General features: G+C 39.0%; 9 protein-coding genes and 4 long non-coding RNA genes across 27 annotated transcripts; 8 read left to right on the forward strand and 5 right to left on the reverse strand.

The window, feature by feature from the left end:
* Positions 1-3,261: 3,261 nt before the first annotated feature.
* Positions 3,262-49,018, reverse strand: nedd4l (NEDD4 like E3 ubiquitin protein ligase). Of its 11 annotated transcripts, XM_008424503.2 has the most exons (33): positions 48,580-49,018; positions 45,179-45,252; positions 40,141-40,222; positions 38,867-38,905; positions 38,196-38,249; positions 29,626-29,661; positions 28,818-28,868; positions 23,401-23,462; positions 23,110-23,212; positions 21,389-21,543; positions 21,077-21,212; positions 20,763-20,951; positions 20,518-20,595; positions 19,052-19,111; positions 18,063-18,200; positions 17,069-17,260; positions 14,520-14,717; positions 14,195-14,272; positions 12,640-12,654; positions 11,575-11,629; positions 10,806-10,864; positions 10,574-10,639; positions 10,096-10,325; positions 9,281-9,402; positions 8,500-8,570; positions 8,083-8,178; positions 7,898-7,971; positions 7,723-7,783; positions 7,479-7,538; positions 7,222-7,329; positions 5,851-5,947; positions 5,387-5,459; positions 3,262-5,285 (listed from the first exon to the last, which is right to left on the reverse strand). In XM_008424503.2, the coding sequence occupies exons 1-33, from the start codon at positions 48,622-48,624 to the stop codon at positions 5,183-5,185; spliced, it is 3,060 nt and encodes a 1,019-aa protein (XP_008422725.1). In that variant the 5' UTR covers positions 48,625-49,018; the 3' UTR covers positions 3,262-5,182. The 11 variants fall into 11 exon arrangements, with proteins under 11 accessions (XP_008422725.1, XP_008422727.1, XP_081469792.1 ...); XM_008424505.2 differs by lacking the exon at positions 29,626-29,661; XM_081613666.1 differs by lacking the exons at positions 12,640-12,654; positions 29,626-29,661 and having other exon boundaries at positions 19,052-19,108; positions 48,580-49,017.
* Positions 49,019-50,709: 1,691 nt separating this feature from the next.
* Positions 50,710-62,535, forward strand: dnajc21 (DnaJ heat shock protein family (Hsp40) member C21). 2 transcript variants are annotated; one of them, XM_008424497.3, is made up of 12 exons: positions 50,710-51,148; positions 52,313-52,406; positions 52,497-52,620; positions 55,180-55,311; positions 56,255-56,559; positions 56,647-56,813; positions 57,729-57,822; positions 58,322-58,492; positions 58,631-58,679; positions 58,790-58,926; positions 60,595-60,679; positions 60,857-62,535. In XM_008424497.3, exons 1-12 carry the CDS (start codon positions 51,046-51,048, stop codon positions 61,016-61,018), a joined length of 1,623 nt encoding a protein of 540 aa, XP_008422719.2. In that variant the 5' UTR covers positions 50,710-51,045; the 3' UTR covers positions 61,019-62,535. The 2 variants fall into 2 exon arrangements, with proteins under 2 accessions (XP_008422719.2, XP_081469793.1); XM_081613667.1 differs by having other exon boundaries at positions 50,712-51,148; positions 60,598-60,679.
* A 6,644-nt stretch (positions 62,536-69,179) lies between these two features.
* LOC145554176 (uncharacterized) lies at positions 69,180-70,602 on the reverse strand. The gene is made up of 5 exons (XR_014090216.1): positions 70,322-70,602; positions 69,877-70,017; positions 69,570-69,699; positions 69,357-69,462; positions 69,180-69,266 (listed from the first exon to the last, which is right to left on the reverse strand). It is a non-coding gene; the product is annotated as an uncharacterized LOC145554176 (long non-coding RNA).
* A 6,342-nt stretch (positions 70,603-76,944) lies between these two features.
* LOC145554179 (uncharacterized) lies at positions 76,945-80,136 on the forward strand. The gene is made up of 2 exons (XR_014090220.1): positions 76,945-79,946; positions 79,991-80,136. It is a non-coding gene; the product is annotated as an uncharacterized LOC145554179 (long non-coding RNA).
* A 1,708-nt stretch (positions 80,137-81,844) lies between these two features.
* On the reverse strand, positions 81,845-95,859 carry agxt2 (alanine--glyoxylate aminotransferase 2). The gene is made up of 14 exons (XM_008424499.3): positions 95,454-95,859; positions 94,342-94,430; positions 93,887-94,077; positions 93,672-93,795; positions 93,492-93,586; positions 93,120-93,213; positions 91,883-91,976; positions 91,163-91,263; positions 90,801-90,893; positions 88,404-88,536; positions 86,164-86,252; positions 85,895-86,044; positions 85,172-85,270; positions 81,845-83,403 (listed from the first exon to the last, which is right to left on the reverse strand). The coding sequence occupies exons 1-14, from the start codon at positions 95,551-95,553 to the stop codon at positions 83,302-83,304; spliced, it is 1,554 nt and encodes a 517-aa protein (XP_008422721.1). The 5' UTR covers positions 95,554-95,859; the 3' UTR covers positions 81,845-83,301.
* Positions 95,860-96,206: 347 nt separating this feature from the next.
* On the reverse strand, positions 96,207-121,543 carry prlra (prolactin receptor a). The gene is made up of 9 exons (XM_008424492.3): positions 121,378-121,543; positions 108,243-108,333; positions 106,845-106,977; positions 100,675-100,844; positions 99,783-99,949; positions 99,430-99,571; positions 98,754-98,850; positions 98,477-98,546; positions 96,207-98,368 (listed from the first exon to the last, which is right to left on the reverse strand). Exons 2-9 carry the CDS (start codon positions 108,310-108,312, stop codon positions 97,301-97,303), a joined length of 1,917 nt encoding a protein of 638 aa, XP_008422714.1. The 5' UTR covers positions 108,313-108,333; positions 121,378-121,543; the 3' UTR covers positions 96,207-97,300.
* LOC145554177 (uncharacterized) lies at positions 109,713-110,395 on the forward strand. The gene is made up of 2 exons (XR_014090217.1): positions 109,713-110,032; positions 110,106-110,395. It is a non-coding gene; the product is annotated as an uncharacterized LOC145554177 (long non-coding RNA).
* A 13-nt stretch (positions 121,544-121,556) lies between the features above and the next one.
* On the forward strand, positions 121,557-122,985 carry LOC145554178 (uncharacterized). The gene is made up of 2 exons (XR_014090219.1): positions 121,557-121,646; positions 122,593-122,985. It is a non-coding gene; the product is annotated as an uncharacterized LOC145554178 (long non-coding RNA).
* A 7,180-nt stretch (positions 122,986-130,165) lies between these two features.
* On the forward strand, positions 130,166-134,410 carry bxdc2 (brix domain containing 2). Its single transcript, XM_008424491.3, has 10 exons — positions 130,166-130,404; positions 131,380-131,491; positions 131,582-131,625; positions 131,694-131,764; positions 131,867-131,916; positions 132,005-132,078; positions 132,225-132,275; positions 132,855-132,956; positions 133,098-133,226; positions 133,799-134,410. The coding sequence occupies exons 1-10, from the start codon at positions 130,255-130,257 to the stop codon at positions 134,045-134,047; spliced, it is 1,032 nt and encodes a 343-aa protein (XP_008422713.2). The 5' UTR covers positions 130,166-130,254; the 3' UTR covers positions 134,048-134,410.
* Positions 134,119-137,639, reverse strand: rad1 (RAD1 homolog (S. pombe)). 3 transcript variants are annotated; one of them, XM_008424489.3, is made up of 7 exons: positions 137,550-137,639; positions 136,420-136,621; positions 136,218-136,326; positions 135,969-136,126; positions 135,776-135,876; positions 135,403-135,501; positions 134,119-134,930 (listed from the first exon to the last, which is right to left on the reverse strand). In XM_008424489.3, exons 2-7 carry the CDS (start codon positions 136,612-136,614, stop codon positions 134,753-134,755), a joined length of 840 nt encoding a protein of 279 aa, XP_008422711.1. In that variant the 5' UTR covers positions 136,615-136,621; positions 137,550-137,639; the 3' UTR covers positions 134,119-134,752. The 3 variants fall into 3 exon arrangements, with proteins under 3 accessions (XP_008422711.1, XP_008422712.1, XP_008422710.1); XM_008424490.3 differs by having other exon boundaries at positions 137,503-137,583; XM_008424488.3 differs by having other exon boundaries at positions 137,482-137,574.
* On the forward strand, positions 137,579-140,328 carry c21h18orf32 (chromosome 21 C18orf32 homolog). Its single transcript, XM_008424487.3, has 3 exons — positions 137,579-137,720; positions 139,176-139,374; positions 139,471-140,328. The coding sequence occupies exons 2-3, from the start codon at positions 139,198-139,200 to the stop codon at positions 139,534-139,536; spliced, it is 243 nt and encodes an 80-aa protein (XP_008422709.1). The 5' UTR covers positions 137,579-137,720; positions 139,176-139,197; the 3' UTR covers positions 139,537-140,328.
* Positions 140,329-142,910: 2,582 nt separating this feature from the next.
* dym (dymeclin) lies at positions 142,911-193,440 on the forward strand. Of its 2 annotated transcripts, none has more exons than XM_008424485.3 (17): positions 142,911-143,147; positions 144,641-144,847; positions 146,983-147,035; positions 147,196-147,289; positions 147,938-148,074; positions 148,381-148,453; positions 150,555-150,680; positions 151,650-151,789; positions 160,108-160,293; positions 160,441-160,619; positions 161,215-161,340; positions 161,488-161,601; positions 161,696-161,790; positions 165,074-165,173; positions 180,755-180,937; positions 184,233-184,346; positions 192,149-193,440. In XM_008424485.3, exons 2-17 carry the CDS (start codon positions 144,708-144,710, stop codon positions 192,296-192,298), a joined length of 2,010 nt encoding a protein of 669 aa, XP_008422707.1. In that variant the 5' UTR covers positions 142,911-143,147; positions 144,641-144,707; the 3' UTR covers positions 192,299-193,440. The 2 variants fall into 2 exon arrangements, with proteins under 2 accessions (XP_008422707.1, XP_008422708.1); XM_008424486.3 differs by having other exon boundaries at positions 148,384-148,453.
* Positions 193,441-199,777: 6,337 nt separating this feature from the next.
* smad7 (SMAD family member 7) lies at positions 199,778-220,579 on the forward strand. Its single transcript, XM_008424483.3, has 4 exons — positions 199,778-201,258; positions 203,158-203,211; positions 208,500-208,571; positions 219,648-220,579. Exons 1-4 carry the CDS (start codon positions 200,787-200,789, stop codon positions 220,184-220,186), a joined length of 1,137 nt encoding a protein of 378 aa, XP_008422705.1. The 5' UTR covers positions 199,778-200,786; the 3' UTR covers positions 220,187-220,579.
* Positions 220,580-269,958: the final 49,379 nt, after the last annotated feature.

The following is a 269,958-nucleotide window of genomic DNA, read 5'->3' on the forward strand; positions in this document are numbered from 1 at the left end:
TGAGGTACAATATGGCCTCCTTGAGAATAACATCATATAAATTGAGGTAGTTTGGCTTTTTGTCAACTCCATCAGTTTTTCTGACTCTTTCAGTGAAATTCTTGACAAATCTCACTTAAATGTGCAATTAATTAATTTTAATGTATTTTACATAAATTGCATTACTTCACATGTATGAAGTTTTACATTTTACTCACTAGTTTGTCACCACCTTCAGCTCTGTGTCAACTCCATCACACAGTCAACTCCGTCAGATGGACTTTTTGTGGGTTTTTGTTTTAAATATTTATTTTGTTTCTTGAGAAGCATTTGTCTGTAAAATGAGTAAAAATATCACTAATAGGGTCATTAAAAATTATTTTTTATTTATTTTTGTCAGATGGTGATGACAATGTTCTAGGTCAGGTCGATTAAAAATGTAATTTAAAAAAAAAAATGTTGCAACTGGGAGCCTGCACCTTAGCATCTTTACATTTCCAAAACATTATTTGTCATATATGCATACATACATAAGGTTGAGAAATGACGAAAAAAAAATTATGGGAAAATTAAAACCCATTTTGTCCCTATTCTTAAGAATCACTGACGAGCAATGGGTTGGTAAAGATACAACCCATTGCAGGTGGCTGCCTGTTTCAATGCATTGTGAAACAAGCAGCCACCAAGCTGCTAACAGGCAGAGCATCATATTAGATACCTGTTTGCTGGGTGAGGGGAAAATGTTAAAGCCAGAAGGTGTCAGTGTTTAAACCCTGATATCAGGAAGTGAACAGTGTGAAGAAGCGTCACGCACAGCGCTTTGTGATTTTATTTTATTTTTTTACATTTTGTCACGTCACTACCACAAACTTTAAGGTAGTTTATTGGAAATGTGTATGTGAGCAACAAACACAGAGCAGCACTGTAAAGTAAAAGGTAACAGATAAATAGTTGTAATATTTCTTATATTTTATCCCATTTATCAATCTGAAAAGTGTGGCATGAATTTGTATTGAGCTCCCTTTACTATCAGGGCCTTAAATGAAACGTAGTGGAACCAGGTGCTGTGATGTGTAATATAATGTCATTATGAATATTGGTGAACAAAAAGCAACATGAAGGTCAAGGAATGAGGCAGACAAGTAAGGGAGAACGTTTTGGAAAAGTAGGTTTGCAATATAAAAAACAAAGCGCACTCTTCAATCCATCATCTGAAAATGAAGAAGCTCTACATCTATTAAAACATGGGGGTCCACCTAAACTGAGCAATGACAGCGTTAATTGGAGCTGCAAGCTAACTCTGAAGGAGCTGTAGAGATCCAAAGGTCTGAATCTGTTGACCAGGCAACTATTAGTTGTGCAATCCATAAATCTGGCCAAAATGGAGGAGGAAGAAAAAGAAACTCCACAAGATATCCAGCTGTGAGTTTTTCTCAAGCTGTCTGGGACAGATGCTGAAGAAGGTGCTCTGGTTAAAAGCTTTGTGCTTCACCCTCACTGTCAGGGTGGCAACATCAATGGAGCTGAATGGAGCATCAAAGAAAACTTGTCAAGGCTCTGATAAAGATTCACCTTTTAGGAGGTCAAAATGTTGAATACAGTGGAACAGATGATGAAAGCATTAATGTAGTAGAATGGCCCAGTCAAATTCCAGACCTGATTTTAATAACCAGTGGAAACCTGAAAATTGAGATTCCTAGACAATTTAGTTTGAGTTTGAAGTGTTTAGCAAAGAACAACAGGCAAAAACTGTTCAAAGTTATAACATATAGAGAATTAACAACTGTATTTCACATATATATATAGTCCAACTTTAAGAATTGTTTATGAACATGTTTTTCATTAATTCCTGCACTTTTGTCTCTGTTAAGGCTACATTTGTTTTTTCAATTTTAGACATCAATCTGAGCTAATATACTTTTAGCTGTAACATTAAATTATGCAACTCAAACTTCAACAAACATTTTAACCACACTGTTAATTCAGCCTTTTCTCTAAACATTAAACTGAACACTTGAAGTCCTGTGGCATTTAGTGTTAAAAGTAACTTTTACAATTTCTAAGTAAGTAAGCAACTTTGATACTCTATGAAATACATGTTACTTCTAGTAACCAAACAGGCCCAAACCATGATGCTGCCACCACCATGCTTCACAGTTGGTAGTGATCTTAGGTTTGACTCTCCCAAACTTACTTCCAAACATAATGATTGTCTGGCCATAAAATCTTCATCCAGAAATGGTTTAATTGACTTTATGAGATGTTGCAAATGAAAAACATCATCATTATTAAGATTATCAGCTAATTTGAGCTGCAGTGTTTGAAGTTACTATATGACACAGCCATAATGCAGCATCCATCCATTTATAAGGAAGCGCCTATCATTTAACAAAAAGTATTTTAGCCCTTTGTTTAAAGAAGTTGAAATAATTCAGGTCTAAGGAGAAGTTGGCGCTTGATTTGTTTGTGACCAGATGGAGGGTATAGGAGTGCTTGATAAAATGTCCCTGGAGAGGCCGGGTGGCTTTTATTTGCTCGTCCTTGGAGCTGATAACTCTCAGATTGCCTGTGTGAATGAACTGAGGTCCCTTCACCACACCGATCCACGTGCACGTGCAAGCAGATTGCAAAGAGCGACTGCGAGGCCTGCAGGTCGGACTGTCCACAGACGGCGGGGACAAAAGGCTCTGAAAGAGTCTCTTGGTGTAATTCCATTTGCCTGGCCACTCCAGTTTAAACAATTTGTTCTCCATTTGCCCATAGTCGCTCTTTGTCGGCCCCGAAGGCTTAGAAATGGCTTGGATGCCCTTTCCAGATTGAAAAACATCAAGTACTTTTAATAATTAAACAAATGTGTAGCTCTTTGTATATGCATACATAGGAATGGATTTAAGTAAAAAAAACAAAAAAACATCTAGAGTGTGAAATGCTTCAGTACCATTGGCAGCAAAATAGTCTAAAGAGCATGATGCTGCCACCACCATGCTTCAGTGTTCTTTGGTTTGAAAGCCTCACTTAACTCCTTTAAACATTCTTATTGCCTCTGAGCAGAGGCTAATAAAGTATCCAAAAATTGTACTGAAGAGTGAAGAAACTTCATAAGTATTCAAGTAAAACTCTCCAATTTTCAGTGGTCAGCACCAGAACAATGATCCCAAACACATAAAACCTGGTTTGGAAGTAGATAAAGCAGGCAAACATGAAGAGTGATTAAAAATCAAGAAAGAATTAAAAGTTATTGTCCAAGAAAGAGGATACTGAAGTTAATTAAACGAGACAGTATAAAGAAGTGTCATCTTTATTTAAAGGTAAATGAACCACAGAGTTGCAGAAAGTAGTGGAATCATCAACAAAAATTATATTTCTCAGCATCCATTTAAAAAAAAAAAAAAAAGAAAACCTGATTAAAAAAACAAAAACGAGTCAGTCAGAATTGAGATCACTGGGGTAAGAAACGTACAAGAGGAAATATCAAGAAACAGCTCAAAACAGGATATGAACTTAAGAAAATGAAGTGTCTTGTTCACTTCCGTTTCTACCGTAGCAGCAGCCCAGATTTAGAGTATTTATATTGCACCACTAAGTGCTCAGAAAGGAAAGAACCACATTCAAGTAAATGAAAAAAAAAAGACATAAATCAGGCGACATGACCTCAGAGTGATCTATAAAGTGCCCTTTAGTTGTGTTAGAAAAAACAGAGACAAGGAAGAAAATATAAAAAAAAAAAAAAAAAAAAAAGAAAAAAGAGAAACATTTGTCTTTGTAAGAAACGTGCTGCTTTATATTCAGCGGTAATCACAGCTTTTCACTCCAACATTCACTCACACGCCGCTTCATTTTAGTGTTGATCAGTAATACTTCTGTTAAATGTAATACATACATATGTATATCTCATGAAGAACTTAAAATGCACTCCTCCCCCTGGACAAAAAAAGAAGACTAAACAAAAAAAAAAAAAAGAACAATTTTACAGCATTATGAACAGCAACAGACATGAGAAGCATTAAGTTAATCACAGAAACTTGCCACAATTTGACATTTCCCTTCATGACCTCGAGAGCGGTTACATTTCCAAAGTTAGTACGTAGTCAAAAGCAAACACAACGCACAGTTTCATGCTGCTTTTAAAGCACTACAGTAAAAACGCTGTTTTTTTTTTTGTTTTTGTTTTTTTTTTCAAACACATTTGCTATCACCATAACAAAAGATATGGACTCTTCTCTCGCCCCCGGAACGAACCAGAAACTGAACTTCAAGCGTCATGTCATATGTGGTTTTTGAAATAGCAAAGAACATTGTTCATCAGTACAAATACATAACATATTTTTCTGTCAGTTACAAACGATTAGTAAAAGAAATTCTGTTGCGTGGCCACAAAATTATGTATATATATATATATATATAAAAAAACAAAAACAAAAAAAAACAAGGGAAATCATACTGGGGCTTATGTCATGGACTCTTATTCAAATCTTCATTAATGACTTTAAAAAAAAAAAAAAAAAAAGTTTATTTTATAAAGGCTGCAGCAGCGCTATCTGATCACAACCCAGACAGGGCTCTACGGAGGGGTGTGTCTGATTTCCTGAAATGTGATTGGCTAGCATTCCTAAGGTAACCTGGTGTTGGGTTAAATATTTGAATAAGATCTAAGATCGTAGTGCCTTTGCAGCTTCTTAGGAGAAGTAGTGCATGTGGGAGCCAGATTAAGGCCATGCTAAGAGCTCTCCACTGAAAGGGGATCAAACACTGTGCTATAGTAGAGCTACTGAAATGCATCTGTATTTTCCAGCACTGTAGATATTCACAGGATGGGGGCAAAGTGGGAAGAAATGCTGGACTCAGGGAATCCTGTTGTGTGTTTTTTTTTTTTTTTCCTGTCGATCAAGCCCGCAGATAAGACATCTCAGAACTGAGGCAGTGCAATGCTCCCTTTTCTCTTCCCAGCATCTTAAAAAAAAAAAAAGAAAAAGGAGTGACCCATCCCGCACTGTAAAGATAGAAACACGTAGGCATATTGGCTCGACAAAGTTGCTGTAGTCGTTAAACCACCATGCAGTGGAGACGGCTCACGGTCAGGCATTAACAGTACAACATGCTCGCACAAAAACTGCTACAAGCAGCTGGCTTCACGTCCCTGGGGATTCGCTTTTGTTTCTTTGCTATTGGTTGTTGCTGGATGGAGTCGGAAGGGCGGGGCGCTTTAGTCGACTCCCTCGAAGCCTTGAGCGTTCTCCACCGCCATGAGGAGCTTCTCTCTCAGGTCCTCGAAGGATTCGTAGCTGGGCAGATCCAAGCGGTTAAAACTGAGAAGAAGAAAGGGGGGTGGGGGAAGATAGATTTACGGTAAAAGATAGAAATAAATAAAATAAAATTCTTCAACTCGTTATGTGCGGACGTGGCGTACCAAGTATGAGCTCTCGGTAGCTTATCTGGTGTTCCCCACTGCTCAATTGTAAAGAGCTGAGGGCCATTAGAACCTAAAGCGAAAGAAGATGAATATCCATAAAAAAGCAAACATGTTGACAAAGTATCTGCATTTGTTTTATAAATATATTGAAATAGACACAGTAACTTGTATTTATTATATTAAAATGAATAAACCAGACATTAAAGTGTTTTCTACCACAAAGTTTTAGGCAAAAGTTTATCATTATAAAACTGTAAATTTTTTCTAAAATTTCTTCGCAAAATTTTGCGCTAGTAAGTAAATGGCATGTATTTTTTGTTGTGACAGAAGTTGGATTGTTAGGCTATAAATGGAATGTCTGACAGTCATTTCAGACATCCAAAATGGCTACTAGAGTTTCAAAACAACCTTTGAATGAAACAAACAAACAAAAAAAAACTAATCTTAGAAGAACACATTACCATAAAGTTCAGCGAAGCCGTTCATCGGCACTCGCGACGTTCCCGTAACAAACTGGAGGAGTCGGATTCTCTTCTCAGCGTCCATCAACAGGACAACCTAACGAGACAGAGGACACAAAAACTCTCTCAGTGACAAACATGTTACAGATATTTTAATTTTTTTTGTTAACCGAGTATTTATTAGTGATGTACGTAAATTCACCCATTTTAAGGTTCAGAATTGTTATTTGTGTGTGAAAGATAGAAGTCCAAGTCAGACTTGGGGAGTGTTTTGATGCCCAAGGCCTGGGATATTAAATGATGTCAAAGTGTCCTTACAAAAACCAAAAAGCAACAAAGCAAATTCAAACAGGAGAGTGTTTGATGTGTGCGAGTATGTTAAGATAATATCTGGGGCATGTAATACTTTCAGGGTGTTTCATCAGAGCAAACAAGCCCGCTCTTCCAAACAGACTTTGATCTGGCAGGTCGAACACACAGGAACACGACTGGAACCAACTTCGTTTTCATACTCATCCTCAGTACTAACCTTTTTGCAAAAAAAAAAAAAAAAAAACATTACGAGGCTGCATGGAAGAGTATTCAAGGGAAACCAGATAAATGTTTATATGAAAAGTAAAATAAAGTAAAATGGCATCTTAAGGCAGAATAGAGTCAATTCACTGTGGGATCAGAAAAAACTAGCGAGCATCATCTCAGTTTTCTTGTCTGTTGGTCTAAGTGACCATAACTCTGTATCCTATTGGCAAAACAGGGACTTTTTTTAGCTTTTTATGACTAAAAGAGTCATAGGTCAGAATTAGGTAAGAAAACAATGACGATACTCCCAAACACAAAATCTTTTTTTTTTCCAAGCCACCTAAAGGAAAATAAAATAAAACCTCAGAGGACCTATTTCAACATGATTAAAAATGTAAAGAAAGAGCACAATTTGAAGAAAATATATATTCCACAGCAACTATTGGTTATGTTAGCAAGATATATTAAAACTCTTTTCTGCTTTCAATACAGCTGTTGGGTCAGTTGCATTCTGGAAGCGTATAACTCACTCATCTCAGAGTACAACGCTAAAAATCTAATCAAAGCATACTAAATATAACCTAACCACATCCAAATATATTCAAATAAAAATGTAGTTCAGTTATATCTAGTCAGAATCTACAGATTTGGTATTCTGAACTGACAAAAAAAATTTTTTCCATCAAGTATCTGTTTATCTTTGTGTTCTGGTATCTTTCAATAAATGTAGTATTTCAAATAAAATTATTAGATCAAAATTTTTTCAAGTGAGTAACTATTTCTTTATTGAATTTTTTTGTTTGTTTGATCTTAGCATGTGACGTTCTGTCCACCTGTGGGAGTCTAACAAACCTTCCAGAACCACTGGATCACCGGATGGTTGGGACAGTAGCCGTTCTTGTAAACTGTGTGTTGTCTCCAGTCGTTAACGTCGACGTCGCCCAAGCCGCACATGAGCAGCTTCACAGGAACAGAGAGGGAGGGAGAAAAGTGGCGTAAAGGCAGGAAAGCACTGTATCTAAAGCTTTCTGATAATGACCAGGGTGTTGCTCTATCATAAAATAAAACAAAGTAAAAAACACAAATGTTAATTTTTAAGATGTCCATACCTCAAGTTCATTTTCATCAAAGATCTTGATCAAATCTATTGGAATGAGCTCAGTGAATCCCTGAAAATTAAACAAAATCAGTTACAACAAGAGAATCAAACCAAAACTAATATTTTAAAAAGGTAACAAAATCAGATCAAAATGAGTAATGCGGTTTATATCCACGTCCTACACAAAAAAAATAAAAATAAAAAAAAGCTACGCTGCCCCCTCGTGGAACTTTATAATCACTACACAAAAATACCTCCAGGAAGGCATTCATCTGCTTCTGGACCCGGTTCACAAACCTCCACTGGATGACCAAGCTAACAGATGGAAAATAATTAAAATGTGTTAGAAAATGAAAAAAAAAAAAAAGAAACAATGGAGATACTAACTTTAAACGCTCATCTTGAAAGAAAACAAGAAGAAGAACTCACTCAATGTATTCTTTCTTGTTCTCATTGGTGACCACCATGTCTGAACCGCTGGGCTTCAGGTCAACCTGATATGTCTGAGGAACAACACAAAAACCAGATGAAAGCTAAAACAACCCTGATTGTGTATCGACAAGAATGGTATTCAGAACAATAATGCATAAAAATGGTGTCAGGTATCAGCTCACCTGTCCAAAGTTGTCCTCGTCAATACAAAACCTCAGGTCCAGTTCTGTGGGATCATTTTCCAGAATCCACTTTAGGGAGTTATAATATTCACTGTCCTGTGGGGAAACCGGCATACGTGTCGGGCTTTTAACTCAATTTCATTTATTAGGTCAAATATCAAATAATAATAAATAATTTTTTAATGCAATAAATCATTTGTGTCGTATTTATAGTAATGATAAGAACAAAGTACAACCCCTGTCAGTTCTGAAATTAAACATACTGACCATCTGGGTTTTACCGCGTAAAACTTTTTCTTTAGCACCTAATTTCTGTACTTAATTACAGTGTCTTAATTAAGTAGTTTTACTCAAAATTGGAGAGTTGCTTAATTGCCCAGATTTTAGAAAAAAAAAAAAAAGGAAAAAACGTCTTACCACAGACTCCATGTCCTTAAGCGATATCTGTTTCCCCAGCATCATCTTGTAAAATGGACGTATGAAAAAACCTGCAAGGACAAAAGAAAATGTTTAATTTTCCTCATAGGTCATCATGCACGTTATTTTTCAGAAAGTCGCTGAAACCCTACTCATTAAAGTTTATGATTTTCAGAGCAAAGGTTTTAGGGTTTTGTAAGCCTTTTTATAGATTTAAGAGACAAGTTTGTCACAGCATAATGTTCTGTATCCACATTAAAACACAGAAAACCATCAATCATCCGCAACACGAAACTGATCTAAAGGGTGCAACATCATGCTGGCTCACTCCCCTTAGCAAAAGCAGCAGCATAAACTCTTTGTGGAAGGATTTTTGACCATTCTTCCAGAAGTATATTAATCAGCGCATACAAAAAGGTCTACTTTTGAATAAGCCCATGTTGCTTTTTCAAAAATGTATTTTTAAAAATGTTTTGATGTAATATTCTAACCCTAAATGCCTCGTTTCATTAGCTGTAAGTGGAAAGTCCTTCTAATTAACAGAAAAAAAGACTTTAAGACATCAGATTGTATACATTTCATAAAATGCGAGAACTAAATTACTGCAACTTATGAACGTTTCAGCGATTTTTATTGTGTTGAATATGACCATTTTAATAAGGTTTCAATTTGGCATCTAGTGTAGGCCGTTTCCTAATTTTAACTTGCTTCTGTGTCAGTGATAAAAAAAAAAACAATTGCAAAAGGAAATTAGATCATAAAAAGGCTATAGAATCACTACCATCCAGGAGTTTTCCATGAAACACAGCCATTCCCGCCACACGCCCGATGAACTTGAAATAGGAAAGGTGATCCTCATTGCAGAGGCCAGAGTTAGGATTGATCTGGAGAGTGTAATTGTCCCTGGACAAAGACAAGAGGGGGGAAAAAAAACATGTTTTTACAAGTTTTTAAAATGACATCAATCAAACAAACAGAATGACATCACTACATTTTATATTAACTTCTCATTGGTTGGAGAAGAGACAAACTGTTGGGTTTATCTAACAACTGCTCACAGGAAAAAAACTCATTTCTGTTTGCTCTCTGCTCTCATATTAAAACTCAGGCATGAAAGAAGACATGATAAGCAACTAAAACACTTAATTTAAAGCCTCAATGTTTGATTACACTTTTGTTTTCCAAGAACAGTTGGTTTTTACGGCCTCTTTGTTATTCAACAGCACTTGCGTACAAAAGAGGCAGAGCTGCGTCATTGCAAGGTGATGATGGTGCCAAGAAAAGGAACAGAACATATGGCACTTTTATGATCTTGTTTGTGGGAAACGTTTGCTCCAGGATGGCTTTTTGAATACGAGGAAAGGTTAATCATAGTCTAAGGAAGCTTTCACAGGTCTCATGGGGAGGAAAGAAAGAACAGCAGGGAGTATTGGTACACCTCGTCTCCCAAACGCACGAGCAAAGGAGGTTATTTTTAATCCCACTATGGCGTTATTGCAGCTTTACACAACACTGCATCCTGTGAGCCGCGTTGTCATTAGGAGTTGACGGTTTTTCGTAATAGAACCGATTGACACAAACAAGGAGAGTGCTTACGTGGCAGAGTACTCGAACAGGCCGTAGTAGGGGTTGAACATCTCCTTAGACAGGAGGAAGAACCACTCCCTGGCCACGCCGCCGTAGTCCAGTCCTTTCTCCGATTCAAACTCGATCCATAATCGTGCTTTTAGAACGTCTGGCCTCTTCAGGGACATGATTCGACGGTAGGACTCCTCGAAGATGTTGTTCCTGTGTAGCTTCATCTCAAAGCGGTTGGGGATATCTGCCTGGAAAAGCACAAAAGAGCCAATGGCTCTGCTGTCAACAGAAAGAATGGAGGCTTTTTGAAATAATAGTGTGGATATGGCATTAGGAACCATAACTTCTAATGGAATTTGGCAATGGAAGCCAGTCTATTCCTATAAAAGCAGCTTCCTAAGCAAATGGAAGTTTATTGGGTTTGGGCTAAATTTAGATCCATCCTACTAAACTTCTGCAAGATGCCAACGACACAAGGGTAGGACTCGCTTATTACCGGTTTCTTTAATTTCTTCCTGAAGTAGTCATATTTCTGCTTGAACTCTCTGGAGTAGGGAACAGCCTGCGAAGAAAACAAACAAAAAAACGTCTAAGAACTGATTTATAGATAAAACAATTCATCTCCGATAAGGCTGAAAATAGTGTGTCAGATAAATCTGCAGTCTATCGTAAGTGAACGCTGCTGTGATCTATGAGCAAGAAGATTTGTAAGACGCAAAGTAACTCACGGGTCCCGTGATAGCCGGACTCTGTAAACGGGGGTCCTCCCACTGAGTGGTCTTTGTATCTGGGTGAAATAGGCAGGAATATTTTTTGAAATATTGGTTCAGACTTAAGACAGAGCAAATAAAACACCCACATGACTTCCTTTCCATGTCCTGCAGGAGTATTTTTTCAGAGAGAGGTGTTCAGATAGTATTTAGCATATAGGCCGAAAAATGTCGCGTTACTTAGCGTAATCCCTGGTCCTTTGATAGCAGAGTGAGGTGTTTCGCTATGGGAATCGACTCTGCATGACCCAACTATGATCACGGTGAGGCAATTCCGTTAGTGAAACACTGAGCGAAGTTAGAAATGGGACTCAAATTCGGTCTCATATTTCAAATATTTGTTGTTTGTCATGTCAACGACTGATTTCTTCTTGCCACTCTTACCAGATTCCTGCCAATGGATGTTTCTACCTCATCTCTGTATCAACTTTCTCCTTGATTCTTGTGATGCCGTTTGCTCACTAATGTTCTCTAACAAATACCTGAGGCCTTCAGAGAACAAATGCATTTAAGGTGAGATTGTACAAAGACGGACTTTATTTCTGCAGAGGCAAAAGTGGAAGATAGTCGTTTCTTTAGATATTTAAATAAAGGGGGTTTAATACAAATGCAATTTTTTCAGATTTTGTTCAAAATGTACCTTGGGTGTTTTTGATGATCTATAGACAAAGCAATTCTGGAAAAGAATACAAAAAATGAGAAAATAAAATAGTGATAATAATCTTACTGTGGTCGATGTAGAAAGTGCGTCCGTCTGTGTGAATCCTTTCCTCCCATCCGGGCTGGAAAAAGAAACGAGAGGCGGAAAATGAGCGACGCGATTATTAGACGACACCCTTGCACAAGCTCAAATAGTCATTTTAATTCATCCATTTATTTTTCCTTCTTGATTGTTGTTCGAATTGAGCTGGCCAGACGGTCAAAAAGGTCAAAACACTGAGATCACAGCACTGCAGGTGAGGCAAGCTCAATCAGACACACAGCAAGAGAAATAAAAGGATTTCCTGCCCTATTTGAGTCGGACGCATCAGCAAGGCAGGGCAGGGGTTTGACCACAACATAAATTGAACTCATCAAAACTGGTACAAGCCAGCGAACCACCACTGACACGGTGAGCACTCGGTGTACGGAGTCCCGGGCCGGACACGCTCGTAAGACAACCAGCGATAAGGAAGTCAAACAGTTGTAGTATATTTTTTAAGTGATGACAGGAGAAAGGAACAGAGTTGATCAGGGTGTTGCTACGGGATGCATGTTTTTTGTTTTTCCTAATAATGAAGCTGCTACATGAGTCGGGGGGGCAAACAAACAAAAAGCTGTCAACACATGCAGCACACTAGCCCGTTCCTTCCTCTCCAACACATTTTTATTTCTGCTCTCAAAAGTTCTTGCCTTTTTTCACTTTCCTTCCTCCTTTAATCAACTCCTCTGTTTGCATTTTCGCTCAAGAATCTTGCCTTTGTCCCTCGGATGCCAATACAGCGTCACAAACATGAAGCAAATCCCAGGATAATGATTAATTTTGGAGCTCTAAACTTATTGTTTAAAAAATTTTTTAAAAAAAAGTGTAGTGGTGGTGCAGGGATGGCGCTGATAGAAAAAGACAAAGTGGGGGTAAAAATACTAAAATACTGACAGGATAGGAGAGGCACAATTCATCCATGCCGGTCATGAGAGAGAAAAGAAGAGAAAGAACCAGGGGAAAAACAAAGAAAAATCTGCAAGGCTGTCTGCAGGCGATTGATCAGACAGGTAAGGCAGGCAGGCAGAGGGGAGGAAGGCATCAACCAACCTCCTCTGGTAGGTTCTGCCAAACACATATGGCCAGGTGCAGAAGAAACATTAGATCCATCAGAATGGAAAGAAGAGAATAAGGGAAGAAGAGAAAGAAAACACACACACACACACACACACACACACACCGTAAAAAGCCTGTGAGATATACAAACTTACGAACTCTTCATTTCTTAACATCATTATCCGTAAGTAATCTTTACCCATCAACCCAAATGACGAGATGGATTTAAGGTTTTACAAAAAGCAATACAATACGTAAACGGCAGGATACTCAAAAGAACCTGGACAGATCACAGCTGTACAGTTTCTGACCGGGTACATACACAAATCTGTGTTAATGGGTTCTACCATATCCAATCCATATTTTAAATTCAAACTTAGACCATGGAAATGGGCTAAATAAAATCAGTAAAAATGTCTTTAAAAAATGATCGATTCCAAGTTATTGATTTTCAATCAACTTTTAGGTTAGACCAAAAAAAAGTAGTGTAACAAAAGTTTTATACAAACACCCTGTATAGTTTTTGGCCCCCCTTTATAAAATCTTGTACTGATGCTATACTCAAGATACGTTCATATCACTTAAAAATATATATATATATTTAAATGTTTTACATTTGGAGAAACAAATTTCTCCAAATTATTATCATTACAAAAATCACCATTTTCAAAGTAACTGGCACCTCTAAGAAAGCCAATGAAAAGATGTTTTATTACTGTTCTCTACAGTCCGTGCAATTACCAAAACCTTTAAAACAACTGGGACTGTGACAAAGCAGAACCAGGACCCATATTAACTTTTCCACAGCTTTTAGTAGAGATTAGCTTTCACCAAGTCTCCATAATAAATGAAAAGTGAACTAAATAAGGATAGCGATTTTATTGAAATATTGGCCACTCAAAGTCTTTACCTCACATTGTGATTGAGTGAAGTAGTTATCCTTCGTAACTAAGCAGTTGTTCAGAGGAAATGCCAGAAGAACCATCAAAATCAGAAACATGGTTTTTGCAAGACTACTGGGAATTTCACTGGAAACATGCTTCAGTCAGGTGATACTAAAAATGAGCTTTGGCATAAAACAAAGGATGAACATGTGAAAAGCCAATATTCGCCCAGTACAAGAGAGGTGTAGGTTCTGTTATGCTGCGGGACTCGTTCTCTTACTAGAAACCTTGTTGAGGTATAAGAAACCTCAACAAGGTTTCTTACTAGAAAGAGACCTACATCTCTTACCTACATCTGTCTACGTAGTGCATAAGCTGTACAGAAGCGTGTATAAGAGTAGACCCTGGACAACTTAGAGTTTGAACCTCCTCTTTCAATCTTTCCTCATCTTTTAGGAAATAACTGAGTGACTAAAGGTAGTTGTACAACTGTAAATGTTTGGGATTGTTCTATCCACACAAAAAAAGGTCAGTCTGGCATTATGCGTCTTAAAGAAACAGACTGTAAGTCAAGAATTTACACAACTTAACCAGGGTTCTAGTAAAAGCAGTGGATGCTGTAACTCAGAAAGAGCAAAAACATATCAATCTGTGGCAGGACTTACAGGAAGAGGACCAAGTTCACCAGGTTCCATTGAGTTCTTATTCCTCATATGGACGGGATATTTCAACCTGGGATCCTCCTGAGGAGAAGAGAAAATTTTTTATAAAACTAATATCTCACTATCAATTTCTTCAATAAAATATTAGACATTCAAAACACCTAAAATCAGAAATAAATAAATAAATCAGAAAAGCTTGATTCTCATGCAGCAGTCATATTGCCTTTTCTACCACTAGATGTCACTGTGAACAAAGCTAACCTTTGTTGTTGTGCGTTTAGACGTTAGAGAAATGTGAAGATACAAAAGCAGCAGTGTGTTAGCTCACCCAGGTGGTGGCTCTGCTGTTGTGGTCGATGAAAAAAGGCCGTCCATTAGGGGCTATCCTCATCTCCCAGCCCGGGGGCAAGAAGCTCTGCTGGGTCTTGTGTTGTGATTTTGGGGAGCTGTACGGAGACAGCTGAGGAGACTGCGGATTGGAGAGGGTGTCTTTCACCGCTCTCCGCACCTGGATGTTGTTGGCACCCTGGGGGGAAAAAAGAAAAAAAAAGAAGAAAAAAAAAGAAGGGAAAAAAAAAGTTTTGTAAATCAGTCACTCAACTGATAAAAGCAGAAACGGAGGACATAAAGCTGATAATGGATTTAGATGACTAACACTTTCACACGACAACAGGAATGTTTAATAGCAGCAAACAGGACATTCTGTACAGAGACTGCCTTCATCTTCTGCTAAAAAGCAAACAAACTTTCAAATACCACATTTACACCCAGAAATGTGAAAAGTGAATGAGAACTTTTCCCATCATATAAATATATCAGAATGTTTTTTTTTCAGTCCCATCTCACATAAAGGAGTCCAAGTTGTCACCAATGCTACAAACTTGTCAATAATGATAGAAAACGTGTCCAGTAAATCCACTTTGATCAATTTCCAGTAAAATGCAACTTAAAGAAAACAGGTGATTTTTCTCCTCCCCCCATTTATTTCTGGTGACCAGGAAAAGCCCATTTCTACAGTAAATACAGAGAAGTGGACTTAAAATAAAAAAAAAATAAATAAATTTTAAAAAAGCAGAGAACACACATTAAAAACATGACATATTGCACCTTAAACCACTTAAGATTGTATCTATCCATGTTCCTGAATATTAGTAATTACTTGTGTGTCTCCAGTCAGTGTCGCTCATCTCTTTTTTTTAAACAGGAGAGGAACAGAAAAGCTCAATTAATTAAATCACCTTCACTTTAAGTTGTAATTACACCAATCTCAGAGAATGCGTTTTATTTCCTTTAACTCCCTCTAGTTTATTATTAGCCACACGCTTTAATTAAACTTTTTCCAGGTCTCCTCCCTGGTTGGCAGCAGATGATTTTCAGCAATGAGTGAAACTGTGAACAGTGGTGGAGGGCAAAAAGGTGTGCTGATGTTAATTAGCTATGCAGTTTTCCTCGACATTTCTGGTCCTCAAAGCATAATGAGTTTATAATATTTAAAGTAACTTCGTCACAGGAACATTTCTTGCCTTCAGCTGCACTAATAAGAAACTGTATATCTAAAAATAAAATGTCATCTGGACAAATTTGGTTTAAAAAAGGTCAAAATACGAAGGTGAAATTTAAATAGTTAACTTGAAGAATCAGGTGTTTCACACGTTAACCGTCAGAGCCGACTGATTATTAACAAACTTCAACTGGTTAAAAAAAAACTGGATTCATTGGAGCAAGTTGTTGTGACTATATGGTTACCAGGAAAAAGTTACTTTAAACATTCAGGGTTTTTATTACTATATAAAACATTAAGAGCTCAATCAACCATTTCAAATGTCAAAAAAAAACCCAATGAACAATAATCCCTGTCTTAAGTTTGTGAAGAATCAGCAGCGACATAATTTATAAGTTTAACATGTAGACATGAAAGACCTGAGATGTTCATTAGCACCTCAAGAAAAGAAGTTTAAAAACTCACAAAGTAAATTCATGTTTCAGCATAATGTCAGTGAAAACCAATGAAAAGTCAATGTTTTTTTAGGGGGCTTGAGGGGATTCAGTACAGCCATTCAGAGAAATGAATGCATTTGGTATTTTACTACAGCTATGTCAGAAGTTGTATATCTAGATGTCTTATATGCAATACATGTCAAGGTTACATTTCCACAAATTGATCTCTACATTTATAAATTCACTTATTAATTCGTAGCACCAAGAATATGTTTATGCCTGTTGCAATAAGTAACAAATCAACTACTAGCATGATAAATTAAAATGAGCTTGATCATTTCCATTCTGATTGTAAATGTTTTTAAAGGCCGATTGTACTTAAAGAAACATCATAATCAATTTAATTTATGAATTTGGTTGTGTGTGGTTTTTATTAGCATTTTTATTTTATTGTTTATTATTTTTAAAATGTCTTCCAGTTCCACTGTTTTGTTCTTTACAAAATGACTCTGAAACGACAAAGTTGCATTATTATACCAATATCATTATATCACTTAAAAATGGACTTAGAACATTATCATTTTTCACAATAATTTCCTGGACAATTTTTCATCCAGCAAAATGCATTATGGCAGGCCTACTCATATTGTAATAACTAGCTGAGATTTTCTATTGAACAGACCAATTGTCAGCTCAATTGTCAGGATTTGATTCAGAGAGATGACACCAAAACAGCAAAAAGGCTGCCGCAACCTGTTGAAATCTTACAGGAGAATACTACATCCTGTCCAATCGGACAACAGATGTAGTACAAACTACAAACAGCAGGGGTGCTAAAATTTGACAAATGTGACTCCATGGGTGGTGGAGAAATTTTTAAACATGGAGGATAAGGGAGAACAAAGAGGATAAAAGTTAGTAGAGGTTTCTAATTCTCACCTCCAAAGGGGTGGAAAGGGTGACAGTGGGAGAGCTGAGGCTACGAGGTCGTCGGATTTGGGGCTCATGGAGGTGGTGGTTGGAAGCATTGGAAGAGGAGGAGGAAGGGGTGGAAGCAGGTACCAGGGCTGAGGCAGACCCTGACGCTACTGCTGCTGCTGCTGCTGAGGTGCTGGCTCCGTCTTCAGTCAGCTGTTGGTGAAAACAGCACTTCTGAGGTTAAGTGGGGTTGGGATTTCAAGGAAGAGATGTTGCCTGACAGAATGAATCATGGAGCATCTTGTTAAACACGCCTGTCTGCACTGGGGTAGTCTGGGGTGCCAACTTTACACTCAGGAAATGAGTTCCTGAAAATCTCAAAAAGCAAGAGTCATTTGGGCCCCGAGAGGAAAGGATGAGTTATGACTTGCTAAAAAAAGACAAACAGCAAAAACTGAGTTTCCAATGAGAAAATGGAGGCAAATGTTTCATCTTCTCTGTCTGAGTAAAAACAGCAAACAAACGAGTTTCACAAAAGGAAGAGACAATGCAGTGATGAACATGTATGAGACAGGTGATCGCTTTTTTTTGTTTTGTTTTTTCTTTGTTGTATTTTTTTTTTTGGAAAAAGTTGATATTAGAAGGAGAGACATGAGCAGCAAAAGCACACCGAGTCCCTCAGTATTGGTCTCACTGTGAGTTCAGACAGAAAAACGGAGCAGAGGTGGTGAAAAAGAGGAAAGAGCGGTAGTTACACATCCATGCTGGGACCGACCAATACAGAGATGCACTGCAGTCAAGCAAAATGCTGGACAGGAGAAGGAAGACAAACATTAGAGTGGAACAAAGCAGGAAGTCAGACAGAAGGAACGACAGGAAAGGAGACTTGTGTTTGAAGGCTGCACAGAGGAGAAGAACAGAGGAGGACAAAGGGACAAACGCCACAACAGGAACCGAGTCGGTCCAGTCCCATGCATATGGCCGGCCCGAAAGCCAGCCCTCAGACCCGCTGTACCTGCACAATTGGCCTAGTCCAAGTAGTGGTGCGGTTGTTATGATTGACGTAATAAGTTCTTCCCTTGGCGTCCTTCCTCTCCTCCCATCCGGGGGGCAGGCCGGGGGTGGTCAAGGTGTAGGAAGCTGCCGAGGGGGACTGATCGAGTGTGGAGAGACAGAGCAAACCAAAAAAACAGCTCGTCAGCTGAGGCTTCAAAAACCCAAAAGCATGTGCAGGGAATGTTAATTCATAGTTAAAAAAATAATAAATAAAAAAATGCAGTTGAAAGTTGATAGAGTGTTGTTTTGAATAGTCACAATTTGTTAGTTGTTCTTTTTTTTTTATTTGTCAGAAAAACACCTTTGATGTTCCTGTCAAGCCAAATAAGTAAGAAACATTGAAAAAAGGAAAAACTGATGAAGTCACACATCTGAACACAAACAAAGATCAAATCTGTTGTGTTAAAAGAATAAAAGTGTTGCCTTTCCTAAAAAATAAAAAAAAATCCTATCTATTAATTACCTTTGGCATTTGATTCTGTTTAACCACAAACTTTAATGTAACTTTTTAGGATTTTATTTTACAGGTCAACATAAAAGTAGCACCCAAATTGTGAAAAGAAAGAAAACTAAAACATGTTTCACATTTTCCCCTTCATTCAGATCCTATAACGCACACTGATGCCACTTTACACCAGAGACAACTGTTATCTGATCCACAATAGGGGAACCAACAAAGAAATAAGCTATTCAGTTACGATAAAAGGCCTTGATGAAGTCCTACACCAGGAAGTACTAGCTTATAAACTTCTTCCCCTTTCAGGAAGAACGTATGCGTTGCTGTTTTATCCACTTTGTAAGAATTAATGCCTAGAAGTCATGTTTTTGCTCTGCAGAAGTTCAGTCTTAATGGATTGCTTGCGAAAGGAAAAACAGTCCATCTTGCACAGGGGGAAATAAGGAGGTGTATGACTGATGCTTTAAACTGAACATGAATTGAGGCATTACCATGGGCTCCTCACCACCTGACACAGTTTGAGCTCTTGTTCTTCTGGTCTGGGGACCCTGCTGGTGGTAGACAACAGGGGAACAGGGTCTTTAGTTCACAATTTGTTTCCATAGGCAGACGGAAAGTAAAGGAGGGGAAAAACTTGGGCATGGGTGAAGGAGAGTGGGTGGATAAAGAAGGGAGATTGATTCTCAAAGAGAGGTGAGGATTGGCAGAAAACAGAAGGACTTATTTGATTATGGGCCAAGGTGACAAAGTGCAGAGGCTTTGAAAGTGCAGGGAGTAATTGACACAAAGGGCTGTTTTTAAAGGATAGTTTACAACTGTGGTTTATTTTTCAGTGAAAAAGGAAGAACACATTTTCCCTGAGGAGTGGCATTTTACTCGGCGCAAGTACAGTTTCTCTAATGATGATATAATTTCAAAAGAGACAGAAAGATGCATCTGACTGTGACCGTTCACTTATAGGACGGGTATTCCCAGAAATACAGCAGACTGCTGGAAACCTCAAATGATTTTATGCTTTTAAATGAGTCAAGAGAGATTTGGACCAACAGCCCCAGATCTACATATTAGCTTCTTTGACACAAACCCACATTAAACCCTATGACACAAACTGACAAAATCTCTATAATCATCTCAGATTAATATGCAACTCCTGCAGCATTTTTGGAGCTACATTCACTGAAATCTGTAAATGCAATTAATAAGCAGTGAGGATTACTTAAGCCAATGCATTTTTGTTGGAAAATTAAGCATTACTCAACAGCGTAAACAGACAAAGAAAATCTCAACCCAAGTTATTCAAAGGTGTACATTTTCCACAGAATGACTGGTTCCTCCAACATAACCCAATGCTCTCTACAACAAAACAAACATTTCCTATGGTTCTTCCATAACTGCACCTTAGCCTATAAAGAACATCCTAATTTATGAGCAAAACTGACATCTGCACTTGTACTTTTTACTGGTCTGACAAAGCAAAATCTAAATGCTGCGACTCAACTTCGCGACCGACATCTGATTCAGACCATATGACAGTTTGTTAAACCAAATCATCACTGATGTTGTGACTCAGAAGATGAATTACTGATGCTGCCCTCAATCTGTGCTCCCACTTCTGGTGCACTGCTGCTCCACTATAAGACATCCACCACACAACCGAATACAGGTGCACATGAATCACAAAAAATACAGCCATGAGTGCATAGGAAGAGGTGTGGTTAACCTATAAAAATAGAAAGATTACAGTAAGATAGAAAGAGATTAAATTTTAAGACAGAATATGTCACAACTCCCCTCATATGAAGAAGGCTAAAATAAAAGAGGGATAGAGAAGGAATAGACAGATGGTGCAGCCACAGGAATCAGACATGTTAATAGGGAGACCAAGTTAGGGAGCAAGGAGAGAAAGGGAAACAAAAGGAAGAAGATGCAGGAAATGTAAGACTTTAGATATATGTACCGTTAGAGGAGGAGCCTGGGCCTGATCACTGACACCATCTGTCATACTTGAAGACCGGAGTCTGTTTGACAGCTGGCTCTGTTTAAAGTAAGGAGGACAACGAGCAAAATGTTAGCTGGAAAAGAACAAGTAACCAGCAGCAAATTCATCTGGTTGGAAAGCAAAACACTGTTAATCAGCGTTGAGCAATAATTTGGGCTCAGATAAAAAAAAAAAAAAAAAAGATAAAACAAAATTTGGATTACCAGAGAGGAGCTGGGCCCTGGCAGTTCACCGTTCGTTTCGGGGGCGATTGACAGCCTCAGATTTAGGTCTTCTGAAAACTCCTGAGCAGCAGGCGTCGGCGAGTGCTGCGGGGTCAAAACGGAGGAGGGAGCAGGAAGAGACTGGGCCAAGCTGTCGTTGGGATCCTCTTCGGTGATGAGCTCCCAGGACTGAGGGAGGAAAAAAAAAGAAAACAAGAAAAAACATGTTTTTCTGACCTCGTCACTCTGGATAGCTCTGTGTGTGTGTGTGTGTGTGTGTGTACTATCAGTACATCTTCAGTCTGTTCTCTCACATTGTCCATGTCCCTGGAGTCCATGCGCTCGTTCTCTAGGTCTTCGCTGATGTGGCGCCGCGCACGGAAAACGCGATGTGCCTCCTGATTTATTTGCCTCTGCTGATTGTCGCTCTCGATTTCTGAGATAACATCCCTTTAAATTAACACGTCAAAGTTAGTTAGAGGTGCAAATATTAACAAAAGCCTCAATACAATTAGTAATTATGGCAGGATTAAAGAGGGGAGAAAGCAAGGCAAAAAGCCTTATTAAGAAACCACATTTGTTCCTATCCAGCTTTTGTCCAAAAAACAAAACTGATCCAGACGTACATGTTTGAAGGCCGCTTCCACTGGGTGGTGCGGTTGTTGTGGTTCACGTAGTAGGTGCGACCCAGGTTGTCCACCTTTTCTTCCCAGCCTGAAGGCAAAGGAGGCAACAGCTGCTGGGGTCGCTGGGAGCCCGAATCTGCGGACTCATCCCAAACCTGAAATCAAATTCAGGGCAAGAAATTTTAAACTCACAGACTGGAAAAAAAAACAAAAACATAATCTTTATTAAATTTAAGAAAGCACATAAAAACACCATAGCTCTGACGGGTTATATTTTTCTAACTCTTTTATAGTACTTTCCGGCATTTTGTACGGAAAGTAGCTGACAGCATATCTGTGACCGCACTTTAAACGTCTACTCATGCTGACAGAAAGGACTTTCCATCAGAGTATGGCACTGTGTGATACGGCTGCATGGGGTTCAGCATTTTCTGGTTTTCCACTAAAAGTAGCAACCTGTAATTGAAACCAACCTTTGTACGACTTCAACCGAAGTTTCAAGCAACCTAAACTCCAACCACATAGTACGATGGAAGACCATGCTGAGTGACGAAACGTCACCCACCTGTGTGTGTGTGTGTGCGTGCGTGCGTGCTCCCCTCCCGTCGTTGCAATACACACAGACACACACACACACGCACACACGCACACAAACACAAGCGCGCACACGCACACACACGCTTCCTATGAAGTCACTTTAAGTCTGGCACCACAGAAGCAACATAAATCAAGCACATTTGTGCAGATGGACTGCATATTGGGTGCATGACTAATAATTACAGCAGCATATCCTCTACTCCGAGTTGCTTTGCCTGAGAGTAGCTGCTTGATCAACATGATGTGATAAGCAGACGGACGTACAGACAGAATCTGTCTGTGTGTGTTTCAGGATCTGTAGGTGATAAGCAGCTGATCACACTTAGAAACAGGGCACACTGTCTGCTAAAGATGAAGACAGAATGACATGAAAACATGTGAAGAAAGAAATATGTGCTTCAACATTGGCCTAACTGAGGTAAATTACAACAAAGATGAGCCAGAAAGTCTCTGAAAAAGTATTTCCACCCCTTGAAACACCCCCTGTTTGAGATTTTATGCAACACAGCAACAAAGTAGAGTACTTGTGAAAGAACAGAAAAAGAAAAAAAAAATCATTCTTCCTTTTCTTTCTACTGCACAATTATGCACAATTTAGTGTCGGTCTCTCACATGAAAGAGTACTGAAATGCACTGGTTTTAAAGTGGCAACATGTGAAACAGTCCAAGAGTGCGAATACTTTTGCAAGCCCTAGTAAAAGAAACTTTCCGCTGTGTTAGCAGACACAGAAGAACAGACATTCAAAGTTCGAGAGACAAAGCTTCTGTTTCTGCAAATATCAGCCCACATTTTAAATGAATTTTCCAGACCTCGACCTGGAAAAGACTTTATAGATTCTGGCAACCAGAGGTTTCCCAAATTCCCAGGAAAAAGAACAAAAAAAAAAAAAATAGACTTCCCCTCCCTCCTCCCACTATTGGTAGACATTCCTATTGGTCTAAAGATGGACATTTACTTTCATCTTTCAGCTCAGAGAGATGCTGTCATTGTTTGAAAGGAAGGAATGAAACCAAGATCCCGTCTGGTAGAGAAAAAGAAAAAGCCTTAGGTAATGCAAAGTCAGACGTTTAAAAAAAAAATAAAAAACTTGGACATTTAACAACAATATTGTCTGAGACCTTACCTCAGCCTCTTCCCTCATCTCTCCAGCCTCCTCCTCTTGTCCTCCTTGTTTGGGCAAATAGGCCATCTTCAGACGCAAGTAACCCTTCACCCTGGACTTGTGACTAGAACGACAACACGACCTCTTTAAAGTCTAGGTCAGTTTCTATATAGTGCCTTTATTTATTTCATTTTTAGTAGTCTAATAATAGTTGGATCGACGATCATGAGGGTTGAAAATCATTCCAATATCAGTTTTTATTCATTGGATTGTGTCGCAAATATTTGAGTCGCGACTTCGGTAAAAACCAACCTTCTTGGTCGAAGCAGGAAGTCTTTAAACGTGTACGGGCGCTCCATGGCAGGATCCTCTGTCTGTAAAGAGGACAAAAAAAAGATAAAAATCTTAGACAAAATCTAATTATTGTAATCTTTTCAAAGGGGGCCACAACCCCTTCTGAAACCATCCCACCATCATTACGCAACACTGAGGTTCTTCTGTTTCCTACTGAGGAGCAGAAAGGTCGCGGATAGCTCTCGGCTTTCTCACTGCTCCGTGACTGGGCACAACCAGTCCATGCTGGCTGCTCACCGTAAAACCACTCAGTCAGATGCCGCACACACAAAATGTCAGTTTGCACAACTAAATTAGAAAGAGTATTCAATAACACAGTTAAATGCCTATTTATAACAAGAAACACGAGGAAGTCATCAAAATTAAAACCTGCTTATAGATGTTTTAAAGCAATCACACTGCAAACATGAGATCAATAAGATGAATACAAATGGTGCAAGATTACACTGAAGGAGCTTTCAAAAAGCGTGATTTCTCCAAATCTAACACCGCTTATGTCGACCTGTAAAAACGTGCTCCGTGTTTCTGAAGGCAAACGTGGCGAACATGGGGCACCGCTGGACCACCACGCGTGAGTCAGCTTTGAATCCTGACGCATAACAGAACTCGTGTGACAAACTACTACAGAGGAAAAGATGACGACTCAAGAAGTCCCGTAACTATGAATAAGACACATTTTAACAACTTGCAGTAATGTAAAACAGAAGTGAACCGAATTAAAACACCTTAAGAGTGGCATTATTCTTCCTGAGTCATGCTCGCACACTTGAGCAAGTAAATTGAGATGCAGTATTAGCTAAACTGAAGCAACACACCCTGTTCCTTTCACAGCTCAAAAGAAGTCCGCTGTGGCTTTCATCTGCCAACAATTTCCACGACCGCTGGGACTCAGACAAGACATTAATAATTAATCCCAACAATGTCCACTAATGGGCTTTTCAGGCTCGACATCCAAGGCAAAACTCAACTGAGCAACAGCCAAAGCTGACAGCACACTTGTCAGATGTGCGGAAGGACCATGACTTATTGGTTTTCATTATGCATGTGCTGGTGCGGGATAGACTTGAGCATAATTACCATACTTAACATCAGACCATGAAGAAAAAGATTAAAAATCAACACATATATTATGATCTGACTGTCTACATTTGAAAATAGAAATGTACAAACCCTCCCTACTGCTGCCAAGTAATTTAATTCTAATTAATGTAGTTATAATAGTGCTCTCTGCAATATTTATGTTTTTTTACTTAGATACACAGACCTAAGTAAAACTCTGCTGTACATACTTACTAAATGTATTTGTTTTCAAGTAAGCATGCTTCTTGCACTAAATAGTAAGATAAATTGCTACTTATCAAGTCCAACAAGCGGATACAGGTTGATTAATAATGAACTATGTTCTTAGGTACCCGACCTGCACCTAACTGCTCAACCCCAGCATTGCAGGCTACCAGATGTAGTTTTAAAACAGCATTCCTAAATAGGAGTGATCAGCAGCGCTCTGTTAATTTACTTACCATGAATGTCCAAGTTTATTATCACAGAAACAATTTTTCAACAGATCTATTTGGTTTTCTTCAGTTCAAATCAGTTTTTCATACAGCCCTGAAACACATCAAGTGTCTTTCAAGGCACTTTACAAGACAAACCAATCCCTTTGACATAGAGAAATAATGTTAATTTAATGCCAACTTTGCATTAAATTATCATAATTTACAAAATCATGCAAAGTTGGCACTTTTAATGGACTTTTAATGCAACTTTTAGAGCAACTTTGCATTAAAAGTGTCATTATTTACCGAATGACACTTCATGACAGCAGACATAAACATTCAAAGACTTCTTTATGTTCATGACGTGTTATGTCATGTTTATGACAGTGTCATGTCAGTCTTATGCACACCCTTTCAAATAAAGTGTTACCATCCAACCATATAAACCAATTCAGACATAATAAAATGCATTCTTCTTATATTCCTAGCTATTATGCAATCGCAGTTTATTTTGCCTCTTTAACGACAATAAGCTATAAACGTTGTAATTACCTCCCAATAAATGTGCTCTGAAAATAACCTGCTTATATTGATTTTTAAACTGAGTTATGTTTGGACATTATTTAAAAAAAAAATTTCACTATTTTACACCGAACAGTTAGAAAAAAGGTTGTTCAAATACTGTGCATCTTTTGTAGTTAATAAGATTGCAACAACATTTTCACAAGTCACATGCAACTAAGCACATCCAGCGGTGCATTATGGGTAGCTTTGAGAACTGTAATGTCTCAATTGTCTCCCAGCAGGGTGAACGCAGAGAGGGGAAAGCAGGGCTAGTCTGAACATAATTACAATCTAACGGGTAAATAGAATAAGTGTTCCACATAAAAGCAAAATAAAAAATTCTTCAGAGAATCCACAATCAGTGAAAAAGAATCCAGTTCAGGGTTGAAATAAGAATGTAGAGTTGCTTATGGAACATAAACAATTGGCATTTGAATCCCAACCCGGGTTCAAGCGCTATGGAGAAAAGGGGTGCGGGCTGGAGTCCCCCCCGTTGTTGAAAAGGGGTGCAGGTTTAGAGTCCCCCCCACTGTTGAAAGAGGTGCGGGTTGGAGTCCCCCCCGCTGTTGAAAAGGGGTGTGAGTTTAGAGTCCCCACCCCGCTGTTGAAAAGGGTGCGGGTTGGAGTCCCCCCCGTTGTCCCTCACCCAGCCTCCCACTGTTTTTTTTAGCTCTTTTCTGCCAATTCAAAGGGCAGAACTTTGGCTTGGCAGGAAAATTACTGTTTTTGATTGTTTATTCAATGTTGCATGACTGTGTTTTTGTGTTTAATGATGTAAAGCACTTTGAAATGCCTTGCTGCTGAAATGTGCTATACAAATGAAATTTGATTTGATTTGATGTCTCAGCATAATTAGAGCCGCTCTAGAAAGGGGAAAAATACACATTTTATAAGGTGATTTAATCAAATGCAAGAATTTTAAGTGATGAGGAAGAATCAGAGTGAATTCCAAATGCTACCATTAAAAACTATAATTTATAAAAAAAAAAAATTATATATATATATATATATATATATATATACACAGTGGGGCAAAAAAGTATTTAGTCAGCCACCAATTGTGCAAGTTCTCCCACTTAAAAAGATGAGAGAGGCCTGTAATTTTCATCATAGATGTACCTCAACTATGAGAGACAAAAGGAGAAAAAAAATCCAGAAAATCACATTTTCTGATTTTTAAAGAATTTATTTGCAAAATATGGTGGAAAATAAGTATTTGGTCAATAACAAAAGTTCATCTCAATACTTTGTTATATACCCTTTGTTGGCAATGACAGAGATCAAACGTTTTCTGTAAGTCTTCACAAGGTTTTCACACACTGTTGGTGGTATTTTGGCCCATTCCTCCATGCAGATCTTCTCTAGAGCTGTGATGTTCTGGGGCTGTCGCCGGACAACACAGACTTTCAACTCCCTCCACAGATTTTCTATGGGGTTGACATCTGGAGACTGGCTAGGCCACTCCAGGACCTTGAAATGCTTCTTACGAAGCCACTCCTTCGTTACCCGGGTGGTGTGTTTGGGATCATCGTCCTGCTGAAAGACCCAGCCACGTTTCACCTTCAATGCCCTTGTTGATGGAAGGAGGTTTTCACTCAAAATGTGACGATACGTGGCCCCATTCATTCTTTCCTTTACACGGATTAGTCGTCCTCGTCCCTTAGCAGAAAAACAGCCCTAAAGCATGATGTTTCCACCCCCATGCTTCACAGTAGGCATGGTGTTCTTTGGATGCAACTCAGCATTCATTCTCCTCCAAACACGACGAGTAGAGTTTTGACCAAAAGTTCTACTTTGGTTTCATCTGAACATATGATATTCTCCCAGTCATCTTCTGGATCATCCAAATGCTCTCTAGCAAACTTGAGACAGGCCTTGACATGTACTGACTTAAGCAGGGGGACACGTCTGGCACTGCAGGTTTGAGTCCCTGGCGGCGTAGTGTGTTACTGATGGTAGCCTTTGTTACTTTGGTCCCAGCTCTCTGCAGGTCATTCACTAGGTTCCCCCGTGTGGTTCTGGATTTTTGCTCACCATTCTTGTGATCATTTTGACCCCACAGGGTGTGATCTTGCGTGGAGCCCCAGATCGAGGGAGATTATCAGTGGTCTTGTAAGTGATCCATTTTCTAATAATTGATCCTACAGTTGATTTCTTTACACAAAGCTGTTTACCTATTGCAGATTCAGTATTCCCAGCTAGGTGCAGGTTTATAATTTTGTTTTGGGTGTCCTTTGACAGCTCTCTAGTTTTGGCCATGGTGGAGTTTAGAGTGTAACTGTTTGAGGTTGTGGACAGGTGTGTTTTATACTGATAACGAGTTCAAATAGGTGCCATTAATACAGGTAACAAGTGGAGGACAGAGGAGCCTCTTACAGAAGAAGTTACACGGCTGTGAGAGCCTGAAATCTTGCTTGTTTGTAGCTGACCAAATACTTATTTTCCACCATATATTGCCAATAAATTCTTTAAAAATCTGAAAATGTGATTTTTCTGGATTTTTTTTTCTCCTTTTGTCTCTCATAGTTGAGGTACATCTATGATGAAAATTACAGGCCTCTCTCTTCTTTTTAAGTGGGAGAACTTGCACAATTGGTGGCTTACTAAATACTTTTTTGCCCCACTGTGTGTGTGTATATATATATATCTCAATATTAATTTAATGCCGACTGATTGGATTGTGAACATTGTTTTCAAGAACAACTTCCCAGCACTCAAGGGCAGTGGCGCAACTACACATTATTCAGGTGGATGCGAAAACATAGATCGGCGCCTCCCGCCCGAGGGAAGGAACGTCAGGGTGAAGGAGAGACGCTCACTCGCCCCCCTCCCCAACCTCCCCCCCTGGGGCGACGATACGTGAAGGGTAAAACTCGCTACATTTACCTAGTTATGTGCGCGAGGTGAAGGAGCGTAAGGCGTGCTGAAGTATGGGACATCATCGGCGCGCCGCCCCCTCCAGACGGGGTTTTGGCGCCCCCTCTGGTGCTGTGCCCCTATGCGTTGCATAACCTGCATACCCACTTTTTGCGCCACTGCTCAAGGGTGAAATCATGTAAAGTTTTTTTTTTTTCCATGGGTTGTCACGTTTCACAACTGAGAGTCAGTGTGTTTACATTGTCCAATGCCAGCTTTCTATCCCTAGAATAGTGCTGTTGCCATTTCACAACAAGCTGGGTCAGGCACTTTTTCACACACAAACACAGCTTCATGGGGGATAATCAAGCACAGCAAAAGCTGAATGATAAGAAACAGCCGAGTCTTCAGAACAGTGTTGAAACAGTGCGTACACATACACACAAACACATAACTCACCGGCAGATGACTGAGGGGAACGTCGACTTGTCCAAGGAAATCATCTCTTGTCTGGTGGGAAGAAATGAAGAAAAAAAACTTGAGAGGGTTCCATGAGGGCATTTTTGGAAAACCGAAATGTCCAGCAGGGATAAAGAGGGGAAAACCACAATGTTGAGAGAAATTACCTGGTGCACCAAAAGCATCAGTGTGATTTATTTATTTATTTTTTAAATCAAAGAGAAAGGCATAGTGATTTTTACAAAAAAGGGCAGCCATATCCAGAAATAATACTTAGCCTTATCTATGAACACCTGTAGAAATCTGAGAAATAAAACATTACTTTTCATAGATTTAGTAAACCAGACAGGGTTTATAATGGGATCTAATTTTCTAGTATGGGAGCTTGATTATTAATAAAATATAATCCAAGTCAGATGATATTTGTAGCAAGAACTAATAGTGCCGTATAGCTGCAGCTTTTAGACTATCTCATCTCTGGAAATTCAAGTTCAAGTAAAGTTAATCAAAAGCCCACAATCTCTTCCAATCACTACATAATACCACAGGTGTCCAACAAGGATCAGACTTAGTTTTTATTTAAGGACAGGCTTTTAATAACCACCTCAGAGGAGCAAAGTAAAAAAACAAAACCCTTTGACCCTAAGCAAGGAAAAAAAAAAAACAACATCCACTGCCACCAAGTGGAAGCCAAGTCAACTGATGGAGGGTGAGAAGGACAGATGTGACGACAGGGCAGATTCAGGAAAGGTTTTGTGTTTCAGTTTGCAGAGGCCCACAGGTTTGTCCATGGTTGAGCAATGATTACCTGTCCGAGGTGAAAAAGGCCATTCTTGGAAGTAGCCTGTGTGTGGGACACAACTGTTTATTGACAATTTGCACAGACTTACAAAAGTGTTTGCTTACTGGGCTGGGAAAAAAAATGCACTGAACCTTAGTGAACTAAAGTGAATGTGATAAATGAAACGTATATAGATTGTGGGAGTGATAAAGGAAAGAAAGAAGTCAACATCACAATATTAATCATCTTCCACAAGTTAAATTTTTTTTTTCCTTTTGAGAATGTGTATTCTTTAAGCTGTAACGTTAAACTGAAGGTATTTTGATGTTTTTTGCATCAATAAAAGTGGTTTCAATTCAAATTAGTGCTAAAATATTTAACTTGAAATGTACAAAACTGGAAACACTTTCAAATAAACCCCAACTGTGGCACTTTTTAAGATGCTCTGGATGTTTGAGAATGAAATATTAACCCCTGAGTTAATATTTTATTCATCACCTCCACAAATAATAAATGTAACTAACACAGTAATCAAGTTAATTCCCGATGCGGCAGTGTGGTTGGCAACCACTGCAGTTCTTTATGGTTATCTGGTTATCAGTTCTACTGTAAAACTTAATGCTTAGATACGCATAATCTGAACTGGTTCATCCAACCATTTATTAAAGTGATCTAAAAATAAATCAATACAGCAGATCCTTTACTTTCCACTTGCCAGAAGTAAAACCTACACTTCCCTAGTATTCATGCTGGTTTGAGCTGAGCATTTTAAGTGTCTACATCATTTTACTTTTATGGTAAGCAGGAAAAAATTGAGACAACTTGGGGAGATGAGCTCGCCAGCCTCCCTCCACATTTAACATAACTGGAAATCTTTAATTTGTACAACTGTGTCCCATTAAAAAAACAGGCACGTCGTAAAGAATCTGCAAACCCATCCACCCACATTTAAAACGTAGGCACACCCAGCAAACTATTCTTGGAAAGGTATCTGAAATGACATCAAGATTGGCTTTCAATTCCCAAGCCACCAAGACCAATAACTTACTTCTTATACAACTTTCACGTGATTCAAAACAGTTAAACATTGACAGAGATGGAGGAGAAAAAAATATCCAGAGCTAGAGCACCATCTAACATTGATAAAATTTCACAATGTAAAATCACACCTTATTATTTTCACCTCTTTTAATACAAAGCAATGTGTTGAACACTTGACCATTTGCTTGCCAAGGTGGTTAAGGACAATGAGTGTCCTTCCTGGGAAGTAAGAAACACAGTGTCTAAAAGAAAATGTAAAACTTAACATTTATAGAGATGCAATCGAATGACACCATACTGTCCTCTAATCAACAGTCACTCTGCTGATCACACCGAGTCATCTGGAATAAATATTCAGTCAGGGCTGGTTTTTGTTGTTGTTGTTTTTTTCATTTCAACAAAGATAATATCTTTACACTGCGGTTATTTTTGTGCCGAGGGATGAAATTACAGTGTCATTAAACGGTCACTTCTGAACTTACAGCTGCTCTCCAGAAACAAGTTTTACACAGAGTGGGGGTTTTCCATAACCAACCGGCAGGTGAAAGAGCAACAAACAAAGATGCTAGGCAGGTGAAAACCTATATCGATATTGGTTATTTACAAAATATTAAGACACCAAAAACAGATCACTTCGCAAAACACTGACCAGAAGTTTTAAAGCAGGTGGGTCTGTTTTCAGAGATCTGAACACCATTCAATCACTCCGTTGCAACTGCTGAAAAGGGGAGGAAGCATCCATTTTCGTTTTCATTCAGTGTTCTGTTGGAAAAAATCTGCATGCTGGCATTCACATAGTTGTTAATTTGACCTTTGCCAATCACCCAAACCTTTTTACAGAGTAGTCAGATCACTGCACAGAGCAACATGATCCCTCATAAAAGACATTGTCTGAGGTGTTGACCTATCCAACAAACTCTCAAGATACCAATGTGAATATGGATTTCTTGTAGGAGAAATCTACTCCGAGTCAATTTGTCTGTGTACGAGTTTTCAAACCCATTTTACACATAAAATTCAGCCTATTATTATTATTATTATTAAACACCTTCAATAGATTTAATTTGTTTTTATTCAACTAGGAAGTTTGTTTTTGATATGAAACAAGTGTCTCTCAAACAATAATTAAAATGTTACAAAAGGAGTGTCAGTAATTAAAAGACTAATTTCTGTCTTCATTTGCATTTTGAAATTTATTTTTTCAATAATAAATTATTGAAAAAAATTATTATTTTTTCAATAATAAATGAAAAAATGCTTCTTATAAACAACTGACTACTTTTTTTTGCATGTTTCCACTGGGATTTTGAGGGGTTTTTTTGTTTGGTGCTGAACTCCATGTTGTTCCAAGTTTCCTCTTTGTTATTATCATGTTGTTGAATTGACTCAACATAATACCAAATTGCCCTAATACTTTCAGTCAAACAACCCATGTTCGTGAGAATAAAACATAACTCTAAACCTGAATTGGCTAGGAGTATGACTCTACTTTTAGACAGTCCAGGATAGTCTTTAACAATCTTTGTCCATGTCCAAAAACTTCAGGACTCTATTGCAGCTGTGAAACAGAATTACTAAACTAGATAAAGCAATAGTATGTACATGCCTCAAGAATAAAAATGGAACGTTTTGTCCCCAAAATGCCTCAATGGCATAAAAGAAGAGGTGACAACAGACTTTGTGATTCAAGGCAAACTGAATTGGGTCCAGGCTGCCACTGAGGTGTCAAAAGTCTATCTAACATACTCCAGAGCCTCAGTGCTGACACAACTGAATTACAAAGCTATTCCCATTGGAGAGATCAGAGATGACAGATAAAAGCCCCTCACAACAACAGCGACTCCAATCTCTTAAACAGCCCAAAGACCAAAACTAAAAAGAGACACCCCGACTAAACACACACACTGATAAAACCCTCCTCCATTCCTCCTGTCTCAGGTAAATATAGCCTTTGCAGTTGGTCATAAGGAGATCTTTGTGAAAAGCTTCTGCAGGCGTCAAAGCAAAGCTGTAATAAGGGTAGGCCTCTCTGGCATAGCTGTCTGCAGCTAGTTAGTCTGGCAAACACACAGACAAACAAGCACACACTATTGTTATCCATTGACCAACTTTTCTTTTTTTAAAGGGCGAAATATGCAGTTGAAGATGAAGAAAAAAAATCCTGTTGTATAAAAACATATTTGAATTTCAGGATAGAAATCATTAATAAAAAAGCTGTTACAAGAGCATTAGGATACTTTTTTTTTAATCAAATGGTAAATTTAATCAGTGAGCAACAATATCCTCTCTAGAATTATTATTGCAGTTACTGCAAAATATATGTGGAAAAATAAAGCCTTTTGTGCAGGCTGAGTTTGGCCACTGTGGCTTTGGGTTAATTCACTCAATTGCTAAATAAATTCCAGCTGATGTTTTAACCTGTAAATGAAAAAATGTACACCCAAACCACCTTGTATCAGATTATTACTCTTTGTAACTAAGTATTTCTCATTAAATGTGGAGATAAATGGTCAAAAGAGGACAAACTACCATGTACAGTACTCCTGCTTGGGCCAATTGACTTCTATGAAATATGACCATTTAGCACCCAATCAGAGCAACTCATTTAGAACAACTCAAAACTACCCCCTGACAATGTCACATTATTTATTACTGTCATAACCCTTATTTCTTCGTTGTAAAGTCTGAGTGGAATATAAAAAAAAGTATTTATCAAACTCTCTGTCCTTCAGAAATATGACTTGGCGCATGAGGATTACAAAACAGACCAGCACTCCTCAATGGTTCCTGTTTTCTTGTCTCATTCCAGGGATGAATATTATAATCTTTACTTTATGACATTAACTACTTAGCAAAATCATTGGAAAGGAAATGTAACAGGTTAAAAAAAACTTTACAAATGACCTTACATCTAAAACCCCATACTTGAGAAATTAGGCAAATTGGCACTGTGGTAGATTTGAACACAATGGCTCAATGGCTTCTGAATTTGAGTAAAAACTGATTGCTCTTGACAGATTATCTAATGTTTGAACAGGCTTTCCCAAAACTTCCAATCACTTGGAAAGCAGCTGAAATGTACAGATCCACACTACCTTGGAGCCAGAGAAGAAAAAAAAAAACATCTGCCTGCTCTTAAACTCAACACCAGCGCTTAGAGGCGGCTAAAGATAGAAACAGGCAACACTTAAAAGAGATCCAATTGCTATTGGTAGTTTTATCAAAATCTGGGTGTTAGATTCCTCAGACATACGAGGTAACAAGTTAACCAAATAAAAAAAAAACTCCCTCACAAAGTTAGTCACAAAACTGTTTTCTTTTGTAGCTGAACTGCCTGATGTGAGTAAAATTTCAAATGCCTGTGGTTAAGGAGTGAAAAAGAAAACAGTGAGTGTGATTAGTAACTGAGTCTGTTCTTTTCAGTTTCCTGAATGTCACACCACCCTGTTACTGGACCCCTCAGTTCTCCAATCTAACACAATTAATAAGTGAAAGAGGAAAGAAAGTTTTAAAAGCCTACTGGAGTCTAACTAAACTTGAATAATCTTTACCTGGGGGTTATTTGCTGTCAATTTCTTGCCAAGACTCACCTCCTGATCTCCGCCTCCCCTCTGGGTAAAGAATATCTTGAAATGCGGCTGCCTTCTGGGGTTTTCCCTACTGATTTTAAAAGAACAACATTTTGATCCATCTTTTGCTCCCAGTTCCACATCAGTCTGATTCTCCTCTATGGTCTGGAAGTCTGCCCCGTTTTTCAGATGTTTATTTTCCAGCAGCAGCAGCAGCCTCGGATGAGATGAGCTCCTCTGCAGTCGGATTCTGGGATAACGCACTGTGCGGCTGCCTCCACCAAAGTCCCCCTGGGAGGCAGCAGCCTGTTGACAATCTTGGGTCTGATCCTGGTTTTGGTTTTGCTGTAGCTGGAAAACTAGTCTCTGTGCTGCACCATTAACACCAGCACATGGCTCTAGAGTCTGCTGCTGGCCATCTTGACCATAAGGAAGAAGATAATGCTGGACATCAAAAATCTCAGGAGAATTCCTCTGGATACAAATGGTACCAACATTAACACCAGGTTGGCCTCCACTCACTGTAGCATAGCCACTAGAACCAATGCTAAAAACTCTGCGTTTGGGAAGGTTTGGTTCATTTAGCAATAACTGGGAATCTGGGCTGTAGTATGGGGGAGGCGGCTGTCGTGGAAAGTCTTCCTGAGTCCGTGGTTCGGGATATGCAGGCGCAGGTCCAGGCGGTGTATAACAAGGCGGTGGGACATCGTCTGCAAGGCCACCAGAATGTCTATTAATTGATCCGTCGGAGCGCTGGAGGGAGATCTGCATGGACGAACTTTTGGTGGGTCGTGATTCAGGGTAGGTGGAGAGCTGTGGTATGAACATGGAGGAGCTCCTTTTGAGCGAGGGATCCGAACGCAAACCAAAACTTCCAGATGAGACGTTTTGCGCCCCCAACTCCTGAGAAGGCCTCGGTAGACGAGGAGGCCGCACATAGCGCGCTCTGGACGCTTCGCCCTCTTCTCGCTGCTCTTCTGAGTCCGTTTCCAGCATCTCCGGAGCTGTGTTGCTGCGGCCAGATCCAAAGTATAAACGCAGACGCTGAGCCATTTTTACCTCATGTCCCACAGCTTCCGTTCACTTTCACTTACTGTTAAAACTCTGACTTACTGTTGGTTGCCTCCTCTTCTTGTGTCGCCCACTTCTCCTTTGACTGGCTGACTGGCTGGCTAGATGACTTCTCCCCTTTTTTCTTCCCCCTCCCTCCCTCCCTTCCCACCCACTCCCAGTCTCTTCCACAACTTTCCTACCCCACAATGAACTGCACACAGACCAGAGTCGTCTCACCGCAAGAACACAACAGCAGCAGCAGGATACTCAAAATTGAGGTGGAAAATAAGGCTTCAGAAAGAGGATGGGCAACTATATTACAATAAAAATAAGAATGGAGGATCCCCGTTCAGCAAACTATTAGGAACACCAAGCACTAGCGACAGACAGCAGAAATAGCCTTGGTAGAGTGTCAGCCAGCATTCCTGCCATGATAGGGTAGGAGCGTGTGGAGTTCCTGGTTACCGAGGTGACAGAGGGTTGCCTGGTAGTCACATGACTCCAAAGGGCCCCAGCACCTCAGGTTACAACACCACACTGGCCCTCACCATCAAGCCACAACACATGATCCCTAGTCTTTTACATCCACATCTTATTAAGATGGAAGATCAAAGGAGAATTAATATTAAGAGATAAAAGCGCATTTTACCTCGACAAATATAATCTATTCACCAGAAGAGGGACGCCAATAGGAATCCAGTTTTTCTTTCCAACACAGGAAACAAAAACAAGAGAATTTTCTTACCAAGTGACCCACTAAACGTCCTTTTCAACCAAAAATAACAAAAACACAACATTAAACATAAAAGGAAACTTTCAGAACCACATAAGGATTTGCAAGGAAACTGTTACTAAAAATGGACCAGATGTAAAGGCACCAGGAAAGCAAAGAGACCATCTGACAGATTTTAGCTTTGATAAGACAAACAACACGGTCGTCTCTGGAGATCCAGCTACAACACAGAAAAGACACGCAGTCTCTCAAGTACAGAGCCAAACACTTATCTGGCCGCTTGTTTTATAGGCTGCTCTGTTTGCAACTAAAGGTTGCCCAGGATACAACTCAGCTGTGATCCTCGTCTCTAATCCGGAATGACATAAAAAAAAAATTTTTTTTAAACTGTCAAATAATGCTCAAGCACCTCCAACAGCATGCTGTTCATTCATAAAGAGTGCTTTGTTTTGCTCAACAGCAACATGATTCACCAATCTATCAGCATGTTGAAAAGAAAGGATTGCTTTTCTTGGGCCAGCCGAGAACCGACAAAACCTCAGTCATCGTTTGACCTTTTAGAAATGCACGTCTGGAAAGAAGTTGCCTTGTTTTTAACTTCTGTGACCATTCGCTATGTTCTAAACCACTCTACAGCAGGCTGCTGCTGCTCTATTGCAACAAAATGAGCTAAAAAAAAGACAAAATGAGGGAAAGGAGTGCAGAGAAAAAGGAAAGGGAATAGAGAAAAAGAAGAAATCGTGTCTTGGCATGCTGCTACGCACGGTGACGACACACCAGTCAATACAGGAGTGTGTGAAATGTAACGGCGAATGATCGGTATAAAGAAAGAAAAATGTCAATGTGTGGTCCAATAGCAGCTAGCTAAAAATGATATAACATGCATTCCTCAAATTTAACAGCATGCTGTACTGTAGCACTGTTCAACACCTTTCTTTTAACCTCACTGCAAGTGGACCAAGGGGCTCAGTGTTGCATCCCTGTCTTAATGTAGCACGAATTTAAACCATCTGATAACATAAATGTGAATCAATGGATACAAAACAACAAGCACCCATTAAAAACACACAGGCCAGGGGTGGAGGAGCTGGCTTGGCAAGCGCCTCAGGACAGCCTGGAAGCACCTCCTCAGACTTATAAGGAGTGAACTGCGCTTGAGGCTGTCTGTGTTGTGCTTTCTTGTCATCCTTCTCCATACAGAAACAGTGAGCTCCGACAGCACTGGGGGATAAATAAAAAGGTGTGCTATTCATAACAAGAGTTGCCAACGAGTTCTCTCTCTGCACCACTGTATTCCCAGTTTGTCAGCCAACATCGAAGAAGATTTGGGCATAAAATCTGCCCGGTTTGATTGAGTTGTAAGGGAAAACTACAGCGTAATTCCAGCGACGTACAACAGCTCTTATTTTGTGAGAACCAGAAAGACGGTACACGAGTCTTATCTGGAACGGAACGTCCAAATTAACTTTGTCCGTTTCATCAAAACAAAAAGCCCTGGTTGCAGATCCTGGAAGTAATTTAGGAAACAAACATTGGAGATCACCCTGGTATTAGTCATACACTTACTCTCCAGACTCTATGTCAAAAACCCCTTCACTATTCCATCAGCTTCATAGACATATCCTCAGGGTCAAGTTTACACAGTAGCGTGAATTATCAAATTTATCATTAATACCTGCTTACAATGCTAATTGCTGCACTGCTTGACATTTATATAGTTGCTATGGCAACTGAAGGCCTGCCACTGGGGTATTTTTACATATGGAAGAAATCAGTGTTTTCAGGAAGGAAATAAGTTGATATCTGACTGCAGATGAATGCAAGAGCTGTTAAAGTCAGACGTTGTTGTAGCTGAGCAATGAAACAAGCAAACAAGCTGTTAGTTGTTTAGTGCATAAATTTGCCTCAGCAAACTGCTAAAAAGTGATCATACTTATTAAGGTAAAAGTCGTCACAGACAGTCGATTATATTTGTAATAAAATTAATGAAAAGAAGCAGCACAATGTCAGACAAATTAGTCCTACGAGTAATTCTACTTCAGTGTCTAAATACCAAAATATTTCAGCATAAAGCATAAAAGACTATGTTACTATTAACAATACTTTAGCATTTGATGCCATCAACAAACATATAAGCTCTAATAAGTTGTTTTAAGGGTAGCATAAAACAATGATAAATAGGGAGGAAGTGTGAACCTTACCAATCGGTTTTCATCAAACACCTCAAAAAGCAGCCTGTGGTTCTGTGGGCACACCTGTGTTGGTAACAAAATGACAGTGATGAGCGACGTCATTGGAGTTGTTCAGTCGCTACGTCTCAAAGAAATTTATATCTGATGGAAAACAACCTTTGAGTATTAAATTCAAAGGTATTAGCCTGCAATTCTATTCCTGGGAAATTGGATGTTTTATCAACAGAGACCTCAAAAATATTAAGGGCTGCTTTGTATTTACAATACAAAGATGTATTGTGTCCCAATGTCTGTAAATAAAATTCTGTGCAAGGTGTTTTAGAGAACATTGGTGAACAAACAGTATCATGAAGACCAACAAACACACTAGACATATCAGGGCTAAAGTTGTGAATAGGTTAAAAGCACAGTTAGGTTATAAAGCAATATATATTCCTGTAGCAAAAAAAAAATGGAGTGACGCTAAAAAGTAATGATTTAGGTCGAATGGCCCAGTCAAGGCATTTGAGGCAAGACATAAAAATTAATTTTTACAATTGTTCTCCAGCCAATACGGACTAATCCACACAATACATTTTTCTACAAAACAGTGAAAAAGATCACACAATAAGCTAACAAGGGTTGTCGTAATAAAGGCAGGACATTAATTGTAACATAGGAGATTTAAAAGCTGAACTCACCCGGAAATAGAATTCTTCGTTCCATTTAGGATTGAGGGTCTGAAATACAAAGTTTATATCTGATTAGACCAGTTTTCTGCCAAACTAAAACCCCATAACTGTGCAAGTGACTCTCAGGAGTTCTAAAGAGTAAGAATTCAAATCAAATTATATGCAATTATTGGATATTTGAGTTTAAATAAAGTCTCAAAGATTTTCATTTTCATATTTCTTCTAAGATGAATCAGATCTTGTTTTCTTCTGCCTTCCATATTACAGATTTTATTAGACTGAGAACTGATTCAGTCACACAAAAATGAGGCACAAGTTACAAGTTACTCTAATTAATTAGCAAAACATTTCACTGCAGTAATAACACTGTGACAAAAAGTGCCATTGAACTAAGTGCTCTCTGACAGTCAGTTTTTTGCTGTGAAAGTGATGCAAACAAAAAAAAGGTTTAAATCTGCAGGAGACATCCTATCATCAGTGCTTTTGGAGCTCATACTGACGTTAGTCTCGTCATGTTCCTCCACTTTAAGTCATGCTTTATATCATTCAGCCACAAGCCATCCACTCTGCTTCCACAATAATGAAACCGGCAGAGGTGTCCCACTTAAAGAAACAAAGAACCCGCAGAAGAGTCCAAGCACTGATACTTCCTTTTCTGCTCCACATAGCAGAATATTGTCAAGTTATTTATATCCTACAAAGCAATCATAGCCACTGGCAGCATATGTTTGCCTGCATGGAGGCCTGAGCTGTCCAACTCCTACGGCGGCTTTTTCCTGGAAGATTGCTTCTGGCTAAGCCAATCTATAAGAATGTGACAAATATTTGTATTGTTGAGAAGCTGCGTCGGGCTACTATTTCAGAGTTTGACCCCTTGCATTATGCACTAAATATTCAGAGACAAAAACATCACCTGGGAATAAATTATATTGGAGACCAAAGGAAAAAAATAAAGATTTATCATTTTGAAATTAAAAGCATCACTAATCATCATTTACATCAATGTCAACTAACAGCTCCCCCTGCTGCGAAAAAATATCTTCTCTCCAAAAAAACTGAGAAGACTTCACAAAACCTAAAAAGGGGAGGACTGCTTCCCGCAGCCTTCCTGTGCTTTTTATCCCCCCCTTCTACAATGAAATGATTCCGCTAATTCATGCAAAAACCTGGTAATTTTTACGGGGGTGTTTTAGGTTTATATCGTAAAACCTTTGAATTTGGCTGGTGATGTAACACAGGAGATAAGAGGAAGCAGAGCACAACGGGACACAATTTAAACTTACCTTTTTAATAGTTTTTGTCTGGACTAAACCAAGCTCTTTGTTTTCATCAGCAACATAGAGGGAAAGCTTGACATAAGGATCACTGCAAAAAAAAAAAAAAAAAAAAATCACAATTTTAGCAGTTATATATGTTAGAAAAAATTACAATTGAAAGACATCTTGAGCTTTTCGCTTCTGCAACATCTGTAAGCTTGAGGATCGCTAGTATTAAACTGTCTCTAGTCCTTCATCATTAGCTGTAGACACATCAAACAGGTAGTTGAGGATCACACACACAACCTGTACTAAAGTCGACCTGCATATGAAAACTGCTTAGCTTTGGAAATGGTGAGATAAGGCTCTACCGTCGTATTGACGGGGGTTTTAAAAATAGAAACGGCAAAATATTTTGAGGTGAACACGCAACTCGTACGAAGAGAGTAATATGACTTTGGAGGCGCTGACAGGGCAGAAGGCTCAGGTGAGATCTGCTTAGAGAGGCAGAGCTGGAGCATTCACAGGACCACAGAGTTCAATTCTCAGGAAGCAGAAAAAGACAACAAAAAAATAAAAAGGGGAGAGGAGGGGATTTTACTTGCCCAAGATGTTATTTAGACAAACTTATTGATTGTTTCCCTTCAAAGTATCACATGTGCTTAGAGTTGCTTTAAACATACACACAGAACTATACGTATACTTTTTTTTTTTTTACATTTGCTTATCCAGATGCAAGTATGCTCACATCCAAGTATGAGTGAGGGAAAAGTCAGCTGTAAAAATATGTCACTGAAATATTTTTATAGGCATTGGGTCTATTTCTACTAAATAGTTTGAAACAAATGAAATAGGCTGCAAACTGTGAACAGAATGTGGTGATAAATATAAAACTGATTGTTCTCTATGCAGAAATAAAAAAAAAAACATGACTGAACAAGCTTAAATATTTATAAGGCAAAAGTGGAACAAAAATATTCAGGAACTCCCTCACTAAGTAATATTTTCATGTCATTGTCTAGATTAGGAGGCAGTTTATCACGATCAATGTTTTTGTTTATCCCCCAGTAACTTTAGCCTTTATATATTTATCTTTGTGTTTTACAACAGTAACCCAAGGTTAATGATCTTCCCTTAATATTAAAAAAAAAAAAAAAGATTTTACATTATTAATAATTCGCTTTGATGTAAACTTTGACATTTTGGTCATTTAAAAATCTATTATAATCACCAATATGTCAGAACCCTAATATTAACACTTTGTACTTCAAGTAAGAGTGGCTTCATGACTTGGTATGACGCAGAGCTAATTTACACACAAACATCCTCCACACTGTATTTTTGTGGTGTGGGAGGATAACATTTGTAGAGAGAACATTTGGTAAACTCACTAACAGCCTATTACTGTGCCCTCATTTTACACCCTTTAAGCTAAAACAAACTACTTCAAATGTTTTCAGTTGCAGAAATACAATCACCGGCATACTGACTTGACTTGGGCGAACAATCCAATTGCTATTTTCAGTCAAAATGAAGCCAGCTGCCTGCTCCTCAGATTCTAAATCACAGCTTCCAGTTACAATCGCTCAGCAAAACTTGATTTGGACACAATTCAGACCATCGGGGAGTATGCTTTAAATCTGATTTGCCGTGATAGGCTTTTATTAGGATACCTGCCATCCCAACTGGGCCTGGAAATAAATCAAATTCCAATCCAAGTGTGTCCTTCCTGTCAGCTAAAGTGCTGCCTTAAATCCACAAGATAAAAAAAAGAAAAGATAAAACAAGGGAAACGAGGAGCACTGAAATGGAAGAAAACGAGCTGAATCTATATCCTTATAAGCAAATGTGCAGCTGCTTGATTGCTAATTGGCATCTTCAGGATCCCCACAGTTTCTAATTGCATGTTTATGTGGTTCTGTCATGTACAGAGACTAAACATTAGCAGTAAGCCTACAATATCTCAGCTCTTTTGGGAGGAATTTCCCTGCCTTCCTCTAATAGCGGGAAAAAATAATAAAAATCCCTGCAGAGGTAGAGAATTAGGAAACTTCAACTCAACACAGTAAGAGCAGCTGGATTTCAAAACCTAGCTCCAATACAATTTATGGAGGATTTATCAGCACCTCTAAAATACACCATAAGCAAAACAACAGACAAGAGTTTTGCGTACTAAAGAAGCAACACAGCAGCTTCGGAGAGACATTTGGAGCAAAATGAAGAACAAGCTGGCACCGTTTGAGTCTCCCAAAAGGTGACAGACTGCCAAGTCAGCACCGTCTGTGCGAGCACACCACACATCAGACCTCATTCAGCGTTTCTTCAGTACAGTTCAGCTTTGGCCACAGCCAGCCCTGAGCCGTGCTGCCAGCATGGAAGAGCTCGCCCCGTGCTGAACACCCTGAGGCGCATTCTGGTCAGATAAGAAAACATTACTGTAATCCCCTGGAGAGGCACAGGTTTAATTCTGAATTAGGCCTGCGCAGTAAATCTATCTGCATATAAACACTACAAGAATAAAAATAAATAAATCAATTAATGTCTTATTCTACATTGGTAATGTTCGTGTTCAGAGTTTTAATCTAAGAAAAAGATTGCCAACACTCAGTGGGCCTCCTCTGAGAATCCTTCAGTCGCTGCAGGGTTGCTGCGTTTGTCTGCGTCGCTCCTTCGTGTACAGACGCATTCAGGCATTCGAGAATTTGGATTGTTTGGCCCGCCTTCTAATAGTTTGTTGTTGTATTCAACGCAGTTTCGAGGGAGTTAAAAAAAAAAAAAAAGCAGCCGTATCACTGCAGGCACTCCTCCTATGACAAATCCTGGTTTTGAAAAGCTTTTAAGCCTCGTTCTGATCAGTTTGCTAGTTCAAACACTAAAGCTGCTCACCTTTTAAAATGTCAAAAACATTTAAAGAGACAACTAACATTTAAGTAATTTTAAAACCACATGACAAACATTTACAGCTGTCACAGACCAGACATTTATAGGTGTCCTTTGTAGGAGGAACTAACAAAAAATATAACAACAACAACAGAATCCCTAAGGTTTGTTTAGAATTATTTGCAGTAGCAGTGCATCTGATGCCTTTCCTGCATCAGGTAGACCATATTTATAATCATCATTCAATTTACAACATAAGTAGTTTTACTGATAGCAGCTGGTGAAGTTAAAGATTATCACATGATTGAAGTTTTATTATGTGCAATCAATCAAAGCACAAAGTTATTGTTAGACTCCTATCAGCAAACGGCCTGACGTATACAAAACCTCAGACTTGGAAATGGTGTTTTGCAAAAAGTATTCATACCCTTTGAACTGTTACCTATTTAGTTATACATTTTGATGAATGTTGTGATTCTCTGCAACCAGCAAAAAAATAAAAAATAGCTGGATTATAACTCATGAACATGCTTTGATGTAAACCCTTCTATTGGCTGTATGTTTAGGATGTTCTCCTGCTGAAAGTGAAGCTCCATCTTGTTATCTTACATCGTCCAACAGGTTTTCCTACAGCATTACCCATTCTGACCTTAGTCCATCTTCCTAACTACTCAACAGTGACAAGAGGCATAATGTTGCCACTGTCGCTGTTTGCAATGTCTTTCAAAATGAGGTGAGTTGTTTACTGTCAAACTTGGCGTGTTAAATGTAGGACAAAAGGTGCAATCATGGTTGGATTTGACCACATCACATTCTTCTAGGTTTGCTGCGTTTCCTGCATGGCTGGCAGCAAACTCCACATAGTTGCAATGATCTGATGACCCAATTTCAAGGCATCAAATTGCAAAGTTTCTTTTTTTTATTACAAATGAAGAATAGTGGCTTGATTGTGTTATAAAATGGCTTAGTGTGCCTGGAAAATACACACTACAGCTCCTTTAAAGCATTTGTTTGGCCAACAGCAGGATCGCTGCACTGAACTCATCTGCAACTCCTGTTTTGAAAAGAACAGAATAGGAATACTCATTTTATGTGTGGTACTGATTATGAAACTTCCATTGCACCTCCTGTTGCCCAAAAGTGCCGGTTTAATTTCTGAGAACTCACAGCTGTGAGGGATATCTTTATCTCAACTCGTGAATCATAAACGGCCAGAGGCAGCTGAGAGGTGGATTGTTTCGTGAAAGAAGCTACTGATTATTGCTTTCCTGGATTGGATACTTTAGCTGGATGTCTGGACCAGCTTGAAACAGAAACCTGTTTTAAGCTTTTCCACAACGTTATCCTTCAAACTGTTTGGTCTGCTCCGGGGTCTTCGTGGAGTTATTTTTGTACACTAATATTCGCCAAGAAACCTATGAGGCCTTCAGTGAGCAGCTGTATTTATAAATGCACAGGTGGACTCCATTTATTTAGGAGTAAATTGGGCTGAAATTAAATGCACGCCACCCTTTGCAACCTAGTCCTTTGTGTTTCAAAAAAAAAAAATAGAAATACATTGTTTTATAACAAAACGTGAAAAAGTACACGTTATAAGCACTTTCAAAGTACAGAGCACAAATCTGCAGAAGGTGTATTGTGTAATGTTACATTGGACTTCACAGTTCACAGACGGGAAGACAGTGATGAACAAAACATTGCCAAAGAAAAGTTAACATCTGCACGTTCTCACATGCAAGAGGGTACATGGCACGCTTAATTATTAGTCAAAGTCTTCCATCTAGAAAACGTGCAACTACGGTGGATTATGCATAGGATGGGAGAAGTAGGTAATCATTGATTAACACTTGAAAGTTCAAGGTCTTTGTTACGAACTAATTTTTTTTTATTGCTACAAAGTGCTGTCCAAGGTTGAAAGGACAAACAATAGGAAGACCCTAGAAGTCAAAGAGCAGGATGCTGAACACAATAGCTGAAGCCTTGAGACTGGTTTTATAGCCGACTTTTATTATGATACATCCCACACATTATTACAGTTATAATGCTAATATTTCTTTCATCTAAACAGTTTAAAAGGCTGAATTTTAAGCGGACAGAGAATAAGACTACTTGAACTTGGTGCAATGGACAGTTCTCCATAATCATTGCACTCAAGTGAAATGTTTCACATCGAGAAAACAGTTACCTGGCACCGATGATGTCTTTCTTCGCCAGATCAATTCCTGCAATAACTTTGACCCGTAGCACTCGCGTTTCATGCTGCAAAACAAGAAGACGACAGAGGACCTTTATTTGATTTTCAGAGGAAATTATCTCATAACTTTGTAAACCCATGACAGATTTCAATCTGCCAGATGTACTGACTTGACTCCAGGTCAAACTTAACAACAGAGAAAGAATAAAGTTCAACAACAGAAGCAAAAACAAAAAAACAAAAAAAAAAGATCGTTCTATGAGTATCTGCATTCATCTCTTTCCGAGAGGTTTTTTTGTCTTTTTTTTTTTTTTGTAATTAAACCAACAGTGGAGGTTTCACTAGTTCTAATGAAGGGGAGCTAGTGGGAGGCCAGACTGTTTCAGGTGTTTTTCTATGGACCTGTTGTTTTGAAATTTAAAGTGTTTATTTTTGCGCTACAATTAATGCACTGAATTATGCAATGCATCACTGCCAAATATGCAAGTGTTCTTCATCAACTTGGTTTAAGAAAAAGCTAATCTAATATGATGAGTATTTAGGCAATGAGACCAGAGCATTTCTTAACAGATTTGAATCAGTGTGTGCAGTTTTTCTTGCTTGTGTTTTTAACAATCAGCATTATATTTGTTCACTGCCATACCCAAAACCTGCAGCACACTCGAGCTATTTGGCTTAACTCAAACATTATGTTTTATTATTTAATTTAAGATTTTATTTAAGATGCACCACACCACTCAAATTAACTTAGTGATGTTTGATTGAGGCGATATAAAGTGTGCCAAACACCCATAAAGCTGAGTACATCAAGCACTTTAAATTTTCCTTCAAACAGGTACTAAAGGCTTAAAAACAGCTAAAAGAACTGTTTGAAATTTGTGGCAGCCATTTTGATAAGACGTTTCTGTCTATTCTTGTTTAAAATTTTGACATTTTAAACAAGAATATTTTTCCCCAACATTTAATCTTGATACGTTTAATTCAAACATGGATCAAAATAACATAGATTTATTCTGATTTATTTTTTTTGTGGTAAAACGCAGAAAAAATCTCCTGCCACCATACCATTTTAAAGTTTCCTTGACAGTGTGGTGGTATTTTTAAAACTTAATATACCGAGAGGTGGTATTTGTGTGAAGTTGCAGATCTAAATGACCTTCTGCTGCACAATATAGGGAAATCATGCAACTGCAGTGTTATTTTTGAATGTTGCCATAACAATATCAGTTTCAGTGAAACCAGGCATTCCACAGTACTCTTTCACAAATCTGTCAATATGATGCGCCCATCTTTCTGCACCCTTTGTAATTTTGGTCACAATCACACAAATCACACAATCACACCTGCAATGCCGAGAGTCCAACCAATACACTCAATATTATGCAAAATGTGAATTTATAATTACTAGGAATATAACAGTAAACAAATATTGAATTATTTCCCTCCCGTCATATAATAAAAAAAAAAACTAATATCAAAATGATGATATTTGAAATTAGACATTTGGGAGTTTGTGGTATCAACATGGAATGATGAGCTTAGTTAGTTTCAGTTTTCAAATCCTGCAAAAAGAAAAAGTAATTGTTATAATGTTTGTGTGGTTTAACGTCCTGATAACCAAATGCCAGAGAAATTGCAAGAGTTTGAGCATCTACAACTATCCTCTGATGTTCAACCCCATTGCTATGCACTACATTTCATGCAACCATTTGTAGCACAAATATCCATTTTAAAATACAATCATCTCAGAAGTATCCATTGTATCAAGGCTGCCCAGGACCAGTAATCGACAGCTACCATCCTGCAGCTTCTAGTTGCATCCTTGCTCTAAAATCCCTGAATCAAATAGCAGAATTCGCTAACCACAGTCATTCAGGTCTACAGCGGCATGGTAATGGTCTGTTCATTAAATTAAGGTGTGCTGGAGCAGAGACGCATCCAGCTCTCGAGGATTGAACTTGGGCAACCCTGCCTTATAGGATTAGATGTCAGACCAGGAATGATGAGGCAATTAATTTAGGTCAAGAGTACACCTGCACAGTTTCTAGGAATCACAATAATGCAGCTGAATGTTGCAGGAATAATATCGACTATGATTAACCAACGCTTTCACCGTTTTCTTTTCTGTCCATCACAAAGTCTCCGCACCTCTTTGCAGCGTTTAGCATCTCAGATTCTAAAAATATACCCCCAGTATGTGCATCGAGGGAAGTGAAAAGTCCTTCCAACGGGCCAAATGTGTTGCATGCAGAACTAGCCAGCATGGCAGTTACACGTAACATAACAGGCAAGCAAATACCGCTCTGGTCAACAACATTGATCAGTCACTGTTACCTGAAATGACCTAAAAAAAAAAAGAAGAAGAAAATAAATAACCTTTATCCATCCTATCACTGAACAGGTCTAATCAAATCATGAGACAATGGGATGGGTGCACTGTTGAGCAATACATTCATTTAGACCAGTGCTCTCAACATAGTCACTGATAAACATAGCCAGAAACTACGACAGCAATCAATTTTAAAATACTTTTTTACTGCTACTTCAGTCACCATAGCAACGACTGCCATAAAATACTGTGATAAAATTTAAAATCAATATCACCCATGTATTTGACACAAACAGACGCAATAAGCTCCCAAAGCACCAACAATTAAAAAACGTGACAACTTTGACTAATCATCAGTTATTCTGAGTCACAGTTGAGAATAATGCCAAAAATAAAATAAAAAAAATCTTCATACACCATGATTCTTGTGACTGCACTGAAAATGTCAGAGGTACATGAAGTAGGGATGCTCTTCTGCTAGACTCGTGACTGTGATGTAGTTATGTATAATCACATGTGCACTCCATCTATAATTACCACTGTGTGTTTTTGAAGGTTTTAGGTTAAAGCCAACAAGGTGTCCACAGTCAGAGTGACCTCATATGACCGTACATGCCTCTATTTCACTCTCTCAGCGGCCAGTTCACCATCAAACAGCTGTGATTACTACCTAGCAGGGTGTGTTTAGGTCTCACTTGTAGGTTTAACCCTTCATGCTAAAGATTAAAAAAAAGAAAGATAAATTGATTTCCCAGAAACAGTTACATATGGTGTAATGTAGGTTACAAAGTGGAGACTTTGATTTCAAAACTTTAGCACAAAGTGGCTTGCTGGCCTTTAGTTTACACCTTATTATGAAATAAACGCAAGTGGACAAAACGACAGAGGGACCAGTGGCAGGAATTGACAGCAACCTGAACACAACAGCGGAATGTTGCCGTGGGTAAGGGCTTGGTAGCTCCACTCACGGCTAATCGTTAGCCATCTCTGCTCCCAGCCCCTCATAATACCCAACGACTCCATTCTGCATTTCAATAACACCTTAATTACAATTCAAGCTTACCTCGTCCTCTGAAAGTCCATATATAGGCTCGTAATTCGTTGCCATATAGCCTGCGGTCCGCGGTATACCCACACAAACAAGCCGCTTTGAAAAGCTAGCTGGCTAGCCTTTAACAATAAAGTCCCACTTTCCTCTCTCTGCCGTGCGGTGGTGGTAAAGTCCGCGGCGATATCTAATCCTCGGCACGGATCGGGGGTGGATTCACGGCCGGATAACCTAATCCGCGCCAGGGTGGTTCATCCGAGACACAATGTAGAAATATGAAAATATATATGATGATCTTAAGTGTTTTCGATTGATTCCGATCGTTTTTCTGAACTCAAAGCTTAAAAGCCTAAATGTTGTGACACTTGACTTCCTTCTGGCAGTTCAACCAATCACTGCCCGAGCTAAGGTGAGTGCTTTAATAATCAACCAATAAGAATCCCCCAGTGACTCCCTGCCCATCCAATTAAATAAAAAAGGCGTAACCTGCCTTTTGAAGCCGTTTCGATCAATTTCCTAAAAACATGTTATACAGCGAAGATTTTGTAATTGTAAATAAATAAGTATGTTAATTTAGCATTGTGATGCTTTATGTTGGAAAGCAAATCACAGACTGTGGGCTCAGAAATCCTGTTTGAATTTGCAGCGCACAATGTTATAGGGTTAATAAAGTTACATTTTACTGAAACTGACTAGACTCACTAAATTACTAAACATAGCAGCTACCAAGCATTGCCACGATGTAACTATTACCTCCATAACTTCTGAGGCGCAAGTCAAATATTATATCGGATGGTACATGATTAACACGAACAAGTGAAACCTGAATTGAAGGTGTTATGCGGTAAGATACACAATTGGGAAATTTATGAGTGAATATGTGAATAACGTTGGGTTTTTAGTAAAAGTCTGCAGAAAAGTGACTTCATTTGTACATTGTCCATTTTTTTGTTTGCTTGTGCTACTTATTTTATTTTAAAAGAAAATGAAAACAACGGTGTTGAACAGGCACACAACACTCCTTGCACTATTCATTAACTAATAGGGGGAATAAAATCCTGGTCAGTTCTGCCCTAAAGCATACAGTTGCACACAATGCCAAGGAAAACATTCAATAGCAAAGTCTCAGAAAAGTAGTTGCAGCTGTCATTCTGGAAAGTCGATTAACGTGCCTTTTCAGAAACATTGAAGTTCATTTTCAAACAGTGGAACAGAATATTAACAAGGAAAAATACATTTGTGACTTCTGAAATTAGACCATACAATATTCAAAGAAGGGTAAAAAATAAACCCACCCAAGACTACAACTGCAGTTAGGACATGATAGTCCTAGGAATTAGAAAATGCCCAACAGACTTCTTTCAAACAGTTGCTGGGGGAAAAGTTTTTCTCTTTAAAATAAAGTCATCCAAGCCAACCTGTGTGAAAATAGAACTGATCCATTATTATGATGACCTAATTGTGATTAACCATTTTGGTTCAGTTTCATTTATCACAGACAAGCCTGATTATTACCATATCTAAAAGCTAAAAGATTTCAAAAGCAGCATAGTATGCCCTAATGTAAATTCAGCAATACATCAAAAAGTAATTGCTAATTACAAATGGTTATAAAACTGGGCCCTTACAGAGAGAAATAATATTATTGGGAATCCAGTTGAGCTGCAGATATAATTCATGAGCTGTTTTATGAGGTTTTGGTTTAGATCTGTCTCTTCACTGATCTGAAAAAACTTCTTAATTGAATAAAAATAATTTTTGCCAGGTTTATGAGTAATTTTGTGCTTAGCTGACAGACACAAATAGTACTGAACTGACAGAAAATTAGTAAGAGTCAGAAGAAAAACTGTGCAAGGAGTTTTCTGTAATGAGCACTGCAGGAATATCTGACGTCTTAGAAAAAGAAGAAAGTAATTCAAGGTGTTAAGAAGTTCAGCTATTTTGTCTTTATGTTTTTTTTTATTATTATTATTTATTTTTGTCTGGTTAAGCTTTTTAAAATTTGCTATTCATTTTAATGTTGTTCTCATCTCTTCTAACAGAAGAAATTATTTCAGTTTTCATAAAGGATAAGAAAGACGTCAATGAGACGCGTTGGATGAAATGAGTGTGGTAATATTGTTGACTTGGACAATAACGAACAGTAGGTGGCAGCAACACACCCTCGATGCGTCTACTCTGCCTTACACAGCAAAGAAGAAGAGGACGAGGACGAAGAAGAGCACTCTACGCATACCGGCTGTTAACCAGCACCGCAATATTATTCACAAGTTAAGCCTATTTAAAGGCTGCATGTTGGCGAAAAGGACCGGTTTTTATATTTTAATATGTAATATCCTTACATTTAAGAGAACTGCCGTTCTTGGATAAGATAAACTAAAGATGTTTTAAAAGAGAAACAGTTAACCAAATGCTAATATTAGCCGCGTGTAGGGAAACGTTAATAATTTCAGTGCATCTTATCCCTAACTGGCGGTTTCCATGACGATGAGGTGTCACTATGAAGTGTTGGGAGTAAAAAGAGACGCGGGAGACGATGAGCTGAAGAAATCTTATCGGAAATTAGCCTTAAAATGGCACCCAGGTGAGCTGCATGCATGTCATGATCCAGATGTTTGTGTCCTGAATGTATACGTCTGATGTGATCCACTCCAACCCTGTCCTGTGCTTCCTTTTTTCAACATCGGTAAATCAATAAATTGTTTATTATCAGCTCTTGTAGAATTTAACGATATGCTGAGGACGCAATTCAGCAATTTGAAACTCCAGTGATGGACTAGAAACGCATCTAAACCATGTAGGTTATCTGCTCTGACCACAATGTGACTTATTAGTTGTTCAATCTCCAAAGGACACCAATAGACATAGTTTTTATGAATTAAGGGAATTGTGTAGTTTCAGTTGTATATATCCCTGCATTTTAAATTAAAATATCACTCACTGCATACAATTCAAACACACTGAATATGAATAAAAACGGCCCCCCACCCCTCCCACCATGTGAAGTTAAATCAACTCTTGTTTCAGGTCAATATTTCTATTGACCTGAAACATATAATCTGCAGAGACATATAATCTGCAGAGAGACAGACAGATTATATGATTTATTTAACACTGAAATGTGTTAAGACCAAGAAGCCTTATTTTAAGCTGTATAGTGAAGAGCAGAAAAAAATATTAAACCCCACTGATCATTGTAATATCTCTTTCTGATTCATATGCATATATAAAGTGTGACTCATTCATGCTCTACTATCACTTTGAAGGACTTTGCCACCTGATACAGAATTTAGTGAGATAAGAAAGCTCACAAAGAGTGTCGGAAAAGGTTACAAAATAATTTCTACGGCTTTGGACCTTCTGTGAGCCTAATTAAGAGGCATCTATAAATAAAGAACTGGAAGAGCAGCAAACCTCCTTGGATCGGTCGACCTGTAAAAGTAACTTTCAGTGCATCTATAACTCATTCAGAAGAAAACAAAAAAATTGGATTGAAATTTTGGCCGGTCAAGCTTGAAAACCCTCCAGTATGGCTTAATTAAAAGAAATAACTTGCATCATTTACCAAGTAGTAAATGATGTAAGACAATTCTAACCACAAATGCTTGATGGCAGTTTTCTCTGCCAAAAGTAGCAAAAGGAGATACTGAGTTCAGAGAGCAATTAGTTTTTCACATATGGAAAGCAGCATGTGGTGAAATACTTCATCTAAATATCACTTTGTGTGCGTTTCCTCTGAAATTTGCAGATAAAAACTTGGAGAACGCAGAGGAGGCCGCAGAGCAGTTCAAGCTCATTCAAGCAGCTTACGATGTCCTCAGCGATCCACAGGAGAGAGCCTGGTGAATTCAGCCCTCCTCCTGGTTATGCGAGTGTTGGCCGCAGCAGCTCTTTGACCCTTACTGACGACCTTTTCTCCTCCTGTGGACCAGGTATGACAATCACAGAGAAGCTCTGCTGAAAGGAGGCCTAAGCGGCGATTATGAAGACGACAGCATTGACCTCCTGCAGTTCTTCACAGTCACATGCTACTCAGGATACGGAGATGATGAGAAGGTTTGGACTTTTGCATCAGGTGGCTGCAGGGGCAATGATTGTGTGTATGAAGTTAGATAGGAACTTTTTGCTTACGCTGTTTAAATGTCCTTCATTATTCTTTGTAAAGAATATTGGAACAATTTCATTATTCTTCTCTCTGAAGAATAATGCATGATTATGTGTATGCAGTTAAATAGGAACTTTTTGCTTACGCTGTTTAAATGTCCTTCATTATTCTTTGCCAAGTTAACTCCACTGCTTTTTGCATGACTTAATCCAGTACAGTGACAATAACCTGTTGTCGCAAGCGGCTGAACTAACAGAGGTGGCAGGCATACCAAAAATTACACAACACAAAAATCAATTTATCCTTGACGAATGAGGTGCACAAAAATTTGAATGGAGACAATTATCTGATTATTAGCCAATCTTATTGACTGCATTAATATCATTCAGAGCAGACATTTTTCACTCTGAATACTAGATTCTTGGTACGTTCCATTGCTTTTTTTGTTCACAAAACACTCAAACTATAATTCGTCGACAAATTCTGGTAAATGGAGAGCCAGAGATTCTTTAAACATTTTATCCCATCAATCCAAACAAGATATCAGCCTTGAGACACCTACACTTGTTTTTGCCCTTCTACTTTAGTTGTCAAAGTAACTTCTTTTTATCCTCTCTTTTTAAAGTTGGCAAAAACTTTAGAATTCAACGCTTGTGTGTGGGTTTTAGATAGGACAGCAAGACTACAATCTTTCCTTTTACTTTATGGAAAGTGAAGTACTTGAACCTTTATGCACACAAAGTGCATAAAGTAGTAAATGGTAAAGTGCATACGATCACTGGTTTCCTTCTATAAACATGCCAATGCATTCTATATATTGGCCAGCAGAGAGCACCTTCTTCCATTAATCCCATCTGCTTATTGTTTGTACACTAATAATCTCAGTTGTCAGGCCAGATGCAGGGCTGGCTGTCCATCAGTGGTAAAAACAGAGACGCATAATAAAAAATCCAGCTAATGTTTTCACCAGCTGTTTTCATAAAGAAACCTGGAGGAAAAAGTGCAAACGTTTTTGTTTATAGTCTGATTTTTGAAAATGGTTTGTGATTTACAGAACTGTTTTGAATTAAGCTGAGGTTCACTTTTATATGAAGACTAATTTTAATTTGCTTCTACTGTAAAGACCCAGATTTATGCAAATCTCCATTTCAGGAACCATTTGCAGGTACTTTTCTGGGGCTCTCTCTGTTCCCATTGCATCTACCACAGTAAAAACTTGACATACAGAAATTTACCCCACATAATGCCTATTGTGGTGAAATAGTGCTTTTGAGATTATCCTGTGTTGGACTGAACGTGCACTGCTTTTCTGATTGGTTGCGAGTGCATTATTTGTGCACTTTGTTTGTACTTGAAGTTGGGTTTATGTATTTATTCATTTAATTTTCAGTTGAAATATAACTCCTAAACTTTCAACTCTTAAAGTTGGATGTCTCTAAATAGTCCTTGGTTGAGTTTCCATTATGGCTTCCATGCAATACAATTATAGTGAAAGGATTTAAGTATTTTGTTGCACTTCTGATATTCCGGTGATCCTGGTTCATATCTCAATAAATTAGTGGCAAATTTTGTGCCACATAATACCTCTCATTTGTCAGCATGTACCTTTTGTGTTTAAAGAAAATGTAAAGAAACTTGGCGTATGTTTGGGACTCAGGGGTTTTGAGATGAATTTAGTAAATTATCGTTTTTGGTACACATCGTTTCCTAGCTCAAGGAGAATTGTATTTTGTTTCAAACTGTGAGCATTGTTATAAAAAGTTACTGCTCTAGAAGATTAGGTTCTTATTATTCTAGTCATGGAGTCTCTTAATGCCTCTTCTAGGGTGAAAATTTGCATCTTTAAAAACTGGTAGTTTCACCGTTGCATCAAGTTCAGAGTAAATGACTAAACTGAAGTCGCTATGAGAAACGAAAACATATTGATTTCTTACTGAAAATCATAACTTGTTATATACAAAAACAAATTGTTCTTTCTCCTCACATGCTCTGCATCACGTCCTGCAAACTGTAGGAGGAATTTCCATACAGAGTTCCTGCGGTGGAAACGCAGGCAGCTAACAGCCCTGGGGATGATTGATTGAGTGATCAGGGTAGTTAAGATTTCAATGATAAAGGTTCAGTGTTGCGTGTCTGACTACATTATGTTGGATACGTTAATGTTTTATATTTGGAAATGTTTTAAAATGCCACCTAAAAAAAAAAGGCAAACAGAATGTTGATCAACTTTTTGTGTAATGTTGGCTTCTTAATACTCCACTTCTACCGATGCTGACCTGCTGTGACCGTGATGCCGTTTTATCAACTGGAAAAGTGGATTTGCATCTGCCGCAGAGGTTTCCGTGACAGAAGCGACACATGTTCTCCCCTGTGTGTTCGCCCACCTTCATCAGCATCATCCCATGTTTAGGCTGGCAGTGCCATTAAACTGTGGGAAAGGAAATTCCTGGTGCCTCTCAGAACCCTGATTTTCTAATTCACTGTTCCTTTGGTGTTTTTTTTCTCCCCAGGGCTTTTACACGGTTTACAGGAATCTTTTTGAGTCCATTGTTAAGGAGGAGATGGAGCACAGCAGGATGGACGACGAGGAAGAGGAAGAAGGGTTTCCTCCCTTTGGAGATTCTCAGAGCGATTATGATACAGTAAGCTCCATACTGAAACGTCCGTCCCCAAGGCTCTCCTCGAGGTTCTGCCCTTAAGGGCTCGCGACAGATTTAGGCTGCGTCATTCAGCGTTTACCCCAATTTCAGAACTTTTAAAACTCGGATTGTCTGGCCTATTACTGTGCAGATTCACCGTGATGTAATTAGAGCTGGACGTATATGAACGCCATGATAATTATGTCTAGGCTAATGACTGTTATCAGCATTGCAGTGGCTTCATTAAAATGTCTTGAAATGAATGAGAGTCTCACAGTGAGGTAAAAAAGTAATTTAGGCTTGTTAAGTCATTGTTTTTAATATTCACACCCATGGCCTCATGTCTTCCTGGCTATGTTTTTATTAGCTATTTTAGGATGTTTTCTCTTTTTGTGTTGATTTATGCCAGTTGGATCAGGTCAGTTTTCTCTTTTGATTGGCTTCTGCTTTGATATGCTGTACCAATCATTCCAACTTGACCGTCACCAGGGTGATTGGTGGAAACCGGACTCATCTCAGCTGTATTTTAAGTGTCATAGCGTCAATATTTTTTTAGCTACTATGCTTATGATGTAAATTGACAAAAAATGCATGAAAAGATGTTTTCACTTTGTCGTAATGAGCTATTTCTGGCATATTTTGTTAAACTGAGTTTAGTTTTTGAAAACGCTCCTCATTCAATAAAATGTGAAAAAAAGCTAAGTGGTGTGAATACTTTGACAACACATTAACTGTCATGGAGTCTGGGTTTTTGCAAGTTACACAGGCGTAAAAACGTTCATGTTTTTGACCAGGGAAAGACGTGAAACGTGTTATGAACCAGTTGCGCTCTGAAACTATGAGAAACATACAGAGAAGTAGTTTGGATCGATTTCACCTGACATTCAAATTTGAAACGATGGCAGCCAGTTTGTGTTCCTAACCAGCCTGCTTTTCCATATTACAGGTAGTCCATGTGTTTTACGCCTACTGGCAGAGCTTCTGCACTCGCAAAAACTTTGCTTGGAAGGAGGAGTACGACACGAGGCAGGCATCCAACCGCTGGGAAAAAAGGGCCATGGAGAAGGAGAACAAGAAGACCAGGGAAAAGGCTCGAAAGGAGCGCAATGAGTTGGTGCGGCAACTGGTGGCCTTCGTCCGTAAGAGGGACCGGCGCGTCCAGGCCCACAGGAAGCTGGTGGAGGAGCAGAACGCCGAGAAGATCAAGAAGACGGCGGAGCTGAGGCGACAGCAGAAGCTCAAACAAGCCAAGTAGGCTGAGATGAAAGTGTTGGTACGAATGCAGCTGCTGTTCTACGTCTGTCCCTGCTTCAGTGTTTTTCTGTGTCTCCACCCTAGGATGGCAGAGGAGTACAAGGAGCAGAGCTGGGCCGCAATGTCTGAGCTGGAGAAGGAGCTGCAGCAGATTGAAGCTCAGTACGGAGAGGAGTTTGGAGACACATCCGAGAGTGAGGAAGAGGAGGTGGATGTGGACACATTTCAGAAAAACAGTGAAAGAAACGGAGGTAAAGAAACTACAGACTTGTGTTTTGCCTTTCAAATATGTAAACAGTAGACTTGACAAAAATATATCCTATTATAAAACGAGGTTAATATATAAAAGTATATTGAGAGTATCTTTATTTTCTAGACACAAATAGAATCATTACATATTGGTCTCTGAGCAGTTATTTTAAAATAACTTGATTATTAATGGAAAGTCAGTAGATTATCATATTTCATAGATCAACTGGTTGATCAGAAACAGGAATCAGGTCTATGATCAACGGAAAGACGGTTAAACGTAGATGAAAACAACGTACACAATAAATTATATGAATGATGTTGGCTCTTGGTGGCACATCACAAATGGTCGTATGCAAAGTGGTTGGTTTACATGGGAAAAAAGGGAAGTGGGTTGGATGAAAGTGCAGCTACTAATAAATTAAGAGACCTAACAGAAACACCCCCCGACTGTGATTACATTATGATGACAGCTATATGTTCACTCCTAAACACAATTTTCGAATTGTTGAAAACTTTGCTACCTAGAGAACATAATAATGTACTTTATGGTTCAAATAAAAACTAAAAATGATGAAGCAGCCAATTTATGGCTGCTTCTTCTGCAAAGGAATATGAAAAGACTTGAATGAATCCTAATAAGTAATATCCCAATGGGGATTTTCAGGTAGATATTTATGCAATATATCTTTATCAGCAGGAGGAATTTAATCTGGAGGAAATGATGTGTTGCTTATAAACCTCATGCATCCAGTAAAATCTGTCTTGATCTGTCTTACATTCTTATTAAGACCATTTAAAATGCATTTAATAATTTGTTGTTTGCATTTATGACATTTATGTGAAAGTCATGCAAGAACGGGTCAAGATGCAATAAAGGGCTCATGCATGATTTTTTGCTGTTTTGTGCCTAACAGATGCTGCGCAGCCAAACGACGATGACCCGACCATCGACTGTTACGATGATCTCTACTGCCCAGCTTGTGACAAGTCATTCAAATCGGATAAAGCGTGAGTTTCCACGCAAACGTACCACCCTCCCCAGTCCAGGTTTTCATTTCAGTGACGTTTAGTCAGCACACTGATCCACATTTCAAGGGTTAATAAATTCGCAGTAATTTGGAGATTTATGAAATATTTTTGTATAACTTCAAAAAGCTTAACTTCCATTTAGCAATCTTGATCTACTTAATTATCTGTCACACTTGATTCTGTAAAGTGTGAAACAGCATATATTGTGTGTGGACTTGTGCAAGGCGCTGTAAATAAATAGCTCTCCATCTTTGTACTTCTTGCTGTTGGTGCGAAGCTGTTCATGTTGCATGTAGTTGAGAAAAAGCAATTGCAGCCCTATCTCTGCTTCTTGGTCCTACTGGTACCATTAAGAAGAAATGAAATGCGGAAATTGGTAAACATATTTACTAAACTGTAACATTTTTGTTTATCTATGATTTGGATTCATGTTTCTTTCCAAATATTGATTTTGCTCATTTTTTTTTCTGCTCTGCAGCATGAAAAACCATGAAAAGTCCAAAAAGCACCGAGAGATGGTAGTGTTGCTACGGCAACAGTTGGAGGAAGAAGACGACTCATTCTGCTTGAACGGAGAGGAGGATGGAGAGAAAGAAAATGACCTGCAGGATGAGGAGGAGGAAGAAGAAGAGGAACAGCCAAGGCAAAAGTAAATCTATTCATAAACAAGCCAACAAAGATAAATAAATAAATAAAATCAGCGATCACGGTTGTTTGTGTATGACAATTCACTGTAAATATGTAGCTTTTATTTATTTCACTGAAGTCTTTCTCTCCACATCCTTAGGCTGTCAAAAAAGCAAAAGAGGAAAAAGAAACAGCAGAAAGTAGTACAGGTGGGAAACTTTCTGCCTACTTCTGAGTGAAAGTGTGGAGGCGTCAAGGTTAACAACAAAAGTTGCTCTTGAGGCTTACGGCATCCCACTGATGCTCTCTTTGTGCACAGCAAACTACCGCTGAGGTTAAAGAGGAGGAGGAGACGATACCCACACAGACCACCTGTGAGGAAGAAGTCCTTGAAAGCTCAGAAAATCCTGGACAACCTGAAAAGCAGGAGGACCTTCCCTCTGCAGAAGTCAGAAGGTCAGTTCACTTTTTTTTTCTTTAATCCCTGTCTGTTTTCTGATCCAGCTGTTACCTGAAATTCCCAGAATAGCGACCCTACTGATGAGCAGCTCTCCATTATTAAGGTTCAAGTAAGAGCAGTTTTGGGCTACATTTCTCTTTCTGTGTGGTGCACATCAAGCAACAGTGTCCAATTATATTCCATTAGGATGTTATTCAGTTTGTGATGTCATCTTTTTGCTCAGACAGAAGAACTGTAATCCCCTCAGAAAACAAAGATAATGAGAATTTCCTGTCATTTGTTAAAGATTTGAGGGAAGTAAATCAGCTTCTCCGATTTCCTGTTTTTAAGCCAAGAAGAAGAATAAAAGAATAAAAACCAAATAACATTGAACATACATTAAATGAAAATTATGCAATAATATTGAGACTCTTTTACATGTAGTTTCATATATAAAAATTATTTACTCTTCGAAAGGTTCTCGGAAAATTGAAATTGGCCTCAGGAGTACAAAGATAGCGGCATCATGGAAAAGGCTGTACGGTTAGAACTGAGTTGAATTTTGCTTCTTCAGTAGAAAAAAAATGGATGTTGTGGCACAGACACAATACTGGCTTCATTTTAAAAACCTAAAGTTTATGACTCAATTTATTATGTCTCATTAGAAAAGCTTACAGAGTTCTTAAGCTGAATATAGATTATTGACTTAAAAGAAATACTTGGACTTGTATTTAAAAGCGTTAAAACGTCAGGTTAGGTCCCTAAAGTTGTTTTCTTAAACAACTTTGAGATCATACCGCAAAACAGTCATTTTAGATCAACATAAAAATATGGAAAAGGCATTTTAAACAGCATAAGTCTGAGATTTCAGCAAAAGTTCAAAATGTGGGGTTTCTCCGGCTACAAAACCTCAAAAATAATAGCTGTTGCAGCAATGTGGCTTTAACTATCATTCAATATCAAAGGGTGCGCATTCACTTAAGGAGCCTGAACAGATTTAGGTTTGATTAATCTGAGCAGATCAACATCGTGCAGCAGCCCGGCCAGACTCCTCTGACTTTATTCTGATGAGCGATATGTGCAGACCAACAAAATACCCGTGTAAACATGCAAATTATTTACTTATTTAAGGACACCTGTCTCAAGTTATTGGTTAAATGGAAAATAACTGGAAATCTAAATTTAGATTTAGATTTCCAATTATTTTAGATTTAGATTTGTCTAAAACCTCTTAGTTTGACAAAATGCAGCTGCTTTTTTTCCACAACAGATTATTTACAATCTGTTTTCTTGAGTGTCTCACTTTGTCTACTGTAGTGAAAATTTCAGTACTCTACAAAGATGAGTAACTGCAATTTGTCAACGGCATTTGTTGAAATTTACTCTGCTAAGAGTTTCCTGAGGCTGTGGGGAAAAAAACAAACTTTTGTGCACATGAGCAATGTCAGTACATTGTACAGTTTTGAAAAAAAAAAAATTTTAGAAAAAAAAATGCAGAGGTGTAATCTTCACACATTATTTTATCAACGCAAAAACATCCGGATGTAGAATATCAGATGCTGAATGAGGCCCAGAAAGTCTATTTGCTTATCATAATATTCGGTGTAGTTTCCTTCAACATATTATCTGGCACATGCCTGCAGTTTATAACTAGATTTTTGTCTGTCACGTAAATGTTCTCTCAGCAGCTCTGAAAAGACGAAAGGAAAAAAGGGAGGTGGGAAAGACAAGGCTAAGAACACCAAATCACACACTGAGCAGTTTCCTGAGGTACGTACAAAAAGACACAGTTCACATACTGTTTAGTCTTCTATAGTCACTTTGTGTTCACTTGAGATGTTTCTGATGCCCTTTTTTTTATCTTTCTTTCTGGTCCTAAATTTGAGTTCCTTTGTGGCTGAAAATGTTGCAATAATTGAAGTGTGATTTCCCTGTTTGCAATTCCAGAAGGAAATAAACCTCCGCTGCGTTACCTGCAACGACGAGTTCCCCACAAGAAACAAGTTGTTTGACCATCTGAAGACCAGCGGCCACGCTATTGCTATTTCTACAAACGCTACTCACAGCTCCATGAGCAAGAGCAGGAAAGAAAAGCGGAAAAACAGATAACGCATTCTCACTGCGGCTGATGAGGCTTTGACCCAAAACAAACTCATTTGGAGATGTTTTTGCAATCTGTGTGAGATAAGTCAAATACGGACCCTAACCTTCTGTCTGCAAGTTCAATAGGTGAGAGTGAAACGAGATGTAGTTTTAAAATAAAAAAAATTAAAAGGGTACTTTGTCCGACAAGGTTCCAGGTTCCATTGTCAGTGCATGTGTGTGCCGACTGAATTGAGAAAAGGTTGGTTTATTAAGACATAAGCTGAATTGAATTAGAAAAACTGAAATAGGAAAAAAATCTATTTTTCTGGTCAGGTGCTGATTGAGTTGACTGTGCTGAATAGGTCAGCTTCAGGAAAAGAATAAAAGCTCCATTTTATAAATGGCATAAAAAAAGCTAAAGAAATGAGTTTGTAATCACATGGGTTACTTGAACAGATTTACAGAAAACAATGACTGACTCTGCTTCCAGGAACGAGTGTGCGTGAATGGGTAAACGGATGAATGCAGTGTGAAGCGCTTTAGAGTCCTCCAGACGAGATGAAGCACTGTATAAGTACAGACCATTTATAATTTACCTGACCTCTTGTTTTGCCTCTTGACCGTCATCTTTTCCTGCTCCCTGCCTGCCGTGATCGTAATCTGCCCGTGCCTTCAGCCCCTGCTTCATGTGTCTGGGTTATGATTGCAGCCTCACAGCACATCCAAAGCTGAAAACTGGCTTGCATATATATGTGTTCAGCATCCTTGAGTAGGTACTTTGTTGCACCATTTTTCATTTCAATACATTCATCTGCAATAACCCGCCATTCCCGGTTTAAAACAACCTGTCAGAGCCAGGAGGAAGGTGTTGGCGTTGTCAATCATCCTTGTGTACATTCTGCTTAATGTACTAATGGGGGAGAAACCACTTATCATGACAGGAAAGTTGTTTATCTGCCGTCATCGGTGGCCTTTCTCTGCTGTCAAGAGGGAACTGTAGCGTAGCAGAGAGAAACGGGGAGAATGAATGGTGCAATCCTGGCTCTGATTGGTTGTTTTTGTCTGAGTGGTGTTAGTAGTGGGAGCACTGGGAGAAGCCCAGTCTGATACTACACTCATGACACAGTGACAGTGATAGCAAATACAGTATATAACAAGATCAAAAACTTTTTTTTATATATGTAAAAGTTATATGCTGTAATTTCAAGGGTGATAAAGCAGTATGTTAACTTTAAAGTGGAAATATAAAATGCATGAAGTCTCCAATACTAAATACAAAGCTACAAAAACAGAAAGCAACAATTAATCAAAAAAGTAGGATAAAGAATACACTTGAAAACAGGATTGTGCTGTAATATCAAATTAAAAATGAGTAGGCAGAAGACCGTGAATAGTTTTAGAGATGATTATATCAATGGCAGCATTTGCATGACCAAGGTTGAAGCCGTTAGCATAACTCATGTTTCAAAAGCTTTCAGAATTCATCAGAGAAAGACGATGAGCAAGGACATACAAAGTTCTGGTACTGTGAACAAAGACTTTTTTTAAAAAAAGTAGCAGAATAGAAATATCCTTTAATGTTGCACAGTGGGAAAATTCAAGTGTAACAGCAGCATTGACGTATGTAGGTTCTCACAAAGGTAAAAAAAAACTTTATAGGAAAAAATTGTAAGTATAATTAAAAAGCAACAATTTGAAAGGTTTCTTAGAGCTACCTAGTGGTAGATATTTATATAGCAAATGTTGGGTTGTTGGTTCAAACTCCCACTCCATCCGTCTCAGTTGTTGTATCCTTGGGAACATTCCTTCATCCGTCTTACTAAAGGTGGTGGTCAAAGGCCCTGGTGTTGCTGATTGTATGGCAGCGTCGCCTCTGTCAGTCTGCCCCAGGGTTGCAGTGGCTGTAGTGTAGCTTACCACCAAGAGTGTATGAATTTGCGTATGAATGAGTTAATGAATGTGGTGTGAAACGCTTTGGAGTCCTCTGGATTAGATATAGCTCCAGACAAAGTTTCATCTACATCTGTAAATAACGGCGTCTTTGCCTTTTATAAAAGCATAATTTACACATATCTTGAGACCAAGTTTATAGACCCAATAGCCTTGTTGCACCCCATTTGTAGGCATTACTAAAATCCTACCCACCCACTGTTTGCTCAGAGACCGAACTGTCTTTGCACTGAGCACTAAAGTTATGACGTGCTTGTCAAAACTTTTGAATATTTGTGTGACAAAAAAAACCGAAAAAACAGTGCATGTAGGAAAGCAAAAAGCTACGTGGAACCTCATGTTAACAAGAAGAAGCTCTTATGACTTTCCAAAAAGTTTTAGCTTTGCCATTTAACTAATTAAAAAGTTAGCTTTGAAGGATTGCCTCTGTCATAGGAGAGATAGCTTTTGAATTTTCTGTTAAAAATGTTCAAATTATTGTTACGCATGTGCATTGACTTTGGCATTACTGAAAACTAAAGTAAAAGGACATTTAGTTGGACAGGGTTGAAGTCCACATTGGTTTGCAAGTGTTTGTTTCCTGAACAATTCATTCAAAAGAGCAAAAAGAATAGGAAAACAAAAGACCTCATTTCTGTGAACCTGAAATGTTTTTGACATAGGGGCCACGCAGCGATACTCTGTTGCTTGTGTGAGGAATAAAACCTTTTTAGTGGGTTCACACTCTTTTAATAAGCATCCCTTGTAAATGGTTTTATCATTCTTGGCTGCGTTTCTTTGCCTTTTGCCCTCTTCTTCTTTATCTTGATTCAAATACATTTGTGAAAGGTTTTCTGTGTCAGAGTTTTTCCTCTGGTGACACAACGCTCACAAAAACTGGTTTGTGTCTTACAAAGTACAACAATACAATTTAAAGTGCAGCTTTGGATAAAAGGGTCAGATACAAGCACAGTTCAATAGAGAATCAAGGACATTGACTTTAAATGAAATGCTAACTTTGCTTTCAGCTGAAAAGACACATTTGGACCATTGAGCAACGGTACAATTCTTTTTCTCCTTAACCCACGTGAAAACGCTTCTGACATTTCTGGTTCAGGAACGGATTGATGGTGAGGAATGTGGCTTCCTGGTTTCAGCCCGAGTCCACTGCCCGTGAAGCACCCCCAAAATTCTTCAATTGATTTTTCCTTGGCAATCCTCTCGAGGCTGTGATTATTCCTGCTGCTGGTGCAACTTTTCTGAGCACATTTTTTCCTTCCCTTTAACCTTCCATAAAATGATTGTAAGCTCAAATCTTTCTGAAAAACAATATAGGAACAATCTAGTAAGGACGTCAGACGACAGAAGAAAACAGTGGAGGAAAGATCACTTAGCCCGGAGAGGAAAAATAAAAAGGACAGATTTTTCAAAAACCTTTGTTTGGAAGTTAATGCAAGATATAAACCTGATTCACATTTTACTAACATTTTAGATTTCCTTCTAGAGAAAGATTCAGATTTTGAAATATTTACAGATGTTTTAGAGTTTGAGGTCAGAGTTTTAATTATTGTTTGTAGATTGGTAGTTATCACATGATTTAGATGTTTATTTTGACATGTATTTGATTTCTTTTAAAGTCAAAGAGTCTCATTTTTGAGACTTAAAAATGATTCCATATGTATTTTTGAAGAGCAGTTTGATCAGTCAGATTATTCTTAAAGATATTTTCTTTAAAGTGTGGATACTCACTTTGAGCTTCAGTTTCTTGTGAAGCTACTTTGGGGGACTTTAGTGGAAACTAGAGCAAAGTGCTTAAATTGTCAGTGTCATTGTCACCTTCCATCCAGTTTCATTGTTGGCTGAATATAGAAAATCTGCATACAGATAGAATATGGACTGATACAGAACAAAGCTATGACTACTATTGTTAATTTTAGCAACACTTATTTAACTCAACTTTACAATGCAAGTAACAAAGTAGCCAGAAATAAGAGAGGGAGAAAGCCTTTTTTTATGTCTCTCCCAGGAATTACTCTAAAATTCCCGTTTATTGTCCCATCGCAAATTGAAATAGTATTTTTGCTCATGTTTTGAATGACCAGCTTCTGTAGGAATGACGTTTTATGATTTGCTCTCATTGTAAAGGGTGTCTGTAATACCTGCTGTTCCCTTCTGACCATCTGTCACATCAGCAGCCTTCCCCATGATTGTGTAGAGTCAATTCGCTAATGAGTGTGTGATGATGATTGAGTCCGATTCATGACCCAACACACACATGTTTAGTCTGAATAATAGTTTCAGAAAAATCGAGCAGGCAGTTTTGAACAATACAATTTTGATAATAATCGAGCTTGTGTGAAACTTACAGGCGAGTGTATGTATCTTCCCATAAAGTTTGCATTGCGGCCTATATAAAGTCTCTATCGATAGAGAGAGAGAGAACGGATCTGGTGCTCGCTGAACTTTACTGGTGGGAGAAAACCAGGTTCGAGAACTGGCTCTGATTGGACAGAATCGTCTGGATTTTGGCAAGCGTCCTCTGCTCTACCACCTTCAAGACACAGCCACACTGCAGAGTCTGCCTTCTTAATGAGCCTCCCCTCAAACACACAAATTTCCTGGTAGAAAATTTTTGTAATAACTTAGAGCAGATCCTGAAAGACGCCAGCGTTTTAAGGCAGTACATCCTGTTCTGCCTCTTTTCTTGTACGCAGCATACAAATTAGTTGTCCATAATTTCCAGAGCAGTTATTGTTGCGTGTTATGATTTGGGCATTGTCTTGGTGAGAAAACGTGAATACAGTTTCATTTAAGCAAGCCAAATTCCTTGATGTTTTTTTTTTTTATGGCTCTGCCTGACGCTGACTCATACAATGTAAACAAAAACTTCTTGACCCTGACAACACAACAGCCTTGTGTTTCCTGTAATAAGAGGACTTGTAAGATAAAGTTAGCTGTGACGTGACCCTGCTTTTTTCAGATTTCTGATCACATTCCCAGACTTCCTTTGAGCGTGCAGACGCTACTGCAACACGAGGAGGGATGGGAATGCAGTGTCATGAAAGCTGGTTGCTCCTTTAAAGATTTGTTGCTGTTTTTGCATTTCTTTGTTTACATTTTTCAGATCGTCACACAAATTTTAATATCAGATAAAGGTAAAATGGCAAAGTACAAAATTTAGTTTCCAAACGAGAATTTGATTCAAAGGAGCAGTATCATGTAAAATCGACTTTTTTGAGCTCTAATGTTATTCCCTCGACAAAAGCATACCTAGATTGTTGCTTTGATTCTTTCATGCATATTTGAGAAATCCTTTAATCTCCCGTGGCAACAGTTCAGCTGTGCAAAACGCTCCTCTGTGGAGCTGCAGTTTCCAATCATCGGAGCTTCCGCCTCACAGAGCAGCTCTCCCCCACTCAGCTCCTTCAGACTAGCTGGCACCAATTAGCAAACACCTGGTGGAACTGCACATCAGCTGAGTTCATAATGTGAGCTACTTCTCGGTGCAACGCTCGTAAAAATGTTACTAAATGTTTAATAGAGGCGCACTGTTGTGATCACTTCCCGCAGGTGGATTTTCAGGAGGAGCAGGAGTTTTTAAAGAGACGGACACAATTTGTCTCTTTAATTTAATTTTGCAAAATTAACTATGTAATTTGGCAAAATTACAAAGCTAAATTTCTTTTAAGTGATACATTATTGTATTTTATAACAACTGAAAGTAATATAGTTACTTGATTGTGTTGTAAAATGGCACTATGTACCTAAAAATACATACTGTATTTTCCGCACTATAAGGCGCACCTAAAACCTTCAATTTCAATTTATGAAAAAAGTTTTAAAATAGGTCATTCATTGAAGGTGCGCCTTATAATCCAGTGCAGAAAATACTGCACTATATTGCAGTGTATGGGTCGGGGGCACTTCCCCCCCGACCTGTACACACAAGGCCGGATCCGGCCGGTGTCCTGTAAACTGTGGGTGTTTTGTTTTGCATGACTTTTATGTTATTTAATCAGTTGTTTGCCAGCGGTAGAGCAGATGAACACACATGTTATGAACGCAGCATTCCAGGTTGAATTCTTCGAAGCAATGTACTTCAAAACGAGCCTTTACGTTAACATATGAGGAATTCATTTGTTAACGTTACTTTCCCTTAATGGAATATATAGTAGTCAGTTCCAGTGACCATTTCACTAACGGTTTTTGCCCATGTGCTTTCTGGGTAAAAATCAATCTAGAAACGCCCCCGACCCCAGTCAACAATTTCCGGCAGCGCAGGTGATAAACGTGTAACACTTTTTCTGTTACAAACTGACTCCGGCCCCCCATCAGAGAAGGGAAAAGTTATGTGGCCCTCACAGGAAAAGGTTTGGGGACCACTGATTTAGCACCTTGTTACATTTGCCAAAAAACACAATGATGCTCCCCAAGATCTTTGGGAACATTTTCTGTGGACTGTTAAGATAAACGTGAAACCTTTTAGAAGGTCCAGGTCTCATTACATCTGGTGAAAAAGTAAAACATTTCAGAAGTAGGACATCATATTGACAGTAGATTATGATGATGGTATTGTGCTATGTTGCTTGAGGATCTGGCCAATTCTGCTGTAATTTGATGCATTGTTTTGCTCTGTATCAGAAAATCCCACGAGAGAATTACCAACCATGAGAGTCCTCTAAAGTTTAATTAGTTTGACTCATTCTTTTATCTTATTCTTTGGCTTTGAATTAAGAAAATGGCAATAATATGTTGTGACATGTTAAAAAAACAACAACAAAAAAACAAGGGTATTATGCACATTTTGACTAAATATTCAGTTTTTGCCACCTACATATTGCTGCAGACTATTTACAGTGGGTGGGTTAAGTCATGTTTGAATGAAAGTAACGTTCATATGAAAATCAGCTGTGCACAACAAGAAGGTCGGGATCAGACATTTTAATAATAATCAGACAATGTGATATTTTCAGTCCACATTCGTCATAGAAACTTCCCTGTTCATGCTCACAGAGGGAATTGCTTACTCACTTTCCTGACCAAACATTTAAGGACAAAGCTGCAGAAGAGAATCAACTACAGAATGCTTCTACCTGTGTCTAAGCAACTAAATGCTTATGTTTAATGGCCCTGTTCTCTAAATTTAGATGCTAGGAAAACCACAAAAATGAGTAAGGATCTGTATGTTAGTATTTGCCAGAAAACATTCAGGTTGTTCGTGAAGTGCACCACAAATTTTTCAGACTACTTGTAGATGTACATCTCTTTTGTTTATGTAGACTCTTTTAAGCCCTGTTAGAATGAGAGGCTTTTCATACCAACCTGCAAAAAACCTCCTTCAATCTTACTGGGAGGATTTTCCAAATGAAAAGAAAGTAGACTTTAGTATACTACATTTTAACATACTTTTATCGATGCACTTAAACTGTACTATTTTGGAACAACTAATTTTGTGCTTAGTATACTTTAATAGTATTTAAATAGTATTAAATTACAACTAATAGTATATTTTAGTATACTATATGTACTTTTTTGTAACAACTTCAAGTGTACTTAAAGTATACTTTTTAAATATATTTCAGAGCTTTATTATATTTTGAGTGTAATAATTCTCAGAATTATATTAAAAATATATATATTTAATATACTTCAAATATTCAAATATATTTTAAATATACTATTGATATAAATAAGGTATATATGTGGCGCAGTTGGTAGAGCTGTTGCCTTGCAGCAAGAAGGTTCTGGGTTCGATTCCCAGCCCCGGGTCTTTCTACATGGAGTTTGCATGTTCTCCCTGTGCATGTGTGGGTTTTCTCCGGGTACTCTGGTTTCCTCCCACAGTCCAAAAACATGACTGTCAGGTTAATTGTCCCTAGGTGTGAGTGTGTGTCCTGTTTGTCTCCGTGTTGCCCTGCGACAGACTGGCGACTGGTGTATCCCACCCGGAACGTTAGCTGGAGAGGAACCAGCAACCCTCCTGACCCCACTAAGGGACAAGGGTGTATTAATAATGTAATGTATACATTACTAGTAATGTATTTAAATTACACTTAATTTTTTACATTTTATTCCTACGTACCTATTTTGTAAATGACATGCATAACTACACTACAGTACTTACATTGTTCTAGGCTACAATTACATGGAAAAATTAATTCAAATATTTTGTTTTATTACCGACATTTTAAAATTGTCCAATTTTACTCACAACTTTATGAACTTTACATAAATGATCCGTTTACACATCAAAAGTGAACACATGAACATTTCAGTGTGACAATAAAACATGACAGTGAGGATCAACGACAGAACATTCTCGTTCACTGCACCTTACAGGAACCTACAAAAAAGAACAATAGAGCAATTAAACAGAGAAAGCATTTGTATTTAAAGAAGACAGAAAAATGGCAAATAAAAAAATAATACCTACAATTTTAAGACGTTTTGTACTCGCTGTGTATGTGACATCATCAGAACTGATGATGATTGGGACCGGATGCCTGGGGTGGAAAAACATTTCTGGGTGTCATCTTTGCCTGTTTTGTTAGAAGTAGAAAGAAATAGTCAGCAATGTGATAGAATCAGTTGATGTTGGCATCAACTATGAAGCTGTTTTAAGTGTGGACTTAAGGAGACAAACTACCTTAAAATCTTTCCATCCATGATCTGAACACACTGATCATTGTGAGGGGGGCTGGTGGTGCCCATCTCCAGCAGCCATCAGATGAGAGGCAGGGTTCACCCTGGACAGGTCTCCAGTCCATCACAGGGCCCTGAAAGCCAACAACAAATAAAATGTATGAAAGAGAAATGTTGGATTAACAAGAAGAGAAAAAATCTTTCCAGTTACCTTTAAATCAAATCTTGTTTATTAAGCACTTGGTGTTGGTAACACAGCAGTTTTTGTTGTTGAAAATGTAGCTAGCTCCTCATTGAAAAAACAAACTTACATCATGAAGACGATGTGGAGGTTCATCCTTAGAGCTGGTTGGTGATCTGGTGGAGTCAGAGCTTCTTCTGAGACAGGAAAGTCTTTAGGTTTTCTAACACCTGATTTCTCTGGCTTCCTCTTTCATCTTCATTTGCTTAGACTGCAAATATATGTTGAAGATAAAATCATTAATGAACGAGTTAGAACAACAACCACGTCACAATATCAAAGTCTCTTTGTCTTATGGAGCTTAATTAAAACCAGGTTAGTTCATGAATTCAAGTATAAGTCGCAACAAACAGCCTCCATGCAGTTATAACATGAAGTTATAGCTGAATGATTCCTATTGTAATAATCATACAAGTCACAATAAAATTGATAAAACAATTATTTAAGAAACCAACGTAAGTAATCTTTACTGCACTGTTTATAATTAAATAAAGATAATTAATAAACAAACTTACCACCAGCTAGCAACACTTAGCAGCCTTCATCCCTCCGGGCTCCTTTTGTGACCCACATTTCATTTCCATCGGTTGTTGTCCCGTTGTGTTGTCGTCTAACTCGATCTAGGACGTCACCAGCTTGAATTTACCAAAATTAGTAACTATTGTCAAGGTCTTCTCTACTTTTAAGGCATTATGCGAGTAAAAATGGCGAATTTGAACAGCGTCTCTTATCTTCCCTGCGTTCAAGTTTTTTCTTCTCTTTGTGGCGTTTTTTAAATAGATGAAAGTGTGCAATACCGCCACCATCTGGTCTGGAGTGTGAACTGGAGCTAATGTCGTTGATTATAAGGTTTTACATCACACATCTGAAAATGGATTGGATACTTTCTTAAAAATTACATCATGATTATCATTTTTTTATTGTATGCAATTTTAATAAATAGTATTATTAAGGCACTTAAAAATTCATACATATTCATTCATATTTTGTTCACTTAAAGTATACTTTTATTTAATATATTAAAAGTGAATTTTGGTACAATTATGTTTAAGTGTGTTTAAAGTACTAATTTCGAAATTGGTACAAGTATATTTTTAGTATACTTCAGATATACTTATTGGTAGTACACTTAATAATTAGTATACTTAAAGTGTACTTTCACAAATTTAAGTATGTTTGAAGTATACCAAAGTATACTTTTTTTTCACCTGGGTTAATTTCTTCATTTTAAAGGTTTTTTATTTTTTGCACACAGCTTTATGTAGCAGCTCTTTCCGTTTAATCCCTGTAGCTTTTGAATGGGCATGTGAGTTTGCACAGTCTTTGTAAGAGCATGTGATTCACAGCAAATCACCCCTATTAGTAGACATGCTTAATAGCACAATGGAAACGGCAAGGACTAAAACACAGAGAGTCTTGGGGTTTAATGCGAAAGAAATACTGCTGACATCCCTTTGTTTTATTTACAAGGACAGTCACATCCAGGTGCATGACAGCACCTCTGACCCTAACAGATTATTCTTTATTTTCTTTCATTTACATTTCAGAAGTAGCCCACGTGTTTTCAATTTAAGAAAATTAAGCAGAGCTCATTCAGAAGGATGAGCAAACCGTGATGAGGCCACAGCTGCTGACTGTACTGCATGGTGTCTTTTTTCCTGAAAAGGCAGTATTTCTTAAAATCCTTCAGTTGTTTTTTTTTTTTATCCCATAGCTTATTTTCTGTCTTGTAAAAGGGTGCAAATGTTTTGCACATTTTTTAAACGTGACATGAATTTTTGTCTGATTTGATTAACCTGAATAATAATAATAATAATAATAATAATAATAATAATAATAATAATTAACCTGAATCATTTATTGTGCCATTTATTCTGCTAAAGCTCATATTTGTAACCAGTCAAAATAAAATTTTACAAAGTGATTTCCTAATGAAGTTATCTTGGTCTAAGAATGACGTTAGGGTGTTGCATTACTCAACAGAGAGACACACAAACACAAAACTGTTGGATACAATGAAATAACAGTTTAAAAAAGGGAAGTTAGCAATCTGGGGAAGTGGCTTGTGATTAAAATCTTGCAATCCTCAAAACTGATTGATAAACAGAGGCAATGTGGCAAAAGTCAAAATTTAAATCTTCAAAAGGAAAAACAAAACAGTGCAGCTCATGAAAAGTCACTGTTAGATTTTATGTGGAATTTGTACTTCTGTCTATTTAACAACAAAAGGAAGAGAACCAATATATTGCTTCTTTAAACTTCCGCTCACTGATCAAATTAGTGACTGACGTGATGATGGTGAATATTCTCACCAGGCACCATATTTTATTAAATGTCTGATGTACATTTAATAAAAAGATGAGGAAATAAATGAAAATTTCAGTACATTCTTTTCCTCGCCAACCACTGAAACCTTCCCATGGACCTTTGCTAAAGTATTCGTACGATGAGCTTTTTATTACATTTTTACCACATTGCAATAAAATCTTGTTTTGATTTTATTTGACAAAATTACACAAATTGATATGAATACTGTAAATGTTGAGAGGAAAGACGGGAATACGTGGCATGGCAAAATCTGAAAATGGTACAATATCATTATATTCAACCTCCCATGTGAGTCAATACATGGGGTTTGTACAACTTCCTTTCACTGCAATTACAGCTGTAAGCCTTTTGGGTTGTCTCTACCAGCTTCTCACATCTAAAGCCTGAATCTTTTTGCTCATCCTTTGCAAACTAGCTCAATGCATTCAGTTTGGACAGAGAGGGTCTATTCATATCAATCCTCAAATATTGCCATAAATTCTCAATTGGACCTATTTTTTGTTTTTTGTTTGCCATTTAGGAAACAGCTTATTTCTCCTTCCCATTATAGAAAAATCTCTTTCTCATGTGCAATTTAGAAAAAAAACAAAAAACAAGAAATTTAGTTAATCTTAACTGATCTAAAATACAAAAGGTTTCTTTGATTTAATGTCTAAGAAAAAGAAAAAAAAATTCTTTCTTTTGATACAGTGTGTTAAATGTTAACATCAGATATTATAAAGTGGATGTGCTTCCTTTTTTTAGCAGCAGGGAGAAGCAGCAGAGGAAGGCTGGTACACCACGGATGTACTTTCTTCTTACCAGGAAGATAACATGGTTTCCTTGAAGCACTGTGGCAGACACCTAGCAGGTAAATGACAAAAACTTTTAGTTTTTTTTTTACTTTTATTTAATATTTCTTTAATCAAATGAATGACAAACTTTAATTTGTTTCTCAATCTTGGACTGAGAAGCAAAAAGCCTGGATGCAGTCTGGAGGATGACATATGTTTTAGTCTATGACGAGACCTGCGAGGAATTGATAAAAAGTACTAAAATTTTTATACAGGTCATATAAATGTGTACCATTCACTTGTAAGGGCAATTTAGTCCTTGTAATTTTACAGAGTGATGTCATCGCTGTTGGTGAGAATCTGAACATTCGCATGATAGCTTACATATCTATAACCTTGATGTTGTGTAGCGTTTTTCTCCCTTTCAAAACAGAAATCAAGCTACCGTTTGCTTTTCTCAAGAAAACCTTAGGTACAGTATATATATACAGTGTGTATATATATATATATATATACTGCTCAAAAAAATAAAGGGAACACTTAAACAACACAATATAACTCCAAGTAAATCAAACTTCTGTGAAATCAAATTGTCCACTTAGGAAGCAACACTGATTGACAGTGTTGCTGTCAATCAGTGTTGACAATCAATTTCCCCTGCTGTTGTGCAAATGGAATAGACAACAGATGGAAATTATTGGCAATTAGCAAGACACACTCAATAAAGGAGTGGTTCTGCAGGTGGGGACCACAGACCACTTCTCAGTACCTATGCTGTCTGGCTGATGTTTTGGTCAGTTTTGAATGTTGGTGGTGCTTTCACACTCGTGGTAGCATGAGACGGACTCTACAACCCACACAAGTGGCTCAGATAGTGCAGCTCATCCAGGATGGCACATCAATGCGAGCTGTGGCAAGAAGGTTTGCTGTGTCTGTCAGCGTAGTGTCCAGAGGCTGGAGGCGCTACCAGGAGACAGGCCAGTACACCAGGAGACGTGGAGGAGGCCATAGGAGGGCAACAACCCATCAGCAGGACCACTACCTCCACCTTTGTGCAAGAAGGAACAGGAGGAGCACTGCCAGAGCCCTGCAAAATGACCTCCAGCAGGCCACAAATGTGCATGTGTCTGCACAAACGGTTAGAAACCGACTCCATGAGGATGGTATGAGGGCCCGACGTCCACAGATGGGGGTTGTGCTCACAGCCCAACACCGTGCAGGACGCTTGGCATTTGCCAGAGAACACCAGGATTGGCAAATTCGCCACTGGTGCCTTGTGCTCTTCACAGATGAAAGCAGGTTCACACTGAGCACATGTGACAGACGTGACAGAGTCTGGAGACGCCGTGGAGAGCGGTCTGCTGCCTGCAACATCCTTCAGCATGATCGGTTTGGCAGTGGATCAGTAATGGTGTGGGGTGGCATTTCTTTGGAGGGCTGCACAGCCCTCCATGTGCTCACCAGAGGTAGCCTGACTGCCATTAGGTACCGAGATGAGATCCTTAGACCCCTTGTCAGACCATATGCTGGTGCGGTTGGCCCTGGGTTCCTCCTAATGCAGGACAATGCTAGACCTCATGTGGCTGGAGTGTGTCAGCAGTTCCTGCAAGATGAAGGCATTGAAGCTATGGACTGGCCTGCCAGTTCCCCAGACCTGAATCCGATTTAGGAAAACATCTGGGACATCATGTCTCGCTCCATCCACCAACGTCACGTTGCACCACAGACTGTCCAGGAGTTGGCGGATGCTTTGACGTCTGGGAGGAGATCCCTCAGGAGACCATCCGCCACCTCATCAGGAGCATGCCCAGGCGTTGTAGGGAGGTCATACAGGCACGTGGAGGCCACACACAATACTGAGCCTCATTTTGACTTGTTTTAAGGACATTACATTAAAGTTGGATCAGCCTGTAGTGTGTTTTTTCACTTTAATTTTGTGTGTGGCTCCAAATCCAGGTTGGTTAATAAATTTGATTCCATTGATGATTTTTCTGTGATTTTGTTGTCAGCACATTCAACTTTGTACAGAACAAAGTATTCAATGAGAATATTTCATTCATTCAGATGTGTTATTTGAGTGTTCCCTTTATTTTTTTGAGCAGTATATATATATATATATATATATATACTGTATATACCTCCTTCTGAGATGTCAAGGAGGTCAATTCCACAATAATCTGACACTTAAAGACTCACTGGGCCTCACAAATAAATGGCCAAGGATTTTTCAAGGATCTCCCTCTCCCTAAAGCTCTACTCCTACATATGCTGTCATTTGGGCTGGACAAAAGACCAAGGTCTCAAGTAAAAAGATTTTTTGTGCACCATGAAGTGAAACAAAAAGGAAAATTAGCCTTTTTAAACATTGACAAATTCAAACCTATGATTACTTCAGAACATCTAAATCTATTAACTAATAATTCATTATATGAAATGTGACCTACACAATCACACAATTTTACTGTCGCTATTTAAATATCTAGCAATTTAACGCTGAAGCTAAAACCAGTGCCACAAAAAAAACATTTAACAGGAAAATAAATCTGTGTTATGCATACGTTTAAAACTTTTAAATTGAGACGGTTGTTATGTTTACCATACATTTAATTGTTCTCTTAATCTAACCTTGTCAGCAGTGTGGGTCTCTCCTCTTTCTCATAGTGGGTTTAAAGACTCCCTGATGTAGTCTTTGGGAAACCGCACCGTTCCTCCCATTCCTTCTAAAAACAAACACACTCACATTCCCATGGTCCTGTCCCTAATCACCCAGGCTGCAGCTCAGAGCATGAGAACAAAAAAAATAATTAAAATGCAAGACAGCACAGTTTAATGATGTCAGCACTCAACACAAGTATTAAGTACCTGAACTGACTGTTCAAAGTAACCAGCAATTTGACTCAAAGTGCCTCCTTGAATACCTCTTTAAACTACCCAGTACTTCCTTCCATTCCTATAGAGAGTTTAATTAAAAATATATATTGTTTTTACTCTGGAATATTAGCACAAGGGGGAAAATATGAAATTAACTTCTACAAAGTTAATGTCTGTTATCCCTATGCAGGTGACTGTCAACTAAATTGAACCTCTATTCGACTCAGTTGTATGTCTGCCAGCTCAGTTTATTAATTTCCAAAAATATACAGTATATAAATTAATTAAACCCACCAGTCTCACTTTCTGATTCGATCGCAGTAATAATACACCACGGTCAAATTTCACTTTGCAGAGCCATTTGGTAAAATGTTGTATAAGGAAGCCTGGCAATTTGAGTTCAACAATTGACTTTGCAGCAATGTCTCCTCTTGAGCCAGTACTCAGCAAGTTATTATGTAACCATTAGAGCCTCTCAAAGTCATATTCATTTGCAAGTAGCACCACATTTCTTGCAAGAGCATATATTACAAGAAATGTACTAGACATTGTTAATTTTAGGACTTCTAATTTAAATGTATTCTCTTTGCTGACATGTTTATCCATTAAAACCCGATGTACTTCTGGATATAAATGGTTGTATTTTTGCACACCAGAGCACTGATCATTTAATTTCCCTTGGGAATAATAAAGTATTTTTAAATTGAATTGAATTTTCTTAGCGATTTTATAGTTAAGATAAACGTTGGGAGGTTGTGTGTATAAACATCTTTGGCACATCTGCTCTTAGTAGCTTCCTCCCCGTGGGCCTTGAATGCATCAGGACACATGGTGTGTTTAATGTTCTAAAACCGATTCAGCTGTGATTCACTGGAGTGGATCTAATTCAGGATAATAATTTTATAGTACTGGAAGAAATTTTTTCATATTACTTTTCGGCGCTCGTCCAACCAGTAGTTATATTTTCAAAAATGCAACTAACACAGCAGATCATGTCAACTCAAGGCACTTTATCAAATTCCTATCCAGAATTCAGTCATATAGACAGAGTCCCATTTAACCCTAGTACTGGTATAAAACAGTTCAAATCGGTTACTAATGGAAATTTGTAAATAGTGTTCTGTCTCTAAGCCCGGTTGGTTTCATTCACCACCTGAGCAAGAAATAGTTCTGGAGTACTCTATGTTCTTGAAAGTCAGCTCATAATACAAAATCCCTCAAAGATTGATGCATATCCGATTATTAATTTAGCTTTGATTCCTTTTGGTCAGACTTCAGTAATCACAAAAGTTTCATTGATCACAGCTCATTTTCACGTAGAACCCACTTTATTTTGACAGTCACTCGTTATCCTGAAACACGTGACCCAGCAAAAGGTATAAACTGACAAATACACATGGAAAGGGAGATAAATATGCAGATACATACAGTTCCCAGTGTAGATTCTCAAGAAAACTTGTTCAGTAAATTGAAAAACGCAGACGAGGCCCAATATTCTGGATTATCTAACGAGAGAATAGTCAAAGACTCCTTTCTTTGTATTCCCCAACCTTGTGAAATCTCCTAGACTAAATGCTTTCTTATTGGCAAAAGGGGGTGCCAATAACTATACAACTGATGTTATAGTTAAAAACAATTATTTTATCTTCCAGATCAAAAACTTGGATGGAAAAAATTTAACCAATAATAAGAAAACATTTCAAACTTATTAAAAAATAAATTTTTACCAAATCCTACTTTTTGATTACATACATATAATTCACTGTGAATGCATCATTAGTAGAAACCTCCAACTAAAACATTGTAATATGATAATCCAAGGTAAAGCACAAATGTTGGTTACTTTATAAAAATTAGTAAAAATATATATATATATATATATATATATATACAGAAAAAAATACAATAAAATAAAAATCAGGGCTCATGAAACATGAAGCGGCATGCGGCTCGGGTGGTTGCTGAGGCAAAAACTCGGGCGTGGGAGGAGTTCGGAGAGGCCATGGAGAAAGACTTCCGCACGGCTTCGAGGTGATTCTGGTCCACCATCCGGCGTCTCAGGAGGGGGAAGCAGTGCAGCACCAACACTGTTTATAGTGGGGATGGTGCGCTGCTGACCTCAACTCGGGACATTGTGGGCCGGTGGGCGGAATACTTCGAAGACCTCCTCAATCCCACCAACATGCCTTCTGTTGAGGAAGCTGAGCATGGGGACTCTGGGCTGGGCTCTCCAATCTCTGGGGACGAGGTCACCTAGGTGGTCAAAAATCTCCTCGGTTGCAGGGCCCTGGGGGTGGATGAGATCCGCCCAGAGTTCCTTAAGGCTCTGGATGTTGTAGGGTTGTGTTGGCTTACGCGACTCTACAATAGCGCATGGACATCGGGGGCAGTTCCCCTGGATTGGCAGACTGGGGTGGTGGTCCCCCTGTTTAAAAAGGGGGACTGGAGGGTGTGCTCCAATTACAGGGGGGTCACACTCTTAAGCCTCCCTGGTAAGGTCTATTCAGGGGTCCTGGAGAGGAGGGTCCGTCTGATATTCGAACCTCGGATTCAGGAAGAGCAGTGTGGTTTTCGTCCTGGTCGTGGAACACTGGACCAGCTTCACACCCTCAGCAGGATCCTGGAGGGTTCTGGGAGTTCGCCCAACCAGTCTACATGTGTTTTGTGGACTTGGAGAAGGCGTTCGACCGTGTCCCCAGGGGGGCTCTGTGGGGGGTTCTCCGGGAGTATGGAGTACCGGGCCCTTTGATACGGGCTGTCAGGTCCCTGTATGACCAGTGTCAGAGTCTGGTCCGCATTGCCGGCAGTAAGTCGGGCTCGTTTCCGTGGAGAGTTGGACTCCGCCAAGGCGGCCCTTTGTCACTGATTCTGTTCATTATTTTCATGGACAGAATTTCAAGGCGCATCCGAGGTGTTGAGGGGATCTGTTTCGGTGGCCTTAGGATCATATCTCTGCTTTTTGCAGAGGACAATGAAGTCCTGTAGGCTTCATCGTGAACTGCAGCTCTCACTGGAGCGGTTCGCAGCCGAGTGTGAAGCGGCCGGGATGAGGCTCAGTGCCTCCAAATCCGAGGCCATGGTCTTGAGCCGGAAAAGGGTAGAGTGCCTTCTCCGGGTCAGGGGGGACGTCCTGCCTCAAGTGGAGGTGTTTAAGTATCTGGGGATCTTGTTCACGAATGAGGGTTGAGGGGAGCGGGAGATCGACAGGCAGATTGGGGCAGCGTCTGCCGTGAAGCCGGTGCTGTACCGGTCCATCGTGGTGAAGAGAGAGCTGAGTCAAAAAGCGAAGCTCTCAATTTACCGGTCGATCTACATTCCCACCCTCATCTATGGTCATGAGCTTTGGGTCATGAACGAAAGAACGAGATCACGGACACAAGCGGCCGAAATGGGTTTCCTCCGCAGGGTGGCTGGGCTCTCCCTTAGAGATAGGGTGAGAAGCTCGGCCATCCGGGAGGGACTCAGAGTAGAGACGCTGCTCCTCCACGTCGAGAGGAGCTAGTTGAAGTGGCTCGGGCATCTGGTCAGGATGCCTCCTGGATGCCTCCCTGGTGAGGTGTTCCGGGCACGTCCCACCGGGAGGAGGCCTCGGGGAAGACCCAGGACATGCTGGAGGGACTATGTCTCTTGGCTGGCCTGGGAACGCCTTGGGGTTCCTCCGGAGGAGCTGGAAGAAGTGGCTGGGGAGAGGGAAGTCTGGGCCTCCCTTCTGAAGCTGCTGCCCCCGTGACCCGACCCCGGATAAGCGGAAGAAAATGGATGGATGGATGGATGGATGGATGGATGGATGGATGAATGAATGAATGAATGAATGAATGAATGAATGAATGAATGAATGGATGGATGGATGGATGGATGGATGGATGGATGGATGGATGGATGGATGGATGGATGGATGGATGGATGAAAACACATTGGGTTGAGTCAATAAAACATTGAATTTAGTTTTATCTTGTATTTTTTCAGAATGTGCCTGACCAGTAACCACTCACTGAACATTATTTCACTAAAAAAAGAAAAAAAAACAAGATAAAACCTAAGAATGCCTACCTTTCTTTTGCAAGCAGAGCAAATGAAGACAACAGACAAACAGTTGATTAAATTTAACTGAGTTCCTTGTGAGCACAAGGTGAGTTACAGTATAAAGCAGTGATGGATGAACGTATACGTTCATCCATCACGAACGTATACGTGATGGATACGTTCCATCAGTGTGTGAGATAAATAGTGTCCAGAATGGGAGACTTGGCCAGGTTGGTTTGGATGAATAAAATCATCATTTGAAAACTACTGTATTTTTGTCAAAACTGATTTTTTTTTTTTACTGAACTCAATTAAATATTTAAGTGTGGGGGGGGGAAAGAGAAAAAAAAGGCCCCTGCATATACTGAAGTGGATGTAATCAGAAATCTTTTTTTCTTCTTCACATGTTTCCTTAATACTTGCTTTAAACTAAAAGCTAATTAGAATTTCCTTTGGTCACGTAACCTTGGTAAACTTAATAAGTGTGCCTCTTTTGCTACCAGAATAAAAAACAAAAATAGCAATAAAAACAAGTAGAGATGTCATGTTGAGAAAAGGCCTTTTTGTATTGAGAAAGAACATTTTAAATGCTTTTTAACTTGGACCTAGATGCTGTGCAACACTCATCTCTGCGCTGATCCTGGAAACTGCATTTACTAAGGATAAAATTAGCCCTGCTGTACACAAGTAGGGGCACCGAGGAAAACATCTATTGGGGCAGTTCTTACTTAGGCAGAACCTAATCACCATCTTAACGTTATTAAGCTAGCAATTATAGAAAAAGGTGAAAAAGAGGTCTGTGCCAGTGAGATTTAGACGACTTCTTACAATTTGCAGAGCTCTGTAGAAAAATGTTCAGAACATGCAGCTCTTCCAGTAAGACCTCAGAAATATCACACTAATTAAGCTTTCTTTCTCCCACTCCATGCAGAACTCTGTTATAGAATAGCTTCTCTGCAAAATCACTGCTGTTCGCTGCACAGCTTTCCACATTTTTGCAAAACGTATAATTAGACTTGTACATGTACTAGTATCTGCATCTGTTATTTTTCATAACTGTATTGTTTTCTTAACTTTTTATACTGACACTACTCTTGAGTTTCTTTTCTAAATTTTTATCATATTGCTTATTTATATCTGTTTGCTTCCATTTACTTCATGTATCAAACTCAAGGCCTGGGAGCCAAATCTGGCTCAGAAGAACCTTCAAAGTAACAGCTGTGTGCTTAAATATTATTTTATCAACTAAATCAAAGCAGTTTTTATCTGTATACTATGAAATTACATCAACGTGAAGAGATGTTTTATATTAATTAATTTTAAGACGTACTTCTTGATATATTATTTAAAGTATTTTGTATGGGTTTTATCAATACTTTTGTCCACCCTGGGGCCTGTGGAGGACATTCATGATCTTGACATGGCCCAAAATGAAAATGAGTCACCCCTGATTTCTGTGTTAGTTATTATTAGACACTGTCATATTCTGTTCTTTCGCCTTTTTCGAACCGCATCCAGTCATTTGGTTTTATAAGTTCAATATATTTAACACAAACTATCAGGAAACTTCAGATCTTCAAAGATCCACTGTTTAAGCCTTAACATGGCTTATTCTGTGTACGTAATTTATTCTCTGTTGGTGCATTTTAGGTTTGAAGTAAATGACTTTTTAAAAGTTTACTTCACCCTGTACAAGGGCTCTATAGAAACTTTATAAATCTTGCAAGATAAACCAAGAGAAGGGAGCATATGGACAGGTGGAGATTTCATTCCTGTCTGCAATTTGTGTTTATCTTTTACACATGAGGTCATGTGAAAGAACACCCTATTTGTGCTATTCTGGCGTATTTAAACACCAGATGGAAAACAGATGGACGATTTACCTCCATTGACTTTACATTGTCCAACAACAGGAATATGCACACACCATTTGCTGTCTCATAATACACACATTTAATGTACTGTAGTAATATTTTCACATCTTTGCAAATTATCTCCCCCACTGAAATGGTCAGGTTTTAAGTTCAATTCAAAAACAAATAATGAAGTGTACAAAAAAAATCTACTTTAATTGGGATTTTACAAAATAGACACATTACGTACTCTAAGTCCAATTCAAAACTTGCCGTCAGCAAATTCAGCTGTTCTCCTTCAACTGTGCGACACTCATCAGTAGCTTCAGACTGCCACCATCACTTGTCTCACCAATCAGTTTGTACACAAGTGCATCACATGGGTAAATGTATGACTATTGCTGTATGTATGATGTATACATACAAATATAATCAAACAACTTTCTCACATTTTTCAGTCCAGTTCCGATTGGACCTGGTGTATGATAAGAAATATTACTATCGTCCTTTGTTAATGTGTCATGTGACACTTCTTTCATTACCTTGAATGAGAGGCTATGAATTTATCTCTTCTGAGGAAAAACTTCATTATTCCGTTTGCATCGTTATTTTTTAAAAAGATAGACATTCAGGACTGATAAACACTTCAAAACATAAGTATTATGCTGCTTCCAACTAAATTGTATTTAGTTGGAAGCTAAATACATATGAATCAATTGTACACTATTCACAGTGGGGGTTTTTTATTATCCATGTTCAATGGTATCTTTTCCCTTTTTCTTACCTTAAGGCCTGAAATTAAAATTGATTTTTGTAGGGTTTTCTATAATATACACATCACAGAACAGGTATTACTTTTCAAGTGGTTATTATGAAACAAAACTTGAAGTAAAAATAAAAACGAGTGATAAAGATTATTCTGCCCTTGAATCATTTTCACACCCTCCATTTTGTGAAAGAATTTTATAATAACACCCCCTTTTTTCCCAGTGTTATGAGATCACTGTTAAATTTGTCCTTCTCCAATGTACCTTATGGACTTGATGCACAAACTGCATATCTTTTGAGAAATACTTTAAATGCACCAAAAGAATTCCGGTATAAGTAATCACACACTAAAACAAATTTTCCCACATGAATCAGGTTTCATCAGATTCCATTTTGACAATCTAATTAAAAACCGTCTGCTCCTGCAATATTTGAATTGTATTCTTGACACAACCAAAATACAATTTTTTGCACCAATCTTAGATTATTTGAATAAAATCTCATTTATTAATAATGCAAAGATACATTGTGTTATGTACAGAAGATGAGTTGATCACAAATGAAAAATGTTAAGACAAAAAAATTGTAAACTAATCCGATTTAAAGCCAGAGACTCTATTATAAATTCATTTTTTGACATTTAGTATGAAAGCAGAATGTAGGTTATAGACACAGTGAAAAATATATTTATGTCTTTAGTACAGAGCAATTAGTGTGTTAAGAACTTGAAATTAGCTTTTAAAATGTTCCCGTTTTAGTGGCTACAAAAATTATAGGTACCAGAGAGTAATATTTTAACCATTATTAAGGATGAAAACATTATCCACTTTTGTAGTATATCTCTGTGGTTCTGGGCTCGCCTCTGAGTCTATTGAGCTTTCATCTTTTCTCCATGTAGTTGTGGATGGATTTGTTAAAAACCGCCAGGAAGAAATCTGCATCTTCCTTCGTGATGCACATGGGGGGTTTGATGCGGAAGATCTTCAACAGAACAACAACAAATACATAAGTAAATACAACAAGCATTCGTGCTTGTGCAAGAATACAGACAATTACAGACAGATAATGGGAAACGATGCAGTGCTCTGACTGAAGTAGTGATTCAAAGGCAGTTCTTTTGGTTCTGTGTTTTAACTGAGAAAATAAAACATAGTGAATGCAATGTTTCTCCTCAGTTTGTCCTTCATCTTGTTACACTTTGGTTTTGTGTTTTTGGGATCAATTTGAGCTTTGTTTTTCTTTTGAATTTCTGCGTATTGATTGAAATTCTGTTTTGACTTTTACTTACGTTTTCTTCTGCAGACCTCAGTTCTGGATTTAGTTTGGAGATCTGTCTCTCATTGAACACTGTGTGGTTTTTACATCATGTTTAAGAGTTTATTTGGCAACATTTTGTTGGTTTCTGGATTCAGTCTCATTTAGGGTTGTGAAATGTTCCCGGTTTGTGTATAGAGTCACAGTTTATTTTAAAGCCACTTACATTTGGTCCTCTAAATACATACCAGATAAATTAAGGCCTGATAAACTGTGAAAAGATAATATGTATTGTTAATTGAGTTTTTTTTTTGCATTTGTATAACAACTCGGGGTGCCCGTTTAGACTGCCCAGCCAAAAAAAAAAAAAAAAAAAGTTCATATGCTAATATTATGCCTTTGGTTTTGATACAGCATACTTTTTCTTTGGCATTGTTTTGATAAGCATCTTTAATGTCACAATATTTATTTCCATCCAATGTTGCTTTAAATTTTCACATTTTAAATGTCTGTTTCTTAAACAGATTAGCATCTTTTCCGCAACTACAGGACGTGTCTTTCCAGGTGGTTGTTTAAGAAATGAGAAGCTGCTCGTTTCATCAGCAGGGGTCAAATAACTTGTTGCCAGGTGGAAGACAAGTCGTTCAAGCAGTAACTACCCAATAGGAAGCTCGTGCCCATTTGCTCAGTTAAATTCAGGTGGTTACTTCTTTTTTTTAGGCAAGGAAGTGATTAATCTTTTTTGGTTATTATTGCGGTCGTTTTCCCAGTGCTCTGTGTATTCATTCTGTTTATTAATTAGCTTCTTTCAGCATCTCCTGTCCCCTCCCCCGTCACAGCTCCCATGTATTCTGTAATTTAACTGATCTGTGAAACTTTCCAATACTCACTCTTCCTCATGCAGGTTTTTTTCCTAATCCTTTGCTTGAATTTACTGCTTTTTTGCCTTGTCCCAGGTTCCCCCTGAGCTTTTCCCTCCGTACTTCAGTTTAACAAGTTCCCGATCAAAAATGAAACACCTATTGGTAACTACTCCACCATCCTCCATTTGGTTTCTCCAAACAACTTTTTTTAAAATAAAATATCATAGCCTCTTCATGTTATGTATCACGACTAACCTCACTTACATTTTTGGGAGAGCATTAAGGTAAGAGGAAAGAAACAGATGACAATAAAAGAAGGGTTTGTTTTCTTTTTAAATGGCAATTTTTGATTTATCAGACTTTTCTTGTTTCACTAATCTCTTTTCTTTTGACAGTTGTTTTTATTATTATTATTGATTATAAATACATTGGAATATATATATATATATATATATATATATATATATATATATATATATATATATATATATAGTAAGTCTGAAAAGCTAATATGAAATTAATCATTTATATCAGTGTGACTAAATCAATAAATTAAGGGATGTTAAGCCTTGATCTTTAGCATGTACTCCATGTAATTTACTTAATTTTTATATGAGCAGGATTCACATTACCTGTCCGTAAACTCCTCCTTTGCCTATGAGGACTCCCATATCTTTAACATCCTCAAAGATCTCGGCGAAGTCCTCAGGAGGCAGTAGATCTCTGCTGGTCTGTAAGTGGACGAGAAGAAAGCTTTGAACAGAACAAGTAGTCCTCAGATAGCTACCGATCAGTCCAAAATTATTCACACCCCTGGAAATTTAGGTTTAAAGCTATATTTCAATTTTTACCAACATGATTCTCTAACTGAAAGTAATATGCATGTTTTTAGAGGTCAGAGTCCCGACTTGAACCTGACAGAAAATCTGTGAAAATAGTTGCAGATTAGGGTGATGGCAAGTACAGAGGACAAAATATTATGTGGAAAATCTAAAGCAACATCTCAAGACATCAGCCAGGAAGATGAAATGTGTCCTCCTATTAGACATGAACATAAACATACCGCCAAATTACAGCCATCACACTGGAAGTTTTAGCCGTCTTGTCTGCAGCAACAGGTTTAAAAATGAAAATAGCAACAAACTGTTAAAACCAAAATGTTTCCTAATGAGAGGAGCTACTGTTAGAGAACATTCGCTGCAGATTGGTTTGCTCAGTTCACAAATGCAGACGCCGAACGTTGCAGCCAGCTGGGACACAGCTGAACCCTGCCCCCAGGACGCATTGTGCAAAAAACGCACATTATGCAAACAGGGGAGATGAGGTGAGAGTCTCTTCTGTCACACACTCAGTACCTTGTCTTTGACCATTTCCACACCGATTTGCAGCCCTTTTCCACGGACGTCGCCAATGATTTCATACTTGTCTCGAAGTTTTGCCAACTCTGTCATTAGATAAGTGCCCACATCAAGACTGTTCTTCTGTGTGCCGTCCTCTATGATTGTCTGTTTAAAAAATAAAAATAAAAAAAAAAAGCAACCGGGAATCAGAGAGAGCTGAGTGCTTCAGAGAATTTGAAGATACCGTCTTTCCAAATCAATCTCGTTGACAGGAAATTACTCACATCAAGTACCGCTGAGGCAACGGCACAAGCCACAGGATTTCCACCAAAGGTGTTAAAATGCACCCCCTTGGCAAAAGAAGCAGCAATTTCTGGAGGAAAATAAAACATAAATTAACAAGCTCACACCTTTAGCCACTTCAGGTTCTACTTGATGTCAAGTATTCAGCACACTGTGCGAAAAGTATTTCAAAAACAACATTTTTTTCATGTTGGCTTTTGTTCCTGTTCCATTTGTTTCTTGGAAAAAAATCAAACATCTTGAAACAGCTGGAGGGTCTTTAAGTATGCAGAAGTTTGATTATTAACCAAGTCCCATGGGAACTGGTTATCTCAACAAATAACACAAGAAACAACATGTGATGTGCTTCTTCCAGAAATAAGACGTGCTTGTTTGGAAGTGTGAAGTAAATCCTGATGGCAATCAGCAAACAAGCCAGGAAGATGGAACAGATGAATAGATGAAAAGGTGGAGAGTGAAATCAATGAACCACTGAGGTGAGGGTCCAAACAGCTTACTTCTCCAGCCCTGATTTAATTACATTTTTTATTTTTTTTTTTAGCGAGAGATTATTGAAGTCAATAAGTCTGGCAGGTTGCTAATAATGCTCCATTAATAAGGATGATATCGAACATCTTTAATGGCTTTATGTTCTCTTTATAACTCAAGTTCTGTGACAGCATAATCTTCATCATTCACAACAATTCGTCTTCCATCTGCAAACAATACTTACCAAAGTTGCAAGTAACAAACTGGGAGTGTAAAGTGTATTTTGCTGCCAGAAATAAGGCATGATTTCTGCTCTGTATGTCAAATTGAACTCCTAACGAGAATCAAAACTGCTGCAGTTATTTTGACTTATATATATATATATATATATATATATATATATATTGAAGTTAGAGGTGTGCCGATTGATCGGCCACCGATCATAATCGGCCGATTTCCGTGAAAAAGTGTATGATCGGTCATCGCCGATCATGGTCTCTTGTTGCTGATCATTCAAACCGATCACCTGCATCTCATTTCGCAGCCTGCCTGTGTAGCTGGTCTCCTCTTTCCTTCACACTGAGCAAACGCGCAGCAACAAATCCTAAGCGATGTGGAACTATATCGCACTAAGTGAATGGGGACGTTTGAGTGTTGCGGCGAAAAATTGAAGCACGTCAAAATGCACCAACACGACGAATCTAATATGACATAAAAACAATGCCATACTTGTCGGAGTTTGGCTACATCGAGGCTCACTGAAGTGAAAAAAGACATGGAGGATCAGTTGGCAGGTAAAGCAGCGCGCAGCTGCAACACATGGATTAACATGACGGTCAGAAAGCTAAACAAATTACCTGGAAAATTATTTAAGTCTTCGAGCTGCGATGTAAGACGCTGGTTCTGCTCTCGCTGTTGAACCGCTGCTACGCGCTACAGGTAGTAATATTTCAGACAGAGCGCCGCTTCTGTTCCACCTGGCAGTGACTCTCACACTGAATCTCTGTTTAAAGCTGCAGCATATAACTTTAAAAATTTTTTTTTACACACGTATTAAAACTTTTGTTGTCCTAACATGAGACAAATAATCTCCAAAAAAATAATCAATCTCCTCCCTGTTCTGCATAATTACTCCGCTCAGTCAGAAACAGCCAATCAGAGCTAGCAGTAATCAGCTAGCCGCCATGCTAACAGGAAGTTTTCATTCAGTAACTCTGGATAGTTTATTGTAATGGATCCTGTTTTTGCCTTTGAATGTTAAGTTTTATACTTGAATTTCTTTGGCAATGTTGAGAGGTTTTATTTAGACTTTTTGCATTATTTATCCTCTTCAGAGCCTTCATATGTTATCAGTCTGTTAAAGATAGTATTACTGATATCAGTACAATTTGCACAATGCCTGTTTTGTTTTTTTCTTGGAAAAAGTTATTAAAAACAAGTTTTTGTCAAAATTTAGGTGAATTGATGGTTCCTTTTTCCACATAATGCAACTGGTAGTGCTTATGATTAAAAAAATAATAATTATGTGATCGGTATCTGTGATCGGCCCTCATGGTTGATCGGAATCGGAATCGTAAGGAAAAAACATGATCGGCACATCTCTACTAGAAATAAATCTACGTGTTTAAATAGATGTGTGCGATTTACTGTCTCAGGCGACAAACAGAACCTGTGAATCCTCATGATGTTAAAAAAAGAAAAGATTATTTAAGATGATCCCTTGATGTTGATGTTGATAAATGTATATTCTCACCTGGTGTTGTAACAACAGCTCCCATAGGGAATCCATTACCGATGCCCTTTGCCATTGTAACCACGTCAGGGATGACATCATGTCCTTGGAAACCCCAGAAGTGGCTTCCAGTTCGTCCAAATCCAGTTTGAACCTGACAGGTGCAGTAAGAGATAATATGGGGATTCATCAGCACCTTGCGATGTGCTGATTGCTTTTGCAGTCTTTCCTCCCAGGTGTAATATAACAGTGTTGCCAAGGAGTAATCTACTCACATGCCATTTCCATTTTAATGTTTTTCCTTAGACAAGCAGAAGGAAGACTCCACCCAAACAGCAATTTTCTTTAGTATAAGCATGCGGTGGCTAGCTTTTGTTCTAGTGATTTTTTTCTAACCAAAATGCGAGATGAACTTTATCAAATAATCAAACACAGTAGTTGATTCTGAAATAAAAGCACGGCATAAATCAAACTGAGCTTAGCTCTAATGCGTGACTTACCGATTGATAAGACGTCAGTTTTCCAGCTGTAGCACATATTTATGCCTTTGATTTTCAGACAGAGATAACCAGAGTAAACACAAATGTTTGCAGGTGATGATTTTATCTATGAAGGAAAACATCTATTCAAACTGATCTGGTCTGCCCTTGTTCAATAATGAATTGCAGTTAACTTAATTTCTTTCACATCTCCAATGCGCATTATGTGCATGTTGCGAAAATCAAGCACAAACCTAAACCACACAAATACAGGCCACGCGTGCGTAATGCGCATGGCCCACTAAAACAGCGGACCTATTTACTTACTTTTTAAAATTATGCTAAAGCCATGAAAGCAAAGTGTGATTGGAGGAGATTCCCATGTTCAGGTGGTGTGTCAGAGGTCCAGAGGAGGTGAAGCAACGTTTCAACTAGATTTAACTGTTTAACCCTCAGTCTTACTTGTAGATGTGAGCTACAAGTATGTAGCTCACATCTGTGCGCTACAGAGTGGATTGAACAAAAATGAATTTCAACAGCCAACAGAGACCTGAAAAGCATCAGTAGCCATCGACACTTATGGCTACTGAATGCTGGCTGGCTTTTGCACCAAAAAAAAAAAAAAAAGCTATTCGCGCAATTATTTTTCGACCTGAGCAAAAATAATCTGCTCTGGACAAAGTGTGGGTGAGCATTTGGTCCGGACCCGTTAACGGACATGGCCCGACATCGGATGTTTTTTTGTTTTTTTTCCGGTCCAGTGGAAAGAAAACGTCGCCACAGTTCTATAAATACTGCATTTTGACCAGATGTGGCACAAATACAGAATTCTCATTTCATTTAGGAAGATCTGGTTTAGACAGGGACCGTATCAGTCAAAGCCTTTTTTTTAGATGTCAGACCGGTTTCTGATCCCAATCTGACCCGGAGCTGGAGCGTGTGTGTAAATCTTTGGGTGACTGTTACGATCTGGAGCCATAGATTTGGTCCAGATCTCAATGCTGTAGGTTTTATCTGAGCCTCTGTCTTTATATAAGTACAGAGAGATGTCAGTCACAGATTGTCAGAGGTGAATGCGGTCAGTGTAAATGTCTGGTGGGACCAACGAACAGGCAGGGCAGGGCCGTAAAGTGGGAGGGCCAATGGCCCCCTGTACCCCCCATGTTCCAGCGCCTATAGATCTGGCTAAAACATATCTCTCTGTTTTTCTGGATGTGTTACCATTGTCTCAGGAGAATTGAAAGCCTCCAGTTCCTGACCTTATCCTGAAGCGAACATGTTTTATGCAGTCAGACAATAACCTGAAGCACGTCAGCTTTGAATGGCTCACAAAAAAAACAAAAAAACCTAAATTATTTTGGAGTGGCCTTCTCAAAGTCCACTCCAACTGAGATACTGAGGCATAATATTAAACTGTCTTTCATCCTCGAAAGCTTTCGAATGTGACTGAATACAAAACAATTATTCAAAGCATGGAGGGCCAAAGTTTCTCCTTTTTGCCATAAAACATTTTTTGCCAGTTATTACAAATAGATAAAGGTAAAACCAGTTTTTAGGTTCAAAAGAAATTATCCTTTCAGATAGGAACTTGTTGGTTTGCATGCTTTTTTTCCCTCCTCTTTCCTTTTCTTCACCATTTGAAAACCACAATTTGTATTTACTCAGGGTATAAGGTAAAAATAAGTTTTATCTGAAACATTATTTTTCACAACATATACATATATAGTTACAGTTTCATGAATGAAATGTAATAATGTTAAACCCTTTAAATTTTTTTTATTTAATTCACTGGCAATGAATGTATAAAACTTTTGGTAATGCCATTCTACAGAAGTGACCGAGCAGATGGTGAAAAACCCTCAAACGTTTACTGATACTCTTAATAGTTTTGGATTTTTAAATTAAAAAAAATTAAAAAAAATCTAAATATATATCAGACCTCATCAGCAATGCAGATCCCTCCTCTCTCTCTTACAAGTTTGAAAGCCTCCTTGAGGTAGTTTTTAGGGTACTGAACAGCTCCTCCGACTCCCTAAATGAACCAGACATATTAGCAAAAACATGGAACATATAAGAGGAAAAACATATGAGAAAAATTATATCAGAAATGTCTCATTTTTTGCTAAATATACTTAAACACCATGCATGTTTATCTACCTATACATTAAATACCGATGGTGACAAAATCATTTGAAAGATTTCAAGTCTAGATTAAAACTACTGGGAAAGAAAATAACACATTGATGTGAGCATTATGTCCAACATCATACTTGTATGATTTCTTGAAACGTAAAACAACACCTGAAGAGGTTCTGCAAAGAAAGCAGCGATTCTAGGAGGGACGCTTGTAGCTAATGTCTCTTTAAGTTGTTTGATGTACTGCTCATTCGCTGCGCAGTGACCTGTATAATAAAAAACATGGAAAACTCAGAAAAATGCTGAGCGGTCTCGTAACAGGATAGAAACAACTAAAACATGTTCAACCTCTCTCCTGCCTGATTTGAACTGTTTTACTTTAGTCCCAGAGCACAGATATTTAAAAAAAAACGAATATTTGTTCAAATTTGTTTTTTCCCTGACTTATTTTCTACGACTGCGTCTGAAAATCACAGTAGACGCCTCGTGTCAGAATGAACCTTGCAAAGAGACAAATTTTTCACAGTGGTTAAAAGTAAGTCAATGATCAACAGGAGGAGACTTTGGACTTTACTCTGCCGATTCAGCACTTTTTCCTCGTCTCCTCACATCTCATTTTTAGGAGTTCAGCATTTGTACTTTTACAAGTTTCATTTGTTAAATTTAAGATATTTTTGACTGGTTTGAACAATAAGTAAGAACTGCTAACAATATAGCATAATAATGTCTGGTGGAGTTGTACAAATATTTAAAGGCTAAGGAAACACTCTAGCTCCGAAACATCAAACATTAATATTTTTTTTAACAGAACATGGCTGGATGATAATATGTGATTTATTTTTCCTGTTAATGAGAACTGAGTCTTGTGTGGCCATGTCTGTGTACCTTGAGCACAGCTACAGTCTCTGGTCGTCTGCACAGGTGAATCCCTGCAGTGCCTTCCTCCCCAAGGACCTCTGAACACATCCGGACACATCGTCTGTTTAATTGGCAGAAAACAACACAGCTGGGTTAAAGTGGCAAAAACAGAAATTCTTACATAATAAAGCAGCGGAAAAAATAATTTGAACTAGAAAACTGTAAGAGTATTAATTAGGGCAATACTCTGACTGCTGCAATTGTGCAAAAAATAACAAAAAAGTATTAAATATGAAATGCAATTATATTCATTACTGTTTAACATATTTGAATAATAAAAACTGAAACGAATGTAAAATATACACTTCTCTGTGAGTACATCTCAGTACATTAAATACGTTCCGGGGCTGTTTTGTTTCTTCAAGACAGACAAAACGCCATAATTTAGCAACTATGTATACTGCTTTTTCCCCCCAGAATATCCTGAAGGACAATAGCTATCACTTCATCTCACCTGATTTTTGTTATGAAACACGATAGGGATTTAAAACTATGAAGCTCAGAATGTTAACAAAAATTAATTGAAGGTTTTGGAGTGGCTTGAATTGAAAAACGATGCTTGGAAAAATCCTTAAAATGTGTCTGTTTCAGAAAATGCCTCCACAGAAGAGTTCGCCAAAATCCCTCTACCGCTATGTAAAAGACTTGTCACCAGTGTGGCGCAACTGGCTTTTATGCCCTATAAACTTGCTGGTTAGTTTTCAACTTAGAGCCAGATTGATCTAACCCGATTCCTTTAATGGCGTTTTCTATTTTCATAGGTTTTCATTGTCTGATAAAAAGTGTTTGAAACAAAGTGTTCAAAGCCCCACTGTGTGAAATAAATGTGTATTTTTCACTTTTTCAATTGAATTACTGAAATAAGTAAAACTTTCAGTGTATGGAGATGCACCTATTTATCATTTCCATTTCATGGAGGAGACCAAATGAAATCCTCCACCACGGCAGCATGTTTCAGTTAGTCACTAATATTCCCACACTTTAGCTCTCTTCAAGAATAGCAACTTGAAATGATTCCTTCCCAAAGCTAACTTATCAACTTATATTAGAGGGTATGTTGTTTACAATAAAACAATATAGTCTTATTAAAACATAAAGGTGTATAATAAATCTGACATCAGAGATCCTGAAAGCATTGCCACAGGAGGGACAGAACCGTGAATGCATGACTGCTTTTCTTTAGACACGCTGCTGTTATACATACATTTGTACAACCTAAACCATTGGCAACAGGATATTTGTATGCTGCATTGGATGTAAGACCCATGGTCATCGGGCTGCCACCATGATATGATCCTCTGAAAAACACACAAAAACTATGAGCACTTTGTACATGTTTATCTCCAGGAAAATTTCTTGTTAATTTAGCAATCCTGACAGACAATAAATAAAATGAGAAAAATGTCTCCTTGCTCTCTTCCAATTTGGTGCAAATATGTAAAAAGTTTTTAATAATTCATTGGTGATATATATATATATATATATATATATATATATATATATATATATATATATATATTTTCTACCATTGGTTATTTCTATTCTAACAAGATGTACAAAAAATAAAATGTTGGACCTTAAAGTGATTATGTCAAAGTTTCCAGTGTAGAGACGAGCCATAAACATTGCAAGGTCATTTGCTTCAGAGCCGCTGTTTGTCAGAAAAACCACCTGCCCAAGGAAACAGACCAGCATACATTTTAACTGCAGCATAAATATACATACCCACGACTAGTCTAAAAATACACCACCCTACCTTAAGAGGATCAGGCAAATAGGAGGCAAGTTTTTCGCAGTACTCTTGGAGAGCAGGGTAGACGTAAATGAAAGTGGTATGCCAAAGTTTTTTCAGCTGCTTTTCAGCAGCAGCAGTTACTTTCCTGCACACACAGATATCAGCAAAAGTACACTAAAACGTGAACAAACAAAAACATAATTCCTGCTTCACATAAACACACAAAACGACCTTACGGGTGGCAGTGGCCCACACTGACAGTGGCCACACCAGCAAACAGATCCAGATATCTGGTCCCATCCACATCCCACAGATACTGCATGTGCCCCTGATGGATGAACACTGGTTTCTTATAGTATGTGACTTTCATGGTCATGGGGTTGCAGTTCTGTTTGCGGATCTCTATCATTCTTGCTTTTGACATTCCCTGGAGAGGCACATGGTGTAAAACATAATGTCAAAAAAAAACATTGTATTTCATTTAATTTTATGTATTCTTGGATTTTCAAAGTGCAAGAAAGTGTGTGCATATCAGTGGCACTGGAGACTGGAGGTGTGAATGAAATATTTTTTTTGTTTTTACCATGAAAGGATTTTGTCATTTGGACAGTTAGCTTAATTCTTACATAATACAATAAGACAGAACTGTCTAAGGTTGATCTGCTGTGTGTCTACAGATTTTGGCTCGTACCTTATATTCCTCTGGAGTGAAATTGCAAGAAGGCATCTCTGGTATATCTGTGCGAGAGAATCTCAAGTCTGATTTCTGACATGATGCACCTGTAAAATAAAAATTCATGAACTTAATATATTCTGTCAAGTAACAACCACAAACTACAATGTATACTATTGTGGTTTTACGTTATGGGGGATATGGCTGAAAAAGGGTTTCATGTCAGTCAATATTGGTAATTATTGATTTGTGTTTTGTTTGAAATACTGGCAAACTGGTGATGTGGTCTACATCACATGTTTTTGATTTATTGCCCAACCCTAATCATAAGCAAAGTAAGGAGGAAGGAAAAGAACATGTGGTTTTTAAAATGTTATGAAAATGAAAATGTTTCTTTTTTTAAATTTTTTATTCAGTGCCATAATGCCAGAATTGCGCAGTACCAGACAAATGCTTCCAGTTGAGCTGTGGATCAACATCGGACAGTTCTCCCGTTGTGAATCTCCACGGCTCAACCACATCTTCTTATCCTAATAATGTTATTTTTATTTATTTATTTTTAGATTTGCTCTCCTTGCCTTTTGAATAAATGTAGGAGTTAAATAAATAATATACGTGTTTTTTTTTCACATGGCAAGACATGAAATGTTTCCTGTCTACTGAACTTTAAAATCCAAAAATGTTCTTTTAGTATTGAAAATTAATTTCCAAGAAGAAATCTTTCTTCTTTCTCCAGTTTGTTGCCAGTTTTTATGCATTTATAAATATATATTCTGAGTCATAATTTGTGAAATGAGGGTATGCGAAGTGATTACATTTTAGCTTCTCTCAAACTGGATTAAGTGTTAGTATGTTCAACTCAAAATTGTGGCATACTGAGTTATTTTATATACTCGCTTGATTTTAGGTGCATATGATGGGATTTTTATCTGCTTATGATGCCACTCGAGTTCTGGTGGTTCAAATAACAAAACGGATAAACATAAGAGTAAAACTTGACAAGTGTGCCCCCTGCATTACCTTAACATGACAAAAACAAGCATGGCATATCCTGTGAACAGCTGTCTGCACGGCAGCAACAGCTACGAACTACTTTGATCCGGATTTGATAAGTCTCCGCGTTAACTCACCGCTCGCCAGGTGGATTTTAGCCGAAAGTTGGGGCCGATAGCCGGGATGTCCCGTAAAAACTGCCCAACGGCCCCTCGCACAAGATACAACTTTTAGCATGTTGAACAGGCACCAGAGGATGCGCTCTGTTCAACTTTTTCCCAGACCACGATACTTATGCTTTTTTGTTTGTTTTCTCTATCTCTCTTCACGGTAGGCGTAGACTGGCTCCGGTTCGCTAATGGTCCTTTCGTCTTCCAACGTACTGAGAGGTGTGGGCATGCAGGAGCGCAGCAGAAAATCCTATAAACCACCTAGGTTGGCCCCCATTCCCTCTTGATCGTCGACATTATGCGTGTTCAAGATCAAAAAGTGTTTTAAAAAGAGATTCTGACTCAAACGCACCAACAGCAGGTGAAACAATAGTTAGATTCCAACTATTCAGCCAGAATTAATCAAGAAGTTTTCTGACTTTTACAAAGTTATATAATCAAGATAGAACAGATGTACTGTATGCATAAAGCATATTAAGAGTTGTGCAAGTATATGTTATTTTTGTTAAAATTGTTAATCTCTTTAGTTCATTAAGTCCACCTGTAAAAAAAAGTGGTTAAAAAAGATGAATCACGTCTAAATCTGAAAAATATATAATTACATAAAAATGCAAGGCAACCACTCTTCTCTCTATAATTGTATAACAGTTATTTTAAAAACTGTATGTAATACATCTTCATGTTAGTATAAAGGTAAAAAGAAAATAAACCACATACCGCTACAGCATAAAGTAATTTTATTATAAACTCAACTTTTAAAACAAGCTTTCAAAAATAAACTTGATGGCTGTTTCTTATGTATTGCAAATATGTTCACCACAAGTGTAGCTTTACCCACAAGGACAGTGTACAGCGTTATACAAAGGGATCCAAATTTATGACACAAGTTTCCCATCAAAAACTACACATCATTGTAGATTTCTTTGACTCGGTAAATGTACATAATCTGCTCTGAGTGACAAATACCTCAGTGAATTCTTGCTTGTTTTCTTGTTTAACCTCATGTTTAACGTTCAAACACACACACACACATACGCACGCATATCAAAACACAAACCAAAATAACATATCTTAAAATAAGTCTCTTCATATCTTAATGTCCATTTAAAGAATTAAAGCCACATATTCCAAAAGACATTGCCTCTTTTAGCATTTTTTGGATGTCCCAATACAAACTTTTCAGCCAAATATTTCACACTGTTATCTGTGTTGAGAGCTGGTGACAGTGAAGAGCACATAATGTGTTTTACATCATGTTTATGTGCATATATTTAACAGAATATTTAACAGCAGCACAGAAAATAGAATAAAATATACTTTGCATTAATTTGCGCAGACCCTTCCCTCAGGGGTAACTGGAGCTGTACAGTACAGCGAAGAGAAACTTAAATGCCTTGGGTCAAGTGTTCAGGGGTTCTTTATATTTGTAATATGTACAACATACAAGCAGCCTTACAATATATTTTAGAGGTAAAATAACGGCTTGCAGTATAATCAACATAGAAACATAGAACATGTAGAATCAACATAGAAACATGAAGTACCTCATAAATTAAGATCAATTTTATTCTTAATTAATCTGAATGACGACTATACGGTTCAATCATCTGAAAAATTGTGGCTCTTAAATATCAGTGTTTCATCTTGACAGGAAAAGAAAAAAAAATATTTCCATGAAAGCAAAATTGTCTTTGCAGCCACTTTTGGAAAGATGCAATCATTGTCGGTGTGGTTTTTCTCCTTGTTTTCAGTTCCTAAGTTTAAGGTGAACCGCTTACAATGTCTAGCAGCTGCCAGATTGATATCCAAAGCACCTAGTAAGTGGGCAGGCCAAACATGGTGGCGGTGTCGACGTAACCACTGGCTGCGCTTTCGTCAAGAATTGGCAAGGCGGTGTTAATGCCAGTCGCAGAGTTCTGCAAAGTGGGAGTGATGGATGCTCTGCTTACTACATCTTCTTGATAAGGGCACATGCTCTTCTCTTCCTCAATAGCATCTCTCTGAAGAAGCAGTAACCCATTGTCATTGTTCACCATCCTCACCCTGCTGTAGTCCTCCGTTTGGTGGCTTACGGTACGGCTGCTTTCCTGGCTGGGGGAAACGGGGTGAAGAAGAACCCCGTCCTCATCACTGACCCTCTGGACTTCGACATATTCAGAGGGCCTGACATTGAGCACATGAACATCCAGCGGCACTCCCATGTAGTCGACATGTGGCGTATTGAGGTCATTCTGGGCCTGGAGATGCTCATGGGCTGCTGACTGGGGATGGAGTGGATGAGATTGCTTGTGGTCGAAGCTACACTCCCAGTAGTTTGATCTAAAACCTTTTGTGGTGCTGGGACCAGGCTGAGTGAAGTAAGACGACAAGGAGTTTGGGGTGAACAGACTGTCAGAAAGACAGTGTTGTTTCCCCGTCTTAGGTGGGTTTGGTCGATTCACTGGGCTAAGACTGTACTGGGGCAGTGGAGAAAACAAAGGCCAGCTCTTCACCTTCTCCTCATTGGAAATATTTGGGCTCTGCACATTTTCATGAGAACATGCCAGGAGTTCCTCCTCCAGGGCTTCCTCCTGACTTTTTGTGTCAACCTCAGCCTGACTACCCTCTGGATCTGACTGCTGCCCATCTTCTTTGTCACCTCCGCCCTTATCGGTAAGCAGTGTGTGGCTGTCACAGCTGCCCCGGCCAGAGTCATTGTCACATGTGGAGTTTTCTGTTTTGAAGCTATCATCTTGAAGATCTTTGCCTTCATCCATGATTAGTTCACGCTGTTCTGGGACATACACCTCTAGGTATTCAACAAGAAAGTCCTCGTAGTTGGATGTGGTTGGGGGAAAATCAGACACCACCAGTGAGCTGAAGATGTCCTCAGATTTGCCACTCTGCACGTAAAAAAGTATCTTGTTACAAAGACGTCATGATTCAAATAGCTACTTTAACATGTATTATTTAGCATTCAGCACAACTTCGGTCAAAAAGTTCTGGTTTACCTTGAGAAGCTGTTTGTCAATTCCCTTGATCTTAGGTCCTGGCACTGGTGGCAGAAGGTAGCGCTTCACACTGCATGCACAAAACGTTAGAAAGGTAATAACAATCAACATTCTTTTCTATTTATTCACACACACACACACAAATATATATATATATATATATATATATATATATATATATATATATATATATATATATATTTAAAATTGATTTTATGTTTAATGTCTGTGTTTAATGTCTAATACATACAATCTACTAAAAAATGTTTACTCTTACCTATGAAAGTTCATGTATATCATCCAAATAAAGATGACGAGGATGAAGGCAGCAAAGACCACAATAAGGATCCACATTGACCTTTCCTGTGGTAAATCTGAATGAAACAGAAGAATAATGTGGCAGTCTTAGAACATGTAAATGATTGTATTAATGTAGCATTTTCTTCTCTTCTCTCAAGTCACTTTTATGCCACAAGGCTCATTTTTCCACTGGCACACAATGAAGAAATGTGAATTAAGCACATAGCAATTCAGTTTTCCTTATAGGTAATCACTTGCTTGTGTCTGTGAGGACAGGGTAACTGAGCTTATGGGTTGCAAAATGGAAGCATGGCATTAAAAACAAATCCTCCCACAGCTCTCTGTATTACTAATTAACACATTTTTTACTGAATCCACACAAAAACCAGGTGGAAAGGTTAAATCCACTCTGACCACAGAATAGTGAAACATGCATTCCTCCAAGTTTAAGTTTTTGTTTCTTCATAAAAAAATAGTCTACGTTCGCAATGACAGATGCTGTGAAACCTGAAACAATGTCTCGATTGCTTCAGTCAAGCTTCTGGGATCTACATGAATATAATTGCCTTTCCACGTTCTGCAATGTTACAATCACAAACGACAGTGTGTTTTATTTAGACAATCGTACAGTTATTTGTGTGTGAAGAACTTACATTCAGGAACTTTGACACGGGATGAGGGGCTCCATTCACTCCAAAAGCCATGATCAGGCTTACAGCGAACCTGAACGTCATAAGTCCCACCGGACCTCAGGCTGTAAATCTGAAGAGTCTTCCTCTGGCCTGCAGAGAGCTCCTGGAAATGAAACACATGAGTCAGGTCAGTAAACTAAAGCCATCTTCAATATGTGGACTTTAGGTGTGGTATTGAGGTTTGAGAATTAAACCCTGGCTTTGTGACATATCAGCGAGTCCTGTGACATGGAACCAAATGCAAAGTTTCACATTTGGAAGACAAATTGTCAAACCACCAGGCCATTCCATCTCACCGGCAGCGGTTTACTCACCTCCCATTTATTCTTATTTTCCAACTTGAGTCGGACCTCGTAAATGAGAGTGATCCAACCCGAGCGGGTGTCAGCCATTTTGGGGGGTTTCCATGACACTTGAAGAAAAGGCCAGTCTTTGTCCTCTGTGACATTCACTACCACTTCTTCCGGAGGATTGGGCTTGACTGGGAGAAGAGAACGGAAAGAGAACATGTGATTAACAGATCTGATGAGACCCAATAAGGAATGACAAGGAATCATAAAGGTTTTTAGTAAATAATCACGCGCCCTTCACTCCAGATGTGAAAATATATGGACAGGTCCAGCTGAGGAACTCTAACATTCTAGCTTTGACTACTGATATATATTTTTGAGCTGGGTGTAAGAACAATTATTAAGACTTCAAATTATAAACCTACTGCAAAAATAGACAAGGCTGAGGGCTGAGGTTAGTGAAAGACGCTGATACTAATTAGGCCTGATATTCAATCATTGTAACATTCTGATGAAAAGGATAAGTGGAGCACTCACAGATCCTCTAAAGCCAAGACAAAATATACTTCAAGTTAGTCAGGCATAAGACTCTTCCACTACCAACTTGAAAAAGGGAACAATTTTCAAACCTCTGGAAAGGTCAGACTTTTTATGAAAAAGTTGTGATATTAGCAATGAAGAAGATGGAGAGAAGAAGCTGATTGCTTTTTATTTATATTATAAGATTATTTTCCAAAGCTGACTGGCAGCTGATAGCTTAAAAATGTCAGCGCAACAGCAAAAGTCCAGATATAAGAACTATGACTTTTCACAGTACAGTAAACAACACAAGTGCTGTTCTGTCGAAAAATATGTTTTCTGCTATATTTCTCTCAAGGAGTTGTGTCACGCTGAACCTTTGCCACTTTCCCCTCACCGATGTAGACGACATCTATGTCAACGGGATCGGAAAATGTCCTTCCCCTCGAGTTGGTCGCCACAACGGTGATGTTGTAGTTCACCCAGACGAACGTCACATTCTTGCTGAAGAAGCAAGAGTTCTTGCCGGCCGTTTTGTAGTCAGGACACTCGAACACCCTCTGAGAGCTGTTGAGGAGAAGGAAAACATCATGCAGTTGTGTGATTTCAGACACGGTGCAGGACAATAGCAAGAACAAGGTGTGTTTTTGGCACTAAAATTTCTGTAAAAAAAAAAAAAAAAAGATGCATTTTGAGAGGATACATCAGCTCATCCACTCTGCTGAGACATAAATTACTTTCTTCTCAATAGCGAACAGATTTACTGAAAGGAGGAAGAACCATTAACTACAACAATAGGAGATACATAGACGACTAATTAATTCAAATAATTAATAATTATTCCGAATTTTCTGGCACACTCAACAATCCTCTTGTTGTGTAATGTTGTTACCTTGTGTGTAGGGTATTTTGTTTATGAAAATAATACTTTTGATAATATAACGGACCCTCAGCAACCACTGCAGGCAAACCCCCATTAGACTTGTGGTGGGTAAATGAGTATAGCCTTGATAATTGGTATGGAACAGATGGGAACATGTGGTTGTTGCTGTAGCAGCAGCTGCCACTGACTGAGGGGGGGGATCGTTGTGAAGTTGTAACTTTCAGGATGCAATGCTCTCGCTTCGCTGCTAATCTAAATGCACCACGTTTTAAAGTTTTGCGATGAAATTCCCAAGCTTTTCCTTGCGTGTGTTTTACATGAAACTACACTTGAATTTAAAAAGTAGTGTTTTTATCTTCCACATAATAAAGTATACACTTATTAGACTCAATAATAAATTGGGAAATTAATTAATATAATGTTTATTGTCGTTTGAAAATATACACCAGACCGTGCATGTCACAATGAAATTTCATTATATTGACTTATGATGGACTATGGACCAAGCTTTCATAGCTTTTATTGCTTTGATGCCAATAAAACAATTTATTGTAAGCAACATTTCCTTGTAAACACATTTGAATCACAGACAAAAATAACCATCAAAGGAAGGTTTTTAGGATTGAATCCAAAATAATATGACAGCCATTTTCAGTTTGAGCAATACTGAGGTGTGGAAGTAGACTAGGGCATGCATACAATTTCAAGATATAAAAAATATTTTAAAAGCTACAGACAGTTCTAGATGTCAGAAAATATCAGAGTGACCAAAGTTTTCTTAGGATGTAGAGCATCACAATGCTGCCCCTCCACCAAGTGCTGCTTTTCACTACCAGGCAGCTGACTAAAAGAAGGCCACCACTTTTATTTGTGTACAAAGAACACAAGTAATTCAGCTGTGAATTTCCTGCTGTGCTAAACAGCTAAAAGTCATAGCATGGACGAGGCAAATCAAATGCACTTCAATCAGTTCACCCAGCTTACATAAATGGTTGAGTAGAGGATGGCCTGTTGCTGAGCACATTTATCAGTTGTGCCCTAGCATATGTCTGATAGTCTGAATCAATTTAGCACATGTTCAAGTTTTTCAGTCTGTTGGAGAAAAATGGTGTGCTCTGCTGTATCACAGGCAGGTGCGTTATTTAAGTGGATGGGAATTATTACTGTAACAGGAGAAGTATAAATATTATGGCATGGAAAGAATCCTACATGAGCAAATAACTTGCTGGTGTCATCCTAGAACAGAAGCGGCAGACTTTGTGATGAAGCTGAGAGACCTTAATTTTTGGAGACAAGTCACTTGGTCAGATGAAACTAAAATTGAAGCGTATCAGACTGTGAAGTGCAGGGGTGAAAGGCTCATGTTGTCAAGATGTTTTGCTGCAGGAAGGACTGTCATAAGGAATATTACAACATAAACAAAAAACATCATGGGGCAAATATTAACGCAACATCCGAAGGCAGGAAGTCAAATTTGTGGGCAGAGACGGCTGGTGAAGGAAACTCAATTACACCAGTTCAGTTCAGAAATTTGACTAGATTCAAAAGTTATCTTACATCCCTGATGTGGATAATGTGATAGTCAGTGAATCTTTGATTAATGTACACTCAAAGATGTTTTTGAATAAACCTTTCTGATGTAGTATAATTTGCAACAACAAAAGACACATTGATTGTTCTTGCTCTTCCTTAGGGCAACCACACACTTGCCGGTTTTCTTAATAAGTGGAGGATGCGTTTTGACCCTCTAAAAAATGATGCCAGTAAATACGGTGCATTCAGGTCTCAGGCCATGTCTCTAATATTGCTGGCTGGATTTAATGAGTATCAGAAGGAGAACAGACATTCCTAACAGAGCTGTCACCATAAGTGGTAAAATGTAGCAGCATTTTCCCTGAATCATAATTCAGCCACAGCTGCCATAAATTTCACCACAAAGAGATCCAGGGTCTCGAAGACCTGTTATTAGAGTTTAATTTCTCCTTTCTGAATTTCTGCAAAAATCATGCAGAAACTGAGTTCCACGGAAAAGTGACTATAAAGCGGAACTAGTCTCTGCACTTATGTCAAAAATATTGCTTTCTTGTCAATAGTCAAATAATATAATCCCTTTAAGATTTTTAGGGGATAAACCCTGACTCAGCAAAGAGACTGTGTTAAAATGAACAAATAAATGAATGAGAGGTCTACGATACTTTTTTTTTTCATAAAATATTTGTGGCGTTATTTGCTGCACTACAGCTTGGCTGAAGGCAGCAGGATCTTGAAGCTACACTGTCACTTCAAAGAAATAGTCTTGAATTATTAAAGCAAGGTTATCTCAAAAGGTTAGAAGCAGTTAATATCTTACCTTTAGTGGATAATTTGCTAGGTGTGTTCATTTAATACATATTCTAATTAGTTGGTCTAGCTGAAGCTGAAACTAATAACTACTCTGAGAGAGGTGAAGACTTTCACCATCTTGACACAACCAACTCTAAAAAAAAACATTACAGAAGTTATTGAAAACATTATTTTCTGGATTATTTTTTTCAGGAGGAGAAATGTCACCAACGGGATCACTGTATCAAACATGCACTGAGAAAAAACAAGTACAGCTTTTCCAGTCTGAGTAACTGGACAAAAGATTATTAACAGGGTGGGAAAAATCAATGTAGTGCCAATGAACTAATCCCCCAGAACATTTTTACTATTAGTCTGGAAATGCTTTATGTGTTTTGTTCTCAGTGTGCATTTCACACAAGACACTGGTGGCACTCTGCTTCTTACCTCTGTTTACTGTGTAATCAACTATTAGCACCTTTGTAAATAACCTTCTAATGAAATCACAAACACTGCTAAGAGGTTCAGAGTGCCTTCAGAAAAATATGTTTTTAAGACTGGAGTTGTTTTAATGGCAGAAGGTTGCTTTGGTATTGGTCCCTCCTGGTTTAGCTATTAGCCTTAGCCTCAGGACCCAACCTAATATGAACTTATAATAAGTAAGGGGAGCTACCAACTGCAGATCACTTTAGAAATTCTGAACTACATGTTTAAGGTAGTAATATTTCGCTAAATCAACTTCACTGTAGCTTCATATTTACAGACACAATGAATACCAACATTTCCATGATCCATTCATACTATCAGTACTTTTTCTCTGAATTAGAGTTTACTTCTGCTATCAAACATTCACTTCCTACGATTTTCAGTCCCCATTTGTCTTATCGACATGTGTCTCAGCTGAGTGGATTAGGCTATAAACAAAAACTAATCCGCTGCATCCTCTCCTTTTCCACATCTGTCTTGGCTCCTTATCAACCCTACTCACGTTTTAAACTCCACCTTCCCAGGAGAACAGGCAGTGCCACATAACCCTTTACAATCTTTATCCTCTTACACCAGTCTGCTGCCCTAGGTGATTCACATTATGAGGTTTCCACTCTGTGGTTCACACAGAGGGTAGCAGGTGAAATGCATCCTCATTCACGTCTAATTGTGCTTGAAAATAGGTACATGTATTCTGCATATGTCCGTAGCTGATAGAGACATACACCAAAAGACTTTTAGGGATTTTTATCTTTGAAAAAAATAAATAAATAAATAACATGTCTTCAAGCTATGCAATATTTTGTGTTAGTCTATCAAATCAAATCATTGTAGGATACATTAAAGTGTTTAGTTGAAATATGAAAGAATGCCAAAGAAGTCGCAGGGGTATGATTAGCACCGCAAAGCTCTGTATTATCCTGGGTGAACACAAACACTGAATGATTTACAGGTCTTATAGCGCTGCTAGAAACAGATACCCCTTACTTAAAGTAAAACTTCAAGAAGCCAAAAGCTGTACTAATTTCTGTTATTTTGTCCTTCTGAAAATACAAAAAAAACGTGATTTAGATTAGAACAGAGTTGTATCGCTAGATCTCGCTCTGAAACATGCACACACATGTACCATTTCTTCTTAATATCCACATGTCAGAAAAGAATAAAAGTGATGTGCATTCCTAAGCCTTTCTCCATCTGCTCCAAGCATGTATGTACTGTTATTAAATAGGAACTTGCACAATAGTATCTTTGAGTGTATTCAAAAATTCATGAGGTCATGAGGTCAAGCCACAAACAGAGCAAGAAACACTATCTTTTGGTCTATGAAAAAAATTATTGGTTTCATTCAAAAAAATATCCCATTAAGTTTTTTCTTTGCTTTTCTTATCACATATTTAACCCGTTTGGATGAGGGTGGCTCACTGGTACACTAAAAATCACCACAATTGATGAAATGGCAATTAACAAGAGCAACATAAATATTTTTAACAACCAGGAATGTTTATGACAGACAATCCGCAGGGTTTAAAACATCTCATAATCCTAACATGTTTTAAATCTTGTAAAAAAAAAAAAAAAAATAAAAAAAAAAAGGCCATAAAAGATAAGATGTCAATGCAATTAAATGTAAAAGAAGCCTTTTGAAAAAGAACCAGATGCTAATATTCAAAGCATAACCAGAAAGATTCCTAGGAGGCTATAAAATAATTACACAGCACAGTATACATATTGCCAAATCTGCTTTGGTAATCCTCATTATAGAGTATTTTAAAAATATTTTAAAGACACGAAACTCTTACAAAAATGTCACATTTGATTTCGTTTCTCTAACTTTGGTAGTCTTTCCCAACTGAGATTAGTTTTCTTTATAAATATAAAGAAAAGTTATGATCAAACTTGTCTCTTGCATACTGCTGAGTGGAACATCTCAGTCTTGACATGATTAAACAGGTCACTTCTAAAAAAAAGCTTCACTCTTTCTTTTCTGCGCCTTTTTGCTCTGCTTTCCTCAGCTGAACAACAGCAGATTAAAAAAAAAACGCCATCTGTGGTACATGTTTCATTGTGTAATTAACATTTAATATTGAAACATGATGAGCAAAATTCCTTTAGGCAGCAAAGAATCCTACGGTATCAGTTTTACCCACATCTGTGCAGTGATACAATAAAAACACAGCAGAGTCCTACTTCATGGCAGACCTTTTGGGGAAAAAAAGGAAAAAAAAGACAGGCGTTCAAGATAAAGGGTGCATTACACTTAAAAGATGTTGCGTTTTTGATTTTGCTCTACCGAGCAAACCAGTTAGAACAAGAGCAGAAGTGGAATGCAGTCCCTGTTCACACTTGGGCTTGTCCAACCCATTTAAATTGAGAAGAGTAGTCAGGGCTGTATTAAAGCTAATATACAATGTCCTATTCTAAAAAGCTGTGGAAACACAATCTCAATCATACCAATAGTTTTGGTAGTTTGAAAATGCTTCACTTGGTGAACAAAGGTTCCATTAATCTAAAACTGTGTTTTGAAAAATCTCTGTTGAGTGAAGGACAATTTTTTATGGTTTGATCACAGCATCTTGAAATTTGAACTTAGTCAAATCAGAAGAGGATCAAAAACATGCAATAACCCGTTAGATTAATACCAACAGGAAGGAAGGTTTGGATAGACAGCAAACCTCTCATTAGCAGTGACTTTAGGCATTAGCAATGTCAAGCCTTTAGCACATGCCACCATAAACAGCACATAGAAATATTAACAATTCATTAGACAAGGACACATGCTGACGGTAACAGGATCGAGACAGACTTCACTTTGGTGAGATATCTGGAGGTTTTTTAATATCACCAAATCTAGTTACCCCTCCCAGGAAGCAACTTACCCTTCTTTGCGGTAGTACAAGGCGTAGGTGGTTGGAAGCCCGCCGTCAGAGCCTGGCTTCCACCAGCAGGTGAAGGTCTCTTTTTCTGGAGAGCGACAACTGATATTTGTTGGCTTCCCTGGTGGGCTGTATCCTAAAGACAAATAAATAAAATAAATAAATTCACTTGCAAAAAAAATAAAAATAATGCTCATTAATGTAATTTATGAGAAGTTATTTATAACAAGTTAATTATTCAGTGTTGGATCCTGTTTCTTGTTTCAACAGCCAGTCAACCTTGAGGCACATCTCAGATGTCTTCGCTCATTAGCAGAAACTGCTGAAACTCTGTTTAAGTCTAGCTGAATACAAACACCTGACTTTCTCCCTTTCTTATAATTTAAAACACACAAAAAAGGGAATTAATGTTACAGATAGATGGGAAAAAAAGTTCCTGGATCTTATTTTAGCCATCAATAGCCTCCTTTCTGTTCTTTTCCGTATTTAAAAACCGAGAAAAGATTTTCCTGAAAAGTTTCCTTGGGCAGAATGTATATTCATTTGTTTAGTTGTGTTTCCCTCTTAAACTGCTGATGCTAATAGCTCCGATCAGGAAGGATGGATTAACTGAAATTTCATTTTTAACTAGACTTTTCCAGACTGTGTAGGAACCCTGTCTTTAATATTGAAAGTACTCTTTGATCAATACTTAGGCATTATCTATACATTTGCTGCTTTGTCCTTTCAAACAAGCTGCTAAAAGGTGTTTCCATGGTAAGAAAGAGGGATGATTCGATCCAATCAACCATTGCCCGTTGACACACACTCGCTCATTATTTTGAGAAACAACGTAATTGAATTTCAATTCGTTTATGAGACCAGATTGCATTGGATTGATTTGATTATACATTTCTGGATCGGATCTGTTTGTCTTGTAAAATGACTTACAATAATTTGCTGTGAATGGGTGTAAAATAAATAAACCGAACTAAGTAAAAACACATAGATAAGGCAAGAACAGGAGTGATCTTTTTTTTTGTCAAATGAACACTCACTCAACAAAATGAACATGCTGAAAACATGCAGGTATTATTTTTGGACGCAGAAGTTCCAATCAGATTTAACTAATGAGCTGGTTCATTAGGGTCATTAATTCCTCCCACACGATGAAGTGCAGGAGCAACTGAACATGAACACATTACCTGCTGGAAAATATATTTCATTAACAGGCTTCGGAGAAAGAAAAAAAAAAAACAGTGTCATTTCATTTTACTGTTGTAAATATGGATTCTGAAACTATGAAAAGACGATTCTGAATTGGTTCGTATTCTGCTTATGCATAACTTAAAAAGCCTTGAATCCACAGAAGGTGTTTAGAAGCTGGGGTTAATCTAAGGGCAAATCCAATGTTGAACTTACCCTCTCCTGCTGCAATCTGGATAAATAATATCAACAGCCACAGCAGAACAACTTCCCCAGCCTTCTTCATCGTGGCACCACAAAACCTTTGCTGTGGGATTAAGCAAACAAACACAAACAAAGACAGGTGAGCGTGGCAGACTGGCTGATAGGGGCACTTTACCCATCACTTGACCCATAACATTCGCGATGGGACGGGAAAAAAAATCGCTGTTTGCAGTGGAGGCATTTGTCTGCTGCTGGCACAATCTGACTGACATGAAAACCCAGCATGCTGTAATAATATTTACTAAAGGAACAACAAAAAACTACAAGAAAAGATATGGTACAAGTGAACAGAAGAAAAAAAAAACATCAAATACTTGATGCTTTACTACAGAGGGAAGATGTCAAACATTTACTCAGAAAGCATTTGTGCAGCGAGAAGCTGTTAACATTCAACCCAACACAGAGGGCAAGGAGGAGAAAAACTGAATAAAGGAAAGCAAATGAGGAAAAAAAAACTCTTATTGACTCACTAACTAAAGATTTAAAAACAGAGACACCCACACACATTCTCTCTGTTTCTGACTACCTCTACCAGCTGGTGCAGGCAGCGTAACTGATTGCATAACCTGGGCTAGGGCTCCATAACAGCAGAAGGCTGGATTGCCATTACCCACAACTCTCTAGACCTCCCACATCTGGCTAGCTACGGGCAGATGTCTTTGTTCCTACTCTGTGTTCCTAAATTCAAATGACTGATAAAAGGAGGAATACAAGAGGACTATAAGGAGAAACAGGAAAATAGCTGGAAAGAAATACTCTCAAATGCTGTTGCCTAAAACTAGCATTAAATGCTGGGCACCTTCAGGGCAGCACCTTCTTGAACGTTCTTTTGTTCATTGCAAACATTTGCAAATGAACTTCCCCTCAAGTGCTATGGATGCCTATGCAAACAAAATGTAAAACAAACTGCCCTCTTTAGGGAATTTTTTCCCCCCACGTCAGTCATCTTCCCATTTACTTGCACCTAGCAGGACAGTGCAACATATATGCAAATTATGGTTTTTATTTCAAAGACCATCCTGTTGCTGTAGTTTTGATTAAAGCGAGTGACAATTCTTAATTTAAAAAAAACAACAACAAAATAAACATGAATTTGTATGCAATTTATTGCGATTTTGATTTGGCTCTCAAACTAAGTGCACTCAATGGCCGTTTCCACTGTTCAACCAGCATGACAGAATACGGAAGAAAAACTTCCTTTCCGTACATGCTGTTCAGCACGCGCACTCCAAAATACAACTAATGAGCATGCTGAAAACATGAAGGTAGGAAATTTAAATATAGGAGTGCCTGTGGTTTCCCAAAGCATGCCATTGCAGTGCTTTATAACAATGTACTCCAGCCCTGGATTCACGCAGATCCCCTCAGTTGGGTCTTTTCTCCCCATTTTCTTGTTTTTTTTTGTTAACTGAGTAACATTTTTTTTTGTAATTATTTGACGCATACAAACATATAGCACTAGGTTAGTATTACTGCTAATCATATTTCCACATTTAATGTCTGTCAGGGTCTGTGTTTTTTCCATTCGTCTTGTGTGGTTTTCGTGCTGTCTTTAAGTTTATTTTTATGTTGGGTGACGCCTGCTGCTTCCAGTAGCATCCACTAGATGCCGCCTGTGACGCCACTCCTGAGGAGTGCAGAGTCGCTATCTTCCTCACCTGCGGCTGATGAAGAGGATGATTACTGGGCTTCTTAAACAGCAGTCAGACGTCTCCTCCCCGCCTGAGTGTTAACTACCACTGGTAACACAGCGTTCGGAGCTAGGCCCTCTTGTTGATCTCCTCGTTGTTGACTCTTCGTTGTCCTCCCTTTCAGATCGTCCTTGTGCCTCCTGCGTGTGCCGTCTGCCCCAGGAGCTCTGTGAGTCTGCTTCCCCGTCGTCTGTCTGGATCTCCCTGTGTCTCCTCTCGACGCTGCTGTCAGACGCCACAGTACCTACCTGCCGGTATTCGGATCCTTCTGGTGCTGTTGTCCTCCGAACCAGTCGTGCAGCCACTCTGTCTCTACTGAACCTACCATCAGAACCAGGGAGACGACCCGTTGGCTGATCCAGTTCGTGTTTTCCACCTCCCCTTCCCGATCACTCATTAAACACATTAACTAATTCTCTGTTCCACCGAGTCGTGTTCTGCATGTGGGTTAAATCCCTTAAAACCATCATGACAGAACACTCAGGCCAAACAGATAACCCAGCAGACGCGATCAGGCGAGCTGTATCTGAACAACGCTCTCAGATCCAGTCCCATGGCGAGGCTTTGAGAAAGCTGGCAGCCGCGCAGGCCGAAACGTCTCAGCAGCTAGCTGAGATACTGAGCTTCCTGAAGGGCTCAACCCTGCAGGCTCCAGCTTCACCTCCGCCCCCACCTGCAACTCCGGTTCAGTCATCCAGTTCCACGTTTTCCAAGGTCAGTTCGTCCACACCAGAAAAGTTTTCAGGAGACAGTAACCAGGTAAAAGGATTCATTCTTCAATGTTCGATCATATTCAACCATTCAGCACATAGTTTTCCCACAGATAACTCAAGGGTGGCTTATATTTTGTCTTTATTGACGGGCAGGGCCCTTGAGTGGGCCGAAGCCCGATTTCCCAACCCCCTCGAGTATGGCTGTACTTTTTCAGAATTTCTGAAGGAGTTTAGATTAGTTTTCTGTCAAGAGACCGACAAGACCTCCACCTCCCGAGACCTTTATGAATTAAAGCAAGGAAAGAGGAGTGTTTCGGACTTCGCTATAGAGTTCCGCATTAAAGCGGCTTCCTCGGGTTGGAACTCGGTCGCGTTAAAGAGCGCATTTTTTCATGCTCTGGATGAACAGTTAAAAGACCAATTAACCACCTTGGATGACCCCGCAACCCTGGAGGAGTTGATCAGTCTAGCTATCCGGTTAGATAACCGGTTACGCTCTAGAGCTAAGCAGAAGGCTCGTCGGACAGAGACGCCTCGAGTCCCTCCAGTAAACCGCCCAGTCCCTGTGTCTAATTCTTCTGACCTCCCAGCAGCTGATGAACCAGAACCCATGCAGCTCGGGCATACTCGCCTAACACCCGAGGAGAGACAGAAAAGGATGCGTTCTAGGCTCTGTCTGTACTGTGGTGAGCCTAACCATGTCATCGCCACCTGCCCTCTACGATTAAACAGGCAGCCCCGGCAGTTATGAGGGGGAAACTGCCGGAGCCACAAACCACCCTCAGGCCCCGTCTCCTGTTTCCAGTCACGCTGTTCAAAGACAACGAACCATTCACTTTTGCTGCGCTTATTGATTCAGGATGTGAACAGAATCTTATAAGTTCTGAGACAGTCGCCCAGTTGTCTCTTATTACCGAGCGCCTCTCGGTTCCCCTTCGAGTCTCCGCCCTGGATGGGGAGGCGCTGCCCAGGATCACCCATCGCACCAAGCCTCTTCGCCTCCTAATATCAGGTAACCATTCAGAAGACCTAGTTTTTTCTGTTTTTCCCGCAACCAGCTCCTACATTGTTCTGGGTTTTGACTGGCTAGTCAAACACAATCCACACATCAACTGGAGGGACGCTACCATCGAATCATGGTCCCCTCTGTGTCACTCTACCTGTCTCCATGCCGCTGTGCCAGCCGGAAGTTCTGCCTCCATGGCCCCGGACGAACAACTACCAGACCTGTCTGACGTCCCCAGTGAGTACCATGATCTGGCTGTCGTGTTTAGTAAAGACAGGGCCTTGTCGTTACCTCCCCACAGACCATACGACTGTGCAATCGACCTGCTTCCTGGTGCGCCCTTGCCGAACAGCCGCCTATATAACATCTCCAGAACTGAGCGGCAGACTATGGAGGATTATATAAACCACTCGCTGAGGGCAGGTATTATCCGCACCTCATCCTCCCCTCTAGGGGCTGGGTTCTTTTTTGTTGGGAAGAAGGATGGTTCCCTTCGGCCGTGTATTGATTACAGAGGTCTCAATCTGATAACGGTTAAGAACAAGTACCCGTTGCCCCTGTTGTCATCCGCCTTTGAACCCGTTCAGGAGGCCACAGTCTTTACCAAATTGGACTTCCGCAATGCTTATCACCTTCTCCGCATTAGAGAAGGTGACGAGTGGAAAACCGCCTTCAAGACACCCATGGGCCACTTTGAGTATTTGGTTATGCCCTTTGGTTTATGTAACGCTCCAGCCTTTTTCCAAGGTCTGATCAACGACGTCCTCAGAGATTTCATCAACGTCTTTGTGTTTGTTTATTTAGATGATATCCTGATTTATTCTAAGTCCCTGGCAGAGCACAAGAGACACGTCCGTCTTGTCCTCCAGCGATTATTGGAAAATAAGCTTTATGTCAAAGCTGAGAAGTGCGAGTTTCACCGCAAGACAGTCACGTTTCTGGGTTACGTCCTGGAGAGGGGACAAGTCAAAGCGTCGGAGGATAAGATCAAGGCGGTGTTGGATTGGCCCAAGCCTGAAACTCGTAAACAGCTCCAGCGCTTCCTAGGTTTTGCCAATTTTTACCGCAGGTTTATCCGAAACTACAGTCAGACTGCCTCCCCTCTCACAGCTCTCACCTCGACCAAGACGGTTTTTTCCTGGACTGCCGAAGCTGAGGCAGCGTTTGTTAGATTGAAGTCTCTGTTTTCCCAGGCACCCATCCTCACCCAACCAGACCCCAGTAAACAGTTTGTGTTGGAGGTGGACGCTTCCGACACGGGGGTTGGAGCAGTCCTCTCCCAAAGGCCTGACAAGGACCTTAAGCTCCATCCATGTGCTTTCTTTTCCCGCAAGCTCACGCCAGCCGAACGTAATTATGATGTGGGAGATAGGGAGTTGCTGGCAATTAAGTTGGCTTTGGAAGAGTGGAGACACTGGTTGGAGGAAGCGGAACACCCTATAGTGGTTTGGACGGATCACAAGAACCTGTCATACATCCAGTCTGCAAAGAGATCTAATCCTCGCCAGTCTTGATGGTCCTTGTGGTTCTCTCGGTTTAACCTGTCTATTTCCTACCGTCCAGGTTCCAAGAACGTCAAGCCTGACGCCTTGTCCAGACTCTATACCCCAGACGACACAGAGGAGACCCCAGCACCTATACTTCCTCCTAGTTGCACCTTTGGAGTGGTTACTTGGGAGATTGAGGACATCATCCGTCAGGCCCATCATAACGATCCGCCCCCAGAGTCATGCCCACCAGGTAAATTGTACGTACCGAGGTCCGTTCGGTCACGGTTCCTGCAGTGGATCCATGCATCCAAGTTCTCCGCTCACCCAGGCATAGGCCGCACTGTTGGGCTGATAAATCGGAGATTCTGGTGGGCCTCGGTACATAAGGATGTAAGGGATTTTGTCTCAGCCTGTCAGTCGTGTGCTAGGAATAAGTCCTCCAGTCATCCTCCAGCGGGCCTCCTTCAGCCTCTACCAACCCCCAAGCAACCGTGGGCCCACATTGCTGTGGATTTTGTGACAGGCCTACCCACCTCGAAAGGTATGACAACCATTTTCACCATCATTGACCGTTTCTCCAAGGCCTGCCATCTCATCCCACTTCGCAAACTTCCCACAGCTAACCAAACTGCACTGTTGTTGGTCAAACATGTTTTCAAGTTGCACGGCATTCCCCAGGAGATTCTCTCTGACCGTGATCCCCAGTTTATCTCCCAGGTTTAGCGGCAGTTCTGCTCAGCTCTGGGTGCCAAGGTTTCCCTGTCCTCCGGATATCATCCCCAGACAAATGGGCAAACTGAGAGGATGAATCAGAAGTTGGAAGCCACCCTTCGTTGCCTCACATCCTCCAGCCCTGAGGACTGGGCCCAGTACTTACCGTGGGTAGAGTATGCGCACAATAGCCATGTTTCTGCGGCCACCGGTTTTTCCCCCTTCGAGGTCTCCCTAGGCTACCAACCACCTCTCCTGCCTGCTGATGAGAAGGATATCTCCGTCACCTCTGTGCAGCATCACATCCGCCGCAGCAAGAGGATGGTCGGCCGCCGGGTGGCGTCCGTTGAGGGGGGGGGGTACTGTCAGGGTCTGTGTTTTTTCCATTCGTCTTGTGTGGTTTTCGTGCTGTCTTTAAGTTTATTTTTATGTTGGGTGACGCCTGCTGCTTCCAGTAGCATCCACTAGATGCCGCCTGTGACGCCACTCCTGAGGAGTGCAGAGTCGCTATCTTCCTCACCTGCGGCTGATGAAGAGGATGATTCCTGGGCTTCTTAAACAGCAGTCAGACGTCTCCTCCCCGCCTGAGTGTTAACTACCACTGGTAACACAGCGTTCGGAGCTAGGCCCTCTTGTTGATCTCCTCGTTGTTGACTCTTCGTTGTCCTCCCTTTCAGATCGTCCTTGTGCCTCCTGCGTGTGCCGTCTGCCCCAGGAGCTCTGTGAGTCTGCTTCCCCGTCGTCTGTCTGGATCTCCCTGTGTCTCCTCTCGACGCTGCTGTCAGACGCCACAGTACCTACCTGCCGGTATTCGGATCCTTCTGGTGCTGTTGTCCTCCGAACCAGTCGTGCAGCCGCTCTGTCTCTACTGAACCTACCATCAGAACCAGGGAGACGACCCGTTGGCTGATCCAGTTCGTGTTTTCCACCTCCCCTTCCCGATCACTCATTAAACACATTAACTAATTCTCTGTTCCACCGAGTCGTGTTCTGCATGTGGGTTAAATCCCTTAAAACCATCATGACAATGTCGAAATATCCCAGAACAATCCATGTATAGATACATTCAATTGCTTTTTACATTTTTATTATTACAATCGCCACCTTTCGTTTGATGCTAGGAGATTTTATATGAGCTTACCATCAGCAAGAAAGCTGAACATGACTGTAAAGTGGAAGGAACATTATAAATATTTTCAGATATTTTATGAAAACACATATTGTCATGCTGGTCAATATTTTGTACAGCAGGTACAAGTGAAAGTCTTTTGGGTTGTGCCTCTAAAATTTGGCACGTCTAGAGGCTGTCATTTATGCCCATTTTTTTTTTTTTTTACAAAATACCTTAAACTCAGTCAGACTGTGCGACTGTCAATTATCAAGTTTTGCCACAGATTATTGATTAGATTTAGAAATGGACTTTGACTGGGCCATTCTGTTTTGATCTAAGCCACTCTCTTGTAGCTTTGGGTAAATGTTTAGGATTGCCACAAAGACTTAAGCTTTGGAGTGATAATTGTTCTTTCATCAAAGTCTCCCCTGAGCTTTAGATCACTGCTGCTTCTCCACAATTACCAGTCACTTTACTGCTGTCTTTGTCCAGCCTGTCAGTTTATGTGAACACCCATGGTTAAAATTCTCCTCCACCATATCGCTGACCTGTCTGGTCTATAGGTAAATTTGGTGGGTTTGAAGTTGCAACAAACTCTTTTGGTGTGATGAATTGATTGAGCCATCATACCACTGATAGGGCTGACTAATCAGTCAGCCCTATATGATTAGCGCTGGGTAAATATGCATGATACCCTTATAATAGGTTAATTTATGATAATTATAAACTGTAAAAAGTGTGGCTCATTTCCCTTCTACTTCACTAACATGATCCGCTTTGTGCTGGTCTGAGATTAAACCTAAACACTAAGTATGACTATGATGTGGTCCTACTATAACAAAACGTGGAAAAATCTCAGGCTACTTTTGCAGCACTGTGTAAAAAAGTCTCTACTTGCATTTGTTTTCCCTTTTTTACTTTATTGCTACATATTATCTGTGTCTCTCACAAACTGTCCTTAGAGTTAGATTTTCGAGGAAAGTGCTTGTATTTCCGACATTGAAGTTTTATAGTGTAGTAATAAAAATAAATAAATAAATAGTTTTGTCTACCGCTGGAATGTAAACACATTGCGGAGCGAAATAGTCTGAAACGGGCGATCTTCAACATGCTGCGACTTACTCCGCAACTGATCTGAATGCCAAGGATCTGCCTGCAAACCGCAGCATTGTGTGTGCCTGAAGGGAAATTCTACATTAATACTGTGCTGCAATAATGCTCAGGGATGTGGCTGTCTGGGCATGTGTTTGTCACACAGCCTCTGCCAAACTACTAGCTTAAGTCTAGCTTGTGCAATAGCCGCAGTGTTTCTCAACATATATCTGAAACTTTTACATTTACACATTCATTCTGCAGACACCTTGTCTGACTTTCAGAACCTTAGAACATGAACCATATCCAGCTCATGTACATAGTGCCTTCATTTCAGGAACGCCACCATGATCTGATAATTGGCATTAAGATCAAGGCACCGGATTAGCCTCCTGCTACATATAGCCCTCTTACATAACCAGTAGCCGAGACCGTGAGACATAAGCTGCTGCCCATTGCAGCAAAGCTTTTTCCCTAAATCTAGAGATGATGCACAGTTTATATGATATGATTGTGCACTTTTCATGCTTTGCTTCTTCAATCACAGTAATTTAGGCTTTAGCTTCCTGTCAGAAATGCTTTAACTCACCCTTATCAGAGGGTTTTAAAACACAAACAGCCGCTTTCTGATCATATCACAGAATCTCAATCAGTCTTAAGTCCAGATCCTGACTAGGTCACTCCAAAACCTTAATTAATATATCTTTAGCTATACAGTGGTAGACTTTCTGGTATGCTCTGGATTATTACCTGGCTGCTAAACCTAAGTGCTTTTGTGCAAACTGATGGCAGATTTTCTGTCAGAAAGCTCTGAAGGGTTTCTGCTAAGTAGAATTTATAGTTCCATCAATAAAGTCAGTAATCCAAGACCTAAAGAAATAAAGTAGCCCTAGACCATTACGCTTTTACCACCATGTCTTACCACTATATTGATTTTTTTTTCTGCAATGCAGTGTGAATTTTATCTCATTTCTAACTGAACACACACCTAGCATCAAACACATAAAGTTTAATATTTGTCTCCACAGTCCACAGATTGTTTTCCAAAAAGTCATAGAGGTCATAATGGTCTGTTTTGGAAAATGTAGTATGGGCCTTTCTGTCATTTTTGGTCAGCAGGGGTTTGTCACCATTTAACTTTTGCATCGATGTCATTCTTCTTGTTGTCGATTCATGAACACTTAACAGAGTGCTTAACCAAGTGCTTGCAATGCTAATTTGGGTTCTTTTGTGACCTCCTGAATGAGTCACCGATGCATGCCTCTCTTCAAAAGTTTCACCTGCGTTGTATCTTTTCTCCACGAGTAAATACTGGCTCTCACTGTGCATTACCAAAGTTAGACAAAGCTTTCCAATGCTTCCCAGACAGACTGATATCAATGGCTTTGTTTTTCATCTCTTCTTGAATTTTCTCACATCGGATCACTTTTTGTTTCTTTTTCAGATCTTTTAACCTGGTCCATGCTGTCTGTTTAACTGGTTTCTTGATCCTATAGATACGGCAGTAAGCGGGCAGAGTGTGGTTAGTAAAATTCAACAAAAATAAAAGTGGATTACCAGCATTAATTTGTGATTTAACAAAGAGTCTACCTTTTCCACACAGATCCATATTACTTTGAATAGCTTCACCCCTAAATATATAAAATAATTTAACTGCCTTTTTGTTTTTACACATATTTGTTTGGTATTAAAATCTGTTTCATAACCTGCGACACTTCAGTGTGACAAAAAAGCAAAAACATAAGGAATCCCTAAGGAGGCAAATCCTTTTTCACCTTGTCCTTCATTCAGTTCTTGTTAGGCTCAGCCCTTCCCGGTTTGGTTTGAATTATTCCCGATTTCTGCCTTCAAGTTTTCAACATGGAGAGCCTTTGAATTTTGCTTCATTAAAAATGTTTTTCCGCCTCACTTGGCTTCTGCTTGTTAGCATTAAATTGCATCCCGAAACACATCGTCTCTGCTGAGAGCAACCGTACACATGAGAAAGTGATAACCAAGCAACTGAATGCCCAACCCACATGTGCTTGATGCAACATGCACCTGCATGTGCGTCTACACGGCATGTGGATGGAATGAAGTTGCAAGCTATAAACTGAACTATATGTGAAATGTTCTTTACACTGCCAGTAAGTTGTTTAAGATGTATTTCTTCTTTCTGCCTAATAAATTAGAACTTTTGTGTCTTTTCCCATGATGTGCAGAAAGCTCTCGGATAAACAATGCCAATTACGTTACCTGTTCTCTTATAAAGAACACGGCAAACAAAAGACGCGACCCAGAAGACTAACACCTACATTCAGATTTCGCGTGAATCATTCATGAGCCGAGTCCTCCTCTTTCCTCTCAATTTCAGAAGGTGAGAAGAGGATGTATCAAATGGCGTGCCGAGGGCAACTGTGAGCAGGGAGAGGTGTCACCTGGTGGCAGACGTACGGTTAAATAGCACACCTTTGTGTGGATCATGTTGTACAAAAAGTTTTTCTCTTATGAACAGTCAAAGCATTCTCAGGAGGCCTGACCGACACAGCTGAGTTTACGGCATTCCTCTTTCCACGAACCTGTTTCTAGCTTCCAACAGGTTACGAGAACAACCAGAGGAGTTGCAATATATCCTGAATGATTTACGGCGCATTTATGTATCTCAGTTTTATATTAACTTGAGCTTAGTTGGATTAATATAAAAAAAAAGAAGAAAAGGTAAAGAGACCATTTGAGTTCTTGGTAATACTTTCTTTAAAAGCTGGGGGGGAAAAAACAGCCTCTCAGTTTCCTGGTACTGAAAACAGTATTTAAACACAGATAGAGCAAAGAAGATGTGGTCCAGCAGGTTTGGCACGACTGAAACGTGGTTCGTTATGGCAACAGCTCTTCGTCTTTTTAACCCTTTACCTGTGAACGTACGCCACAATCCATTTTGTGATTCTGGTCGAGGAGTGCATGCAGGTAGCTTGGCACGAAGAATAACAGGTGCCAGAAATTGCTGAAACTTCCCTCGTATCATAAGCTTGACCTGAAACCCTGCTCAGACTGGAACAAACTTAGCACTTCCCAGTATTGTAAAAAAACCGGTTTGAACAGCAGCACAAACAGATTTCTAGGAACTATTCTTTTTTCACCGTCATACCGGCAGTCAGGGTTGGGAAGCCACAGAATGCAGAATCAAAAGGTATAAAGGGATTCCGGTTACAAGGAAACTGGACTAACTAATCCTTGGGCTATGATATAATCTGAATTGCCTAAAACTTAGGGTTAAGTCTGTACACGAGTTGTTGATTTTTGTTCTGTGTTAACATCAGACTGTAGGGTGTGCAGTGAGCTTTACTTGAAATATTTCGGACAGATCTCACATTTATGTTTAAGTTAAAATATGAATTTCCTCGATGTGCCTAAAAACCGAAGATGCAACAATTCCATTAAAGGAGAACAAATGAGCTGCCGACTCCTCGACGGAATTTATCTGAAATAAAATAGGACGTGAAGAAATTAAAATGCTTGTACCAAATCTTAATCACACTTGTCCTGAAATCAATAAGATGTGCATCAAAGCCCATGCTGGCGGTTGATGCGTTTGTACACCAAAAAAATAGTGATAGATTTTAAGTCTGATGCATTTAATGAAAGGGTGAAAATGAGGACAGAGACCGTCTCTGGTCTCTGGACAATCAAGCGATGCAGGTTACATGAAAATAATTAATGACTGAAGTTAACTGTTAAATTATATATCCAGGTATACGCAGTTTCAATATTCTGCTTGATAAAAGGCATATAGACTTTAGGAATGACAACTCTGGTATGAACAAAATAATATATGCACAAAACCTTTACTACAAGTACAACATATGGGCAAAAATTTTAACATATGCGCAAAGGGGTCAACAAACTTGTTCAATGTACATTTTTAAAACATATAACATTGCCCCTTGTCTGCTACACAGATTGTCCTGCTTGAGAATGTGTGGCTGTGAAATTTCACTTGCTACCTTTTCTTGCCCAACCTAACTTACATCTGACAGTTTCAACATGGAAAAACAGCTTCAAGGACAACACACACACACACATACACACACACACGCATGCACACACCCTTCCCTCGCTGCAGCCCTAATGATCCCACTTATCTTCAGTCAGCTCTAAGTCAAGACATAGGTTTGCGAGATAAGAGTGGCAGCTAAATTTATGAGCCTCTTCTCCTACGCCGGCAACTCTTTGAGAAAGAAACAATATTAGTTCAGCTGTTTTCTAAAGAGGACACATTAGTCTGACATTTATGCTCATTTGTCTGACAGAGGGTTTAGGCATAGAAATATAAATCTGCGTAAATGTTAAATTTCTGAATGTGGATCCGAGGCAGGCGGATCTGCTGGTACTTTTTAATGTGGCTTGAGGCTTCTGCCCGTATACCGATTGTTGGGGGTTACAGACATCTCAACTTCAAGTCCAGATGTTGTTGGGCATCCAGAGGGAGGGACAAAAATGTACATTTATTCATTAGTTGAAGCAAAAACATTGAGTTAGGTCACCATTTAACACTTCCGTGAAGAAAACAGCAACAACTTTAATGATGTAACCGTGGTGCCAGTCAACATGTGCCAATAAAAATATTGACACCATACTGACCACTATGAAGGTGAATTTACAGCCAAGAATGCAAACTCTGTCATTTGATAAGGGCTGGGTCTTTACTGACCTTTCACTGATAATAGACTGCTGTGCACTTGCTTTGGCATGTAATTATTCAATGCTATTAAAATCTAATGGCTAAGTTTTTAATGGTTGTGTCTTTTAAATAAATACAGGGTTAAATAAAACTATGCTGACTTTTCAACATGTACTCCTTTACAAGTTTTAAAGCGCCTGATCAGAGGCCGTGTAAACGTCCTGGCTATGACAGCAGCAATGAGCTGAAGTTAATTAAGCCTCCGTGTCTGACTTGAAGCGGAGAGAGTCAGTAAGCTGCAGGCAACTAACAGTGTAATCCCGTATTGAGATGATCAACCTGGACCTATAGAGGTTGAGAACTTCTGCCACCTCTTCCTGACCTGGCTTAAGTCCGTTAAAAACAGAAAGAGTAACCCAGGTAAAAAAAGAAAAAAACTACGGAAACTGCATCCTCGTCCTAATTTCTGCACGATAAACGAAGTGAAAATCACATTCTTCTTCTTCTTTTTCAATTCAGACTCTAAGACAAAAGACATTTTTAATATTCTCTCCTAACCATTTCATAACAATCACAAAAAATAAAATAAAATAAATAGGGGAAGTGAGGAGCTTACCGGCAGACAACAGGTGTATCAGCGTCTCTCTCTCTCTCGCTTGCGCCTTCGCCGAAGTGACTCCTGTGAAGACCCGAGCAACTTTTACCTGCTTGCCTTGGAAAGCTGGCGAGGTGCGCACACGCTCCACCGAGCCGTGGGAACCGCTCAGCACGCTCGTCCCGTCTGTAAAGGAAGCGCGACTGGCACTCTCCCCGCGCCCTGATGGACCAGAGGAGGGCGGGGATGGCACCGAGGAGCCCAGCCTCCAAACCCCGCCCACCGCTCAGGTCGCCACAGATGAACGGAAGACTGGCTCCACGAGTTTTGTTGTCAGTTTAAAAATGATACCTGGGGATTACATAGATCTGGTTTTTGATGTTAAACTGTGTCGCTGAGACTTTGTTATTTCATGTTTCAAATATATTTAATAAGAATAATAGAGGTCAGTTAGAATTAACAAAAGTATTTATTTGCTTAATGGCAAAATGATTACTATTTTTTTGTTTTTTCATCTTAAAGTCAAAACGTTAAATAAACCAAGATAACTATACCTTTAAACAATTTGAAAAGGTAAAAATCCACAGAGCAGGTGGATTCGGGATTCCCGTGATTCCCGAATCACGGGAAATCACATTTCCCGAATCCCAAAGATATGACATCTACCTTTGCTGTTTCATAATTGTAATCGTTAGAGTGAATTTTTCCACTTGGCTGCTATAATCTGTTCTTGAGTTACACAATGTAATTTCTTTTTTTTTCCCTTCTGAGATTCTGCTTAGAAAATGAGGTTATGAAGTTACATCCTCCCGCTGCTTTTTGTTTTTAAAATGGTAAATTTAGGTTTGCCTGGCCTTTTATAAACTTATGCCTCTTATATGCAGAATTTTTTGTATTACTGTTGGTGATGAGCAAACCCTGTGCTATGCCTGCTAGTAGTTTAAATTAATTTCACCTGCACACTTTCAAGAGTACTGAGATTTTAACATGCATTTTCTAAGTAGTAAATATTTAAGTTCACTCTTTACTCAGTAACTTCAGTGTTGTTACACCTCTGAAACATTTTTTGCAGTTTCTTTGTGATACCAGAACTGTTTCACTTAAACATTTAATTTCCTGAGATATTGTCAATTTATTTTCAAGCAAAACTCTCAAAAAGACCTGAGGATTTATTAGTTTTGATTACGTTGTGTAACTACATATGAACACTTATTACTTTTGTTTTTAATTCTTCAGATTTGCATCGCAACACCTCGTGATGTGTTTCTGAGCCATGATTGAGCCGCTGTGCCGATTACCTTTCCATTGGATCCAAGCACCTGGACCAGCTGACGGCGTCCATCAGTCCACGGTCTGCCGGATCATCACAACGTGGCCTAACTTTTTATTTACTTGGTTAAACTATGATCTGGAAACCAGAGCACCAGATATGCAAAAATACTTGCAGACTTTGTTGGCTACCCTGACAGTCATCCTGGACGGGGCTGAGCCGGTCTTCCTCTCCTGATGAATTTTCATCACCAGTAAAGACAAACAAGTCTGATTTCTGACCTAGGAAGTATATTATATAGTCACTGTTCATTTTGCTATCCTGTTTGTACCTACAATAAAATTTTATCTCATTTGTAATACTTACATTTCACAAACCTTTTTTTCCCCTTTTCTCAGTGTTTACGTTATATCGAGTATTTGCATGTAGCTCAGGAATTCAAGTGAGATGTTAAAATGCAACACATTTAGGTAATACCAGCAAAGAAATGTGAATATTAAGTAATATGTAGTTAGTCGTATATTTTAATATGCTGAATAAGGCTGGATGATATGACTTGCAAGATTTTTTTCATACCAGATTTGATTTTAATCGATTCCTCCCGTCCTCAATTTCTATAATAAAATCACAGAAAATACTTTGAAAACGTGCCTTGATTTCAATCATCATTTCTGTGAGTTGTATAAGGGAGCATTATGGTCAGAATACAAGATTTTTTAATTGCAAGAATGCAGTCTTTGTTACAGCAGAATAAAGATGCAATTTTATAACAATGTCTTAAAATGACAAGAAGTCATTTTAATGAGAAATAAAGATTCAGATTGATCTGACGTAACCAGCTCAGTCCATGTGGTTCTGACATTTGTCAGTAATCAAGAGGATGTACATTTCCACCTCACCTGACCAGGTAAGCATTAAGGTAAAAATAAAAAAATATATAGCAAATACTGTATACAAAACGGAAATAGAACAACTGATAGAAATACTGTCTATTATAAAGAAAAGCAAAAAAGTTAATAGCAGGAGAAAAGTTGATGGCAGCGTTAGCTCAGTCTATCTCTTCCTCCAGGAATCCACCGAACAGAACTGTCCAGCTATAATAAAATAAAAAAAGAGAGAGAAATAAAACGGAAAGTTTAAATAACAAATAATGCCAATTTGATAATTCAGATCTAATGCGTTCCAGATGCAAAAAATGTTCTGGAATCTATTATTGACATTTTACAAATTTCACAAATCAATTAGAAGGTTTTACAAATGTTTTATTTATTCTGCTAATAGTACAGAATAATCTAGTTAAGTTTGAAATATCTAGGTGTTGTTTTTAAAGTACAACACATTAAAAAAGCTCAATATAGTGAAAAATTAAGATTAATCGCCCTTTAGCTATTTTCCGAATTAGATGCTTCATTCGGAAGCTAACTTCAGCTCTGACTGATAGCTTGGGCACAATATAGACATATATATATATATATATATATATATATATATATATATATATATATATATATATATATATATATATATATATATATATATATAAAGCATAGATATGTAGATTGCACACTGCACAGCTAATCAAAATACATAATGTTTACATAGCATCTTTGTAAGCTTGTCCCTGTTAGCTACGTCAGACATATGAGGCATCATGGTGAATACAAACAATTTAATAACTTACCTACGAAGTTATTGTGAAGTTTGACACACCCAACTTAAATCGTTTGTTGTTGTTGTTGGAGCTTTTCAGGACGTCTGAATAATTCTGCAAGCATCATTAATAGTCCTGCAGCAACCGAAGAGCCATTGTTAACATACTGTTGCCTTTGCACCGGAAGCATTCTATGTGGCAAAAAAATGCGGAAGTGCTAAAACGGAAGTCCGTGGCATATACCCCCATAGACATAATATAAGAATAGACGCCTCAGGGACAGCTCTCGCCTATTGTCGCTGACGAGACTTAGGGCGGCCATATTGGAGCGGTCCACCACTGCACTCAGCGTTATGTGTTTAGTAGGCGCAATCACATATCAGCGCATTTAATCGATCATAACACGCTTTTTTGTTACTGGAAACCATATTAAAACATCTATCAAAGCTACATTTATAAACAATTGTATTATTTAAGTATGTTTTTAATACATAGTTCAGCATATTTAAATATGCTTAGTGGCTATAACAATAGAATAGGAATGGAATATTCTTACATTGATGTATGATGAGCATATTACAAAGCACACAGCCTTTCATAATTTATTTAATAAATTATTTAGTAATATCAATACATATTTATATAACTATACAAACACAAACAAATAGTGATTAATAATGACACAAATAAATAATGATTAATACTGAATAATATATATTGGATACATGTTGTATATACACTTATATATAGATATACATATGTTTTCAGCCTACGAGTTCTAGCTTCAGAGTGATTCCGCATCTGAGATTGAGTCCAATATCCGATGCGAAATTCATCCGTGCTGCAGTGAATCCGTCTCTCTCTAAAGATATCTCCCACTTCTTCCTCACATCATGTCTTTAGGAAACCTTCAAAACAAAAACGGAAGATTTGGGATGTATCTTACTTTTGACAGAGTGAAAGAATTGCATAATAGTCTTTACCAACTGTGTAAACTTTGCTGGTGAATGTTATAACACATAATATAAGTTTTATAATATATGTGACATTGTTTCATTTGTAATGTAGGCTCTTGTGTCAGATAATCTAAGTCAATGTTAGAGAATAATCTTTTTTTTTAGATTTACAGAATTTCGGATAGCCTTCATAGCAGGGCTGAACCCCGTATTACACCAAGCACTGTAGCTAATATTAGCTGGTATCTCGCCGGTTGACATAAGCACAGTAAAGTAATATTCCAATCACAAAATATACACGATAATATGTCCATCTTACTTGTGAAATGTTGTTTGTGGTGCCCTCACATCAATAGTCCATCGATCCGAACAACAATATCCCTCAGTGCTGAGGCATCTTCTGCTGTTTTGGTTGAGCAAAGTAGGAGGGACGACCGCTCCAAGATGGCCGCCGTATTTCCTGCGCCGGAGCAGCCAATGCGTGGCCTACTCTTACATTATGTCTATGTATACCCCATTCTGTAGCTTTCGGTGTACTTCTAAATCTGCATCTTAGTCGCATCTTTTCGGGGTTGCTACTGCCTCTAGTGGCGTGGAGGTGGTAACACAACTAATATCATTGCATTACAAAATCAGAATACCGCAATGTCTTTATTATTTATTATTAATTTTTCATTCTCTTAAGAATGTAGAGCTAAGTAAATGATCTAAACAAGACCTTAAAGTGGTTCCAGTTTCTCTCGATGGCCAACCTGTTGAAATTGTGGCAAATTTTAAATACCTTGGGTCGTTCCTGGACGGTCAGCTCAACTTTGCTGAAAGCACTGACTATATTTTGAAGAACTGCTCTCAGAGGCTCTACCTTTTAAGAAGACTTAGTGATCATGGAGTGACCCGACAATAGTTGGGTTAACCCTATGTCTTGAATTTGGGGGAGGAGGGGGGGAATCATATTTTATTTATCACTACAGAAGGGTTCAGTGAATGTGCATATGAAACTGGTGGGTTCGGTACCTCAAAAAAGGTTAAGAACCACTGATCTAAGTAATTCAGCCAAGCTGTCAGAAAGAGAACTGTATACCTCAATATGTCTGATCTGTTCCTTGGAGCCATTCCAGATGACTGAACTTGCCACTTTCACTAATATTCAAGTCTAAATACGAAAATATGCAACAATCAAATTGTTCAGGATATTAACATGTTTTGGAGCAGAATTTCTGTATCAACCCCAGAACAAAACCAAAAGGCAATGTGACGATTGTTGTATCAACATGACCTTTACATATTTAGATTTATATATAAGTAATATTAATATTAACATCAATTTATATTATAAATACATTATCTCTTCTTCTAACTGCTGAGCAGCCATGTTAGTTTATTCAAGTCTCATCAACATATCGTTTGTCTGATTGTAGATATGTAAAAATGCACATTGTTATTTTTTTCTCTTTTGTATTTATCTATTTTGTCATTGTTGCTATGGTTAAATCTTACCGATGTTTGGTCTTGGAACCTCTTTGCACTCTTATCAACATATGTCTCTCCATATAAAACGAGCAATTTCCCATGGGTCATATTCTAAGATGAAACCATAGTTTAAGGTTCAGTTTAAGGTATCTTGGCAGCCAATGTGATTGTGATCTAGGTGATCTAGGAGATGTCACCATAATCCTGAAACCTCCAAACATAAAGGCTTGGGTTAACCTCAGAGTGAGCTTCCAGGAAACGAATGCAACTTGCCGACCATGTTACACAGGTATCAGTGATAATAACTAATACATGTTACCATATGGAATCGGGTTGCAAGTGATGATGATGAAGAAAATAAACACCAGCATTTTATATTTTTTTAATGTGTGTTTTGGGAAGGAGTGGCATTTCACTGCAGTCTTTAAAAAATGTAAACACGCTCCCTATCTGTTATCCTATCAGGGAACAGGCGTCCACGTTGGTATCAGAAAGGAAAACACACTTTAAAATGCTCCCCTGTGGTAAACCAAGACAATTTGCCTGTGCTGCAATTATGCCCATTATGACCGAAGAAAAGGCTGCCGTCTTTATGCTGCAAGATCCTGGCTTTCTTTGCAAAACAAAAATAGTCACGTCTCCTCCGGGGGGGCCGAGGGTGGAGGGCAACACATGGTGCCTGCTTGGCGCTACCTTAGTAACTTTTGGTCGCTCTGAGTATGAACAAATATTGTAAAACGCACCATGAACATCTGAATGATGTGCTGTAAATCACTTTTTATCCTTTTTCCTCTTTCCTCTCGCAGAGAGCTATAAAGATAGTTTGGTCTCCAAGTACGGTATATTAGGTCTTTGCAGGAAACCTGTCCTTGACTCTCTTTTCTATACTTTTTCATAAATGTGTAAACTGAAGAGTATTTTTTTAGAGCTCTTCCTGTCTCTGTGTGATGATAAAAGAAAGATGGGACCTTTCAAAATGGAAGATACAGTACATGTTTTTTTTGTTTTTTTTCTGGGAACAAATGTACCCCGCTCTCAGACATAGACATCGCTCACACAAAAGTAAACAATGTCGAGGTGCATTTTGTTTCCAAGGAAACTCCAACCCTGCTTTGGAGGGCACGGGAGGAGATGTGGAGACAGATTCCTTTAGGGATCTTTGCATCCTATTATTGTCTGTCGCATGAAACTTCCTCAGAGCTTATTGTGTTCAATCTCTGGAAAAACACTCCTCAACAGATTTTCATGGGCGGGCACTGACGCAAATGCACACATGTGCATTCTTACTGAACACTTCCAATGTAGGGGAATGGAAGATTCTGGAAACATACACAGTGTGGTATGGACTGGCCAAGCCAAGCTTTGCCTACTTAAAAGTGAAGCAAGTGCACATGGAGAGCACTTGTTGCAATACTGCTGTTGTTTTTCCACTATACTGATTCACTTTACTTCCTTTTTTTAAAAGGAGAGGCCTCTTCATGCACACGAAGTCACTTTTTCAGTGAATGAATGCTCAAAAGTTTGTTGCGTTTGCCATGGACTGTCCAATATTATTTGTGAGCAAGGAGCCACCAGTATTCATGTTAATACAGCATCTTAAATAAATCCCGCTATCTGTGAGTAATCCACTTTTAGGCAGACTAACTGGTGGCTCTCTATCGGGATGGCCCAGGAAATCACTCCCCCTCCCGTTTTCAGTTCTACTTAGTTGCAATAATGTTACATAATATAGCCATCTGCTCTTGACATTGATTTAAAAGTCTCACTATGTCTACCCTGTGAGTGTCAGCAAACATTTGAACACAAGCGGCTTTGTTGATGCCCTTAATAGCATGTTTTTAATATCCAGAGCAATGATATACAAATACACGTTGCCCCCCTACTTTGACTTTGTTTCAATTTTTCACACATTTGAAATATTTCTTAATGTTAACATTTTTCAAACATGTTGAAAAATGTTTGAAACCTCTCACTCTCAAAGAGTGAGAGGTGAGTCGATTACACGTAATCGTACCTATACATATGTGTGTGTGAAACATATACAGAGAGAGAGAGAGAGAGAGAGAGAGAGAGAGAGAGAGAGAGAGAGAGAGAGAGAGAGAGAGAGAGAGAGAGAGAGAGAGAGAGAGAGAGAGAGAGAGATTGGTCCCATACTCCGTGTCAATGAAAGCAGCGTTCTGTGTCTGCGTTCATAGTGACATCTAGCGGGTGCTTGCAGAACTGATTTGAGCGAAACTCAAACTGTACAGTTGGAGTTTCATGACATTTCACACCATTCCACCCAAGGAAAGGTCGGAACAACTATATCTTTATAGTGCGTTTATACTGCAGCCTGAAGTGACCCAATTCCGATTTTTTTGACGTAATGCGACCTGTATCTGATCTTTTCATGGCAGTGTGAACAGCACAGGTCGGATTCTTTTTCGAATGCGACCCATATCCGATTCAAATGCGCCCTAACGTCCAGGTCTCATTCATCCAAACTGAACGTCACTGATTCTCAACAAATCTCACTATTCTGTGTCCTGATATGCGCAAGTGGGAAGAAAAACAACAACCATGACGAACTATAATGAGGAGTAAGTTGTTAATATGCTGCTCTGGCCGGACAACAACTTCAAATATTTAAGCTAAGCTCCACCGTTAGCCTCCATGTTTACTTCCGCAAACACTGAGCACTTCTTCTTTTTATGGCGGTTGGCAGAACTCTTAGAACGCTGACGCTATTGCGCCCTCTAGTGCGCATGCGGGACACTTTCAGATGGTTTGCCCGTTTACACTGCAGAACGCACACAGGTCGCATTTACTGGCAGTGTGAACGGCCCTGGCAAAAAAAAAATCGGAATTGCCAAAAAATCAGAATTGAGTCACTTCAGGCTGCAGTGTGAACGCACCCTTTAAAATCTCCAAAAGGTTTTAACGTGCAAAAAAATCAAGGTGTATGAATACTTGAATACTTTTAAAATCACTGCAAGAGTGGCAATTGCTTCTGTTAATCAAATGTTTCTTTTTTTTAATTTTTTTATGGGAGATAATAAAACTTTTGATCCTTTAAGACACATGCCAAATATTATTCATTTTGGATCTGGGCACCTAAACATATTTGTATTTAATGAGAAATAAAAGATACATGTATAAAAAGGACAAAACACACAAAAAATAGGACAACAGAGTATATGAATCGTTAGAACTTGTTGGGTCAATTTGTCTCTATAATTAGCTTAAAATTAGATATTTCTAAAGACACTGTATTATAATTTAAAACCACCCTTGTTTTGATCTCCTTAGTATGGAACTAAATGGCACATATTTACTTCCATACTTAGCTGTCAGCTTGTTTAAATGCGAAGTCTGAGTGCAGACTGGTACGGAACCATTTTTTCGTTCCGCTGGGGTTTAAATACAAGCATGAACTGACTGTCGTTGATTCACGCGATATTTGGGTTTTTGCCAGTCCCATGTCTTGGACAAGCCAGTTGGTGGCGGTACTGCTCCGTTACGTTGTTTGCCAACCATCATTTACAAAAAGTAGAAGAAGGTCTTGTACAAGCATGGCTGCGTCCAAAAGAAAACGTGGAGGAGATGGAACCTCGGACAAAAAGGGGAAAAAGGGGAAATTTGTTGTAGATAAAGGTGAAACTCCGCCCGAAACCGAGCAGGAGACCAAAAATGAAGTTACTGTCCCAGCTCCGGTTTCTATGGTAAGTGATTAGCCTTGTTATTAGCCATTAAGCTAGCACCAGCTCTCATGTAGAATCCATTTTTATTTGTTAAAGAAGGCGATTAATGGTATTAATAGAAGACTTAAGCGTTTAATAAACCACTGCAAACATATAACAACACGTGAACGTATCGACAGAAGGTCTTCAGTTAAAGTTGTGAAAAGTAATTGAAATACCAAAAAGAAGCGATTAAAAATGCGTTTTTTTAGATTTCTTCATTCTCCATGATATTTGGCAGTGAATAAAATCGTTATCAATGACGTTATATTAATTTGGCAATAGGATTACATTGGGAGACTTTTATATGAATGCACAAATCGTCAGCTACTTTCACGATTTAAAGTTTCCCACAATGGAAAGACGCTTAATTGTAACATTGTTCAGGCCAAATTCTAAGAGTTTGATCCTTTATAGAAAGGCCCTATATTATTTCAAAGACAACCAGTTAGTGGTGAATATTTACAATGAAAATTATGATCAAATGAAATAACTTAATAATCTTGAAATGAGCCCACCAGAATTCCAATTTGTCTTTGGTTGCCTCTAATTGCTAGTAGTTTAGGTCTTTATGGGTTTTGTGTTGTGTGATAACCTTGAAAATGTAGATAAAATCTCAGAAATTACTAACACAGAATTTAGAAAACCATTTTCAAGAAATGCATTTTAAATGGAAACGTTTTTTTATATGTTTATCTGTTAATATATTTAAGGTATTTAGTTTTTGTTTTGGTTCTTTAAAATATGCAGAATATTGTACTTTATTATCTGCTTCTGGACTTTACCTGGTAACACAAATATAACTCCCATTAGCTGAATGATTAGTTGGTATGCCTGATTAATAACAGACATGCAGCTTGTAGTTTTCAATCGGCGTGATTTTAAAGTTGCCAGTGGCACTTCGTGTCTATCTGCTTTTCCTGCAACTAGTTTGATATCATGGGATAATCTTTCCAGGGCAAATGGACCAACAAGGAAAGAGTTCTTATCTTCTCTTCAAGAGGAATAAACTTCAGAACCAGACACCTGATGCAAGACCTGAGGACCATGATGCCTCATTCAAAAGCAGGTCAGTGTTGAGGCATTCAGAGTTCTCTAATGATGGTAACGCCTGAATGTATGATGAGCCAAGATGAACTAACACAACGTTCTGTGCCAGATACCAAAATGGACAGGAAGGACAAGCTGTTTGTTGTTAATGAGGTAAGTCTGTGTGAAGAACAGGATTCCTCTCGTCTCACAGCGTAGCCTGACGTCTGTGTGCTTTCCAGGTGTGTGAAATCAAAAATTGCAACAAGTGCCTCTTTTTCGAGGCAAAGAAGAAGCAGGACCTATACATGTGGTGAGGGTTTCTGTCTGTGGTACTTTTTCCAAACTTTTAAGCTCGATTATTACTGGAAACCGAATATATTTTACACCGAATCATTCTGTTTTCTTTTTGCAGGATCTCCAACTGTCCGCATGGACCTTCTGCAAAGTTTCTGGTTCAGAACAGTAGGTTTTTTCTCTCCTTCAGCTCGTAGGTGCAGAGGATGTTTGTGGTGTTGCAGATACTTGATCAATGTTATTGTTGCCCTCCCAGTTCACACGTTGGCTGAGCTCAAAATGACAGGAAACTGCCTGAAAGGATCCAGACCCCTGCTCTCGTTTGATCCAGTGAGTGTCACACAGGGAAAACTTGCTGATTTGCCCGATGAAAATAAAAATGTATAATAGCCTTTGTTTTGTGCTCCATGATCTGAATAATGAGCAGAGCTTTGGTTGATGAAGTCTAAAACTTTCTCTTTGTTCCCTTTTAACAGAAATTTGACAAAGAGCCGCAGTATGCTTTACTGAAGGAACTCTTCATCCAGGTATGTTTTTTGTCGTTAAAGCTTGAAAAGAAATCCCCCCCTCTACGGTGAAAATGTCTAATACAGGGTGGAATTTAGTGTGACTGGATTTTAAAGGTAGAAAAAGAAGGACAATTTATTTCTGGACTTAATTCTATACATTGGCTTGCAAATTTCTCCATTTTTTTCATCCAGTTATTTTATTCCTTCCATCAGTCTGATAGTCTGTTCGCCCATTTATCTAGTCATCTGTCTATTCCTTAATTTAATTTATTCCCTCCATCTATTTTTATTCATTTTTCTGTAGTTGCGCTTAGTTCTTAAGTCAAACAATCCTCCCATTGTTTTTGCAGGTTTTATATGTAAAGCAGACCGAGGCACAACATTTACTACATGTTTTTTTTTTCTTTTAAAAGAAATTAGCTTTGAAAGAAAAAAAACCTAAGTATGGAAAATTCTTAAGATTTTGTCATGAAAAAAATGTTTAGCAAGTGGAACCTAAGCTACTAGATAATTGAAATGCTAAGCTCTTACCCAATGCATGTATTTTCTATGTTTGTAGAATTCTTTTCAGTTTCAAAGAAATAATCTTTCTTGTAGACATTTTCCACGCCTCACTACCATCCTAAGAGTCAGCCTTTTGTGGACCACGTCTACACTTTCTCCATCGCAGACAACAGAATATGGTTTAGAAACTACCAGGTGATCTTTCATCATATATACTCCAAGTTTTACACTGTAAAAGCAAATTTTTAGTAGACACTTTTACACAAGGCAGAGTGTTTGTTTTTCTCTGGCTTTGATTTCCATTTATAATGATTCCTCTATTTTCTTCACTTTCAGATAATTGAAGAGGACGCCTCTCTGGTGGAGATCGGCCCACGATTTGTTCTAAACCTCATAAAGATCTTCCAGGGAAGTTTTGGAGGGCCCACGCTATATGAAAATCCAAACTTCCGATCTCCAAACTTGGTAAAAAAAAAAAAACAACAACATTTAATCAAGTTTCTATCTTATTTTTACAGTCACATTTCATATTTTATATATTTTTTGGCTTTTCTCTTGTAATAATATTCATCATTGCTCAAGCGTGGATGATGGACATTTCATCTAACTTTTGCTGCCATTGTGAAAGTGGTTTATATTATTAGGGAGAGTAAATGTTCTCTGACTCTGTACCAGAGACGCCACAGGTTAACCTGCATTTATTTTTTTCAACATGATGGACAACAAAACTTAATCCAAGAGGAAAAAAAATAAATCCACTCTTTTGTATACAACCAATAAGCACCAACATGTCAAACTGTGATTTGAAAGTTATTACAGCAGAACTACTTGGTAGCTAAATAATTTTCAGTGAGATAAGAATGAAACAAAAAGTGTGGAAGCTCTGGATGCTTGTGTGATATTCAGGGTGCTGCTTTTAAACAGGAAGTCTGTCTTTTTATGTTGCGCATAAATTTTTTGGGACTAGAATCCCAAAAACTGGCTGTAGCCATTGTTGTAATCCTGCATTTTTATACCCCCCCCCCATGCACCCACAGCACAGACGGGAGATCCGCCTGGCAGCCGCAGCCAAAGTGCGAGAGAAGCAGATGGTGAAAGAGATTCAGAAAATAAAGAGGAAAGACGCAATGGAGGAGATCGACAACGACGTGACGGCTGACGTCTTTGTTACACCAGATGAACGGAAACCTGTTCACATTCAGACGGAGCCACCTGCGCCAAAAGTGGTGAAGAAGAACAAACGCAAAGCTTTCAAGAGGGAGCGCATGCAGCGAGGACGCAGATGATTTGCTGCAGCCACAATCCACTTTTTTTTTTCTTCTTTATGTCATGTTGTGTTCAGTGAAATGTGCAGAAATTGGCCATGTAGAAATCTTTATTTTACAACACACCATAAGTATTTACAGTCCTTTTTAATAAAAAAATACATGCTGTTAAATAAACCAAACTTGATATAAATTGTTTTGTATGGGGAAAAAAAAATCATTTTCCAGTATACATTTAATGTGTACCACAAAATATGTTTTTCCTCAGTGTACTCAGATGAGTCAAATATTTACTGTACAAAGAATCATCATGAACAGATACTTGTGAATCCCTGCATAAATGTTTCTGTATTAACACATTAAACATAAATGGAATTTACTCAACCCAGAACTTTTGAGTTTGACTTTGGCAAAATTACATACAGGTACATGACAGGACTGGGTGGGCAATGATCTCCCACGTATCAAGAAACACAAATAATTGCAATTGGCAAGTTAATTGTGCTAAAATTTTAAAATTGCATTACTCAATTCAAGTCTGAAGATTTTGTTTATAAAAATGTGAAATATGAATTCCAACTGTTGATATTTTCAGACTTTCAAGAAGACCAGAACTAAGGGTACCCATAGCTTTCTATTGCCTGCTCAACCTTATATGGCTGTGATCAAATAAAGTCGTTTGTCCCAGGTGAGCTTGAGGAGCTCAGGGTCACAACGAATCAGCTGTTACTCCTCCTCTACCTCTTCATCAGGGCAACAGAAATATTCCACAAAGCAGATCTGACCATTGTCATTCCTGACCAGGTACTGCAGAGAAAGAAGGCCCCTGCTGTCCGTCCTCACCGAGACTTTACAGGATATAGCCAAGGCTTTGGTGGACGGCTTTAGTAAGGACATCTTGTATCTGTCGCAGGAGGAAAACAAATCAGAAGTTGTAATAAGTCGTTGAGAGATCCAGGGTGAGAATAATCAAACTATAAATGACTGCAGATCATTTAGTTTACAGTTTTGTAAGCGCCTGAATGGAATAAAACGGTCTAAGGTTGAATTCATGGAATCTAGTGACATCTGGTGGTAAAAACAATGAACTACCTCTAGTAGGATAGAACCGAAAGTGGCAACTGTGGAACTTTGTTCCACAATTGCATTTTTAATTGTTGAACTTATGTAAACAAGTTTCACCAACTGCCTCAATTCGCTTCAAAAATATCTTTTTGGTCCAAATGTTGGGCATTCCTTGGCCCTAGTTAAAATGATTACTCAGACCAGTATCCAAAATTTTAAGAAGCAAAGGTGACTGTTAGCTTAGATTTTTATTAGATGACCTCTTGCTTTTCTGTGGTGAATGAGAGTTTTCCACTGATGACTGCACTCACCTGTTGGTTTGTGTTTTGTTGCACTGAAAAAGCTCCATCATGTCTGAATCCTTGGAGTAATCATAATGAGCATTTCCAGAGTTTCCAAAAGTGGACAACCTGTAGAGTTGAAATGAAAAATAACAGTTTTTAAAGGTAATGAGGAGTACAACGAGAAACGATATTGAGGTTATTGTTTAGGGGAATACACATAATACAGGGAACTAAATTTTATTACAGTATAATTCCTAATAAATTAATGATAGATTTTACATTGCATTACAGTTGAAATGTGAATTATTGGAAAGGTTTTTTTGTTTTTTTTGTTTTTTGTTTTCATTTTTACTGCACTATCATGAACCATAGGACACTTTAAAAACTTCACACAGCCCACCTGAAGTACGGCTGGCTGGGGGACATGGTGATCTGCAGCACCTCGCTGGTCATGTCCAGTTCAGAAAAGGCTTCCTTTAGACTCTCTGACTGAAGAATGACCTTTGAAAGGTGACAGAAACACAAATTTACTCATACATGTTCTATGAGGAGTCAAAAAAGGCTATTTTTTGAAGAATAAAAACAAGATGAACCTTGTTTGTGACATTGCAACTGGAGAACTCAAAATCAATTGGTTCTTCTGGTTCTTGTGTGTTAATTTTGCAGACAGTCACTACACCACCCTCCTCCAGGAACAATAACAGAGGATGACCGTACCCCATGTAGCACATCCGCAGAGCCGTTGATGCTCCTGAAACAAGGTATGAGGTAAAAAAAAAAAAAAAGTGTAGAATTGGGGTCATGCATTTTTTTATTTCCCAGTCATGTCTCTGAGATTTCACCTGCTGCTGTGCTTCCTCCAAAGATATTCAGGCAGTCGAGCAGAACAGTAAGATTAATTTGAAAAATAACCATATCTTCTTTTAATGTGTACTCTTGAAAGATATCTGCCTGAAAGAATTTAAGAAGAAAGAGTATGAAGAAATGTAAATGCAGAAAAAACATTTTTTTTTTTTGCTTCTCTAAATTCTTGATAAAAATGACCTGAATGAAGGCATTGGCCTGCATGCATTTGCAGTCCTCCACTGTGACCTTCAGGCCATTTGCTGTCGCTGTGAAGACGGCGTGGTCCTTGCAGGTGATGGCTTTCAGGATGTTGGAGAGATTGCGAGCGTTATCCAAATTGGCTACCAGAACATACTGTTCATCTTGACTTTGAGATTGCGTGGACAGAGGCATTGTGGGACTGGAAAACAAACAAACAAACAAAACAAAAAAAAAACACAAAATAAATGAATATATTTGTCAACACTTGCAATAGGAATGCACATAATAGACCACCTGATCTCAGCCTTTGTGAATGGTACCATAATTTTTGGTTATTTTCAGTTTTTTTTTAGTTTCCTGGACATTTCCTTTCTGCGTAATTCTCCTCAATAAAAAAATTGTAGTGAAAATGCACCAATTCGGGTTTTTTCAATTTCTGTTTTCTTAGTCTGACCAGTTGATTTAAATTTTTCAAACAAAAAAAAAAAATAAGCTGCAGATTCTTTGACATAAGCAATATTTTGAAACCTAACTGAAAATTAAGCAATTACAAGACTACATTCAATATTTATGAATCAGAGCTTATATCTATAATATACTAATAAACATTTACAGAGAAACACTGGCGGAAGTTCATAGTTTTGAGGTCAGAGTTTGTACTCGAGAAAGTGTCATCGTACAAATTTGCTGCTTTATTGAAGTGTGAAAAGGCCACATGTGAATGTTGGGATCTTAATAAAAACAAAAATGTTTAGCTTAATGAACAGGTGAATTAAAAGGTACGAATTACTGCAAAATGCAACATAAAATGCCGGTTATTAATGCTTATGATTTACTATAACAGATTAACATTATGGGTCGTCCTAGATTTTTGTAGGGAAGGTGTATCATACCCAACTAAATTTTTGTTTTCCGTTTGCTAGCTAGTATGCTTAGTCATTAAAAATATGTCAGTGTGTAACCATTACAAAACAAAACACGGCTGCGACGTTAACTTGCTGGCATTATATTTTCCAAAATACAGCGCATGATATAAGAAGACAACTATGTAGAACTTACAAGCAATCATCAGTCACTCACAAAGTTAGAAGTCTGCAGAAAAAACAACAAATGTTTTAAAGTAATACCCGCTGGCGAGTAGTTTCCGCTTTCGTCATCCACCTCTAACGGAAGTAGGATTGGTGTTCAAACATCACGTTCCAGAGAGTTCTCTCAGTCGCATCAAATTTACAGATATTCGCGCTTACTTCGCCGACAGTACTTGACAACACCAGTGTTTTAGTACTTGACTTATACAGGTAAGAGTTTTTGCTTTTAATTAGGAGGGAATCTTTGGGAGCCTTTTAATGTCTCTTGTTAGCCACAGAGTTAACCCCGGAAGCTAACGTCTCCTAGCCACGGGGTACATTTCTAGGGTTAAAATAACTATTAACAGTTTAAAATGAAGGTTTTTCCGCTTTTTAAAATTATTTTTATTTATTTATTTTTTACCAGCGTGACTTACGTTAAACGGGCTGTTATGAATTTAAGTCGTTATTAAACCCCATGATAAATCCTATATAGCTGTAAGTTATCGTTGAAGTTTTTTGTTGTGAACGAAAAAAAAAAATGTAGTGTAGCAAACAGACCCAAGTCGTGTTATCTTCTGTTGAACCGAACTCAATTCGGTTTATTCAGGTTAATCTAATTAATTGTAGTACATTTAAATTTGAACTTGGTCACTTTTTCCATCAAGATATACAATGTCTTTAAATGGGCCTAAGCTAAATGACTACGTCTCAAAAATCATTGAGAAATGACTTGTAATGGCTTAGATATTATCTCATCTGCTTAACCACTGCCTATTTAGGGGAAGAGCTAGTCTCTAAGCAAATTTGTTAAAGTCTTACTTTCATCATTGATATTTAAGAAATACCGATTTGACTGTATACTGAAAACTGTATTCTAAAAAGTTGCTTAAGCTCTGTGAAAACAAGCAGCAAGTAATCTGAATACATTTTGACCCGTGTAGGTTACTACATACTAGATTATATCATAAAGCTTTGGCATGTCACCAAACTGGCTTTTTAACATAAAACATGTTATATGTCTTTATCGGAAGTGGGGGGGGGGATGCTGATTAAAGAAAGATAACTTGCTTGTCTCATTTTGTTGTCCACTGACAGAGGAGTTGCTGGATATTTGGTCTGTCTTTACAGATGAAACAATGACATTTAATAAAACTATGTAGCCTTAAAACTAGAGCTCACTGTATGAGTAAAATGCATCTTATATATAACATTTTCTCAGCACAATGAAAGATGACCCATTGTTGTAATCTGTCATTGTGTTACAGGCTTAGAAATGGCTGTCCTTTTAGAAAGAATTGTTTAAAAAAAAAAAAAAGTTTTCCTCTCCTGAAATTAGGTTGACAGTTTTATATAAATGTATAAACTGGATTAGTAAAGACCATTAAAAAGCAGAGGCACAGCTCCATAGTAAATGTATGCCAGAAAATCAGGAGTGTTATTGCACCAGATGATATAAACTTTTCAACCCAATTCATAATATGCTTTTCTCTATTATATGAAAGAAACTGATGCATTTCTACTTTTCTCCTTCAAAAACATGAGGATGTGTGAAAAAAGTCAATCTTGTCCATTTAAAGTACTACCTACACCTTACTCAGTTTAAATTGGTGAAATATTTCAATGAATATCAAGTTAGTAACTTGTACTTTTTGTCCTTTTCTCTCTTTTGGGTTCTTTGTCTAGTCCACCTGTGTGAACCACAACCATGGTGTGTATTCCCTGCATTGTGATTCCTGTCCTGTTGTGGGTCTATAAGAGGTTCCTGGAACCCATCATCTATCCTGTTATTTCACCCTTCATTAATGCGTTCTGGAACAAAAAAGCTGTGACAGACGCAAACAGTGATCAAAAAGGCAGTGAAAAAAGTAATGGGACTTACAAGGTAAGACATTTGGTGAACTATTTTAAAGTGTAAAAATTAACCTTGTGTTATTTTTATTAACTGCCTCACTTACAAAAACAAATTTCTATGTTTCAGCCTCAAAGCAATGGAGAGGTGGCTGCAAATGGAGCTACTATTGCCGCTGATAAGAAGACAGACTGAATGCTGCCACTACTTCCTATTAACAAAGACTACAAATATTCATATGGTATCATTTAGAGAAAACATTCAGTCTTTTTCGAATAATGTGACTCTAAAGCTATCGGAAGCTTGTTTTTAGTTTTTCTTTCATCTGACTGAGGTAGCTTCATTGTGTATTCTGGGTTTTTTTTTATTCCTGTGCGAATGAAACAGATTAAAGCACTTTAATGAAACTAAGGATGAAATAATGCTTTCAAATACAGTAGATGCATATTTATCTCAAGCCTGACCTGCCACTTTAGCTACTCTACTTTTCTGCAGAAATTGTTGCAGACATCACAGCATAGATTCATTTATAGAAATAAAATGGTTGTTGTAAGGATGTTACTCATAAAACTGGCTAAAGATTGATCCTCTTTTTTTTTTTAAACTGATTGTAATCGATTGTCCATTTTCAAAGTGTAAAGAAAATAAAAGTCATTTATATGGAAGACATTCATTCCTTTAAACATACTTTGAGCATATGATTTTTCTTACAAATAAGATATGAATCCAGTCTAGTTGTAATAAATAAATAAAAGCTGATTTGTCATTCAATAAAAAAAAAAAAGCATTGTGGTTTCTTGACAATATTTTGATGCAAATTATTTAAAAAAGCTAATAAGAAGATATATTTTCTGAACAAGTGATTTAAAGTATAAAAGAACCAGATTGTAAATGTTTTTGTTGTTGGTAAACATTTGTGTTCATAGTTATTAAAAATGTACAGTTGTACTGTTTGATTTGAATTTAAATAAAAATGAATTAAAGCAATGACTGACTTGGTTTCCTCCAGTAAGACATCATTGTCATAAATCACAATTATTGCATTTCCTGCAAAACTATATATCTTAAGTTATTGTGAAAACTTTTCAGTTCAGTCTACTAAAAAGCTTTTGTATTATATCTGTTAACACGAATGACACTATTTATAATCAAAATGTAGAGATTGCATTTCTGTTCCCTCTTCAATTAGTCACTTTGCAGAACTGCCTTTCACTCTAAGTTTTGCTGTATGTGGACATCTACTGACAAATGATTGAAAATGAAGAAAAGCCTTTCTGCAAGATGATGGTGTGTATTACTGCGTGGACGCTGTAATACACAAATAAATCAAATAAATGATTCATGTCTCATGACAGACCAGAGAGGTCAAAGATGTCCGACCCCACCGCATCTCATTGTGCAGAATGCATGAGCTTTGTTTTCTGTAAATGTATGTCTGCTGCATTCAAGAACGACAGCTTATGATATTATGCATAAGGCAAGCTCTCCAAATGTACAGAAATGCACGCTCCTGTAAAATGATTGTGTTTTGTGAATGTATTCTAATCACAGCGCATTTTGCAGGAAGGCCTAAATATTACATCATAGTGTCATCTAAACAGATAATCTCCTTCCTTCTGCATGCAAAAAAACATCTGCGAAGGCCAAAAATGCTTAAGATTGAATTTTGAGTGGACTCTGTTGGTAAATTTGGGGTTTTGCATACTTGCAAGGCATTGCGAATCTATTAAGGTGTACATGTAGGAGAGAAAGAGGGCATATGAGATCATTTAGTTTGCTTTAAAATAGATATGCACTTGATTACGTTTAGAACAAATTAAAAACGTTTTAAAAAATAAAATGATTTGTTTATGTTATAATGAAGAAATTTTGACTCATTTAAATCTTAAAAGCAGAATATTCGTTAAACAGAAGCCTGGTTGGGAGTTTATCAGGCGCTCATGAGATCTACTCTGGACTATGGGAGTATAGCATATATGGCAGCCGCTGACAGTCATTTGAGAAAGCTTGATAGTGAGCAAACAAAAGCATTGAGGATTTGTTGTGGAGCTTTCAGAACATCGTATTTAGCTGCTTTACAAGTAGAAACTGGTGAGCTTCCTTTAAGATTAAGAAGGTTGAAATTAATGTTAATGTACTGGGTGAACCTACAAGGACATAAGTGTGATCATCCAACTAAGATGGTGCTGAAGGACTGTTGGGAACATCATAAATTAAATTGTAATAGTTTTGGATGGATTGGGGAAATAAAGGCAAAACATCTTGGTTTAAATATGCTCCAGTATAGTGCTACAGTTCCTCAATCTGAAATTCCTCCATGGTTATTTCTAACTCCAGAAGTTGATCTTCAATTAAGTGAAATTCTTAAAAAGGGAAAGACTCCAGAATGGGTTGTAGTTAATAAATATTTTGAAAGATATAAAGACAACATAATTATATATACAGATGGATCTAAAGATCCAAATAGTGGTAGAACTGGAGCAGCAGTGAATATCCCACACCATAAAGTCTTGATTAAGAGGAGAGCAGCTGATCATTTAGCTGTTTTTACAGTTGAATTATCAGCCATTATATTGGCCTTAGAATGGTTGCTTGATACTGATACTAGGGAAGTAAGTACATTTATCATAGCATCAGATAGTCAAGCAGCATTATTAAGTATTAAATCTGGCAAATCTTGCAGATTAGATTTGATATTAAGAATATACCAATTATTAGTTCATCTTCATAACAATAAATGCGTGGTTAAATTTGTCTGGATTCCTGCTCATGTAGGTATAGAAGGAAATGAGGAAGTAGATATTTTAGCTAAGCAGGCCTTGAAATCAGATATTGTTCATCTGAATGTTCCTTTGAGTAAAAATGAGGGTAAATCTATTATTCAAAAAGAAATTATTAAGATTTGGCAGGAGCTATGGGATAATCATGAAAATGGGAGACAATTATATACAATTCAAAAGAATGTTGGAGATAGTAATTATCTGAGTGGAAGGCGGAAAGAGGAAGTAGTTATGTCTCGACTTAGAATTGGACATTCTGGACTTAATAGTTCGCTCTTTAAAATAGGAAAGCATGAGAATGGGGCTTGTAGTTATTGCAATCAGGTGGAAACAGTGAAGCATGTCTTGTTAGAATGTGATAAATACTCAGAGGAACGCCAGTTTTTAAAGTTGTCACTAAGCAGGAAGAATATAGGACTGTCTATGATTAATCTATTAGATAATAAATCAAATTATGTTAGAAATCTTTTATTTAGGTTCTTAAATAACACTGGGTCATATTTAGAGTCATATTTAGAATATGGCCAAGTATGTGTGTGTATGCCAGTGCATGCTCATGCATTAATTCATGTATTAATGAGTGTGTTAGGATGTGGATTTGCACATCCTACACATCATTGAGGTACAAAAAATTCCCTCTGAGATCTCTGATGACCACACTCCAGTCTGGTAGGTGGCGGTAAATGCACCTTAAGTTGGATGCCAGCTGCCAATAAAAAACAAAAGAAGAAGAAGAAGAACAGAAGCCTGCATCTGTTTACGAACGGACGACGTCACGTACGTAGAGATTATCACTCACATTTCGTCATTACGCAATGGGTGGCGACGTGGAAAACATGGAGGAAAAGGGTACGTAGAGTTAGGCTAGCAGTGTAAATGACTTTGTAATTTCAAGTGTTTTCCTCTTTTGAAATAAACACGGTTATCAGTCGGTATAAAACCGCTTCTTTCCGGGGAAGCTCTTGGTCATTAACGCTACTGGAAGCCAAGAGGAGCCAAAGAAACTGCGAGAAGCTTTTGTGACAGGTAAGCTGAGCTGTCAGCTGATTGCAAACAACCAGTGAACGTTAGCGTTCTCCTCAATAATAATTCACTAACTAGCTGTAAAATGTTCTCATCAATCATAAACTAACCCCTGTGTGTCTCTCTCAGTGCTGTTTGACACCAGTTTCCTTCGTTTCTTCTTCAGTTAAAGCCAGAAATGTGCTAACATGGTCTTCTGTAACCAGACTCACTCTTATGTGTGAACAGAAATAACGCTTGAATACGTTGCAAACTTCACGTTTGCCAGTATTTATTCATGTACAGCTATTTGCAATGTCTGTTCTAGTTTATTGCGGTGACTGAACACTGCTATGTACACATGATGTACTGCACCTGTTTGCAAAAGGCGTGTTATTAAAAGACAACTCAGAACGTCCTGGTTGATAAGACGCTGTCCTGTTGCGAGTGTCTTCTGTGACTAAATGACCAGCTGCTCTGACGTGTTTGCATAGTAAACCGAGAATAAGAAGATTTGGAAATTTGCAGTGAGTACATACACAGACTTTTGAGTGATTGTAGCTTTTGATATTTATGAAGTGATGACTTGCCTGTTCAGGTAAGTGTAGTATAATTTCGTTTTGTCGTCTTGTTCGGTGAATCACCCTTTGTAATGACAATACCAGTGTATTGCGTGATTTGTAGAGTTGAATGCAAACACATATTCCATTTTTGACTATTACTAAATTCAATGCAATATACTTTAAGTGCTCAGTTAGTATCAGTTGGTAAGATATTATTTATTCATGGAGTTCTAATGCAAAAACATTTTCTCTATGTTCATTTCCTTGTAGAATCCTTTTGATAATTATCACAATATGCTTTCAAATTAAAAGTTCAGTTTCTAGCAAAGGTTCTGTTTCAATATGAATTTAAAGAACTAATAAATATTAATTAATTAAACAATAATAACTGCTGCATTTTATTTTGACCCTAACCCTAACCCTCTTCTTTATCTTGTAGAAATGCTTAAATAATGGTGGCTCCATGGACTACCTGTTAAGGCCTAACCTTACATTCTTATTGATATTTTCTGTTTCTCATTAAATTATTGAAATAGTTTTATTTTATTGCCCAGCACTCCATCTTCTCATTCTGTGAGCTAGTTGTTAACACCAACAGGAAATGGGTTTAAGTCAACTGACAAATAGCACTCTTCTGGTCATCACAAACTTTGAAACACTATGAATTGGATTGAGCAATGCAGGATTGCAGAACCAGTTGTATGACAGAGGAAAAGACGTTTAGCAGAATGAGTCTGCAGTTTGTAGCAGAGAAGAGACACCAGTTAAATCAAACTGGTTAAATCTGTTGTCTCGCTGACCAGAGAAGTACATTGATCAGTAGAATACGATGCAGGTATTGCCAAGTTATGAACGATTGGTAAAAACTTTGCTTGTATTTAAAGCACTGAACTTATTTATACAGCGCGCATATTTAGCACAGAATTATAATCTGATTTGATTCGTTTGCTATAGGATTTGGCTCATGCCCAGAAAATAAGGACTGAAGATCGACAGGTGTGGCTGGAAAAAGCCAGGAAATATGGGAGCGAACACTAGCCAGGTTACTGACTTGTCCGAAAACACCAGCCTGAAGGCCCTGGTGGGCACACAGTCCATATCTGAAAACGACCCCTTTTGGAATCAGCTCATCTCCTTCACCTTTATCAGTCCTACAAACAGGTAAAAAAAAAACGGAAACAAAGAAACATTGAGTATTTTAAAAATTGTGTTGAAAATGTTCCGTCTTTCTTGTTGCCATTTTTGTTTGTATGCTGCTGAAAACCAATGGAGAGGTTATTACAATTTCAAGTTTATGTTGCTTTGTATTCATTAAAAAGTTGTGTATTTAAAATTTTGACACTAATTTCTTCCCAGTAAGCAGAGAGTGAGAATAACAAAACCAGTGTCTAAGTGTACATGTTTTCCTGTCTAGAGAAGGAAGTAGTCAGTCTCTGTCATAGTAACATGAGCACATCTCTCTAACTTGGGAACTTATTCAAAACTTCTTTGTAATTATACTTGCATAATGGCTTGGTATAAAAAATGTAACAATGTTTTAGCTATGGAACAAATATTTATTTCATTCCTTTCCATGCTTTTGGAACACAGTGACAAAGTCCTTCAAATTTGTACCCAGGATGGTTTGTAAACTTTGAGAAATGTTTGCAGATCTCGACCGAGTAATGATCTAACTGGGTCTCTGATAAGCTTCTGATTCTTGTTAACTGTTAACATGCAGGCCCCTTGTTAAAAAGTTAATGAAAATGAGACATGCATTCCTGTTTGTGTTTGCCAGCTAACTTTGTTATACATAGTTGTACATTGAGCCATTTGAGGATTTGTTTGTCATTCGGTGGAGTGGTTCTCTTTCAGGTGTATGAGTGAATTCACAGGATGTACTTGAGACAGGATGAGGGTAAATCAGCTGTGATCTGTTGTAGCAAACTGTTGGTAACAGATTTCTTAAGTCTTTTAGGATAATCCTGCGTGGATCAGCCTTGATCCATTTAGTTAATTTAGGTTGCTTAGTGTCCTGGTTATTAGGTCAAAGTGAAAGGATGTCTAAAGAAGGAAATTGGCATTCTTAGAAAATTGCATGTTGCCTGAATTTGTTGTAACTCAGACTTTACTTAGTGTTGTCACTCATACAGTGTCTAAGCCTTTTCAGATTTATTTGGTTTTTATGTTTTAGTAACACCTAAATGTTTTGAATACTCAAAAAAATGTTGAGAATCAGACAAAGATAACATGAGAAAATATCAGTTTTTAGCTGATGTTTTAATTTATTATAGAAAACAATACAAACAAATCTGGGGCTACGTAGAAAACCTTGGCACATTGTTATTGAATAATTGTTTTTATTCACCCAAATTGTGGGGTTCAAAGTTGGACTTGCTGGAGTCTGCTTGGGCTCATAGTCCAGCTGCAGGACCCAAGAGTGCTTTAGCTGTAGGTCAGAAACTGATAGCTGGTCACTTCTCTTCCGGCATAAAATAAACCGCAGGCTTATCTTGAGTATAGCATCTAGGTCCTGTAGTAGCAAAGCAACCTCGGTCCATCACATTGACACTCTTATGTTTGACTTGGGCACAACGTTCTTCATGTAAAGTGTAACTTTTGGAACAACTTCCAAAAAGTTCAAATTTGCCCTCATTAGTCCACAGAATATTTTTTTTCCAAAAGCCTTGGGGATCATCAAGATTTCTGTAAAGTGTTTTTTTTTGTTGTTGTTGTTGTTGTAGCATCTCCCATGAAAGCCATTTTTTGCCAAGGTCTCTTTCTTATCTTTGGACACAAACCTTAGCTGAGGCAAGTGTAGTGCTTTAGATGTTTTTCTTTTGTGATTGATGTTCATCATAAAGTTTTTTTTCCCCTTAATAAAATTTATCTTTCTATGATATTAAACAATGTTTGGTTTAAAACATTGAGACGTGAGAGAAAACAATATCTCCAAGAAGGGAAGAACTTGCACTCTAATACATACTTCACTTCCTCCAGAACAGTTTTTATTAGTGAATGGTTGATGAAATGAAGGTTCTCCTGAAGTGGCCCCTCCTGCATCTTCTCCGTGAAGGAAATGGGCTAGATGTTTAGGAAAACCTTTTAGATTTAGTTATGCAGCATCATGGAGTAACCAAAACAATGTTTTACACTCAGAGACGGGGACATGCAAATCATCTTTTTAAATGTGACTAATCAACTATTTATTTCAGAAAGAAAAAGGTTCAGGATATAACCTTTGTAAAATGTTATGCTCTAACAGAGTCTAGCTTTAATAAAATCTTTTTTTTCTTCTTCGTTTTCAAATTTCACAGTGGAGACTCGAAGTTACTTGAAGAGGCTGTCATCCCACTGGCCAAGACTCTCAGTATGTTGGATCTTTACCTCACAATTGCATTTTTTTTATGCTGAGAAAATGAACAATTTATATGAATTTCATCTTTGTGTACTCCTGCAAAGTATTTTTTTGATTTAAATTTGTTTTATGTTTTATATATATACATATATATATTTATTTTTTTCTTCAGTTCAAAACAATCCCAGGACGGGAAACTTTGGTGCTCTTGTGAGAGTTTTTCTGGGCAGAACCAAGGAGCTGAAAATTTCTACAGAATGCCAGGAGTGAGTATGAGAGCATGGATGAGTTAAAAAAAAAAAGAAACTTGTCTCATTGCATTAAAAATGACAGGGAATAAAAACACCATTGTTGTTTTCTATGGGGAAAAATGCCAATACTGTGTATAAAAACTCCACAGTTACTAACCAAGCACCATTTTTATGTGGATTATTGATGCCTAAGTAATTTAAAGCTTAAGCATTTTATTCTTATCTTCCTCAAATTCTTTTTGAAGCAAGTGTAAATTGTGGACTATAACAAGAAAACTGATTCAGTTTCAGTCTGTCTTTTAGATCATTTCTGTTCCACTCCTTTTACATTTTTCATTATCTATGTTTTATGTGAACATCTGTGCAACATCTGTGTTTTGACTTATTAGCTTTGTTGAAATACACTTTGTGTTAATCATTTTATCCCACATACCACCTGTTTATCCTGCTGCCTTCTAGCAGGCGCTACAGGCCCGTTAGGAACAGGACAAACAGACTCATGGACAGTCTGTTTGGTGATTCTCGCTCATGTCACTCCTGTTGCCTGTTTTTCCTCATCCTGACGCAAAATTTCTCTGATTAAACTTAAGTATTAAATAAATATATGGATAAAATGAACTGCAGAATATTGTGATTTGTTTTTGTTTTGTCTTTCTGCCACAGTCAATTATTCATCTGGCAGGCGCATAATGCACTGTTCATGATTCGCTGCCTGGTGAAGGTTTTCATCAGAGAGATGAGCGAGGAGGAGCTGCTGCAACAGTTCTCCTTCCAGGAGAGGGCGCCAGGCTCCTGTGGAGGTGAGCTCCATCAGACTGAGCTGTAGATGAGGAGATGGCGATTTAAAAAAAGTATTAGTTTAAGCTATATTGTTATAACAATCTAAGGAAAGCAGTGATTATGAATCAAAGAATGTATTGATACATGAATCGATAACATAACTGTATATATATATTTTTACATTCAGTTGCATTTAAACTTTCTTAAGGTAATTTTGTTCGCTGGGATTTATGTTGAGCAAAAACTCAGATGTGCACGTGTTCCCTCTATTGCTTCATTTGGTGGTTTGATTTAAGTAGTTATTTAATTAGAAATTATTGTTTTAGAAGCCGGGAGCGAGGACCTCCTGGAGGAGCTGTTGTTGAATCTCGTTCACCTGATTGTTGAAGTGCCCCTGCTGTAAGTATATAACCGAGCATGTGAGGATGTAAGTGTCGGAGAAACATTTGTCTGTATTGCATACTTTATAATTATAAGTGACAGTATCCTCTAGTGCTCTGGAGTAGCCCTTTTAGATAATTGTCATTAACAGATTTGTAACTGTTAATGGTAAGTTTGCGGTGCGACTATAGAGGTATTTTGAAAATTTCTCTTTAAACTAGTAGTAATTATTTTTTGTCACTGATGTGTCTTTAGTCCCGTCCTTGATCTTTCACTTTTTATAACCTAAGAAAAATGAAAACCATTGTTGTTCATGCAGGCTTTGCACCAGCAGGCTAGAGGTAAAAGCTGGGAACAAAATAAATAGTGAAATAAAAAGAAAAGGAAATTATGTGTGAGAAACATCTGAAGGCAAAGAGAAAGTGATGTAGAGGTGCAGCGAAAAGGCTTGAAATGAAAGTTCATGAACGTTTCCAGTGAGTGGGAGAGAAGAGAACATAATGTTTGAAAAATAAAATCAGCCTTTACTCCCACTGGGCAGAGCACACGCTAACTCTCTGAATTAATGAGGGAATATTTCAGTGAGTGGGTGGCTCATCAATGGGTGAATTATTTGACTGACAGTCTACAAGACATACAGGGAGACTGCAGCTCTACGCACATCTCCTTTGCTCTCCACAGAGGCTTGTTAGACATGTCAAACCAGTTCACACAAACTGGCTGACATTTGGTATTTCCTCAATACTGCAATGTCCACTTTTTTCTAATCTCATGTCTGTACTGGGTCAATTTTGACATCGTCTTCTGTCTAACTCATTTCTTTTCAATGCCTCTTATTCACTATTATTTTTTCTTTCAGTTGTCTTTGGACATCAAAACCTGGCTCTTGTATAAATGCATTCAGCATTCCAGCATTATTCATTGTTTCAAGCTTAAAGGCTCCCTGTTTTTCTTCCCTTCGCCACTTTGTGGCTGTCAGCCCATTTCCTCCGTACGTGCTGCTGCTTTGGGAATCGGGCCATTCTTTTGGTGTAGTCTCTCCAAATCTCCAGCAGACTTCTGCACCTTTTGTGTCATTGTTTCACACGAGAGATGGATGGCTCTTTTTTTTCAGTCTAATATAGAGCAAGCAGAAACCGTTGATCAGATACTGGCTTATTGATCGATACAAAAAATAACATTTTATTATCCATTTACTGGTGGGTTCCCTATAAATTATTGCTTAGTCAATGGAAAAACATGCAGTGGAATGGAGGAACATATAAGCATAAATTTGATATTTAAAAACGATATTTTATCCAAGCAGACTATTTAGAAGTTTGTCAGGTCTTTAAGTTCAAGAGCTACTTTATTTCTTTTTAAATTTTGACAAGTTTCCTATTTATATTTGTTTGTTCTCATTTGATAAGGGAAATGTTTTTTTTTTAATTTCATTTCTTTTTTGGATGCAAGCATCATTTTCTTGTTTGGTTGTGAAGAGCTCATTTTTGTTGAATTATGTGGAGTTAATAGTTTAAATTGACTTTAACGCGTTTATATTTGTGATTAGCATACTTAGCACAGTTAGCACAACTAAATGCAAATATTCCTTCAGAATGTAGTGTCATCTTAACTCTGAGATCTCCAGAAGGCTTGCAAACATTTCTAAATGTAGCATGTTAAGTGGTTGACAGGATCTGAAAGCTCAAAAGAATAAAACAGCAACTTTTCTTTCAGATGTTCAGTCTGCTGGTGTCTTCCTAAGTTGGCTCCAGGTCAATTTGCACCTTTGCCAGCTGTGTGAAACCTCTATAAAGCAGACACAAACGGATGTCCTGTCAGCCATTCGGTTTCCTTTTAAATAGGTTTTGGCATTCCCCAACTTTACTTTGGCTCTGAAAATAGCTTTCACTCATCTTCCTTCAGTAACAACTTCAACACTGAAGAGTGTTATAGTGATCAGGTGGAGTTTACATATGGTTTGCTCAGTGATTTGAAAAAGAAATCCAAGTCTCCCGTCAACCACTCAAGTGTCAGGGCTGACTGTTGTCTGCAAAGCTTAATACCAGATGATTCCACTAACCAGGTGATTTTTGCGAATGGTAATCATTCCCGAAACTCTGTGCTCCTAATCCTGCAGCGACATCACCTACAGCATCCTGTTTGAAGCAGTGACAACGTTACTGATATTCTTCTCCTATCAACTCTTCCACAAAGACATCCTCCGAGATGGATTCATATACCAGCACATCATGAAGGGGCAATGGTGAGAAGTGCATTCATTGTTTTACTGTAAAGTATTGTTAACTTGATTCTGAACCCAATGTTTACGCAAAAGTTTAATGAAGCTGATAATAAAAAAGAGTCTCTGTTTTGGGTCTGGAGGAGGCGTGTGGCCTACAGTCTGTATGCTCTTCTTTATTGCATTTCATAATTGTTTTAGATTCCTCTAAATTGATCATGCAGCACAGTCAATGTACGAACAAATAGTGTTAAAACTGTCTTGTACTTGGAAATAGCTAGAGACCCTGGGTCTCGGTAGATCTGTTATAAAACAATATTTAAAGGTCTAGACACGTGGTCCAAGAATAACATTTATTTGGACAACTGGACATTTTCTGAAAGATATTTATTTTATGATTTCTTTTTTAAATACTTATGTGCTAAGGAAGTTGGACCCTGGCCAGCTGCTTAAGAAGGATGTAAATTATTGTAATTCATAGTTAAGGTATTCATGTTCCTTGAACTTTATTAGACACAAACTTTTATTTATTTTATTGGAATTTGATGTGAAGGACAAAAAAAAAATTAGACCCCAAAGCAGAAATGAAAATAAAACTTGACGTTGAAAATGGAAATCTCAACAGCCTGACTTACACATGCAATTAGCCAGATTACATCTAATGTTCCAAAATAAAATCCATTGCAGTCAATTACTTTCAGACTTCACCTAGTTAACACTTAGTAATCAGTCACCTCTGGGTAATTTTACCTGCCCAAAGGTCAAGTCAAAATCCAGACCAAAATTTAAGAGAATTTGTCAAAAGACTTGAAAACTCAAAAATGTATTCTCAGGCTGGTATAGACCCAAGCTTTGCATTTCCAAAAATGTTGCATTGTTAGAAGATGCAGCATTTTTTAAAAATATAACATTTTCCAAAAATGTTGCATTTTATTGGTTAAAATGCAACAGGACAGATTACTGATTTGACCTGTTTTCTTCTCGTTCCCGTAGCTTGGAGCTGACTAGTCGGCTGGTGAAGACCTTGCTATATAACTTCATCAGGCAGGAGAAGTGTCCTCCTCCTTCAGCCCACATCTTTGAGCCGAAAGCTGAAGGCGGCCTTCTTTATGGGCTGGCGTCTGGAGTGGCAAGTATGTACACAGTCATAAATAATAGAAGTGCTCCGAAACAAAACATTTGAGACATTTCTTCATTTATAACTTAGTTCACAACCAGGTTTACAACAAAGGAATAAGGTTTTAGACTGATGATGTAACCATTTTCAAATAATGCAAGGTTTCAATTTAGATCTTATCATTAAGTTTTTTTATTGCAATATTTTTTTCTGGTAGTCTTAGTTTTGTTCTCCTTCTAAATCTGTGGTCTATGACCTAAAAAAGAAAATATTAGTCAATTTAATTATGATTTTTTTTTTTCCGTTTTCAAGCTGTTTCTTGTAAATTAGTTTTTGGCTCCTGGAGGCCTAAAACATGTTCCAAGAAGACATTGGGGTCACATGCTGGGTGCTTTCATAAGTATAATCGCATATCTGGCATTAATTGTTAATTTGCTAAGGCAGAAGCTGGAGTGTAAATTAAATTGAGTTCTTATTTCTGCTTGTAACCAAAGAGTCAGAGAAATCTGATTTATGTGGATGAGAGTGATGAGTCAAGAATAAGCGTAGTTTGAGTATTTCAGTCTGCTTGAAAAGGTCTGGTGTGTATTGAATGTTTGTCTGAATGTGAGATTAGGGCAGGGTTTCCCCCACGGATATATGCTCTTTGTTGGTTGTTGGTTGCAGATTCCTATCAGTGAGCAATCACCATTCAGCTCAGCCTGTCTGTCTGTGGCCAGTTGATCGGCTTGATGAGTTATGGTCCCCCGTCCTGTTCTGTAATCCCCTAGAGCCCGTCTGTCTGCAGACGCCTCCCTTATGCATACACACAGAGGCCGAGAAAGACACAAACTCTTTTATGCCTAAAGCTCAGAAACAACACTTGTTTTCTTTCTCTGTGTCAAATGATTGAAAGCATCAGGAGATGTGGAAAATCTACAACAAATGGATGTTTTCCCATGTGACAATAATGAATCATTGTTGTATGTTTTTGCAGTGTAAAAATACTATTTACGAAGCTGGCACAATGGGCTTTTTTGGAGGGATTTTATATGATGTTTTTTTATTTATTTTTTTATTTATTTTGGATGCAAGTGGATCTTTTTTCCCCTTCCCAAATAACTATCTAAAAGGTGTGGCATGTTTGTTATTTTTGCTGTCATCACAGCTGAGAGTCTTCCACTAGCTTTGCAGATTTAGAGATGGACATTTTCTCTAATTCTTTTCTTGATATACTGAGGCATGTTTCTGCTTGTTTTGTGATAATTTACCTTTGTTGACGATCTCCAAGGTTCAGAGACTGAAAGGCCTTTTTGCCATCACCCAAATGTTTTACTTTCTCCTCTGAAGAAACGTGCTATAAATGCAAAAGACTGCTTTATATCTACACTTGCCAGGGATTTGAATAATTCTGGACTTAATGTTGTATGTACATAAATAATCAAAATAAATTATTTGAAAAAAATAGACTATACCAAAAATGTAAATAAAAATTTAATATTTTGTCTTTTATAAGGTTTTCTACATGCCTCTTAGCATGTACAACTAGATCCTTGAACCCTAATGACAACTCAGAATTTTTAAAAATTAATTTCACTTCTTTTGTCATTGGCATGCTAATCAGTGGTACTAGGAAATGAAACCAAAAGCATAACCAAGTTACATCTCTTTTTTTTAATTTTATTTGAAATATCATTTGACTAAAAGCCAAATGATATTAAGCACGAAACTAAAAGCCTTGAGCATTACAAAAGGTTCTTGCACCTCATCTTTTGGTTGGTTTTGAATGTCTGCACGTAATTCTAAGGGAATCCATCACTAGAGTTGATGGAGTGTGTTGCTTCTTGCTGAAAGGCAGAAATGTCTTGGAAACCTCTCAGATATTTCAGTCTAGACAACAAAAGATGACTCAAATGTCCCGCATTACTGTGTAAAGTGCAATGCCAGTAAAGTGTTTGAGAAGGTTTTCACAGAATTACAAATACACTAACAAACACATCAGTGTCACTTCTGATCAAACTCCATGCAAAATGTTTATGAAGCCGTTTTCTCTCTAAATGAATAGTTTGTAACAGATCCACAAAATCACACTTCTTATATTGATTGTGTGTGTAGTTATTTGTCAATCGGATCATATTTTTAAATATCATTAAGATTTTTTTTTTCCGGATGTCATTGTGTTAACATTTGATTTGTTTGGCATCAATTGTAAGACTGTGGATTGATGAGATGTGTTTGGATTTTGTTTTTCTCTTTAACAAGTGTTTTTTTGCATTTAAATATCTGATACCCAAAAGAGTTTATCAGCATGCCGTTTTGGATAATCGTTGCATCTCTGGAATATGCGTGTGTGTGTTTCTTCTCCTCATGCTTGGCCAAGACTTTGGCCTGAAGCTCTGATGTTCTGTTTCTTTTACTGTTATGCAAGTAAAGAATTGGTACATTGTGTTTGTCCACCAGAAATTCACTCCTCTGCCTGTATTGCAGCACAGTTTAATATCTTGCCAATCTGTTCCAACCCTAGCTTATTTTTACTGTTGTGTTCATTTTGTCCAAGATTTTGTTGTGGATTTATTTTATTTAAATAACTGCAACAGAAAAAAAAGACATTGAATAAATGTTTGCTTAATTCGAACTGAAATAATTTTAATAAATGGCACGTAATGGAAATATTTTCACTAACATTTCGATGGAAGATTTGGATTTAGGTTTGGTTGTTTAATTAGAGTAAATGTTTTCTACAGTCACAAGGAGCTTACATAAAACTTTAATTTGGACACAATGACCTAAAACTTAGACTCATTAAGAATAGAAAGTGTTGTATTCTGTCGAACTCTGCTTTTGGGTGCGTATTTTCTACTGCTGCAGAGAAAGATTTTAACTTATATAAAGTAAACAACTAGTTTACTTCAATCTCCTACAGCCTAGCTTTTAGTCAACATGTAGTTCTCACAGTATTATAATCTTTAGTAAAAATAAAATGGTTTCATGATATTATAGTATTTGATAAGACATTATTGCACAAAATGTACATTATGATTTTATATTTACAAGAGAAAAATGATAATTATTAGCTTTTAAGCAAAATAGTTATGTTTATGTTTAAGACATAAACATAAGCTTAAAATCATTTATACCCCTGGCAGATTTGGATTTAGAATTACTGTCAAGAAGGTTGATTGTGATGGGGAATGAGATGTGCCTCTCGCTAAAGTTATGTCATTGTAAAACAAGCATCAATGATTTAAAAAAAAAATAAAATATATATATATATATATATATATATATATATATATATATATATATATATATATGTATATGTTTACATTTTGTCTTCTTGCTGACAAGCGTTTTGCATGTTTCCAGTGGTATTTTGATGATTTTCGCTTGAATTCCAGGTGCTTGAGGTTGGAAGGTCACCTGGAAATCACTCTAACATATATAGCTCTCAAGTGGAGACTCTGGCTACTCCAAAACTTTAACATAATTGCAAGTCAGATGAGAGAAATTAAAATTGTATTTAAAGCTAAATCTACTTGGGTATGAATGAATTTGGACTTAAGTGCATCTATTACCATATGTATACATTGTAATAATTTGGATGTCGACTAAAGCAAAAACTTAAAAACACAGGTTATATTTCATGTTTTTGTCTAGACTTTATTGTGAATAACACTCTGCACTGTTCAGTAATACAAGAAGACCAAGCTGTAACGTACAAGTTTGTTAAGTCAGATTATCAGCTCCAGCAGTCAACCTGCTGCTGGCTGATTAACCGCTTCTAAACAGTTAATAGACTGAACTAATATGACCTCTTTCTAATCAAACAGTAGCCTAAAAGAGCTTTAAAACCTTGATGAACATCAGCATTACAAAATGTTTTAGCAGATTCAAAACCTTCAACTTTTTAAAACCTTGGTTTACCTCGATATAAAGTCTGCACAAGATTAAAAAACATGTCAGTTTTAATGATATTGAGATTTATTAAGCTTTAAGATATTGATCACTGAGCTCTGTATCAGCTGGAAGCATAAAGGACATGCATAAGTGGTAATTTGACTTTGAATGTGTTGTACCTAAAACGTTTTGCTGTCATTTGCAGATGCAAAATTTCATATGTTGAAATGGTGAGGACAACCACAATTTGAACATCCCATGCCAACAGTATTCTGTTTTTTGTTTGGTTTTTGTCTCATCATAAGTTGTCTTAAGGCTTGTCACGATAACAAATTTTGCTGGATGATTATTGTCTAAAGAATTATTGCGATAAACGATAATATTGTTTCAAGACCTTTTGACACTGATTTAATGGAAATTACTAATAATGCATGCGATTTCCTGCCATGGATAGATGCACTTTATTTTTAAAAGAACACATAACACTGGAACTGATAAACTAAATCAGTTCCAGTGTTAATGGATTCTCAATCTCCATTAACAAAAAACATACTTGAATAAAAACTAAACAACATAAAGCCAAAGTGGAAATAAATACTGCATTCAACCAAAAGAGTGCAGATTATGAAGTCTGTCAGTAATCACTAGATTTAAAGAGACGATGGGCACATCCAACTATCTAATACAATAGTTAATACTACACAATTTTTTGCCCCTATTTTCCCCTTATGACAATCTTGGATCGTTGACCGATCTAAGATTGTTGTTGATGATTTTGTAACCGATCATCCTGTAGTGTCAGGTGTGTTACGGTAGATCGTCCTGGCCGCTCCGATCTGAATCAGGGGTTTTCCCCGACTGCGAGCTTTAATGCTGAATGTGACAGGTAGCCAATCAGCGCGGATTCTCCTCCGTGCTTTCTGAGGGGAAATTACGGAGGGGAATCCCAAACAGCTGACACGGCGCAACCCGAAGTCCAGCGGGCATCGGAAATGATATGTGGAAACAACAAATATGTTTATTCAACATTTTGTGCAAAGAATATAGAAATGACAAGGGAAGGAGTTGGAGAAAAATTGCTACCGCAGTTGATAAACTCGGTAAGCTAATGTGTGGTCTGGTTTTGAAAATGGGCCAACAACTCATGTAGTGTGCGCTGGACATTACACAAAGGAAATGAGGAAGGGATTTGTCAGTGGAGAGCACCGGAGTTTAGCCTTTTTTTTCATTCAGTGTCATCAACAGAAAGAAAAAAGGCAGAGACGATAAAGCTGATAATTAAAATGAGGTCGATAGGTTTAATTTATTTATTGATTTATCGTTTATCGCGACAGGCCTAGTTGTCGTCAATACTCCCAAGCTCTGACGTCCATCGTACCACTTCTTCTCTTTTCCTGACTTCTCTCTCCCCCTGTATGCAATGTACAGTCTCAGCTTTGTAACCTTATTTAGTTCATGTGCCGGGCAGGCAGACGGGGAGAGGGCACCAAGCCAGATGGATAACAAAACAGCACCCACAAAGGTGAAATAAAGCGTGTGTGTGTGCAGGAAGCGTGGCCGCCAGACTGGGCTCCCTGACACTGCTGGCCCAGTCACTCTGGTGCCAGAGATCTAATGAACAGGACTCCATCCGAACTCTCATTGGACCACCTTTCTTTTCCCTTCCTCTCACTCCTGTTTCTGGTCAGAAGAAAGATTAGACATCCTTTTGCCCAGATATGATAGGAAATTCTTTCCTTTGTCACGAGAATTGCATTCAGGTAAAATCACTTTAAAGGCTGTTATAGCACGTTAGCAAATAAATTGGGTCAAGTATTATACCTCCATGTGTGCATTTAGTAATTTACGCAGATATGCGTTCTGATTTTCCAGCTTTCAGCTCTAGATGGCACCAAGTCCTCTTGTCTTTGTCTCAGACTCAGTAGCTTGATCTATAACGCTCGGTCACTGGTTCTATGCTGTTTGGTCGTGCAAGCAGTTGAGGTAGACTTGCTGGAGCCAGAGACAGTCATCTGTGTACGTTGGTGTTCATGTTTCTCATGCTTCTCGTGATGTCTGAAAGGGTCAGCCAGCGCTTTGGTGACTCTGCAACATATTCTGACGTCTGTGTCTCTGATCCCACAGCAGAACAAATATCCTCACCCTCGGTGTGTCCCGCAGTTCCAGTTTCTCTTTGTTGAGGCACTGTCTATGCTGTTTCAAATTTCAGGTGCTGTGAAATGATCCGTGTGACTTCATTGTGCCTCTTTTTGTTGTGATTACGTCAGTCTCAGTGCAAATAGTCCTTCGGCAAAGTCATAATAACAATAATGTGACAAAAGACACTTATTTCTAACAGACTTCATTGCTATTTACGTAATTTTTAGGGAGATTTTCATCTCATTATTTACATGTGTGGTTGCACCTTTACTCCTTCACCCCTGATGCTCTCAGGTGTGAAGTTTCATATCTATAAACCTCCTGCACGCACCCTACTCTGCTACAACGCTGGCACAATTTATGACTTAGCGCTGAGGAAAATAGGTCGTTTAGCAGCTCAAGTGACAGATTTCCCTCAGGCAAAACCAAACAAGAGTAAATATTGAACTGGATTTTGTCATGTGGAAAGAAGCATGACTCCTGATGAATATTAATGTCTTGATCTAAGCTGTTAAATAGAAACCAATGGCAAATATGATAACATAGTTGCACCAAATATTTTGAGCAATATAATATTTATCAAATTTTATTTTTTTAATTGTTCTTTTTCTCTTTGCTCATTCATTTAGAGGTTTTAGTTTAATGTCTGAACATTTATTTCAAGCCCGTTTCACATATAGTGATGTCTTCTTGATATTTCAGTGTAACTTGCATAAAGGGCCTTAAAGTCCTGTTGTCACACATCTGAGCTACCAAGAGAGTTTGAGAGAGCAGTGGGTGAGTAGGTGTAAGTAGCTAAAACCAGCATGGCTGTTCCCACTTAGAGGACCCGCAATGCCAGTGTCATTTATGTCAGCAGGTATTATTGGAGGACATGACCTTGTTGAAAGATTGACTTGTGAAAAGCAGAGGCATTTTAACAAGAGGCTTGTATTTGCAGCCATAATGTGGAAACGTTCGTGAAAAGAGCTTCAGTCGTGTTTGAAAATACCAAGCACTAAATGCTGCTTGTTAGAGTGCATGTTCTATTAAAACAAGTAGTTGTGGGTATTTTTACTGGATCACATCACTGTACTGTAACTGCTTACAGTCCTGCTTGAAGTCAGGTCTGTAAAAGACTTCAACTAAGTTGTGAACTGAGTTGGATTTGTTACGTCTAATTGGTCCTTAAATCCAGTTTTGCTGTTAAAATCCAGCAGAAGTAAAAATGTGATCTACGTAAATATTTGACTAAAGCCCACCAGTGTCCTAATTGACAATGAGAAGCCAGTAGTGAACATTTTAAAAATAATTGCATCTTAGGTTCATACCCAGTTTGTTGACAAAATACTTTATGAACAATTTCAGCCTGGTTTCCCCCTATCCGCTTATCTCACAAGGAGTTCCTTTAAGATCTTAAACAGTCTTCTTAATGTCAGCTGACTGTAAACTATTTACCATCTTCATTCTTTTCGATTTGACTTTTGACATCATCTTCATCAAAACCTTCACTCTGTTGGAGGTATGGTGGCACTTGTTTGTAAAATGGAGAAAATGTCAGAATAAAGAATCTTGCTTTTTTCATTATTCCAAAAGCGGAAAGCTCCCAATCTAGTATGTTGAAATTCAAGGATGGTTTTTAGGACATCAAGTTGACACATTTCCATTTGGTCGATGGCTTACCAGATAGGTTACCAGGTAGATTTGCACTGATAAGGTTCCCTAATTATTTATTCAAAAATATTTTTTTTAGTCTTCCTGTTATGAGCATCCTGGATTTATGTATATTTTGGGGCAGCCTATAGTTTTCTTAAAAAAAAAGCTAAACAATTTCTTGTGTTTAACTTTTTCTCTGACGTTATGCTAAAATCTGTACCGATACTGAAAATGGCCATCTTTGAGTGTTCTTGCAGTAATAAATTCTGCACCAAAGAGTGTTCTGGTTTGAACACCCTGTTAGCAATTAGGTTTGATATGTTTATAGATCAAAAAAGGATCCAATTTGGGGGTTTCTCAATAGCTGGTTGGACCTGAATACGCTAAAAAATCAGTCAGTTCTAGTCAACAAGTGATTTCAGGAAGCCTAAATAAACATAAAGCCTCTTTTCACTTTTTAGCTTTGACTTGTGTCTCTGTATTTCACCAAAAACAGTTTGTTTTTTGAAGATCCTCTTCTATCAAATGAAATAAATTCTCTATTTTATGAAATTAAAGCATTACATTACAATATAATTCTTTCAAATGGTTCAGTATATCCTAAACATCAACTTTGTGTGAATGTTTGCATCTTGTATCTGTCGGTAAATATTTATTGGTGCTACTTGTGCTCTTTTTCTCTAGGTGGTCTATGGAGTGTCTTCACTCTTGGTGGAGCTGGTAGTAGAGCTGGGATAGACCAGGACAACAATCTTTTACCTTTATCCAATCAGAGCCTCCTGCTGCTGCTGGTATTGGCCAATCTAACAGACGGGCCCGACTGGCCCAACCCCTTCCGCCAGGCTATCACTTGTTTCAGAAATACACAAGGTAATAACTGTACGAAAGACGAGGTATTCGCTATGTTCTGCTGTATAGCTTCGAAACTCTTATACACAGCACTCGTGTGACTTGTGCCAGATGGCAATAAAACCGTGTTGGTAGTAATCCTCGCAATATTTACCCTTCCTCCTGTAGACACGTCGTCGCTGCCTGTGGAGCCACCTCACACTTTCCAGATCAATTTCAACAGCCTGTACACCGCTCTGTGTGAGCAGCAGCGCTCCGACCAGGCCACTCTGCTGCTCTACACCCTGCTCCACCAGAACACCAACATGAGGACGTACATCCTGTCAAGAACTGACATGGACAATCTGGTGGGTGGGGGGAGGCTATAAAGCGCCTCTTATTCTATCGATATTCCCGCAGTTAGATATTTTCAGGAAGGTGGAAGGAACAGCCGTGGTTAAAAAATCAATTTTAGTGTCATTGAGTGTCATTATAATTTTTTTTATCCATTCAGACTGGTATAGAAGCGATATTGTTTGATTTATGACCAAACACTACGGTTCAGTAAACAGGCATAGGTGCACAGTGACAGATGGTGCTCTTTCTGTTTGTAGGAACCAGTGCCAGTTATTTCATGTTATTGTATACAGTCTTTCCAAACATGATATTTGATCCAACGTTGGGATTTTCTTTATCCGTTGACATTCCCAAATTGTTTGGAATTTTCTAAAATAAATATTCAGTGTGACTTTATAGTGTTACAAGAAATTTGTTATTTATTTTGAAGTTTTTAAGTCACTTTTTCTGAAGATAACAACCAATCTGTATATCACTGTATATTCCCAGCTTTAGCTGATCAGTTTTCTGACTGTACCTTATACCACTTAATTTTACCAAGCTTTACGTGTAAATATTGAGCTCTTTCTCCATCTCTCCCCCCCCACCCCACCCCCGTTTTCTCAGGTTTTGCCCATCCTCGAGATCCTTTACCACGTAGAGGACAGAAATTCCCACCATGTCTACATGGCCCTTATTATTCTTCTTATTCTTACGGAGGACGATGCCTTCAATCGCTCCATCCATGAGGTGGTAGGTAGACACACACTTTGTTGTGCATGCCACAGCTCATAAGTCTGGAAGTGAAGAAACGAAATCTTCACTTCCTGGCACTAAAGTCAATCATTCATAAAGTTTTCAGCAGCCGCATGTCACAACTGTCCCCTTGTCGTCTCTCAGGTGTTGAAAAACATTTCATGGTACACAGAGAGGTCACTGACAGAGATCTCGCTTGGAAGTTTGCTCATCCTGGTTGTCATTCGCACCATCCAGTTCAACATGACACGGACGAGGGTAAAACAGACTCACACACAAACAAATTTTTTGAGGAGGTCAGTCAGTACTCAACTGGTAAACTGGTCCTTTGCTGTGTTGTGTGCATCATCAGGATAAGTACCTACACACCAATTGTCTTGCTGCACTGGCCAACATGTCAGCCCAGTTTCGAAGTCTCCATCAGTACGCCGCTCAGCGCATCATCAGGTAAGTGCATACTGAGACATATCAGGAGTGTAATGGCGTTTGTACCAAAAATATTTTGTTGGCTTGTTGTATGGTGTTTTTACTACTCAGCATATGCAGCAAGGTTATGTCTGTAGCAGAGCTTGAAAAAAAAAAAAGGGTCCAAGCGTCAAGGAAAATCCCAGTTGGGTATGCTTCAATCAATAATAATATTTAAAAAACGATATGACTTTTTTTTTTTTTTTTTTTACTTTGGGTCAGTAGTTCAATTTCTAAAAAGTGATTTTATGTTTAAAATCTAGTGTAACTTGGAAAACTGACTGGAGATTTTGTTGGATTTATTTCAATGATTAAACATGCATAAGAATGCAAAGCCAAAGCATAGATAGACTATACAACAATATAACCACTTGAAAACATTTAATGTTGACGTTAACCTTTTTTTTTTTTTTTTTTTAATAGGACTGTGCCCATATTTGAGAATAAAACATGTTTAAATATCTAAACTAGGTGACATTTTAACCACCTAGTTTACCAACTGTACCAGAATACAGGTAGTGGCAGTTGTTGGGAAAATCCCCTCATTGTGCTGATTGGATGCTATGGGCAGCGGATTCTTCTCCAATTACCTGTGATGTTTACCCATGTAACTGATTGCTGTGGAAAAAACACTGAAATAAAGTTTTATTGATAAGAATACAACCAAATGTCTTCTGGAAAAAAAGGTTTTATGGTAAGTCAAGGAATAAATGGAGCTATTTATCCATAATGACAATAATTATGTTTGAAGGACTGAAGGAGGCTTTCATAGAGGTCCTGTCAGATCTCTGAAAAATTACTGTTAGAATGGGCACAAAAGGCCAATTCAAACATAAGCACATTTATTCTTTAAAAGTTACATATTTAATGTCTTAAAATGTAATTTGTTACCTGACAAAGGCTACCGAGTCTCTGCCTTGGTTTTCCTAAAGTTGCATAACATTGTTCTCTGCACAAAGGGCCTCAATAGAAGGCTGAAGAGGACGAAGCCCAAACCAAAGCACAGACACACACACACACACGCACTCAGTGACATTAGGTCATTCATGGCTGTTTGTTCACTCCAGGCACACGGGAAAGAACGTTTCCTTCCTTGAAGACGTGCGCACATTCACGTAAATTCAAGGATCCTCTTATCTTGCTGCCTGTGTCCCTCTCCCTATCTGTGACTCTGGTGGTTTCAGACCGAGAGGAAAACTGTCTCAGTGTGTACACTTGTACCCAGCATTAATGCAGAGCAACTGACTACGTCTGATGATGATGATGATCAGTGTGATTGCTTGGGTTGGGCTTAGCTGGTTGGCCTGCTGCAAGATGAAGGGAATTTCCTGCCAGGAATTTCCAAATGTCAGCCAGAGTGCACTGAACTCTGCCCCACGTCTGACCTCAGAGACAATCTTAGATGCTGCTGTTGATGTTGCCTTCCTTATTATTTTATGCCCATTGTTGCTCCCTTGCAGAAATGCTGTTATGTAAGCTTATGCATCTGTAGACTCAAATCAGGTCACCATTGGCTAGAGATGGGAGTCAGGCAAAATAAAATAATGCAGTGCATCTTCTGTGTGTTTTGTGCAAAAAGTATCTGGAAAAAAATGCAGACCGGCGTCAGGCTACGTGCAAGTATGTAGCACTGTGAAGTAGGTTAGCAACAGTTCAGACTTCATGAAGTAAGAAAACTGAATCGGAGTGCAAAAATGTTGACACAATGCCAAGTTATATTATATTAATTATATTGTCGTTTCGCCAACATCTCATAAAATCCGGGTGCATCTCAATAAATTAGGATATTATTGAAAAGTTGATTTATTTCAGCAACTCAGTTCTGTAAGTGAAACACATTATTTAAATTAATTACACACACACACAGATGTTTTTCAGCCTTTATTTCTGTTAATTATGATTTTCTGCTTACAACTGGTGAAAACAGTATTTAAGATTAGAATCAGTCCAACTTTAAATTCAGAAATGTCAGCTTAATTAAAAATATATTTAGAACATGCTTAGAGGTTATTTTTAAAAGATACTGGTAAGCTGACAAATGAGCCTCATAGATCACATATTTTAATTTACTGAGATGTAGTGGATTTATTTATACACTCTAATAAAAGATTTAATCTATTTTGTACCAGTTTTCCTTATGTTTTTTTTTACATTGCAAAAAAAAAACATTTTAGGCTTAAGTTACATATAAAAGTCTTAAGTCTTTTTTCATCACTGCTTCAGTTTATGTTGAAGTGGGGACAGACCAACTAATCATCCTGCAGTATTGTATGTTAACACACCAGGTGGAGCTTGGTTGGTGGTCTGTCATTCAAAATAGAAAAAAAAAAACCGGATAGTTTAGAACAACAGCTCTTTATATGATTCTAATAGAGCCTTGAGCAGCAGATCTGGAGATGAGAGGGAGATCTCCACATAATTGATCCAGTTCCTTCATTCGGCCAATTTTCTTGGATCAAGACCACGGTGGTATTTTGCGTGCGCATATTTCCTGTGCTGACAGATGAACATGTGGGTCTTTAGTGGGATTTATCAGAGCGCTCTTTGTGTTTCTTCAGCCCTTTGCATTTCTTGGAATAGAGTAAATTTTACTTTTGGAATGCAAATTAAAGGTTTGTCCCCCCGGGACCACAAATGTTACAAACCTGAATGTTAAAAATGGATGAAATGAGAAAAAACAGTAAAACATGGAGCTTTTCCCCCCCCAAACATAAATCTGTCCGTTGAGTTACTCAAACCCAAAGTCACTCCATCCGACTGGCTTCATGTCTGCACCCATGTAGTCATACATTATCCTTACGTGTACTGTGGTCCAGTCGCCCACAAACAAACAAACAAAAAAAAAACAAACAGAAAAACAAATCAGACTAAAAGTGAAACATTCATCTGTACCAAAAAAGTTTTAGAAATAATTTTAGAGGACGACTTAGTTAAATATTCATAATTTGTAGATTTTCAATTCCTGTAATATCTAAATCATCCCATCAGAAAGTCTGGATTACTTTGAAGACTCATTAATAATCATTACTTTTGAAAAGCTTAATTTAGAAATAAAAACAGTTATGTCTCAATAATCATTTGGCTTCTGGCTTTCAAAGGAGAATGAAGACTACCATTTCAGCATTAATCATCTATTAGTTTCAGAAATGGCAAACTTTCCAGCTGGCTACTTGGCTTCTTTGTGCTTAACTTGTTGTGCCATTCATCAGTTGCTGGAGCTCTCAGTCTTATGTCTCTCTTTCTGTCTCTCTGTTTTTCCCATCAGTTTATTTGCTTTGCTTTCCAAAAAGCACAACAAGGTTCTGGAGCAGGCAACACAGTCTCTAAGAGGCAGACAAGGAGACAATGCAGCCTTGCCAGACTACGTGAGTAAAGCACACATATGCACTCACACTTTCTCTAAGTGGGGAATAAAGTTTATTAATAGCTGCTGAATTATGTCTGCATGGATAAGAAACAGGAATTTGACACAGACATGTGTGACCCTTTAATGTGAGGTGCTGGGATTTTTTTAATAAGACATTAGTGGAACAAGGAAGGCATTTAACTGGGAAAATCTGTAAGGACGACTAGATATGGTGTTCAGAGAGTAGTGAATGTGAATGTTTATATGAAGAAGAACATGAGGGGTGTTTTCTTTAGCAAGATGTAGTGAAGTAATAATGTGTTAGATTTGTACTTCAAGAAGTTAGAATCCCATGTTCCAAGTTGGGGAAAATTAAGCAGATGCTTAATCCTGGTTTTCCAATTGCACACCTCTTAGTACTGTGCAAAGCACTTAAAATCCAGGCTAATTAAAATGTAAAAGTTGCCTACAATAGCGCATTTATTATAGCAGTCGCTTTTCTAATTAAATGATTTAGAGTTAAAAGAAATAATTTGAATTTACTCAAGTTTGACTGTTTCATTGACATGTCTGAGAACTCGGGTTTGGTCTTCAGAGCATCCCACAATATGCTATACTGACCAAATCCTGTCATTGCATTTTATTCCAACCTTTTACTTACCAATTAGGTGCATTTTTACTAAAATACCTACAAGCGAGTACATGATGCATTTACGTCAATGTTGCACACAACAGATGAGGAAATTCTGATGGCTGACAGATATGATTACATCTATTATAAAAGACGCCTTCCTTCAGGATAATGTAGTGTGCCTACATGGATATGTTGGTTTTATGTTGAAGTTTTTTTTCTTGTTGTAGTGTCTGTCTGATGAGGCCCCGTACAAAAACATGTCAGCACACATGTGGAAGCACACAAGCAGATGCAATGCAATTAAATTACCAGTATTGTTGAGACATCTCATTCCTTAAAGGCTTGTTTTTAATGAAGTTTTAGTCACATTCGAACAATATTCAGCACTGTTTTCGGCTAGAGATGGGAAAACACCCGAGGCTTGCTGTGCTAAAGATATCTGTTTAGGGAGATGAGGCAACTCTGTGAATATGGAGCCAGAAGTCAAAGTGAAGGGTCATCTGCACAACAGTGCTGATGCATTTGTCAAAAATTCAGTGTGTTGCTCAAGGGCATGTGGCAAATCTTCAGCATATTTCTTGGGAATTTTGCAAGAGTTGTCTTTTCCTTGAAAAGCGTCTGACTTCCAGTCTGGGTCACAGACCTAGAAAAGAGTCGATCAAGTTTTCTGATACAGCTGTTATCCTTCAGCTTAGTCTACACCAACTATATGTGACATTGGTTCCCATGTCTACTCTCCAGCTCTAGAGGCATATTGACATCTTCTGATGAAAAGTACCATGTGTTGTTTGGCTTCAGACCACGGATACGCACTTACACAAAACAGAAACATACAGTGTCTTGTAAAACCAGTCGCACCCTGGAACTTTTAATGTTACAGCCATAAACCTTGATGCAATTTATTAGACATTTATGTGAAATACCAACACAAAGAACTGCATAAATTGAAAGTGAGAAGTGTAGTAATTGTTTTATTTTTAGTGCATTTTTTCCAGCTTCCTCTATTCTAACACGGCAAGATAAAATTCAGATACCTAAACAGTACTACCTACCACTAGAGAAACACCACCCGCTATATTTACTGTACCTTTTACTGTGGTTAATTTTCTTTCATCATCATCAGGATTTTGATTTATTGTGACAATGATCAATTTTACATGATGATGTTTACTTGCCCCAAAAACTAATTCTAGTATTGTTGGGATTGCTACAATTTCTGGTTTTGTTGGTTTCCAGTGAGCAGAATTTAATATAAAGAATAAGTACATGCAGTTATGGAGTGCTTCTTAGTAATGAAATTGGAGAACTGGAAGTAGCTTATTCAATAATTAAAAATGTTTTTTATTTGTTTTTTGTAAGAGCTGTATTTTTATTTGTGGGGCTCTGACTTCAAATACTTGTAGTCTCATACTATCTGTACTTTTACTTTTTTTTTTATAATCTTGCACTATTGTGACTATTGTCTGAAAAATCTTTCCAATTGTGATTACTTTTGTAAGCCACTTTTTACGCAACGATTTGCAGCTAACTTCATTTTCTCTCACATTACCTCTATTCTGTTCAAGAAGATGCAGCAGGTGGCTCTTGTGAAATAAGAACTCTGTTTTCTCTTGTTTTCATAATCTTGACTTGTTACCCATGTCTTACCTTTCATGGTAATTGCTTATTAAGAAAGCACTTCTGAGTACAACCTCAGGAGAGTTTCTCATGCTAGGCTTCAGGCTCTCTTCCTGGTAAAAACCTAAAAATTTAAATTACTCAGCCTGTTGTGATGTCGGCTTCGAGCGGTTTTTAGGTGTGGCACCTGACAACAATGGCAGCTCCTTGAAATGGTTGGCTCTTTCGTTGACTCATGACGAATGTGTATGATTAATGCTGTAACTAAGGTTTCAACTTGACTCAAACTTTGTGATTATGATGAATGGAAATGTTTTGAAATGCTGTTTGTCTGTAAAAATCTTTTTAGCAGTGCATAACTCCCTGATGCTAGTTCATAAACGGTACCATTCCAATATCTGAGACGTTTTTTTTAAAATTACAAAACACATTTTTTATTTAAAATCATGTTGCCTGAGTTCCTTGGAAAATAAAATTTCCATTGCTGTTCGTCATCTCAAGTGTTTTGCAGCATTCACAGCCCTTTCTCGTGAAAATAATGATTTAATAAAAACAAGTATCTTCTGATTTTATCTTACAAGGAACATTATTACAAATAACAAAGCAATTAAGCATTCTTCAGAAACTTTAGTGCCGCTGTGTGCATTGTGTTTGTGACTGATCTAAATGTTGGCGTCTTTTAACGTCCATCATAGCAGAAAAGAGAAAAGCAACGTAGAAGTGACAAATAAAATAATAATCATGATTTAAATGTTTCACTAGTGAGATGATTCTGCTTTGTAGTTGTGACGTAGTTGTTTTAGCCTTTCAGTGAGTTCTACAGGAAACGCTTGCCTTCATTATATAAAAATTTTTTTAAAAAGACCACGGATTTCAATTCCACTCAGTTATATTCATCTTGCTTGTGTAGCTGTTATTCAAAACAAATGTTGTCTCAGGGCACTTTACAAAATCAACAGATTTTAGTGAAATATGTTGTACAGTCACTTCAGTTCAAACATAAAGATGGATTTAAATTCAATTGCGTATATTCCAGTTTAATCCTAATTGCAAAACAATGCAGTTAAGTAATTAGTCATGTCAGGCGCAAACTAACTGCGTCATAGTCCCATTCCCTAATGAGAGGATGATCTGAAAGGAATAATAGGAAAGAAAGAAATCATTAACAGCCAAGTTTCATGTCATATTAGGAATATCGGATGTTACTGGATGTTTGACGCAGAGTAACCAGATTTATATATTTTTTCTGCCACAGCAGAAACTTTTTGTAAAATCATAAAGATCCTACAAAGTTTTATAATTTTCATTGTTGAGGAATATGGGACGATTATTGACAGTCTGCCTTAAGGCTACAAGATATGCAAATTTGAGACATTTGTGTCTTGGCTCACAAACTTTTTTATGCTTATTTCTGAGATCTAGAACAAATGCAAAGCTATTTTTGATCATGTCAAAGAAATAAGATTGAAGAAAAATAGGCAGAGGGTTATTTTTGTTCGTCTTTTTATGCATGGAATGTTACAAAAATGAATTTAAACGGCATCATTTGTAACTGTTCTTATATCAACAAGAATATTCTTCTTGTTGATATAAGATTTCTGTGAAACTTCATGCATAATGTTTCTTATATGAGCAGTTGTAATGAGCTCAAGCTCTGAATGAGGCTTATCACTGGTTTGGCAGATGCGACACATGACGGAAGCTCCCCTTGTCTCATTATACCAGCTCCTTTGTTTCCTCCATCCCAGGGCTCTTCTCATCTCCTGCTAGTGGTTGTGACGGCGTAATTGAAAACAGACGCCTCTGGAGTTGTTCACAAAGCCACGCCTAAACTTGAGAGGTGTGGAAGTATAGGGAACTACAGAGAGAGATAAAGGAGGTCAAAATGTGAGGAGAAAAGAACAATTGAAACAGGAGAAGCTGGCAGGCGGCGCAGAGAGGAAGGGATTGGAGGAGGGTTCAGGGTGGGTGTAAATGTGTTTTTGTGACAGGCATCTGGAAACAATGTAATTTGGCCGAGTCTGGCTCTGCCGAGAGAACTAATGTTTGTTTAATGTGGGCTTGTCCTGGACATGTAATTGCTCTCTTTACGAGGGAGTCTGAGAGGAGGATATGAAAAAAAACATCATGAAACGCTCTAAGCTTTGGCTTAAAGCTGCACACTTTCTGCTCGTCTCCAAACGTCTTGGTCTCCGTCTCTTACATATCCACACTGAACACACCCCTGTCTCTCTGAATGTGTTGGTGCCACTGCATCTGGTTAGCATCAGGGAAGAAAGAGTGAAGGGTTTTTAGGGCCTCTTGAGACCCCCGGGGAACATCATAGAGGGTCTCGGTCAAAGCAGAGGATCTCTCAGCCCCCCCCCCCCCGGTTGAATCGCAGAACGAGCTTGCACATACAAGCAAACATTAAAAGAAAGACGTACCCTCTGTGTTGGATTGAATTGCATTGTGTTTCTGTTTATGCTCCCAGCCAGTCATAATGGTTGTCTTACTTCTCTGCCTCATAGTCTGTTTACTGCTGCACATTTCTGGGAAAGATCCTGCAAGCACACACGCACACGCACACACACACACACACACACACATGTACGGACGCACACACGCACGCAGACGCACACTGCCAGCAGCCCCATGGACCACCCAGTCTATGTGTTTATGTGTCCTGGTTGAGTCACAATCTGTGATCTCTTTTTAATAGCCAGAGTTGACGCATGCATTAGCTTTGTGGCACCAGTCCACTTGTTTAAGGGGAACAGCAGAGCCAGAGGATTTATCAACAGATAATAAACATTATGCCTTCTGTTTATTATCAGAGCTTTTAGGATTCTGCCACTTTTCTACGAGGATATGCAGTTATTTTTTGCAAAAAGCCATTTTCACTTGCATTAAAGCCGCTGTAGTTTAGAGTTGAGTCAAAATTGTTATGGTGAGCTTTGTAATTCAGACAAAGATACGGAGGAGTAGTTTTCATCGCAAAAGAGGGCATGTTTGTGCATTTGTAGTAGCCTTCAACATTTGTTTGTCAGAATTTGTGTGTAATTTACCACAAAAGGGCATTTGACTCAAATACTTATAACAGTAAAGTCACTGACTGGTACAGTAACTTAGTCATAGCCTGATGCCCCTACATGTCATGAACATTTAACAGCTTTATTTGCACTGTTTTTGTATATAAAATAAAAAGGTACAGTGAGTACTTGTCTCATCTAAACAAATGTCTACTTCGCTATCAATAAAATTTTAATGTAAAAAAGAAAAAAAAAAAACTTTCCATGACTAACTCACAAGTTTGATTCTTGTACAGTGGATCTCCAGTATTTGGGGTTAGGGACGACAACCAATCATGAATAGCTAAAATCCACAAATGACTGATATTCCCCTTTAAAAAAAAACTTAACACTGCATATTTTAACAGTTCAAATACCCAATATACCTCAGTATGCATTAATACTCACGGTGGAAACTATTTTAGCACTACTGCAGAAGATCATATCTGGAGGCTTTCTTATCTCCACTCTTGGGTGTTCAGCAAATTGGCACCAAGGAAAATAAATTGTGATCCTGGCTTAGCTGTTTTGCAAATTAGCCTATTTAATTGCATTATACTGAGGTATTTCAGCCTCGCAAGTGGCATTTTCTATCAAATATTTTAGATATGCTCTGCGAAAAGGCATATTTTCCGCAAATAAGTAGGAGTTGCGTTCCACAGAAAAATCTGTGAAATACTCAGTTGTGAAATAGGCGAGACTCCACGGTATGTTTTCTTCTCTGTCTGAGTCTATTGAAGTTTATAGCCTCGCTTTCCAGAGTCCACATGGATTTTATCTCATTCTCCAAGGCTATGGAAAATGTTTAATGCATAGTGTGCAAGGAAAAGGGTCAGCATTAACCATCATAAACCGTTTAGCTGGAAGAAACAGCCGATTGATTGCAATAGGAATGTTACATTGCCCTGTCACATTTCTTACTGCCTTTTAATATTGAGTCCATCCTTCTATCAGTCAATGAATTAACCATACCACCGAGTCTTTAGTACATACACAGAGAGCTTCTGGACATTCTGAATGAAAATACCTTGAAGAGAGAGAATGTAAAAGAGCTACAGGCTACGTACAGTAATTATCAAAGAGTACCTGGTTTCTGTTTGGTTTGAAAAAAAAAATTATTTCTACCTGCATTTCAGTTCAAAATTATACATACCTATGACAGACTTGCATACAGATTACTTTAACCTCAACCAAGGAACTTGCTTCTGATAAATCACATTAGAGTATTAAAAACTAAATATATTAGTATTTATGTTGTGTTAAAAAATGGCATGTCAAAAATTATTTACACCATTCTCAGTCATCAATTTAAATTTCGGATCGCAGCAATTGCATTCTCCTTACTTGGTTATTTATCTTCATTGATGAGTTGTATAGTTTTTGAGGTTGTAAGGCCTCTTTGCCAGCACCCTAAACCTAATCCGTGGGTGTCAAGCTCGTTAAGACTTGAGGGTTTTGCAGGTTTTAATTGCATCTCTGCTCTATCAGAGCAGCTTTAGACGGCTGAATTAACTCAATGATATAACTTCAAACTGCAGAGATCCAGTTAATAAACCATTCATTTGATCTAGTTGTGTTAAACCATGGAACCATTTACATCATCCTGAACATAAAAACGCTCTTTTTTTGTACTCAACTTTAACTGTTGGCCATTTGAAGGCCACTTCTCCCGCTGCTGTTAAGACTTTTTATGAAATAGTCAAAGTCTGATATTCAAACTCGAGTAAAATCAAAATATCCTTTCCTTTCTATCTCAGAAGTCTTGTTTTTGTAATTCTCATTAAGGCAGCGAGCAACGGAGCTAACCTACTTTGCTCATCACCTGCTTATTTTAATTAAAAATACATCCCTCCTCCTCCTACCGTCTCTTGTCTGGCTCTCTACATCTATTCCTGAGCAGTGGGTGAGCCATGCCTGCAGACAGCATGTTAGGTTCCAATGATTATCTCCTTCCAAACGATAATTAGAGCAGCCCTGCTGTGCCCTGGTCTTTTTCAGGACTGAGGCGCAGCAAACAGAGCACAGCTTCTGTCTGATCAATTAGCACTGCCCACTTTTCTCCCAGAGTTCTCCTGCAGCGGCCGGTGTCATCCCTCTCATCTTTAACCCCACTGCTGTTTTTTTTTTTTTTTCTTCCTCCATCACCCAAGTCTTAACCAAGTAGATGACACCTACAAAGTGATAATGAGGTCTCGCACTGTTAATGGGCTCAAACTTTTCCCCTCAGACAGTGACGCAGAGCCTGTCCTGAACACATCCTAAACCTAGAACGGTCCAGTGTGCTGCTGCTGTTGCAGATGCCGCCGCTTGCCTCATTCTCAGTGTTTGTGCAACAAAAGAAGTGTTGTGCATTGTGTGTGAGACTAGGGGGTAATGAGAGGCTGACCTGGGCACAGTGCTTCACAAAATGGTGCGATTATGACGTAGCTGCTAGACCATAATGCACGTCAGACAATGACCCATTTAAAAAAAACAACAACTTCCAAACAGGGCAGCCAGCTGCCGCTCAGTCAGTCTGACCCTCTCTGGTTGTCCATGTGGCAGGTTTTTTTTTTTTCTTTTTCCCTCTTTCCTCATTGTTTTTATTTTTTATTTTTTGCCTTCAAACTTGATTTTGCTTTTAAGCTGCCTCCTACTTCACAACAAACTTTCCAAATTAACACTTTTTGGTGTTAATTTGGAACGGGGTTACATTTTGACTCATCTGCGTCTCTTTTCCCACCATCTCTGTTTGTGTCTCTTAGTCAGTGTTCTTTCCTAATATGTCTGCTTTATCTGCCCTGCAACAGCTTGCAATGAGTGTGGCCAACCAGGGATTCTCTAAGCTATTGGTTTAATGATGCCAGCTCCTGCTTTACAGGGATTTGCATGTCTGTCTGTAAACACTCTGTCCTCATGCACAAGGATTCCCAGGCAAACATGTACTGCCAGCTTAGAAAACAAACGCTGATGCTGACCACATCCGTTACCTTGTCGTTGCAATTATTAGATGTTTCGCAAATGGTCAAAACTACCCTGAGAGGTGTTGGGCAGATACATGCGGATGGACTCATCCTTCCTGGTAGCAATTGTGGACTCAGTGAAACGAGTAAAACGGGACCGGATCAACAAGAGACGCATTTCTAAGGGCTGTTTTACTCTTGACTCTGCAGCTGAGTTGGAAACCGAGGAATGTCAGGGAAGGACAAATAACGGAAAGGAGGAAGAGACGAAGAGAAACTGAAAGAGACGTCAGGTGTCCTCTGGTCCTTCCAGGATATGCATTTTTTTTTGGGGTGGGGGGAGTGTAAAGACAAGTGCGCAAAAACAGATTGGAAAGTTGGAGAGGAGAAGGAGGAGCAACCAGCATATTTAAATCCTGTCTGGGTTTCAAGTAGACCACGGACCTCTTAATCTTATCCTCTTGACAAACACGCACGCAGGGCCAGGCAGACGTCTAGCTAGCCTATTTTCATGTGACCTGAATTCCCCAGTGTGGCATTTTTTCCCCTGCCAGACTAATCTCATTAAGCTGGGTGCTGAGCTGGAGAACAAACACACCAGGCATTCCTCACTCCTACTCTTGCCTTCCTCTGCTGCTTTTGTCTCCTCCTTGTCGCATTCGTTCCGTCTCCATCAGTTCCCCCCCACACCCCCACCCCTCAGCCCCTAGTCTTGTACGTTCCCATTTTGGTCGCTGTCTTCATTTCTTCTGCCTCCTCTTCCTCCTACTCAGTTGTCTCCCATATGTGTGCTTGCTTTCTGTCTAATTATGGCCTGCCACTGCAGAACAGAGGAGAGCAGGTCTAGCTAGGCAGCGGTGTCGAGGAGGGAGAGCCACCTCTGCCTCCAGACATACAATCAGTCCTCATTATGGCTGGCTGTCCTGCCTTCCCCCTGCCTCCTCATGTCTAGCATATGAAGCCTTCAAACACCTTCACAGGCTTGTGGAAATCAATGCAATACATTATTGCATCTGTGTTGCAAGCCTAATTCACAGTCTATGCACAACAGAATGCTGTTATTTACAATTATCCTAATCCCCTGGCTACTTATGAAAGGCTGATTGTGTGTGTGATGTTGTGGGGTGGAGGGGGAAGCCGCACGGCAAGCTAAGTTATTTATAAGATAAGGACTAGTTTTCAAGCAGGGCGTACAAGATGGAATAAAAAATGCTACCACATGCTGCTCTGTTGCAGATGGATAACCCAGATTGGACGGAATCTCGGCTTCCCATCGGTTTGTTGCAGCAGTCTTGCCAGGTTCCTGTTTTGAATGCGCTATCGCCAAAGCCACAGTCAAAACAGGTCATCAGAACAATAATGTTTTCTGTTCAAATCAAACCTTGACTGTAGGTCATAGGTTCGAAATGCTGCAGATGGCGCGCGGAGATCTTTTGAGTCTTTTCAAATGGAAGCGCTCATGAGCGAAAATGTCATTATTCAAAATGCGATTTTAATAGAGCTGCAAGGCTTCCAGAAGAGGTCAAGAACAAACTTTCCCTCTAAAGTTGTAGAAAAGATGACTTTGTCTTCAATCTAAATTTAAAAAAATAATAATAAATGGGGAAAAGATGTCAACATGAATATGTTTGCTGGCTAAGTATTTTCAAAAGGCTCTTAGAGTTAATAAGTTACAATAAGTTGTAGCTTTCAACATCTTTGTGTAGACTACTGTATGTTTGGGTTAAAAAGTCTGCTTCAGCATATTATTCTAGATGAAATAAAGGAGACAATTTCCAGAACAGAAAAGGTGTTCATCAATGTTCAATCATTTCCTGTTTGATTGATTTCTCTCATTTCTGAGCTCCTCTTACATCATGAGTTTGTTAGAAGTTGAATATCAATTTTCCCTAGCATATTACTCACTCTCAAAAAGTTTTGAATTTCATCTCTGCAATTTCCAGACCAGTATCAAAAAAATATTTTAATGTCCAAATGTAATATTTTTATTTTTCCTTTCCTACCTTATGTTCCTTCCTTCCAGTTTCTGCTTTCTCCTGGTGCCAGATTCATAATAAACTTTGGCATGTTATATTTTACAACAAGGCTAAAGGACTGATGTGTGGTAATGTCAGTAAATTGATGCGCACACACACTATTGGAAAATTCTTCATCCGTATGAATTTCACAGTAGATTGCACCGCTAGTCAGTCAGTACATGTGTTTTTTGGGGTCAATGATATTTTTGCATGCAACATTAGATACTGAATTATACATGTATGCCTATTGTTTGCTATTTCCTTGTCTTTCAGATCTACATGACTCTTAATCTTGTTTACATTAGCAGCACACTCCTGGTAGCAGTCTTTACAGTAGTTCATTTCACTAGAGGTCCAGGATGATCACAGAAACCTGTCACGTATTGTGTTGCTCTGTGTTTAGTCAGCCATTAGACCGATTTCATGAAAAAGACACTGCATTAGGCTAAGCTGCTTACAATGTTCTTGACTCCTGTGACCTTTTAGTCTGTGTTTTCTCCTCTCAGCCTCGTCTTAGTTGCTGAGCTGCCAGCCTTTTAACTCTAAACGGCCCGAGATGCAGTATGTGCTGATTTCAGTTTTTAGGCTACTGTTGCTGAATGTCGAAGTTGTTCTCGGGTGTATGAACAAGAATGTGAACAATGAATAAATATTTAAGATGAATAAATAGAAATAGTCTAGACATTAATCAGTGTTTTCCACATTGTTTATTTCATTTACATCTCATTGTCAAACATGCTCACTGTTACCAAACATTGGCATCATTGTCAGGGGGCAAACCATGTATTTTTCAAGCATAAGGTTAGGTTTGGAGAATTGTGTTTTTCACGTGTGCCAAAGAGCAGACAGCACTGTTAACTGAGCAGGGTAAAAACATGACGTGAACTGGCCCATTAGTGTTTCGAAGAGATTCATTCATTCATGTGAACTATGTTGCTATTCAGACATTAACTTGGTTGAATTTCACCTGCGCCAGATCTTTTGAAGTTTTTCCACAGACATTGTCTGTTTGAACTTTGCTGTGTAGCTCAACAGACGCAGTGAGACGGTGGTAAAAACCTGTTTGAATTACAGAGCGTCAGCACATGTACACTAAGGATTTCAACCGAAACAAAACTCCTCAGGGCTCACTGGCAGTCATAAGCCGCTTTAATGTGTACCTATTGCTCCATAATTATCATCTAGCACTCTGTATAGAGCGACATTTTAGAATACAGTGATCAAAAAGGGTAAAATCATCTCCATAAAACAACCAATACAAATTATGTTCTCACAGAGAACAATCACTTTTTGATTAATTGATCAAATTATGACTAGTGAGGGAGAACGCCAGCAGGATGTTTATTTAATCTTGTAAACAAAACAAACAAAAAAAAAACTTAATGGAAGGCATTGGCCATTAACTTGATTTACTATAATTGTTATTTGAATCATCTCACCTCATTTTTTTTTTTTTTTTATGTTTTGCTTTTTATTAAAACATCATTAGATTTTGGATGGACCAGACCAAATTTTTCTATTTATCTTATTGTGCGTTTTAGTTTCATCATTTTGTAGTAACTTTCGCACATGTACCTGGAGATAAAACCCAATTTTACATTCCATATTTTCCTGTCTCTTCTGTTTGGGTCCCATGTTGGGACTGTGAGATGTGCTTTGTTTATCCCATCCAATAAACAAAAACCTTTAAATTTAAGTATCTGGGGATCTTGTTCACGAATGAGGGAAGAGGGGAGCGGGAGATCGACAGGCGGATTAGGGCAGCGTCTGCCATGAAGCGGGCGCTGTACCGGTCCGTCGTGGTGAAGAGAGAGCCGAGTCAAAAAGCGAAGCTCTCGAGTTACCGGTCGATCTACGTTCCCACCCTCATCTATGATCTTGAACTTTGGGTCATGACCGAAAGAACGAGGTCACGGACACAAGCGGCCAAAATGGGTTTCCTCCGCAGGGTGTAGGGTGAGAAGCTCGGTCATCCGGGAGGGACTCAAAGTAGAGCCGCTGCTCCTCCACGTCGAGAGGAGCTAGTTGAGGTGGCTCGGGCATCTGGTCAGGATGCCTCCTGGACGCCTCCCTGGTGAGGTGTTCTGGGCACGTCCCACCGGGAGGAGGCCTCGGGGAAGACCCAGGACACGCTGGAGGGACTATGTCTCTCGGCTGGCCTGGGAACGCCTTGGGATTCCCCCGGAGGAGCTGGAAAAAGTGGCTGGGGAGAGGGAAGTCTGGGCCTCCCTTCTGAAGCTGCTGCCCCCGCAACCCGACCCCGGATAAGCGGAAGAAAATGGATGGATGGATGGATGGATAAAAACCTTTAGACCTATTCTGAAGACGGTTAGAATATTTATGGCAAATTTCAGATTAGATACTTGATATTTCATTTTTAAAATGAAATCTATAATGGTGACATTCGGGCTTTGTTTCAGCTTTGAGGCATTTTTTCCCCAAGTTGTCTTATGAAGATAAAGCAAAACAGTTTTGTTGGATTTAGATTTTTTTTTTTCTGGATGACATAATTATTTTCGCTGAAACCTTTTGGACTGTTGTTACAACCGTTGTCATACTTGTGGAAATCCTCTATCTTCCCCTGAACTTTGACAGTTCACAGCCATCTGTTTTTTACTTTCCCACGGTGTCTACATTTTTTTTTATTTTTTTTTTGTGCCACCATGATCATGGCAGACGGGACCTTATCTAGTCATGGTGGCGTCTGTCTGGCTTGTAGACACATTGTTATGAATACAGTAACTAAAGGATGAGATATAATCTTTATTCCCCAAGCCAAAGGTTCTTCTTTTAGAGCAGATTGTTTCATGTGGGTAAACAGCTTGCTAAGATTTCTATTGATGATGGAAGTATTTTCTCAGAAGTTCCTTTTTTTAAAGCTGCCAGCTCTCTTACTTTGAAACATTGCTATTGGGCTACAAAACCGATGGTCTTTATTAATCTGCAAATTTTGGTTTAAATGGTCAAATTACTTGAGCAAATGCTGGCTTTGTTAGTTACAATAAGCAAAACAGACAATTCTCGAACTTATTGAGGTGTTTTGCATTGACAGGTGTTTCTTCCTTTCTAAAGAACTGGTTAACACTTGGATACAGTTTTCAAATCCTCATACATTTGGCCTCGTTTATGTTTTGTTTTTTAGTAAAATAAAAGAAAATGAATCAAGAATAACTCCTTCATGACAAAAATAGCAGTCACCTGGTACTTTGCAGATCTAACCCAAACATCTTTCTCAATATGTAAATGTGTCTGCAGTTAAAAACACTTCCTGGACCACGTAAGTCGCTGCACTCGTGTTGTAAACTAAAAATTATGACCCAACATAGAGACTGTCTGTTGAAACGAGGGGGAAAGATTACTGTTCTAAGAATGTTAATCAACACAAAATGTGGTAAAACATGTTTGTTTCCAACCAGACGTGTCAGAAAGTGAGAAGAGTTCAAACAAAACAGGACGATTAAATGAAAAACAAATACAGGTAGGTAGAGGAAGGAGTCAGGCCAGAGGCATTCCATGAAAATAGGAAATGGGTAACAGAAGAAAAAGAACCAAAGCAACTCAACCACAAGAAAATGAGTAAAAGAAGTGGTGTTTACATAAGGAAAGAAATCACACTGAAGACTGCATTAATAGATTAAATGGATCATTATTCCCCTTCTTTTCACCGATCATTTATTAAACAGGAGGGAAAAGAAAATGATGCCAACCATGTTAAAACTGTGAAGCTGTAGTTTTTATTTTAACCAACCTTTCATATCCTCAAGTCGTGTTACATTTGATCTTGAGAATGTAACACTGTCGCGCTCTAAACCAGAACAAATCAACAGGAATGGGTCCTGAATTTAGAAATCTTAAAAATTTCTATACTCAGAATTTCACCTGAGTTACCCTGAGTTCTGTAGAAAAATATAAACTTGGACTTGCTTAGTAATGTTGGGAATAATAAAATGTTTGGGGGTTAAAAAAAATTAGGCTTCAGGTTTTAATCCCTAGTGATTATTTAAAGTCACATCTTTCATTTGATACATCAAAATATGTTTGTTACTGACACCGAACCCACAAATGAAGAAGTTTTAAATAGGCTTTTAAAATATCTGAAACATCTTATTGGAACTGTATTTTACGATGTATAGTTTATTTTTAATCTTGTTGCATGCCAAACAAGGCACTGACTATCATGTTTTTTTACAGAGATCACACATCATACTGATTTTAAGAATTTATGTATCGTAAAGAAGTCCAGCTATAGATTTATAAATTGTGTGAGAATGCTAATAGAAGTTAGCACTGAGGTCAGAAGCCACCTTCAGCCTCAAGGTGTTTGATGATACAAATGGAAAACAACCTCTAACTAGCTAAATGTTTTGTGCTTAAATGTCTTTAATGTTACGAAAACAGCTGGAAATTATTTGATGTCAACATTTGGAGGAACCTTGAACATGTCTGGTACATTTATAAACCAAGAAAAGTTTCAAAAACAAATTGATTTCATTTTTCTGAGCTTTTAAATCAGTGTAAAGACAGACTTGTATGGCAGAGGTTCACTGTCCTTTATGTCTTAGATGTTTCCCTGCCCTCCTTAGCTTCTCAACAACTTTACCATCAATAGGCCTAAAACAGCCTATTGATGATTTTTTTTTAATACAAGTTCTGTTCAAGCTGTAAAACATTTAAAACAGGCAGTGGAGAGGCAGTGAGGACCGTCGTTTTATGTCGTGCATGGTTTTTGTTGCTAATAGTGGATTGATTAACGCAACTATTTGGACCTCCGACTTGCGTTTTTCCGACTTGCAGCTGACATACTGTTAATATCCGAGTTCTGTTTTCTGAAAGACAAAATGCTGCTTAATCGTGACTGTCTCTCTATCTTCAGTTGTCAGATGCGTTGTTTCTTCTGGCTCCATTCTTCTTCTTGAACACCTCAGTTGTCTCGATTTTTGGCTGCTTTGCCTGAGGAACTTTGTAAATAATCCTTCTGAGTCATCCACTTAGCTCCGCGCTTTTTCTTCTCTTGTTCTCACCAGCCTCTCCTCCGTCACTGTCATCCATCATTAGTGACACTTCTCAGTCCCCCATGGGAAAGCCTACCATGTCGTGACCTGTGGCTTATAAGATCACCTCTCTGTCCCTGCCTAAGACTCCTCTTACTTCTAAGCTGACATTCCTCCGTGTTTATCTTCATCTCTCGTTCCCTCCCTCTGCCATGTTCCTCCACCTTTTCTCACCCACCCTTCACCAAGAGGCAACCATTTAAAGACGCAATAATAAGTAAAACCACTGTATTGTGAAGCCAATTAACCTTTACATCCTCCCTATCCCCTCCACTCCTACCCCCCCAGGCGCAGGACCTGAATGTGATTGAGGAGGTGATCCGCATGATGCTGGAAATCATCAACTCCTGCCTCTGCAACTCCCTGCACCATAATCCCAACCTGGTGTACGCGCTGCTTTACAAGAGGGAGCTCTTCGAGCAGTTCAGGTCCCACCCATCCTTCCAGGACATCATGCAGAACCTTGACACGGTCAGTTACTGAAAATCAACAGTGTCTGATTTGTTGATGTAAGATTTTTGGCTCATCTAACTAACATTTATTGTAATAATTGATTATTCAATCAGTTATTCTGATGATTGATTGAGTAAAAAAATTGCCCCATTCTGCAAATTTTTTCATTTAACCACTTGACAGAATGAACCTTTTTTATATATACAATACTAGAAATATGTGAAAGATACAAATAAACAATTAAGTTCCTGTTTAGATAAGAAAAACGTTTTACTACCCAAAGCGCAGTAGCATTCCTTTAGGATGCGCTTGGTCATTTGTAGCAAAGGATGCATCTGCAGCTAAAAAAAAATACTTCTAACAGTAACATGTGAAAATCTCAGCCCTTTCTGCTTGACTTAACATTTGGCATTTACCAATTAATGATTGCATATCAAAAGTTGCTTAATAGGAGATTTTCTTGACTGAATTTGAACCAGGTGAAGCAAAAACTATGCCACTTGAGGAGTTTTGGGTAGAACATACTCAAAGAAGGGTTATGTTTTTTTTTATTATTATAATTTTTTTTATCTTTGATGCAAAATGAATAAATTTTTGTACAGTTTTGGCCTTATTACTACTCTCAGTATGTTGGTCATCCAGCAAATGACCTTTTTTGAGTCTGTTTACTTCAGTTAACGATGAATCGCTTACTAAATTAGCTAATGATTATTTCAAAAATCTTTTTATCACAAATAATCGTTTCATTACAGCAATAAATTTTCATATATTTTGGGGGATTTCATTTAAGTACCTAAACGGCACATTATAAGTGAAGGAAATGTAAATATATGTTTTCAAGTCTGGTGTCACGCTCGCTCCTTTATTGGATACCTGATAATCAATAACCATTGCAGGCAATTAGTGTCACCGTTGGAGACATTGTTGACAAGTTGTTGGATAAGGCAGAGCTGTCCTGATAAAGGAAAGCAGATGGCACAAATAAAATGCCAATGAATTACATTAAAGTGCGTTATGTTACTGTGACAAAATGTGAAAAAGTTCAAGAGGCAAATATTTTTAGATTTAAGGAGCTGTGGATGAAGGACGTAGATTTGTCTTTTGGTCTTAGAAGCTCTGAATGAAATGTGCAATGCATGGGCACTGGGCTTCAGCTGTGAAACCTGATTAATCGTTTGGTGTGTTGAGGCTTTGTCTCTTAATTATTGATGTGGGTGATAAGTAAAGACGTATCGAGCTGTGTTTTATATCTGTGGCAGCCATCTAGGCAAGGAAGTAAAGCTTTCTGCTCTATCTGCATGTGGTTGCTGCATGCATCACCCTGGGGTTCGCTGTTATCCATAAGTATGAGGGAGGCACGCCTGCTAGGAACCCTTGGTTCAGACCACTTCCCTCAGGCTATTCTCTGAAGCTTTCCTCGTGCTTGCAAATTCATGTGTGCTAGCATGAGATCCAGGATGAGAGGCTGCTGCTTTGCTATTCTAAATTAAGCCCATATGAGAGGCCTTCAGAGTTAATGAAAAGATTAGTATTAGATTGAGACGCACACTACACTCATCCTGCAGTAGTGTTGAATTTTATAAAGCAACTGTTGAGCATTAGCAGAGAAAATGTTGCCTGTGGAGGCATTTTTTTCTGCTGTTGGTGACAAAGAAGGGGCATAAAAGGAAGAATTGGTAATACCGAGGATTTTATTTATTTTTTTAATTTTCAAACATTTCCCCAGAGGCACATCCAGCCCAGCAGTAGAAACACAAAATATGCTTTCCTCAATTTCCTGCTCGAGTGTAAACCCAAAGGGCATCAAATAATTTAAGCTCCTGCTGCTGGGCTTTTTCTAAGTGTGATTTTTTTTAAAATGCAGAAATCATGTGTTGAATTTGAATCAGATCCCATTTAACAAAAACAGCATTCATGCAGTTTTGAATTTTGCCTTTTAACCTCTTATTTTTGACTTTTCCCAGCTACTGTTATTTATTATTTGGTGCCAAATACATCTTCTGTAGGCCTGCAAAGTGTGGAAACATTTTTGTTCATGAACCCGTAGATGAAATATGACTTAGATGTGTCATATTTTTATTACTAAATTGATCATGCTATTAGTTTCATTATTTTATTAAGGAAGCAGGGTTGTCATTCAGTCGTGGTTCGTTGTAAGGTCATGTAAGTCACTGTTTCAGTAGGACAGACCTACAAGAAAGCAGTAGTACACATGCATTACATTACTAGCGCTACACATGCAAGATTGGCCACTTCATCAAGTGGCCAATCTTCCTGAATGGGGTCAGATTTCTCTCTACAACATGACACACTGTAGAGACAATTTATAGCTTGGTGTCCAGGCGGCGTGATAAATAAGTCCTCTAGGCTTCTCAATCAGGAAAACACAATAAACAACATTTAATTTAATTGTGTTTGTGTGTTTTGTGGCATGAGAAGTATTGACAAGAAAAATTAGAGTTATAACTACTGAACAGTGCTTCCACGAAGATATTTATTGCCTTGATGTTTAGATCTTTAACTCTGAAAGCTTCTAATTTCTCATACTGAGAATCTGGGCAGTTCACAGTTGCATTTGCGTTTTGAAAACATTGAATTTTGATTTAAGAATTACAAAATATACCAGTTTGCTTAATTCTGGGTCTTTATATGCAAACTCGCAAGTGGCCGTCAGCCTGCATAGGATTCTCACAGTGTCATGACTTAATAAAAACACAGAGTTTTCACATTTTCACAGTATTTACTAAAACAGAACATGAATGACATAATCTAATGACTTTTTATTTAATAAAGAACCTACAATATTTTTTATACTTCTTCTAATAGTAATAGAATGACTGATCTGTTATTTGATACTTGTACTTAATTAAATAAAAATACAATTAGAGGATAACACATTTATGTTGGAGGAATTACTCAGCCTATCTGCTCAGATGGCTAGCCAGCTGTGGTTTTGAAACAGTGCCACATTAATGAGTGCTGGGTAGTGCTGCTTTGGTTTCCACACCAAGACTTTCCACATTTTTTGCAACTAGAAAATTAAAAAAATGTAAGTGAGGTAAAGGGATACTAGCCATTTTTCACCTAGTTGACTTGCAAATACTCTCTCGCTTCTCATTGATATGCCTTTAAACTGTAAGAATGGTATGATGGAAAATTTTAGACATTTTCAAAACCATAACTTGTAAAAACCTTGATATGGGAAATCTGCTGAATCCTACTGAAAAGCACAATGTGGTTTGCGGATCGCCCTCCAAACAACTGTCGAGTAAGTAAGTTCCTGATTGTCTGTCTCCTGTTGCATGAACTTTAGGTGATAGGATTCTTCAGTCAGCGTCTGGAGCAGGCTGGAAGTGACCTGTCAGTGGAGAGGGTTCAAGAGGTCATCATGAAAGGAGCCCAGGCCTTGCCTAAAGACAGACTGAAGGTAAGATGACACATAGGACACCACGACAGAGGTGATTGAAGGCTGTCTGCAGATAAATGAAGCAGTACATGTGTAACGTAAACAGGCCGTAGACTGCGAGGTTCTGCTTGTTGCATGGTTGCAGGGTAACTGAAGACAAGCTCACGAGTCTGTCTGCACAGATGAATGGGGAGAAGTATTAGAAGTGGATGGGGAAGGGTTCAAGGAAGAGATAAAAATGGCTACCGAGACCTGAGACAAAAGACCAAAGCCCAGTTCTCATCAACATTAATGCATATCTCCCGTCCATCTCTGCTGGCCTGCTACATGTGAACATGTAATGACATTTCAAGGATATGGGATGGGGGAGCTCGGGGGCACTTTGTCATGAACACATAAGATTGTAGGGAGAGGGGCGGGAGGGGACATAAATCTGCCACCGCGCCTCGTTACCCTACACTCCTGGCGGGTTCGCTAACCCCTCCCCTCCCAAAGCTCCTCCATTAATCAGTGAGGGAATATGTAACCAGGGGTCTCCACACAGCACTCCCCACCAGCACAGAGGCTCTTAATTGCCTGTTTCATCATGTGTTTCATGTTCTATACTTGGCGGCGAGCTGCAAGGCATTTGTCTCACTCGCCGACACTGAAGAGGGATGGTGCATCGCCATGAGTTTATGTGGGTTCCCCCGTCTCACTCCCAGTCAGCACCTCAAAGCATTAATGCAGCAATCATCCATAAATCCATAGAATTATGCATGTGTGTAACCCTGCTCTGTCCTTCAGAGTGGTGCACATGTAGAAAAGACCAGCTGAAATGTACATGTATGTGATTCATACTTCTACATTTGTATGTTTTTTGAGTTTTTCTTTTGCCATGTCAACTGGGTGCACGACTGCAAGTGCGAAGCGCGTGACTGCAAATGTGTCGTTGAGTTTCACATTGACTCCCCAGCCATCAGAAAGCTTTCCAGTTCCACTGGGTGACGTGAAGCAAAAGAAATATCTGGGCAATGTCTCCTCTGGGAGAAGCCCATGCTGTCTGATGGTACTATCAGTCAAACAAACAGCTGTCTCTCCTCTTCTGCCTTCCTTCTCCCTATGAGCTCATCCTGCTGTTGAGCCCCCAATCTAAAGAAAATCCATATGTTAGACGAATGTTGTGCAGAATCGTCAATGAGTCGATAATTACTCCGCAAGAGGAGAATTGGTGACTCAATCAGTTGAGCCTTCAAGGCGGTTGGGAAGAAAGAGATTTGAACACTCTCGGTATTCTCCAAAGAAAACACATTGAGCCTGAGCATGTTATTCATCTTGGTTGGTCAATCACAAGTACAGCTAGTCTATTCAGTAGTAATTACTTCCGATGGGGAGGTGCTGGGGTTGATATGTTTCTGTTTCTAGTCCAAGATGAAAGCCAGAGTGGAAGAATAAATGTCAGATTTCATCTGTTTCTGCGTAAACTTTTTGATTATTATTTTTTTAATTAACATTATATAATGTGTTTTTTGCGCTTTGTGGAAACTAGGCCTAACATCCCTAGTTTCCACTGTTGGCTCCAAAACAGGATCACTAACGCTGAGTAGTAGCTCCTGCCATTGCATCAGGGTTAAAATGCTGTCTGTTTACACAGTAAATCTGCATTATAATCCGTTTTGAGTCAGAGGAAATTCCTAAAATTCACAGATATTTAATAAATCAAGTCTGAGAGACTTGTCCCAAAGGAACATTAATCACACACTCAGAGTAGCAGCACTTTATTTCTAAAACTCTGTTCATAATCAACATGGATTGTGGTTATTTATCAATGCATCAGAACATAAACCGTTTTAAACCCTATAATGTTACCTTTACTTAAATTTTGACTCCCTCTTTTACCACAGACAGCTGTGACCAGATGTTGATGATTTAAAAATATTTTACAATTAAAATTACTGGTGTAAAGTATAAGCTTTAAACTTTTTTTTTTAAAACTGATGTGACTAAAATACAATGTCAAACATTTAAACCATTTCAAAATGCTCCACACTTCCACAAAACATCATTCAAATATTCCACGTTCATGTAAAAGCAGAGCCATTTTCTGGGGTAAATTTCTTGTTTGTTGCATTTTTGCTGGATAAATTCACTGAACACTTGAGGTGGCGTAAAAATCGACGCCTTTGGATAACCGCAGCAGACAGGGACATCTTGGGGGATCACCAAGTCTCTGTAACAACAATCTATTCAGGTCTTTTTGCTCATCTTTACTGAGGTTGCCAGTAATTGTAGAGGGTGCTAAAACTTAGTGGAGGCAAGGCTTGGACCAGAATGACATTCTCACTGCATGATAACCCTTTGTAAAAATGCAGCGGTTTCCAGTTGTGATATTATGTTGACAAAGATGTAAACCATGGTCTTATCACTTTAAAACAAGAACGCTTTGACTCAACTGACTCAAACAAAAACAGTAGAATAAGCAAGCTTTGGTAGCAATTTTTAGGTGGTCTTCTTTGAGCCAGTTGAAAGGCAGTGCACATCCACTGGTGGAAAACTTGCTGTGTCATGACATTTCAGAAGTGAGAGGTTAAGAAAGCCATTTCTTTCTAGACTTTACTAATCAAACAGAACTTTGTTATTGTGAGCAACAAGGACGACTGTGGACACTACAGTACAAAAGGCCGGTCCTTTTGAAGTAGCTGAAAGCGTTCAGACAAAAACGTTGACGTGTAAATGAAACTCCAGCTGAGACAATGTGTTAAAGAAGGTGTAAATACCCCAAAGACGACCCTCATCGTCTTGTCACTCTGACCCCTCTGTGTTTGTGTGTGTTTTGTCTCGGGGCGTGTGGTGTTTGCAGGCAGGGCTTGAGGAATGTGTTGTTTAGCCTGTCCAGCTGAAATCTGCTTTATTGAGCACTGATAGCCTGCAGACTGTCTGACTCCTCATGGGGGCGGTGGATGGAGGGGTGAGGCAGCAGGAATACTAGTCATCCCTCAGCTACCTGGTGCTCATCGCCACTATCCCACACACCGACGTGTGGGGAGCAGAACAATTAGAAAAATAAATGCGTAAAACACTGCAAGCGTTAAAACATCAGAGACTTTCTAAAATTAAGCTCTTCATCAAATCATCATTACTAACCCGTCTTTATGATTCATTGTCTGGACCCTCCAGATGGTGGACATTTTCCTTCAAAACCAAGCAGTAATCTAGTTACTTTTGTCCTTTTGAAAATAAACGACTGAGAGATTTGGAAAGAAAAACAACCCCCCCCAAAAAAACAAAGAAAACAAACACAAGCAAGTCAATTTGGAATATAACCTTTGAGTGTTTGCGTCTTTACCTGCATTTGAGTTTGTTTGCTTGTTTGCTCGGGGTTCATATTTGCTCCAAAGCTGGATGCTTCTCTGTCTGGTCAAGATCTGGCAGCACAGCCGCCTGCAGAAGAGGAGAGGGAACACAGAGTCCTGAGTGAAGATGCGAGGCCAGCCAGTCAGTCTGTGTTCTGGGGCGAGGGCCTGACCCACAAGGACCCATAACTAACTGATCTGCTCTCGGGCCAAGTGGGTCCGGACAACAAGCTGATGGGGAGGGGATAAAGCGAGAAAAGGCAACACAAAACCACGTTAGATATTCACAGAGGAAGTCGGAATAAGGGACGGCTAATAATAATAATGTTGGGGTCGCTGTACTTGTTCTCCTCTCAGACTGTAAGGGATGTTTTGGCTGCATATCTAAAATTTCCGACTGCACAAAATCCCCCAGCTATCCTCATCCAATATGGAAGTAGAAGGAAGAGCAGTGGCCACTGTGACTTAGGCATTATTTTGCTCTATTTTATGTATTTATTGTCTAGAAGGGGTACTCGCATGTGTCTGGCTTTCTTTTTCCTTCAATAAAAACATGACTTGGGAAACGATAATTTGAGGAAAATATGTTTAAGTGTAATCGTTTCCTCCATTTGAGCTTTTCAGGGCATATCATTTTACAACAACCTCCAGATTTGTAGACATCCCTGTCAGCTGCTCAGCTTTTATCAAATACAAATTTGAAATAAACCTTGATCAATCCAGTTAGCTGAATTTTATTAACGTGACACCAGACTTGTTTCCATTATTTGCAGCCTTTATTGAAGCCATTTGGCTGCTGCCTGTAGCTGTAGAGAACCTTTTTACCAGACAGACTTCAAGAACCAGAAAGAACAGCAGAACTTCCCATGTGTTTCTTTATGTAACTTCTGATTACAAAAAAAACTGCGAACAAACTGCATCTAGTAGCTTTTGATATACAATCTGTGCTTTTTCTCGAGGACAGAACAGCTGAGAAGGGGGCAGAAATACATGTATTATTCAACAAGGGATTCTTGATGGATTCATTAAATGTAAAGAAATTGTTGCTTGTTTCGGGTTTTTTTATAATATCCTGCAGAGCTAGTGTCTCTTGACTTCTTGTGTGTGTTGTGAAATATGAGGCTGGTTTTAGAAAGTTAAACAATAAAAACGCAAAGAAATTATCTATTCCTCTATCACCCACAGCTCCTTGATCTTAATGATTGTCTTGGGGAAGCTCCAACATTATCAGAGGTGTTTAAACATTCTCCATATATCCAGAAATGATCAGTAATATATGTGTTGTAGTGGCAAAGTTTTATTTAATATACAGAATAAATTGTAGACTTTGACCACAAATTATGTTTCTTAGCGTTTATGATCAGTAATCCCAAAACACCAACCGGTATTTGAAATTTTAAAGTGTCTTTGCGCATTAGCAGTTCAGTTTTAGGAGCTTCTGATCATTTTCTTTGCTTTTATATGTCACAGTGAATTATATTAACTCTCGATGATCATGAATCTTAGCACTACTCCTGAGAAAGAAAGATTAAATGTATTGCTATCTAGATAAAAGCCACATAAATGAAAGGTACAGGTTGAGAAAAAGGAGAAAAAAAAACACTTAGTTCCTCTCAGGCTACTGCCGGCATTTTCAGATGTTTGGGGAAACATCTGTGGTTTAGACGAGACCACTAAAACCCCTTGAATCCACTGTAGTTATCATGCCAAGCCACTGTATGGTTGCTGTATTTTTAGCGTCTCTTCGAATTGTGCATTCACTGTTGACTCCTCGCTTCCACCTCATGCAGAAAACGGTAACCCATCTCTGATGAACCAGATGCTCATGGTACATGTATTCCTCACCAGAAGTTGTTGTCGTGGACACATCAGCAGAACTGATCATTCTACTACCCCGACCATTCATGACCGGCTCCGACACTGAGAAAAAGCTCATGTGCATGATTGACAACGCTCAGAAAATCCTCCTAACATGACCCTCATCTGCAATAGCTGTGCAAATTTACATCAGGAACTGTCTGGTGATTTTCTTTTGACATCGTCTGAAAGTGACTGAAATGTCCGCCGCTCAATTTTCAGCAATAACTGAAAGGTCTGCTAGAATTTTCCCTTTGCACTTCAGTAACCATTGATTTTAACAGGTGAAGAATAGCATGTAGGTTCAGCTAATATCAGAAATGCTTCGTAAAGCTAATTAGAGTATTGTATATTGTATGGAGATATTTGCATATTCCCCTGGGCAAATTTAATCAGTTAATGCTGCTTGATGGAACAGCATTAATATCACACATTTTGACAGTATGTTGACATAGCCATGTTTGCTGATTAATGCTTTAATTATCTTAATTAGCACATCAGCATTACTGTGCAGGATCCATACATCATGATAATCCAATCTGGACATTAATCTCCTTGACAACCTTCTGTCACCATGTGGTAATGTATGTAAATCAATAAATAAAAATGAGAAACAAATTTTCCAATTAAAAGAAAAAGTTTAGAGCAATTTTTTATCCCTTAGGCAAAAAAAAAAAAAGAAAAGGAGCTGGAGTTGAGTGATCACCACCGTCGGTGTCGTATGAACATTTGCTGAGTTGATAGACTGAGACAAGTCACCTACACACACACACATACCAGGAGGATAGGACAGCTTCTGCATTGTGTCTGGCCATCACAATGGTCCTGGTGTGTGTGGTCTAGTCTCAGTAGCCTGGCATATGGCCTGTGACCCCGGAGCCCCTCTGTCTATGTCATTATGATACCGATAGCGTTGCTGTGAATAGAGGCAGTCAGGACTCAATGGAGCAAACTGGGACCATCACATAAAGGGCACAGCGTCTGTCTTTCAGCGCAGCCTGATTACTGGACTGTGTGCACGCACACAACATGCATGTTTAGACGGGAAGATATAATGAGGTGCCCTTGTATTATTGATGCTTCTGCTTCTGCTGCCTACCTGCTGTTAGGTGGCCTGGCTGATGCTTGGTTTGGTCCACTTGGTGGGCTTTTCTTCTTTTTTCTGGCAGAGTTGGAAAAAGATCACACAGCATTTCATATGAGAAGATCTCAGCTTTTTTTTTTTTTTGCTTTTTTTTGCAAAACAGAATATTGTATTCAGCTCTTACTTTATTGTGATCACTACTGTCTTGGTTTTGTCTTTTAAATATTTATCTTGGTTAACAAAGTGCTATTAAACATGTGCTCCCTTGGACTACTAGCAGGGGCAACATTATATAATATATAATGTTATAATTATATAATATATAATATAATAATATAATATAATCTGCAGTTATATTAATAACTGCAGATTGTTGTTGGTCAATTTAAGACCTTCTTCACACTTGCCCCAACGCTTCCAGGAACTGTTCAGCTTCATCTGATGACAGCAGACTTGCAAAAGCTCATTTCAACATTGAAAAGCCTGACCCTAGAGTGATCTTGGTGTTCGCATTAGAAATGTATCCCTTGTGTCTGCTTGGCCATCTTATCCCAGTGACACTGGCAGTCTGTGGAGATTGTCTGAAAATGTAGGCTTCTGTGCATCCTCAATCAGTTTCAGCCTGGGTGAAACTGCCGCACACTGCTTAGCATGCCATTTTGCTCTGTTTTTCATAATCTGATCCAGTCTGTCCATCTAATATTTCAGTGTTTATGGATTCATACAGTTAAAAACATGTTTTGATGGCCCATCATGTTCTTCGCTGAACTTTAAAGTTTTTTATGCATCTGTACATTTCCTCCGACTAAAATATTTGACCAATCATGAGGAGTTCATCAGCAGGACTTGCGTCCTACTGTTCTTGTACAAAAACGAAAAAATACACACAAGCAAACAACTCTCTTGTCGATTTAATTCAACCATTTGTTTAAAGATTTGATTTTCTTTACTTTTCAACTTCTTGAAAGAGAAATAATCATCGCTTGAGCTGGAAATAGAAAAACACAACACGTTATGAAACTAATTACAGAAGCTGCAGATTTATTGTACCTCTGACATTTTTCACACATTTGCAAACAATTGAATCTGTCGTGCGGATGATTCAGCGAGTTTTGTGTCAATCAACAAGTATGAATCATGCTTCACTTGCTGCGGGCAAAAATATGATTTTTCTTACCTTGAAAGAGTTCTGTTCACCTTAAAACTTCTTACTGTGGTGGAGAGTTCAGTCATCTGCTATCAAATTTTTAAACTCCAAATAACATTGTGCTGTTTTTTTTTGGTCTTGTTTTTTTTTAGTCTTGTGTTTGGATCATTTATCTATCCATCTCTTTACTTATCCCCATTCTATTTGCCATTCTTATGTCAATGTCAATCTATCCATCTGTCCATCCACATAGCTCTCCCTTTCCTCAGCGGCACTCTCCACCTAATTCTCGTGAATCCTAACATTTTCTCAAATCAGACGGGTTATATATTACTTTCCAACTTCAAGTCTCATGCATTTCCTTACTTTTCCTTTTCTTTTTTTTTTTGTCTTGTGTGAACAGAAGTTTCCAGAGCTAAAGTTCAAGTACGTGGAGGAGGACCAGCCAGAAGACTTTTTCATCCCCTACGTTTGGTCGCTGGTCTTCAACTCCGGTGTTGGCCTCCACTGGAACCCGCATGGCATCGAGTTGTTCAGCATGGACTCTGGCTGAACAAGAAAACAACCCCCAAAAACATCCAGTCTTCATCACAGTTCAAAACAGAATAAAAGGACTAATGAGTGTGTGTGTGCGTGTGTGTGATTTATTTGGTGTGTGTGTGTGTTACCATTTGTAGTATGTGCACGCTGCTTTCAAAGTGCCTCGACCTTGTACATGATGGAGTTCCTTTTTATGCAGCACAACCTTGTATTGTAATAACTGCTCTGCTTCAACACTGTGAAGCCTCATCAGTGCTGCTTAGCGGTGCACACAGTAGCTTCCAATTGTTCCCCAATATATTTCTGTAGTGGATGCTTGTTTAACAGCACATATCTGTTTTTGTTTGATCAAGACGCTCAGATTTCTGGCAATGGAGGATTCCCTTTATTTTGTCATTCTTCAAAGAAACAGGTCACTGAGGAAAAAAACAGACAATACGTACATGTTACACATTTCCACCGTGCAACTTTAGATCCTTAACTATGTTGTAATGTACTGAGTTTTAAATATTAATGTCATATATTTAGGTGTTATTTGGATCCCTCATGAGAACAGCTGCGATTTATAACTGGTTTGTTTGGGAAGTTGCCGTTGGGTTCAAAACAGTCAGAGAAACATAATTTATTATCAACTTTTAGATTAAAAATGCAGTGTCCCTGGCTGTGTAATATCCATCGTTCATGTACAGTTTAATTAGAGCTTAATCCGAGTCCCTAGACAATATTAGCCTCCTGCATCACTGTGATTCATGTGATTTCATCGTTGCTTCCAGCCTGACTTCACTCAGTCTTTGTCATTTGCATCTTTCTGGATAGTCTCCCAAGGCAAGTACTTAAACTAGGACAGACACTACATCTCTTGTCCTGTTGTGCATAGCTACAACTGTCTCTTCAATTTGTTACTTTATATGCATGTTTAACTTGAGACTTAAGTTATTTATTTCCATGTATGTTGGGTTTTTTATATATAAATATAAAGAAGCATATTCAAGACCACTAAATATAAATGTGGCAGGGAACAAGGTGAGCACTGCTTTTGAGGCTGAAGGCCATGGAAACCGGATTAGAAAATTAGCTTTTTATTACTGCAAATTCAGCTATCATTTTGTCAGTTTTCTTTGAAAAATAGGAGTTTCAATAAAATGGTTAAATCAATGTGTTTGTCTCTCATTATTATAACGTTAATTCTGCACCATTTGCAGAACAACACATGCTGTTTCTAGGAGGTTTTATGCAACTTTCCATTGAATTATTTGTCTTTAGGTTTAGTGGGCATTTATGTTCCCCATAGCTTCAGGTTTGGTGTGGATAGCTCTTTTACCTTAACTTAGATCACTGTAAAACTGTATTTGGCATTTTAATTCAAAGTCAAAAATTACTTTGGTCCCAAACTGTAAATAAAATGTAACTCATCCATGTTTCTTTAAAGAGTTGTTGTACATGGTGATGATTCTGAGCTGGAAGATCTACTGTACCAGCTGTCTCTCTTTCCAGTTCATACGCTCACCTGCTCTTACTTTTCTTTGTTCACTCTGATCAAAGAATATGATTTTTCTTTCCTGTGCATTAAACGAGACACAAGAAACAACCTCAGACATTCAATAACATTTTCAATGTGCCTCACACATCAACGGGAATGCATCTTGTGTTGCTTAATATCATTTCTCCAGAAGAAGACTAGAGGGGGAAAAAAGGTTTTTGACAATGGCACCCACTGTGCTGTCAAAGAGAGAGGCATGCAATTCTCTTGGGAAGTGCATGCCTTTTGGCTCTACTGTAATGGTTTTTCTGCCTGAAATTTCCTGGCTTTCAAGGACAATATAATGGATGTGATCTGCTGTAAAGAATGCTGCACCGTATTTTCAGCAGAGGCCTGACATTAGGTTACAGTGACATTAGACACTCAAGGAGACTGAAAGTGCCTTCTTTCTGCACTTCCAGTCTCACCTGCTGTATTAATTCAGCGGCAGATGGTTGAACGGAGGTTTTCACAAAGTGACATGGCTCTCCTTGTTCCTGTATTGCAGCAAGGGTCGACTTCCTGCTTCTGTTTCAATGGGAAGATGGATGAAGCATGGGATTCTGGGATGGGTTGTATGTTTTCTACATGTCCTGTGCCTTCTCCTGAACTGTTCCCCTACTGGAGCAGTGTGACTCCAGAGCCAGAGGTCATACCCAGATCAGTTTTCTACAGAGAGTTATCAAAAGTGGGACGCTTTGGAGACCGGCTTGCTAAAGTGCTGCTTACCCCCTGTGACTCAGAGCTCATTAACTTGACTGATTGCCTCTGCAACAGTGGGAGGTCTGTAAGTTCAGCAGTTTTAGGATGAGGTCAGATCAGGAGTCAACCTCGATCGTAATATGAAATGCGCTCACAAAGATTTTAAATATGAAAAGGAGTGGGTACATAACCACCCACAGTCCTGCAGATCTGACCTGGAATGAGAACAGACTCGGTGGGCTGGACCGCTGAAATAAAAGAATGACAAAAGAAAGATATAAAGATGAGACAGACACACTGACATGATCTTGATGTCTGAAAGATACCATTTAACTTGGGTGACAATACATGGAATGACAAACCTCTGGTTAAACCTTAATGAAGACTTTTCATGTATGTTGAGTCCTTTTATTCTCCGAAACCACAGTTTTTCAACTATTGAAATACCTAAAACAGGCACTGATAGTATTGAGAAGAGAGTAGAACATTTCCTTAACTCCAAGGTCAACAGTCGGGCTTGCAGCTAGTTAAACTACAATCTAGATGGACTTAAGAGTTTTAAGCATTCTTCCTCCTTCTACCTGTTAATTCTTTACATTTCATGGTATTTGGCTGTGTAATGTGCTTGACAGACATTGAACAGTGATAGCTAACTCATGCTCTGCTGCGTGTGCCTTGGATATCTTGGATCCGGGAGTGACGTCGCACTAAGGTTAGCTGCGTTGGATTTGCTAGCTGTTGTGTTTTGTGACAAGGTTGAACATATTTTCACTACAAGATAACATATTTCTGGATATTTTATCTCTGGATTTTAAATGCAATGATCAAACTGGGAAAATCCAAGTGGAAGGTAACCTGGAAGACTTGATTTTGTCTGCCAATTCTGACCTCAAAATTCAATATGTCTGCATATTGAATCTGCATAGGAAGTTGAGTACTCCGCTTTTTTATTTTTTTATTTTTAGAGACTATTTTGTTGTGTGTTGTCAAATGCTTAGTTTCTTCACTGTGCTTTGAGTTTTTTCCACACCAGTTTTGTCCCCAGGTTTGAGTAAAGATGTAGCAAATCAAAGCTCTGGCAAAGAGCTGAGGTCCACCCTGGACATGCTGTTGGCTCACTTGAAATTTATGTTTTCCGTGTATTTTCTAATGTTCTGTTTTTATCGCTGCGTTGCCTCCACCCCTATTTTTTATACAGCTATGTTTAATTAATTGTAGGTTTTTACACTACTAAATGTCAATCTGGCAGGTTTTTCTCTTGCCTGCCACACCATTGAAGACTCTTGCTCACTATGACATTTAGGTTTTTCTCATACTGTGCACAACTGTATATTTCCCACTGGAGTTGTTGACAAATGGATGACACTTTTTCCCTACACAATGAAAAGAGACAAATTCAGCTTCTTGCCTTTAACCTCAGGATTTTTCTTTTCTTTTTTAATTATGCACTGACATTTACCAGCGTGGGCGTTTTCTTGCTCTTTCCTTACAAGTTATCAGATGTGCAAGCGATGTAAAAAAAAAAAAATCCTCTTCTATCTTTTTAATTAAAGTTGTCTTATTTTCATCATTCTTATCTTTGTAGAAATTCATTCCCTATGCCTTTATCCTATTTTGAGAACAGCGGTTCAGGCAGTAAAACTCAATTGCACATGCATGACCCCTTGTATAGAAGCAGTGAAGTGTACTAGTAAATTTTTTTTGGTAAGGGCCAGAACTGCTATCTAGAATATTAATTGTCTCTTTTCCTGTGTAATGCTTTTTACCCCACTGCATGCTCAGGATACAATTAGTTCTTCGGGTCAATTTAATAGATTTAAAAAGCTCATTCAAGCATTCAGCAAGTTTAAAGTCTCCTGTTAGAGGAGGAGACTGAGAGCACATATGTGCTGAATTCAGAGCTGATGTCTGCCGCAACCTTGCTTGAGGTTTACTGGGAACAAACAATCAATCAAACATAACTGATATCTTTCATTTTATGAGCTTCATTCAAGATTTTATTTTATTTTATTTTTTAAAGAAACTTTATTTTGAAAGGAAATGTGTCAAATTAATAAGATGATATTTTCAAGGTTCTTGCACTGGAGTATCCTCCTAAAACAGTTATTTTAAGGGCTCAACTAATTGAAAATGTAAAAATTCAAGTTTTTTTTTCTGAACTGGAAGTGGGTGCATTTCTTGTGTATTTTCTCATAACCTGCCCAGATTAAAGTTATGCATACGCACTCAAAAGTATTCATACATCTCAACTAATATTTGGTAAAAACTCACTTGGCAAGCTAAAGAAAAAAAAGAAGTTTTTTGTAGCTTCTGGCATAGTTTTGGATGGAGAATTGTTTGAGTTTATTTGAAATGGTTCCTACCAAAGAATTCCAAACATGTTGCTTAATTTTTCAGTACGTTTAAGTTTGAGGTCATTATCTTAATGTTACACTGGTTTATCCAGTCCCACACAGGTCTTGATTTGTGTTTGGGATCACTGTTGGCACATCTACTTGTGTCCAAGCTTGCAACATCTAAAATAATTCATCATTATTCTATTCTCATTTCTCAATGCACCAGTACCACTGGTAAAAATAAATAAATAAAAAATAACCCCACAGCTTTATGCTGCCACTGCCATGCTTGATATTGGAACAAACGTTCATCTTGTGATTGTAGCAACACAACTGAACTTTAATGAGCCTGATCTAAGAATGTTTTGTGTGAAAAGCTGCAAATTTAAGGCAAGCATCAAAAATTCTCAATAGGGGTCAAATGGATAAAGCAGACTTGACTTGTTTAAACTGAGTAAACGTTGCTTTAAAGCCCAATCTGTGACAGAAAACGTAAGTGAACTCTACCAATCATGGCCAGAAATTAGGCTAAAAATTGATCCAGAATCATGTCAGAATTCTTGTTGTGGAGAAAATCTTTCAAATTGTTATTTTGTAAAAGAAAAAAAAAATCTGTATAAAGCTGCGAGTTGTATTATAATTCCACCCTCCATTAAAAACTGTTCAAATGCATCAATAAAACGCTCAAAATGAATGTGGTATTTTATGTCCGTGATGTTTACGTGTAAAGTGATTGGATCTGCGCGTCATGTGCGTAAACGGGATTTTAACATGGAAGTAATTTGTTTGCAAGCAACTTTTAAGGAAAACGCACAGCTCGGCTCAACCATGCTGCTGCACGGTGTGTAACAGAAAACAACCTCTCTCTCTCTCTCTCTCTCTCTCTCTCTCTCTCTCTCTCTCTCTCTCTCTGTCTCTCTCTCTCTGCCGGCTAGACTGCAGACTCACTCCTGAGCCGGGTTGACATGGAAAAGGGTTAGATAAAACTGGCTACTACCTGGAGTCTGGAAAACGGTCTCATGCGCTCACAAAAGGAAGGGAAAGAGGAGATGTGAGATGTGAGGGAAGGGAAGGGGAGGGGACGATATACGACTGTGGCAGCCAGTCACTTCCACAAGTCCCTCTGACGCCCCTCCCCCCCCATCCCACACACACACACACACACACACACACACACACACACACACACACACACACACACACACCGTCCCTCGACTGATTGTTTCCAGACTCCAGTTAAAACGCTGCTGCGTCGCTCCTCCTGCTCGGCGCCAGTCGGGGGGGGGGGGCTTTAAAGCCGGAATGGACTAACTCACAACCCCTCCACGACCCCCAGCCCCCAACCCAACACATCCCGACCACCACCACCACCATCATGATCATCATCATCATCATCAGCCCCCCACCACCCTAAATGCCCTCCAGCGACTCTTTCACATTAGCATACTGCTGAGTGCACCTCCTCCTCCCCGGACTGATGTCTGTGGGGGCACCTCTGTGGGCTGCCGAGGACATACACACTCTGTGGATTGTAGACCAATGTTATTTCAGATTATCTTGAATTCTTCCTCATACATCTTGACGTACCTCCAAGGCCACGGAAGGGTATCTTCTGTGACAAACACCAAGCGATGCAGGATGTGATAAGGAACGGAAACAAGATTAAAATATAATGTCTGAAAAATGCAGTGTCCATTAAAATTAAGTGCATCCAGTTTTCTTTGCTTAATTAGGAAATTGTGCCCACCAGTATAAAACCAGCTGCTCTGTGAAGGTTCCAGAGGTTTGATGAAGAATTTTATGGAACTAGCAGCCCGACAAAGACAACAACAACAACAACAACAACAACAAAATCATAGCAGGTTTGAAGCAGGGTTGGTAACAATATCCATCATCACAAAGCTAAAAACAATATGGCCACCAATATGATATGGCCACACTTACACTGACAAATCAGAATAGAGGAACATATAATGACTGAAGTTGCCAAGAGGCTCACGCTAACTCTGGATGAGTTTATTTTTCTCTCTCTTTGCGGTTATGTATTTATTTACGTTTGTCTGTCATAAAAAAAAATATTCCAAGAAAGATACATTGAAGTGTGTTGCTGTAACTTGACAAAAATGTGGAAAAGTTCAAGGGGCGTGAATGGAATTTGCTAGAATGAATTCACTAATTTAAGTGTGCTTTATTGTACAAACGAAAAACAAATTCGGTCAATAAAGACACCAAGAACGTGAGCAGAGATGCGCACTTGCTGTCAAACGAGAAAGGATTTATTTTAAAGTGATGGAGTAATGAAGGACAGTAAACTCATATTTGTGCCACTTGAAATTTAAACGACCAGAAGGGGGCAGCAGCGTGCTCTCTTCTAGGACTCGGACCCAACAGTATGGTCTAGTTTTTACCCTGAGTTTAGGCTGACAGGCACATGTTCTTTACCTTTTGAAATGTAACTTTACCAGTACAACCCATCCATTTTTATTTTTATTTGTTGCCGTCTTCACTGTCGAAGCAAATGCTTAACATAGACTATCCTGGATAATTATCATGATTCGTCACGACGCACTCTTATTAAACATTTTAACTGAATTAACTGAAGGAAAACTGCTTATTCAATTCAAAGAATTGCATCTAATAAGTTCGATTCTTAAATACAATTTGTGCTGTAAGCTCAGAAAATGTTCCAGAATTATTCCTCTTTTCCATCTTCTTATAATTTTAAGGGGAAAAAAACATCTCTTGCCTTTTTATCCACTTTTTTTCCCCCCTAAACTTTTAACTTTTTAAAACTTAAAAAAAAAAACATTATATTGAACTTTTCCTCTTGTGTGTTTTTATGTGCGCGCGCTTGTGTGCGTGCGCGCGCCGCAGGCTCTACTTGATCTGTTGTTTGCGCAACACAATCACATTTCTTTTAAGCGACAGGGTGTCTAGACGCACACGTGACCGGGCGCGTCAATGCGCACTGGAGACTGGAGGAAGGGCACCCAAACCATCCGCCTCATTTACAGGCACACACACACAGAGAGCCCTTTACAACCCCTCTCCACCAACACCAGCAGCAGCCCTGCAGAGGGACTCTCTGTCGGCGTCATTTCTGCTACACACTCGGCCCACGGAAACTTCGTGCGACAGGGGAAAAAAAACACGAGGCTGGATTATATTTGACCCGACAGGGATTCGGTTTGCTAAAATAGGTTCTCAGACTCGCTGCGTGGACGCGAATTGAGGTGGTCTCTCTCTCTCTCCCGCTCTCTCTCTCTCTCTTTCTCTCTCTCTCGCTCGCTTCCTGCGTGGCTTTCCAACTCTACTCGGTTGTGAGAGAGAGCTTCAGATGTGGATTTGTTCCCTGGCTCCTCTCCGGACAGCAGACACCATCGGCGGAGAGCGCCACTGTGAGCGCCCGGATCAGGGATTTTGTGGATTAATGCTCCCGTAGATGCAGCGGACTGCTTGGGTTTTCATGGGATAATTAGGCCCCAGTTTCCCTGGTGTCCACAGCAGCATCCAATGTACGCTGATAGAAATTTCTGACAGTGAAAATCTGCAAGGAGAGTGTTTTTCTCTCTTTTTTTTCCCTTTTCTTTTTTTTTTTTTTTTTTTTTTAAAGGGACCAGTCCTGCAGATCGGGGCTTCTCATAGCTTGGTTGCAAATGTTTCTAAGCTGCTAGACAGTGGAGGTGATGGTGATTTATTCCTGGGGGACAAGCTGACTGTCCCGTGAAAAACCCCCTTTGACTGTTTTTCCGCTGATCTAAGTCTGCAGGAGAAGGCGACGGAGACTGGCGCATGCTACAGACTTCCTCCGCTCATCCAGCTCCCAGCTTTTCCACCGTATCCTCTCAGGCTGCTTGTCACTGCCTGGACTCGGATCCCGGAATCTTCATGATTTGCGGACACCATGCTCGTTTTTTAGCCGGGAAACCCTCTTCTCGTCCCGCATGTTTAGGACCAAACGATCGGGGCTCGTCCGGCGACTCTGGAGGAGCCGTGCGCCCGTGGAGGGCGACGGGGAGGCGGACAGAGGGACGCATGGCTCATCGGGGGGCTGCTGCATGGGCAAAGCGGCGAAGGTGGCCAAGTCCAACGACGCCGGGTCGGAGGCCGAACTAAAGGCGCTGACCCACTCGGTGCTGAAGAAGATCAAGGAGAAACAGTTGGAGGTGCTCTTGCAGGCGGTGGAGTCCAAGGGGGGCGCCCGGAGCCCCTGCTTGCTCCTGCCCAGCAAAGTGGACGCCAAAGTGGGTCAGCAGTCTTACTCTCTCCCCATGCTGCTCTACAAAGTGTTCAGGTGGCCGGACCTCAGGCATTCCTCGGAGCTGAAGAGGCTGTCTTGCTGTGAATCCTACGGGAAAATCAACCCGGACCTAGTTTGCTGCAACCCGCACCACATGAGCAGGCTGTGTGAACTTGGTGAGTTGAATTATTTGTAAAGTTCTTGTCAAAATTATTAGAAGGAGATGTGCCGGCTACAAGTTACTGTTAAATTATCCTAAATCGGATGACATCACCTCTCCAGGGCAAGGGGTTTCAAGTTTCCATAAGGTCAAAGTCGACTTACGTACGTGCCAAGAGGTCCTTTTTTTTCACAGGGGCGACTCCAGAAAGTTTCAAAAAAGGGGCGGTCTGATTAGGGGGACCAACGAATTAATTAATTTAATTTATTTTAGGGAGGCAAACCTAAACTAAAAGCCATGACAGATTTTTTAGAAGGCTTTAATGTAGAGGGAGTTCAACATAGGGTTGCTTGGAACTATTTTCATAAGAATTTACTGGCCAGAATGGAACTAAAATGAGTGAAAGTAGGATGAAATACAAATACCATGTTTTCCAGGCTACAAGTCTCTCCGGAGTATAAGTTGCATCAATCAAAATACATCATGAAGAGGGGAAAAAAGACCCAAAACATAGCATACACTAGAGTATAAGTCGGATTTGTTTAGAAATTGTCAAACATGAAGGGGGGGCTCATTAATGTTGATGATGTAATGAAGTGTTGTGCTCAGTTACTTGAATTTGAACAAGCTCACAGAAGCTGCCAACTTTGGCTTAGAAGTCTGCTGGCAATTTCTGACGCACTGATGTCCATGCTCTAATCACAGTGGTCTGGAAAGACTCCACTCCGCCTGCGAAGTGAGCAGCGGAGCGGAGACGCATGCAGTATAATTCCGGGTTGATGGAAAGGCGGTTGTAGCGGTAACACCAAGAAGGCCCGACGGCAAAGTCATTTATATCCATCTCCTTGGCAACTACCAGAGTGTGGATACGCAACTGTTTATGTACCCAACTGGGGACTCGTTACTCCAGCTAAGGCAATCTTACTTTTAGCCAGCAATTAGCTTTCATTGCGGTTGCAGATGGTAATGTTCAATCCTAGGTTAATTTCCAATACTATGGATTAATAGTTTATGGCTAAGCTACATTATACATTAGATTTGAGCCTTTTCATGACTACCTCTTTCCATAATTCAAGAAGATAAAGAAAAATAAACCGGCGGACAATAGCTTGGGTATAGAAAGGGGTGAAATGCTAATGTCGAGTTACAAATTGGGTGAATTCACCCAAAGTTGTTGGAGCTCATTAATTTCTTTCTTCCAGTCTATCATATTCATGTAGAAAAAATAAGATGATGTACATTTGAGACTATCTGGACGGGCCTCGCACCCCTCCCCATCGTGGAGGCACCATTGCTTTTTCTTTCTGTTGGGAGCTTTATCAAGTCTCAAGTCTGTCATTTGCTCTGGAAACATTAAATATTTAAGGGTGCATTTTGAAATTCTTTGACCTCCTAATAATAAAAAAATAAAAATCATTTTATGGCTGCCTGTGAAATAATAATAATAATAAAAAAAGAACATTTTGGGTTTCATCTAAGCCCTGCTTTCCAAACAAACAGCCTGGCTGCTATCTGAACATTTCATAATTGGCATTTCCAAAGTGCAGAGTGCCTCAGCCAGGACTCCAGTCTTTCCACAGTGAAGTTTCCAGCCCCCTCTCTTTCTTTCTTTCGCTCCCTCACTCTCTCCCTCTCTCTCTGTATGTGTGTGTGCTTGCTTGGCGTCCCGGGCCAAAAGAGGCCCGTATCTCAGTTTGTCCTAGACGCTGATAGTGGCCCTTCTGGCGCCAGGCGGCCCCCTGTTTATCTGCCTGCCAATGAAAGGCAATAGCCGCCCGGCCGGCCTCACTGCCTGCCTCTTCAGGCGGAGCTGACAGACACAAATCTTTTTTTTTTTTTCTCCTCTGGCTGAAGAATGACAACTCTTATCTCAAAGTTTAAATCTCTCTCTGTTTTTTTTCTCTCCTCCACACAGAGTCTCCTCCTCCTCCATATTCCCGCTATCCCATGGATTATCTTAAACCACCAGGTGAGTTTTTTCCAAGGCATGCAAATGTTAAAATATAGATATGTATGTGTTGTGTTTTTGTCTGGATTTACATAACACCTTCATTTAGTATGCCTCTGCTGTGTGTGTGCGTGTGTGTGAGACGAAATGGCTCCACGTTATGTTGTGATTTATGATAGCAGTGGAGTGGCACGCCTGGCTGGCTGGCCAATTCCAGCATGGCTGGCAGCCAGGGCAAGGCAATACAAAGCTGAGATATCAGCTATAGACTGAGTGGCACGTCAGCAAGGGCGGTGGGTATGTCTGAGTGTGAGACGGTTTGTTTGTGCCCTCATCTGTCTGTTGTGAGATGCAGACAGGGCAGCAGCATCTCTGGAGTCAGGCAGCCTTTATCACAGAGAACAATCTACAGAATGTAGTCTGTGTGTGTGGCTGGTGGGTGTCGCTGACTTACTTTTGTGGGTGTACTGTAATTTTGGGGGTTTAGGTGATTTTTATTTATTTTTTCTCTTTTGTGTATGCTCATCATTTCACCATTTTTTTGCAGTTTGGATATTTTGACCAGGGAAATGTCAGGAAGCTGTCTGTCTTCCTCGGGGCGTTTTGTACCATGAGGCATTTTGTACCTGCCTTGACGAGTGATAATTTAAAAGAGTTGTATGTCATCAATTCACAGCTTAATGTAAGGAAGTGTGGTTATGGCTGTGCTGAATATTCACCAGAAAGAGGTCACTCAACTGTACTATGGTTTGATGGGGGTTTGTAATCAGACATATTTCACAGGAGTCAACCCATATTGTTCACTTGTGCACGCATGGGTAATTATTGAAACCTATAAACGGTAATTGCTGTTTGAAAACCCCAATATGGGTCAGATTATTAGTTTTGCTGTTTGGACCATTTCATTTAGTTGTATATTCCATGAGGGGAATATTAATTGATTAATTAATTGATTGTTAGTGGGTTTTGTTCTCTGACTGTAAGCAGTGATACATTTACAGGCAAAAAAAACCCCCAACAACTTTTAATGTCACTTTTATCTGTATCACAATTATTGATGGACAAAATGAACGTTTATTGTAGATGTTTTGTGAAATTATAACTGATGGTTAAAAGTATTGTGAAATTTTCCAGTGTTCTGAGAAATGTATCTATCACTGCCTAATAATAGTCAGAGCCCCACAAACAAAATACCGCTTTAAAAAAACAATGCTACCTCAGCACTAAAGTTACATTGATGAGTGCTAACTTACTTCCAACCAGCACATGATAAAAACAGTCAATTATAGTTTTAAATATATTGATGTTAATTGATGCTGTCATAGAACCAACAGTTGGAAAAGTATTATGGACAATTCCCGCAATACTGTCCACTTTGGGGGTATGTAGACCACAACAATTATCATTTATTTATCAAGACAAATCACTATTTGTATCACAATTTCTTTCTTGCATTCTGATAATGTAATTACCCATCCCCAAATGCAAAAATAACCACAAAATGGTGCACTAAAATCCATGTACCCTGTGCATTTAAAAAAAATCTACAATTAAATGACGGTATACATGAAATTTGGGCCTTTTGGTATTAAGTTTATTATACCTGTAAAGATTTAACCATGTAGTACATTAAACACGTAAGCCATATTTAATGGTGTAAAGTAAATGCACACGGAAGATGATTTTTAACAGCTTGCAGTTTAAAATTCAACAAGAACGCCCTCTTAAGTCTGAATCTTTACAGGGAAAATCTGAGCTCTTTGAGTTGCCTAAAGTTATGTTTCCAACATGGCGGCCAGGGCTGATTGAACTTTAAAATATGAACCCTGATCAAGTCAAAATACATTGATCAGGCTTGATCTGCCTATTATTATTATTATTATTATTATTATTATATAAACGCATTTCCTTACATAAAACTGAGTTGGTTATAGAAAATTACCAAGAAATTGACTTTCTGTGGCAGAGCGCTGTATAATGGACCGATAAAACTCCAGAGAAAAAGCTGAGCTACCAACATACAAAATGGTGAACTCAACCGGCCTCATGCTGTTCTGCCCTTTTCCTTATTGTGTTATGTCATCACCTATTAGGTCAGTTTAAATTTCACCCTACAACCAGGAAAGACTGAAGAGGTGGAGGTGATGTGAAAGATTTTCCTGACTGTAAACAGCCTCACTTTTTTTTTTTTTTTAATTATCTCCATCTCTCTCGTGCTTTCTGACTCATTACCCATCTCAGTGTGTACTGGTGCAGAAAGAGCTCCGAGTTAAACAGTGACCAGTCAGCCGACTGGCCGGCTCGGAGGAGAAAGTGGCTTTCAGTGAGTGGAAACAATAGGAAGTCATTGCAGCTGCAGCTGCAGTAATTCAACCCCCTCACCTGCCCCCACCCCATAGCTCCTTTCACTCCGTCTTTGTCATGTGTCTCCACGCCGCTCTGGTAAATATTATTGCGCTTAAAAAGCAGATCCAGCATGTTAAATACAAACAGAATTGATCTAAAACGTTGGTAGTGATGTCTGCTTGACGCTCGGCTCCCTGCTGATTGGCCGGGACGGGCTGCAGAGCTGGCGTCGCGTCTCTGTATTGAGTTCAGCTGGAGACTTTCCAGTGCTGAAAGGAAACGAGAAGGTAAATAGGAAATGCAAGTGGGATGCAGACAAAGGAAATGATTATACAACTCATGTTACCACCCTGTTTCCTCTCGTGGAGAGAACGGACTGAACTTGAATTGTTGAACTGAACTGCAGGCGGCAAGGTTAAGGAGAGCAAGGAAGTTCCTGCTTTCTTATTGATCTGGGGTTTTGAAGTTTTAAGACCTAAATATTTGTCTCTTTAGCCATTTTTGACAACTATTTTTACTTTTGATCTTTTATTCAGACAGAGCATGTTCAATTGTAGCTCTATGTCTGCATCGACCTGCAAAGCTGAAGGACGTGGTAATTGGACAGTGGAAGAGCTCAGCTTATCATATAAAGATTGCCTCGGGAAGCTGTCCCGTCAGTCATCAACTCCTTTTCATTACTGGGAGTTAATGTGATTTTCTACGCCAATATTGCAGTGTTTGCTTTAGATCAGGCCGGGTTAAACTGTCACAGCATTCAGAAAAATCAGAATATTCTCTCTAAGAAGGCGACGGGATGTAAATATCCGCACGACATGGAGGAGCGGCGGACTTTACGATGCTGCTTTTATAAATCCACTGAGCAGGAAGTGAGGTTATGTGTGTCAGGGTGCCCGTCCTTCTCCGGCAGCGGCGGTCAATATGAAAGGAGCCTGGACATAAAACGGTACCTTGTCTCAGCTCTGGGGAATATAAATCACACACTGTTTGGCTCCTTCACTCTGATGCCCCCCTTTCTGCACCCTGTGGTCAGCGGTGAACTGCTGCCCGAGCGTCCAGAGCAAAGCGTGCTGGCAGCGAATTAAAGGACGGGCCCAGGCTGTTCCCCGTGCATCTCTTTGGGGAGACCGCAGCAGTACGGGCCTTGTCCGGACGTTGCAAGGGACTGCACTGTGAAACCACAGTGGTCACTGCTATCCGGTGCCTTAATTCAGTCGTTTTTACCATCCACCGAAGCTGGACACCCTAGCTTCTAAGTTCTTATTGCGATCAATTTGACTTAAAAGTCATCATTCAGTCGCACGGTGTTCAGTGGATGTTAGGTGAATAGACAGAATGACGTGTAGCTAAAGGAATGTATAATTAGTGCAGCTACTAGCGACTAGCCGGCTCCCAGCAGAGTTTCGCTGTAGTCGGTGTACACAGCTCTTCTCTTAAAGCTCCATTCATGTGTCATGTTGGAACTAGTCCACATTACAGGTCTTTGAGGGGGGTTTAGCATTCAAAAAGGAGGAGAGAATGACTAGTTTTACCTCCCTGGTCTGCCTGATAGTTTGCCCTAAATAGGATTTAAATGCATGGTTGCCTTCAGGACCTAAGTTCTGTTTGTGTAGAGGAGTGTTCAAAGGGTGCCCACACACACACAGGTTTATCCCTTACTGTAAGCTTTCTAGTTGTATTAGACCCAGCGCGCTCTAATAATATTATTCAAATGTAAGCTTGAAACTGTTTTAAAACAGATGGTATTTTATCAGCATTTTAGATCTTTTAAATGTCTATTTTTTCCCCCAGCTTTCACAAATGACAACCTGTTAGAAGATCATCTGTAAGAACAGAATATGTAGTACTTGAATTGCGATTTTAGTTTTTTTTCTCTTAGAAGTAGAATAAAGGCTACACAAACTTTAAAAACCAAATCTGTTCATTGTAGAATGATCCAGTTTGTATTTGATTTGATGTATTTTACATGTTGTGCTAAGGGACGTTCAGATGCAGTCCAGACACATAAAAACATGAAATAATCCTTTACTTTACTGCTAAAAGAAACTACAAAGCAAATGGATGCTTTGATGACATTAGCAGCTAACTGGTAGCAACTCTCTATGTTCTCACAGCACTCACAAAGTTCATCTTGTCTGGCGTTTCAGACTGGTTAAAAACCTATAAATAAAAAAACAACAACCTTTGATTAAATCGATTCCTTTTTTTGTTTTCAGCTACTGAAAATATGAAGCAACTTTTTACTTTAGTTTTGATAAGAAACTACAAAGCAGATGCTAACCTTAGCATTGTTAGCTGGCATTGTCACAGGGCTTTGAACTCGCTTATTTCTGTCAGTTTCTTCTTAAAGGTTACCCAATTTAATAAGTCATGGTGCTTTTTTTTAAATTGCTTTTGACACGTTCTTCGGACCAGAAGTGTTTAACAGAGCAACTGAAAAACTACTTCCTTTTTTACTTCAAAATAAGAGTCTATTATATGGATTCAACTGAGTGTTGAGGTCAAACGTTATACCTTCATATCTGTGTCCATTTGATCTCATACGTATTTAACTAGAAGGTCTTTATTCACAAGACATTCTTCCCTTTGGTGAGAAATATTGCGATGTGGAATATCATAACATCTCATTTTGTTATTGAGCAGGGAATAAAGGAGCCAGACTCGAGCTCTCGCCCCGGTCGTTGACAGAAAGAATCTAACCCTTTCTGGTTCAGCAGCTCGTCTGTGTAAAGAAGCAGGGCTAACATTCCTTCCAAAGCACCGGATTATAGGGGGGATTATCAGGGGTGTAAGAAATTCTCTGCTGTGTGTGTGAGAGAGGGTGTGAGCTTCATCGTCAGCGTCTTCATTAGGCATTGATTTCACCCAAGTGATTGACGGCCTCGCAGCTGCTGCTTTGCTGCCGTCTCCCGTCACACACAGGAACACGCTCAGTACTAACTCGGAGTCTCTCTTTCCGTCAGATTCTCCAGACTCTGGGCCTTCATCCAGTGAGACTGGGGGAACTACGTACTCGGCCCCTGTGGGGCTTTCAGGTAAATATTCCCACCAATACATCTCGCCTTTATATCACCCATTTTTCTGCTCTTCCTCCTCATCGTCTCCCTCCTCTGTTTTTCTTTTCCCTCCGCTTCACATTCCTCCTGACACACACATCATCTCCCCTCCATACTTGCGATGATGAGGCGGTGATTGTGGGGGCCCCAGCTTCCCCTCTGTAATAAAACAGCCAGTGAAGGAGGGAGGTGCAGTTCTCCCACAGCCACATAAATTCTTCCCTTCTGGCTCTTTGAACAACGCTCCTCTCTTCTCCCTTCTCCTCTCCCATCGCTCTCTGTGTGATGTTGTAATGGAAGACAAACACGCCAGGCTGTTGTTTGCAGAAGAATATGTTCAGTGCCTGTAGTGTTGTTGAGGAGGAGGACGGAAAGCAGGCTGAAACCGACATTCGAGTGTTTGTTTCGTCGTGTTTGCAGATACAGTGGATGTCTTTGAAGACGGAGAGTAACTCTCCTCTAGACTGAGACACAGGGCACCTTACTTTCCTTCAACTCTTACTCTGAATGTGTTTCGGGCTCCATGAGAGTCCTTCCTGTAATCTCCCCCCCACCCCCTTTAGCAGAGTCGCCTTCCTTACCCACAGGCTGCAGAATACGATGATGCTCTTGAGAGAGGGAGAGGGTTCGCTCTCCAGTGCTGTTCTCTGCTTTCATTTGCCACATATGGTTCTCATTATAGAGCCTTTAAAGCCTGTTTTATGTCAGTTGGTGTTCGCTGCCCGTTTCCCCCCGCCCCCGTCCTTTGTTTGGTGGTTGGGGGTGGAGGGTTTAGCCTTCTTGCCTGTGGGTGTCAAGAGCAGAAGATCCAAAAATCACACCCCACATCCTCCTCCAGACCATCAGGATGGACACTAAAGTCCTCCCTTTGTGCATTAACTGTTCAAACTGTGAAACCCAAGAAGTGGAGGCTTAGCAGGCACCCTCCCTTCGTCTTCCCTTCTTCGGCCACCCCTCCTCCCCTGTTTTCCTTCCTGGCGAGGAGGACATGGCCGTGGCAGCCAGCGTCTTTGGTGAATGGGCCTCCTCAGTGAGAGCGAGAGCGGGAGAGGCTGAGGCGTGATGGCCAAAGCTCTCTGCCCCCATGGTTTCCGCTGCAAGCCAAATGAATTGGGGGTGTAATCCATTCCTCCTCTGCCTCTTCTTTCACCCTCCCAGTTTTCCCCGCTTGGCTCCCTCCCTCTGGGGGCCTGACAAAAGAAACATGGCTCCCCCAGAGGCCCTGCTGCTGACCTTCCAATTCACTCACTTTGCCCTTTTTATGTTCTTCTTCGGACAAATTAACAGAGAGGAGAGGGAGGCTTAAAGGATACTGGAAGTCAGCAAGAGACTTGCTGCGTTTTACATTGTTTTACAATTATAAACTTGCTTTCTTTGAGGAGACTGGCTAGAACAACTAGCGAACTGTCCTCCGGAGACATAGTTAATTCAGACTTTAGATAAATCAGTTCTTCTCCGTTTCTACATGCAGGGAAAAGCCTAGATTGCTCAGGACGGAAGGAGTTAAGTGAACTGTGACAGCGACAAGCACAAATGCAAACTAGGCTGCCTGCCAGACTAGCGGCTCCAAAGCTCCCCTCACTAGCCCACGTCATCGGCTTGGAACAGAGCAGAGGGGAAGGGAAGAGGAGAGGACGGCTGGAGCCGGGCGTCAGGGCCACCAATCTTGGCGAAGACCTAGATCAGGGGTTTATAGGTTCACCCAGGCATTGAGCTGGGAGATCAGATTAGGGATTGCGAAATGGAGATCAGGTCAGGGTTAAGAGGGTGCTGGACTGTTGGTTATGAATCTCTGGAGTGTTAAGTAACTCTTAGTTATGAGCAGCTTAGAAGGCGTTCTTGTTGCCTGTCGAGCTTTAACATCTCTCCAATAAGTTTTTATTGAAGCAGTCGCAGCTCTGTAGAGTTGGCTGCAGAATGTCGTTTCTGCCGTTTCATAACAGCCACGGGGCAAAACGATACACCCAACCCACAAAGAGAGACAATGCATGATATACAAATCAATCCTTTCTGAGAAAACCGAAAATCCACATGTGAAGCTGTTATTGGCTACCGGCGACCAATCAACAACTTTCTCTCAGTATAGCTTGTTGCTTTTTTTTTTTCCATAGTAGTGGGGGTTTCATCAGTGCATTTGTAACAGAGTTTCCCCTGAACAAACCATATCATATCCATACATAAATATATATATTTTTTTGTCTTCGGTTGACATTCTTCAGATATTTGCAAGTTAAACATTAACACCTTTCATTGAATATATTCAGTCAATAATTTAACTAAAACTTGCCTCACTTAATTGTTCTTGAGCTCAAATATGTGGTTTTAGCAGTCTTGTGCCCTGGCCTCAAAAATGGGTTTAGACATTATACATTTATGCGTTGCAAAGTGAGTATATGGGGCGTGGCTTCATTCGTGAACAAAGAATTAATTAAATGCGTAAATTCAACTGAACTTCCACAAAGATCCACACTTCATTATATTTTCAGTAAGATAATGTCTTGTTTATTTCCATATATCTCAATTAATTTGCAATTAATGGCTACAAAATAACAAAATCTACAGAGGTACTACTTCCTTTTTTACTTCAAAATAAGAGTGACAAACGTTGATGAGGGGCCAGTCTTAAAGCACTCTTCTCTTATAATGAAGAATAGCGCTTCACAAGACAGACTTGACTTTGACAAGAAGTTTACAATTTTTTTAATTTTTAATTTTTTTTTATTAAATTTTTTTTATTTTTTATTTAGAACTTGCGGCTACAACAGCAGATCAAAAACTCAGGTCCATCTAGATCAAAGTAATACAAAGTATCAGTTGCTTTAAGTGCGAGTTTTGTTTGATAATTACTGATGCGAAGTACACCATGGCCTATACGTTCAAGTATTCCATAAAGTAGACTTCTGTTTGTGCCAGACGCTTGAAAGTGTAGCATCTGAGTGTCAGTGGCATGCCTGCTGGTGCCGTTGGGGGCTGACCCAGAGTGCCTGTGTGTAACCGGATCCAGTCGCACAGTGGTGGCATGTACACTCTCACATACACACACGCACACACTGGCGAGGAGATAAAATGACCCGGTGCGAGCCCTGGCGCATGGCCGATTGTCACACAGGCGCTTCCTCCCACTGCGGGTTAAATTTAGGCCAAGTTGTATTCTTATACCGCCAGCCTACCTCGACAGACAGTCACCCGGCCCCTTGGCCAGTCAATTAGTCATTCAGTGAATTGGCTTGAAGGGTAACCTTCATGAGGGGCTGTGATGGAGATTAAATTTAGTCCTGGCAACATGGCTCATTAAATAAAAAAGAAAATAAAAATTAGGCTTTATTGGCATTATCTTGAAAGATTTTCACACGAGGAGGATTTTACACTTAAGAAAATTAAGAGTGGAAGCTTGCAACAGAGCACCCTCAGTGTGCCTCCGCTTGCTGAGCATTCCTGCCTTGTTTGGGTTAGCAGGGAGAGGAAAGGGCCGCGCAGGATATGACCTCATGTCTTTGAGGAAAAGCCGAGCGGACAGAGAGGTAGCCGAGGCCTCATCTTGATGGAAAACAAACACTGGGGGTACACCAACCAGAAATGAAGAAGGCAGGGCATCAGAAAGAGAGGAACTGAACGGAGAAATGCACTCTTTGAAAACGAGGACTGCTTTCACCAAAATGTACTGCTTAGTTTCCATTCCTTGTTGGTTTGCTCGTGTGAGCACTGAGAGAAGGGAATGAAGAGGCAGAGAGAAGATGGCGGCTTTGGGTGGAGAGAGAGATGGCCGGCAGCTCTCCTCGGTTCTCTGTAATTTGGAGGATGCGTGTTATAGCCAGCGAGCTGAGCAAAGCGGAGCCGGGCCGCTCTGTGCTGGGCCAGGATCTCTCATTACTCCCCACTTCCTCTCCTTGCAAGGCAGCCAAGCCAACCTCTTGGCAAGGGACTTAATTTTGGTTTTGGCCGCCCTCTGTTCCCCACCCTGTGTCATTATGCTGCACAAATCGGAAAAACATGCACGCAGAAGGCGGCGGATGATGGAGTGGGATTGAGGAGAGTTGTGTCTTGCTTTGCTCTGCATGTATTTTGTGTTTTCCCTTTGCCTCGGATGCTTTGGGACGATGTGCTTGCCGGTAAAAAACATTACCTTTAGCGCGGTTGACAGGAGGGCTCTGCAGCTCTGGTTCTGAGCCAAAGCTGGACGGAAGCCCAGGACAAGATGAACATTGTTTTGGTTCGCAGTGACTCTGTGGGAGTGGGCTTTGACATTACCTAAGGTATGAAGCTATATCTGGGGGGTTGGGTGAATGAATGTGTGAAGGGGGCAGTGGAAAAGGAGAACTCAAACCACTTGTATGGAGGATTAAAAAAATGGAAATAAGTGGAGACATATGCCCATAAAACCTGCGTGCATGTGTGTGTCTCCACCCTCCTGCCTGCTCATTCATGGAGTCAGTTTGTCTTTTGTGTACTCTGGAGTGCCTTTGTGTGTCAGTAACTGCATCTCTATCAGCGCTGGAACAACCACATACATTTAGAGGTATACAGGGGTGTATATATAAACACAAAAAATAAAATAAAAACAGCGCTCAGGCCACATCCAACTGGAACTGCTGGTTGTCTGTTTTCGGTTTGTGGTTTCTGATTTAGTTCCCACGGTCTTTTAGCCGCAACAATGTAGGCAATTGTTCATCTTGTCTGTCCATCTATCTATATATATTTGTATGTGTGTGAGGGTGTGTGACACTGCTTCTCCCAGATAACGATCTTGTGGGAAGTCTCTTGACTTGTGTGTCTGCAAAAGTGAGCTCATGACATCATTCTAGCCGGCCTGGCACCGTGTTTGAAAGTACCTTGTGTTTATTTGTCCTGTCACCCTGGGAAATCTGGGCTGCAGGGAGTGGTTGTGTATGTGTGAGGGTGCAAAGGTCAGCCTGATGAAGTGTTGTACCAAGAACTCAACAGGAATGGGAAAGAGGTCCAGCATTAGGAAAGCAAACGTCCCATTAGAAAGCATTGTCGTACAGCTTTTGGGGACCTCCTGAGTGCCATGTGGAAGATGCAGGCCAGGGACTGGAGGGTTAAAATATTCACAAGTTTTTTTTAAATATACATATATATTTCTGAATGACCATGAGAATCTCCTGTGTTTGAAAAACTGAGTTACGGACAGCAAGTAGGGAAAACGCGTGCAGTTTCGTCTCCTTATCTTCTCCCCCGGTTGCATCCGGATGGCTCATGTTCGAGATGGCGTGTCTGCAACTCATTCTCTCTATCTGTGTTTCTGCAAGAAGTCAGATCTGCAGATAGACAAACCGGGCCACTCCCCTGTGTGGTTTTCCTGCCATCAGGGTTTATTTACGTTTCTTGAGATTGGGGTGGAGGGTGGCGGGGGGCGTTAGGGCGTTAGCAGTTTCAGTTACTTGTCATCTTAAAGCTTCACTTCCTGTCTGTTAGCTAAGAAAGCCATTCCAGCCAATCCTCCAGACCAATAATTAGCTTTGGTGTAGGAAAACAACATGTAACATATAGGACCATAACAAGCTAGAGACAAGCAACGTGCTGCTGGGTCTCAGATAGAATTGGTAGTGGTTTTGAATTTACTAGAATATGAAGAAATTATAAGGTTTTCTCCATTCATGTATCAAAGCACACTAGCCTTTAACTGGGTTTTATTAAGTACATTTAAGTAGATGCTGTTATTTGATTGGTTTGATGCATTTAACGAGTTGAAGTTAAAGCTCCTCTTCACTATGAAACTGTTCATTTGCACGGTGATACAGTTTTGTTTGGCATTTTTTGCTGTCGTTAACAGGTATCACCACTAGTCATCCTTTGGTGGCATTGATACTCAGCTGAAGATAGTCGGTCCTTATTTTGTGAAGCTGCTGTTGTGTTGCATTGACGTGAGATGAGGACAGTCTACTCTCCTCGGTGCTGCGCAGTAAAACTGCTGTCCTTTCTTTTTTTGGAGTGGCCGCCTGTCATTGAATTTCTGGCTGCACAAGAAGTGAGCCAGACAGTCCTTAGAGGCGCTGCGAGCTGGCTGTCGAAGCGTTGTCCAGACTCTAAAACTCCAAAAGAGAGAAATCAATGACACCTCATGTTTTGTTTGCAATAATGGAGGGATGCTTAGCTTTGACTGCAGATGAAGGTGCACTCACATGCATGTACATCTTTTGGGGGTGGTGGCCTGGACTTATACGACCTGGCAGAAAGAACAAAAGGAATGCCTCCAGGCTGACCCTTGACCTTTGGAATAGACTTTCCCCGGCTTGCGAGAGGGTGTTGACTTAGAAAATAAGGCACCGTGACGAGCCCTTCCTCCCCCACCCCCTGGAGCCGTTTCCCTCATGTCTTCCTCATTCCAGTTTTCATCCAGTGTGTCTGATGACAGGGCCATTACACGTCTGAGGCGAGAGAGGCCCAAACAGCCGCAGATTTCTGAGGGATCGATGCGAGGCGCTTCTTGGAGCCTTTTCGCCATTTACTCATATTGAAACTGTACAGAACCGAAGGTTGAAAATCGTGTGCGGGAGATGGAGTGTAATGTGTGTGAATCGGTTGACTTCTAAGAATAGCACCAACCTGGTGGGTGTCTGTGCGTGTGGAGTCAGACAGAGGTAATGATTAACCTTTCCAGACTGTGTTTGTGTCCCTGGGAGAAGTGCGGCGAGTCTAGCACCTCCCCGCCCTCCTTCACAGCCGTACTGCCTCGCTTCCCCTTCGGCTCAGTGCAGTTGTCTCGGCTAGCTTGGCGTCTGCTTTATTAAAGCTGTACGGAATTAAAACGGGGGAGTTGACACCCTGTTAAGTATGTCGTGCTTATGCTAAAAATTCAGCACTGCATGACTGCATAGACGGTTTGAGAAATATTTACAGTTGTCGGATATCTGTGATGCGTTACTTGCAGGTCACAGAACTACATATGATAAGGACATTTGTGCGCATAAAGATATAAGGCTTGTAATATTTTCATACGCTGCACAAAAATGTATTTATTGTACGTTTAGTTGTAGTTGTCAAACTTGTCATGTAGCAAATCTAACTTTCACTAGAAAGTTCTACTCTGTGACTAACACAAGCACAGCAAACTATTAGCTTAAAAATATTTTGGACCATCTGCTCAGCTAGCTAGCTAGCCAGCCAGCAGTCTGCTGCTTTACATACATGTAGCCCATAACTGACTCACTGCAGTTTATATAAAAATTGGAAATATTAGAAAATATTTCCTATTGAGTCTGTCTGACTTTTAAACATTTTAAAATGTGTGTTTGATTTCATTTAGCCAGCTTACTGTCAGTGTGCAGAGTAGGTGAGATGTCTGCAGAAAAATTACCTAATCCTCTAAAACCACTTAAAGACACTATGAACTATAAACCATAGAAGCAACATGATGGATGAAGTTGAGTGCTTTTGTACTCAAAAGTTTTTTAAACCTTAGTTGTCCGGTCCGTTTGCTGCTGTTTTGTCCATTGCAAAAACTAGCTGTAACTAGGACAGCTGGACACATCATCACTCGAGAGCTCCATTGCTTTGTTGTGAAGAGGCAGGAAAAGGCTTTGTTAGATGTGGAGGTGCGGGGGTTGGGAGTTTGCATGTGGACCCCATGGGACAAACGGGAATGGGACACAGCAGCAGCAGACAACTGACAGGAGGAGGACAGAAAGGGTTAGAGTGACAGATGGCCACAGGCTGCCGGCTAGCCAGCTTATCTCTGGCGAGGAGGAGAAGCCCGAGACACAAGAGGAGCTTAGAGGCCAGAGTGCAGAAGGGAGCAGGTGGGGAGGCAGACAGAAACTCAGACTAATGCTTCAACAGGCAGACGTCCAGAACCCGACACGCAGACAGATGTACAATCAGAGCCCACAGTGAATATTCAAGACCTGGAGCTAATGAACAGACACACACAGTGCTACTAGTGTGACTTCATCTGACACACACTTATGAGAGATGCATCTGAAACAGTGTCAGGCCTTAACTCCGCGAGCTTGACACCCTTTACATGCGATGATTATTTAAAGAAAAACGGCACAAAAACCCCATGTTAAATAAGCACTTGGAAACTAAGGTGAGTTTACGTGACGCCGCTAAAATTAGCGAGTGTTTTCATACATGCATGTTTGTCCAGCAGCATAACTCATGAGGTGTAAGCTCATCTGCTGTCAGAACAAGCTGTGAACATTACTATTTGCGAGGCAGCACCCCGCTGATAGAGGAGTCTGGCTGTCTCGCCTTCCCGCCGGCTGATTCACTCAATGGGTTTGGGTTTGTTTACCTGCAGGAGACATCTGAGCGTCGACAGAAATCTGCTGATGTCTCTGTTAAAAAGTGGTGGCACGGATATTGAAACACAAGCATTTTTGTAGTCCGTTCGCAGTTTATTTTGTGAAAAAGACACAAGACTACGTCAGTATATTGACTTCTTTTCTTCATGAAGTTCAGACTTGTATTTTTTTCCGCGGTCTGATACCTGTTTATGCTGGACAAATAACTAACATAAGCTTTAAAGTAGGAGTCTGGACATTTTTTTCTTGACGGTAACAGATATTTTTTGTGAAGACAGTTTTATGTTTCTAAAGACATATGTATCTCTACAGATATAACTACTGTCTGTAGTGAACGCTGTTTTATTCCTGCTGGAAATATTTTGATTCTGGGCAGTTAGCTGAAATGCTAGGCTAACAATAAGCCTGTCTGCTCTTTATTCATGCATGCTTTAATTATCACTTTGTCTCATCTTAACTCTTCATTTATCGCCAGCTGACAAAATGGTAAAAACCAACAACAACAACAAAAAACTCCTACCTTGAAAGCTCAGATTTTTTTGCATTGATCATGATAATTTAGCTGCCATCATTTCAGCTGCTCTCTTCAGGTCTCTCTCTACGTATCTGTCTGTCTGAGCGCTACAGGTCACACGAGATAGACTGACCTGAAGCTGCAGCAGTCAGTTCAGTTTCTTTGTGAAGGTCAGCTCAACGGGTGAAAGAAAAGTCTTACTCTGGGAAAATTCATCTACAAAATAATGCTTGAAGCATGTAGCAGTTTTAAAAGCCATCAAAATGAGAACAGGCTCATTTTTTTAAGACAAAAGGAGCCATGTGCACATTATTAGTCTTTAAAATCTGAAATGACTCATAAATAAGTCAAATATCACTTTTTTTTATAGGGTGACCCTCTGCTTCTTGACTTCCAGCAGTTTGCTTCTCTCCTGCCTTGATTATCCCCCTTTTTCCTCTGCGGTTTTCTCACCCCATGAGTTTAAAGTTTCTCAGAGGCTAGTCCACGAGGCGGGGGAAACGGCAGGGCCGTTAGTGTAGTTCTGAATAGGAGAGTGTTTTCGAGCTGCAATGACGGGCTCAGACAGGCAGCCGCTCTAATGACCTATGACGCCAAGCTCTGTCTCTCTCAGCTATAACACACACACACACACAGCAGGGCCCCACAGGTGAGCTCCACCAGCAGGCCCGGGCATCCTTGTCCTTATCAACCTTGGTTCTTCCTGTAATGTGTAAAACATGCCGGATTTGGAGACTGTCTGGCATCTTCTTGAGACATAAAATGCCGACTTGTCTTTTATCAGAAAGATAAATTCTCCTTTTTGCCTGCATTTAGTCAAATGGAGATAGCTGGTTGCTTGGTTTCCTTTAGCACCCCACTAGGATGGATTTACGATAAATTCCCCGAGGTTCAGCTCAGTGCAACTTCAAAGAACACACCCCCGCTTGTTTTATGGAAGGCATGCTTTCAGTTTTGCTGGCCCCCTTTTCCTTCTCCTAGACTTTTTCTGTCTGTCTTCTCGCAATGTTTTCTTTTTACCTTCCTCTTCCCCCCCCCAACTAATGAAGGCTAATGACAGGCCAGGATAAGTCGGCCTGGGCCAGGAGAGATCCTGCCGCATTAGCGTCGCAGTTAGTCCCAGACGGGACCTTCCAAATTACCGGTTGCATTCACAGCTACTGCTAGATGAAAGGGGGCAGGTCCAGGGGTTCTGTTCAGGTTTTCCTCCAAATATATGCCCACATTCCAAGCTTTCCTGATGTTTGGGAAATGGTCTATAGGGATGGATATTCATACACTTGAGAGAAGTTGCCGCAATGAGGCGATCACCCCAAAAAGCACAAGAGACACTTAAAAGTCCAAAGAGGAAGCAAAGTTGTAAAAGTAACAGTCAAAATATGTAAAAAGCATTCCTCCTCCTCCCCACCCCGCCCCCTCTCTGTCTCAATCTATTTCCCTTGCGCCTGACTGGCTCCCTTTTCTTACTGGGAGTCGCTGGAAGCCAAATTTCTGCGGAATAGAGATATGAAGGGAGAGTGCGGCGGCGCAGGAGGCGCTCTAAAGGGAAAGGGGATAGATTTTGGAAACTGGAGCGCGGCCAGTACTACACTTCTTTTCTACGCTCAGGGGAAACTTCAGACCCACGAGGCCTCACTTGTCAGCGATTCAGATGCCGAGGGTTGGAGAGTTAACGGCCTGCTTCTGACGCCTGCCCAACATGGTTTATGTGTTTGTGTGAAAGCCCTGCATCAGTTACTGTGTCCCAGTCGGTCAAACTCTTCATTTCCTCCAGCAGGGCGAAGTATGTTGCTGTAGAGACAATCAGGACAAGAGGTTGACGTCAGTACATTGTTGGCCGGGCCGCTACAAAAATACAGCGAGCCAGACAGAAGATAAGCATTTAATGCCTAGATAAATATTGTACTGCATGTGGAAACTTGCCTGGCAGTGCGTCTCCAAGTTGATTTTTCTTGTCTGTGGTCCAGGAATTCCAATATGGTTTTCCTGCATGGCAGAAATTGTGGATGACAGCTCTGTTTTGGCTCTTGACGAAAGCAAATTCTCCATTTCCCAAAACGGGGATAAGGATGAGGTTGTTCAGCTGTAGCAATGTTTAAGCAGCTTTGTTGCTCAGATCTAGACGACATCTGATCACATCTTTCATGAAGTCATCTTTTTCTCCTCCTTCGCTCTCTTTCTCCTTGATCTGCACATTTTCATTGTCCGATGTCTTACTTTTATGGCAACTTATTTATCGCCTCTAAGCGTCTCCATATCCTTGTTCCCCTCTTCCAGATTCCCTGGCGTTGCAGGAGTCAGGAGAACCGGCCCACTGGTGCGTGGTGGCGTACTGGGAGGAGAAGACACGCGTCGGACGCCTCTACTCGGTCCAGGAGCCCTCTCTGGACATCTTCTACGATCTACCTCAAGGGAACGGCTTCTGCCTGGGCCAACTTTGCTCGGACAACAAGTCCCAACTGGTTCAGATGGTGCGGGCCAAGATCGGCTACGGCATCCAACTGACGCGCGAGCCAGACGGGGTGTGGGTGTACAACCGCAGCTGCTACCCCATCTTCATCAAGTCGGCCACACTGGACAACCCGGACTCGCGTACGCTGCTCGTGCACAAGGTGTTCCCTGGATTCTCCATCAAAGCTTTTGACTATGACAAGGCGTGCAGCCTGCAGAGGCCGAATGACCACGAATTCACGCAGCAGCCTCGCACGGGCTTCACGGTGCAGATAAGCTTTGTGAAGGGTTGGGGACAGTGCTACACCAGACAGTTCATCAGCAGCTGCCCGTGTTGGTTGGAAGTAATCTTTAACACGCGATAGCAGCAGCAGGAGCCTTCCTCCTCTTCACGCTGACATCTTCAACGCCCACTCACAGAAAAAAAAAGACTTTTTCCTTTTTTTTGTTTTTTTTTTTTGTTCCAGAGGTTCAAATGCAGAAGAAGGAAAAAAAAGGATTTTAAAAGTGAGAAAAAAGTATAAATTCTGATGGACTTGTTTAATAAATGTCTGAGATTTAATTAAAAAGAAGCGAAAAAATGTATTTTATGTTATATATAAATATATTATTAATTGTAAATATGAAGACGTTTTATATGCATCATTATTTATGTATTGTGCAATGTGTTGATGAGAAGAAAAGAAGATGCACTTTGCTTAATATAAATACAAAACGAAAGAAATGCCAAAATTAAAAAAAATACAAAAAAATACAAATCATATTTGTCTTGTCTATTTTTGGGGATTGAGGCAATTCATTTAGTTTAAAATTCTCTTAGCTATACTGGATTTAATCCCACCTGTTAACTTCTGTGTTCTAAGAAAATCAGCATCGGTTTAACTTTGTGCTCCTGGGACACTTTGATGTTGTGCTGCAGGTCTTTAAAGCGTTTTCCTCCAAGTCGAGATGAGTCAGACAATGTCACGAGCTCGGTTCCCTCGGGCTCGTTACTGATCGGCAAAATTGTCTGTTTTTCCTGAGTTATTTGGGGATGAATGTCCCACTTCCTCTCTGTCATTAACTGACTCATGACATCACAGTCAGGAAGCACTAATGACAAATTTCAGGAACCAATAAAGTCAACAGCGGGTCTGGCTTCCTGGAGAAGCATCTTTGTTTTAAATGGCTGATTTAAGAGAATGGTATGTTTCAAACAAAGAATCCTGCGCCACGCCTCGAGAGAAGATAAACAAACGAAGTCTTGGAAAACTACAACTTAAACATCTCGGACGGTGCTAGATTTTATTGGTGGAACATGATGGCCTATTTGCGACCGCCTGTATCCCTGAAAACAGGACAAAACAGATCTTCTAACAAACATTCTGTGTTTGTGTGGCTGTCTGGCCATCATCCTGTTGAGAGTCAGATGGGTGTCTGCGAAGAGGATTACTACTGTAAGCCTGCTTTACCCGCACAGTCTCCAAGCCCTAGATTCACAAGACCCAGATTCCACTTCCCATTGTTGGCTCTGTTGGAAATAGTTGGAAAGCAATTTGCAAAACACATCGTGGGAGACTGCTAAAAAAGACAGAGCAAACGGTTTAGAGTCTTAGAATATTATTTGTACATTTAATTAATTCTGGGTATTTATTACGGATGATGGCTATTAAAAAAAGGAAAACAGGGCAGCGTGTGGTGCAGGTGTAGAGCAGCCACCATATTCCAGGGTTCGATTCCCAAACCGTCATTTCCTCTTCTCTCTCTGCCCATTTCATGTCTGATCTACTGCAAATAAAGGCCACAACCTTCTCCCTTCTGTTTTAGCTCATCACTCCTAAATTTGAAAGATACATTTTAATGTCAGACACACAAAAAAAATGAAATTAATACAAAAAACTGTAAGTTTCAGCTCATTCTACATCATCTTAGTCAAACCTGCCTTCCTGCAACTTCACCAATTTTTGTTTTACATGTTTTGAGTCTTTTCAGGATTTTCTGGTAGACAGCATAGTTCATGGTTCCATCAACTACAGGAGGGTTTCTAGGTCTTGAAGCAGCATCAGACCATTAACCCCAACAGGCTTAATTGTCTGCATGGTGGATTTTTGGGGGGTGAAATCCTGCTAGTATGCTAACTCTCTTTGTGGCATTGCTATTGAATGGTTTTAGCTATTGTTTGCAGCTAAGATCTCCAGGTTTATCCAACTCTTATTTCTGCAAGAGTTAACCGTTATTCAAACTAAATATTATTTTTAGCTCATCCTAACGTTTTTGGCTGTCAAAACGGGTAGCTATTTAATTCTATTTACATCTTTTGAAGCAATATTCAAAATATATTTTGAATAATTCAGTTTTATTTGGTAACATTTTTATTCCTTTGTGGAGTGAACTATTCAAACCAACCTGACCCTATGAGAAATACTAATAACCCCCCTTTGTTAAATCAACAATGACCAGTGATGAAGCACAACAGTTAGAAAACTGAATAGATTTGTGCTGGTTACACCTCGACCATCCAGGAGGTCACAAAATAACATCCAAGCATTGAGGCCTCACTGGCTTCAGTTATGGTCAGTATTCATGTTTAATGAGGAGTTGGGAAAAGAGTTTCAGAACAAAAAGTCACTCTTGATCAAAAAGACCACAAATGTCCTTTTGGAAAAAAATTCTGCGAACCGATGAGACAAACCTGTAAGTTGTTCACAGGGGTTCATCATCTGGCATAAAACTAATAGTTTTCTGAAAGATATCACTTAGAAAACAGCTTGTTGAACAGATTTTTTGTTTTGCAAACTATAGTAGATCCAGGTGAGAAAGTGTGTTTCGGTTTCAACAGAAAACATGCCATAAAACAACAAAAGCACCGAGACAAGACCTGGATCTTGAAAGTTTTCCTAACGTTACCCCTGTGGAGCCATTAAGAAGAAACCAAGTGTGTTTCGTTCTCTTTTCGTGTTTGTATTTGTCTCTGCCAGGCTTTAATAATGCATTAATTTTGTGTGTTTTACCAACCTGCATGGCTGTGAAGGGTGTGGGCTTTTCCAGATTAAATGAGCACTGAGCTAAATGGAACAAGTTTGCATGTTCAGTCACATTTTGGCTGGTTGTGGTTTGTGGTTGTTTGTTGGGTGTGCAGACAGTGTGGTTGAGGACTGTTGGATTGTTTCTTTTTCCATCCATCCACATCTTTTTGTTAATGATTTCCTTAGCGGCAGACTTGGCTGGATTTGGTAAATATCTATGAGTAAATTGTTATCAATGTTTTTTGTTTTGAAAAAGTTGTTTGTTCCCACAGAAACAGATGAATCATTGTCAGATTGCCCATTCAATCCAGCAACAAACACTATCCACATGAATTAATTACACCAAACATAAGGGCCAGTCATGTTTTGGCAATAAAATAATTAATTTATTGTATTTACTTTATCAACAGTAAGTGAAATATGGGCCCCAGATACACAGAGACATGCACATTATCAAAACATAGTTTCAAACACAATGGGGAACTATTTCCGTATCCACCTTGTTGTTTCATTAAAAAGCAAGAGGTTATTGTCCGTACAATCTGCATTAAGACCTTAAAAAATGCTAAAATTTACAAGGAGCTCTTGAAATTTTATATAAGCCTATAATTTAACACAATAAATTTGCAAGAACCCTAACCCTAGCGATCAACATTAGGTATAAAGTTGCTTATTTTAAAACCTTGTATGCTAAACATGCATAAAATTATATATTCAGCTGGCCAATTTCAGAGTACCAAGAGTTAGCATAACAATATTTTTTGGACACTAATGTGTCTATGACACTTCTGAAGTAAAATTATATTTATTTGAACAAAACTCATATATTTCACAATTTATATTTAGCTGTACACATGCCTGTACAAATGCAGTCACATTCAAATATAAATACAGAACATAAAAGAAGTTCTTTTTTCTTCAATAAAGTCAAGCATATATAGATTATTTACACACAGACTGATGTTTCCGAGCCTTTTTCCAATCAATTATGATGATTTTCCACTTGCAGCTAATAAAAACATGACATTTAAGATTAAAATGTTACATCACATCAATATGTTACATCACATCAATATAAGAACCATTAACAATACAGAGATGTGGCCTTGATTAAAGGTTTGTTTAATATCTGCTTAAAGGTAATTTATCTTTTAAAGGTACTTTTAACCTGAAGATTGAGAATCACATGAATGCATCATCTAATTTATCAAATATGAATTAATCTATGTATGTATGTGTTGTTTGGTGCATATTCATAGCCAATGTTTTACTGTGGTTGTGCTTTGAAACACAGCAGTTTGTGGGAGGAGGGGGAGGGGGGTGGATAAGACAATCTGCCCAACTGCCAGCTCCCAGCAGGAGGTGGGGGGAAAGGGGGGAGTGATTCTTTGTGGGGGTTTGGGGCAGTCTAGCCATGTTTACAAGCTGGAAGTGTCGGTTAAGAGTTTAAAGAAGAGGACAGTCTCTTCTGGCATTCATATGCTTATTTGGCTCCAGTATGTCCTGCAGTGCTGTTTTTCCTAATGACTGAGAGAGAAGGACATGCACACAAACACATTCAAACAAGCTGATGTATGCCTTAAACGCAGACAGCAGGCTTTGCATGAAAAAAGATATTTAAAGTTTTCCTCTCATTAGCTGACAGAAGCTAGAATTTTATTCATTGTCATTGCAAAAACACATTCTCCAGAAGATGAGCGATGTTGATTTCCTGCAACAGCCACATCCAGTTGGACATTTTTGACCATCCATCCATCCATCCATCCATCCATCCATCCATCCATCCATCCATCCATCCATCCATCCATCCATCCATCCATCCATCCATCCATCCATCCATCCATCCATCCATCCATCCATCCATCCATCCATCCATTCATTGGGTGGGTGGAGGGGCAGATGGATGGACCACGGACAGGTCATCGTCAGTGAATTAAGGGTATTCTTGAATCACACAGCAAAAGATTCAGTGTAAAACTCAGACGCTAATCATTTGATTACAGCGAGCAACTCAATCTACCATCATGTTACGACGAGACCAAGCCCCGCTCTCTAGAAATCAAACAATTTTGAGGACTTTTTTCAAACGTCATGCCCTAGATACTGCATGAGACCTCATGTATTATCTAATTTCATTTTTAATCAAAGCAGCTCCAGCACATTTGTGACAGCACTCATGCTTACAGGAGATCCACTTTGAAGCGCGGCGCTTCTAATGTCCTGTTTGCAAAAGCTCAAATAGGTAAATAAGCCAAAACACATTAATAATTAGTGAGATATATATATATTTTTTTTCAAAGCAGCTAATTCATCTTCAGAGTTGACGTTTTCTTTAGTAGATGAAACAGAATTAGTTATTGTTTGATGAATATTTTGTGAAGGAATCCGTACCCGTTTGATTCTTTGCAGAATTAAAAACTCCGCTGGATGCGCCAATGCAGTGGGGTGATAACTTTGGATTTCCCTACCCCCTCCACCTTTATTTTATATAATATTCTCTCTACTCCCACGCACATCACATCCCATTAAATCATCAGACAATATTCCCTACCCCCAAAGGTCCTTCTCTTTCATATTGTATAGTGCGTGTGTTATTATGCTGATAAATCATGAGGAATGTCAGCAAACATGCTAAAGACAAGCTTCCAGGAATGATTGATTGGTGTAATATCAGTATTAGACAAGGGTGAGATGAATATGGCATGCTTTACATTTTCCATTTCTGTTACTTCAGCAGGAGGAGCTTGCTTCTCGACTTTGACCTCTTGAGTTTTTCCACAGTGAGGCTTGAATCGCTCACCTCTTCTGTGAGAACAGGTTTAAAATCTTGCCAGCAACTCAGTTTTATGTCAGTCTGAACCTATGCTATTACCTAATTATCACTTTGATATAAACTATTGTGTCTCTGACTGTCTGCTTAGAGTCACTGTTCTGCTGGAGGATGAACCTTCACCCCAGTCTCAAGTCTCATTCAACCTTTAACAGCTTTTCTTTTAGGGTTGCCATGTTTTCAGCTCCATCCATCCTCCCATCAACCTTGACCTGCTTCTATGTCCCTGTGGCATAATGCTGCCACTACCATGTTTCTCTAAATGAGTTATGGGGGTAAAAGAAAACAAAAAAACAAAACACAAGTGTAATGCTTGAACAAATTATGAGTTGGTAACTGAGTAATATTCTTCCTAAAATCAAGAAAAACTGATTTGATTTATAAATCATAATCAATGCAGCTAGCAGCTTTCACAAGTCAAACTAAATTGATAACATACTTACTGTAAAGTAGATAACAGGCAAAAGTTGGAAATTATTTTTTAGCCACTCGCAAAAATACAAGATACAGAGTGAAGGAAAGAGCTGGATACTCAGATCAGGGTTTTGGTTAAAGGAAGAGTTTGGGGGCAGGGCTGGGGCAGGGAGAGGTGGAGGGGAGGGGGTATGTCCTGTCCCAGCCAAAGTGTCTCCTGCAGGAGGTGGCGTGTCTGGGTGGAGGGATTCCCGTTCCTCTGAAGTCTGGCAGTCGGTATCTGGTTACTCCTGCAGGTCTGCTATGATTACCCTCCACTCAAATTCCACAGCCCTCGTTTACTCCAATCCACATGGGAATCCTACAAAGCCAGCGTCGCACCTACATCTAAGACGCACATTAAAAAAAAAAACAGACTCCTGTCCTGCATGAGAATTAATCAGTCTCAAGAAATAATCCCTTTTTCACATTTCACTATCAAGTTTGAAGTTCTTTGATAATCTAACAGGAGTAGGGAGTTTAAAACAAAACGTCATCTGTGAGTGAGGTTTGTGTTGCTGCTGCAGTGCTAACCTGCTGTAAAACACCAGGAGAGCTGTAATCCACGTGGAGGCGTTTGTCACCCAACACCAAGCTGCAAGCAGCGGTTTCCCTCCTGCTGGAAGGAATGCTGTCGCAGGACGTCCGACCTGACGCCCCAATCAGCTGCTATGACCACATGTTGGAAAACTCTTCTCTGGGGCACATCAGGAGGACTTTCTGTACTTTAGAGGAGACAATGATTTATGAGCACAACGACGCGCTGTTATGTTTTACACCTTGTATATGAGAGATAGTTACATTATTAAATTGTATTTTTGAAGATGCGTTTATTTTATTAAAGTCAGACATTACACCTATGTTTCCAAAGTTCAGTCCATTACAGCCTCAAACTTCAGGGTGTTTTATTGGTATTGCATCAGAAAGTAGTGAATGTTAAACGGAAGGGAACGGATACATGATTTTCAACACCTTTACAAATAAAAATCTGAAATTGTTGACGTACAGTTATGTTCAGTCCTCCTTTATTCTGACGCACCTAAATAAAATCCACTTGAGTTACCGTATTAGTGCAGGACACACTGCTTTTTTTATTATTCACTCTCACTGTCAATTCAGCTATACTGAGAAGGTGTAAGAGACTTGTTATAAGAACATTTTAAATTTATTTTTTACCTTGATTTAGAAACCTAACTGAGATATGTAAAAAAAATCTCTTATACTAAAGTGTCCTGGATAATTTGTAAAGTTAAGACCTTTAAAACACACATGGTAAATGGGATAGCACTACATTCAGTCCATCACACACACACACACACGCACGCACACGCCCACACACACGCACACACACACACACACACACACACGCACACACGCACGCACACGCCCACACACGCGCACGCACACACACACACACACACACACACACACACACACGCACGCACGCACGCACGCACGCACGCACGCACGCACACACACAAACACACACCCACGCACACACACGCACACGCACACACACACGTTCAGCACATATATATGATTTTCATCTCTGAAAAACAGGGAAAACTTCTGCAGACAAATATGTACCAAACTGTTATCCTATTTCTTAAAAGCCTCCAATGGGATCACGTCATGAAGAGTCAAGTCTGAGCAACTTAGATGAAAAGTTGTTTTTTTTTCACATCTCAGTTTTTGCCTTCAGAACTATGAACACAATCAACAAATGAAGACCAATGAATACATCAGACCTGACAGCGACAAAGTTTAGGAGACATTTAAAGTAGAGTTAGGTTATTCATGATGTTAAAAATCAAAAGAAATATTTTCCGTTGATATTAATGACACGATTTGTACATATCAACAAATGAGTTTCCTTTGCTTGGTTGAAAACGTCATCACAGTCTTATTTGTTTGTTCATTATTTTTCTACAACCAGTTATGAATTAAGAGAAAGTGAAAACAGTGTTTTGTCATGAATGTATGAATTGGTTTGGCGATTGATTTCTAATGCAAAGTAAAGCCAGAAAACTGACACAAGCTGACCAAATCAATTAGTTACTATCTACTCGCTTTTCTTAAAAGCCACAAAAGTTCTAAAACACCTAAAACAGAAGCTTCACCAAAAATTATGCAACATTTGAGCAGATTAAAAAAGTATCAAGACTTTTTGAGATGTTGCAACTCGGCTGTTCATTTCATTCACAAAGATTCTAAAAGCTGGAACTTTTCGTTCTATTAATAATTAGAAACATTAATTAGATTTTTTTTTTTAGACCATAACTATAATCTCAACATGCTATCAATCACTATCACAACCAATCAGTGTGAGGTGAGGCTTGAGTTTTCCCATGACTGTCCTTTCTTTAATCTCTGGGAACTACTTTTAGCTGCACCCACCAAGGAAATTTGAAGAAATTACATTTACACACCATGCTGCAGTTGGGGGTTGGGAGCTGGACTGGTTCACCCACAGTGTGACGCATACATTAGATACTGAATATGCGAATACTGAACAACTGTTCACTTGCTTTAGCAATGTAATATACAGGTGGATGCTTGTTTTTTTTTTGTTTTTTTGTTTTCTCAACCAACCTTTAAACATTTCCAATCACTGAAAAGAGCTTAGAGGACAGTCAGAGACAGAATGGATGAAAATGTGTGAGCACTGACACTCTACGACTTACAGCGGGTAAAACAAAACAACCTCTGCATTTCTGCCAAGTTTTATGTCTGCTTTTATGCTGCTAATTCAATTCAACCACTTCTGCAACAATAGCCTCGAGTGTCTCACTTTCAAACCAATTAAGTATCTTTGAGTCTGAAGTGAGAGAAGAAAATCACACACAACAGCATTTTCAGCAATAAACAGTGATATCCTCTACTAATAAAAGCGCATTCCAGGAAAAAAAAAAATCACAGAAAATGAATCCCTGAGGTAAAATTTGGACAAGTGTTTGACACAAGCAAGCAGATATTCAGCACATGCTATATGTTTGTCTGTCCATGCTTGTGTGAGCAGAGTTTGCACTGAGGATTCGCCTATTTTTTTTTTTCCTAGTGTCTTGCACGGTTTCCACCCTGGGGCCTTGTTATGTGAAGAGCCAGATCAAAGCAGCAGTGCTGCTCCAAGCATGAGAAAGAAATGGAGAGAAATAGACATAAAGAGAAAGAAAGAAGGAATGGCCCAGGATGACTCCTGCAACTTCTTCTTTTGCTCTAATTATCTCCTCAGTCAATGCCAGAAGAATCTAAGTGGCGGAGACACCGTATACTTTGGTAACACACCGGAGTGAGCGGTTGCTGAAAATCCAGTTTTATGCAAGCTTTATCACTATGATACCGGATGGCAGTTTTTTGATGAAGTTTGAGATTGGGATACTTGTTTCCATTTCTCCTATTTTAATTCCAAGTAACATCACTGGGTATTAAAGAAACATGTTCAAATTTCTGCAGTGATTTTTTTTTTTAATTCAATCCTGAAGTCATTGGTTCCTTGCATCACTTCCTGGTCTCTCTCCATGACTTTTTCTCCACCTTCACTTCTTAGTCTTGGTGGAGAGTTCTTTTTGTGTTGCTCATTTCTAAGAACCGGGCAGCCATGGTGACGTACTTCCACGTCGCGGCGGACAATCTGTACTCTGCAAACAAACACACCAGGGCCAGGAAGGACAATCTGTCTGATAAAAAAAAAAGATTGAGACAAATGGGAAGAAAACCACTGCTTAGATGGGACTCCTTGTTATAAAGAGATAGTTGTTCTGAGACATTTTGATGTATGCTCTGTACATAGCAACTCAGACCGATATAGATACAGAAACAAACACACAGCTTAGTTTATCAGCACGATACATGTAAATAACAACCGAATGTTTCCAAAATGGGTTAATAAGAGGTTTTATTATTTTTATCATTTGTCTCAGTTTTTCTGCGACAAACAAAATCATCAGCAACTGAAACAACAACTTTTATTAAAATTCAGAATCTGACATCCAGGATGACCCTACTTTATAAGTGTTTAGATAAGAAAAACATTGAATTATATTTTTGAGAGAAAAAAAACGAGGACACCCTACAACAGCTTGTGTTCTTTCAAGTAATATGAAAAAAAGACAAAAAAAAAAGAACTTCAAAAGTTTGAACATGAAAATGCAATTTTTAGTACAAATTTGGACTTTACAGGGAACCACCATGTAGTTATAGTTGATAAACTGTAACTGTGTTTCTTCTAATCCTCTCCAGCATGTACAAAATGTTGATCTAGATCAGGAAAATCAGCACAGGTTAAAACAGACATGCCATGGCCTCAAACTAAATTTGTATTATTTACATTGAGGTGCCGGTTGATAATCATAAGAAACCAATTGGCAAGTCGCTGATTTATTTTTTTACGAAACGTCTAAAAGCATTCAGATGATAAAAAAGAAAAAAAGTACATTCAGTAAAAAAAACTGTATTTTACTTCTTCAACGATCTTTCAAACACAATCTTAAGACGTTGGTCCAAATTATTTGGAAAAATCACATTTAATAGGGCTTATTATGTGAGTAACTGACTGCTTTGTATTTGCAAACCACATTTTCCTTCCTTCTTGACATCTTCCTTTCTCGCAATGTCCAATATTGAATGTTTCTGAATGAAATGTTGCAGACAGACTTTTAGCTGCTGGCTTTCATCCAGTGCCCACTATCAGTCATCTGGGGAGCTGGGGTTACTAAGAACAATCATAGATGGAGAGAGATGTGCGCTGACAAGCTTTATACATGTAATGATGTGGAGTTTTGCCTCTCAGGAAATAGCCTGAGAAAATCTTTTTCATTCCAGCTTTCAGCCACTGCTTGTTACTGCGAGCACTCACTTTAACGAGAAGTGGATATTTTTGGATTGCAAAATAAAGTGGATTGATTTGGGGGAAAAAAGTAAACAAACCACAACAAAAGAGAGACAGACTGAAACTGGGCAGTTTTAACTATGCCAATTTTTTAAATACATGAAAAAACTATTTTGATAACATTAAACACTTAGTGGATTTCATTAAGCATTTATGTGACATTACAACAAAAAGTTGTGCAGAATTGTGAAGTAGAAGAAAAATCTCTCTCCTCTCTCTCTATATATATATATATATATATATATATATATATATATATATATATATATATATATATATATATATATATAAAATTTACAAAACTTTTTACAGATTAATATCCAGAAAGGGTCCACATCTATTCACCTTTCCTGAGTCAATACTTTGTTGAAAGTTTTGGTGCAATTACAGCTGCAAGTCTTCAGGGGTATGTCTCTGGAGGGTCAGGACTGAAATGTTTGCCTTTTTTTTTCCAGAATAGCTCAGACTCAGTCAGAATGGATGGAGTGAGCAGAGCTGGCCCTAGGTATAAACACAGTTTCCTGCTGCTCAGGCCCCCCATGTTCCTTAATTTATGTATAATAGTGTAATATTTGCACCAATAGCACACAAACTGAGGAAAACATGAGTAGTTGTTATAAGTATGTCATCGTGTAAACTAATGTGTCTAATTTGTAAAATTATTTTAGGTGAATTTCAGCTGTTTGTAAATGTTTCAGAATATATTAACCTGATTTCTCAGGCTGCTCTTGAACAAAGCAATATGTTTGTTCCCTCCTCCCTGCAGTAGAAATCACAGAAATGATAACTGAATTACAGGGCTGAAGACCATCTCTCTGCATCAGATATTAGATTTTCTTCAGGGTTATTTGAGTAAAAAGGTCTTAGAAAAAAAAATTGCAGGTCACATTTTTCAAACTTTTTTTTGTTTTGCAAATGTGAAAACCATCCTTTTCCTTTAACTTCCTTTAACTTCCACACATTTAAAAAGTCTTACAATTTTTAAGGCATTGTAAGACTTTTTAAATAATCATCCAGCCTATATGAATCAATGTGCTCGGTTTATATTAAATAAAATTAACAAACCAACTTTACCAGCCTCCGCAGCTGAGCTATGATAAACATGTCTCAGGCCTGTTTCTCAGATCAATACGCTGAGATGGAATTGATATTGACCTTCTTGTCAAAGTTGTGGTGAAAAGGAAAACAAGCAGAGTTATCCTTTTCTTCCTCCGAGCAGAGCTGCGCTTCTGACATAAATCAATCTCACTTGACATAGAGGTGAAAATGATCACAAGTTTTAATGGAGGAGTGTAACTTTAGTGTCTCACTGCTTCTGAGGATGTTGTGTTTTGTTGACGCATAACAAGTACAGACAGGAAGAGAACATTGGCATGAAAGCATGCTGGAGTGGAGTTATTTTAGAAATAATTGGAGGAGATTTCCATGGACGTTTTACAGGGCTGTGAAAACTACTTATCCTCTTATCCTATTTTTTCATTGTTGACGTACTTAAATGTTTCACATGATTATGCTTGAGCATCAGGCATCAGTGGTGCAATTGGTAGCACTGCTGCCCTGCAGCACAAAGATCCAGGGTTCAAATCCTTGACAGTAGTCGCCCCTCTTGCACAATTACTGCCAGAACCGTCAAATCAAGAAATCACCGAATGAGAACCTGACTGACAGTACATAGGTGAAAAGAATTCAAAAATCAAACCATTACACCCCAATCAAAGGAAATTCAGGCACAGATGAAAAAAAATATTATTTCTCTGGCTTTGGCAGTAATCTGATTCATTATCCACAAATGCACAAAACATGGAACTGTGGTAAATTGTCCCAGGAGTGACTAGATTCATGTAATCATTCCTAGAAACGCACAGACAACTCGTCCAGGAGTTCAAATAAGGAAACAAAAAAGCATCTCAAGCACCGCAGACCTTATTTGCATCAGATAAAATCAATGCCCATTATTCAACAATGAGACGGACACCCAGAGTAATTTCATCTAGAGTACCTAGACAAAAACCACTCCTGATCATGAATAATTTATAACTTAACAATGGTCCAGAGTGAACTAGCAAGTCCACCTCTGGATGGAAAAAGAGAACAGAAAATGAAGGGCCTAGTCAAAGCCCATACTTAAATCCAGTTAAACGTTAGTTCATACTCAGAACCTCTATCATGTGGTTGAATTAAAATAATTCTGTGAAGAAAAGCAGACCAAAGTTCCTTCACAGTGATGTTAAAAAATTATTGTTGCCGTCAAATCAGTTCTTATGTTTTTGGAAGAAATTACTTTTTCACATAGAGGCAGGTTGATTTGGATATGTTTTTCTATCCAAATGAAATATATATATTTTTTATTTGGATATGAAAAAAAAAAACTATTCCAAATATCACTTTCTCTGAAAACTGATATTTGACTGATAGTTTGATCATCTAAAACATCCTAGTTTGGCACACACTTTACTTTGATAACCATGAAAGGACAATGTAAAAATGTGAAAATATCAAATACTTGTAATTTCAAACTTAAAAATTTATTTCAATTCATCGCTACATGCTTTGTATAAAAGACAGAGACACACTCTTGAATGTCTTCATGCCTCAGGAATTTATGTGGAAATGTTCATTATGCCTATGATCTCTTGGAAAAACATGACTTATAGAATATTTGCCTTTTCTATGAAAGATTGAGTTCAGCAGGGGAAGACTTAGAAACTATTTCTGTGTTACATCCAGGCAATGAAAGTAGAAGAAGTGGTTTGATAAGAAAAAAAGAACACTGTTTATGAAATCTATTTGTAGCGGCGGCAGAACAGAGCACAGTGTGTGGACTGCAGCTGGCTGTAAGCAAACATCTGAAGACAATGATATTTCAAACACAGAGAATGCAATTTTAAACAGCAACGGCAGTCAGGGCTGGTGCAAATTATTCACTTCATCAATCCCTCACTCAAAGCAGTACACGCAGACACACACACACACGCACACACGCACGCACACGCACACACACACGCACACGCACACGCACACACACACGCACACACACACACACACACACACACACACACATAGAGCAAATTCTGCTCATGTAATGAAATCCGCTTTGTTAGCTGAGGAATTTGTCTATGGGTCCAGGGTCTATCTGGGCAACGTGAAGCTTTATCAAATATTTGGCGAGACACCACACGGATTCTTTTGACCACGATGAGGAGCTAAAATGGAGAAGGCAAAAAAACAGCACTATTTAATAAACAGAGAACTATGGAGGACCTTACAGTCAAATTAGAAATAACGACGTTAAAACAACCGGTAGAGGGGTTGTCACGTTGTGCATCGTGGAGTACCTACCAGTTGGCTGTTTTTAAACAGATGGTCAAATAGTTCATTGGATTCATTGCACTAATCTGGCCAAAATGGGACAATGCTGGACTGCCTTTAGCTGGGATTAGAGCACATATTTGATGTGGCATGTCTTAATTAAGCATGTGCAATGTCCTTCTCCGCAGCCAGTGAAAACTCTTGGATGAATGCTGCCCTGAGCAGGTGCCAGCCTTTCGTAGCTGCTGGCCACCGTTCTCACTCAGAAGCATCCGTCACTTTTACAACATATTTTCATGATTCTGAAGTAAAGAAATTAAAGCAACATTTAAAAAAGTATATATATATAAATATATATATATGATTGTTGGTTCTTATTAAGGATACACAACTTTTAGATTCTCACATCTAATACTTTGGTTGGACTAAACTTGTGAAAATTACCATATGGTGACACTTCTATTATCAATATCCATTTAAACATTTTTTTCCCAATTACCCATTTCAGTCATTGAAATTGTGGTTTACCACTCACCCCTTTAGTTATAGCTGGACAGCATGTCAACAACACAATAGCACTATGTGGTTTTACAGTTGCAAAGGGTTACATTGCAGCATTATGTGATGAACAACTACAATACTTTTAACATGGCATGCATTTAGACTGTACTTCTCCCCCCCACCAAAAAAAAACATCCAATTTGTTCCTCTCCTATATGTGGCACTAATTTAGGTGTGCAGGTCTTGATGTTCAATTACGATTTTGTATTATTATTTTTATTTTTTTTGCTGAAATCCGATCATTTTTGCGTGACAATACTTGCAACGACACCGCCAGTTCCCATTTCTCAACAATTTTAAAATTATTTCTTCGACGGTGGGATCTATTATTACATCCCTAAACACTGTGATGATGTGTGGCGTGTACGTTCATGTGCGCACGTGGGTTATTTTGGGTTCATGAACTTTTCACACAGAAGTCAGACTGCATTCACATTTAATGAGTAATACGAATGACCACGCGAAAAATACATTGGATCAAGCAAAAAAAAAAAAAATCAGATTTGAGCATCAACACCTGCTGTGTGACCAAAATTATAAAGCTCACGGAAAGTAGAGCAGAAACCTTGATGGCGGAAATATAAAATAACAGTGAACATGTTACTTGACCTCAACTGGTAACATTTTGTAAAGTTTTCCCCATTTACTTTGATCCATCTGAAAGAATATTCAAATCATTTTCACACTTGTATGACATATCTTCTGTCTATGTTATAAAATAAATTGTCTCTTCCTACCACTGTAATACACTTTCTCGTTTAAGGTCAAACAAGAGACACATGTTTCATATTTTATTAAGGTTATTGCTGCTTCATTTCCTGCAAATTTGTACCAGAGTTAAATGACATGATTGGATTAGCCATGTTTCAGCTTCCTTACATTTTAAGATGTCATTACTGGCTTCTTTTTTTTTAACAGTATTCATGAACCGACAGCAGAATTTATAAAACTTAAAAAAATAAAATAAAATAAAAAACATTTTCACATCTACCAGAGCTTTGAGATTGCTGAAAACTTTTAGTTTTTTTTTCACTTGTAACATCAAAGATCTTGAACAATTTTGTAATCAGAAGGATTTCTGCTCAGGACCATGAATAAAAAAAAGATTTCTCAAAACATACCCATCCAAATGTGGTTTTTAGTTTTGGTTTAGTATGCTGAACTCATTTGATGATTGGAATGCTGTCTTTACATGTTTTTGATTGTTCTTCTATCATCTCTGCATTTACCTCTGGATCCATTTTCTTTTAATTTCTTGAAGTAAATGTATTTATATTTTTGCCTTTCCAGCACTTTGGTGCAACTCTGACTGCTTTAGATGAGTTCTATGGGGGAACAAACAAAATTAGTTTCTCATTGGATATTTGGTTGGGTAGTTGTTGGAGTGCAAGGATTTCTGAATGTAGCATCTACAGTAAAGGGAACAGAAGAACCAATGCAGCCCTGGAGGAAAAGCTCAACGTAAAGAGGCCAAATGTTTATTTTTGCCACATGATTGTGTGTCTGAATATGCACAGATCTGACAGAGATGGATGACTGCGCTTCACTGAATATCCTCAGTGAAGGGGAGTTAGTTTGTGTACCAGTTTTCTCCCTTATCTCAGTGTGCATTCTTTGAAAACGGGAGAAACTCTTTCTTTAGTATAACAGTAAAACATCTGAACAATTAAATCAAGGCAACAATACAAACCAGAGAAAGCTGGGCTTGCTTATCTAATCTACATTGTCGAACAAGAAGTTGCAGAATTTAGAAGGGGTGGTGTTTATTGTTTTATTATGATGATTAAACTACAGCTGCTGAAACTGTTTCCTTTATTTTTTTTAAGAAGGTACAAGCTACTTTTATATTAGTAATGAGAGAAAACAAATAGTTTTGAAAATAACTCCCATTACATGTTTTAATACTAATACATGAAAAATAGATTGAAAGCTAAAACTGCCACGAAGATTGCAGAAATTAGCATTTGATACACTAAATAAATAAATCAGAAATTGATTTGATCAGACAGGACTGATCAGGTTATCTTAAGATGCTTTCCAGTAAGCAGATTGCAGTCGTAATCAAATTAAACAAGGAAAAACTATATAAGAAAAATAATGTTTCACATGAAAGTGATTATTTCAAAGTGTGTAACTCTTATTTACAAAATACTTCGCAAAACCATTATTTCCAAATTATATGGAGTTAAATAAACCCCAGAAAATATTTGAGACATTTTTATGTCTACATATTGGACTAGCCACCAAATCTGAGTGCAACAGAATGATGTAGTTTCATATTTGTAGCTAAACTACTAGTAATAATTCATGTCTGCAAAACTAACAGATGTACCCTCCTTACTTAAAAGACTTAAAGAAGCGGTTAGCGTGTAAAATAGTATTGCAACCAGGTTCAAAAGCTGGATTTCCTGTCAAATATATTACATAAAATCCATCCAGTGAAAAAAAAAATCCATAAAGTTAATCCATAAATACCAATTCCCAAGTAGGCCGGTCTCCACTATAGTGTGTATGAGACTTAAATTGAGAGCATATTTTACAGAGTTGAAAACCATATAAAACCTGCCATGAAATCAATGACCGATGACATGAATACAGTTCCAAATCTGCTTCCATGCCTGCTTAGTTTTCAGAGAAATACAGTCTGTGGTTGCAATCAAACTTTGATTTCTGTTCATTGAATTTAGGTGAAATTGTGCCTCAATTTTCCTTCCAGTCAATTCAGGATGCTCTGCTGTACTCCCCATCTCTTTGTCATCTGTTGGATTGTTATGATTTTCTGAAAATGATAAAACATTTCAAACTTCCCTTTGCAGTTCAAACCTTGCTCATCAGCTGTACAACTGCTGTGATAATTCGTATATATTTGGTGTGAATTTGGTAAGAATTTCTTCAGCTACGAACTTCTGACCCGTTGTATTTTAGGTGCTATTCCAAACACAACTTCTCCGCTCTGGTTTGAAGTGTTTATAACTTCCAAATGGCCTCATTTTGCTCCCTCCAGCCCTCCTTCACCTTTTGGTGACATGTGTTTGCAAAGCGGTGCCTGTAGTGAATTCATGGTAAGAACAACATTTGGGTCGTACTTTCTGAGACTGCAAGCAAATCCTCCAGACCATTTTCAGTAGCGCGCTGAACTCTTACTGAACCAGCTCACTGAAAAAAACACATCCAGCTCTCCACATTGATTTCACTCACTCTGTCAATTCACTGGCCCATCCCGCCATGCGTGGGACCAGTCTGCCTTTTTTTTTTTTTTTTTCTGGAACATTGCAGATGGGTGTTTGGGTGTGAGTGAGCATTAGGACTAAGATTTGAAAAAGATTAGCGGAGTCCAGAAAGCTGCTCCGGGGCTTCGTGTGCTTTTCAACAGAACTGCCACTTTTACTGCTACATTAGCGGAGGGAGGATGTGGTGCGTGTTGCTCTTTCTTTATCGGTCTGTCTGTTATTAGCTAAGTGGCTGAGACATCGAAAAATATGACTGCAGGGGCTGGCAGTGATATCCAGGTCTTATTTTCTCTATACTACAGTTCTCAAGTCTACGCAGTGCTATCTACAGTACTTCACTCAACTCCTTTGGAACTTAGTACCTTCTTTACTATTCTATTCTATTCTAAAATAATGGAAAGAAAGGTTGGGTATAGTTTACACCCAAGAAGGACATGTACTACAATCCCATTATTCATTCTGGTAGTACTAGCCAGTAACCCGGTCGTACAAGTACATTGTTTATAGTGGTGAAGTTGAGAGCGCCTGGATGGCTGCGTGTGGCGTGCTGCAGCGCAAGACGCTTATGCTTCACTTGTTAGTTATTCTGTGGTGTGGTTCAATAAAGGTGTGGCATTCTGTGGCATATCATTAGTGGCTGTTCTTGTGATTATAGGGTTGCCTTCATGGGTGTGGACTATTTTTATTATTGTAAATCAAGGAGTTAAGTGAAAAGCTCTTTTGTTTCTTTTCAAGGGGCTGGTGGGGAGCGACGGGGGTGAGCGTGAAAGTAAATAAATGTCGGCAAAAATTAAAAACAATTACATTCAGTCAATGCCAACAAGTTTCAATCAGTCATGATGATTAAATAGAGATACAAAAAAAACCCCCAAAAAACCGAGTGGGAACTTTTGACGCATGAAACACAAACAACGTTATTGCTCTTGCAGCACCTTCTTGTGTTTATTAGCATCCAGGACTGCCAATAATAATGATAAATTATTTACAGATATGGTTAAAAAAATGTTCAATATCTTTGTTTCTCTATTTAGGAAGTGAAATTTATATATCTTGGAGACTCGTTGCAGATGGAATGAAATACATTTGTTAGAAAAATAAAAAAATAAAATAAAAAATAAAAATACAACATAATAATAAAACAAACATTTTAACAGAAATGGCAGACTTACTGTATCAATGCAGCATGGGATGGAGGTGATTGGCCTGCTTCATCGCTGAGGGTGTCTCCTATCTTCCTCTTGTTTAATCAGGTCGGGACAGTTTGCTGACCAGTCATGCAGAGTAACACCGTTGCAATTGAACAAACTTTCAGTAGCTTTGGCAGTGTGAGTATGGAAGCCAAGTCCTGCTGGGAATTTAACAACATTTTAATAATTCAAAGACACAAAAGTTTGTCTTTTTCCGTTTTCCATAAACTACAATCCTCAAAAATGACAAGGAATTGAGGTTTGAAAGAGTTCAATCTCTGTGCAATAAAGCTGCGGATGCATTATTGCCCAAAAAAGTGTTTGAAAAAGAAACAGATGATTTGGTTTTGCTGGAAATTTCAGGCCACGACCTGAAGCACACACTGGAGTCGTTCACAGCCAAGTGCAAAGTGGCCGGGGTGAGTCTGAGGCCATGGCTAACATGAGCTGCTCCCTTGACTGGGTGTTAGTCTCTGCCTCATGCAGAGCAGTGGAGGTGAGGTCCAGAGTTGAGAGTAGGCTGGGGCTTCACCGGCATTAATCCTGGGGTTTCTACAGTCAATCATGGTGAAGACAGCTAAGTTGAAAAGAAAAGCTCCAAGTCCTTCTACATTCTGATTCTCATCTGAGTTTCCACTAAGATTTGATTTATTGCTAACGGAGCAAGAACCCACCAAGATATGAGCCGGTGAAATTGGCTGGCTCCTCTTCATTGGAATTAGTAATCTGAGATGGTTCAGGAATCTGATCGGGATGCGTCCTGGCTGCCTCCTTCTACAGGTTTCCCAGCACGTCCCACTGGACGGAAACCCCGGGGCTGAACCAGAGCTAGGAGGACAGACCGTACATCCCTCCTGACCTGGAAAGAACTTGGGATTCCCCAGACTAAACTGGAAAGAGAGATGTCTGGATTTTAATCTGGGATTTAATACTCCCATGAGGTAATCATGTACTATTTAGCCTGAAAGAACTGATTTTTAACCACCTTTAGTTGTACAAAAATAAATATAAAGAAATAAATTATGTTAATTATACACAAAATATGATCTTAAATATATCCAAGACATAATGAAAATGTGAATAAATTTGATAAACTATGCAAAATATGCAATAAAAACTACTTTTTGTCTTTTTAATTGTACACATTGCAAAACATAAACAGTTGGAAGAATTATGAGTCCGATTACTTCTTGCACACAAATTGTCAGTTTTTTCTTTTATTGCACTCTAGTTAATTAGCAGAATTTCAAAGCATCTTTTTTAGAAACGTGAGAAAAGTTAAATAAAGCTTTGGGCTTCTGTCAGACGTGGTCAGGATAAATAGGCAAAGCTGTAAAATCCACTGCTTAATCTTTCCCCTTGTCATCTGCAACATGGTAAAAAAAAAAAAGAAATATGGAGTAAATGACCAAAGCTGTGCACAAATGTGTGATTAGTTTTCTTCTCCAATGTAAAGCTGCAATTCAAACACACTCAGAAGCTAAGAGGAGAGAATACAATACAAACTAAGTTATCTGGAGGCAAATATGCTGTCGATAAGACGTGAATAATTTCTGAATGTTGGGAAGGGAACCATTTTTCATGATTTCACTGTTGAAAATCACAGTTAACATTTAGAGCAAATGTCAAATATCCTAATTTTTTCAATCAGTTTTAAAAAGGTTACATGTTTTGAGAATCCGGTTGATCTATGGGACACAGGGAGTCTGCATATCTGGTTGATAGATTGAGAAATATGAATCATAGGCAATAAGGACTGTGCGGTCGCCTGCACCTGATTGGCTCAGCTGGTCATTGGTGACGTGATCCTTTGGTGACGCGATATGCGGTCACGTGCCAAACGGGCTGGTCTCTATTTCGGCTCGTTCGCTGGTAACAAGCTCGTATCGGTTCTGCTCCGCTGGTGGGCAAAAGCAAGGAGGAGGCAGATGAATGCTTTAAGAACTTTATTCCTCTTTTAAACAAGTACAACGAACAGCTGGCTTCCCTAAAACTAACACACTGCGCTCCCCACAACAACCGGATACTTTTCTCGCTCTTCTTCTTCCCAGCGCCTACACGTTGCTCTCTACTGCCCCCTAGGGAAGAGAGGGGGCAGCAGAGAAAGACTGGGCCTGTAAGAGCAGCTTATTGTTTTTACTGACGGCAATCTGAGTCATGTGACTAAACCTTTAATAGTCACATGACATGCGACATAGATATATCATGTAGATTTATAGAAATAGATATTTAAATCTTCACAGTATTTTTTATACAGTCTTTGAATGCAGGTCATCTGCGATAATTTAGTCACTTTGTCTGTTCTTTGCCATGTCAGTATTTGTAAAAACAAAAAAACTAAATATTCTATTTGCTTATAAAATGTATAACTAGCTGTTAATGGCATATTTTAATTGAGATGCTTCGCTTTGAAAATAATTAAACTATAAGTCGAAAAAATGAAAGAAGACATACGAATATTGGCATCCCTGATTAGTAAAAAAGAAAAAAAACATAATAATGCATGTTTTAGTGCAGTAACATAACCTCACAATTACGAAAATCAAATATTTAGATTGATTGATAAAAATTAAAAAAAATCCTATTTGGAGAAATGATTCTTGACAAAAAGCAGGCAAACTGCACCACATCACCTGAGGGCCTGATTTTCGATCCACGTAAATTATTTGCTGCCAAAATATCTTAGTCTCTCACCTATGAATTGATTTGAATGTTGTTGTTTTTTTGTTTGTTTTATTTTGTAGCAGTTTTTCCTGTTATATCGTACGGTAAAACTCGTGTGATGAGTGAGACAGATACAAATAGTGTGCGAATTTGAAAGTAACACACAAGCGAAGTGTTAACCAAGCTCCCAGACGGGAAGTGGTGTCTGTGGTTTGGATAGGTTTTTGAACATGTGCAGCACATTACTCAGCTCAACAGTCATAAGCGAGGCTCACGTACCTGTACAGTAAGTTCAATTTAATTAAAATATGCCACTGCTGCAAGAGTGAGGCCCTTTCGTATTGACAACTGTTTCGTTAAATAAATAAGGTAGAAAGTGATTTATTTAAATAATATAAAATCTTAATGAAGTACGTGTAAATCATAGTGCCCAGTTACGACTGCGCTACACAAATTAAATATGTTCAGTGATGCCAGTCAAGCCAGAACTGAACGGCAAGTGTGGAGTAGAGTACGAGACAGGGAGAGGAAAAGGAGAAGGAGGAGGTTTGGTCGTGACAGAAACAACATAGTGAGAAATGAGATGCGTGTGTGTGTGTGTTTGGGGTGAGTTCATGTCACCTCTTCTCTTTGCAGCAGAAACCGTGAGGGCAACACCCTGAGAGAAAGCAGAAGACGCTACTCAGGTGTGAATGCACACCGGTGTGTGTGAGGTTCAGCGGCGAGGCGGCTTGCACCTTAGCAGACAACATGTGCAATCAGTTCCACATGAATTTTATCTTCCCAGTTTAGATTGTGAAAGAAGGAAGCTACTAAATTGTTATTTTCTTTTATTTTGTTTTTTGCAATCTAAAGAATTGAAGTAGGAGTAGAAGCTTTTGGCCTACACGCTTATTCAAAGTAATCTGATTCTATTATACTCGCGGTTTAAGATAGAAAACAATCGATAATATCACTCAATTCAATAAATTAGAATGTTACCCATTTATTTCAGGAACTGCATTACTAAATAAAACACAAGTATAGATTAATTACACACAGATGGATGTTTAAGAGCCTTTATTTCTGTTAATTACAATGATTTTCACTTGCAGTCAACAAAATTGTGACATTTAAAATTATAATATCACATCAGACCAATAAAAAAAAATGCAATTTTAAAGAACAGAAATGCTGCCTTCATGAAAAGTGTGTTTAAACTTATAAATGTTGTTATTTTAAAAAGGAGTGCACTTTTAATCTGGCAAAGATGAAAAGATTTAATGAAATTACTTTGACTGTGATTTAAGTAACATCCATTTGGGAAGTTGATGAAAATATTTGATAAATCTTTGTTCAGATTTATGTTAGCTGTGATGATGGGAGGAAGGTCTCTGCGGCTCCAAGTATAATTGGAGTTTTCCCAGCCAGCTGAGTCTTTGTCTAATAGAAAAGATGAACGGTACCAATAAAGCCTTCGTTAACAGAGCAGTCTGAACCACAACGCGGTAAGGAAAGATAGACAGCCAACAACAAAAACAGACGACATAAAAAAACCAGACTCAGGAAGAAATTCTAATGCTGTGTTCAAACGAGTAACCTGTATCACGATGAGATTGCAGTTTAGAGTATCGAGATAAAAGAATCATTTCTACGAAAAGGTTTTGTGTTTATATTAGCTATGCTGAAACCACAACATACTGGGTCTACAAATAATTTCACTGAATATTTTTTTTCCACCGCTGACATGGCATACATTTTTGTGTGGAGTCAGGAGTTTTTATGAAGCAACGTTGTAAATATGCGGACAGCGAAAACCTGATGTCTCACCAGCTTTATTTGCACAAGACACAAATAAAACTTAAAAAAAAAACAAAAATCAACAATAAAACTTTATTTGGTGCACAGAGGATTGTGATTCTGTATGCATAGCCTGTCCTCCAAGCAGTAGACAGGACAGTGAGCACAGCTGGCAAACAAGAGAGAGAGAGAGTGTGTGTGTGTGTGTGTGTGTATGCGTGTGTGTGTGTGGTAACTGCATCTAAAGTAGCCCCTGTTGCACACTCATGGCACCATGATTCAATTATACAGAGCCAGGGCTTTGCCTGAATATTAATCTGGGGGCCCAAACTTAATTTGTCTGGTGATGGGGGGACACAAGTCCATCTGGCTTTATGGTAAGTGTGACAGTGTGCGTTGCGTGTGTGTGTGTGTGAGAGGGGGTTGTCTTTCTGTTGCGAGACAAAGACAGACATGTCACCCTTCCAGGGGAAGACGAATCAGATTGTGAAGGCAGTTGCTAGACGGAGACATAAACAGAAACAGAGACACATATATCACAAGAGTGGCAAAACTTATACGATACAAACTAGACAGTGTGCTTTAACTGTTAGACGCATATCAGCTGCAGGTTTGCCAGAAAGATCTTCAGTTGTTTTTTTTGTTTTTTTAGACTTTACTCATGATTTAAGTACCTACATTTCTATTATTCTACTTCTATGCATTTTATACCAATATTCTGCTTCTCTCTGTTTAGAATGATGTTTTCCTTTCAATTAAAAAAAAAAAAATCCAAGCTTCATCACTTTATCTAACTTTCACAGGGGAAGCTATTGTATGTGTACAGCTGCGTATGTGTGTGGACAGACATCCCCGACCCCCTCCCCGAGGTCAAGTGGGCATCCCTCCTCCTCTTTGTCACATGGCTCACAGTCCTTTGGGACTGAGGCAGCGCGCCCGGGGGGCATAAAGGGAACCTCTCCTTGACCCCCCACTATGTGCAAGTGACCTTCCTCTGACGTGTCAGGTTAGATTTTATACTGCTGCTGAGGTCAAAGGCAGTCACTGAGAGGATGGAGGCTGAATGGATGGAGACAGCAGGTCAGTGGGGGTAGGAGGAAAAAAAAAGATGAAGAGGAGAAAGGCTGGGACAAAGACCAAAGTGCTGGAGTCTGTTTCTTAGTGGGAGCTGAGTGGGGGGTGGGTTGGTCGGTGGAGGAGGTCAAGAGTCCATCTAGCATGTCTCTCACGTTGTTCTTCACAGTTGTGTGTGTGTGTGTGTGTTTTTTATTGCACTGCACGACACCAGGAAGGCTGCACAAAGAAGAGAGGTGATAATGTGAGGAGACGGAGAGAAATACACACAGGCACGAAAGGACATGTGCACCTTAAATCTCAAAACCTCACTTGTCATTACATTTTACACATATGCAGCCATTGCAACACCTCTGGAGCTTTTGCATATTTTAGAACCACAAACTCTGGCTTTACTGGAATTATATGTGGTAGCCCAACATAAAGTGGTGCAAGAAAATAAATATATATATTTTTTTTACTTTTCCACATATATGAGCCACCTTTTTTTTCCCCCTAAAAGCCCTAAATAAACAGTACATAAAGTCCTCTATGTAGCAAACCCAACCCTTCTGTGTGTAATTTAATCTCTAAATCAGAACATGCACAGTAAATGAAGCACAAAAAACCAACTAGACCAGACAGGTCAGTGAAAAAGTGATAGGTTGGGTAGAGACATGTCACAAAAAAACCTGCATTAATTACAGTAAAAGGTGGTTTTGGTTTTATCGACTACAGAGGGCTGAATACAAATGCATGTCACACTATTCAGAATCCAACTTTCCACAGGGAACGTCATCTCCAACTTTAGCCCCATCCTAATTCATCTGTCCTCTTCTTGACCCGATAACTTCCTTGAAACCTCCATCTTCAAACTCATCATCATTCAAATGTCACAGAACTTATAGATGGTTTAAAATTATAGTGCAAAATCACAACTGTTAGGAGAAAATTTAATGTGCATTGAAAGCACTTGCATGACTAATCTTAAGGTTTTATTCATTTTTTCAGAATAAGTTCTGAGATGCACAGAATGAGCCTCCCCACATTCTGAGTCAGCTCTAGACCGGAGACCCCTGGTTGACGCCACTGTCAGACTACCGTAATTTCATTTTGACGCATCAAAGTGCTTTTAGTTTCTCTTTCATTCTGAGGTCAGAGACAGTTTTGCCTTGATACCCTTTGCCTGCTGTTCAGCAGGTGCAGATAGTGAAAAATGAATGGTTTTCCTGCTCAACAACAGCAAAAAAATCCACCCACATCAGCATGTTCTCTGATGCTCTTTCTTTCAGTAAAACTCAAATCTATAGGTTGAGACAACACGCTTTGATGAGTGAAAGAAGATTGTGATTCTTATATATTTTGTCAGGTCAAAACTGCTGAACAACATTTCTAAGTTTAACATTTCTAAGTTTGACTGAACACATTTGTTTGTATGTGTTACAGAAATGGAAACTTGATTATGAGATCACACTTTAGGTCAAAAACAAAGTCTCTAAAGACGCAATACTTTTCATGGTGGAGATTCTCTAACGATGTGAATCTTAACTTTCGAGAGCCTCTTCTCTAAAATCTTGAGTTTTGACTTAAACTCTTGTTAAATATTTTATTTAAATTGTGCTCTAAAAATTTTACACCTGACATTAGCTCATGCTCCGAAGATAAAATTTATAATCTCGATTTAAAAACACTAAGCTTGATTTAAACTTAAGTTTTAAAGACTTGATTTAAACTCTTTCCTGATGTAAAAAAAAAAACTAAACTGAGATTTTACTTGTTTTCTAAACTCTAGAAACTCTTATTTTGCAGACAAATGTAAGTGTAACATAAACTTGGGCTTAAAAGATTTGAGACTTTTATTTTATTTGTGCTCTAAATGTTTGTCACTTGACTCAGACTTAAGGATTTGGACTTGAGCCTCATGGACAGTTTGTGTCTCATGTATTCAGAGGAGAAAGTATATTAATTAGTGTGCAAACAACAGACCACAACTCTGACAAGGATGTGCATATCTTTCTGTGAAAGGGTGAATCTGATTTATATGAGAATGTGTCCATAATTTATCTGTCTGTCCATATGTCCATCTACTAAATACAATCAAATTGATACAATTCATAGTCTCTAATTTACAAAGCACAACTCACTAAAATGTGCAGGTATATATTTGAAAACATTCCAAACCCGCATTAGTATATTTATTTACTTCTTAAATGAAATCGAAATGCCAGACTTTTTTTTTTTCAAGGTAAGACGTTGATGTAAGGTTACTTTAAAATATTAGATGTTTTTTTTTTTGTAAATGCACACTCCCTAATAGGCCTTCACAGGTGTCAGCTAGCTTTCAGAGCAGTGTGTTAACATGGTTGTATCAGCCAGGCCTGAGGCTGAGCAATAACCAGGAGCCAAACAGGTTCTTACATCTGTGCGCTAATTCTGACACATTGGTGTTTCCTTTGGCTCTTGGGGTGGTGTCAAGACAAACTGGAGCTTAACTGCCTGCCTGCAGTCACTCCTTGCACAAGTCAAAGTATTTTGTAAACACTCGTATAAAATCTGGAGCTTTACCCAGCTTCAACTTCGTCTAAATACGATATTAAGAGTGGCAGCTTTTTGTTGTTTTTTTTTGGAATGAGGGCAAAACACATGCCACAGGAGATGTAAGTTACCAATCAATAACTTAATCAGTCTGCCTGGGATAAGTACTAATAATGGTGCGCAATTATGTCCAATAACGTTCCACAAGCACCACAACCTGACTGCCAATAATGCAGCTAAGAAGAATCAATGGGCTTTATCTGATCGTCTAAAGGTTTGCCAATAAAACTGATTTTAGTTGAGCCTTTGCTCATATTTGTGATTAAGTTGCATTTTTGCAGTTCTAATCCATTGCTAAATGTTAATCAGGAAATTACAGTTATTATTTTTTAAGCAACGGGATCATAAACTATTTTGTTGATGGAAACAAATAAACCCTGAAAACAAAGAGCGCGCGTTACCCGTGCTTTCCAGAGGGAATTGATCACTTCCAGGCACCAACAATGACTTTTTGTCAGGTGGCGCAAATATGTGTGTGAGCGAAGTTTTTCACCTTGATTGAGAAAAAACACCAGAAAAAAAATACAAGAAGAAGTATGAAGTTACCATGACAACATGTCTCTACACACCCACTGTTTCTCAGAGGGGGATGGGGGGGATCGTTGCTGGCACGACTGCAAGACACTCTCAGGATCCAGAACGTCGCTCCTACACGAGGTAATACACACACATCTGCGATTCACTCTGCCGTACTACTTTGTACGCGTGTGTTCAGTATTCAGAGAATGGTGTCAGTCCTCTGAGACGTGTGGCCTGGTCGTGCTGACACCAAATAATGCAGGCATTGTCGCGCCCGCTGCCGCCAATCTCGATGTCAGCCCCCACTGTCTCCGAGACGGGCCCTGTGTTGGGGCTGAATGGGGCGGTAAATAGTTCTTTGTCCGAGCGGCTCGTGTCTGAAGTGCAGCCGACGGAGTTCACTGGGAGACACACATAACGTTGCTGCTGCATCTGGACATTTTCAGTGCAAAACTGAAGCGCTGTTTGAACTCCTGGTAATACCCACATGTTTATGCATACAGGGCATAGAGGCGCAGAAGCCCGGGGATATGGATAATGAATTACTTTAAATAGGTGAGAGATGCTCCGTCCCACATACTGTAATTATCATATATATTGTATTGACATTTCACTCAGGGCTCAATGTCAAAAAAGGTATACATTTAATGAAAGTATAAATCTTGGCTGGAGATAGAACGTGCATCGTTAAGCATGATATTATTGTCATGAGGAAGCTGTAATATACATTGTTACCTCCGGGAGCCATAAAGATGCTCTAATGGAAATTCAACGCTTGGCCAAGGATCGCATTTTAATGGTGGTGTTGAGAGTTGAACCCTGCACCCGCATTTACATTCAGGCAAGACTTGTGTGCTGAAGAACACACTCTTGCTATCTGGAGGCCCGGAGACAAAAATGTAGCTTCTGAACACAAGGTTATGACATAGGAAGCTAACTATGAGGAACTGTCCATGTTACAAACAGGGACATAATGGTTTAGGAAAAATTTGTCATGGCAACCATGAATAAAAACACCACATTTTATGTTTTTTTATTCTCAATTTAAAAAAGGAAAGCCGATTAAAGTTAGGTTACTGCTCAACCATGTTTGACCTAAAATATAGAAAATGCAGGTTGCTGATTATTTTTTTTCCTTTCATTGCTGGTTTCTGATGAGAAAACAAAACTTGTGCAGCTGATTTGTTCTATTCCAAATGCTGCTGTTGGATTAGCTTTTAATATCTGGGCATGTGCCTTCTTTTAATGGTTTTAACGGCAGCCATGGATGTAGATGTACTGTAGCTTGTCACTGTCAAAGTTCTCATGAAACGGATGAATCCTCAGGCGTGTTCACACATCAGTGCAAACACATCCTCATACAGACACCTGAAAAAGCAGACATTAGCTGCCTTAAAACAACTTCAGTTACCAGGAAACAAAAAAAGATTTGTGAAGTGTGAAAACGCCTACTGGACCACGTAACCCTGTGTGCCAGTTGTGTGTATTTTATGTGGAATTAAGTTAAGAGAAATACAAAAGATGAAGTGGGTTGGTAGAAAATGGAGGGGGGAAAAAAACAACAAAGAGAAAGCATAGCGTTCTGTTTGTTGCTGTGGAAGATAAAAGACTTTCTGAGCTCTCAACCTGTTGACATAGAAGCACACAGAAATAATGAAGTCTGCCCAAATAATTTGCTCACTGGCTGCTCTGTTTGATGATCCACGTTAATATTGGCTTCTTCTTCACAATCTTCAAAGTTCAGCTCCTAAAAGCAAATTACGAGCAGCACTGTGATTAACGTTCGTGCATCACTGCTACGTAGATGAATTAACATGGCTTTCATCTTTTTTCTTTTGTGGGTTCGAGAGGAGTGCACAGATGATGTTGGGATCTTTCAGGTTAAAAAGCAGAAACCAGACTAATGAAGAGAAAGAGGTTATAGGTCTCTGTGAGTCACGTACACGACAAACGAACGCGGAACAACCCAGAACCTGAACGTGCTGAATGAACAGCGATCAGGCTTGGCTGTGACTGAGCTGCGTTACTAGCATTGTTTCTCAATAAGATGCACAAACTATCTCACACTAATTTGTCTTGTAAATGCCCTTTCTTTATAACGTTTGTGTCTAAATGTAATTTAAAACCTTCTTGATTCAAAGCATTGGCTCAGTGTGATGCAAAATTATGTTTTTCATATTGCAAGAAGAAATCTGAATATATTCTGTTTGGATTTTTTAAACCCAAGCTTCTGAAACTGTGGCGGTACTTGGGTTACTTTTAGTGACACTGAAGACCAAACAAGCATTCTCTTTCATACAGACAATTAGTCATTATTCTTCAATTATACAGCTAAAAGTCACCCTGTTTCAGGATGTGAACACCTTTACAAGGAACTGTGCATTATGAAAAGTTAAAAGTGAGCAGATCAACTAAATACATGTGAAAGTGGACTCTGTCCAGCCAACAACCCATGTTCTCCCAGGTAGCTCGGGGCATAGCGCGTCGTCGTTTATATGTAGGCTGTGTGTGGGCTCTGTGCGCGTACTGTACTTCTCAACAAAAAGGCTGCGTTCAGACTACTCATCGACATCAGTGAGTCAACTTGCAATAAATTGTTCGTCCAAAAAAGACAGGGGGGGTAGGGGGGGGACAAAGTTATAAAATCCTGACACGCAGCATCATTTAGAGACAGCCGGCAGCCATCGCAGGATCTTGTGGGTGCGAGACACTTAAAAACCAAATTCCCTCTGACTCATGAGACAAACACTCACAGACTCTCAGTACGAAAAGATGATCAATCCTAAGTTATATTTAGGGCCGTATACAGTCTGCATTCTTGTCCATTTTCAAGTTTACTCACTACCTCCACATTTCCCCGTTACTCATATTTTTGTGCAGGATTTTGACGTCACCATGAATTATGTTATTTAACTTGTACTACTAAGAAGCATCATCTTCTTAGTAGATGATGCTTCATCTACTAAGATGAAGCATCATCTTAGTAGTATATTTGGTATATTTTTGGTAAATTTTGGTATATTTGTAGCAACTCTTTAAAAATGAAAAAAAAAAAAAGTGTGCTTGTTGAACAATTTATTTATTTATTTTTTTCATTGACCAGTTGATGGTTGGTAACGTTAAGTCATTCTTTAAATTATACCTGGGTATCCAGTCCTCACCTTGGAAGCATTCGTCTTACTGTTTTAATGCTTTTTAAAGGCTCATAAATGGTTTGACTTCACTTTGATGACAAGTACTTCTCAGAACCTTTACTGCATCACAGAACAAAGTGATTTGAAATAAATTAGGAAATTTGAAGAATGTCCTTTTAAAACTGTGTTTTGAGAAGCCCGACTGTCGGCCAGGACTGAGCTGTGGAGGCAGCAGGCTCGCAAACGTTACTGCTGTTATTTACAAGAGTTCTGTCATCACAGGCGCTTAAACTTCGTTTTATGAGGGGATAAATGAAAAGGTTAATGCTCTAATATACTTATTGGTCATGGCGTAGGCCAGTTGTTACATCAAAAGAGGAGCTGTTTACAGTGGTGAAACAGTCTGGGGGTGGAGGGAATGTTAGTGTTACACAGCAGTAAAAGAGTTTGTACTGGAAATACAGCACCTTTTCAATTTATTGGCACGCCCCTGGTAAATCCTACACTGTAGCTTTAGAAAAATCTGACATTTTAATTCAAGTAAATTTATTGAGTGTGGGATTAATGAGAACATGTGTTCAAGTTCTGACAGAATATGCTGAATATATAGATATTTTCTTACAATCTTCTGTTATATCATTGCACCCCAACAGCGTTCCCATGCCAACAGCATCACACACTTTTCACTGTACTTAAATATTGTAACAGTGAGCAGTCGGTGCTATTCCACTTATTTTTTATTTTGACAGCTCCATGATCATTCACTTCCCTGTGTATGGTGAGAAGACAAAAATGGGCCATTCCCAGTAGCCGGTGACAAAAAGCAAGTCATTTATTTTTATTGCAGTTTAAACTTTAAGTTGTGGCTTATTAATTATAAGTTTTAAAAATAAATAGGACTCATTTCAGTTCTGATTTATACAATTTGTTCAGAGTACTTCTATACTTTTCAATTTTCACCACAGTAAATAGACGTACTTAAATTAAGGGTTGGGTTTTTTCCAGTTTTTCTGAGATTATGCTACTGCAATAGCATCCGAATTAATTTTTTTAAACTCTCACTCGTTTTTCACCAAAAGTGAAAATAAATATGGAACATTATATAAATTAATAGTAGCCTAATATAGCTACATAATTACAATCACTTCAACATTTTTAAAGGTGGGGAACAGCAGGGCAAAAGCCACGCAACACAGTCCTTCTGTTTTACCTTTAACTGCACCAAGAAACAGAGCTAAATTATTAACACCAGACCCGACGCTCAGGTCAGAAAAGAGATTTGTCAGGAAACATATTGATTGACTTGCATTCAATTGTTAGTGTTTTAAAGCTAAATACTATGAGAGTTTGAAGGAAAAAAAAGCTTTCAGTAAGTGGAATGATATACAGGATAATATAGATTAAATAACGAATGCAAAGAACAGCTGCTGATGTACCTCTACAGTCTTAATTTGTTCAGAAAGTGCTAATAAATAAATTGGTGCAAAGAAAATAAATGAAGAACTATACAGCAGGTATACTTGTAGCTTAAATCGGGAGACGATAACAACCTAAAGACTGGTAGTACACTTTTTTAACCCAAGCCATTTTACAGAATAGATTATATCCTAAGTGTGATGGTTTAATGTGTGATTTGACAAAGGCAAACTGATCCTTTCGTTAATCAGTATTTAGCAAAAATATACAGTTTTTATCCAAAGCATCAGTGAACATTCATTTGATGTTCTCTGAAACCAAACGAAGGAAGAAGATAGTTGCTCACACACATTCACACATAGTTCTATAGGGTTCAGCATTAGGTGGTCACTGTAGATGAGTCACTCTCAGTTTGTGTTTGTGTTTGTTCTGGGAACATTTTCATAGTTTGTCTTTTTTTTCCCCCTTGTTAAAAGTTATTTCTTCTCCCCCATTAAAAGTAGCTGAGGCTAATTTGTGATTTATGATATTTAGTTGTACAGTTGACTCAGCTTGACTCACCATTTGCATGTGTGCATAATCGGTACCAGAGGAGGCCTTAATAAGGTCTGCATGTTCACAGACAGAGCGGTACCTTGTACTGGAGTTCATGTGATACCCCGGTCGTGCTCTGAGCTCTTTTATGTGTGTGTTTACACACGCGGTATACTAAGAACACGCCTCGCGCTGCATGCCGCCTCGCAAATCAAAGGACTGCTGGCACGCAGGGGAGTAGGTCTGTAAAAGCAGGAGAAGCCAGACAGCTGCAGCAGGTTTGATGAAGACATACTTGCGTTGAAATGTCAGTTTGCTGTTCTTCAGGGCTCCCCGCTAACAAAGATCTGTCCTCAGACGTTTTATCTGCAGACAGGCAAATTCACAAAGCTATTACTGCACGGCAAAGGAAGAGTACAAACCGGAGTTTTTGCATTCATTTAATTCTAAAGCTGCGGCAAAGGTAGAAGTGTTTCTAAACTGGACTGCCTGGCAAGGAGTGTCTTTCAGATTTTAGTTTGTCCATATTTAAAAGGCATTGTGCATGCAATTAGAGAAAAATCCACCCATATTTAAGTTACGGCTATTGCAAAACAAACATTCTCTCATTTCACACCCATATGAACCTCAGTGACTTTCTATACTTAATCCATAGGGCTTGTTATGAAGTTAACACACCCTTTTCTATGCTACAGCAGCTTCAACTCTTCCAGGAAGGCTTTTCACATGATATATGTTTATGTGTATATGTGAATTTCTCACCATTCTGCCAGGAGTTCATTTGTGAGGTGAGATGCTGGTGTTGGAGGAGGAGGGTTAAAATAAACATGTCACTGTTTGCGACAAGCGCGGGAGATACTAGTGTGTCACGATTGTCGCTTCATTAATGTGGTGCAATAAGAGTCCAACTGGTGGAAACCAGACCACAGAATAATGTACCGACCCGTGCTTCAGTGGAAATGAGGCAAATATGTCTCGGTGTGGTGACACATCAAAAGTCTCTTTTAAGACTGGAAACAAATGGCAAAGTCTAATTACTGAAAAAAGCCCTTAAACATAATATCATCACTATGGCCTAAAATCCTTTTATTGACATTTCTGGTTGTGTTGAGCAAAACCTTATGCAGCTGGCTAGGGGGCAACCATAAGTTTCTCTTATTAACAGGAACAATAGTTTCAAAAGTTTAGAAATATTTGCAGTTAGCAATAACAGCTGGCTGTCTCAGCATGTGGAACCACATGGTGCCCAGAAAAACTAAATAAATTTGTTTGCTTTTTTTTTTTAATTCAGAACAAAAACCTCATGATTGTATGACATTCCACTTTGAAAGTGCTCTGCATGCAGTTGTTAAGAAACAAAACTCAAAGTCTCATCTGTGTGTTGAGTTTCCGACTCATTCTCCAGAAGGAAGGTCAGACAGCTAAGAGGTTCTTTTTCAATCCATTAAGTGAATATAACAGGACTTAATTATGCTCCACAAAGCAGAAGGATTCTTATTTATACTGACATTATGTCAGAAAAAAAATAGAGCAGTCATTTTACTAGATTAAATGAAAAAAGTAACATTTCCCACTTCAGAAAAATGAATCCCTCCACGCTCTTTTACCATCTGCAGAGGTGAATCACATCAGAAATGCTACTCCTTTATAAAACTGAGATGTTCTTTAGGTTTTAAAGGACTGTTTCAAGCTGAATCCTGCTGCGGGGTGCAGTTCTTAAGAACCCCTCACATTTCACCTTCTAAATCAATCTAGATACTCTGGTTTTGAAAAGAGCTGACCATGCCTTTAGATTGAGCTGAAATATTGTTTCACTCCGGCAGATGATGTATCCAAGACTGTCAAAACATGGATTCTTATGACTCTGAAGTGCTGTGATAAAAAAAATAAAAAAATAGTTTCAGATACTTGTGAATGCATGACAAAATGCTCCTTAGATTAAATCATTTTTACTTTTTGTTTACCTTTGAATGCATGCTTTTATTTTTCTTCAGAAGGTTACATGTATGACCCCTTGGAAGAAAAAGTGACAACTTCTTACTGGATATATATGTATATATTAATTCCATTCTAATCCAGGGTAAAACATTCTTGGGAAATAGCGAATCTGTTTTTTGCAAAATGCAACATTCCACACATCTGCTAACCTTTAACCTGAGTGGAAGGATTATGATGTGACCAAATTAGCTTATGTGACACTAAGGCTTGCAGACAGAGAGAGACGACTGTGACAACCGCATAAGACGAGATCAGAATGAGTTTCCATCATTCGAACTAAATGATACTCTCCAAGCTGTTGGACCGGAGATGGCTCACTTTGAGTTAATTCCTTCTTTTCTCTCTGATTTAATACTGATAAAGTAACTTCAAATCACACATAAACCATTTTTTTATTTTATTTTAGAGCTTGAAAAGACAGGAAGGTATGGGGGTGGGAAGGGAAAAGAGGAGAGAAAACACCCTTTCTTTAAATTTCACGCTGAAAGGCTGGCTAACATTTTGAGCTTTATGTTCACTTGGACTTTTCTCTGCAAGGTTGTTTTTCTCTTCATGGTTTTTACTATTTATTTAATTGTTTCTAAAATTTGATTTTGTGGTAATTCGGCAGGAGCGTATTAGTGTAATTTCTTGATTCTGTTTGTAGTTCTAATAACCATTCAGTGTTGCATGAAATTTGATTTTTATGATAATTTCCATAAAAATCTATGTCTGTAAAAGAAACAAGGGGAAGCTACCTTATTGTTTTATAACAAGGTACAAAATTGATAAAGTACTCATTGAGACTGATGAGACGTGATAATTTAGTATTTTAGCCTACCACTGGAGGAAATATTTGCCTCCAGTCTCTCTGATTTCTTTTGCAGCTGTAGTGTGAGCGTGGCTGAAGACAAGACTTGTATCAGAACTGTAACTTGATGTGAAAATGAGTTCAAATGGCTCTCAGCTGCTGGACTTGACAGACGTTTGAGTCAGCGTAGCAGATTAGTGCGCAAAGGATAGGCAAAAAGGGAGCAAGCAGGTTTTCTCCTCCTTTATTTGTTCTTTCTGAGTGTCTGAATCCAGCTGTTCTTTCTTCTACTGCCTGTCACTTAAATCGCAGTTGCCTAGCATTGTTTCTGCAGCAGGCAGCCACCGTGGCAGTCGCTATAGGCAGGAGTCTGGCAACAAAGACATCAGGTGTTGCTTCCCACTGCCTGTCTGCGGACGCTTCCCTTAACCTCCAACTCTCACCCTGCGTGTGTTTGTGTGTGTGTGTGTGTGTGTGTGTGCACAGTGTATGGATGGGTGAACTTCTGCTCCAGTGAGGAGCAGAGGCTCTGCTGTTGCTACCCACGAGCATTTGCATCAGTGTTAACGAAAACACATTGGACAATCCATTAGCAACATAATTCAATGTCTGACAAAACTTAATTTTGTCAGACAAGTTGAACCTCGTACTTCTTCTGACCTTGCATATATGTGCCATAAATGTATTAAAAATCATAGGGCTGTGTAGTGTGCAACAAGTATGCTGCGTTTGTGTTTTTAAAAAAAAACTTTGGGGAGTTATTGTGTTGATATCAGACAGACTGTGTGACGATGTTGTGACTGAAGTCTGCAGTAGTTGTGTCGGTCCTGGAGCAGACTTCAGGTGACAGATGGGAGCTGAATTATTCAGGATTTAAATCTGTTTCCAAGGTACAGCTTTCCTCTGCAGGTCTCTGTATTTCTACTGGCTGTGTGACTTCACATCACGGCGCACTTGTGACCGGCTGAGCAGATTGTGGTGAAGAGGCGGAAACGAAGAGTTCGAAATAATAAATACCTATTATTATTACTATGTGTCAGACCCGCTGTGTTTAACACTTGAGTTTTTATTTAGTGCATCCTGTTCAAATTATTTTAAGTATTAATTTTTGAATATTAGTGTTTATTCTAAGGCTGCTGGGCAGGATTGTATCTATCTTAAAGAGGGTTAAATAGGGCCTAAAAACAATCTTGAGGTATCGCACAAAGAAGCACAAGAAGCAGGGCTGGAATAAAATTTCTAAAAGTGAGTGACTCCCAGCATGAAGGTCATTAAACAGATCATTATACCAATACTTGCACTAAAGTTGACCTCAAACCATGTTTGTAAGGAATGAATGCCTATGTCCGATTACAGTCCAAACTGGAGGAGGTTATTGTGGAGCTCCAGTCAAAAGAAACACTTAAATCAGAAGTACAGTAGATACTTAATTTCCCACAGTTGGTCTCAGTCAGAGGCTGCACAGTGGCGCAGTTGGTAGAGCTGTTGCCTTGCAGCACGAAGGTTCTGGGTTCAATTCCCGGCCCTGGTCTTTCTGCATGGAGTTTGCATGTTCTCCCTGTGCATGCGTGGGTTTTCTCCAGGTACTCCGGTTTCCTCCCACAGTCCAAAAGCATGACTGTCAGGTTAATTGGCCTTTCCAAATTGCCCCTAGGTGTGAGTGTGTGTGTGCATGGTTGTGTGTCTCTGTGTTGCCCTGCGACAGACTGGCGACCTGTCCAGGGTGACCCCGCCTCTCGCCCGGAACGTTAGCTGGAGATGGGCACCAGCAACCCTCCCGACCCCACTAAGGGACAAGGGTGAAAGAAAATGGATGGGATGGATGGTCTCAGTCATGCTGATCAAAGCTTTATTGAATGTATACAATTTTTTGGTGTAATGTTCGAAGTACAGCATTTCTGGCTATGATGTGCGCATAAAGCAGAGTGGTTGTATTTGAGTGTGCTGATTGCTTCTTGAGTGGTCGGTCACCAAGTGCAGCTCGCAGCAGAAGCTTTTCTTATGAGAGCTTATCAGCCACAGAGAGAGACGGGCTTCTGGGTGGCTGCCCTGATTTGGTTAAGAAATGTTGCTGCACAAACGCACACAGCTACACATCAACATTCTTAAACTACGGCATTTAATGTAGATGAAGTTTGTGAGACACATAAAAGGGTCTGCTGGTCTCTGATAACTTTTTTTTTTTTTCCCCAAAGAAGTTTTCTCCTCTGCCTCACCTTCGCGCTCACCCCTTCTTTCCCTTCTGCAGAGATGTGTTTGTTGACATTGGCAGGTGGTATGCTGCTCCTGGCAGCAGCCAAGTGAGAACAGCACACTGCAGCACACTTTTCAGCCAGGCCACTGCAAGGGCACCCATGCTGCAGAGCAACAAACACGTCATGCATCCTCAACTTAAAGCGAGCCGTTTTAAGACCGGCGAATGGTACGTGTTAAAAGTGTCCGGTTCACATCGCTGCCGCAGAAACAGAGCTGTGCATGTGTTACAACAGAAGAGCATTCAGCCGCGCAATTAGCGACAGAATACGTGTCCGGATTTGAGATAAACTGACCTGGATTTTGTAGCTGATTTCTGATCTTTGTTTAATAAAAGTTTTGAATTGCCAATAATGGGTTTAACAGAAGAACATATTTCTTTGAGAACTGAAATCTAAGCAGATAAGAAAGAAGCATTCAAATTATTTCTGTAGTTTCCAGCTGAGAGTAATAATTAAACATTTTTCATTTGGAGCAGCGATAATGTCCCAGTGTTTTGCTAACTCAAAAGAGAGATAAAATGACAGACATTGCACAGCTAAAATTATTAACTGAATGAGTGTGAGTATGTGTGTGTGTATTCCTTAGAGAATTTAAAGACTCGGCTTTACTCGACATTTTCAAATCCATATGCTCTTGGTAGCAAATTCAAAAGGATAAAACAAAGCAACATTAGCTTATTTAAACCTTCCCCTGAAGTCTTTCTCTTTCTCACCGGCTCACAGGCCAACTGAACCACAGACATGTAGAAACTGCTGTTTCCTTTCACACGTTTTGTGGTTCCTCTGACTTAATTTTTTGAACGCTTTGCTCATACTTAAATTGGCCAACTTTGAGCCAGTAACAACATGCACTCAGAGGGCCGTTGTTCCTACTGATCACCATTTGTTTCTGCTTCACCATCAAGAGCAGCATCCGTCACGGCTTTAGAGTTTTTGGATCAAATCTTTGCTCAAACATCAACGTCAGTGAAACTGCATTAGAGGAATGGGGCTAGGAGGTGATAAAACTAATCGGTTTGGACTAGTTTTGCCATGTTTTTCAAAACCGGATTTTGAAAATTGTCAGCAAAATTCAGATTAGAGCATTTCTAGCTTAAAGATTTGATTCGGTGAAGGAAAAAAAAAAAGATTGTTTAAAGTTTTTAAGCAACAGATTTAACCATGTAGATCCATATGGTTAGATTCAAAACAACTTAATGAATTTGAGAATTTAAACCCACCAAGATGGTAACACGCTTTGTAGATTCTGAAACATAAATCTTAAAATTATAATCATTTTGCACATCTTTTGTGCAAAATGATTATTTTGTGCAAAATAAAATGATTTTGCACAATTGCTATTAGTAATGAGTAATTTTTTACTCATTAGTAATAGCAATGAGTCACACAAACTGGTAAACTGGTTAGTTTGCTGACTCAATGGGTCCTTGACCAGAAAGCCCACCGAGGCAGTTCATACAGGAAGTGAACAGGTCCTGACATCATTTCCTTTATTACTGCCTGTCCAGGAAGCAGGAACAAAGTTTTTAGCTTCTGTTAAATCCCTTTTTTACTCTTTCTCAAACACCCAAATCTCCCTGTAAGAACTGCGTGTGCATCCACTAATTTACAAAGAGGCAGTAGTCATCTTTATTATGTCCAGCTTTGTTCCATTAATTGTCAAACTTTAAAGTGCCAGCCCATATATTTATAAAAGTTTCTTTTGTAGTGCAGCAAAAAAAACCAACTCCCAGGCAAAATCTCTGAAACACTACTGAGGAGCCAATCTATGCCAAACATAACTGAAATGTCCAAGTTCAAATATAGTTGAAATAAAATCAGTTATTTTTTTGTTAGTAAAATAAACTGCAGCGCAGTAGCTGCTGGTGAGATGGAAAGGTCAAGAGAGCAAGCTAAAACCATTTCGTAGCCCACAGTTATTGATTTCTCCCACAGAAAAGCACACTGTAGTGTAAAACATCTGGGAACGCGTCTGTGTGTTTAACTGCATTTGTTTTGCACACTATCTGGCCTCTCTGCCCCTCGCACGACACAGAATGCATTTTAAAGGGCTCTTCTTTTAGTTTGCTGGTGAGCTGATCAGATAGAGGAAAAACTCACGTACTGTGCTAAAACACACTCCAAAAACGCATCTCAAAAAGAATCAACATGTTAGAAACAGCTGATGAACGTGAGGACGAAGGAGTGTGTCTCAATCCCTAATAACGACGGGATCATTCTCCCTCCTCATATATAGTTCATCAAGGTCTGTGGACTTTTTATGTGCGTTTGAACTGTAGCTAACATCAGCGTGGGCCCAGCTACGTGCCATCAATGTTGGCAAAGGCAGCCATGCTCCCTTCCCTTACGTGTTGTTGCTCACGGCTAATCAGCTGTGCATCAGAGACAAAGGAAGCAAATTGCTCAAGCCACTTCCCTTCCTTTAGAAAGTGAAGTAGCCATAGAGGAAAAACAGTTGTTTATTCTCTTATTACACCACGTTCAATAAAGTCAAATCAACCAACCAACCAACCAACCAACCAACCAACCAACCAACCAACCAACCAACCAACCAACCAACCAACCAACCAACCAACCAACCAACCAACCAACATTGACTTTAGTATCTAAAGCAGTCCACACCAAACTAATGCAAAAAAGACCAACATGCATTTTTTTTTTCACTTGGCTATAAGTGACATGACCAGAGTGCTTTGGGAGTAGTAAAGCAATGTTTCTATGGCGATGTGTGAAATTGTGCTTGTGAGAATGTGGCTTGGCTAAACCCCTTGCAATTCATGAGAATTTGAACGCTGCTATAATGCCAGCAAGCACCACCATCTTTTCAAGCAGTGTTTACTATTTTCAAACTCAGAAGTTATCTAGTTCAGCTCTACCTCTCCTCTTTCATGAATTTAAGGCTAAACTAATTACGCTAATAATGGACACTGATTTTTATCTTGAAGAAAATGTACTTATCACTAGAGCCACCAGTAAGGAGGGTTAGTTTTTCTGTCATTACTAAAAATAAAAAGACATTTGTATTTTTATTTTTTCATTTATTCTTACTCTGTGATACAAACGCCAAAGTTTTAACCAAACTTTGATTCAGGTGACATTATTTTAAGTTCCTAGCAACGTTTTTTGTACGTTAAGCCTCAATAATAAATACGTGTGATAACATTTAGGCACCTTTTTACTTTGTTTGTGTTGATTATTGACTGCGTTTCATCCCAAAACAGGAATCATGATATAGCGTAGTGTAAAATCTAGCAGCGATACACAGTCTGGCTTTTGAAAGTCATAGTTAGATAAGAATGTATGACAATTTTCATAAAGATGTCTTTAATTAGACCTATAATTTTCACCATGTCTCACTAACTTTCTTTTGAGACTGATTTGAACCATATGACCTCATGTCTCTTGCTGTCCACTTTACAACTAAGTCGTTTACTCTGCTTGGAGACAACTGGCTGCTTCGCTGTAACGTGATCCTTAGGAGCCTAAACAGTATAGACTCCAACAACATGGTGGCCATCATGATCCCTTGAGGCTGACGTGTCCATCTGACTGTGTTCTCACAGAGCTGAGCTAAATTAACTGTGATGCTAATTATGAGACAGGCCTGGCTCTGTCTTTCTTTCATTACTGGTAATGATTTTCTCAGTGGGTAAACACCAACAGGAATATATAGGAATAAACAGTCATGTGGAAAAATTAGGACACCTCATTAGATACTCTGTATAATCTTTTTATCTTTGGTAAAGAAAGTGATTTCATTGCAAGTAAACATCAAAAATTAATTATTTACTCATTAAACAAACGTTACAAAACATAATAGGTATTCTAATTGAGGCAAAAAGTTAGGACGCCCTAACCCCTAATGGCTAGTCTCACTTGTTTGACTATTCGCTGACTTTAGTGACCCATTTTTCATAGCCATTTATCCGTTTCTGGATGATTGATTTTGGACTATCTTTCATGGGTTTTAGCCCAGGACTTTCCATTTGTTTACTTTTAGCCATTTCTTGGTTGATTTACTAAGTTTTGGGTAAAAGTGTCCTGATGCCTTGATGCTTCCATCTCCATGCTTCACAGTTGCTACAGGGTTCTTTTTCTGGAATGCACTACATCAGTGTTCGCAGATTTTTTTGTGGAACATAATTCCAAATGATATGCAGAAAATGTGCCTGTTCATGGCCTTTTTTTATAGCGCATGTCTAAACTATTAAAAAAGGATTCTTGGGAAGTTGATTTACTTGGGCACACTATTTGACATGCTATAGGAGGCTTTTAAAATGGGTATTTACGAGTGTTCTAAGAGAGAAAGTCAAGTATTTGTGGATTTTAGCGTTTCGCTGGGCAACTGTGGCCCCTAACTTCTGCAAATACTGGGTATCCAGTGTATTTACGTTAAGTGTGTCCTCTGTTCTGGTGTCAAAATGTTACAAGTTTGGACTGATTAAGTTCTTTGGAGAGAAATCTTTGCTTCCTGTTTTTTGTGAGCAGTGTTTTCACCCTAACAAACCTCATGGAGTCCATTTCTACATAGGTATGCAGTTTCATATTATTAGCAAAAGCATGCTGCACAGCAAATTTGGAAGTGTTCCATCAACTCCTACAGAGTTAAATTCAACACTTTGAAAGTGTCTATATTGGTCCACTCTAGAAGGTGTAGAAGTTACACTTTTGAAAGTGTTATTTGTGATATAGTTGAATCAACACTCACAGTAGTTTAAATCAAAAACACTTCAGTGTTAATCTACCCAACACTAGTGTATATTGTCAAAAGTTAACACTATGAACGTGTTAATGTAACACAGAATGGTGTAAAGTATATATTAACATAGGAACCTGAGTTTTGAAATACTTTTGGCAGGGTGTGCTGTGGTGGCGCAAGGGTTAAGCACAACCCACATATGAAGGCTCTAGTTTTCAATGCGGCTGTCATGAGTTCGCTTCCCGGTCTTCCGCTTCTCTCATTACTCACTTTTTTTTGTCAATTTACTACCAAAGAAAAGCCACTAGAGCAATTAAAACCTTTTTTTTCCCAGAAACTATTGGCCATCAATAATCCCCAAATTCATTTGGGGATTATTGATGCCACATTAGATGTGTCACGACCCGGCTCGTTGAGCCGTAACAAAAACCAGGGAGACACGGCCTTCAACAGTAAATACGCTCTTTATTGAGCAACACAGGAAACAAAAACACCAGCACCAGTTGCAGTATATAATCTTTTATTTCAAAACAACATCAAACAGCACTGACAGCAATATACAACAAAGGTCATTCTTTCATGGTACTTTGCACTGAAGGTGAACTGTGCTTTGAAAGTTCATTGGAACAAGACCATGGATGGTCTTGTGATGACTGATGGTGAAGTGTCTTTGGTGCTGCTCTTGTTTTCGCCAACATGAAGGAGGAAGACTTCCAGCCTGGAAGGAAAAACAGGAAATATAGCAGAAACATTAGGATAATAAATAAATATTTAAAAAAAAGTGTGAGCAAAACAAATCAGACTCACCTGTGTGTGTCACAGTCATATTCATTCAGATTACTCTGCCCACCCGGTTTACAAGATAAAGCATAAAAAAGTCAGAAATAATTGGACAGCATTAAAAGTCGTGCCAACCTGTCTGAAGAAATGTGTTGAAGTCATCATAACAGGCTTCAGTCACCAACATGACACACTGAAAAAGAAAAAATACTTTGGCCGTTTTTAGATATGCTACAGGTACAAAACACCAGAGTCAAATGGCTCAATTGTCTCCTCATTGTGTAGATAAGTTCTCCAGAGTTGTGCCAATCACCTAATGTATTCAGGTGTGGTGTAGCAGTGGCCCTCCAGGACTGGAGTTTGACACCTGTGGCATAGATCAAGCCAACTGTCCAGCACAGCCACTCCCCCGTTTTGCAGTCTACAGCCAAAAACTTAAAGAAAACGACCTCCACAGCTAAGTAATGTTAACTCACATGGCCTCCAGATTTTCCTGAGTTTCAATGTTCCGTTAAGATAATAAACAGTCATATATACCGTGATATTTATTAGTGATGGGTCCAGCAACACCGACGCGGCGCATGCATCAAGCCCATAGACCAACACCCGTGTCGGTGTGCGTATTGGTTTCAGCAAGTCTTGTGACCATTACAGGAACTGTTTCAAAATGACACTGGATGCCAAACTGTGTTTATAAGGAAGAGAATCTGTCAAAAACATTTGCCAAACAAATTCTTAATCTTTTACATTGTCATGTATGGAGCAGCTTAAAGGAAATGTTTCCGCAGTGTGGGACCATTTTGATCTTATATTGGAAAATACATGTGTTTTCATTTTTGTTGTTTCATCCGGTTCTTGTCAGTTTCTAATTAATCTATCTGAACCCAAATTCAGCTGAAACTGACTTTTAGTTGACTTTCATATTATGTTCTGCAGGTTAAGTGTCGCATATGTTTCACTAAACTGTCTTATTTAAATAAATCCACCTTTTTAATGTTGAGGCATTACGAGGACATGAGAATGAAGTCTCAGATTCACATAGATAAACTCGGATTTACAGCCTTTCTACAAATTACTCAGTTGCTTTTTATAAATTATTTCATATACAGTGAACCCTCGCTGTAACGCTGTTCACTTTTCACGGTATCGCTGCTTCGCAGATTTTTTTGTGCAGTTTTTTTTCACAGTGTTCTTCGTCCTAATTGACCATATGATTGGTAAAAACAGTCTCCGCGCTACCTGAGTGCCAATAACGTTACGGTGTTTAATACAGATTGGCCACTCAGGAGATGGAAACTGAAACTTTCAATGTCTGCTGGAAAAAAAAAAACTGTAGCCAGAGGCAGCGCAAAACCCGACCGGAGGCTCGTTTGATGAGATCCGTCGCTCTGCCGTAGATACAGCTGTGAATCTCGCAAAGCAGCTTGGAGGAGACGCTTTAATGACAGACTGCGGATCACATTAATAAGGCCCGATTGATGCACACGCACATCCGCTGACCTGAAAACAGGCTTTGTTCTTTGGTTTCAATGTAGAGTATTTATTTATGCAGTGTAATAACTGTAAAAACTAAAGGTACCTACTTCACGGATTTCGCTTATAACGGGTTATTTTCGGAACACAACCCCTAAGAAAAACAAGGGTTCGCTGTGAATGTAGTGTTTACTTCATTTTTTTTCTACAGCAGACGTTTTGTCAAAAAAGCGTCACAGGCGAAATTTCAAAAGGTTGTAAAAACTTTCTGTGGAAAAAGAAACAGTCCATGCATCCTCATTCCAAACACATTCACTTAAATTTTCAGTTTATGGTACATGTCTACATTCTTTATTGACTGTATATCAAATATATTTTAAATGTAACTGAAGATATGACATAATACAATATATAATATGCAAAATACAAGGACTTAAATCTTATTGTATAGACTAGGTCATCAAATTACTATGTTGCCTGTAGGAATTTTAATGTCCAGCAGGTGTCAGTATTGAGTGACACAGTATCGACACATTATCAATACAGTGTTGCTGTGAGTCGAAACGCCTCATGACGCCTCATTTACCCATCACTAGGTGATATTAAAACAAATAAACGTACGTTAAGCAAGCTACGTATGATACTCTTGTGTAAACAGAAAAATAATGCCTCCATTAAAAATAGTCAAAAACATGATCATTTTAACATGAAACGTACCTTGTTATAATAAGCTCCACACAAGACGCCATACTGCTGCCTCGGCTCCTCAGGCAAACATGTGACGCAGTAGCGGGGCTAATGACCGGGCCCAAATAATAAAGCTCATGATAATTTAACTTTACAACATAGACATGCCCGCAACAGCGAAGCTAACAAGTTTCATCACCACAGAGAGCGACTATGTCATTCTGAAGTCCATCTGACATAAAGTACAACAAACCAAGAGAAGAACAGAAACATCAGGCTACTCACTAACAATGAAACAACACAAATTCAAAACATGTTAAAGCAAGGGCGTAGAAATGAGTCTGTCATTGGGGGGGACGCATATCGGAAACCTGACAGATCAGTAAATACCTTGAGTAGAAATGTCAAACAAGTATGCCATCAACACGTCAGTAATGCGTTACTCTAATCTGACCCTTGTTTCAGTAACAAGTATTCTAACATGTTACTATTAACAATCCAATAATCAGATTAAAGTTATGCATAGTATAATGACCGTCATTCCAGGATGAACACTCACTTTAGCACTTGCCTCACAACAGGCTAACATATTCTGAAATATCTTATTGGTCAAAAGACATTTGATTATTGGTCAAAATGCATTGATATAAATTGACTTGCAATAGAATTGGTTCTACTTCTTTCTAAAACCAAAGTAGAAAACAGCTCATATAATAAGACTCAGCACTTTTAAACTCAATACATCAGTTTGACCAACAAAAATAAAATCTAAAAAACAAGTTTTGTTCTTCTTGAACAACTCTCTACATCAGTGCAACAGTTTGATCTACAAAATAAATAAAAATGATACTTTTCACGTCTAACAGACCTTTAGCTCCTCACTGTTAACTCAGTCTCACTTGCCAGCTCTGCATTCAGTAACTTACCAAACATGATCCATAAAAAACACTGAAGCAAAAAGCCTAAATGTTTTTTCCCTGTCATTTTCAGCTGTCATTTTCAGCTGCAAACATTTAACTGAAATATCTACAGATATGTGTTTCTGTCTCTGCCTCCCTCTGACTCTCTGCAGCCTGATGATCCTGCATGGATTCATGGATTTACAATAGACACTACAGATGTAGTTTTTTTACAAGATGTGAACTAAATATAAAAAGTATGTTTTTATCATACAGAATGAGAATTTAAATAACTTAATTTTCAGATGGATACATTATTATCCATCTCAACTCTTTTACTTTGTAGCAAAAATTTTCACTATTTTTAAACCTCTCCTCAATCACTTGTCTTATTGTCTCCTGTAATTAATATAATTTTTAATATAATTAATTAATATAATTTGTATATCTTCACACTCTGAAACTCCTCCTGGCTCTCCTATGTCTTTCCTGACCTGCTCCTCTCCTAATAAAATAGTTTAGCTTATTTAAAAATTAAAAACAGTTAACACATATTTCAATAAACTAAATTAAGACCTCACCAGAGCTTCTTAACCTTTCTTCAACATCATTCTAGCACTGCTGTTCTCCTAAATATCTATATAATATAATATAATATAATATAATATAATATAATATAATATAATATAATATAATATAATATAATATAACATAATATAATATGTTAAGTGGTCGAGTATGATCAGGTGTTGCTCACTTTAAATAATAAAAAGGCCAATTTCGCTGCTGTTTCAGTCTCATTCTAAATCATTGTGACTCAACTAGCTAACTTTTAAACAAAGTTAGCAGTAAAAGTTTGGACATGTGACTATTCCAGAATTAAAACGGCTTAACCAAAAAGATTTAGTTCTATTTATGAAAGTAAACTGACAACAAGATATTATAAATGAGCGATATTCAAGGCAAAATTCCTGGCAGGTCGTTTACTTCATTCAAACGAAGTTTCTCTGACTCCGTCTGCTGCTGCGTTTACTCTGAGCCGTTCAGACGGGTGAGGGGGAGGAAGCGCTCTGCTGAATGCGCTGTTGCACGCCTTCAAAATAAAAGCACGCGAGTGGAAGATTTTAAAATTCTTCAAAACTGCTGTGAAATTATTGGGGGGAACGAATGTGACTCTCTCAATTATTGGGGGGTGAGGGGGGGACGGGACTTGTCCCCCCCGTCACCCCCGCTTCCTACGCCTATGTGTTAAAGTAGTCCGTAGAAATGCTCTAGCTAGTTTGCCATCTGTTGCCAAGTGACTGATGATGATGCTGGTGACAAGCTTTAACCAGAATGCACCTGGAGACAATAAGGACGATTCATTTGTAGTTTTGTGTGTCATAAAGTTAAATATAAGAGTGAAAATAAAGCCAGTCATGTGGCACAACATTTTATTCATTATTTTACACCCACTATGTTACTAAAATCAGTCAGTCTGGTAAAGTTTTTAGCAACCATGAGTCAACAATGGGGCACCCTACTATATAACCTACTGGGGGTATGGTACAGTTTTTGACAAGAAAGGGCTCTCCTTTACAGTTCTCATCAGAAGTTATAAAGAAAAATTTGTTCCCTGAAGGCATGTTCTGGACCCCTTGTAGGTCCAGGCCGGGGGTCTGCTGCAACCCCTACCCTATCTGTTGCTCCTTCCTTGATGTGATGTCACAAATATGTTACAATTGTGGGAGGAACTGTCTAATGTTGATTTAGACTGTTGGAGTTAATTTAGAAATAAATCAACACTGGACTGGATTGCTTTTTGTTTAACTCTTTGGAACTCTTTAGTGAGTGTTAGGGAAACTAACACTCATTAACACTCATGTTGTTGAATTAACACTGTATTTAACATGCAACACTGGAAATCTGACACTTCCGAATTTGCTGTATGTAGGTCCTGTGACAACATTTTAGCTGATTTGGAGACTTCGTTGAGCATCAAGCAGTCTGCTTTTAGGGCGAACTCTCTAAGACAGCCAGTCTGGGTATGTTTGGCATGAATGTCCTCCAGTCGTAGACTATTTTACAGACAGTGGAATATCAGCTTCTTCTGAGATGTTTTTAAATCTCTTTAAAAACGTAATCTAAAAAAAAAAACACAAAAAAATGCTAGTCTTTCTGAAGACCTTCAACAGCTCTTTAGATCTCATCATAGTGCTGACTCTCAATTCAATGAAGTGAAGCACACCCAACTAGATTTTTTATACAACCGTATGCAGCAACTTGCTAAAAGTATTAATGCCCTTTTATACATCTCCTTATGTTAAAATGACTATTTTATTAGGATTCCATGTAACATAAATGAAAAAGTTCATAATTCAGTGGAAAGATAATGACACTTAAAAAATCTGAAGTGTATTATCATTTGTATTTATCCGTCTGTACTCAGGGGTTTTGGAGGGGGTAATTAAAAGCATGCATTTTTTCTTCTACTTCACAAAAAAAACAAAAAAGTATTGTTTTTGGTTTTGAATATTTTGTGCAATCTTCATGTGTCACTTTCTGCATTCACGCCCTCGTCTGCCCGATGTTTTGAAACTGAACCGTCTCTGGTACTTTATTCATGGCGTCAGCTCACAGAGAGAGTAATCTGGACCGACAAAACCGTTGCCGTGTCTACAACTCCGATTTATGGCAGCAAAAGACAAATTAAAGCCTCTTATGAAAACAGCTCGAGGTGTTTTAATTTGAATATCCTGGCATATAGGATGATGTTGATTGGTACGAACGAGTACAGAACAACACCCCGAAGGTTTGAGGGTTAGGGGGCCTGGGTGGGGAGACGGTCTGATATTAAGGGCTCCCATTGGGAGGTCCACAGTCAGAGAGCCTCAGGCAAGTGTTGAGACTTATCATTGGCCAAGGACGCTGCATCCACAGCGTTATTATTCAGAAGTGTGGCCCGCTTAATGTGTGACCATGTAAAAAAAAAAAAGTAGGCATGTAAATGAGATGTTTTCGTCCGTGAGTTTGAATCATCGGCCTGCTGACCAACTGCGGGGCCTCGATTAGTTATGGGGGTCTCTCTGGTAACAGCAGCTGCCACCACGTGTCCACTATTGTGCTTCTTTTGTGATGTGTAAACCCGTGTGACACCATTGATGACTTTTTGTAACCACGCCAACAGTGCAGGAGACAAAGAAAGAAAACACAACACAGCCTTTTCTCCATCACGTCTTTTCAGCCCTCTCCACTTGGTTTATTTTTCAGTTGCTGAGAAAAAAAACAAGACTCACAGAGAACCTCACTTGCAGCTAACCGAAAGCTTGTCTGCACTCCAGCTGCTGCCTTCCGCTCCTTCGCTATTCATGTGAATATGCAAATGACGGTGCGTCTCATTCAGTTGTCAGCCGAGTCATG

This window comes from Poecilia reticulata, chromosome 12 (genome assembly GCF_904066995.2).
Source record: "Poecilia reticulata chromosome 12, P_reticulata-male-v2, whole genome shotgun sequence".
NCBI classification, from domain to species: Eukaryota; Metazoa; Chordata; class Actinopteri; order Cyprinodontiformes; family Poeciliidae; genus Poecilia; species Poecilia reticulata.

Excerpts from the sequence above, each read along its gene's own strand:
- prlra (XM_008424492.3), bottom strand. The coding sequence starts at position 108,312 with ATGAAGAAGGCTGGGGAAGTTGTTCTGCTGTGGCTGTTGATATTATTT. Across the intron at positions 100,845-106,844 it reads TTGTACTACCGCAAAGAAGG|CTCTCAGAGGGTGTTCGAGT; the intron begins GTAAGTTGCTTC and ends TCTCCTCAACAG. Across the intron at positions 99,950-100,674 it reads CATAGATGTCGTCTACATCG|TCAAGCCCAATCCTCCGGAA; the intron begins GTGAGGGGAAAG and ends CTCTTCTCCCAG.
- bxdc2 (XM_008424491.3), top strand. The coding sequence starts at position 130,255 with ATGGCTGCGTCCAAAAGAAAACGTGGAGGAGATGGAACCTCGGACAAA. Across the intron at positions 131,492-131,581 it reads GATGCCTCATTCAAAAGCAG|ATACCAAAATGGACAGGAAG; the intron begins GTCAGTGTTGAG and ends GTTCTGTGCCAG. Across the intron at positions 132,276-132,854 it reads TGAAGGAACTCTTCATCCAG|ACATTTTCCACGCCTCACTA; the intron begins GTATGTTTTTTG and ends TCTTTCTTGTAG.
- agxt2 (XM_008424499.3), bottom strand. The coding sequence starts at position 95,553 with ATGCTAAAAGTTGTATCTTGTGCGAGGGGCCGTTGGGCAGTTTTTACG. Across the intron at positions 86,253-88,403 it reads AGCTGTTGTTACAACACCAG|AAATTGCTGCTTCTTTTGCC; the intron begins GTGAGAATATAC and ends ATTTTCCTCCAG. Across the intron at positions 83,404-85,171 it reads AAGGAGGAGTTTACGGACAG|ATCTTCCGCATCAAACCCCC; the intron begins GTAATGTGAATC and ends GTTCTGTTGAAG.
- rad1 (XM_008424489.3), bottom strand. The coding sequence starts at position 136,614 with ATGCCTCTGTCCACGCAATCTCAAAGTCAAGATGAACAGTATGTTCTG. Across the intron at positions 136,127-136,217 it reads TGGAGGAAGCACAGCAGCAG|GAGCATCAACGGCTCTGCGG; the intron begins GTGAAATCTCAG and ends ACCTTGTTTCAG. Across the intron at positions 134,931-135,402 it reads AACAAAACACAAACCAACAG|ATACAAGATGTCCTTACTAA; the intron begins GTGAGTGCAGTC and ends CTCCTGCGACAG.
- smad7 (XM_008424483.3), top strand. The coding sequence starts at position 200,787 with ATGTTTAGGACCAAACGATCGGGGCTCGTCCGGCGACTCTGGAGGAGC. Across the intron at positions 203,212-208,499 it reads GGATTATCTTAAACCACCAG|ATTCTCCAGACTCTGGGCCT; the intron begins GTGAGTTTTTTC and ends TCTTTCCGTCAG. Across the intron at positions 208,572-219,647 it reads GGCCCCTGTGGGGCTTTCAG|ATTCCCTGGCGTTGCAGGAG; the intron begins GTAAATATTCCC and ends CCCCTCTTCCAG.
- dym (XM_008424485.3), top strand. The coding sequence starts at position 144,708 with ATGGGAGCGAACACTAGCCAGGTTACTGACTTGTCCGAAAACACCAGC. Across the intron at positions 151,790-160,107 it reads GCTGGCGTCTGGAGTGGCAA|GTGGTCTATGGAGTGTCTTC; the intron begins GTATGTACACAG and ends CTTTTTCTCTAG. Across the intron at positions 165,174-180,754 it reads ATGCAGCCTTGCCAGACTAC|GCGCAGGACCTGAATGTGAT; the intron begins GTGAGTAAAGCA and ends CTACCCCCCCAG.
- dnajc21 (XM_008424497.3), top strand. The coding sequence starts at position 51,046 with ATGACGATGAGGTGTCACTATGAAGTGTTGGGAGTAAAAAGAGACGCG. Across the intron at positions 58,680-58,789 it reads AACAGCAGAAAGTAGTACAG|CAAACTACCGCTGAGGTTAA; the intron begins GTGGGAAACTTT and ends CTTTGTGCACAG. Across the intron at positions 58,927-60,594 it reads CCCTCTGCAGAAGTCAGAAG|CAGCTCTGAAAAGACGAAAG; the intron begins GTCAGTTCACTT and ends ATGTTCTCTCAG.
- c21h18orf32 (XM_008424487.3), top strand. The coding sequence starts at position 139,198 with ATGGTGTGTATTCCCTGCATTGTGATTCCTGTCCTGTTGTGGGTCTAT. Across the intron at positions 139,375-139,470 it reads AAAGTAATGGGACTTACAAG|CCTCAAAGCAATGGAGAGGT; the intron begins GTAAGACATTTG and ends TCTATGTTTCAG.
- nedd4l (XM_008424502.3), bottom strand. The coding sequence starts at position 35,261 with ATGGCTCAGCGTCTGCGTTTATACTTTGGATCTGGCCGCAGCAACACA. Across the intron at positions 21,544-23,109 it reads AGATGAGGGAAGAGGCTGAG|GTTTGGGATGAGTCCGCAGA; the intron begins GTAAGGTCTCAG and ends ATTTGATTTCAG. Across the intron at positions 7,784-7,897 it reads AACAAGAAAGAATACATTGA|CTTGGTCATCCAGTGGAGGT; the intron begins GTGAGTTCTTCT and ends TCCATCTGTTAG.